We start from the raw sequence: 204946 nt of genomic DNA on the forward strand, positions 1-204946 counted from the left end.
AAATAGTACCTACATATACCCTAAAGAGCGGACGTTCTCATGATTAAATGTTGTTATTTTTAAACACCTTTTTAGAACATAAATACCTCATTTTATCTTCATCATTAGGGAATAAACACAATACAATACGTAAACTTTGCATTCACATCTTAAAGAACTGATAGGTTAAAAAAATTAAACCAGTTTTTGATAGAATGGGTCCCAAAATGGCTTAATGTACTGCTTAGTAAAATTCTACCCCCTGGGACCAACTCCCAAACTTCTTGGGGGAAGATTCAGGGTCAACACTATGAATATCAAATATAATAATTGACTGTAACAAAGTAGTGACCTCAGGAATTTCTTATGTGTGACAAATGTTTATTTTACAGTTGCTACTTCTGTAGCTATTGATCCTTCCTCACAACTTCATATTATTTTAGGTTCCAGAAATTCTGTGCCTCTGGTGCTTCAATCTATTGTCCTAAGCTTGTTTTTAAAAATTAGCATATGTAATTTTCACATTATTCTGGCTCAAAGATAGCTCCACCCTTTTCCTGTAGCTTAAAATAAATTTTTCCTTTTTTTTTTTTTTTTTCCCTTTTTTAGTGAAAGGAGGAGAGATGGGTTTGGTACTTTGAAGACTTGCTTCAGAGTTGCTAGATATTTCCTGATGCATAAAGTTGTTAAAGGAATGGTATCATATTGAGGACAGCAGTTAACTCTTCCAGCTGAGACCAGAAAGGATAATATAATTTGCTGATAGTTACCAGGCATTTGCTGTTTTATGGACATAAATAAAATATTTAATCTACTTTACAAAGTTATATTAACTAAAGTATACACCAGGGTATATGAAATAATTTGCAACAAAAATTTCACTAGTTAAAATTTCTTAATATTTCCCTTAGCAAATACTGTACATTTGTTAGAGTACCTGATACTTGTTTAGTAATACAGGACAAGGTGTTATAAAACAAAACACACAGCTGGGAAGCATTTTATTTTTTTCTACTTCATATAACATTATTCAAGACCACAAGATTTTAAAGGTCTCTTTCCAGCAACTTTTATGACTTAGGAGTACCACTTAAAAATATTTCTGATGCTATAAATATTACTATTTCTCTACATATTGACAATTTTAATAATGCCATATCCATTATACCTCCTGCTCCTTTGGTCAGAAAGATAAACATAAACTGAAATCAGATATTTAGGCATTCAAAAATAGTTTTTCAAAGCATACCAAGAAAACCAAATCTACAGCAGCAACTGTTAAAAAATTAGTTTTAGTTGTTATTAGGACTCTTAACAAGGACATACTGAAGCATGTATGAGATTTTTAAAATTATACACAATTTAAAAAACAAATCTGAATTTATAAATAAAAGATTAATGGCCAAATTAAAGAAAGGTTAAGCATCAGATTGAAAATATCTCAATTTTTAGGCTATTCAGAAGTATATTTTGTGAATAAAAAGAATAATTTCATAAATATATACGTATAAATATAAATATATATCTACAGGATCTGCAATGCAGGAGAAAACCCTTTAAAGAAAAAATTGCGCTTTTAGATTATTAGGATGCTGCCATATTTACCCTTTGAATGAAATATAATTACCATTCCAGGTGTTTTTGGCACAAGTTTTTAGGTGAATATTGACACAATCTTAAAAACACAATGCTTTTAAATTTTATTCACTGGAATATGAAGAATCAAACAGAATTCGGAATTCTGACCAAAAAAAATCCAGATAACTGCAAATAATTAAATACAAAAAAATGTTGTTTTAAAAAGACTTTCAACCTGCCTTTACATGTGGAACATGTAAAATTTTACCAGCAACAGGATTTCTTTAATCCCCTCAGCAAGAGTTCCCAGCCTACACACACAAATGTAACGTCTTTTTCTACTCATATATGACTTAGATCACACCCCAGTATATAAGGACAAAAAATAAATGTATAGTAAAAAGATTGGATAAATCAGGAGAGGCTTTTTGGTCTTGAATTCTTCACCCACTAACAATGAAGCAGCACTGTAGGCAGCCCAAAACACACCAAACAGCTTTAAAAAAAACAAACAAAAAAGACAAAAGGCAGCATATTAGCAAGTCAATTAACATTCTGGGTATCAGACAGTAAAATAACATTCACAATAGTTTCTTAAAACAACCCTGACAACCAACTGTGGTAAACAATAAAACTTAATGTTTAAGATTATTATTAAGAATGTTTATCCTTGCTTTGTTCCTTGACGTATGGAAATGAAGTCTTTTGTTATCACACTTGTCTAATCCTAGGAATGACTCGGAGTGCCTATTAAAAAGAGAATCCGGGGATTCACTCTAGCTTGCTAAATCAAAATCTCGTCAGGAAAGGGTTTTGTTAATTAGTCTTTTTAACAGTGTCCCTGGTGATTTAAGATAAGGCAACTTTTGGCCAACTGAAAGAAATTTGGCCAACTGAAAGAAATGTGCTGAAAGAAAATTAATTTCATTACAAAGTAAATTTTTTCCTGTTTTTTCTTCTAAGAAGTAGGAAAACAGACTAAGCCAAAATTTTACACAATGTTTATGAAATAGAACAGCATTTTCCCAGAAATAGGTAAAAGTATGGGGTTAAATAAAAAGGAGGAAAAAATAACAGTTTGGTCAAGAGTTTAATTAAATACAATGTACTGTGCTTTTCAGATTATACGTGTACCAAATTTTAAGTTATTTCCACTGGAAACTTATAGAACACTTACTGATGTAGTTGCTAACGGCATTTTATAGAATAAAATTAAAGGAAGAACTTCAAGGGTAGAAATCAGAGAAACTATGATAGAAAAGGACTTGGCACAGGGCAGGATATCTCAACCTTGTACTACTGACATTTTGGAGCTGGATAATTGTTATGGGAAGCTGTCCTGTGCATGACAGGATTTTTAGCAGAATCCCTGCCCTCGACCCATGACATACTAGTAAGATTCCACTCCCAACATCGTTTGTGACACCCCATATGTCTCCAGACATTGCCAAATGTCCTTGGGAGGCAAAATCGTCCTTGAGAACCACTGGTAGAGAGGTCAAAAATAAATACCGACAGCCTGAAAATGTATTTGAGATGGTCCGGTTTTCTACTGTTCTTTTTAAACTAAAACAAAAAGCTACAAAATATTTTAGATTTTCAGAAAAGTATAGGGAAATATATCAAATAAGATTATGATCAAATTGCATTTGTATGTCATACATTTTTTTGTTATAAGTAAATAGTTAAAGATTGGTAAGAATTACAGAGATTTAATGTTAAAAAAATAATGCTTGTAGATTGAACTGTATTCTAATGAGATTTAAATGATAAGAGTTTTGCAACATATTTCTCCATAAATCTTGGACTTGGAAACAAACATACAATGGCTCACTACAAACAGAAGATTAAACAATTAGGAAAAAAAACTGGGGAAAGAAAAATCTGAAGTTTAAAACAATTGTATCCTAAAATTTTAATGACAAAAGACTTTCCGGTTCATAATAATACATTCATAAATTGCATACAGAATGCTAAACACCAACTTTCAATTGAACTTGATTACTAAAAGTGACCAGAAGACACACAGTTTTAGCAATTTTGGGAGTAGTCTTAGAAGTATTCAAACAGGCTTTAACCCAAGTTAAAACAACACACAAGCAAGAAAGATCCTGAATGATTCAGTAAAGTGGTACGTTCACTAAAGCTAGATAATTACATGTCAGCAATGGGGCTAGCTTCTGTACTGTAAGACTTTTAAATTAAGTGCTGATAATGCCAATTAAAAAAAAAAGATTTCAGGATTAGAAGGCAGAGAGAAGAATGATCTGGTACTTGGTCTCTAAAGTGATCAAGTAGTTCTAATATACAAAGATGTTCTCAAAATATTCTTTTATAATATTTGTAATAACAACTACTAATTGAGTGTCTTCTCTGTGCCAAGCATAAATACTTTACCATTTTGATAATGAGCCCTAAAAAACAGTTGTCAAGATTCCCAATTTGCAGAGGAGGATAAGAAAAGGTATAGCCCCAAGCGGGTAGCAAATAAGTGGAAGAACCAGAATTCGAATTTAGAACTAATTGGTTCCAAAATCTCTACTCTTCTCAATACCTAATACTTATATCTCATTATTACCCTGTAGTTAGCCAATTCTAAAAGGAATCTTTTCTCCCATATATTAGAATTAGTAAGGGACTTTAAATAAAACCAAATGTCATAAAAATTAATTGGCTGTACTTAAAAACAAATACTTTAATGTGAAGGCTACATAATGGCAGTTCTGAAAGTGGTAGTCTTAAGAAGTTCTGTATTTTTGGGGCACCTGGGTGGCTCAGTCAGTTAAGCGTCTGACTTCGGCTCAGGTCACGATCTCACAGTTCATTGAATTCAAGCCCCACAACAGGCTCTGTGCTGACAGCACGGAGACTGGAGCCCACTTCAAGCGGCTCTCTGCCCCACCTCCACCCCTGCTCACATTCTCTCAAAAATAAACATTAAAAAAAAGAAAAAAGTTCTGTATTCTCTCATAAAGAAAAAAATTACATTCATTGTGTAATATAAATACATGTGCTAAGCATTTATTTCCCAAAGTTGTTCAAAATTTAGGTTATCTTACTACTTAATACTTAATATTATCAGTAAATGTTTAATATGCATTTATGTTAATGTAAATTTAACACAGCATAAAGAAGTGCTGATCTCTGCAACAGAGAAAAGCCAATTTATTACAACCATGTCTTTCATATTTGATAAGGGAGTTATTATTCAAATAGGAGTACCAGTTATTAAATAAATGTCTGGTAAAATCTTAAATATAAGTCACCCACAAAATCTAACTCCTATGAAGTTGTATTATAAACACAGAGAAGAGCCATTTGCAGCTATGGGGATGGAACTAGAGGGTATTATGCGAAGTAAAATTAGAGAAACACAAATATAGTATGACCTCACTCATATGAGGAATTTAAGATACAAAACAGATGAGCATAAGGGAAGGGAAGCAAAAATAATATAAAAACAGGGAGGGACACAAAACATAAAAGACTCAAATACAGAGAACAGAGGGTTGCTGGAGGGATTGCGGGAGAGAGGATGGTCTAAATTGGTAAGGGGCATTAAGGAATCTACTCCTGAAATCATTGCTGCACCATATGCTAACTAACTTGGATGTAAATTAAACAATAAATAAATTAAAAATAAATAAAAATAAATAAAGGTTATGGAAAAGACCAAAAACAAACAAACAAACAAACAAACAAACACAGAGAAGAAAAATTCAACATTAAAAAATTTATCTGAGGGGTGCCTGGGTGGCTTGGTCGGTTAAGCGCCTGACTTCAGCTCAGGTTATGGTCTCACGGTCCGTGAGTTCGAGCCCCGCGTCAGGCTCTGTGCTGACAGCTCAGAGCCTGGAGCCTGTTTCAGATTCTGTGTCTCCCTCTCTCTCTGCCCCTCCCCTGTTCATGCTCTGTCTCTCTCTGTCTCAAAAATAAATAAACGTTAAAAAAATGTTTTTTTTTTAAATAAAAAATTTATCTGAGTGTAATATCCTGTATCCTGATTTGCTCTTTGTTCTTTACTCCTCCCTAGACATACATTATAATTTCTGGTGATTAAAATGAGAAAATAAAAGAAACACAATTGGTAAAATCAATGACTAAGATCACTGTTCCAAACACTTACAAATGTTTGATAGGTACAGACTACAATATTCTGAGGCAGAGAACTAGTATACTTTTGTTATTGGAATATAGTTAATTTTTATGATATACACTACTTACTTTTATAAGTGTAGATACCACTTCAAATGATCCAACCACCAGAAGTATAGGGGCTATAACAATGAGAGGAAGTAGTGAATATCCTATAACTCCAAGAACTTGGCCATATGCAACCTGTGAATTTTCAAAATTTTAAATAAATATCATAGAAATCAAGGTAAATTATTTTAATTACTATTGAACATCACATATTTATTGTTGTACTTTCATAAATGTGAGACTTAAGAAGAAATCAACAAGTATCAGGGCATCTGGGTGGTTCAGTTGGTTGAGCACCTGACTCTTGATTTCCTCTCAGGTCATAATCCCAGAGTCATGGGATCACGCCCTACACTGGGCTCTGCGCTGAATGTGGAGGCTGCTTAGGAATCTCTCTCTCTCTCTCTCTCTCTCTTCTCTCTTCTCTCTTCTCTCTTCTCTCTTCTCTCTTCTCTCTCTCTCTCCCTGCCCCCAACCCTTTCCTCCCCAGCTCGTGCTCTCTCTCTAAAAAAATAAATCTTAAAAAAAAAATCATGAAGTATTATATGCCTTATATTTCAAATTATCATATAACCTGCTATGTTCCTACAGTCTTATCAATCTACTACTGTTTCAATTATCATCAATTTTCTGATACCCAAATCTACATTTCCAGCCTTCTCTCTTTTGAGACTTATATATCCAATTACCTTCACTACAACTACAGTATACTTTGTCACTACTTTCCTTAAAGTTGTAGAAGGATTACTTTTATTTAAAATTTTTTTATTCATTTATTTTAAGAGAGAGAGACAGCACAAGCAGGGAAAGGCATAGAGAGAGGGAGACAGAGAATCCCAAGCAGGTTCTGCTGTCTGTACAGCAGCCCAATGTGGGGCTGGGACCCACAAACCATGAGATCATGACCTAAGCCAAAATCAAGAGTTGGAGGTTTAACTCACCCAGGCACCCCAGAAGGATTACTTAAAGGGATCACAACCATCTTAATTCAAGCAAAATATTCAAGGTCTAGAAAGCAACATGTGGTAAGTGCAGACTAAAAGGGAAGGGAGGGCAGGAAGAAGAGACTGAAGGAAAAAATATTTTTTAGTGGCTACTGTGTGTCAAGCTCTGTGATAGATCAAGACAGATCAAATGCAGCAACAATCCTTTAAGTAGGTATTACTGCCTCCATTATGAAGAAACTGATTTTTAGAGAGACAAAGTGCTTTGTTCAGGAAAGCAAAGTTGGTAGGAGAAAAGAGTGCAAATTAAGATCCAGGTCTCTTAACTCCTACATCAACAGTTCCAAATTACCAAAGCATTTAGTGATATCTTTTTTCATATAAATATTACATGGCATTGTGTTAAAACATAACAAATAATATGTAAACAAATATAATTTTAAATCTCCATTAGAATTATTTTATATTTCCATATGCAGAGTAAAAAAGTTTCACAGATAAATGTTATTCTACATTTATTTAAGGGTTTTAGGTTAAGATAATGGATTGAGCACATATATCTAGTATCATTCCCTCTTGAAACTATACTAAAAGGGGAAAAACTTTTTTTTAAAAGAGGCATAAAAAATGGAAACTAAACCACAAAATAATCATGCATTTTGAGAACACTGCACACGCCTGGGAGAAACTAAGTAGCAGAAAAATACATAGAGGCCATATAGGTTGCTCACTATGGAAAGGAGAACTGATCCCTAAGTGACACATTAAAAATGTATAAATATGAAGGCACACCTCAGCATTCACCACAAGAAGTGATAACTAAAGGCTCAGTGAGCTCTGGATGAAACCCCTGAGCCTTCTCAGAATACAGATAATGCAGATCAGGTTCATTCTCATTACTCACATACCTTACACTATTGTCAGTAATGTAAGCCCCAATGTATATATGAAATCATGAATAAAACAGAAAAAAAAATAACACTATCAAAAGAACCAGCAACAAAAGTCTGATCCTAAACTCTGTAAGTTTAGATCAGACACATGAAATAAAGAGAGTAAGTGTAATGACAAAAAAGCCATTTACAAGAATCAAAGTATTCTTTTGTATAAGATAACTGTATAGTTTTGGAGAAAATAAAGTTTGATGAAAGTTATTTCCTCATCTTTATAGTAATTGTCAGTTGTGACACTTTATGAATGATGGTATTTTCATATCATTCTTTGTGGCCTGCATGGTGTATAGATAACTATATATTCTATATCACAAAATACAATGTTTTATTTCATTGATAATAGAATTTTCTTTAAAAAAGAGGCTTAAACAGAAGAACAGAAGATGGGACAACAGCAACATAATTTTGGAAGCTGGAAAGCAGATAAACAAGAGCTAAGTAACACGGCAGATCTTTCTACCAAAAGTGACAAAAGAGGTCAAGATCTCTACATTTAGCAATCAATTCTCATTTAGGCCATTGAATCACTTCTCTGCCTGGCATCCCCTCTGCTTTACTCTCTCCACAGAATAAACTACTAGGAAAAAAAAAAAAAGAATAAACTGTTAGAATTCCTACGTTTAAAGTAATTCACAAAGTCTTATTTAATGGGGTAGCAATTCTAAAGGTGTGGCTAATGGGCTCCTGAGGGTCCCAGCAACTCTTCCAGAAGAATGGAAGGTCAAAACAATTTCATTTTTCTTTTCTATTCTTTTCTTCCCTTCCCTTCTTTTCTTTCCTTCTTCCCTTCCCTTCTTTCCTCCCTTCCCTGTTAATGTTTATTTATTTATTTTGAGAGAGAGAGAGCGTGAGCAGGAGAGGGGCAAAGAGAGGGAGAAAGAGAATTCTAAGCAGGCTCTGCACTGTTAGTGCAGAGCCTGATGCGGGGCTTGATCCCATGAACTATGAGATCATGACTTGAGCCAAAACCGAGTCAGATGCCTAACTGACTGAGCCACACAGGCGCCCCGATAAAATTCTATCCTTAAGCAAAAATTAGAATTTTGGAAAAGTTGTGTCTACCACTGTAAGGTTGACAGTTTTCTAGCACACATTTCTGATGAGATAGGAGGTGATATTAAAGAATGTGATTTTCTGTTAGTGTACAGTAAGATGTGTCAACATTTAGAAGATCAGCAAAACTCAGTGAACCAGTATTCTCCAAATGATCATGCATGGGTAAAAAGATTCACCCAAAGTGACTTTTAATGAGACAGAATATGAAAAGTTCATTAAAAGGGTTTGAGATTCCTTATTGCAACAAACCTTTAAGAAACTACTACTTGTTGAACGTAGGTGTAGATCAGAGAAGAATAGCCACAATCATCTGAAAAAGCTACTAAAATACTCTTCCTTTTCTGGGCGCCAGCGTCTGACTCTGGATCTTGACTCAGGTCACGATCGCACGGTTTGTGAGTTTGAGCCCCACATCAGGCTCTGCACTGACAGGGTAGATCCTGCTTGGGATTCCATGTCTCCCTCTTTCTCTGCATCTCCCCCACTCACCATCTTTCCCTCTCTCTCAAAAATAAACATTTATTAAAAATAAATACATAAAATAAAAGTCTTCTGTTTCCAATTAAATATCTGTTTAAGGCCTTATTTTTTTCATATGCTTTAACCAAAACAATGTTATCAGAACAGACTGAATGCAGAAAGCAGATAGGAGAATCCAGCCTCCACTAAGCCAGATATTAAAGCTACTTACACAAATGTAAAATAATGCCACTCATCACTTTTTTGTTTTGAAAAAGATTTTTTTTCTACAAAACATATTATTTATGTTAAAATGTATTTGGCTTTACTTTTAAATGAACAAAAATATGTATTTAAAATTTTTATTTTAATTTCTAACATGGTAAGTATTGATAAATATAACCCACATAAAGACATCTCTTTGGGACCTGAGACCAAAAAGTTTGAGAACTGCTGTACTAGAGAATAAATTATATACTTCCCTGAAAAGCTGTAAACTACTTATGAGTGGTATGGGATCTTTTCTTTCATCTTCCTTTCTTGTAACATTTATTGAGCATGCACAATACTAACATGCTGATCATCTTAAAGGAAGTAGCATAACTTAAAAGCAATTCCACGACAAGAAATAGTTATGATGAATATATAGCTACTGATGATATCTACATACCAAAAATAAAGTTTATGATAAGAAACAAAGGCTATTTTCAAAATTAACCACTTACTTCTCCACCAAGAACTCTGGCCAGTAAGAAAATTGTTAGGGAACCAAATATCCAAATAGTTATAATCCATGAGACCACCTTAAGGGAAAAAAAATTCATGCAATTAATAACTTTGTACCAAAAAATTGATTAATTTCCCAGGAAGTCAATTCTCTTCTAATATAAGACAGCTTGGTGTTTCCAATTTCAGGTTATAGAGTTTGAATTCCCAGTTATCTTTCCAAAACCTAGTAAGAATGCAATGTGTTAATACAATTTTACATCCAAACTGAAAATTTAGCAATGTTCAATTGCCTAAGGAAATCTCAGTATTTCAAGATCTATTATAAAATATTAATGCAGAAAAAGAACAAAGTGTTTACTTTGTAAACCTCTGGTTTACAGCATCTTGCAAGGAAGATTCACCACCGAAAGAAGTTATAGATCTTCTTGGGAGGTCTTTAAAATTTACATTAATTACATACGTATCTAAGTGATGGAATGTGGAAGACTTTCAGACAATTTTAACTCCTGAGACAATATAATAATGATACATGCCTCCACTTCTAAGTTTCATCTGCTTCGAGGTTCTAGAGATAATGAAGCCCCAAAAGCAAAATAAGCACAATTATTGCCCAGATCCTGATTTCTAAATATCATTCCCTGATAAAAGAACGAGGATTCCTTTGATAAGCAATTGATTCTAGGGATGGAGCACGGAAGATAAAAGATGAGCCCAGAACACTCTGTAGAATTAGAAGGAAAGGAAATGTTCAAAAAAAGGATGGGAATATGTCGAAAGGACACAGAAGCTAACCTAAAGAAGCTCTCATTGGCTAAAGCAGGGATAACCTCAGCAATAAAATAAGTGACAATAGCACTGGATGATAATCCAGAAAATAAAATAAATATTCATGGTTCCATACTGACATAAATCAATCAATCAATGATTAAGCAATGGTAAAGAAGGGATAGCTGCTCCATACAGAATACCAATTAACACATGTGGAAGGAATGAGGAAAACAGAAAACTACCATTCTGTAAACAATAGTAGTAATTGCTGCATGCAAGATCCATCTGTAGATACTAAAATTAGTGGGCTAACGTTTGATGAGAAACACGATGTCTGCATAGTCATCAAGTATGTCTACAAGATACTTATTAATTAAAAAAAGTAGGGACACCTGGGTGGCTCAGTCAATTGAGCATCTGACTTCAGCTGAGATTATAATCTCACAGTTCATGAGTTCAGGCCCCATGTTGGGCTCTGTGCTGACAGCTTGGAGCCTGGAGCATGCTTCGGATTCTATGTCTCCCTCTGTCTCTGCCCCTCCCCCGCTCAAGCTCTGGGCTCTCTCTCTCAAAAATGAATAAAACATTTAAAAAATTATTTTTTTAAAAAAGGGAAAACAGCAACTTTACAGTGGAGGATTTAGGCACACACCACCTCATCACCTAACCAAGCGACCAATGTTAACAGCACCAGTAATAAGATATATCAAGGGTGCCTGAGTGGCTCAGTTGTTTCAGCATCTGACTTTTGATCTCAGCTCAAGTCATGACCTCATGGTTCATGGGATTGAACCCCACATCAGGCTCTGCACTGAAAGCATGAAGTCTGCTTGAGATTCTCTCTTCCCCTCTCTCTCTCTGCTCCTCCCCTGTTCACATGCTCTCTCTCTCCAAATACATAAATAAACTTGAAAAAAAAAAGATACTCATATCACATACTCCTTGATAGTATACTGAGGTGGGCACAAAGTAGTATTCTTGCTAAAAATTTATGACCCCAATCCAGTCATGAGAAAACATCAAGCAAAACCAAAATGACCAACATTATATGGAGGTAGTAATCTGTTTTAAGCTTTAAAACCCTTTGTTCAGGGGCGCCTGGGTGGCTCAGTTGGTTAAGCAGCCAACTCCGGCTCAGGTCATGATCTCGCGGTCCGTGAGTTCGAGCCCCACGTGGGGCTCTGTGCTGACAGCTCAGAGCCTGGAGCCTGCTTCCGATTCTGTGTCTCCCTCTCTCTCTGACCCTCCCCCGTTCATGCTCTGTCTCTCTCTGTCTCAAAAATAAAATAAACGTTTAAAAAAAAAAACAACCCTTTGTTCAAAGATTATACAAAATAGATAAAATTAGAGATGCTCTAGATGAATGATTAGTGGTAGGTAGTAGACCAGCGTCCCCACTCAACTTCTTCAATTCACCTTACACTTCCAACAGAATACATGATATAAACTACTGATCTAAGTTAAATATTAGTAAGGATCTTGCTATTGGGAGATTATTCTGGATTATCCAGATGAGAACTAAATGTAATCACAACTGTCCTTAATAAAAGGAAGCAGAGGGAGTTTTGACTACTGTAGAGAAGAAGTTAATGTGACCATGATAACAGAGATTGTAGTAATGCTGTCAGAAATCAAGGAACACTGACAGCCTCTGGAGTGGGAAGAAGCAATCAAAAGAATGTGCCCTGGAGTCTAGACAGGACCAGCCCTGCTGACATTTTAATCTTAGCTCCTTAGAACTTATTTTGGATTTCTGACTTCCAGAACTATAAAAGCATAAATTTTCACTGTTTTAAACCACAAAACTTGTGGAAATTTGTTATAGAAGCAATGAGAAGTGAATTCATTTCCGAATCATTTTGTGATGAAGTTATTTTTTATTCCTCTAACGCCTTAAACTAGGAATTAAGGAGTGATGTGTGTATGTTGTATTTTGATAATAAAGATAAAGCCCCCAAGAGTAGAACAAAGTATTATATAAAAACAAATACTGTTGGAATCCTTATCATTATTTATTAATTTTTCAAGTAAACTCTAGGCAATGTGGGGCTCAAACTTATGACCCCAAGATCAAGAGTCACATGTTCCACCAACAAAGCCAGCAAGGTACCCCTAAAATATTTATTTTAAAAAAATGAATAAAAGGTAAGAACACATTGAGTATTGTGCTTTAAACCCTTCATCCCGCGGGGAAAATCATAAAAGGCAAGGGCAGCTCTTTGGTCACTTCTAGTCACTATTCACTTCTGCTCAGCTGAGAGTAGTCCCATCTATTAACCCCAGTTGCCAAATACTAATACTTTCTATGTGAATGATGATGTAAAAGTATGGAAAGCATTAATCTAAGGTACTCCCTGCTTATTTAATTACGAAGAGTTCTAGAGATGAACAATACAGAAATAATGGGTATAAGTAAAGCATTTCTCGAACATAACGTAGCATTACCCTTAATATTTGGCCATTTTTACTTTCAAACCTCTTAAAATATTTCATTTTGTATAAAGTAAGATATACTTACCCTAAACTGTCCATATAATGATATCATGGAAAAGAAAAGAACAACAGCCAGAGGGCCCCAAAAGTCAGGATTGTCTCTCACCACTTGTCTATTAAAACCAAGTGATGGCATTGGCATCAGAACACACCGGATCTTGTAGTAAATATCCTTTAGATCAATATCCAATTCCTCCCTATAATATAAAATAAAAGTTCTTAAAAGACACACACTTCTAAATACTCAGCTGCAACATAATTTAAGTTTAAATATGACAGTGTTGTCTCCATAGGTCAACAAAGCATTGCATCTGAAGTACTGTATTTCACAGATTCCACAGATATTACATTTTCTTTTTTTTATTTTATTTTTTATTTTTTAAATTTTACATCCAAATTAGTTAGCATATAGTGCAACAATGATTTCAGGAGTAGATTCCTTACTGCCCCTTACCCATTTAGCCCATCCCCCCCCCCCCACCACCCCTCCAGGAACCCTCAGTTTGTTCTCCATATTTATGAGTCTCTTCTGTTTTGTCCCCCTCCCTATTTTTATATTATTTTTGTTTCCCTTCCCTTATGTTCATCTGTTTTGTCTCTTTTTTTTTTTAAATTTTTTTTTAACATTTTATTTATTTTTGAGACAGGGAGAGACAGAGCATGAACAGGGGAGGGTCAGAGAGAGGGAGACACAGAATCTGAAACAGGCTCCAGGCTCTGAGCTGTCAGCACAGAGCCCGACGCGGGGCTCAAACTCACGGACTGTGAGATCATGACCTGAGCCGATGTCGGCCGCTTAACCGACTGAGCCACCCAGGCGCCCCTGTTTTGTCTCTTAAAGTCCTCATATGAGTGAAGTCATATGATTTTTGTCTTTCTCTGACTGACTAATTTCACTTAGCATAACACCCTCCAGTTCCATCCATGTAGTTGCAAATGGCAAGATTTCATTCTTTTTGATGGCTGAGTAATACTCCATTGTAAATATATATACCACATCTTCTTTATCCATTCATCCATTGATGGACATTTGGGCTCTTTCCATACTTTGGCTATTGTTGCTGGTGCTGCTATAAACATGGAGATGCATGTGTCCCTTCGAGACAACACAACTGTATCCCTTGGATAAATGCTCAGTAGTGCAATTGCTGGGTCACAGGGTAGTTCTATTTTTAGTTTTTTGAGGAACCTCCATACTGTTTTCCAGAGTGGCTGCACCAGCTTGCATCCCAAGATAGTACATTTTCAACATTTCAACATCTCTAAAATTGGGATGCTTATCACAATTGCTGGTGTCTTCCCTTAGCCTGGAGGGAAGCGAAGAGCTTCCAAGATCCTCCTTTCCATTTGCCAGTCTACTGGAGGAACTACTACTTTGGGACAACTTTAAAATCTTCTGCTTGAGCCCTTCTTGACTATATTGATAATTCAGATTGCAATCCTATATGATATGGTGTGGGGTTTCCATTCTCAGGGAAAATTTTTCTTCCAACACCCCACCCATTGCCAACTTGAGATAAGCAAACATCCTTGCTGCCTCTTTATGTGTGGTGGGTTTTTTCTCATCTATTCTTACACTAAGAAGACAGCCCTTGGATATCTTAGCTTTATACTGTCTTACATAATTTTTCCTTCTTATTGATAAACATAAAATAATTGCATCTTAAAATCTACTGTCTTAAATTTGATGAAATGTGGTATATTAAGAAACAGAATGTTTCAGCACTTAATCTACCAGTAATTACAGAGATTAACTTGATAATGCCTCAATTTTACAGAGCTACAGGTTCCTTCTCTAGTTGTTAAATTCTTCACTTTTTTTGCAAATGATAATCACTTAAAACATTTCAAGTAGCATGAAGAAAGTGAAAGACTCTCTGTAGTCCTTCTAGTGGTAGCTCTAGAATTTCTATATGGGAAAGATTTTAGAGTGATAACCTTTTTGGAAGTTTTAATTTGCCTTAAACTGAATTTCCACAGCAAGCACCCTGATTTTTTACTTAAACTGCATGTTTACTTGAGATAGTTATAGGCCCAAGTAAGCCCTAACATTTGGAGTATACATGTGTGTGTTTGTGTGTGTGTGAGAGAGAGACAGAACTATAATTCATTCAATTTTAGCCATTCATTAGGTTAAAAATATCCTCCCATTATTTCAATATTTCCAATTATTAGTAAAATTGAAAAACAGCTAGAACCTTACATCAAAAAGGTTAAGATTTTCCATATTTGTCTTTAAATAACATGAAAGAATACAATAATCCCACAGACTAGTTCTAAAAGTCAAAAAATACATATTACTATTTCTACATACAAGAGTGGCTTGTTATCTTCAGGATCATCATCTTCCACTTCCAAAAGCCAGCCATATCCTCTTTGTCTCAGAAATGTAGTAGCTGTAGATTCTTTAATAAAATCTCCACCAAGGTTTAATTTGACATCTGGGGATGCTATCGAACCACTAAGATCTTAGGAGAAGAGAGGACAAAATTATAAATCAAGGTAAAAATGTGTGAATCTTAACCAACATGAGCATCATATTCAAGTAAAATACTTACCATTTTTTAAAAAATGTTTTAAATTTGTTTTATTTTTGAGAGAGAGAGAAAGGCAGAGAGATTGGGAGAGAGAATCCCAAACAGGCTCCACGCTGTCAGTGCAGAGCCCAATGCAGGGCTTAAACTCCTAAACTGTGAGATCATGAGCTGAGTTGAAACCAAGAGTTGGATGCCTAACCCACTGAGCCACCCAGTCACCCCTAAAATAACTATCATATGAAGATCTCTAACTACGAACATCTGCTATTACATACGATCCTCATATTTTATAGCTGATAAAAATCTAAAAACCATCTTTTATTTTACAACAAGAAAATGAAACATGAGAGAAGTGAAAACATAAAAGATTTTAAATAATTAGCTAGACTGGTAAAAAAAATCTAGGACTGTAACAACTTTATATGGAAGATATATACAAAATATATGATATCATTTCCGATTCCCTTCATTATTACATATACTATACTCTTCAGAACAAAGTGATTATATAAATTCTTTCTAAAGGCATTACACATATACAGAAAACCTTACAGAAAATTTGCTAAAGAAAACTACAGATTTTTCTCTACATTTTTATGTATTATTCATACATCCTCTCATTTAAATCACCAAATAGCTATGTTAAGTGCTTGGTTCTGGATAAATCTGACTAGTAAGAGATCCCCACTATTTCAGCTAATTTTTTTCTTTATATATTCACATTATTCATCTTTTAGTTTGGGCAACAATAAATGTGTTTTGGGTTTTTTTGGGTTTTGTTTTGTTTTTAGGTCAGCTCTAAAAAGGAGTGAAGAGGGGTGCCTGGGTGGCTTAGTTGGTTGTAAGTCCAACTCTTGATTTCAGCTCAGGCCATGATTTCACAGTTCACAAGTTTGAACCTTACATCAGGCTTTGCAATGACAGCATGGAGTCTGCTTGAGATTCTCTCTCTTCCCTACCTGTACGTGCCTGCTCTAAGTAAATAAATACAAATTTTAAAAATCATTTTTAAAAAAATAAAAGGAGTGAAGAGATTCAGTTATAGACCTTACAAAATAAATTCCATTCATAGTTTCAACTGTGCCTTAGAGATTACAGATAATCACACTTGTACAAATGCCCCATTTTCTGGTTGGGAAAAAATGAGAATAGTAAAGGACTTGAGGTCATACAGGAATTAAGAAAAAAAAAATCTGTAGGCACAGACAATATGCACTATTAAACAACCATCAATGCTGTTAACCAGAAGCCACATGACTGGAGTGATACTTTAGAAAATAATCTTGGGGCGCCTGGGTGGCTCAGTCGGTTGAGCATCTGACTTCAGCTCAGGTCTTGATTTCAAGGTTCGTGAGTTCAAGCCCCGTGTCAGGCTCTGCGCTGACAGTTCAGAACTGGAGCCTGCTTCAGATTCTGCGTATCCCTCTCTCGCTGTCCCTCCCCCAACTTGCGCTGTCTCTCTCTTTCAGAAATGAATAAACATTAAAAAAAAAAAAAAATTAAAAAAAAAAAGAATCTTGGCAAGAAAAAGCACAACATTCTTAACACAGACTCTCCTTCTCTAAAGATCATATACAATATAAAGAAGAGCTTAATGTGCACATTACTCTAAATTCTAATTAGCTTAATGTGCACATTACTCTAAATTCTAGGTTAGTTTTGGAGAAGTGCTATTAAAATTTTGGCTTAAACTTCAATCAATCAGTGTCTCAATTATGAGTCACATCTTGTTCTGGCTGCGACAACTCTTGCAATTAACTGTAATAAAGTTTGCATTCTAAGGCTAAGTCCTAGTTTAGCTACTAATTAATACAGCAAATCATTAATGTCTTTTGTCTCCAGTTTGCTGTTCAAAATTCTTTCCTGGGGTGTCTGGATGGCTCAGTCAGTTGAGTGTCCTACTCTTGATTTCAGCTGAGGTCATGATTCCGGGTCCTGGGATTGAGCCACGCATCAGGGCCCAGCTGAGCATGCAACCTGTTTAAGATCTTAAGATTCTCAGGGCGCATGGGTGGCTCAGTCAGTTGAGCGTCCGACTTCAGCTCAGGTCATGATCTCACAGTCCGTGAGTTCGAGCCCCACGTCAGGCTCTGTGCTGACAGCTCAGAGCCTGGAGCCTGCTTCGGATTCTGTGTCTGCCTCTCTCCTGCTCATGCTCTGTCTCTCTCTGTCTCAAAAATAAATTAAAAAAACATTTAAAAAATTAAAAAAAGATCTTAAGATTCTCTCTCTCCCTCTGCCCCTCTCTCCTGCTTGCTCGCCCTTTCTCTAAAATAAATAAATAAATAAATAAATTCTTTCCAGGTTTAACAGTATATGATTCTAAAGTTTTCATAAGGGAGTTTACTCAGCTGGAAATAAAATGCAAGGCCTTTTGTATTCACTGTCCTTCCCTACTTAGTTTACAAATAGTCCCTTTAAATGTTATCATAGAATCTTGTGATTAAAATATTCTCTGAAATTAATTTCTGCTTGTTTTAATCTAAGTAAAAAAAAAAAAAAAACAACTCAAAAGAGGTATAAGTTAACTATAATTCCATTTCACTAGGTACAAAGAATGCTTTTCTTGATTTAACAAGAGGAAGATTTCGATCAGGAAGTCATTAGTATGGCAGCGTCATTAAAGGTTTTAGAGTTATAAGGCAGGAAAGGACCTTGACAACTGTTTCCTGGCCTCCAGAAAGGACTGCACTTAAAATTCTTAATCTAAACAAACAAAAGATATATAAATTATGGTGCAAAGAAATACTTTGATAAAGAGTCATATGGTTAGCAGTTTGTCATAGCATGGATGCCTGAACCTCAAAAAGACACCTTTAGCTTAAGATTTTGTAGTATTTTTCATTCCATTTTCATAAAGCAAGAAAAGATGACGAACATATGCAAGAATGCCAGCAATAGCAGTTTCACACGTCCCTTAGTGCCCCCAAAATATAATTAGGTGTAGGTACAAAAAGCAACAAGAAATGTCCAAAAAACTGGTAGTTAGCCTAACATGTTAGCAAGTTAACAAGAATGTCAGAAAATAACAAGATTCCAAACAACTCCAGGAGCACCGGTATTTTAAGTTAAACCAGAGTGAGAACCAGCTAGCTTGGTTGTCAACCCTAGGATAGTTATTATAAAATATTAATTTTAAATTATTTCTTACTATATATTTTATAATATTCTTGTCATTTGCTAAATAAAAACATGTAAAGATAATAAGTGGATTTAAAAGAAAATCTTTGAATAAAATCTACTGCAAAAGAAAATCTTAAAAATGTTTTCACTTCTATTTGCCTGAGAGTGAGGAAGATCAGTAAATTTCAAGTTTAACAGAAAGCCACCTGGAAAAACTACAGGACAAGATTTACTAGTAATTCTCCCTTCCTTTAAAGGCCAAGTGTAGGGGCACCTGGGTGGCTCAGCCGGTAAAGCATTCAACTTTGACTGAAGTCATGATCTCACAGTTCGTGAGTTTGAGCCCCACATAGGGCCCTCTGCTGTCAGCACAGAGCCCGCTTAGGATCCTCTATCCCCTCTCTCTGCCCTTCCCCTGCTTGTGCTTTCTCTCTCAAAATAAACAAACTTAGAAAAAAAATAATAAACTCAAGAGTATCACTAGGTGAGGGATCTTTTCTCCGAATCTTCTCAGTCTAACAACTTCACTTGGAAAGATGAGTAAGAACTCAGTGCTGTAAGATAGTATACTCAGGATGAGATTTACTGTTCTGCTGCTAGATGAGTTCTAGATTTCTGAGAAAGAAGAATATCCTGCAATGAACAATATACATTTTGTTGATACTTTTTAACTTCTTATATGTGTGAAGAAGCTTTTTCTTATTTAACAAGCAACAAGAATGAGGATAAAAACCACCGCATTTCATTGGAAAATGAAATCCATGTGTGCTTAAATCTAAAACAGAATTGTGTATTTGTGCAGCACAACAAAACAATCACATTTTTTGTGTGCCTGGGTGGATCAGTGGGTTAAGCGTCAGACTTTGGCTTAGGTCATGGTCTCGTGGTTTCTGAGTTTAAGCCCCATATCCAGCTCTGCTTCAGATTCTGTGTCCCTCTCTCTCTCTCTCTCTCTCCCCCTTCCCCACTCACACTCTGTCTCTCTCCCAAAAATAAACAAACATTAAAATAAATAAAAATAAATTAAAAAAACAAGCACATTTCACACTGAAAGGATAAAGTCCATTCTTCCATCTTAGTTATAAAAACATTTTGGGTGCTTTGGTGGCTCAGTCAGTTAGCATCTGGCTCTTAGTTTCCACTCAGGTCATGATCTCACACTTCATGGGTTCCAGCCCCACAATGGGCTCTGAGCTGATGGTGCAGAGCCTTCTTGGGATTCTCCCTCTCTCCCCCCATCTCTGCCTGTCCCCTGCTCGTGCTCTCTCTCTCAATAAATATAAATTTAAAAACTTTTAAAATTTACTTAAGAAAACATTTTAATGCTTGCATAGATCAAAGAAAGAGATCAAGAAACCAATGCAAGTACATAATGATTGCTAGATTCACATTACAGTTTGATGTCATTCCATAAGAAAAAATTTTAAAGCCTCTTATAAAACTGTATCTTAGGTTATATTCTTATTCATAGTATTTTGATTTATGGTTTTAATAGCCTTACTATTCGATATTGTAAATTTTTTATATCGTACATATTAATCAAAATCAATTAAATCAGGGCTACTGACTGCCTCAGTTGGAAAAGCATGTAATTCTTGATCTCAGGGTCATGAGTTTGAACCCCACAATGGGTGCAGGGATTACTCAAAAAAATAAACTTAAAAAAAATCAATTAAATCTCCTGAACCTACCTTTGGAAAAATTAAATCTCATTTTGGCATAAACATCATTTAACAGAAATTTCTTTTGTTTGCCTTTTGAGTCTTTTAACTGAACCTTTTATTCTGAAATAATTGTAGATTCACAGGAAGTTGCAAAAATAGTACAGAAAGGTTACATGTACCCTTCATCAAGCTTCCTCTAATGGTACCATGTCATAGAACTATCAAAACCAGGACACTGACATTGGTATAGTCTGCAGACCTTATTCAGGTTTTACCAGTTTTATATGCACATATTCGTGTATTGTATATAGTTCTGTGCAATTTTATCACCTTTATAGATGTATATAATACCTTATGAATTTAAAATATATGAAAATAAATAGTTTAATTATTTTAAATGGTAAACTTTGCTTGACCACCTTTTTTCTCCCCATGAATGGCTGGCTAAAAAGTCATTTTCAGAGCACCTGGGTGGCTCATTCATTTAAGCATTTGACTTCAGCTTAAGTTATGATCTCACGGTTTGTGGGTTCAAGCCCCGTGTTGGGCTCTGTGTTAACAGCTCAGAGTCTGGAGCCTGCTTCGGATTCTGTGTCTCCCTCTCTCCGACTCTGCCCCTCCCCGACTCATTCTCTAGGTCTCAAAAATAAATAAATGTTTAAAAATGTTTTCAATAAAATAAATTTAAAAAATTTTTAAAAAGTCAGTTTCAACTTTCTTTCTTAATATTTTAATGTTTACCTTATTTCTGACAGAGAGAGAGAAAGAGAGACAGAACATGAGCAGTGGAGAGGCAGAGAGGAGACACAGAATCCAAAGCAGGCTCCAGGCTCTGAGCTGTCAGCACAGAGTCCAACACGGGGCTCGAAGTCACAAACCGTGAGATCATGACCTGAGCCAAAGTCGGCCGCTTAACCAACTGAGCCACCCAGGTGACCCTCAACTTTCAAACAGGGAAGAGAAGCTATTCTTGCACACCCATTATATGCCATGTATTACACTTCATTAGCCTATTGTATATTTGTGATAATATTTACATGGATACGATTTTTTTTTTTAAGTAGAAAGTTTTTAGAAAAAAGAAACTAACAATTCCTTTGTCTACGCTACTAACTTGTATCAAATGTAATATCCTTTCTGGGGAGGGGGATCTTCACACAAAGAGTAGGCTAAATGTTTGGACACCTTGACAAAAAATTATCATTTACTCATGGGCTCCTGGGTGGCAAGTTGGTTAAGTGTCCGACTCTTGGTTTCAACTTGGGTCATGATCTCTCAGTATGTGAGCTTAAGCCCCACGTCGAGGTCTATGCTGACAGCAAGGAGCCTGCTTGGGATTCTCTCTCCCCACCTCTCTTTGCCCCTCCCCTGCTCACGCTGCCTCTGTCTCTCTCAAATAAATATAGGGGCGCCTGGGTGGCTCAGTCGGTTAAGCCTCCGACTTCAGCTCAGGTCACGATCTCATGGTCCGTGAGTTCCAGCCCCGCGTCGGGCTCTGGGCTGATGGCTCAGAGCCTGGAGCCTGCTTCCGATTCTGTGTCTCCCTCTCTCTCTGACCCTCCCCCGTTCATGCTCTGTCTCTCTCTGTCTCAAAAATAAATAAACGTTAAAAAAAAAAAAATTTAAAAAAAAAATAAATAAATATATAAATAAACTAAAAGAATTATCATTTAGTCAAAAGAACACTGATAATAATTACTGGATTATTATGTCTACAACTTAGTGATTACAATAATGTACTATAAGTTGTAGATACTATGATTCCTATATAGGAGTGTCTTAGCCTGTTCAGGCTGCCATAACAAAAAGACCATAGTCTGGGTGCCTTATAAACAATAGAAATGGATTTCTCACAATTCTAGAGGCTGGAAGTCTAAGATCAGGGTGCCAACAAAATCAAGTAAGGGTTCTCTTCTGCCTTACAGACTTTTCCTTGTACCCACATACAGGAGTAGGGAGTAATAGGAAGCTCTGTGGAATCTTTTATTAAGAGCACTATTCCCATTTATCAGGGTTCCACCCTCATAACCTAAGTACCTTCCCCAAATCCCCACCTAATACTATTACATTGGGCATTAGGATTTCAATATAATGAATTTTAGGGAGACCCAAACATTCAGACCATAACTGGGGGCAAGAAGACTTAAGAAGGCTGAGCTCAAAAAGCAAAAATTGAACCCAGTCTTCTTATATCAACTTATATAATCAACTATCAGCTTAATGTTTCTTTTTAACTATGTCAAAAGCACCTAAAATTCAATATTCCAAAACTACATTCTTGATATCTAAGGTCTTCCTCTAGTTTCTTCTTTCAGTGAATGATACCATTATCCATCCAGCTGGATAAACTGGAAGTTCAATTATCCTCGACAATTTCCTTCATTCACATGCTCCCTGCTCCATCCAATCCACCATTAAATTGTTACTTTCACCTCTAAATATTTTTGAACCCGCCCACTGTGCTCCATTTCTACTCCCAGCACAAGCTATAGAAAACTGTGACTCCTGCCTGCATGACTATAATGGTCTACTAACTGCTTTCTCCCTAGTCACTCGTGTCTTTGTCTTCTTCCAATCCATTCTCTGAATTGTAGCCAGAAGATTTTTTTTAAAAATAATTTTTAATGTTTATTTATTTTTGCGAGAGAGACAGAGAGCAAGTGGGGGAGGGGCAGAGAGAGAGGGAGACACAGAATCCAAAGCAGGCTCCAGGCTCTGAGCTGTCAGGATGGAGCCAGATGCAGGGCTCAAACTCACAAACTGCAAGATCATGACCTAAGCTGAAGTCGGACGCTTAACTGACTGAGCCACCCAGGCGCCCTGCCAGAAGATTCTTTGTAAAATGCAATTCCTTCACTCTCCTGGTTAAAATCCTTCTGTGGCCTTCCATGGCTTTTTTTAGCTCACGTCCAAAAATCTCTATGCACCCTGCCTACTTCCCCAGAACAATTTTCTGCCCTTCCCCATCTGTGCTCTGGCCACACTAAGCCTCTCAGTTCCTTGAATGAACCAGGATCCCCTTTATCTCAGAAACTTTGTACCAAGCTGTTTTCTCCAACATCACATAATTAAATGCCACCCATTCTTCAGTTCTCATATACTTGCTTCAGGAAATTTTCCTTCATCTCCCAGACTAGATTCCTTTCATAGTCCTCTGGACTTTTCCCTCACAGCGTTTATAATAATATATTTGTGTGATTATTTGATTAATGTCTGTAAGTTCCATGATGGCAAGAACTAAGTGTTTTTGTTGTAGTTTTGTTTTGAACATATCTCCCCAATACTTATAACAATGCCTGACCTATATGGTAGGCAACTAACAAATATGTAGTTCAACAAATGTTGAGTTAATTAATGAATGGAAGGGAAAATAGCTCCATCGAGTTTAAATCAATAAATGACATTAAAACCTTTTAATAAAGCAAACATAAAAATTGGACTTGTATTTTGGAAACATAATCCTGGTCGCACAATGGAAGACTGATTTAAGAGGGGAGAGATTTGCACAGGGGAGTATGGTCAGGAGGCTACAGTATAGATGAGAAATGGTAAGAGCTCAAACTAAGGCAGTGTCAGTAGAGAAGGAAGAATAGATTCATTATACAGTTATTCTGGAGCTAGTCTGAAATAGTTGATGACCAACTCAATATTGAAAAAGTGAAAGAGAGACTAGAGACAAGTTTCTGCCCTTTGGCAAGAGGAACTATATCACAAACATTAAGTCACTTTCACTTTAGTACCTTCCCTGTTTTCAATATTAGTCAATTAATCTATCAATAAATATTTATGAATTACTTAGCTTATTTCTTTAATGCCCTGACAGTGATATAAAAAAGTGAGATACTTTGAGGAGTTTTTGTTTGTTTTTTTTTTTACTTTGAGGAGTTTACAATCTAATTGATAGTACTATATATCCAAACAATGGAACATTATTCATCCAGAAAAGGGAACAGTTACTAATACAAGCTGCAACATGGATGAAACTTAAAAACATTACTTTGAGTACTGAGTAAAAGACACCAGACAAAAAAAGTCACATATTATCCCACTTACATGAATGTCCAGAATAGGCAAACCTATAGGGACAGAAAGTAAATTAGTGGTTGCCAGAGGCTGGGAGACAATGGAGAATAACTAAAAATAGGTATAGGTTTGCTTTTTTGAAGTGATGAAATGTTCTAGGGTTAGACAGTGGTGGTGGATGCACAACTTTATAAATAAACTAAAAACCACTGAATTGTATGCTTTCAAAGGGTGAAGTTTATGGTATATAAATTATATCTCAATTTAAAAATCTAATTTAGATAGCACGTAACATAAAACCCTATTAGTACTGTAAAACACGCTCTTCTGTAGGTATATGACAATGCAAACTGCCAAGTGATCACAGGTGCCAAAGGAGTAAATAGGCCTAAGTTACCAGAGAGGTGGTCAGGAAGGCTATGTAGAGGTAGAACCTGAATTTGGCTATGAGGGATAATGGGATCAGCAGTGAAGGAATGAGAAGAGAAATCATTCCAACGAAAAGAAATGGCAGGGAGAAAGGCATAGAAGCTGCAGGCTTCTGTTAGGCAGAGTTTATCTCCAAAAGCTGCATAAGATACAGTGGGGACAAATTGTTAAGAGTATAAAATATCAAGTAAAAATCAAACTTGTCTTTAGAAGTTATGCATATTCTGCAGAATCTGGATCCTGTGACATGCTCTTCACAAAAGGCTTTTGGTGTTCACTCAGTTTGGAAAATCCTGTATACTACAACCCCCACTTGAGTTTAATTTTTTTTTTTTAATTTATTTTTCGAGAGAGAGAGAGAGAGCAAGCAGGGAGGGACAGAGAGAGGAGAGAGAAAATCCAAAGCAGGCGCCACACTGTCAGTGCAGAGGCCATCACATGGTCGATCTCACAAACCGTGAGATCATGATCTAAGCCAAAATCACGAGTTGAATGCTTAACTGACTGAGCTACTCAGGTGCCCCAAAGGCTCTGGGAGTTCTACATTAAGGAAACTCGTTTACCTTAGGTTAACACATCACTTGTCATGTGTCAAATTTATGTTGTCATGGAACCTCCCCCACTGGGCAACACTGCTGAAGATGGAAGGAAGCAAGCAAAATGCCAAAGAGTAGGGATTCTGGATGCTGAGGAAACAGGAAATAACAGAGATAGTATGGCTGTGACTTAAAAATTTAATTTAAAATCCTGTAATTTAGGAGGGGACCTGTGATGGTAGAGATGTAAAAAACAGAGAAGAAAGAGAAAATGCTAGAGAGAAAAAGTGAAGAGAAAGAAAAGTTCCACAAAAGGCAAGAAGATATGGGCATAAAAGCACTAGTAGAGGGTTATCCTTTTAGAAAAGAGGAAAGAAACCTTTTCTTTAAGATTTGCAGGGAAGATGAATGTTTCCATATAGATACAAAGATACTTAGAGGTACAAAAATATGAAGATGAGAAAATGTCTATCCAGTGGCTTACATCATCTTTCTTGCTTAGTTGTCTGTGTTCATGACTTTCCAACTACTTGTTTAATTCTGTTGAATTAGTACTGGCTTCAGTTTTAGAAGCACAACACCTTTATCTTAATCAAAAAGTATCACATGGTCATTCATTCATCACTAACTGAATTCCTGCTATGTGCTGGGCTCAGTGCTAGGCAGTGGGTATGAGTAAAGCACGGCTTCTAACCCTGAGAATCTCATGGTCTAAATCAGCATTGTTTTAGGTCTGTGAAGATTAATAACTATAAGACATGGACGGCCTCCAGCATGTATTGTACTGGCACAGTTCTTAAGTGAAAGCTCTTTCCCCTTTCAACTGGAAGAACGCCTACTTATCCTCCAAAATATACCTGATCTGTCCCCGAATACTTCCTTGATCCTTTCCTGCAGTTAACCACTTCCTCCTTTGAACAATACTTTCTATAGCATTTATTATGTACAATGAAATTTATCTCTTATTAGACCATTTCTTGGTGCCAGGGACTTCCTCATATGCAGACCCTTACACATGGAGGCACTTATTCCATCCTATATATATAAAACATTATCTATCCTTCAAAGTTAGGCAAATTATCATCTCCATTAAACTATCCGTGATCTTACAGCTAGAAAAAATTTCCTCCTCTTCTAATCATTCATAACATTCTTTTTAAAAAAAAAAAATTTAAACATTTATTTATTTTTGAGACATAATCATTCATAACCTTCTAAATCAGTGCTTCTCAAGCTTTAATGTGCATATAAATCACAGCAGGATCTTTTTAAAATGCAAATTATGATTAAGTCAGACTCTGTATTACTAAGTGCTCAGGACATAAACCAGGCAAAGAATTACTTATTTATCTGATACGAAATAAAGTCAAAGGATCCCTAAAAACTTCTATGCTACACTTTACATATACATAATGGTATCATTACACTGTTGCATTTATACACATGCATTTCAGTACTGCTTTTGGATATAGTTTTATACCATAGACTTGAATGATTCAGCCTGGGTTTCACTACTCATTTATTGGCTGATTCACACATAGCTCATGCGTTTTTAACTTGTACTTATGGAACTTGCTTTTATACACATTATTTTAAATAACTCACATTATGTATGCTATTCATTAAAAATTTTTCATTAAAAAATTTTTTTTCAAATAAGTAATCTCTGCACCCAACATGGGGCTCAAACTCACAACCCCGAGGTCTAGAGTAGCATGCTCTATGATTCAGCCAGCCAGCGTCCCTGCTTTTCATTTTATAGAAGACAATATGGAAGTTTATAGAAACTCTGTAACTCGCCCGATATCACATCACTACTATAAGGCTCAGGACTTTAACTGAAGTCTGCTGGCTCTAAATCCAGCAGTTTTTTAGTTACACTATACAAAATGTGCTAAGTTTTATAGTCCCAAGTATCAATGTCATAGGAGATAAAAGAAAGGAAGAATCATTTATCCCTTCAACAATTATTTTATGATGTTTATAGTCTGGATTCTGTGGCAGGTGCTGGGACACAGAAACAACCAGGGAAGTCTGTTTCTGAGGGACAGTTAAGCAAGGTTTCCCCAAGGAATGAGCATGCCAGTTCAGTGTTAATTCTCAACTTCAGGTAAGGAGCAGAAAGGCATTCAAAGCCTGGGGACTAGGATATGTATAGGTGTGGAGACAAACACTGAGTGAGGCACATTTTAGAACAAAGGATATGTGTGCGTAAATAGTATAGATAGGTATCATTAAGAAAGACCTGGACAGAATCTAGAAGGAAGGTACACTGAAAACACTCATGGTTAGAGAAAAGGCAGGAAAAGGGAGAAGAAAGAAATTACATGATATGCTTAAGAACCAGGGAAAAGACCTGGAGTTACAGAGTCAAATTTTCATGTTAGAGAACAATAAAAACTAAGTGTGGGGCCAGTTAATAATGAAAAATAAGCAGCAGCAGCATTGCTAACATGTACCAAGCTCTTAACTCCACCAGATACGGTACTAAGTGCTGTGCATTTGCAAAATATTTGAGCACTGTGTATTAATTCCCATTTTGTATATGAGAAAGTTGAAACTAAGAGAGGCTAAATGACTTGGGCAATATCATATAGACAGTAACTGGCAAAACCAGGATGCAAACCCAGGACTCTTAACACTATTCTTCAGATACACTATTCAATTTATAAAAATATTTAAGAAAGCAGCATCACAATTTCACTAGCTCTTAATTCAGATCCTTCATGTAGAGGTTACTGAACTTCTCTAAGCCTCATTTTCATGACAAAATACAAGAATAATGAAGCTCAGCAGAATTCTTATAAGGATCAAACAAGTTATTTGCTTAAAATACTCTATAAATTTAAACTGTACAATGTTATATACGCCTGAGGGTATTATTAGACATATATCTATCCTTGTCTATACATCCTCGGTATATAGGAAGCGTAGGTATCCTTAAAAGGCTAAATGGAGAAGTTCGAATAAACCTTATATCCGTTAGGTTTACTTATTCCAGGCTTCTTGGTTTCGTGTACAGAGTCAGAGGGTTTGCTTGTTATATCATTGTTAGAATTCTTAGGTGTATTTAAGAGAGGTTATTCCAGGGGTGCCTGGGTGGCTCAGTCAGTTGAGCGTCCGGCTTCCGCTCCGGTCATGATCTCTCGGTCTGTGGGTTCAAGCCCCGCATCTGGCTCTGTGCTGACAGCTCAGAGCCTGGAGCCTGTTTCGGATTCTATGTCTCCCTCTTCCTCTGACCCTCCCCTGTTCATGCTCTCTCTCAATCTCAAAAATAAATAAATGTTAAAAAAAATTTTTTTTTAAAAAAAGGGAAGTTATTCCTGGGGGCAGGGGGAGGATAGGAAACATATATACATAAATACACGAGTTTGAACAAGAATTCAAAATTTTTGAACAATTCAAAAGGCCATTTTTTTAAGGTCTGGAAAATTAAATTTGATATTCCTCCCGAAGCACTATGCTACCAAGTATAGATTAAACAAATCGAAATCTTTTGTGTTGCTGTATTTCACCAAATATTCATATTAGCTTTATTTATATATTTATTTAAAAAAATTTTTTTAATGTTTATTTATTTTTGAGAGAGACAGAGACAGTATGCGAGTGGGTTAGGGGCAGAGAGAGAGGGCGACACAGAAGCTGCAGCAGGCTCCAGGCTCTGAGCTGTCAGCACAGAGCCCGATGTGGGTCTCGAACTCACAAGCTGTGAGATCATGACCTGAGCTGAAGTCAGACGCTCAACCGACTGAGCCACCCAGGTGTCCCTATTCATATTAGCTTTAAAATAAATGTATCAGCTATGTTCTCCACGATAAATAAAAATTTTATTTTCCATTTTAAGTTACGACCAAAACTACAATATTATTTTTTAAACAACGCCACTGAGAAATCAAAACAAGGAAAACAAAACAAAGGAAAATAAGCTATACTAACTGATGCACTCTGAAATCAGATTTCTGAGCAAACGTTAGGCTCTCTAGATTGAAATTTCTACAGCTTTATGCATACTTTTTTTTTCATATAGGGCAGTAAGTCTAGTCGTTGGCAAATAATTGGTGTATACAGTCTAATAAAATTCGAAACCGACTAGCAGAGAAACAGGTCAGAAAGAGTCTGGTAAGGAACAGAGAAAAGGAGGAAAAACTTTCCTACGATGTAGGAAAAGAAAAATCTCTCCGGCACAACGGCTTCCTCACAACAGCACAAGGAAATACGTAGATGCCCTTGGGGACACCTAACTGTATTACAAGAACTTTCAAACAAACTTGGGCCCGCTTCTCTGAATATTGAGGTCAAACACTACACAACAGGAGGAAAACTGGGACGTAGGCAGGATATCGGAGTCCATACAAAACACGAACTCCTCTAAGAAGTTTGTATTCGCAGTGCCGAATCTAACATCGGCATCAAGTTCTCTCTCGGTAAATAAGAGAGGAACACAGCTCTCCTACCTCGTTTTCATTCTTTGACACCCACCCTCGCCAACTGGACCACTCCTTTTTTGATTAACAGCAAGTCATTGCAGAAATAAAATCTTACGGTTCCGTGGGCCCCGCTGAGGTGTGGGGAGAGCCAGAAGCCAAGTGAGTAATTTGGAACGCCTTCCCAAAGCCCTCCGTCCACTCAGGCCCCCTCGGAAGGCCGGGCAGGCGCAGAGGGCTCGAGTCCCCAGGCGGCTCCCTGCCGGTCCCCACCCGGCCGCAACCGCCTCGGCACCACAAAGAGCCCACCGCGTCGCACCCCGCGTCCACCTGGGGCTCAGGCTCACCTTCCGCGTCTGCCGAAGAGACAAAGGTGAAGTCCCCGTTCGAGGGGGAATACGCCGGGGGTGGGCCCGGCGGCTGCATCTCGCGGCCCCTCCGAGCCAGCGGCGGTGGAGGAGGCTGCGGCTGGGCCCAGGCCCCAAGGCGGCCGCGACACCGGCCCGCACGCGCGCCCTACGGTGAGGCCCGCGAGCCGGGAGGTGCAAGCTGGGAGCGAGGCCGGAGACGAGCTGCCCCCGAGTCTGCCCCACCAAAGTCTCTTAGGTGGCGGCCGCCCAAACACCACGACGCCGGCGCTCTGACAGGACCATAACAGTGACAGCGCCCCTTGGATTGGCTCTTTGTAATGTGCTCTCCCATTGGCTCCTGGAGGAAGGTTCCGATTGGGTCTGCCCATTGTTGATTCCGGAAGTTGACCCAAGGACAGGAAGTTCACTTCTAATTGGTGGGACCTCTAGGTTTCCACAGCTCTTCTTGGCTGCTATTTTTTACTTGACGTGTCTTCTCTTGTGGCTTTTCTTTGTTTCTTTCGTCCGTTTTTGTTAACTGGACAAATTCTAAAAATATTTTAGAGCTAGGAACATTTCTGGAGGTCTAGGATCCCCAGATTGCGTTGTCTTCAGTCATTAAGTAATTGTAATAACATTTTGACTGAATTATATATCATCCCTGAGAGTCATGTGTGAAAGGAAGGGGGCTGCACTGGATAATAAAAAAGAAGATAAGTTGTAAATTGCTACCTAGAAACTAGGGCTGTCATCTAGACACACTTGTGTATTTATGAGAGAGACAACTGAGGCCAGAAAAGAGAAGTACCCTAATGGAGGGTACTCAAATCTCCTGACTTCTAGTTCAGGGCTCTATTCGCTACAAGGCCCTGTCTGTTGATACACTTACCAAAGTTTACAAACTCATCTAGGTTTTTTGTTTGGTTTGTTTTATTTTAGAGAGAGTGGGAGGGTAGGAGGGAGAGGGGCGAGGGGTTAGAGAGAGAGAGAATCCCAAGCAGATTCTATGCACAGAGGGTGATGTGGGGCTCGATTTCAGGAATTGTGAGATCATGACCTGAGTGAAAATCAAGAGTCCTACACTCAAGGGACTGAGCCACCCAGGTGCCCCACCCACTGAGGTTCTTAAATCTTTAAATATATATACTTAAATTTAATGTCCAAGCTACATAACCATGGCTTCCAATTTGGAAGGAGAGGGTTTGAGGATATATCATGAGACAGACTTGCAGAGATGCATGATGCATAAGCAGTAGAGCAATGGGAAGGCATGGCCATTAATGTGTAAAAAGGAATATTGATATTTTTTGCATAGGAGGTAACAAGTTGGTACTTAAAGGATGAGCAAAAACTTGCTGGCAAAGAGGATGGGTTGTGGGGCGGGGGGAGTGTGCTGTCAGCTTGGGTCAGAACATTCCAGAAACCATTTAATGGACTTGGGAAACTGGAAGTCATTTAGTTTACTTGGAGCTTATATTTCATAGGAGAGAATGGGTACAGATGAGATTGCATGAATAGGTAAAGAAGAAATCATGAATAATCTTACCTGCTATTCAAAGGATTAGCTTTTCTTCATGGAAGTATTGGAGGAACCATTAAAGGAGTTAGAGCAAAGGAATAACATATCAGATATCCTTGTTAGAATTATTACTTAAAATATCCACAGTAGTAGGTATTTTGACTTGAAGAGCAGAGACTTGTTTTTTTTTTTTTAGTTTATTCATTTCTGCAAGTGAGAGAGAGTGGGGGAGGGGCAGAGAGAGAGGGAGAGAGAGAATCCCAGGCAGGCTCTGCACCGTCAGCTCAGAGCCCAATGCAGGGCTCGAACCTACAAACCATGAGATCATGACCTGAACCAAAACCAAGAGTCAGACACTTAACTAAGCCACCTAGGCACACCTGGAGATCAGAGACTTGTATGAGACTTTTGCAGAAATAAAAGTAAATTGTGGATGAGGGTTGCAACATTGGGGATGGAAAAGAGGAAGCCCATATGAGACATATTAAGTTTAGGAACTCACAGGACTTAGTGATCAAAGAGAAGAGATTTGGAGTGAAGAAGAGGAAAGAGCCTAGCGTGACTTCATGTTTCTTGCTTAGGTGGTTGGAAGTGTTATTTATTAAGTGAGTAAATAAAAGAGGACCTAGTTTGGGGAGAAGGGAAAGTTTTGAACAACCTGCACTAGAACATGCAGGTTGAGCTGTCTAGTTATTCTTTGGTAATAATGACCCCGTGCACAGTGTAGCCTTGTAATTTTCAATGTATGGTTGGTAATTGCATCTATGAGTACAGAAGAGATTTCCCAGTAAGAGTGTAGTGAGTGAGAGAAGAGTGCCAAGAGTGATACTCTCCGGAATACCAATATTTAAAGGCAATCTAGGAGGGGGTTGGGCTACAAAGGAGGTGAGATGAGTTGCAGTTTAAAATAGGATGGTCAGGATAGGCAAAATTGGGAAAGTCACATTTGAGCAAAGATTTGAAGGATGTGATCATTTGTACTGGGTCCACTCAGTTAAGTTGGAACTGATTCCTATAATCCATTTTCCCATATGCCTTTAGGCTAGAGTTTCTCAAAAGAAGAGTTTGCACAAGATTTGTAAGGTACAAATGAAGCAGTAGCCATTGCACTCAGTAGGTTGAGCCTCCAACTTTCGGTCAGGTCATGATCTCGTGGTTTACAGGTTCAAGCCCCGGGTCGGGCTCTGTGCTGACAGCTCAGAGTCTGGAGCCTGCTTCAGATTCTGTGTCTCCCTCTCTCTCTATTCCTCCCCTGCTCATTCTCTGTCTCTCAAAAATAAATAAATGTTAAAAAAATTAAAAAATAAATAAATAAAAATGTCTACAAGGAAGGAAAAAAAACCACTCCACAATTGCAACAGAAGAGCAGTTCCTCATTCTGATGATGGACATATGTGGTAGGCAGAATAATGACCCCCAAAGATGTCCAATCCTAATACCCAGAACCTCTGACTATGTTATGTTACATGGCAAAGGATAATTAAGACTGCAGATGGAATCTTTGCTACTAGTGTTAACAAAGGTCTTTAATGTGATATGAAAAGCACAAATCATAAAAGAAATGGTGACTTGAACTTCACAAAATTTAAAAACTGCTGACGACATTAAGTCAATGAATGAAAAGACAAACCACAGACTGGGAGGAAATATTCACTATCCATATATCTGACAAATGATTTGTCTTTAGAATACTTAGATAATTTTTATAAATCATTGTCATTAAAACATGGAAGAAAAATTCACAGATATATTTCATGAAAGAAGATATTCATTTGGCCAATAAGCACATTAAGGGCGCCCAACATCATTAGTCACAATGGAAATGGAAATTATCACCACAATGAGATACCACTGCAGACTCATTAGAAAAGCTACATTTAACAGGACTGATAATACTAAGCATTGGAGAGGTTGTGGACCAACTGGAACTCTAACACATAAGGACAACTGTTTGGCAGTTTTTAAAAAATTTTTTTAATGTTCATTTATTTTTGAGACAAACAGAGAGAGAATGGAGACACTCTCCACTGAGGGGCAGAGAGAAAGGGAGACACAGAATCCCAAGCAGGCTCCAGGCTCTGAGCTGTCAGCACACAGCCCAACATGGGGCATGAACTCACAAACCGTGAGATCATGACCCTAGCTAAAATCGGGGACTTAACCGACTGAGCCACCCAGGTTCCCCTGCTTCTCCTTTATAAGGACATTTGTGATCACATTTAGAACTCATCCAGATAATCCAGGACTAGGTCCCCATCTCAAGATCCATATCTACAAAAATACAACATTTACGATCTCCAGGGGTTAAGACCTGATACATTTGGGTAGCCCACTATGTTCACATTTCTACGTTTCCCCTTTTTATCCTGTATTATATAATTTGTTATTAAAAAGCAATATGAGTTTATTACAGAAAATTAGAATATACAGATAAGCAAGCAAAGAAGAAAAATTTTAATTACCATAATCCTACCTCTCCCCAGACTATTTATATAGTTCTTTCTCCATGAACATACATTTACATTAAAATTTAGGGGGTGCCTGGGTGGCTCAGTTGGTTAAGCATCTGACTTTGGCTCAGGTCATGATCTCGCGGTTCTTGAGTTCAAGTTCTGCACCCAAGTCTCTGCTGTCAGCATAGAGCCTGCTTCAGATCCTCTGTTCCCCTTTCTCTGCCCCTAGCCTGCACTCTCTCCCTCTCTCTCTCTCTCAAAAATAAATAAACACACACAAAAAATTTAAAACCCAGCCAGTAGCACAGCCCTTGATCTCACATCAGAGAAACCCAGCTCACAAGCTGGAAAAGACTGCTGTTACTCCCATAGAAAACCCGATATGCAGAAAATGATTTAGGGGACAACTTAGATATCCCCCTCTGTCAGGTGAACGTCAGAGTGCTCTTTTTGAACTAGGCAGTTAAGGAACATAAAAAGTTCATGGTAGTTTGTGCAAAGATAGAGGAAAGATTACACAAGAGTGTCATTTTCAAGAGAACTTCCGGGAGATTTCTCCATTTCCAGAGCTGAATGTCAACTGGCTTCCTGGAGTCTGTGATCACAAGGTTTGAACGTGTGTGTGTCAGTGGAACCTATGGCTCTTCACATTCAGGAGAATGTCCCATGCATCCATTTGCTCTGTGCTAATGTTGCCCAGGACCCTGATGACCGAGAATATACATGTGCTAGAAGTCTGCTGGGATCCATGGCACGGGTGGCCGTGACTGCAATAGCAATATGCTTTAGCCAACCCGACTGGCTCATTTAATTTCTCTCTCACTCATTTAATCATAAAAATTAGAAATTAAATGTTCAAAAACACTTTGCTTCATTTTAGCTATAGAATAAATAAACCAACAGAAGTAAGACTGCTGTGTTGTGAATAATGAGTATAGTGTCTCATGAGTAATTCCTTTCCTGATGCGAATTTCTAGCTATTGTGCCTTTAAGGTTCACGGTCAGCTTCTTTCCCTTGCTACTTCTACTTCCTCTCATCTTCCCTTTCTGAACTGGTAGTTTTGGTATCCAAACCATTCTTACTACACTTTGGAAAAAAAAAAAGGGAACTTATGTTGGCCCTTCTCTTACAATCCCCTACCACAGGGGCAGGGAGACATCCAACCCACACAACACTTTACGTGAAACAGGAAGCTAATAAGAAGAAACGTTATTTTGAAAGCCTCTTTTGATCCACCAAGAAGAGGGCAACTGGATTGCTCAGCCAGGTAACATGGGGAGAGAGAAGGGGGCTTTAGGTGGGTTTCAGAATCAAATACTAAACTGTGGGTTTACATTCAATTAAAGCTTGGGTGTGGGGATATAAAAGGCTTACCACTGAAGAATGTGCTTTTGCATGGCTGGCTGGATTTGACTGCTGGGAAACTTTTAGGGGTGTTAGCCTGGTCTGCTGGGGTGTCATGAGATTACTTGGAATTGATGCTAAATGCACATTAAGTCAGAGAGGTGTGTTTTTCTATGAGACAAAGTGAAGGAAAGGACTTTGAAAAATACTTGTTGGACTTATAGAAAGGAAACCTACTCTTTTTCCTAAAAGTGTTGTTAGAGTCATAGGTCAGAACTGAAAAGGCCTGGGGGTGGGGGAGCTACGTAGTCCCTTCAGCCTCTGAATTCCTGACAAGAAAGCTGATATCTGGAGAGAGAAGTGAAGGAAACTGCTGTTCACAGGACATCTATTATTGACAGTACTGACAGGGTCTCTACATACTTTCTCTCAGTTAATCCTTACAACCCTAGTTTAGAGAGGTGGAAACTGGCAGAGAGTTTAAATGACTGCTTCAGGGTGCCTGGTTGGCTCAGTTGGTTAAGTAACCTACTCTTGATTTTGGCTCAGGTCATGATCTCACTGTTCATGGGATTGAGCCCTGCATCAGGCTGCTTGGAATTCTCTCTCTCTCTTTAAATTAATAAACTTAAAAAAAAAAAAAAAGATAGAACCACGTCTCCTGTCACTCTCTTAAGAGTTGGGCAAACTTCTCCGCTGTTTTATAGTCTGCTCAGGCCACCATCACAGAATACCACAGAAACAGAAAGCATTTTTCTCACAGTTCTTGAGGCTACAGTTCAAGATCAAAGTGTCAGAAGTTTTGGTTTCCCCTGAAACCTTTGTTTTCAAAAAAAAAATTTCTTTAATATTTATTTTTGAGAGAGAGACAGAGCATGAGTGGGAGAGGGGCAGAGAGAGAAAGGGAGACACAGAATCCAAAGCAGGCCCCAGGCTCTGAGCTGTCAGCTCGGAGCTCCTCGCAGGGCTCGAACCCACAGACCGCAAGATCATAACCTGAGCCAAAGTCAGATGCTTAACCAACTGAGCCACCCAGGTGTCACCTGAAACCTTGGTTTTCAGACGGCTGCCTTTTCACTGTGTCCTCACATGGTCTCCACTGGGCAAGAATCCCTGGGGTCTCTCTTTGCGTGTACAAATCTTACCTTCTTATAGGACCCCAGTCAGATTAGATTAGGGCCCACTCTCATTTAACTTAATTACCTCTTTACAGGCCTTATTTCCAAATAGTCATAGAGTGAGTACTGGGGGTTAGGGCTTCAACATATGGATTTTGGGGAACATAATTCAGCTATAACACTAATACTAAGAATAATATTTTCTAGTATCTAAACTGAATATGAATTTTTGGCAACTTCAGAATCAGCTGAGATGCCTGCCTGATGATCCACATAGCAATTTTAATTCATTATTTTAGCAGACAAAGTGACTGATGGCCAACTCAGGGACTAGCTTATTGTGTTTACATGTGAATATAAGGATCTTCTTGGCTCCTTCCTCTATCTTCTTCCTCTTGTCTGTTCTCAGTGAACTCTGACTCAGTCAGTGGAGGTCTGATACCTCCAAGACCCATACCTTTTTTGTGGGGGTAGAAAGGGAGGGAAGAAACTATAGTAGCTCCTGTTTACTGAGTCTTTTCTGTGTACTAAGGCCTCCCAGTTTAACGGTGGTAGAGCTGGAATTTGCACTCAGTCCTGACACCAAAATAGGCCCTTGCTCACACTCACGTGCTATCCTCATCCTTGCTTCCAGGCTGTAACCCCCCATGGCTCCTTCTCTATGCTGCCCCTCTGCCTAGAAATACCCTTCTGCCTTTACTGCCTGGTGAACTTTGGTTTCCTTCCAAACAACTCAAAAGTAATCTCTTCCAGGCAGAATTAAATATCCCTCCACAGGGGTTGCTCTAGAACAATGACCTTCAAAACTGCATTGACTGCCACTCGCAATAAGAAATACATCTTCTAAGGGCGCCTGGGTGGCTCAGTCGGTTGAGCGTCCTTCTTCAGCTCAGGTCATGATCTCGTGGTCTGTGAGTTTGAGCCCCATGTCGGGATCTGTGCTGACAGCTCAGAGCCTGGAGCCTGGTTTGGATTCTGTGTCTCCCTCTCTCTCTGCCCCTCCCCTGCTCATGCTCTGTCTCTCTCTCTGTCAAAAATAAACATTAAAAAAAAATTTTTTTTTTAAAGAAATACATATTCTATCACTACCCAGTGCCAGGGTACATAAATAATTGAAATAAAACGTTCATGTGTTCTGATAGTTTTAATTCTATTTCATTAAAAATATATATCCTAAGGCACCTGCCTGGCTCAATCAGAGGAGCATGCGACTCTTAATCTTGGGGTTGTGTATTCGAATCCCTCATTGGGTGTAGACATTACTTAAAATAAAAACAGAAATAAACTTAAAAAAATTAAAAAACTAAAAATATATATACTAATTGTAACCCACTTAAGTTACTATCATGACCTGCTAATGAGTTGGCCGATTTGAAAAACTGCTCACGAAGATACTCTTTCTCGTTTTGACAACTTTTCTTGTTTCTCTCATCTCTGAAAGCCTCAGATCCTCCAGCTCTACATATAAATGTGCTGGGGTCCAGTTCTTTTCTGATACTGGTTCCTGAGAGGTTTCTGATTATCAGTTTCTACTCCTTCTGGGTTTCTACTCCAGGAAGTAGGACTTTCTGTATCTTCCTGTCTTTCTCTCCAGCCTGGGGGGCACCTGTTTGCCCCAATTCTCTGACAGATCTAAAAAGAAGTGTTGATTTTCAGTTTAGGCAGTTACTTTTTACTTGGTATGCAGATGGAGTAATGACTTCTTTATACGCCAGACCATAAAACAGAAGTCAAAAAGGCTTCCTTTAAAAAGAGAAAGCAATAAGGGTGCCTGGGTGTCTTAGTTAAGCGTCCAACTCTTGCTTTCGGTTCAGGTCATGATCTCATGGTTTGTGAGGTTGAGCCCTGCATCAGGCTCCGTGCTGAGCATGGGGCCTTCTTGGGACTCTCTCTCTCTGCCTCTCCCTTGCTCACACACTCTCTCTCTCTCTCAAAATAAATAAAACATTAAAAAAATAGAAATCAATAATTTTTTTAACATCTATTTATTTTTGAGAGACACAGAGAAACAGTGTGAGCAGGGTAGGGGCAGAGAGAGAAAGAGACACAGAATCCGAAACAGGCTCCAGGCTCAGAGCTGTCAGCACAGAGCCCAATGCGGGTCTCAAACTCATGAACCTTGAGATCATTACCTGAGCTGAAGTCAGACACTTAACCGACTGAGCCACTCAGGCGCCCCAAGAGAAATCAGTAAAACTTTAAATTTATATGGAAATGCAAACAGTTCTTAAAAAAAAAAATTGAAGAGTTTACACTACCTGATTTCAAGACTTATTATAAGGATGCAATAATCAAGACAGTGTGATAATGGCATAAGAACAGACATATAAATCAATGGAACAGAAGCAGAATCCAGAAGCAGATTCACAAATTCAATGGGTAAAGGATATTTTTTTCAACCAATCATGCTGGAAAAATTGGACATCTCTATGGGGAAAAAAACAAACTTCAACTCATCATCTTCATAAACAAAAACTATCCCCAAATGGATCAATGACCTAAATGTAAAAGCTAAAATTATAAAACCTCTACAAGAAAACTTAGGTGAAAATCTTTGTGGCTTGGGATAACAATGATTTTGTAGATAGGACACAAATAGCATGAACCAAAGAAGAAAAAATTAATAAGGTGGAATTCAGGGGCTCCTGGGTCACTCAGTCTGTTAAGCATCCGACTCTTGATTTCAGCTCAGGTCATGATCTCATGGTTGTGCAATTGAGCCCCTTGTCCAGCTCCACACTGGGCTGGGTGTGGAGGCTGCTTGGTATTCTCTTTCTCCCTCTCCCTCTGCCCCTTTGCTGCGTGCGAGCTCAGGAGTGCGTGCACATGCTCACTCTAGCTCTCTCTCTCTCTCTCTTTCTCTCTCTCTCTCAGTCCCACTCTCTCTCAAAAAACAAACAAACCCCCCAAAAAAAACAAAAAAAAAAAAAACAAGGTAGAATTTATAAAAAGGAAAATGTTTTGTTTTCCAAAAGATATAAGGCCGTTGTATTAATAAAACCTTTGTATTAACCATGTTTTTAATATTTTATATTTTATGATGCTTGGCTTGCTTGGGGGTTTTGCTAGCTGGGAGAGCCTGTGCCTACCAGGGCTAACTAATTCCTAGGAATAGCGAAACACTTGTCTGTGTGTGTGCCTTTCTTATGCAAAACAACCAATCCAAAGACATCCCCAACCACCAACTTTACTAACAGGCACCAAGCCATTATTCCCTTGCCTTAAATCACTCCAGAGACACCATTATATCCCAGAGTTTGCCAAAATTATTCAAACTGTCCAATCCTAAACTTGTTCAAACTTGCCTGCCCTGCCTTACCCATTTCTTCCTGTGAAAACTATAATGCAGGCTGTGGGCTAAGCTTTCTCCTTTTCTCCTGATCAATTCCGGTGCTGCTCGGGCAGCCCTGTGTGATGTGGCGTCCCCTCCTTCTACTGGGAGTTGTAAGTAATAAAACTTATTTTATTGGTATTGATCTCTCCATTTGGTCACTCCATTATCTCTATAAATTAATTCCTGGATACAATCAAAGCAACCACAGATTAGGAGAAAACACTCACAGTACATATAACCAACAAACAATTTATATCCAGAATCTATGAAGAACTCTTGAAAGTCAGTAATTAGAAGACAACTTAATTTGTAAAATGGGCAAAAGATCTGTACACTTCACAAAAGATTTATGAAAGAATGATAAAGTACATGAAAAGATGTTCAACATCATTAAATGAAAATTAAAAATACATAATGAGATACCACTAAAATAAAAAAGATAGATAATGCCAAGTGTTGGTGAGAATTTGGAACAGTTGGAGCTGTTAATTTTACATGGTGGTAGGCATGTAAAATGGTAATAACCACTTTGAAAAATGGTTTGGCACCTTCTACAAAATTAACATACACTTGGGGCACGTGGGTAGCTCAGTTAAACACCGGACTTTGGCTCAGGTCATGATCTTAGGGTTTGTGAATTTGAGCCGCATATCAGGCTCTCTGCTATCATACCAGAGCCTGCTTCAGATCCTCTGTCTCCCTCTCCCTGCCCCTCTCACCACTCTCTCACGCACTCTTTCTCTCTCTCAAAAAATAAACATTAAAAAAATTAACATACACTTTACCATATGACTCAGAAATTCTACTTCTACGTATTTATCCAAGAGAAATGAAAATATATGTCCATAAAGATAGTAATATATGAATGTTCATAGCAGTTTCACTCATTATAGCCACAAACTGGAAACAAATCAAATGCCAATCAATCAAATTGATAAATAAACTGATCTGTTTATACAATGGAATACTGCTCAATCAAAAAAGGACTTAACTACCAATAAATGCAAACAAGGCAAATCTCAAAAACATGATGGTAAGTGAAAACATGATGGTAAGTGGTTCTCTTGACACAAGAGAACATACTACATTTTTCCATTTATATGACTCTCTAGAACAGGTGAAACTAATTTATAGTTAAAAAAATTGATCAGTGGTTGCTTTGGTGAGGAATAGGAGGGATGGATTATACAAGGAAACTTTCTGCAGTGATAGAAATAGTCTAAATATAGACTGGGGTATTATTGACTTGGGTGTGTACATTTGTCAAAGCTCCTTGCATTTTATTGTCTGTAGTTTTTGTATCATATATAATTATATTTTAATATAATAACATATACATACAAATGTGTTATATAATATATAATTATTATAATCATTAACATTTATTATACATAATAAACATATATACATCAAATACATAGTATAATACCTGCATACAAATATACCATATATATGTATGTCTTGTATATAATTATACCTTAATGAGGTTGATATCTTTGTTTGTGTGTTGTTGTTGTTGTTTTGTTTTGTTTTGTGAGAGAGTGTGTGAAAGCAGGGCAGAGAGGCACAGGGAGAGAGAGAGAGAATTAAGCCTGGGATCATGACCTGAGCCCAAATCAAGAGTTGGACACTCAGCCAACTGAGTCACCCAGGAGCCCCAACAAGGTTGATTTTTTTTTATTAAAAAAATTTTTTTTAATGTTTATTTATTTTTGAGAGCGAGACAGAGTGCGAGCAGGGGAGGGGCAGAGAGAGGGAGAGACGCAGAACCCTAAGCAGTCTCCGGGCTCTGAGCTGTCAGAGCCCAATGTGGGGCTCAAATTTGTCAACCAAGAGATCATGACCTGGGACAAAGTCAGATGCCAAACCAACTGAGCCACCCAGGCTCCCCAATGAGGTTGATTTTTTAAATGAAGCAGTTTAAGGGGCACCTGGCTAGCTCAGTAAGAAGAGTATGTGACGCTTGATTCAGGGTTGTGAGTTCAAGCCCCACATTGGGTGTAGAGATAACTAAAACAAACAAACATAACTAAATAAAATGAATTAGCTTAAAACTTAACTGATATAGAAAGGTCTGAAAACATATAGTAAATTAAAAAAAACAAACAAACGAATGTCAAACAGTATATACAGTGTGTCCCTATTTGGTGTGGAAAAAAAATAAGTACAAAAGTGACAATGGTTGCTGCCTGATAGTTTTTGGTTCTGTTTTGTTAGTTTTACAGAATTAGGAGCAGTTGTACAAAAAGAAGGGAACACTATCAGAATCATCTTTGACCTGTGCATTTGGAAATATCATCTATTGAGATATAGAAAAGTGAAAATCTTTTTTTCAGAACAAGTAAGTATACTAGAAATTAAATCTGCTTGGTTGTATAGCGTGCCACCAAATAGGGATGATATTGAATGGAAAATCAATCTGTGTCTTCTCCCCAACAGTTATTTGTGGAATTCCCCATAAATATTCTGTGGTTTTGAGAATTCAGTTACAAACATGGCAACCCATGATAACCGGCACAACCCCATATAGAACAGGATTTACGCACAAAGAGTAACCAGGTGTATGTTTTAAAATGTTGGTCCCCTGCCATTCCCTATTCAGCTGCATCCTCCCAGCCAGACAGCAAAGAGCTACACCTGTCAAGATCATTGTGAAGAAACATGGTATGGATCCAAGTGGCAACCAAAATGTAATGCTTTCCACTTTGATGACTGGAGTGAGACCTGTGCTATCCAATGTGGTAACCACTAGCCACATGTATCTACTTAAATATGGATTTAAATAAATAAAAATTAAGTAAAATTTAAAATTCAGTTGCACAGTTGGGCGAGCCACATTTCAAGTGTTCAAGAGCCACCGTGGCTAGTGGTTACTCTACTGGACAGTGCAAACTGAGGACATGCCCATCATCTCAGAATATTGTACTGTATTAGCACTGGCCTAGATAGAATCTGATAAGAATGAATACTGAATGAATGAATAAATGAATGAATGAATGAATGAATAAGCAGCAGTGTTTTCACCTAATTACTTGATAAGAGAGGAGTATGGTAGTCCAGACAGGGGGAGGTACACCACGGTTAACAATAAGAATACCTTACAGTTACACAGCAGTGCACTTTTCAAATTTTAAAACATTTTTATGTATGTGACTTATGTGATTTTATTAAATCTTTCTCATCAGTCTTCCAAACAGAGAAAGTATCAATGTCTTAATTTTATAGCTGAAGAAATGTTAGTCTCAAACAGGCTAGCATTGGGTGCCTGGGTGGCTCAGTCAGTTAAGCGTCCGACTTCAGGTTATGATCTCATCATGATCTCACGGTTTGTGGAATCGAACCCTATGTTGGGCTCTTTGTTGACAGCTCAGAGCCTGGAGCCTGCTTCAGAGTCTGTCTCCCTCTCTCTCTGCCCCTCCCCCACTTGTACTCTGTGTGTGTGTGTCTCTCTCTCTCTCTCCCTCTCTCAAAAATAAATATTAAATAGAAATTAAAAAAGGCTAGCCTTGTGACCTTTCATAGTCTCTAGGCCTCTCTGAGGTGACATTTCTTTGGCTATCCAATGAAGAGCCTGGCTAGACTCAGACTCAAGGGTCATCTCTGTAGGGATGCTGCAGAAGCCAAGAGGACAGATGAGACCCTGGAGGGGAGAGGTAAGACTCGCTGACAGGTCATGTGCACTGTCATCTGGTACCATTCCAACTGAGGTTAGTGGTAGAAACTGAGACGGACAGAAAGGGAAGCTGCGTGAAATCCTGGGGATCAGAATGAGTGCCAGATGGTGCCTTTCAGGCCAGAGAGGCCTTGGGGTCTTCAGGAGGAGCACATCATTTATATGAGATGAGCTTAAGATCTGAAAAGCAGGAGCAGCCTAATACAGGAAGAAAACTAGTGCAGACAGTGCCCAAGAGTGAAAAACCAGGGAGACATGTCTCCAAGCTGTGAAGGGCTGCTTAGGTGCAGTGTGGTCTGCATCTGAGAGTTAGATCTCAGAGAGCTGGAAACAGAAGTGATACAGCTTCTCCGGGAACTTGGAGAGGTGCCAGAGCTCACCCCTGGTACAGACGACTGTTTTGCACACATACTCTACAGAAAAGACCAAATTCTATGGGAGGTAAAATGTGCTACTCCTTTGAGTGGTGACAGCAGAATCGTTGGCTAAAAACAGTAAGTAACGTATTGAGCTATTCTTTTGTATGAGATATTATACAGGAATTCTCATAACTTCATAAGTTCAATAGTGTTCCCAGCTCCAGTGTGACAGGTAAGCAACCAGGGCTGGAGTGGATCTGGTTCTTACTGTTTAGTGAGACCTGACTGTTGAATTTTCATGATTTTTCTTAGCCAGCTGACATGTTATTAGCTTGAAATCAGCCATGGCAAAAATATTTCTACCATGGAAATTGGTGACATGCTACAAATTAGGGCCTTTACCCCCAGAGAAAAAGGGTGTTTACATATATACATATATATGTGTATATATATATATATATATATATATATATATATGAAATAGACTTTTTTTTTTAAATTTTTTTTTCAACGTTTTTTATTTATTTTTGGGACAGAGAGAGACAGAGCATGAACGGGGGAGGGGCAGAGAGAGAGGGAGACACAGAATCGGAAACAGGCTCCAGGCTCCGAGCCATCAGCCCGGAGCCTGACGCGGGGCTTGAACTCACGGACCGCGAGATCGTGACCTGGCTGAAGTCGGACGCTTAACCGACTGCGCCACCCAGGCGCCCCAGAAATATACTCTTTAATGTTTATTTATTTTTGAGAGAGAGAGAGAGACAGAGTGTCAGCGGGGGAGGGGCAGAGAGAGAGGGAGACACAGAATCCAAAGCAGGCTCCAGGCTCCGAACTGTCAGCACAGAGCCCCCGACACGGGGCTGAACCCACAAACCGCGAAGTCATGACCTGAGCCAAAGTCAGATGCTTAACCGACTGAGCCCCCCAGGCGTCCCAAGTGTGTTCAATATTTAGCAGCACAGCACTGAAATAGGCTCAGAGAGATTTAGCAACTTGCTGAGGTTACACAGATGGTAGCAACTAGCAGATCCTAAGCCAGTTTCATTATTCTAAAGCCCACAGTCTTACCACTATGACCTCCCTAGAGACCCTTTTATATTGGGGCACAAGACTGCTCCCCTTACTTCATGACCAAAGAAACACCATGTTGCTCAATAAAAACTCTGGGATTGAGGGTGGAGGGTTTTGCAGAGCTTTTCTTGAGGGCCTGGAATTCAAACATTTGACATTTCCATAGTTCAAGGTGGGTCCAGAGGGGGAAAACTGCATGACCCTACTGCTCTGTCAACAGGATGCTGAGATGTACATTTTACATAAATAAATCGATGTGTGTGTCTTCCCCCATCTCCTCAGTGAATTTCATAAAGGAGAATAGTCAAGTGCTCATTCAAAGGATGGGAATGACTGTTATAAAGCAAATTGTGGATGAGCTATTTGTGTGGAATGTTCTGAATTACGAAGAAGTAAGTGTCATTTGCTGTGAGAAGGTTGAGCAGGATGCTGCAAGAGGGATCATTCACATGATTCTGAAGAAGGGTTCGGAATCCTGTAACCTTTTTCTCAAATCCCTTGAAAAGTGGAACTATCCCCTGTTTCAGGACTTGAATGGACAAAGTAAGTATCAGTTTTCTTGTATCTGTTCTACAAACAGAATAAACCATGAAGAAGATTCATAATCCCCATGAGAGAGCCTCTGCCCTCCTCCCTCTTTACATCACTGGGTAGGGGGTTTTGGTTCTGCGAAGGAAAAAGTCAGACACTCTCAGAAAAAACTCCCATTATATCCCTTGTTGGTGAAGCCAAATAAGTAATGCCAGGGTCAGGGATTAATGATTTAGTAAAGACTCATTTCAAAATCAAACTGGATAATGAAGGCACTTAAGTTAATGCAGTCATGGTTCTTCACATTCCTTAGGCCAATGCAGAATCGTTTTTAATAATATTATCATTAAATAATAACTTGTATTTTGTTTTATGATAGATTTTAATCAAGGTTAAGGCTTGATCTGGGGAAAGTTACCCCTAACCACCCCTCATGGCCCACACCACCCCACACCACCCCACTATTCTCACACACTTTCGAACTTAACCCAAACACAGACTCCTCCTATTTCCAATTGACTGCTGCAAAGACCATGTGGTGGAAAGAAGGAAACAGAAGACAAAAGGGGAAGAGTAAATATTTGGAACCCTTTGTGCCAGCTCAGAACTGGAGAAGGAAAGTAAAGTCACCAATGGAGTATTCCCAACATAAATCCCTCTTCATCCTCCTGAAAACTTAAGTTCTGGGGAAACATAGAATTGGGTCCTCTAACCTTACCTCTTCTCTAACAGGTCTTTCTAAGCAGATGTCAGAAGAAGTCTTAGATGATTTGGCTCAGAGTCTAAAGTATTTATACAATACTCCATCTTTTCTGAACTTCTATCCTCTGGGTGAAGACTTTGACATAATTTTTAATTTGAAAAGCACCTTCACAGAACCTGTTCTATGGAGAAAGGACCATCACCATCACCGATTGGAGCAGCTGACCCTGGATGGGCTGCTAGACACTCTTCAGAGTCCCTGCATCATTGAGGGGGAATCAGGCAAAGGGAAGTCCACTCTGCTGCAGCAAATCGCGATGCTCTGGGCTTCCGGAACGTGTGGGGCTCTCACCAAGTTCAAATTAGTCTTCTTTGTCCGTCTGAGCAGGGCCCAGGGTGGGCTCCTTGAAACTCTGTGTGATCAACTCCTGGATATACCTGACACCATCAGGAAGCAGACTTTCATGGCCATGCTGCTGAAGCTACGGCAGAGAGTTCTGTTTCTCCTTGATGGCTACAATGAATTCAAGGCCCAGAACTGCCCAGAGATCGAAGCCCTCATAAAGGAGAACCACCGCTTCAAGAATACGGTCATTGTCACCACCACCACTGAGTGCCTGAGACACATCAGGCAGTTTGGTGCCCTGATTGCCGAGGTAGGGGACATGACAGAGGACAGTGCCCAGACTCTCATCCGAGAAGTGCTGATGAAGGAGCATGCTGAAGGCTTGTTGCTCCAAATTAGGAAATCCAGATGCTTGAGGAACCTGATGAAGACCCCTCTCTTCGTGGTCATCACTTGTGTAATCCAGATGGGGGAAAGTGAGTTCCACTCCTATACACAAACGACACTGTTCCGCACATTCTATGACCTGCTGATACAGAAGAACAAGTACAAACTTAAGGGGCTGGCTGCAGGTGACTTCGCTCAGAGCCTGAACCACTGTGGAGACCTAGCTCTGGAGGGCGTGTTCTCCCACAGGTTTGATTTCCAACCGGAGGACATGTCCAGTGTGAACGAGGATGTCCTACTGACAACTGGACTCCTCTGTAAATACACAGCTCAACAGTTCAAGCCAAAGTATAAATTCTTTCATAACTCCTTCCAGGAGTACATAGCAGGACGCAGACTCAGCAGTTTGCTGAAGTCTCAAGAGCCAGAGGAAGTGACAAAGGGGAAAGGTTATTTGCAGAAAATGGTTTTCATTTCAGACATTACATCCAAGTATAGCAACCTGCTCCTGTACACATGTGGATCATCTCCTGAAGCCACCAGGAGTGTTCTGGAACACCTTGCAGCAGTGTATCAACATGGCAGCCTCCTTGGGCTCTCCGTCACCCAGAAGCCTCTCTGGAGGCAGGAGTCTATACAAAATGTGAAAAACACCACCGTGCAAGAAACTCTGAAAGCCATAAACATCAGTTCCTTTACAGAGTGTGGCATTAATCTATTCCATGAGAGTATATCCAAATCAGACCTGAGTAAAGAATTTGAAGCTTTCTTTTGTGGCAAAAGCTTATATATCAATTCAGAGAACATCCCCGATTACTTATTTGACTTCTTTGAACACTTGCCTAATTGTGCAAGTGCTCTGGACTTCATTAAACTGGACTTCTACGGAGAAGCTATGGCTTTGAGGGACACGACCACAGAAGACACAAGCAGGACTCAGGAAGGGTCCTCAGAAACCTACATTCCCAGCAGGGCTGTGTCTTTGTTCTTTAACTGGAAGCAGGAATTCAAGACTCTGGAGGTTACACTCCGGGACTTCAGCAAGTTGAATAAACAAGATATCAAATATCTGGGAAAGATATTCAGTTCTGCTACAAACCTCAGATTGTGCATTAAGAGATGTGCTGGTGTGGCTGGAAGCTTTAGTTTGGTCCTCCGCACCTGTAAGAACATTTATTCTCTCATCCTGGAAGCCAGTCCGCTCACCATAGAAGATGAGCAGCATATCACATCCGTGACAAACCTAAAAACCTTGAGTATTCAGGACCTACAGACTCCACGGCTGCCAGGTATTACAAACATCAGCAGTTTAAGCTATAATCAAGCCTGTTTGGGTGCCATGGAAATATTAGATATCATACAGTTTTGCTTTAAATTTTCTAATAGTTTCTTTTTTATTTTTAAAAAAATTTAATGTTTATTTTTGAGAGAGAGAAAGAGACAGAGCATGAACAAAGGAGGGGCACAGAGAGAGAGAAAGAGAGAGACAGAATCCAAAGCAGGCTCCAGGCTCTGAGTTGTCAGCACAGAGCCTGACCTGGGGCTTGAACTCATGAACCACGAGATGGTGACCTGAGCCAAAGTCAGATGTTTAGCCGACTGAGCCACCCACGGGTCCCTGAATTTTCTATAAGTTTCAACCAGATGTCAGGACTTGGAAGAGAGGTAGGAGGACTGAGCAAGAGAGGTCCATAAGGGGGAAGACTGTCATACGGGGAGGCCCTAGGGAGAATTCCCAGAGCTGAAGCTATACGGTATGACTGAATGGCAATATAGTTTATATGGTAGTGTGTGTGTGTGTGCGTGTGCACGCACGTGCGTGCGTGCATGTGAGGTAGGTTAAGCTCATCTTCACTGACCTGTCCCCCTTCTCCATCTCCATCCATTACCCACTGCTTCCCTGCCAAATGGCACCCCTCCCCACTTCAATTCTGGGAGGAAATCCAGCCTGTAAACTCATCACTTGCAGGAGCTGGTAGCTAATTGTGTTGCTGGATTCTCATCCAGGAGATTGCAGAACATACCCACCCCACCCACCCCAATGCCAACTATATTTCATTTTGAAAAAAGATTGTGGGGACAGATTTTGTCTAACATGAAGAAATTTCAGATCTCAGACACATACAAGTTGAGCCAATCTTTCTGAATAAAGGCAAATTTTCCCCAAATGCAAAATACTATTAAAGGTGAATGTCTGCCTTACCTGTACAGACCAGCTTTACCTGTGTAGACCAGCCTGCTGACTTGAACAGGGGCTACTTTGTGGTGTGAACCTACAGGCTGGCAGGGGCCTTGCTCTACTTGACTGTAATCCAAGATTACTTTTCATTTGCAATAGATTTCTCATCAAGCTCTGCCTCATCTGTCACCCTGTAAAGGAAATTTCATATCACTTTAAAAAGCTAGAATCTGGGGCCCCTGGGTGACTCAGTCGGTTAAGCGTCCGACTTCAGCTCAGGTCACGATCTCACGGTCTGTGAGTTCGAGCCCCGAGTCGGGCTCTGGGCTGATGGCTCAGAGCCTGGAGCCTGCTTCCGGTTCTGTGTCTCCCTCTCTCTCTGCCCCTCCCCCGTTCATGCTCTGTCTCTCTCTGTCTCAAAAATAAATAAACGTTAAAAAAAATTTTTTTTAAATCTAGAATCTGGGGCGCCTGGGTAGCTCAGTTGATTAAGTGTCTGACTCTTGATTTCCACTACTGGTTCATGGAATTGAGCCCTTGGTGGGGCTCTGAGCTAACAGTATGGAGTCTGCTTGGGATTCTCTCTCTCCTTCTCTCTCTGCCCCTCCCCCACCTCGATAAGTAAATATTTTGAAAAATCTAGAATCTCTTGCACAGATAATCTTTGCAACCTTCTACTTAATGCAGGAATCCCTTCCATAAGGTTCGGCATAGTCACCAAGACTTCATTTAGATTACCTTCTGTGTCAGGAAGCTCACTACCTCCTCTTGATGGCTATTCCTTTCTGCTGATCTTGCAAACTGTCACCTCTGTGCTGAATTTAGCCTACATATTATGTAGAGTTTTCTTTTGAATGTTTGCCAATATTTTGTTCTTAATTTTTAAAATTTATTTTTTAAGTAATATATTCACATGATTCAAATTATAAAACAATCTACAGTGAAACCTCCTTCCCTTTCACATCCCCCAGCCATGACCCTTCTGCCGGAGTTGTCAGTATTTTGACATTGGGAGATTGCAGTGTGAAAACACAGGTTACTCATTTCTCTTGACAATTGTAGGTCCAGCAACTGTGGGCCTGCATCTTCACTTGGTAACAATTGGTAGAGCTTCATGAACTTCTCCTGTGCCCTTTGGACAAGATACATAATATCCACGTGGGCAGTGCCCACCTGTTCTACTTCTTGGAATGACATTGTCTCCCTGGACCTTGTTGACATTTGAGTTTGTAATCAGTGCTCACTCTTTCTTATAGCTAAAAATTCAGTTCCCTGACATTTCTACCCAAGGTTGATTTCTATTTTTGCCCTCCACATCTCTTCAGAATATTCCTAGTTCATCTGTTTCTTTGCTGAATAGTATTACATTATATGGACATGCCACAGTTTATCTCATCACCTCTGAAAGACACGTAGGTTATTTCCAGTTTGGGCGATTATAAACAGAGATACTATAAATGTTTGTATGCAGGTTTTTATGTGAAACACAAGTTTTCAAATCACTCAGGTAAATACCTAGGAGTGGGATTGCTAAGCCATATGACAAGTGTTTGTTTAACTTTTTTTTTAAGTTTATTTATTTTCAGAGAGAAAGAGAGCAAGCACAAGTTGGGGAGGGGCAGAGAGAGTAGGGAGAGAGAATCCCAAGCAGGCTCCACACTGTCAGCACAGAGCCTGATGTGGATCTTGAACTCACAACCAAGAAATCTTGACCTGAGCCGAAATCAAGAGTCAGATTCTTAACCCACTGAGCCACCCAGACACTCCCAACTTTTATTTAAATATTAATTTATTTTTGAGAGAACGCAAGCAGGGGAGAGGCGGGTGGGGATAGAAGATCTGAAGCGGGCTCTGTGCTGACAGCAGCGAGCCTGATGTGAGGCTCAAACTCATGGTCACTACCTGAGCCGGAGTCAGACACTCAACTGACTGAACCACCCACGTGCCCCTCGTGCTTGTTTGACTTTTTAAGAAATTTCCACGCTATTTTCCAGTTTGTACCATTTGACATTTCCAATAGCAATATATGAGGGGTTTAGCTGCTCTGCATTCTCACTAGCACTTGCCATCCTGTGTGTGTGTGTGTGTGTGTGTGTGTGTGTGTGTGTGTGTGTGTGTTATTTTTGTCATTCTACAACTGCCTTAAAATAAGAAAAAAAAATTGACAACACCAAGTGCTGACGAGGATGTAGAGCAACTGGAACTCTGGGTGTAGTGTTCTTTCATCATACTTATCTGATAAAATAGAAAACTCTTTGTAGGTTTGTTTGCCAACTATATACCTCTTTGGCCAAGTATCCTAAGTTTTCATCCATCTGTTGATTAGGTAATTTATCTTCTTAATGTTGAGTTTTGAGTGTTCTTTATATGCTCAAATGTGTATGAAGAATACCAGTCCTTTGTCAGATAAGTGATTTGAAAACATTTTCTCCCAATCTGTAGCTAGTCTTTTCATTTTTTTTTAATTTTTAATATTTATTTATTTTTGAGAGAGACAGAGACAGAGCATGAGTTGGGGAGGGGCAGAGAGAGAGGGAGACACTGGATCTGAAGCAGGCTCCAGGCTCTTGAGCTGTCAGCACAGAGACCGACGCAGGGCTCGAACCCATGGACCATGGGATCATGACCTGAGCTGAAGCCAGACGCTTAACCGACTGAGCCACCCAGGTGCCCCTAGTCTTTTCATTCTCTTAATAGCCTCTTTCATAGAACAAAAATTTTAGATTTAGTTGCAGTCATTTTTTTCCTGTACAAATCAAGCTTTTGGTGTCATGTCTAAAAACTTTTTGCCTAACCCCAGGTCATGAAGATTTTCTCCTATCTTTTTTTCTTAAAGTTTACATTGACATTTATGATCCATTTGGGTTAATGTTTATATAAAATATGATGCTTAGATCAAGGTTCATTTTTCTTGCATATGGATATCCAGTTGTTCTATTCACTGAAATTACTATTCTTTCATGTTTGAATTGCCTTTGTACTTTTGTCCAAAACCATTTGGCTGTGATTATGTTGGCTGTGTTTCTGGACTCTATTCGCCTATTGATCCATCAATTGCCAGTACCCTTGTCTATTTCTTGATAATTTCATCTTGTCTTAGTAACTGTAGCTTTATAGGAAGTCATAAAATTGAATAGTGTTGTTTCTACAACTTTATTCTTTTTCAGAATTGTTTTTTATATTTTGGTTCCTTTGGCTTTCACATTGTTTATATAATCAAAAACTTCCTGGATATTGGTTGGAATTATATTAAATCTATAGGCCATTTTAGGGAGAATTGATAACTTTATTTTGTTGAATCTTTCAATCCATGAGCATGGTTTCTCTTTCCATTTATTTAGATTTTCTTTTATTTCTTTTATCATAATTTATAGTTTTCATCATGTTTATCCTGCATATGTTTTATCAGATTTACACTTAACTTTTTGATTCTTTTGGAGTTACTGTAAATGGAATTTTAAAAAATTGGTTGCCAAATATTTATTGCTACTATATAGAAATGCAATAGATTTTTGTGTATCAATCTTATAATCTACACATTTGCTACACTCACTTCATGTCACTTCCAAAAAGCATATTTCTTCCTTTCCAATTTGTTTTTATTTTATTCTCTTGCCTTATTGCACTGATTATGACTTGCAGTGCAATGTTGAATAGGAGGGGTGAGAGTGAACATCCTCCCTTGTTCCTGATGTTAGCAACAAAGCATTCAGACTTTCACCAGTAAGTATGATATCAACTGTAGTTTTTTTGTAGATGTCTTTTATCAGGTTGAAGAAATTTCCTTCTATTCCTAGGTTGCTGAGAATTATTATGGATGTATGTCAGATAATGACAAATGTTTTTTTCTGCATCAACATACTTGATCATGTAGTTTTTCTTCTTTAGATTGTTAATACATTGAATTACATACATTGATATCCAAATATCGAAACAGCTCTGCATTCTCTGTATAAAGCCCACTTGGTGGTTGTATAATATTCTTTTTATATATGGTTGAGTTCTTTAGTAATATTTTATTGAGGATTTTGCTTCTATGTTCATGAATGATACTTGTCTTAAGTTTTCTTTTGTTTTATTCTCTTGGTCTGGGATTTATATCACTTGATAGCATCATGAAAACCTTACAAGTCTTATTATTAAATTTCCAAGTATTTGGAAATTTCCTTGTTATCTTTCTGTTATTATTTTCTAGTCTAACTCCATTATATTTGGAGAACATGTTTTAGCTAAAGAAGATGCCCACCTCTGACCAAAAAAACAAAAGCAAAACACTCTTGTGTCAATTTCATGAGCATTTCTTGCCCATGGAGAAGCTAAAATTTTTTGATTGGTAACAAAAATCTAGTAAATGACAAATGAACATAGTCAATTCTTTTTTCTTTTTCCAGGTGGTCTGACTGACAGCTTGGGTAATTTGAAGAATCTTATGAAGCTCATACTGTACAACATTAAGATGAATGAGGAAGATGCTATAAAATTAGGTCAGATTTTTATTTTCTTTGTTATTTTTATTAATGTAAGTTTGATAATAAGAACAGTTAACTTAAGACTCCTAGACACTGGTTGTGTCTGTATAAGGCAAGGATGCCTTTATCTACTTGTGTTACATTGATTTTCTAGACGTTTTTCTCCATGGCCATTCCAATCCTTCAGCACCATTTTATGTAAATTGCACACACCTAGACTGTAATGCTTTGGGGGACAGAAGCCATGATATGTTTTTATCTTCCTGGCTGATTGACTATGTTTATATTTGAAGCATAGAAACAGTATAAAAAAGTTTATACTGTGGTTTCATAATTAAATAAAGCTTTCTAAATGGAATGGAACACAAGAAGGAATGTGGACCAAGAAAACCTAAACAGTACGAGCAGAATGTGTGGTTTGTCACAGGGAGCCAGCCTCTCCAGGACAGGGAGGATTCCCGTTGAAGCTGTTTTCCTCCAGTGTCCCTGCTTTCTGCCCCCTCCCCCATGGCTCTTTTTTTCCCCACTGTTTGAGCTCTCAGTTAAATGTTCCTCAGCCTTATTCTTTTTTATTCTGCTTCCTGCCTAAAGACAACCTTATCCTATAATTGAAAAATGGCTGCCCTTTTTTTCATTACATGGCCTATATAAGAATAATCAGATTAATCCAGTGTTCAATAAACATCTCTTGCATGCCTATAAATTACTCAGAGTATTAGAGCTGGAAGGAGCCTCAGAGCATCTAGTTCAACTCTCTCATTTTACTGCCACTGAAACCTAGAACAGTTTATTGACTTGTGCAAGGTCTCACTAATTGGTACAAAGGGTTCAAAAATACCTATCTCAGATGATCTGGTCCCCAGGAACCAGTCTGGGGTAGGGGGCGCCTGCGTGGCTCAGTTAGTTAAATATCTGACTCTTGATCTCAGCTCAGGTCTTGATTTCAGGGTTCCGAGTTCAAGCCCCACGTTGGGTTCTGTTCTGGGTATGAAGCCTACTTTAAAAACAAAAAAAGGAACCAGTCTGAGCTTAAATAGACAAATCTAAATTTATTGTTTATTAAAGGGTTACTATACATAGGTTACACACTACACTAGGTACTTTTACATACTTCCTCTCATTGGATCCTCACAACAGTCCCAGGACATAGGTATAATTATCCCTAAATCCACAGCCAAAATGTTGAATAACCTGTCCAAGGTTACACAATTAAAGTATGGGATCCAGGAATCAAACTGACTGCAAAGCTCATGTTCACAACCCCTAAACTATATAGTTGACTATAAACAGTTACACTAGAAGCACACCAAGGAACTGAAGTCCCCATGCTACCCCTCTGAATTCAGACTCCACCCCTCCTAAAATTTGGGGGGAGATTAAGAGAAAGTGCTCATTCAGAATATTTCATCCTCATCCTACCAAAAATATGGTAAAAGGCACACATTGATATGCATTAAAATACTGCCCATTTACTATAGTTTTTCTCATGTTACTGAGAGAATGACCTCCTCATAGGTGACCTTGGTATGGTCCAAGAGATTGGAGAGTAATGATTGAAAGAAGAACAACTCTCTTCAGCTTTTATAACTCAAGGTCTCTAGAGATAGAGTGTGGCAAGATCTGTGTGCAGTTGTTCTTTGCCTTCTTTTCAGTCCATTAGTCTATGTTTAAATCAAATTAACTTGGTGTCCTAATGTATTTCCTTTCCTACTTTTTGCAGCTGAAGGTCTGAAAAACCTGAAGAAGTTGTGTTTAGTTCATATAACCCACTTGTCTGACATTGGGAAGGGAATGGATTACATAGTAAAGTCTCTGTCAGCTGAACCCTGTGACCTTGAAGAAATCCAATTAGTCTCCTGCTGCCTGTCTGCCAATGCTATGAAAACCCTAGGTAACTGTTGCCTGCATTAAGTGAATGAGAACAGTGTAAGAGAACATGTGATACTTTCATACTAATGCATGTTAAGCCTCTCAAAAGGAAATTTAATTTTTAGAGAAACTGGAAAAGATAATAAAGACTTCCAGGTAATATCTAGCCTGTTTTTAATGATCTTCTCCATGACTGGAATGAAAATGGAGAATTAGGAGAACATTTCAGAATAATGGAAGATATTATAATTTTAAGATATGGTGAACAAAAAGAAAAGAAGAAATAAATGCTTGAAACTTGGCACATGCTCTGTATATAATAACTGCCTAATAAATATTTAGATGATGGATAAATAAATGATTGAGAAGCAGAGAGAGAAGGATTTTCTTAAATGTTCTCAGGCCATCCAATTCTTACCCACTGCCCTTTTAAAATGCAGCTAACGTACATTAATATAAGAGTTGAGTCTTGGGGTGCCTGGGTGGCTCCGTCAGTTAGCGTCCGACTCTTGATTTTGGCTCAGGTCATGATCTCATGGTTTGTGAGATCAAGCCCCATGTTGAGCTCCACACTGACAGTACAGAGCCTGCTTGGGATTCTCTTTCTGCCTCTCCTCCACTTGTGCTCTATCTCAAAACAAATAAACTAAAACAAATTTTTTTAACTTAAAAAAATAAACTTTAAAAAAACTGCTCGGAATCTGTAAAATGAAATCATTTGTATGCTACTATAAACCAAAAGCTAGAGAAACCCATGATTAGAAGAGGCTAGATAAACACTAGGAAAACAAGGATAAGTAGATCCTTACTTCTCTACCTGATCCTGGAAACAGACAGACTTAGAACTATAAATAGCAGCTGTACTCTTTTTGAGAGGAGTTCCATGGGTTTTTTATGTTAAAGCACCAAACCCCAGAAGTTATTTTACTCTACAATTGGGTAAAAGTGATAATAGCTGGGGCAACTGGCTGGCTCAGTCAGTACAGCATGTGATTCTTCATCTTGGGGTCATGAGTTCAAGCCCCAGGTTGGGTGTAGAGCTTACATAAAAAAATAATTTTAAAAACAGCTAATAATAATAATAATAATAGCTAATAGTTTAATAAGAGTATATATCATGAAAAACCTCTTTTAATTAGAGATATTTCTTATTAGTCTTGATAGGAGAAACTTCAATTAAACAACCATGATAAATACCTAATGTAAAGAAAAGAACTAAGCAGTTTTTAGCTAGAGTGATGGTATTCTATGATTAATGTTTGCATGTAAAATAATTTTCTGTATTTTTTACCTCAACATAATTATATCTTTTGCAGATAGCATGGAATTGAGTCTTGCTTTTTGGGGAAAAAAAAAAAATCCAGTCTTATTTCTGCCTTTTAATTAGTGCTTAGTCCATTTACATTTAATGTAATTATTGATGTGGATAGATTTTCATCTGCCATTTTGCTATTTGTTTTCTATTTTTCTCACCTGTCTTTTTTTTTTTTTTACTTCCTAAGTTTTTATTATTAACATCACAACTATGACATTACCAAAATCATTTAAATTAAGATGAACAAAGAACTGCTCATTTCATCTGTTTTTGTTGTTGTTGTTGTTGTTGTTGTTGTTCCTTTGTTTCTCCTGCATAAGGACATTTTAGAATTTGAAGCAATCTTACATTTTATCTAGTTCAACTTCCTTGTTCTTTGTTTTTAAGTTTTTGTGTGTTTTTTTTTAAGTTTATTTTTGAGAGGGAGAGAAAGAGTATGTACAGGGAAGGGGCAGAGAGAGAGGGAGAGGGAAAATCCTGAGGAGGCTCCACCCCACCAGCACAGAGCCTGATGCAGGGCTCAAACTCAGGAACTGTGAGTCAGACACTCAACTGACTGAGCCACCCAGGCGCCCCTCAACTTCCTCATTCTAACGATGAAGCTTCAGTGGAAGCTTGGAGAAATGGAGTGACCTTCCTATAGTTATGTAACAAGTATATTTTATGCTGCATTAGGCTTTACATGAAGTTTATTAGTCAGAGCTTAGGACTGGAAATATCTATCTGTCCATTTAGTCATAGCCATGAAAGTTCAGGGTTAAATCTAGCCAGATACCTTTGGGAATAATTAAATAATTTAACTAATCAGGTCAAATAATGATGTGTATGCTATCAACAAAGAAGACAAGGACTTAGGATCCTCCTATGGATATTTTTTAAATGCACATATAGTTCTGTAAAAGCCTTTTAATTTTGGATTGAAATTTTTTCCCAGCTCAGAATCTTCACAATTTGGCCAAACTGAGCATTCTTGATTTATCTGAAAATCACCTGGAAAAGGATGGAAATGAAGCTCTACAAGAACTGAGTAAGAAAAACAATTTAGCCAAAATCACATAGTTGAGTATATGTACTAGATAGTCAGAAACACGTATCTGGGCCCTGATGTTTTTTGGTCCATGTGTGCCTTACTATACGTCCCTCAAAGGACACAGACCAATGACTTTGAGCTACCAGTTTTCACACGCTCATCACACCTGAGGCTCCTAACTGCTTGCTTCATTCTAGGGGGCCAGTGTCTGAGACTAATTGATATTCAAAACGAATTTGTTTAAGGAGTTAATGATAAGATTTTTATTTTATTTTCTTAATGTTTATTTATTTTGGAGAAAGAGACAGAGTGGAAGCAGGGGAGGAGCAGAAAGAGAGGGAGTCACAGATTCTGAAGCAGGCTCCAGGCTCTGAGCTGTCAGCACAGAGCCTGATGTGGGGCTCAAACTCACAAACCTGAGTTTGAAAGATCCTGACCTGAGCCAAAGTCAAACACCTAACTGACTGAGTCACCCAGGCACCCCAATGATAAGATTTTTAAAGTGTGATAGTGATATTGTAATTACATTTTTTTTCTTTTTTTTTTTTAAGAACTATATGGGGCACCTGAGTGGCTCAGTCGGTTAAGCGTCCACTTCAGCTCAGGTCATGATCTCAAGGTTCATGAGTCTGAGCCCTGCATTGGGCTCTGCAGAGCCTGGAGCCTGCTTCAGATTCTGTCTCCCTTTCTCTCTGCCCCTCCCCCGCTCACACTCTGTCTGTCTCTCAACAATAAACATTAAAAAAATAAAAAATAAATTAATTAAATTAAATTAAAAAAAGAACTGTATTTACTGTCTGAGATTTGCTTTAAAATAATTCAGGAGAAAAAGAATTAGGTGAGGATGAAGGAAGCTTGTCCATAAACTGATGTTCGTTGAAGTTTGGCTTATTAGTACATATAGTTTCATTATACTATTCTGCATAATATTTGTATACTCTTGAGTACTTTCCACAAAAATATTAACCAAAATTCAAGTAGATTCTCATCGCATCATCGCACAATGAGTAGGCTGCAGAGATAAAGACTATTCCTTCTCCCACATCCCTTCATTCTTCATCAAGAAGAATCCATTGAGATGGATTAAATTCCTGCATTGCTCTCTGGTTCTTGAAGTTGACAGGCTGTACATCCTGGAACAGCTGACTGTGCTCATGTTGCCCTGGTGGAGTGATGTACGAGTTAGTCTGACCAGGCTGTTGGAGCAACTGGAGGGGGCCCTGCGGCTCATCAAGCTTGGGCTGAAAAACTGGAGACTCACAGATGCAGAGATTAGAATTCTAGGTAGGTACATACATACAGAGCCAAGAGAAAAGAAGTGAGCTCTAACAAAGCTCTTAAGTTGGTTTTAAAAATTAATTAATTGTATTTATTTATTTACCTTCTCTTTTTGTTAAGATTTTATTTTTTAATGTTTATGTATTTATTTTGAGAGAGAGTGTGTGTGTGCGTAAGTCGGGGCAGGGGCAGAGAGAGAGGGAAGAGAGAGAGAATCCTAGGCTCCATGCTGTGAGTGCAGAGCCAGACGCAAGGCTTGATCCCATGAACCATGGGCTCAGAATCTGAGCTGAAATCAAGTGTCAGATGCGTAACTGACTGAGCCACCCAGGTGCTCCAAGATTTTATTTTTAAGTAATGTCTACACCCAGTGTGGGGCTTGAACTCACAACCCTTAGATCAAGAGTCACATTCTCTACCAACAGAGCCATCCAGGGGCCCCACCTCCTCTTTTTGTACAAGTATATTTAAAGAGCATTCAAGGAGTATTAATTAATCAAGAAATTAAGGAGTAAAATGATTTAAACATTTTTAAACATTTATTATGAGAGAGAGAGAGAGACAGAGAGAAGCAGAGAGTCAGGGAGACAGAGAGAATCCAAGCAGGCTCTGTGCTGTCAGAGAACCATGAGATCATGACCTGAGCTGACATCAAGAGTCAGGTGCTTAACCGACTGAGCCACCCAGGAGCCCCAAGGAGTAAAATGGTTTAAAACACTGGCCTGCCTTCAGGTTTTTAAGCATTAAAAAGTATTAAAGGAAAAACATTCCCATTACCTGAGAAGGTATATTATGTTTAGGAATTGCTCTTCCTACCCTTAACTGTCTGAAATTCAGCAATACTCCTCCAGTTTGGGGAAATATTTTTAAGTTACCTGTTGGGTATTTAAAACATGTAAAGGTAAAGGCACCTGCATGGCTCAGTGGTTGGGCGTCTGACTCTGGATTTCTGCTCAGGTCGCCATCTATCGTTTCGTGGGATCAAACCCGTGCTTGAGATTCTCTCTCTGCCTCTCGCTCTGACCCTCTCCCATGCACCCATGTGCTCGTGCTGTCTCTCTCTCAAAGTAAATAAGCTTAAAAAAAATATAAAGGTAAATGCAACTTTATCTAAATGGGATCATTGAATATCTTTAAGCAATTGTGATATAATCCAGGAACAAATAGAGATACAGAAATGACTGAAGATTCCATTAACCTCAGGCAGTTGATGAAAGGTCTTCATTCTACCTGTGTGTTATTAATTTCTATGTAACAGATTACCCCCCAAAACAGTGTCCTAAAATAACTATAAATGTTATCTCACAATTTCTGTGGGTGAGGAAAGTGGTAACCGCGTGGTTCTGGCTTAGGCTCTGTCACGAGGTTGCAGTCCAGATGTTGGATGGGGCTGCCAGAGGATCTGCTTTCTGGGTGGCTCCCCACTGGGTTGGCAGGTTGCCCAGAGGCCTCAGTTTCTCATCCCTGGACCTCTCCATAGGCTGCATGAGTGTTTTCACAGTGTGGCGGCTCACTTCCCTCAGAGCAAGAGATGTAAGAGAAAACCATTTAGAAGCTGCAATGTCTTTTATGAGCTAGCCTTGGAAGGTCATTTCTGCTGTATGCTGTTGGTTACTTGGGTCAGCCCTATCCACTGTGGGATGGGACAACACAGGGGAGAATATACTAGGACATGAGGATCACTGGCCCCATCTTAACTGCTGACTACAATACCATCTAAGGCAACATTGGTGAAAGCAACCTTGACTTTATTTCTGTCACAGATTGTCTAGAATATATTTGTAGTGTACAAAGTTATGAAACTTATGCTTTTAGCCATTTTAAGTGTGCAGTTCTGTGATATTAAGGACATTCACATTTTTGAGCCACCACCATCACATCCATTTCCAGAACTTTTTCATCTTCCTTGACTAAACCTCTGTACCCATTACAAAACTAACTCCCCACCTACTCCTGTATTTAAAACCTTTTCTCCTAGAGATGCATATGTCTCTAAGTGCTTAGGCTGCTCCAGGGTTTTAGCCTTCCCTAGTGGTGCTTCAAATGCTGGATTTTTTTCTTCCCTTAATTCCTAACTCTAACTTTACTCACTCCCTTAACCCATCAAATCATGTAATTCTGGGTGTCATTCTTACAGATCCCTTCTCTATTCTAGGTGATTTTGGAGGCAGGTGGCTTCTGTGACAGGCTAATTAGTTAGCTAATAAATTATCCCTGTCAGGTAACTTCATACCTTAAACAAGTTGGAAAGGATATGTGTTTTTTTCTTCCAAATTTTTATGGAAATTCAAATGAGCTCATACATAGTGTAGCATTGGGGTCAGGAGTAGAATTTAGGGATTTGTCGCTTACATATAACACCCAGTGCTCATCACAAGTGTCCTTAATGCCCATCACCCACTTAGCTCATCCCTCCACCCATTTCCCCTCCAGCAGCCCTCAGTTTGTTCTCTATATGAAGAGTTTCTTATGGTTTGTCTCCCTCTCTATTTTTCCTTCCTTTCCTCTATGTTCATATTTTGTTTCTTAAATTCCACATGAGTAGAATCATATAGTATTTGCCTTTCTCTGACTAACTTATTTTGCTTAGCATAATATACTTTAGTGCCATACACATCATGGCAAATGGCAAGATTTCATTCTTTCTGAATGCCAAGTAATATTCCGTGATAGGTATAGATAGAGATAGAGAGAGAGATAGAGAGATAGATATTTGGCTATTGTTGACAGCACTGCTATAAACATTGGGTGCATATACCCCTTTGAATCAGTATTTTTGTACCCTTTGGATAAATACCTAGTAGTGCAATTGCTGGGTCATAGGGTAGTTCTATTTTTAACTTTTTGAAGAATCTCCTTACTGTTCTCCAGAGTGGCTGCACCAGTTTGCATTCCCACCAATAGTGTAAGAGGGTTCCCCTTTCTCCACAAGGGATGTGTCTTTTTCAGGCCACTGGAAAGTGTGTAGAATTAGAATCATTTGTTTGGGAGGCATTTTTAGGTAGAGGCCTTTTAGCATCTTTCACATATTTAAGTAGTTAGCTGCCTGATTTGCCCACTTCTCAGGCTGGCCAGTGAGACCAGAGAAAGAGACGGTACATTTAATTAAGTAAGAACTGAGCTAGGCAGTAATTTGCCACTTGACTTTAGTTGCCCAGGGCCTTATAGCCTCCACATGTAAATGAGAAAAATAAGAGTAACAAAAGGCAGCTGGCTCTGGGAAATAGAGCTGTAACAATGTACCCTCAAATGCAAGTAAAAAAAAAAAAAAGTATAAAATGAACAAGTCAATAGCAGTAACTACTTTATTCTCAAAATGTTTTAAAGAAGAACTTGTGGAATTATCATTACATCCCTAATAACAGATAACATTATCCCTGTTTTATAAAAAGGCAGAGACATAAGGTAGTCATACTAAAGCAGGGAAAGAAAGGGTTGCAGACAGAAGAGCAAGAGTTGAAGATGTGAGGAGACAGTGTGGCTGCTGGTCCCTACCCTAGTCCCCTCCAGACATGTCTTTCACCTCCCACAAGTAGGAAAAGCAGTCTGCTTGTGCTTGAGCCATAAGCTGGAGTGAAAACCAAGTATTCTCTGCCTTTGGTCTCTCCCAGGTGATGAGGCTGCTATCTAGAGGCTCCATCTTTGTGGAGTGGTGAGTGCCCTGCTTTTGGGGTCAGATCTGCCCACCCTTTCCATTGATAGATGGATGGCCTGTAGCAACTAAAAGTCTCTGAGCCTCGGTCTGCTCATCTGTCAAGCGAGAGTCACTGTAATACCAACCATATTAGCAGTTACTGTGCCAGTCAGTTATAAAACTAATGTATATAAAGTAAGAAGTTCAACATTGACCCATTGTCTATGTTCAATAAACGGTACCGTGATCATTTTCCTCGGTGGGCTTCAAGATACTAGGCTTATCTTCCTTTTTTTAAAAAAGCTTCCTCGGCCTGCAAAACAAATAAAATTTATCAAAATAAACCCTGCTTGCTTCATGTATAAGACCATTCACAATGGAACCTCAACTTATCTTCCTCTTCACCTTCATCTTCTGCCATGCCTCCCTACTTACATGAGGTTCCATCCTCATGGACTTCTGTTGTTCCCCAAGAGTGCCTTTGTATACGCACTTTCTCCAGAACACCCTTTCCCTTCTCTAACAGTCCCTGTGAGACGTAACTGAAATATCTCCTCCTTGTTCACATACTCTTCCTATGCTCTCTCTTCTGCCATATGTAACTTGGATGTCTGCTTTAAGCCTCTTGTCCAGAGTCTTTTAAACTGTTTTTGATTATGACCCACAGTTAAAAAATACATTTTATCTTATGATCTAACATACACATACATACACATTAAAAAAGTTTCACAGAAAGTGATTATCTTATGCCATGTGTGACACAAGCTGTTATTTTCTATTCTTTCTGTTCTGTTTCACTTAAAATAGATGCTGATTGCAACCCATTAAATTTATTTCACACTCCTCTAAAGGAGGGGACACCCTGAAGCTTACAAAAAACACTGCCCTAATACATATCCTGCCCAGGAAGTCAGCCTAGATCCAGGGCTTCTGTTTCCATGTCACTTTGGCTGTCTCTACTCCCATGTGTCTCTGGATCTGTGTCACCTAGCCTTCTGCAGAGGTTCCTTTCCCTCTTTTCCAAGAGACTTGGACAAGGAGAACAGTCACTTGTCAATTTCTATAAGAAGGGCCCAGGATAATTACAGATATAGCAAATATACTGAGCGCTTGTGGGTAATTGTGATAGTTCTTAGCAGCAGATTATGTTAAATGTAATACTGGTGCTTCCATACTCTCAGAGATATTTAACCAATTCTGTCAATTCAGGTTCCAAGTGCCACTCAGTCGCCTTGCCCTCTCCCATCTCCATCTCTCATAGTCCCCTATGAAGCTGCCATAGTCCCCAGTATTATCAGTCAATTTAGGCATTAACATTTAATGATGGGTATGTGTGACAGATGCAATAGTGAAATGAAGAAAGTGCAATGAGAGAGAGAGTCTCTAACTGAAGAAAGACGATCTAATGAGATGGAGGGAGAAAATGAGATGTGGATGTGAGGTATGAAATAGATACAGTAGTTGGAATGTACTTTCCTGGAAAAATTCTAAGCCTGGGTTGTCCCTATATTTCAACTTTTTCTGTACACATACTCAGGATATTGGGGAATATCACACAATTTGGCAGATAGGTATGCTACAATTTCATCAAAAACATTTAGAAGTGAATGGCAAGAAAACACCACCAAAACTTGTGGCATGCAGCAAAAGCAGGGCTTGAATAAAATTCTCATAACCTTAACTCTTTATATGAGAGAAGACCAAAATTAGTAAGTTTCTAATTTAAGAAGCCAGAAAAACATCAGAGTAAACCCAAGATCATAAATATAAGTCAATGAAACAGAAAATAAAAATACACTAAGCAAGATTAATAAAGCTTGAAGTTGGTTCTTTAATAAGAGTAACAAAATAAATAAAAGTCAAGCAAGACTGGGACACCCGCTGGCTCAGTCAGTAGAGCAGGAGACTCTTTTTTTTTGTTTTCAATGTTTATTTATTTTTGAGAGAGAGAGAGAGAGAGAGAGAGAGAGAGAGAGGCAGAGAGAGAGGGAGACACAGGATCTGAAGCAGGCTCCAGGCTCTGAGCTGTCAGCACAGAGCCCGATGTGGGGCTCGAACCCACGAACCATGAGATCATGACCTGAGCCGAAGTCAGACACTTAACCAACTGAGCCACCCAGGTGCCCCAGAGCAGGAGACTCTTGACCTCGGGGTTGTGAGGTCAAGCCCCATATAGAGCTTACTTAAAAAAAAAGTCAAGCAAGACTGATAAAGAGAAGATTGAGTGACATAAATAATTTCATTAGTCAAAATAGAGACAGGCACATGTAGTAGTAGCTTTATTCATTATCACCAAAAACTGGAAGCAACTGAGATGTCCTTCAATGGTGAATAGATAAACAAACTGTGGTCCAGCCATACAATAGTATATTATTCAGTGGTAAGAAGATATGAGCCAGAAGCCATGAAAAGCCACAGAAGAAACTTAAATACATAGGGCTAAGTAAGAGGAATGAGTCTGAAGAGGCTACATAACATATGAAACCAACTGCATGACATTTTGGACAAGCACAGCAAAAAGTTCAGTGACTGTGGGTGTTCACCCAAAGAAAATGAAAAGACTGATTTGTAAAGATATATACACCTCTGTGTTTATTGTAGCATTATTTATAATAGCCAAGATATGGAAGACACCTAAAAGTCCACTGAAAGGTGAATAGGTAAAGATGTGGTATGTATAGACAGTGGAATATTACCCAGACATAAAAAAGAATGAAATCTTATCATTCACAACAATATGGATGGACCTAGAGGGTATTATGCTAACTGAAATAAGTCAGAGAAAGGCAAATACCCTATGATCTAAAATCTAACAAATAAAACAAATAAACAAACAACAACGACAATAGAAACAGCCATAGATACAGAGAACTGGTGGTTACCAGAGGGAGAAGGGTGGCAGGATGGGTGAAATAGGTGAAGGGGACTTAGAAGTACAAACTTCCAGTTATACAATGCAAATTCTGAATTCAGAATGTTGATAATTTATTTAAAAGAAATATGGAGAAGAAAAGCTTCAAAATTAGAGCATGCTGCCTGTCAAGAATTTGCATTGTATAACTCAAAGTCGTGGGGATGAAAAGTATAACCTAGGGAGCACAGGGAATATAGTCAATAATAACTGACCAATGGGAACCACTTTTATCATGATGAGCATTGCATAATGTATGTAATTGTCAAACCACTGTGTTGTACACCTGAAACTAACATAATATTATATGTCAGCTATACTTCAAGTTTAAAACAAAGTTCAGGGGTTGCTAGGAGCTCAGATGAAAGGGAAGAAGAACCAGAAAATCACTTAGGGGGCCCCTGGCTGGCTTAGTCGGAAGAACATGTGACTCTTGATCTCAGGGCCATGAGTTCGAGCCCCACGCTGGGTATAGAGATTACTAAAAAAAAAAAAAAAAAAATCAACTTAAAAACAATCACTTAGTAGGTCTGAGAAACCTGATGATGGAATGAGGAATGCAAAACACTCTAACTGTATTACAAAGTGTGAATCAACCTCACTAGGGGATAAAGGACAAAGATGCTGCCATAAATAACTTAGGAAATGAGTGGTCTGTAAAACTAAAGGCAAAATAAACTGCACATAAGCACTGTACTCTAACTTATAAAGTTATATTCAGTTGGAGTATAGATTATTTTGATACTGCTATATACATTTACACTGGAATAATTAAGTAAATGGATGGCAGATGGTGGGAGCCAGGGTTTTCATTGCTGTGGTAGGAATCTACAGCAAGAGAAGAAGGCTAGTATAATCCATGTGGGTATGGATTAGAATTGGAGACATCAGTATGGACTCATTTCATGTTTACATTAATATATATGGTTACATCTAGAAAAAATATATATAGCATACTGTGAAATAATAGAAAATAAATATTGGTCTCTGCCCCCAGTTCCTGGTACAATGCCTGAAACCTCTGTAACTTCCTAAGTGATAACACTCTGGGTGGGCTCCTGGATGGCTCCAGGATGGGTCACCAGAAAGACCAAGCCATGATTAGAAGCTTGCAATTTTCATGTCCACCCGTCATCCTCCAAAGAATAGAGAGGGGCTAGAAACTGAGTTAACAATTTATCATGCCTGTAGATAGGGACTTTCTCAGTGATAGTTAACAAAGGGAGAAGAGTAGCTTTACAGATGATAAACTGAACATAAAGTCCCAACAGTACAGGATTAAGGGAGCTTCCAGGTTGGCAAACAAAGCCACACTGGGAGGGTGATGCACCTCAGACTCCATGGGGACAGAAGTTCTTGTGCTCGGGATCCTCCCAGACCTTGCTCTATGTATCTCTTCATCTGGCTGTTCATCTGTATCCTTTGCATATTCTTTAATAAACTGGTAAATATAAGTGTTTCCTGGAGTTCTAGTGTTTCCTGTAGTCGCTCTAGCAAATTAATCAAACATGAGGAGGAGCATATGGGAACCTCCAATTTGTAGCTTAAGCAGACAGAAGCTGTGGATAACCTGGGGACCTACTACTTGTGATTGGCATCTGAAGTGGGATGGAAGCAGTCTTGTGGGACTGAGCCCTTAACCTGTGGGACCTGACACTCCTTCCAGGTAGACAGTGCTAGAATTGAGTTAACTTGTAGGACACCCACCTGGTGTTGCACAGAATTTCCAGGTGGGGGGAAAAGCCTCCACACATTTGACGACCAGAAATGTCTGAAGTGTTCTGTATGCACAGTAAAGGAGACACACAGGAAGGAAACTGGAGGTAGAATGAATTGAGTTTTTGTTACACATATACATACACATATTCTTTGCTCTGTCAGCTGAGAGGGCCTAGAAGCAATGATACCTCAGAAGCCATAAGCACTCCTTGTACCTAGATCTTGAAATCTAATACCATTCTCTAATAAAAGGAACCAGGGCACTTTGACAAAATGGCTGATTCTAGGACTAGGGCAGGAAATGTATAAGCCTAGAGCATCCTGTAGTGTGAGAAAAGTATGGAAGTGCTCAAAACATAGAAACAAAAAACAAACAACAAAAACCACCCACAGTAACAGGAGGAAGTCAAAGTGACACAGAAACCAACTAAAAGTGCTCATAGTAGTTAAAGCTGGAACTGAAACAATAAAATAAAGTAGAATTGGATGATATCCCAAAGCATAAAATATCCATGAGTGCATAGTGACATAAATAAATTACTGAATAAATAAATAAATGGGGGAGGAGATAAATCTCTCATGCAGAACTGCAAGTAATTATGTAGATAACTTTGCCCACAAGAAAGTGGAGTATAACTCCCACTGCTTAAGTGCAGACTGCACATAGGGACTTCCTCAGTGATAGTATACAATGGGGAGAAGAAGAGTAGCTTTACAGAGGATAAACTGACCACCACCTTACCCAGATGATCAAGGTGAATCTTAGCAGTGACAAATCATGCTGACAGCATGCACCCTGGACATGCTATAATAAAAATGGTACTCTATGCTTCTGTGATCTTCCTCCCCAAATGCATAACCCCAATCTAATCATGAGAAAAACATCAGACAACTCCTACAAAATACCAAAAGTCCTCAAAACTGTCAAGGTAATAAAAAATGAGAGTCTGAGAAATTGTCACAAGACAAGAAGTTCTATGAAGAACCTAAGGAGACATAATGATTAAAGGTAATGAGAAATCCTGGATGGGATCTTGGAACAGAAAAAAAGACACTGGTAAAAACTAAAGAAATCTCAATACACTATCGACATAAGTATCAATACTGGCTTATTGATTATAACAGATATGCTAAGATAATACAAAATTTAAAAAATAGGAGAAGCTGAGTGTGGAGTGTATGGGAATTCTGTGTACGGTTTGCAATTTTTCTATAAATCTAAAACTGTTCTAAAAAATTAAAGTTTGTTTAAAAAATCAAAGGCATTGGGGCACCTAGGTGGCTCAGTTGGTTGAGCGTCTGACTTCACCTCAGGTCATGATCTCGTAGTTTGTGAGTTTGTGAGACACGCTGCTGTCACCCTGTCAGTGCAGAGCTCACTTCAGATCCTCTGTCCTCCTGTCTCTGCCCCTCCCCTGCTTGTGTTATACACACACACACACACACACACACACACACACACACAAAGGCAAAAAAGGAGTCATAATTATAGATAAATCAGGGATTTAAAAGATATGGAAACCCATCAACTATGACACAAACAAATCTGAAAGCTTAGACAAGGAAGACATGTTTTAGAAAAATATAATTTACCAAACTGTTTCAAGAATCAGGAGAAAATCTAAATAATCCATAGATATAATATAAATGGAAGATATAATTAAACTTTTTTCCATAAAGAGAAAAACTAACCTGAGAGGCATTTTTTGGCTAGTTTCACTATTAGAGAATCCTCAAAGTAGTAACTGTTACAGGAAAGATCAACTGGCGGAAGCTAAAATCAGTGGGCAAAACTTCGAGGAGAAAAAGGTTATTAGTATCTCACCTATGATATTTATCAATTAAAAAGGGAAAAATTACAAATTTACAATAGAAAGCCTGGCACACCCCACTTTAAACAAGAGATAGATTGAAAGACATCCCATGGTCCTGGAGTAGAAGACATTATACTGCCAAGATGGCAATACTCCCCAAATTGATATACAGATTCAGTGTGATCCCTATCAAAATCTCGGCTAGCTTCTTTCCCAGAAAGTGACAAATTAATCTTAAAATTCATATGAATACTCAAGGAACCCAGAATAGCCAAAACAATCTTGAAAAGTAGAACAAAACTCAAATACATACTATTCCCAATTTTAAAACTTACTACAAAGCTACAGTAATTAAGACTGTGTAGTATTGGAATAAGGATAGATATATCCACTGAATAACCACAGGCAAGAGAATGATTTTGGACCCCTACCTCATACCATACAAAAAAATTAACTCAAAATGCATCAAAGATCTAAAGGTAAGAGCTGAAACTATAAAAAATTCTGAAGAAAATCTAGGAGTAAATTGTCATGACTTCAGGTTAGGCAAAGTCTTTAGATAGGACATCCAAACACAAGTAAGAAAAAAATAAATAAACTGGACTTCATCAAGATCACAAACTATTGTGCTTTAAAGCGCATCATCTAGAAAGTGAAACAAGAACCCACAGAATGGCAGAAAAACTTTGCAAATCATTATTTTCTATATTATTGTGTAAAATATATAAAGATCTCTTACAACTCATTGATAAAAAGACAACTCAATTTTTAAAATGTTTGTTTGTTTGTTTGTTTATTTATTTATTTAGAGAGACAGAGCACAAGCAGGGGAGGGGCAAAGAGGGAGAGAGAGAATCCCAAGCAGGCTCTGTGCCATCAGGGCAGAGTCTGATGTGGGGCTTGAATGCACAAACCATGAGATCATGACCTGAGCCAAAATCAAGAGTCAGATGCTTAACTGACTGAGCCACCCAGGCACCCCAAGTAACTCAATTTTTAAAACAGGCAAAAGATCTGAATAGACGTTTCTCCAAAGAAGATATATAACCCGTCAATGAGCCAGAAAGGATGCTCAAAATCATCAGCCATCATGGAAATGCAAATCAAAGCCATGATGAAATCCTTCTTCCCATCCACTTAGGAAAACATTCTGGCTTTAAATTACTCTGTTAAGTTCCTGTGAGTTGGTAAGATCTGTTCTCCTGCTAGTAGAGAAGGAGAAAAACTACTCTTTAGGGAAGGAGCCTTATACAGAGACACAAGTGGCAACCAGTATTTTGGCTGAGTGCATGCTATGCTGGAAAGCACATGAAAAAAGGGGAGGAGCCTGAATGGATATGAATATGAAGTTCAAGACAGCAGGGAGAAAGCTGCTTATAAGGAATAAAGAAGGGCTCCTTAGGGGAAGGAAGAAGAGAGGAGAAAGTGAGGCCCTACGTATGAGTTAGGCTGGGCATAGGCTTAAGTTGGTATAACAAGAGACCCACCTACACCATGGCTTACAGAACACAGAATTTTATTTCCCTCTTCTGTTAATAGTCCCAAAGCGAGAAGTCTAGGCAGGTGGGTGTTGTTTTGTGCAATCTTTCAGACCCAGAAACCTACTTTTTTTGACTCCTCTACTCCTTAGAGTTTGACTTTGATTTCATGGCTAGGATATCCACCTTCTCTTTGTAGGAGTGCCCTATTCTGTAAGGAATGGAAGAAGTTCCTGAAGAGCCTAGGGTGCATTAAAAAAAAAAAAAAGGCAATCCCAAAGATCCAAATCTTGAGATACTGAAAGGGTCTCACTTAATCTTACGATTAGGAACATTCCATACTCAAAGAAACAACAGTTAGTATTTGCTTCTCAAGAAGAGGAAATGTCTTAAGATTGAAGTCTGACTCTAGTTTTGAAACCAGTGACAAATATTTAAGAGCATCTCTCATACCTCAATTTTTTTTTTTTTTAATTTGAGAGAAAGAGAGAGAACACAAGTGTGGGAGAGGGGCAGAGGGAGGGAAAGAGAGAATCTTAAAAGCAGGCTCCATGCTCAGGGTGGAGCCCAATGCAGGGCTTAATCCCATGACCCTGGGATCATGACTTGAGCTGAAGTCAAGAGTCGGATGCTTAACTGACTGAACCACCCAGGTGACCCTCACACTTTAATTTTAAAGCAATTTTCCATTTCCTGGAAGAATCAGGAAAGGTAAAAAAAAATATACAATTCATTTATATTGGTTTGCTATATTGCTACTAATTACTATCTATCAGATTCCCTTACACTTTAGGACAAATATAACTTGTAAACATAATGGAACAGATTCATAATCACTGCCCTATCTATAGAGAATTCTAATTTCTTTCTGAAGCAAAGGACTGGTTCAAACAGCCATTTCTCTTAAAAAAGTATTTCACTTCTAACATACTTCTATTTTTTCACCCAGGTGCATTCTTTGAAAAGAAACCTCTGAAAAACTTCCAGCAGCTGGATTTGGCAGGAAATTGTGTGAGCAGTGATGGATGGCTTGCCTTCATGAACGTATTTCAGAATCTTAAGCAATTAGTTTTTTTTGACTTCAGTACTACAAGATTTTTACCTGATGCAGCATTAGTCAGAAAACTTGGCCATGTGTTATCTAAGTTAACTTTTTTGCAAGAAGGTAGGCTTGTTGGGTGGCAGTTTGATGATGATGATATTAGTGTTATTAAAGGTGCTTTTAAACTAGTAACTTAAATAAAAGTCACCTTAAGCCCATGAATGCTCTGGGGACCCCATTACTTTCAGCCGGGTGACCTAAAAATCTTTGCTCATCCAGTGCAAGAGTCTGAATGTATATGACAACCCATTATATAGCCTAAAAATTATTCTTCTTGGGGGGCCTACGTGGCTTAGTCGGTTAAGTGTCTGACTCTTGATTTTGGCTCAGGTCATGATTTCATGGTTCGTGAAATCAAGCCCTGCATTGGCCTCAGTGCTGAATGTGCAGCCTGTTTGGGATTCTCTCCCTCTCTCTCTGCCCCTCCCTGCTACCACTGTCTCTCTCTCTCAAAATAAACATTAAAACAAAAATTATCCTTCTCAACAGTGTCTGCCTAACTTGCTCTTTCCAAACTTTGTCTTCCTCTCCTGGTATCAGGATGATGTGTGACATCATGACCTCTGTAGCTGGCCTCGTCCATGGAAATTTGCTTCCTTAGTTTCATTATTCAAAAAAAAAAAAAAAAAGAAAGAAAGAAAAAAGAAAAAAAAAGCAAGAGGATAAAAGGAGAATGCCAAGAAAATGAGGCAAAGAAGAGGAGCAAGTGGGGGGCAGTTGGACAACATGAGCTATCTTTCTGTGTCTCATCACAAGTAGGATTACCATGTAGTTGAAATGATATCGTTTATCCTTGTATTCCCGTTGGTCTTGGGAATAGGTCACAAAAATTGATATACTGTATGCATATTTACTTAGTACAGTGCCTGGCACATACTGGATATTCAACAAGTATTTGCTGAACTAAATTAAATTACCAATAAATTGCTATTGAATAAAAAACAAGCCAAAATTTTTTAAGATCAGAGAGAAAACTCTATGTACGTTCTTTATTCAAACAGTGTGATTCAAACAATTTGGGATGTAAAAAGCATTTTCTCATATAAGCAGATTAGACTCCCAAAGAGATCAGCATTCTTTAGTCAAGCAAAAAACTGGCAGTTCACAAGCAGCTTAATCAGAGGCTTGATATTCAGGACCTCCCCATTTGCTTATACATGTACGTAATTCCAACTGTTATCTTTAGAGATTAAGGAAGAAAGAAAAATGTACCCCATTCTTTTGTACCCAAGGAAGCTAAAGGTACCCTGTCCTAAACTTTTCGCCAATACCGCCCAAAATAATCCTTCCCCACAAAGAAAGAAGTCCAAGAAAAATCTGTTTAATCTTAACAGATTTAAGTCCAGTGTGAAATAAACAAAAACCTAAATGGTGTTTAACCTGCAGTTCACCTTCTATACTCATGGCACCTCAAATTAATGGCTTGGGTGTTGGTGTAGGTAACACTTGGCCTGTATGCTGAGGTAGTCACTGGAAGGAAATTTAGAGCTGACAGTTTACAGATTAACTAATCCATTCCCATCCCAACTTTATAGATGATAAAGCAGAAAGAAGTTAAATGACTTGCCCACAGTAACAAAATACTTACATAATGGCAGCGTCAGGATCAGAATCCAAATCTCCTGACTTCTAGTCCAGTGTTTTTCCATTACAGTATGGCGTTTTCTGAGACGGGGCTAATTACACTCCATAGAACTTGCTCTTAATCACAAACAATGAGCCAAATATTCAATTCAAACTTCCTTGTTTAGCTTCAAGTGACTCTGTGGCAAGATTTACAAGCAAGGCTATTGCCCATAGTCCTAGGTTGGCCAAGTTTCTTGTTTTCATATCCAGAATCTGGCCAGAGCTTGGCAAATAAGACTTCTTTATATAATCATGAATGGACCAATGTTACCTATAGCAGTTGGCAACAGTGAATTTCAGGAAGTAGAGCCAATTCCTCCAGAACCCACAGCAAACTTCTTAAACAGTGCAGGTGGGTATCAAAGCACCTTTGGTGGGACAACTACACAGGTGTTGCCTCTGAATGGGTGATGAGGAAACAGGCATTTAACTTCATGCAGAATTGTGTTCTGTACACTTTCAAAATCCCATGAGAATGGAGAAGACATGCGGGGGGGGGGTGGGGGGTGGGCAGCACATACCTCTTAATCATCACTCAGTACATGGCAGTTCTTCAGATTTCATGCGTGACCCACTTAGATGAGGTCAATGGAGGAAAAATCACCCTGTAATAGTAGACCGATAATAGGTATACTAATAGTTGGAGAACATAAGACAAAGGACAAGGAACAGATTGCCTTATTACATTTACAAAATTTCATTTTTCCCAGCAGTCAAGGTAGTGTGGGCTCTATTTCTTCAGCAGGTCAAATGCCTGAACAGGGTTGCGGATGTTAAAGACAATGACAAACTCCTCACCAAGCAAAAGTTGGGACATGGCCACTTATTACAGGATGACTATAACTCTGCTTGACAAAGATGGCTTCTTGGATGTTATTCCACTGTGAAATCAGATTTGGAAGTGCTGCTCATATTTAAAAGAGGATAAGCTGATTGAAGCAACTTGCAAATTCTACAAAAACAAAAATCTTCTCTACATAGCTGGCTATGGCTGGAAAAATCATAAATCTCCAGGAGTACTAGATTCCAGAAAAGTTGAATCCACTCTCAAAATACCTTTTTAAAACTCTAATTACAAAACTCATGATTAAATTTAAAAAATTACCTCAGGTAATTTGTGACTGCTGCTTGTGATACTTTTTATAAGTAATACTGACCATGTTGGCAAGTCCTTAACATCCGCATTTGGAAAATAATCAAAAAACAAGATAATCCACATGATTCTCACACTTCATCACAGTTAACAATTTATGATTTTGACAAAGCAAAACAAAATAAGTTGGAAATTGCCTGTTACAGATATAACAATACTGTACTCTATAATGTAGGATCTATTATGTTTTGGTAAAATTATATAATGTTAACTCAAATTGTTTATGCAACTTTGAAAAGATATCAAATCCCACATTATGCATGGAATTCTATATATTTTGGTAACATATCTGATATATTTTGTTAATAAAGTGAGAGAGTAAAGTCAACCAATGGAAAGGTGACAAAAAAGATAAATTCCATCATTATGTCAGTACTTTGGGGGTTTGTTTTTGTTTCATTATGTCAATTTGATTATATGTTATATAGAAAAGTGGATTCCTTCACTGCACATTACCAAAGGATTTGGTATTCATTTAACCAAAATAAAACACTTTGAGAACCACAGACTATTTATAAGTGTACTGAAATATTTTAATGAAAAAACTAAAAAATTTTTGATAATTAAAAATTTCAAATTATGCTAGACAGAATATGCTTTAAAATTTTTGATAAAAACTTTTTCTTTCTTTTGCAAGACATAAATCAAGAGGATCTCAAAAAAATGTAGCAATTAAGTTTGGAAAACTATAAAAGAGACTTTTACTTTCAGAATGGATGTTTTTTTCCATTCTTAAAATGTATGTCATTATTCAAGAAGCATGTTTATAAATTTCATTGAAGAAAATATTACACTTTTAATAATGTGACAGATTTGCTCCATCAAGTGGTTCTCTTATAATGTCTATCACACTGCAATCAACTACAAAACCAAATAACAAAATTTAAATTCAGAGAAACACGCTTTCTAAAGGAAGCCTAAATTTCAAACCCTGTAACATTTAGAAGGTTCTCACAGCCCCAAATACATTTACAAAAAGGTACTTTCATCAGTTTCATGTAATGTGAACAACCTACTATTCTCTATCATTTAGAGTAAACGATTGAACAGTCGGTGCACAGCTGGATTAGTAAATAAAATGGAATCAAGGAGTCAATGTTCCTCATAAAAATAAGTTAGATTGCAGTACATCATGGTCTTGGTTGTCCAGTTCTATTGTTAGCTCCATATCTACTTGGCATATTTGTAAAACCAGTCCTGAATCCTTGGGTTACTCCAATTCCTGGAACTCCAAGTCCTTGATTAAGCAAGCTACTACTGTAAGGTGTGTGTCCATGATTAAGACCCAAACCAGGTCTTGTTTGGGTGGTGAGCAGAAAGACTGGGCTCACGTTTTTTCCAGGGGTGTTAAATGAAAATTCTGGAGGTGGACTACTAGGTTTAGCTGGAGTCGACGTAACAGGGTTTGAATCATCAGTACCCTTTAAAGGAGGCATTGGAATTATGTGATGATCTGAAAAGTTTAGGACATTGGCTGCAACAGGCCCAGACAGTAAGGCAGGTCTAATCCAATCATCCTTGAAAATTTGAACGGTCAAAGTAGACACCAGAGTGTACAGCCTGTTGGTCACATGAGCAAGAACCATTTGTTCATTCGCATCCCGTCGAATTCTTACATGCACTGATCCGGCCTAAAAGGGGAAAAATCATAAGAAAGAGATACTTAAAATTATACCATTGAAAATTCCCCTAGAAATAAATATTTTATTTATGATTTGGCTGTAACTGTACTTGGTGTTTTCTTTTAAACAAGAGAAAGTATCATGTCTTGATATTCCTTGAAGACTACTCAGCAGTGACTGTCAATGTGAAGAGTTGATAAAATTATGTGACTAAATAAAATGTGTCTTTTTAAAATATATGAAAAAAAAATATATGTAGGAGGAAGACAGGCATGTTATAGCCTAATGCAGAATATAACATACAGAAAATGCAATGGAAGAGCAGAAAAGAGAGCTGCTAATTCAAATTAAGGAAGATTTGTAAAGAAGATGGCATTTGATCCAGGGTTGATGGTGAAATGTAATTTCCAAAAGTGGATACAGATATTCTAAGCTGAGAGAACAGCAATTAAAATGCATGGCATGTTCGGACAGAATAAGCAATGTTACTAATATATAAAGAAGTACAAATATTTCAGAGGGCAGAAAAATAATGAAAGAGAGAAAAGAAAAGAAAGAAGGATGGAAAAAAGAAAGAAAAACAGGTAGTAAGGTTAAAAGAAAGGCTAGCAGAGAACTCTAAAAATCATGATATGGAGTTTAATAGTAGCAATCAATCAGAAATAAAGTTCAGAAAAAGTGTAGGTATGAATGATTGGTAATTAGGTAAAAAATGACTGCAACACTCTAGGTTAGAAATGAAGAGGACAGGACAGGACAAATATAATGGAATCAGAAAGGGACAAATGGATTCATGAGTTTCCCTGGGTTCGATGTGGGGGGACTTGATACCCAATTGGATGTAGTGGATGAGGGAGATGGACTGACTCATCAAAGATGATCTCAAGGTTTCTAGCCTGGGTTACTATGAGGATAGAGAACCCCAGGCTTTACAATGATGGCTAGAAGTCTGTTTACTGAAAAGATATTTATCATACGTTATGTTTTTAAATGATTCTATTTTGTTTAAAACATACACAGAGAGAAAAATAGCCAAGAGTGACAACACTTATCTCTAGATAGTAGAATTATTAAAGGTTTTTTGTTCGCTTCTCTTTGACTTAGTTACAATTTTTCTAAGAATCAGGTACCATTTGCATAATGAAACTTAAGTAAAAATAAATAGTAAGTAAAATGAAACAAAATGTCCAGCAGACTCAGTGCTGATTTCTAGATAAACTCAGATTTTCAAGATAAAAAACTGTAACGAAGAATAAGTTTCACATAAATTAGTCAAATACAAGTAGTTGTTTTATTTACAATGTGTCTGAATCTATGACTTTAACAGTAGTGACTGCAATCATAAGATGGAGAAAATATCTATAATGCTTGAATTTGACTTCTAGTTTATTATGAAAGGCAAGGCATGTTTAGAAATGCAGTCACCTTTGATTTCTTCCTTTTCTTGGCCACTACCATCTCACAGTTATCACTAGACAAAACTATAAAAGACACCGGAACCTCTTCCAGTCTGCTACGGAAATTAAAGCAATTAAAATAAATGAAAACCATTTCTGAGCAGGAGCTTGAACAGAGTCTGCTGTGACTATGGTGTTTTCATTAATTTATGGCTTTTGTGACAACTACTCTTGGAGCTCAAAAGCTTGTTTTATTTTTCCTTAGTCTTATGGGGGTAGTGGTTAGATGGCCATGTTCTGAACAGCTGGGTGACTTAATTCTTTGTGTGGATAAGCCACCCAGCTAAATAAACACTTACCTTCTATGTTATTAAGATCGGTAAAATTAAAAGAATGATTAAAAACAAACTGTGTTCCTGAAGGAATTACATTCCTAAAGGAATGTAAATTGGTATAGCCATTTTTGGAAAGTATATTGGCTGCATCAAAAGCCATGAAAATGTGGATATCCTTTTTTTAAAAAAAAATTTTATTTTTAACTAATCTCTACACCCAATGTGGGGCTCGAACTCACAACCCCAAGTTCAAGAGTCACATGCAATACTGATAGACACCCCAGTGTGAATATCCTTTGACTCACAAAAACCACTTCTAAAAATTAATCTTAAGGAATAATCACAAGTATGTGCAAAGATGATTCCACAAAAATGTTCATCCTAGCTCTGTTTATAAGGGAAAAATGGAATGCCATTAAGGGAGTGATTAAGTAAATGATGGCATATTCAAATAATGTAAAACTGCAGCCATTAAAAATTATGTTGGGATTCTTCAAAGACAGCAGTAATGGTGGCACTTTTTGGAAATTCCCCCAAATATGCCCAGCAGAAAAACCAAAATTAAGACCTCAATCCCAAAAACCTATGGACAACATCTATTAAGAAACTAGATAACATGGTTTTCCCAAGAAATCCTAATCACAAGGTGTGAGACCTGCAAGGTATCAGCACCTGTGAAGGAGGAAGCAACAAGATGTCTGATGGACCTAAAAACCTCAAAGCAGCTAACCTGTTCTCAATGGAAATCTAGGGCAGCAAATTTGAGAAAGGCAGCTGGGAAACTGGGAGGGGATTTGCACATTTCAATAGTGGGTGAGTACACTGAGTTGGCTGTAAGATCTGAAGAGCTGGAGCAGCCTAAGCCCTGTGAGCTCTCCAAAGTAAGCAAGCAAGCTCCCTGCCAGTAGAAAGCCCCACATTAAGAAGAAACAACTGGGAACAGAATCCAAATTGAGCAACACAGCAGAAACAAGAGATAACAAAGAGCAGATACAAATGGCAGGAAAAGACCCAGGAGAAAGAAAAAACTTTCACTTCACACACTCAATCAGAAGAGGGAGCTTTAGAACCATAAATTCAAACACACTACCCTAACCACTCCTTATTTTAAAACTCAGGAAAACAATTTTGCATAAAAAGGAGAAACAGCAAAGGACTGATTCCAAATCCCACACAAAGCTATTGTAAGAAAAAAACAGATTACAAAGGATTGCCCAAAAGACTCACCTATAAAACACATGAGAACTATGACCTACTTTTTCAAAAAAAGCTGAAAGACATGAAACACATAAAACAGTATCAATCAGCATTCAAAAACCTCAAAAATGAGGGGCCCTGGGTGGCTCAGTTGGTTAAACGTCCAACTTCAGCTCAGGTCATGATCTCACAGCTCCTGAGTTCAAGCCCCATGTTGAGCTCTGTGCTGACAGCTCAGAGCCTGAAGCCTGCTTCGGGTTCTGTGTCTTCTCTCTCTGCCCCTCCCCTGCTCGCACTATCTCTCTCTCTCTCTCTCTCTCAAAACTAAACATTAAAAAAAAAAAAAAAAAAACCTCAAAAATGAGACAACAACAAGAAAAACAATCACTTGAGAAATGAAGACCAGACTAGGGGCGCCTGGGTGGGTCAGTCCATTGAGCATCCTGCTCTTGATTTTGGCAAAGGTCATGATCTCATGGTTTGTGAGTTCGAGCCCCACATGGGGCTCTGCACTGACTGTGTGGAGCCTGCTTGGGATTCTCTCTCCCTCTCTCTCTCTCTGCCCCTTGCTCACTTGCTCTCTCTCAAAATAAATAAACTTAAAAAAAAAAAAGGAAAAAGAAATGAAGACTAGACTAGAACGAATACAAAAGGAAATAAATATACAGGTCTACTGTGAGAAAATAAAAGGCGATGAGAAGGCTAGTTTTAAAAATCAAAGGAACTGAAAGAAAATAAATATAAAAGACCCAATGTGCTTACAATAGATCCCAAAGAAGATACTAAAAGCAAGAGAACAAAATAAATATTAATAATTACAATTAAAGAAAACTTTCCTGAAAGATAAAACAAGTTTTCTGCAGTAACATTACTGCAAGGCTATAATGCAAACCTGGAGTAACTGACCCAAAATGACCAACACCAAGACATAGTCTAGTGAACTTACTGGACTTAAAAAAAAAAAAAAAAAAAGTCTTGCAGTATCTAGGCAAAGATCAAGTCACACTCAAGAGAAAAAAAATTAGGGCCCCTGGATGGCTCAGTTGGTTAAGCGTCCGACTTCGGCTTGGGTCATGATCTTGCAGTCTGTGAGTTCAAGCTCCACGTTAGGCTCTGTACTGACAGCTCAGAGCCTGGAGCCTGCTTCAGATTCTGTGTCTCCTTCTCTCTCTGACCCTTCCCCGCTTGCACTCTCTCTCTCTCCCTCTCAGAAACAAATAAGCATTCAAACATTTTAAAAAAGAGAGAAAAAAATATTTGACCAAAAAAGTAATTATTTGGTGACAAAGAAAACTGTAAACGATATATTAAGTGAAAAGAGCAAAATATAAACTGCATGGTTTCATTTTTTTTTAATGTTAATTTATTTTTGAGAGAGAGAGAGAGCATGAGCAGGGGAGGGGCAGAGAGAGAGACACAGAATCCAAAGCAGGCTCCAGGCTCCAAGCTGTCAGCATAGAGCCCAACGCAGGGCTGGAACCCACAAACTGGCGGATCATGACCTGAGCTGAAGTTGGCGCTCAACCGATTGAGCCACCCAGAGGCCCCACATAGTTTTGTTTTCTAAGAAGAGAAAATAGGTAAGCATAAATAAGAAAACATCTTGGCAGGCATCTCTATATGATGGGATTATGGTGATTAAATTTTTTTCCAGAGTACTTTTCTGTATTTTCCTCATCATCCCTGACACAGGAATGGAACCATGCCGTAACTGTCTCTCTGGTAATAGGTCCAAACTGGATTCGCAAAAATTAATAAAAGGAAAACCTTATTAAAATGGGAGATGGGAGGCCCAAAGGGAGGGTCTCTCAACCCCTACTACCCCGAGTCAATTGTAGACTCAACAGGAAGAGAGGTAAAGTCCATTCTACTTTAGCTACTTCTTTATAACATCAACAGGAGGAAAGAGGTTTTCTTCCTCCTTCTCTGACAAAAGCCCAGCCAATGAGAGACTAATACAACTCAGGCAGTGAAAGCCACTACACTTGAACTCCTGGTTTACTTCACTGGATTTTTCATTTGTAACAGTCCTTTCAACTTCCCCCTTTCCTCTATAGCAGACTGTTCCTCTGTTTTGTTCTTCAGACTTGCCTATTGTTTTGTTGTAGCTTGCTTATCCCGAATTGCAATTCTCTGCTATTCCGAAATAAACTCATTTTTGCTAGTAAAATAACTGGTCTTATTTTTAAGGTTAATATCAAAAACATGGGGGGGAGCCTGGGTGGCTCAGTTGGTTAAGCGTCTTGACTTTGGCTCAGGTCATGATCTCATGGTTTGTGAGTGCATGTCCCACATGGGGGTCTGTGCTGACACCTCAGAGCCTGGAGCCTGCTTTGGATTTCTGTGTCTCCCTCTCTGTGCCCCCACCTCCCCACGCATGCACGCTCTCCCTGTCTCTCAAAAATAAACATAAAAAAAAAAAAAAAAAAAACCTTTAAAAAAAAGACCATTAACAGTAGTTTGAAAGGAAAAATAAAAGAAAAATATCCCTCAACTAATCTCAATTAGGCTACTGAATCCATCTACATTTTAGACTCTATTAAACAGAAATGATAATCAAAGGCTCTATAAAAATTTAAAGAAGTTGGGGCTCTTGGGTGGCTTGGTTGGTTAAGCATCTGACTTCGGCTCAGGTCATGATCTCGCAGTTTGGGAGTTCAGGCCCCACATCGGGCTCTGTGCTGACAGCTTGGATTCTGGAGCCTGCTTCAGATTCTGTGTCTCCCTCTCTCTCTGCTCCTCCCCCTCTCATGCTCTGTCTGTCTCTCTCTCTCAAAAAATAAACATTAAAACATTTTTTTTTAATTTGAAGAAGTACTTTCTTTAGTTTTAAAAATTATAAACTATGTTTCACTTATTTATTTAATTTTTTTATTGTTTAATTTACATCCAAGTTAGTTAATATAAACTATGTTTTAAATTACAACTATATTAACATGGAAAACATACCAGTGAGCCAAAACCTAGGGTCCAAAAATGCTCATTTCGAACTTCTAAAACTCCATCCAAGGTAGATACCTAATCAAAAACAAAGAAACTGAGCTGTTTATATTTGACATATCCAACACAGTTCAGTCACAATATGGACTTGACCTAAGCCTAGAAATGACCTGGCCAAATCCTGCCCGAAGACACTCATTAGCCAAGAGAAGTCCTAGACCACTCAAGGTATCATTTTACTTGTTCAGTAGTGAGCCAAGGCCTTGTGTTCCGTTTCTCGTCTGGCCCAATCCTTTTAGTATCAGGTGTTTACCACCTACCCTCACCACCACCTTGTTCGACAGCGGATGGTTCTTTTCATTTTCTGAGTATGTCACATATTTATATCCAGCACTGGTGGTATTAGATTTTTTCCCCCTTTTGGGGACTCTTCTCTATCATTTCTTTCTTTTAGCAAATTTCTGCACAACACAGGATGTTATGTGAATGTGGACCAAGAGGAAATTCCAAGACCAGATATATAGTGTATGTCCCATTGGTATAACACAGGCTGAGACAAACAGCCAGCTATACTGATAAATAGTGGCCTTTGTGATACCAACAATCAATAGTTTGAAATATTCTCAAAATCCAAATAATTACATTATCTTATTCCTTCAATTAGTAAGCAGGTGGGTATTTATACAATACAAAATCTAAACTCACAAATCAATGTTAAGTGATGAAGCAATCAACATGTAAAAGTAGTTTTTGACTTCTATCAAAATCCTAGATTTGAATATAGACGCATAAAAACCATAGCATTAACACAGCTAGTAGTGTGGTCTCTAGACCATTACCTTCCCTTCCACATTTACTTCAAGTTTCCAGACTGAGCAATTCCTCAAATTTTTATACTTTTGTCACTATTTTATATCTACTACTGTATTATTTAGTATAAAGAACACAAACTCCCCTAAAATAAAATAGAGATAGGGCTGAGTAAAGTATCATTTATACCCATTCTTTCCGTTCTCTAATTATAATTTAAAAGGATTTTGTTTTCTATTCTACCTTACCTCTCTGATAAGTTTGTCCAACTGACCAATAACATGGGGTGGCGTTGTCTGGAGAAAAAATAAAATAAAGTATGAATAACTTAGGAGATAAAAGAATTTTTGCACAGTGGTCCTGAAAATAAAAAGTTGGATTTTATACCAGCCTTTGCTTTGTTTGACAGCCTATCATGATTTAGGGAAGAGAGGTTTCAGTTGGCTCCACTAGTGGGACAACATCAACCATCAGCCCATGCTTATTTTTTATCTCTACACCCAAACAACTCTTGAAGAATCAGCCAACCAAGTAAAAATCTTTTGTATGGCACAGCATGACACAACTATTATCCTATTGTTACTACAATTTCTGGAGATAAAACTACTGCCCCTAAGTTTTAGAAAGGGCATGAGGGTAAGACACAAGGAAAGCAGTGCTTACATATACATCCATCCCTGGAAAACTACCTTTGCATTCAGGGCCTTGTCTACAGGTGTTTCTATTGTTTAAATAAGGAGTAATTTGTCATTTTCGATTTTAAGTTTGAAATTTAGAAGTCTCACTGATTCAATGACAGGAAATAAGAAAACAATCACAACCAAACTATATAGTAGCCAAAGCATATTTATTGGGGGAAAATAAATAGGTAAAAAATATTTCTAAGTAACACTGTTTTTACTTGAAACATTAAGGGCAAAATATTTTTAGCTTCTGATTTTGTCTTATATTATAAATACAGGAAGATCTGTGCATATTTTATGGGCCAAGAGAATTTCCTCTGCTTCTTACTGTATAGATTTCAGGTATCACTATTTGAGTTCATTTCTAACAGGACCTTCTAATAGCTAAAAATTTTATAATCTGGTAGAAGAGAACATATAATTTTATTCTCTGGTATAAAAACCTGGCTAATATTAAGCATGTGCATTGAAAAAGGACCCTTACCTGCAGTAATACTTTGCCACTGTACACGCTCATGGGATACATAGTGCCAAATGTCATCAGAGCAATGGCTATGGCAGAAGCAGTGTCCACAGCAAAATAATTACTAAAAGGAAAAAACAATTCTAAATCTCAAATATATGCGTCTGGGCTTCTTACAATTCAATCTTCCAAAACATTGTCTAATGCAACAGGACCCTGATCACAAGTGGCCACCACTGGCAAAGAGAGTGTCTCAAAATAAATAAATAAATAAGTTTTCAGAATCCTTTCTTGCCAAGTTTGGTGGAAAATAATAATTATGTTAAGCAGCGTGAAGAGATGGTGAAGAAAAAAAATGTGACCATTTCCTCATTATGTATTTTCAATCTACTTGTCAACGAGAAAGGTTTCATATATATTCATTTGTTGTGACAAACAAAAACCTTCAACTTACAATTTCTGATACAGAGAAGGCTAATGTATCTCATCCAACAATTTTCCTATAAATAATAATTTTCCAATTATTACCAAGAATTTTTGAAATTCCTCAGGAATTACACAAGGTGAGATTCTATGGGAATTTGTTAGAGGAACACTGTCACTGAAGTGCAACACTCATCAGTAGTTCAGACTGTTCTGTTAATAAGACAGACCAAAATGTCAATGCCAATGCCAATGATTACAAGCTGATCATGTTTTGTTTTTGTTTTATTTGTGTTGTTTTTTACTTTTTCCCACATGCTGGCAATAGAAACATGAGGTAAGACCTAGCCCCTACCTTTGAAATAGCAGGATATAACCATGTAAAGAAAATAAAGCAATCTGGGACTAAAGGAGAAGTCCTATAGGGTATCAGGGATGCACAAAGGAGTGAGTGACAAGCCTCCTGAGGTAGGGATAATCCAGAAAGGATTATAAAATAGAAAAAAGAGACATATGAGCTGACCCTTCAAAGACGAGTGAAATGATGGGAGGAAGGTATCACAGACAGTGAAAGCAGCATGTGCAAGGGTGTGAAAGTCCTGACACAGCATCAGAAGTAGGAACAGGCAAATATAGACAGACGGATGGCCAGTGAGGTCAGTAGGGGCCTTACCATGCTAACAGCTTTTATTTATTTTTTATTTTGTTTAATCTCTTTTTTAGTTTTACTTTTTATTTTTTAAATTTACATCCAAATTAGTTAGCATATGGCACAAAAACAGACACATAGACCAACGGAATAGGATAGGAACCCCAGAATCACACCCACAAAAGTATGGCCAACTAATCTTTGACAAAGCAGGAAAGAATATCCAGTGGAAAAAAGACAGTCTTTTTAACAAATGGTGCTGGGAGAGCTGGACAGCAACATGCAGAAGAATGAAACTAGACCACTTTCTTACACCATTCACAAAAAAAAAACCTCAAAATGGATAAAGGGCCTGAATGTGAAACAGGAAACCATCAAAACCCTAGAGGAGAAAGCAGGAAAAAACCTCTCTGACCTCAGCCACAGCAATTTCTTACTTGACACATTCCCAAAGGCAGGGGGATTAAAAGCAAAAATAAACTATTGGGACCTCATCAAGATAAAAACCTTCTGCACTGCAAAGGAAACAATCAACAAAACTAAAAGGCAACCAACAGAATGAGAAAAGATAATTTGCAAATGACATATCGGACAAAGGGCTAGTATCCAAAATCTATAAAGAATTCACCAAACTCCACGCCCAAAAAACAACTAATCCAGTGAAGAAATGGGCAGAAAACATGAATAGACACTTCTCTAAAGAAGACATCCGGATGGCCAACAGGCACATGAAAAGATGCTCAACGTCACTCCTCATCAGGGAAATGTAAATCAAAACCACACTCAGATACCACCTAATGCCAGTCAGAGTGGTTAAAATGAACAAATCAGAAGACTATAGATGCTGGCGAGGATGTGGAGAAACAGGAACCCTCTTGACTGGTGGTGGAAATGCAAACTGGTGCAGCCACTCTGGAAAACAGTGTGGAGGTTCCTCAAAAAATTAAAAATAGACCTACCCTATGACCCAGCAATAGCACTGTTACGAATATACCCAAGGGATACACGAGTGCTGATGCACAGGGGCACTTGTACCTCAATGGTTACAGGAGCACTTTCAACAAAAGCCAAATTATGAAAAGAGCCTAAATGTCTATCAACTGATGAATGGATAAAGAAATTGTGGTTTATATACACAATGGAGTACTACATGGCAATGAGAAAGAACGAAATATGGCCTTCTGTAGCAATGCGGATGGAACTGCAGTGTTACGCTAAGTGAAATAAGTCATACAGAGAAAGACAGATACCATATGTTTTCACTCTTATGTGGATCCTGAGAAACTTAACAGAAGACCATGGGGGAGGGGAAGGGAAAAAAAAAGGTTAGAGACGGAGGGAGCCAAAACATAAGAGACTCTTAAAGAGGGTTGATGGGGAGTGGGAGGGGGGGAGGGTGGGTGATGGGTATTGAGGAGGGCACCTGTTGGGATGAGCACTGGGTGTTGTATGGAAACCAATTTGACAATAAATTTCATATTAATTTTTTTTTTTTACGTTTATTTTTGAGACAGAGAGAGACAGAGGATGAACGGGGGAGGGGCAGACAGAGAGGGAGACACAGAACCAGAAGCAGGCTCCAGACTCTGAGCCATCAGCCCAGAGCCCGACACGGGGCTCGAACTCATGGTCTGTGAGATTGTGACCTGAGCTGAAGTCGGACACTTAACCGACTGAGCCACCCAGGCGCTCCAACAATAAATTTCATATTAAAAAAAATTAGTTACCATATAATGCAACAATGATTTCAGGAGTAGATTCCTTAGTGCCCCTTACCCATTTAGCTCATCCCCCCTCCCACAACCACTCCAGTAACCTTCAGTTTGTTCTCCATATTTATGAGTCTCTTCTGTTTTGTCCCCGTTTTTATATGATTTTTATTTCCCTTCCCTTATATTCATCTGATTTGTCTCTTAAAGTCCTCTTATGAGTGAAGTCATGATTTTTGTCTTTCTCTAATTTCACTTAGCATAATACCCTCCAGTTCCATCCAGGTAGTTGCAAATGGCAAGATTTCATTCTTTTTGATTGCCGAGGAATACTCCATTGTATATATACACCACATCCTCTTTATCCATTCATCCATCGATGGACATTTGGGTTCTTTCCATACTTTGGCTATTGTTGATAGTGCTGCTGTAAACACTGGGGTGCATGCGTCCCTTCGAAACAGCACACCTGTATCCCTTGGATAAATGCCTAGTAGTGCAATTGGTGGGTCATAGTGTAGTTCTATTTTTAGTTTTTTGAGGAACCTCCATACTGTTTTCCAGAGTGGCTGCACCAGCTTGCATTCCCAAGCTTTTATTTTTTTAACAGGCAAAGAGGAAGATTTTGAAACAGGAAAATATTATGGCCAGAGGTGCCATTTTGAATGATGACATTAGTAGCAAAATGGAAAATAACTAGAGATGTATGACAATGACAGAAGACCAGAAGACTATTGTAATTAGACCAAGGAAATAATAAGGCCTCAATTTGGCAAGCAGCAATGAAAACGGGAAAGAGAGGACAAATAAATATTAAAAAAGAAGGTCCAATCAGACTGGCTGATAAGAGTATTATTTACAATAGCCAAGACATGGAAACAAGCAAAGTATCCACTAACAGATGAAGGGATAAAAAATGTAAGATACACACACCTATAAACACACACAGACACACACACTGGCTTGAGAATTATTCAGCCAAAAAAGGGAGGGAATCATGCCATTTACAACAACATGGTAGAGAGAGACAAATACTGTTATGATCTCCCTTACAGGTGCAATCTAAAGATCCAAACTCCTGCGAAACACAGAAGAGTTTGGTGGCTGTCAAACGCAGGGGGTTGGGGGTGGGGGAGAAATGGGTGAAGGTGGCCAAAAGGTATTGAGTTGCAGTTATGAGACACAGAAGTTCTAGGGATGTACTGTACAGCATGATGACTACAACTTTAAAATACAAAAAACAAATTCAAGACCAGGTGACCAATTAGAACCGGCTTTGGGACAGGTGAGAGGGGAGAAGTATGATATTTAAGAGTGCACTGGAGTTAAACATTAAAAAAAAAAAGGTGGGGGGAGCGCCTGGGTGGCTCAGTCCGTTGGGCGTCGGACTTCGGCTCAGGTCATGATCTCACGGTCCGTGAGTTCGAGCCCTGCATTGGGCTCTGTGCTGACAGCTCAGAGCCTGGAACCTGCTTCAGATTCTGTGTCTCCTTCTCTCTCTGCCCCTTTCCCACTCAAGCTTTTGTATCTGTCTCTCTCAAAAATAAATAAACATTAAAAAAAATTTTAAAAAAAGAGTGCACTGGAGTTCATCAAAAAATTAAATGCTGAATTCTCCTATAATCCAGCAATTCTACTTCTGGGTATATGCCCACAAGAATGGAAAGCAGGGACTCAAACAGGTATTTGTATACCCATGTTCATAGAGCACTATTCACAATAGCCAAAAGGTGGGAACAATCCAAATATCTATCAGTGGATAATTCAACAAACAAAATGTGTTCTGTATGTACAATGGAATATTATTCAATCTTAAAAAAGGAGAAAATTCTGATACATATTACAACATGGATGAATCTTGAAAACCTTACGCTAAGTGAAATAAGCCAGATGCAAAAAGACAAATACTGTATGATTTCATTCACATGAAGTACTTTGTCAAATTCGTAGAGACAGGAAATAGAATAGTAGTTAGCAGGGGCTTTGGGAAGAGAGGAAGGGGAGCTACTCTTTAATGGGTACTGAGTTACAGGTGGAGAAGATGTAAAAGTTCTGAAGATGGACAATGGTGACAGTTACACAATGATGTGAGGTACTTCATGCAACTGAACTGTATGATTAAAAATGGTTCAAGTTTTAATATACATTGAAAAAAAACAATGCAACAGAATATTCACTGAGGTCGAAAATATAAGAAAAAACCGCTTTGGGGATGGGGAAAATAGGTTCAGTTGATGTAGACATGAATAGATGTAAGATATGCCTTTTGGAATTCAATAGACATCTGGACTAGAAATAATGGTTTGGGAAACTCACAGAGGAGGTAAATAAAAACGAGTAATTGAATGTAATCTTCCAGAAGAGTATGCAAAATAGGAAAAAGAATAATTAAGGACCAATTCTAGTAAACCCTAATATTTAAAGGGTAGGTAGTTGAAGAATCACATGTCATAAGATGCTAGGGAAGGTTAAGGCAGCTATAAAGTATACTTCCTAAAAGTTTTGCCTTTTATTTTTTCCTTTTTCTTTTTTTTTTTTTTTTTAAGGCTTGACTTAAAAAAATTTTTTTTCATACCTACTTCCCCTTCCTTCTCTCAGAAATAGTAGCCATGGCTTATCTGTCACCTTCTGTCCTCTTCTGTCACGGTCATCTTCTCTGTTTCACTCACCAAGTCAGCAGTAGGGACTTTAAGTAGTTTTCCAGTCTGAATTATAGACTGTGGTGAAAAATACTTATTGAATCCTACCCCTTAATTTTTCAGATGAAGATACTTAAGGACAAGACTTGACCAAAGCTACACAGGCCATAAGCAAACATGCTGTAAGCATAATCCTTACCTACCCCACAGATGCCTTTAAAAGTCAGGCCCCCAAAGTGGAACCACTTGACAGCAATAAAAACTACTTACTTAATTTCAATTAGCATATATGTAATACAAAGAGCAAATGCTCCAGCAAGATCAATCAAAACAAATGGATTCATTCGGGGAAGGAAGATGCTGCTAAGTCCTGGAATAATTCCACACAGGCTAAGAAGAAACAAACAAAGAGTATTCGTTAGCAGACCTCAATGTAATACTGATGGAAATCTTGTGAAAGACAACTTGTATTTTAGTACCATATGTCTTATAGAAAGCAAAGAGGATGTGGGAACAAAGTTCTCTCACTCGCAAAGGTATCTTATGTCATCAATTAATAAGTAAAAGGCGAATAAGTTTGATCTGTGAGATTCATGTAGCAACCTCAGCAATGAATAATGTAAGTTCCCATGACAGATGCATTTCTTGTACATCCCTTTGAAATTATGTGTATCATGAAACCCCACATAACATCTTACCTTCGACTAAGATCTGCAACATGCTCTTGAAGCCAACTCGTACTAGCAGCTTTAAGAAGAAAACACGTAAATTACCTATACAGAAAAATAAACCACTACCAGAAATACTTGATTTCCTTAATTTAAAAGATAAGTTTTGTAATGACCGTATAACATTTTACAAAAGGACATGCTACTTAAATCTAGACTTTTTCCCTCTTTTATACCTTCAAGATAATAAAGCAAAAGCAGTTTCAACTATTTATATCACTGACCTGGAGGAATTACATGTCAGTGTACTATTAATTTTAAAGGCTCTTTAAATGTAAAGCAGAACTTCCTAACCAGTGTGCTGAGAATGGGTTATAGGTATACCAATTCTAAATTCCCCCAGCTCTCAGAAAGGCCAGGTAGGGGATCTGGCTACATGCAGAAACCTGCCAGTTACTGTTCCTGAACAAGTAGCCCCCAGGCTCAAACATCCTTTTACATTTATCTCAGGATTACAGAAATACTCACTTTTTCATGTGTAACATGAGGTAAAAAAGACTGGCGAGGTTATACAAAAGCCATATTGTAGAGCAGTTAAGAGCAGACTCTATGGCCAGAATATCTGACTTAAAACCCAGCTCTTAGCTAGATATTTGACTTTGGGCAAGTGATTTAATCTCTCAGTGCCTCAGTGTAATATAAAAATAATAAAATTATTTACCTCATGTGGTTATAGGGAGAATTAAATGGGCTGATCTACATAGAGAGTTTAGCATTGTGTCTGGTAGACAGAAAGTGCTCAGTATTATCTTTCACTCAAATTTCAACTAATGTCACAAATATTAATGTTTCTGGGAACTTTAATATCCAGCTAATGAAAATATAACCTAGATAGCCTTTCCAGAAATAAGTCTGGCACAATATATATCAATGACTTGAAAGATATTATATTTCTAACCCATTTATAATTTCTCTGGGAATTCATCCTGAAGAAGACTCACAGATGCATAAAAGAAATGTGATATCAGAAAGCAGATTGTAGCATTATTTATAAAAGGAAAACTTGGATCTTTCTCATCTTTATGGAGGGATAATTTCTAAATCTTTGTACCTTCTTAAAATCTCTAGAGTGAACATTATACTATTTTAATAACTTATGCTTTTCTTTTCAAAATAATTCTGGACATCACAAATACCGTATTTTCTAGTTCATGCAGTAATTCTAAAACTTTAATTCATACAAATACAACTGACACTTCATAATATTCACGAAGGTGTTTAAATTTGAATGGGAAATTCAGAAAACTTTCTTCTCTTGATTGTCTTAGTGTTCAAGTCAGTGGACCCAAAAAGATCCTCTCCTATCTTTGCTTCAAAGTGTGGGTCTGTGCACACAGCCCACTTTTATTTTTACCTCACTTCTCCAATAATCAGTGTTTAACCCTTTGTGGGTTAGTGGGAATCCAGAACATGGAAATTACCAAAAAATGACAATAATTTTAACTACTGAAGAGAAATAACACTCTAAATTTTTAAAGACTTGAAAATAAAAGAATATTTCAAAATATATATGCTACTTTATAATATATGCCCATCCACCATTGACACAGAGAAGTTCCTGGGAACTTACTTAACAGAATACAATTATTTGCAAAGAGCACATCAACCATCTGAAGTATACTGATATTTCCAAAATGTGTACAATAGACTTTTTCTAAGTAGGTGACACATCTAAAATCCCAATCATGTTATTTGGCAAATGTAATTTTTCATTACATATAATTTAATATATGTCAGTTCTGCTCATTTTAAAGTAATACATTCTTTTAAAGCTTGAACTAATTAGATTTTGTTTTGTAATTCTCTACTCAGAAAAGACCTGAGAACCTCTAGGATAGTTCTCTCTTCTCTTCAGGATAAGCTTTCTAGGTGATGTGAGTTAATAAAACAAACACAGGACTTGTTTTTATGAGAGATGAATTGGATTTTTTATTAATGGTAAATAAAAATCATACCTTCAGAGACATAAGCAAAAGGCTTATTCCGAATAGAAAGCATTGTGAACAAGTTGAAGGAAAGAGCCACAAAAGTACCAACTAATAATCTTCCCCTAAAAAGAACAATAACATTTACCATTATTTTTTCTTGGTAATAGCCACACGTAATTTCAGCATGCAGACAGACTAGGAGATGGGAAGGGAGAGTCGTCTGCTGCAGTGGTTTGGGATTTGTGGAGCCAGGCTCTGAACTTGCTTTCGAGGTCCATCTTACACAGGACAAAAACGGACTCTCAGCATGAACAGTATCTTCCTACAGGTAACTGCTGTTATAAATTTATATAAATGCAATGGTATATGGTTTACAAGATACTAGGCAGGTCAGAGTATCCTGAATTAAACTGGTCAAAACAGAAAAAGTCCATGTATTTGGCAACTTTGTAGTAGACAATTACACTTTTATATATATATTTTTTTAACTTCTTTAATGTTTATTTTTTTATTTTCAGAGAGAGAGTGCGCAGGGGAGGGGCAGAGGGAGAGAGGGTGAGGGAGAATCCCAAGCAGGTTCAATGCTTTCTGCAGAACCTGACGCAGAGCTCAGTCTCAAGAACTGTGAGATCATGACCCGAGCTGAAATCAAGAGTCAGACATCTAACTGACTGAGCCAGCCCGGCTCAATTTTATCTTTTCTAAAGGTGCTACTAAAAGATTTTGGGCATCAAATTTTAAATCATAGAAGACCAACGTGGCTAGTTTATGTGTTGATTTAGGCCTGGAAATAACGAGGGACCTAAAGCCAGAGTACAGAGGCCTTCCTGTGCAATTTAAAAACATAAGGACTTGGGAACAGTTAAGGCTGAGAAGGAGTCTTGGAATTGGGGGATTTTGTTTGTGAAATATCAGTGAAATGTATATTGCCACACTCTGACCTATGACTGGCCAAAGTAACCATTATTCTTAATGTACCTCTCAATAACTGGGGATCAAACATAATAGTAAATTATGTTATGTCAAAAGCAAAATCTCACGTGTGTATCTCGGGCTGCTCCAGAAAGCGTTCTGCACTAAAAGAAAGAAAAAATGTATTAAATTAGTTCTAAAAATTATGAAATTAAAAAGCTTTATTAAATATAGAATTAATCTAATAAGTGAACAAAATCTTTTTTTTTTAAGTTAGTTTATTTGTGTAAGTAATCTCTACACTTAACATGGGGCTCAAACTCATGACCCCAAGATCAAGAGTCACATGCTCTTCCAACTGAGCCAGCCAGGCGCCCTGAACAAAATCTTTTAATATGATAACCAACTGTTGATTATTAGCAGTGATCAGGCAAGACTTACAAATTATCCTCAATATGTAGTATCAATCTTCCCCACCAAACTTTTTTCAATGGGTTTATACCAAACATTAAAACATGTCTGACTGAACCCCTTTCCTTCATACCTGCCCAGGATTTAGTAGCATCAAATTAGGTAATACAAGGAGGGTGAAAAGAAGGCAGAAAAGTCTGAAAAATGAAGAGGACATCCTATCAAAACTCCAGCACTGCTCATCTTAATTTGTATACCCTTTAGACCAAATGTGTCTCACTGGATTCTTTCATGTTGCCAAAGGTGGAATTTACAATGAAGTGACATAGTAAACAAATGTACCTTTCTTTTAATATAAAGAGAGCTCCCAATTGTGCCAAGACTGTGGAGGCAAATACAGCCAAGACTTCTAATCTTTCAAATCTGAAACAAGAAAATTAATTAGATCAGCACAATTCATACACCAGTATCTCCAGAACACATTTTCATTCATTTATTCACATATTCAATTTTTTGTGTGTGTCTACTATAAGCCAAACACTGTTAATTTTTTTTAATGTTTTTAAATTTATTTTTCAGACAGAGAGAGACAGAGCATGAGCAGGGGAGGGGCAAAGAGAGAGGGAGACACAGAATCCGAAGCAGGCTCCAGGCTCTGAGCTGTCAGCACAGAGCCCAATGTGGGGCTCGAACTCACAGACTGCAAGATCATGATCTGAGCCGAAGTCGGACACTCAACTGACTGAGCCACCCAGGCGCCCTAAGCCAAACACTGTTAGAACAGACTACAGATTTTCTAGAATGAAGATAAACAATGACTATCATAGATTTAAAAAAAGTGCCTATATGTACAACACCTATTCCTAGGACCCACTTACGGCTGTTATTTTTCTAGAAATAATTATTATCACAATAACAGGTAACACTTGATTGACCCATCTTATGTTAGACCACTGGTCAAAGTGCTTAACATACAATTTCTTCTAAACTACCCAACACCTTATGAAGGTTACTCTATCCACTTTAAAAAAAAAGAAAAAGAGATAAGGAACTTGAAATACAAAAAGAAAAAGTAACTTATTAGAGTCATACAGCTAGCAAGTGGAGGAGTGAGGTTTCCAAACTCAGGTACTCTAGCTCCACAGTTCATGATTTTAACCACTTATTATATGGTCTCTCACTGAAGCAAATAATTGCAGTTAATTATGTGTATGCCTTATAATCCCTAAAATGTAAGCTCAAGCTCAAGGCCTGTAATCATATTCATCTTAGTTTTTCCCACAACAGTTTAATGGCATTCAATATTTGTGATAAGTATAAATGCTTATTTCTCAAGGAATTAGATATCTTCAGTAAAGACAATAAAATAATTGAGGATCCTGATCACATTGCTGTTTTTAAAGGGGAAAAATGCTGGAATCAACAACATATTATTAAAAATATAACAGAAATGTATTTATTGACATGGAAAGATATAAATGAAAAGAGTGGGTTATAAAAGAGTATAAAAAACAGTATGTAAATGCAGTATGTAAATGTTATTTGTGGAAACTAATAAACTGACATTAAAGTGCATATATGGAAACGCAAAAGGTGAAAGAAAGCAAAGACAATCCGAAGAAGAACAAAGCTGGAAGATTTACACCACTAGATGTCAAGATGTATTTCAAAACTATTCAAAACTACTGTAGTTAATATAGCAAAGTACTAATGCAAGAATAGACAAATATTGACATTGAACAGACAAGAAAATCCAGAAATAGAATCACACATTCATAGTCACCTAGTTTATGAAAAAGGTAGCACATAAAGGCAGGAGAAAAAGGATTTTCCTCCAATAAATGTTTCATCAGTTGAACAGCTATATAAAACCAAATATGCCCTGACCTCTACCTCAACCCATACACAAAAATGAATTCCAGTTTGACTGTAGGTGTTAAATGTGAAAGGTCAAACAACAAGATTTCTAGCTAATAGTAGAGTATCTTTATGACCTCGGAGCTGGCTAAGATTTCTTGACAAGTACACAAAAAGTACAACCCATGAAAAACTGATAAATTGAACTTATTGAAATAAAAAAAAACTTTTCATTCATGGGAAAAGTTATTTATATATGAAGAACTCTACAGATCAATATGAAAAAAAAGATAACCCAATTTAAAAATGGGTAAAACATTTTAATATGCACCTGACAAAAAAGGTAATCTGAATGACTAAGAAATATATGAAAAAGTCAATAATATGAAAAAGTGTTCACTTAGTCATCAGGATAATAATTTAAAACCAAATGACACAACTACATACCCTAGAATAGCTTAAAAAATAAAAAGACAATACCAACTGTTGGTATAGGCATGAAGCAACCAGAACTCTCAAATATTGCCAGTGAAAGAGTAAACTGGTAAAACCACTCTAGAAAACTGGTATTACCTTATCTTCCAACAATGAACATATACAATTCCTATGACTGAGTAACTTCACTCAAAGATACATATCCAACAGCTGAAAATCACCTAAATGCCTTTCAATAGTTGAACATAAAAAGAAATTGTGGTATATTCATATAATGGGATATGAGAGCAATGGACCAGAATGAACCACTATTATAGGAGAGTATATACTGTAATCCCATTAATGTACCTCCAGACAGGCAACAATAATGTGCAAAGAACAGCGGTCAGAACACTGATTACTTCTGTTGGGTTGGACTCTGACTCAAAAAAGGGGGGGGGGGCTTTTTGGGGGGATTTGTAAAGTTTTATATCATGATCTAGGTAGTAGTTATACAGGTATATTCATTTATTAAAATTCACCAAACTGTACAAGGATATAAGAACAAGATTTGGCCCCTGCTACCATGAAATTTGCATTTTATTAGTATTTTTAATTTATTTGGGGGGGGGGTGCAGAGACAGCGAGCGTACAAGAGCAGAGGGGCAGAGAGAGGGAGACAGAGGATCTGAAGCAGGCTCAGGGCTGACAGCAGAGAGCCCGATACGGGGCTCAAACTCACAAACTGTGAGATCATGACCTGAGCCGAAATCAGACACTTAACTGACTGAGCCATCCAGGTGCCCCAAAATTTACATTTTAAGGAGGGAGACAGAATAACAATTTATAACTTCTGGTAAACGCTATATAGAGAATAATAGTAGTCTGACATGGAAAGAGGCTAACCAGGTGATCTATTTTAGAATCTATTTCAGATTGGGCCCAGTTACTTAATGACATTGGCATTTAGTGATATTAGGATTCGAGTAACAAGATGGAGCACATCCTGCAAAGATGAAGTGAAGAGAATTTCAAGGAGAGACAATAGCTTGTACAAAAGACCTAAGCAGGAATATATGCACTGTACACAAATTACAGAAAGAAAGACTGTGTGGTATATAGGGCATGAAAGTAGAAACTTGAAGAGAAGTAGGCAGAGACTAGCTCATCTAAGAATTTTGTAAACTAGAGAAAAGAGGATTTTATTGTAAGTATGACAGCAAATAACTGGGTGGTAATAAAGAAAGTGACAGTATGATTTAAGTTTAAAAGGGAAAACACTATGGGGTGTCTGCATGGCTCAGTTGGTTAAGCATCCAACTCTTGATCTTAGCTCAGGTCTTAATCTCAGGGTTGTGAGTTCAAGCCCTGAGTTGGGCTCCATGCTGGATGTGAAGCTTACTTAAACATAAATAAATAAAATAAACATAACTAAGCTAAACTAAAATAAAAAATAAAATGGAAAGCACTCTGGTTGCTATATGGATAATGGTCTACAGGGGGGTAAGAGGAGAGGCATGGGGACCAATTAGGAGACTGGACATTGATAAAGAAATGAAGGTAGCTTAGTTATGATGGTAGTTGTTGAGATAGAAATGGGGGTCAGGGCAGATTCTGGATGTGTCTGTAGGTTACCCCGTAAAAACCTGCTGATGGATAAATGTGGGGAATGGGAGAAGACTAAAAATTTTGCTTGAGCAAATGAGTGGTGGTATTAACTAAGATGGGAAAAACTGCAGAGGAACAGATTTTTAGGGAAGAAAACAAGAATTCTAGCCAAAGTTTAAGGCACCAAATAGATATCCATGTGATGCTGTTAAGAAGGTAGTCTGAAACAAGACAGATCTTAGGGCTAGAGAACTGGAGTTTGGAATTATTAAATATAGATAGTAGGGACGCCTGGGTGGCTCAGTTGGTTGAGCGTCCGACTTCGGCTCAGGTCATGATCTCGCCGTCTGTGAGTTCAAGCCCTGCGTCAGGCTCTGTGAGGAAAGCTCAGAGCCTGGAGCCTGCTTCGGATTCTGTGTCTCCCTCTCTCTCTGCCCCTCCCCCACTCATGCTCTGTCTCTCTGTCTCTCTCTGTCAAAAATAAAAACATTAAAAAATATATATATAGATGATAGTTCAAGCTATGTGACTGACAATTATACTTGGATGTTAATTTTATTGTTTAATTGCTCCCTCCTTTCTTGTTCAGTCTAAGTAAGTGGGAGCTATCATGTCCTTGCTTAACCTGGTCTCCTGGCCACAGTAACTGATCTAGAGACTAATATCTGTTCCAAGCTGGACCAAACAATAGTTCTTTCCCATGAGTTTCTTTACTAGCACTGGGGAAGCATCTTTCCTTATCTAGGATGTAGTTAAGAAATTTCAAGTTAAGGTCTTGCTAGGAGTTATTCTAGTATGGTGGGGAAACATGGTATGAGAAACTAAACCTGACATGTAGAGAAAAGTGGGCCTGAGAGGTAAGAGAAAGACAAGGATCCTGAGTGTGGTAGTCCCTATGCCAGTTACCTCAGTCTTCCCACATTCTGGTTACATAAATTACAAAAGTTCCCATTTTCCCCCGATACTAGTTTGAATTGGATTTTTGTCACTTACAACCAAAAGCCTTAACTCAGAGTCACAGATTTCCATATAGAGATATCTATATGTACCTTAAAACCAAATATCATAGCAACAGTCCAACGCTATCAAATTTTAGTGACACTTATGAATATCTTCATCTTGCATGAAAATTTCATGTTTACTTTGCCCCATTGCTGAAGTAAACAAAACTTGATTTTGTTCAAAAGAATATTCCCAATGAATGGTATGGTAGAGAAGATGGATAAGTTTGGTCCAAGTTTCTTTGCCAAGTTAAATTCTTCTTTCAATGGGAGAAGATATTTGCAAATAATATACCCAATAAGAGATTAGTATCCAAAATATATAAAGAACTTATACAACATCAAAAAAATGTTTTTCCTATTAAAAATGGGCAGAAGACATGAACAGACATTTCTTCAAAGAAGATACACAGATGGCCAACAGATACATGAAAAGATGCTCAACATCACTCATCATCAGGGAAATGCAAATCAAATCCACAATCACCTCACACCTGTCAGAATGGCTTAAATCAAAAACACAAGAAACAACCAGTATTGTTGAGGATGTGGAGAAAAAGGAACCCTTGTGCACTGTTGGTGGGAATGCAAACTGGTGCAGCCACTGTGAAAAACAGTACGGAGGTTCCTCAAAAAATTAAAAATAAAATTACTATATGATATTTACCCAAAGACTACAAAAACACGAATTTAAAAAGGTATATGTACCCCTATGATTATTGCAGCATTACTTAAGAGTCAAAATATCAGGGCGCCTGGGTGGCTCAGTTGGTTAAGCGGCCGACTTCGGCTCAGGTCATGATCTCGCGGTCCGTGAGTTTGAGCCCCGCGTCGGGCTCTGTGCTGACAGCTCAGAGCCTGAAGCCTGTTTCAGATTCTGTGTCTCCCTCTCTCTGACCCTCCCCTATTCATGCTTTGTCTCTCTCTGTCTCAAAAATAAATAAACGTAAAAAAAAAAAAAATTTTTTTTTAAATAAAAATAAAAAAAAGAGTCAAAATATGGAAGCACCCCAAGGATCTATTAATAGATGAATGCATAAAGAACAGGTATTGTATGTGTGTGTATACACACACAATGGATTATTACTCAGCCGTAAAAAAGAATAAAATCTTGCCATTTGCAACAACATAGATGGATTTAGAGGGTATAATGCTAAATGAAATAAGTAGCATATGTAGAATTTAAGAAACTAAACAAAGAAAAAGAGACAAAACAAAACATAGACTCTTAAATACAAAGAACAAACATGGTTACCAGAGGGCAAGGGGGGGTGGGCACGGGTGTAATAGGTGAAGGGAATTAAAAGTATACTTATTGTTTTTTTTAATGTTTATTTTTTATTTTGAGACAGAGAGAGCATGCACAGGGGAGGGCCAGAAAGTTAAATTCTTCTTTCAACGGGAGAAGATATTTGCAAATAATAGAGAGAGAGAGAGAGAGAGAGAGAGAGAGAGACAGAGAGAGAGAGAGACAGAAAGAGAGAGACAGAGAGAGAATCCCAAGCAGGCTCTGCACTGTCAGCACAGAACCCGACACAGGGCTTGATCTCATGAACTGTGAGATCATGACCTGAGCCAAAATCAAGACTGAGACAGTGAGTCAACTGAGCCCCCAGGCACTCCAGAGTATACTACTGTGATGAGCAGTTGGTAACATACAGAATTATGAATCACTATACTGTACACCTCAAGCTAATATAATGCTGTATGCTAATTATATTAGAATTTTAAAAACTTAAAAAGAAAAAGAAAAATGACAAGTGTTGGTGAGGATGCTGGTGGGAATATAAAATGGTGCTGCTTCTGTGGAAAATTATATGGTGGTTCCTCAAAAAATTAAACATGGAATCACAGAATATGATCCAGGAATCAGTATATACCCAAAAGAGCTGAAAGCAGGGATTCAAACAGATACTTGTACACCAATTGTTATAAAAGCACTACTCACAATGGCCCAAAGGTAGATACAGCCCAAATATCCATCAACAGAATAAACAAAATGTGATATATACATACAATAGAATATTATTCAACTTAAGGAAATCATGAAATTCTGATCTATGCTATAACACAGATGAAATTTGAAAACATTAAGTGAAATAAGCCATATTCAAAAGGACAAATATTGTTTGATTCCATTTATGTGAGGTGCCTAGAAGAGGCAAATTCATAAACACAGAAAGTAGAATGGTGGTTGCCAGGGGCTGAGATAGGGGAATAGGGAGTCACTGTTAAGTGGATACGAGTTTTTGTTTGGGAAGAGGAAATATTTTTGGAAATAATGGCATTGCTCATACAACACCGTGAAGGTATTGCCACTGAATTGTACACCTGAAAATGATCAAAATGGTAACTTTTATGCTATGCACATTTTATCACAATAACCCCGCCACCCAAACTTTTTAAAAAATTTTTATTTAAATCCAAGTTAGTGAACATATAGTGTAATAATGGTTTCAGGAGTAGAATTTAGTGATTCATCACTTACATAAAACACCCAGTGCTCATCCCAAGTGTCCTCCTTAACACCCATCACCCATTTAGCCCATTCCCCCACCCAACACTCCTCCAGCAACTTGCTTGTTCTTTGTATTTAAGAGTCTCTTATGGTTTACCTCCCTTTCTGTTTTTTTTAAGTTTACTTATTTTTTTTGAAAGAGAGAGCAAGCAGAGTAGGGGCAGAGAGAGAAGTCCAAGCAGGCTCCACACTGTCAGTGCAGAGCCTGACATGGGGCTCAAACTCACAAACCATGAGACCATGACCTGAGCTGAAGTCAAGAGTCAGATGCTTAACCAACTGAGCCACCCAGGCGTCCCTCCCTTTCTATTTTTGTCTTAGTTTTCCTTCCCTTCCTTTATGTTCATCTACTGTGTTTCTTAAACTCCACATATGAGTGAAATCATAGATTTGTCTTTCTCTGACTTATTTCACCTAGCATAATACACTCTAGTTCCATTCATGTTGCTGCAAATGGCAAGATTTCATTCTTTTTGATTGCTGAGTAATATTCCATTATATGTATATATACATATACAGATATACATATTATATACATATACATACATATGTATATATATATACACATATATGTATTCTTTATTCTTCTTTATTCATTCATCAGTCAACAGACATTTGGGCTCTTTCCGTAATTTGGCTATTGTTGATGGTGCTGCTATAAACACTGGGATGCATGTGCCTCTTTGAATCAGTATTTTTGGAGCCTTTGGATAAATAGCTAGTAGTGCAAATGCTGGGTTGTAAGGTAGTTCTATTTTTTTTTTTTGAGGAACCTCAAAAATCGTTTTCCAGAGTGGTTGCGCCAGTTTGCATCCCCACCAACACGCAAAAGGTACCCCTTTTTCTGTGTCCTTGCCAACATCTGTTGTTTCCCAAGTTGTTAATTTTAGTTATTTCACAGGTAATGAGGTGGTATCTCATGGTTTTGATTTGTATTTCCCTGATGATGAGTGATGTTGAGCATCTTTTCATGTGTCTGTTTCCCCTCTGGATGTCTTTTTTTTTTTTTTTTTTTTTAATGTTTATTTATTTTTGAGAGAGAGACATAGCTCAAGTAGGGGAGGAACAGAGAGAGAGGGAAACACAGAATCTGAAGCAGGCTCCAGGCTCTGAGAGGTCAGCACAGGTGCCCCTGGATGTCTTCTTTGAAAAAGTGTCTATTCATATCTTCTGCCTATTTCTTCACTGGATTATTTGTTTTTTGAGTGTTGAATTTGTTAACTTTTTTATAGATTTTGGATATGTCCAATATGTCATTTGCAAATATATTCTCCCATTCCGTTGGTTGTCTTTTAGTGTTGTTGATTGTTTCCTTCGCTGTGCAGAAGCTTTCTATCTTTTTTTTTTTTTTTTTTTTTTTTTTCAACGTTTTTTATTTATTTTTGGGACAGAGAGAGACACAGCATGAGCGGGGGAGGGGCAGAGAGAGAGGGAGACACAGAATCGGAAACAGGCTCCAGGCTCCGAGCCAGCAGCCCAGAGCCTGACGCGGGGCTCGAACTCACGGACTCACGGACCGCAAGATCGTGACCTGGCTGAAGTCGGACGCTTAACCGACTGCGCCACCCAGGCGCCCCCAGAAGCTTTCTATCTTGATGAGGTCCCAATAGTTCACTTTTGCTGTTGTTTTCCCTGGTCTCTGGAAACATGTCTAGTAAGAAGTTGCTGCAGCCGAGGTCAGAGGTTTTTGCCTGTTTTCTCCTCTAGGAGTTTGATGGTTTCCCGTCTTACATTTAGGTCTTTCATCCATTTTGAGTTTATTTTTATGTATGGTATAAGAAACTGGTCCAGGTTCATTCTTCTGCATGTTGCTGTCCTGCATTCCTAACACCATTTGCTGAAGAGACTGTCTTAGTCTCTTTAACAAATGGTGCTGGGAGAACTGGACAGCAACATGCAGAAGGTTGAAACTAGACCACTTTCTCACACCATTCACAAAAATAAACTCAAAATGGATAAAGGACCTGAATGTGAGACAGGAAACCATCAAAACACTAGAGGAGAAAACAGGAAAAGACCTCTCTGATCTCAGCCGTAGCAATTTCTTACTTGATACATCCCCAAAGACAGGGGAATTAAAAGCAAAAATGAACTATTGGGACCTCATCAAGATAAAAACCTTCTGCACAGCGAAGGAAACAATCAACAAAACTAAAAGGCAACCAACGGAATGGGAAAAGATATTTGCAAATGACATATTGGACAAAGGGCTAGTATCCAAAATCTATAAAGAGCTCACCAAACTCTACACCCGAAAAACAAATAATCCAGTGAAGAAATGGGCAGAAAACATGAATAGTAGACACTTCTCTAAAGAAGACATCTGGATGGCCAACAGGCACATGAAAAGATGCTCAACGTCGCTCCTCATCAGGGAAATACAAATCAAAACCACACTCAGGTATCACCTCACGCCAGTCAGAGTGGCCAAAATGAACAAATCAGGAGACTATGGATGCTGGGGAGGATGTGGAGAAACAGGAACCCTCTTGCACTGTTGGTGGGAATGCAAATTGGTGCAGCCACTCTGGAAAACAGTGTGGAGGTTCCTCAAAAAGTTAAAAATAGACATACCCTATGACCCAGGAGTAGCACTGCTAGGAATTTACCCAAGGGATACAGGAGTACTGATGCACAGGGGCACTTGTACCCCATGTTTATAGCAGCACTCTCAACAATAGCCAAATTATGGAAAGAGCCTAAATGTCCATCAACAGAAGAATGGATAAAGAAATTGTGGTTTATATACACAATGGAGTACTATGTGGCAATGAGAAAGAATGAAATATGGCCCTTTGTAGCAACATGGACGGAACTGGAGAGGTTGATGCTAAGTGAAATAAGCCATACAGAGAAAGACAGATACCATATGGTTTCACTCTTAGGTGGATCCTGAGAAACTTAACAGGAACCCATGGGGGAGGGGAAGGAAAAAAAAAAAGAGAGAGAGAGGTTAGAGTGGGAGAGAGCCAAAGCATAAGAGGCTCTTAAAAAATGAGAACAAACTGAGGGCTGATGGGGGGTGGGAGGGAGGGGAGGGTGGGTGATGGGTATTGAAGAGGGCATCTTTTGGGATGAGCACTGGGTGTTGTATGGAAACTAATTTGACAATAAATTTCATATATTTAAAAAAAAATGAAGAGACTGTCTTTTTCCCATTGGATATTCTTTCCTGCTTTGTCAAACATTAGTTGGCCATACGTCTGTGGGTCCATTTCTGGGTTCTCTATTCTATTCCATTGATCTGAGTGTCTGTTCTTGTGCCAGTACCATACTGTCTTGATGATTACAGCTTTGTAGTATAGCTTGAAGTCTGGGATTGTGATGCCTCCTGCTTTGGTTTTCTTTTTCAAGATTGCTTTGGCTATTTGGAGTCTTTTCTGGTTCCATACAAATTTTAGGATTATTTGTTCTAGCTCTGTGAAGAATGCTGGTGTTACTTTGACAGGGATTGCATTGAATATGTAGATTGCTTTGGGTAGTATCGACATTTTAACAATATTTGTTCTTCCTATCCAGTAGCATGGAATCTTTTTACATTTTTTTGTGTCTTCTTCAATTTCTTTCATAAGCTTTCTAGTTTTCAGCATACAGATCTTTTATTAGGTTAGGTTTATTCCTAAGTATTTTATGGTTTTTTGGTGCAATTGTAAATGGGATTGATTCTTTGATTTCTCTTTCTGCTGCTTCATTATTGGTGTATAGAAATGCAACCGATTTTTGTATACTGATTTTATATCCTGTGACTTTGTTGAATTTATGTACCAGTTCTAGTAGTTTTTTGTGAAGTCTTTTGGGTTTTCCAGGTAGAGTATCATGTCGTCTGTGAAGAGTGAAAGTCAGACTTCTTCCCCGCTGATTTGGATGCCTTTTGTTTCTTTCTGTTGTCTGACTGCTGAAGCTAGGACTTCCAGTACTATGCTGAACAACATGTTCCTGATCTTACGGGGAAAGCTCTCAGTTTCTCCCCATTGAGGATGATATTAATTGTGGGTCTTTTGTATACGGCCTTTATGATGTTGAGGTATGTTCTTTCCATCCCTACTTTCTTGAGGGTTTTCATCAAGAAAGGACACTGTACTTTGTCAAATGCTTTTCTGCATCTATTGAAAGGATCATGTGGTTCTTATCCTTTCTTTTATTAATGTGATGTATCATGTTGATTGATGTGTGGATACTGAACCACAATTGACGTGTGGATATTGAATCCCTGCAGCCCAGGAATAAATCCCTACTTCCTCACTGGAGCAGCGCCAGGCAGTGAGCTCTGAAACTTCAGAGTCTGCTCCACTGCTTATCGAATGCTGGGGACACTGAAACCCTCTCTTTTCTCCCTGCCCATGGCCTTGGGGAACAGACTTCTTGCGCAGTCCCCTGAGAGTGTCTTTTCTCTTTCTCTCTTTCTCTTTCTCTCACTCTCTCTCTTTTCCTCCAGCTACTTTTGAGGGAAGGGGAGTGCTTTTCTTGTGTGATCCTGATGTGCTGCACTCTCTCCCTCTCTTTGTCCTCTCTCCCCAAATTGACTCCATACTTTCTGCAGCCTTCTTCTTCTCCAATTCACCTCTCCACACTGCGTACCTGCCAACTTCTGTAGCTCAAATTATGCAGACTGTTGTGTTAATCCTCAGATCAATTTCCTAGGTGTTCAAGATGGCTTGATGCTGAACTAGCTGGGTTTCAGGGATGAGACAAGCGCAGGGTCCCCATACCACTCCACCATCTTAATTCTATCCCCCCTAAACTGAATTTCACATTGTTTCCTAAAATCTGAAAGAAACTCATTTTTTCTAATATATTAACAAAAACTTCTAATTCAAAAGATTATCTTCCAGCTTTCAACTTTGAGTAATTTCTGAAACTACCGAAACAGAATCTCAAATTCTATTAGCCCATAGCTATCACAAATCCCATTTTAAGATAAAAATATATCTCTATCACTGCATTAATGTTAAAGTATATCACATTTTTCTAACATATACATAGGAAAATCCTTTGTACTCCCTTTAACTAAAATTTAAGAGATTACCAAAATACTCAAGAACTTAATGTGAACATTTCATGTTAGCATTTGTTTTATAAAATAGAAAAAAAATGTGAACATTTTATTTTAATACTATTTAAATGTAAATATTCATGTTTCTTATCTAAAATCCTCTTGGAAGATACTTTTTTAAATCTATTTCACTATTTGGGATCCCATTCCACTAAGCAGGCAGCATTTATTCTCTAAAAATATTCTAACTAGCTCTTTACTTCCTGATACACCTACCATTTTAATAGCAATAAGTTACCAGAAAATAAAAGGACGTGAACTTACCCAAATGAATAGACAGGGCTAGGTTTCCTCATCATTACCCAGTAACTTATCAAACATGTTATTAAACTAAGTAAAAAGGAAAATAAATTTTGCTTTAGAACTAGAGCGAGAACACACAGAAATAAATTAAGTTTCCAGAATTCCTAAGTTTGGTGAAAGTTATCAGTGTTTGAAGACTAAATAAATTATTCAAATAATCCCAAATCTAATCACAAAATCCTAATACCTCAGCTTTAACATGTAAAGAAACTGAAAAAAATTAGGATACATCAAGTCAATAAATAGAACCTAAATCCATTCTTTCTCTACTCAGTAAGTTATCCATGCTAAATGGCTTCCGTAACTGAGCATGCAAAAATGAGACAGTAATAATAAGGTAATAATAAAATATAAATAATATATTTTATTTTAGCCACAGACAATAAATCTTGACTCTGATTAACTTTAATCTTTGTTAAAAGTTAAACTAAATATTAATAACACCTTAACAACATTCTGAATGTTCTGGATGTTCATTTTCCAAGTACAGTGGAGATTACTACAGTGTGAAATTCAGGTGGTAACTATCTGTTTTAGACCAGTCAAGTAGATTTAGTTAGATGACTGATGAAAAGACATTGTAATACTCCTAAGGCATCGCTCTTGAAAACATCAAGTATTTTACAACCCTTACACAGTAATATGAAAGGTCTTACAAAGCAGGGAGCCAAAAAGGTGTCTCCCTAGCTCACAATTACTCACTTTAGTTATTAATGCCCATCTACATGGTTACAGAAGAAACTGGTATGTTCTTACTTGACCCTGCTCCCTGGCCACAGCTGACTCAACTACAGGTAGGCACCTCAAGCACCTGGTCTAATGCCTTAATATTATCTTTTCTGTTCCTCTATGAGATAATTTCTTCCAATATATCTCCTAATTGTTATTGTTTGTATATATATTGTTGAGAATTTTACTTGTTACACACATTGCTTTAAGCAGAGAAAGCTTCATAAATTCAGTGCAAAAATTCCTTATTAGTTTCAAAACACTGAAGAGATCTTCTAAAACTTACCTAAAAAGGTCAAATATGGTCAAGTAAGTATAGGCAGTTAAAGCTGCAAAACAACAACAAAACAAATGATTAAAATGTTGCTGTTAGGAAATATAGCTCATCATCAGGATTGTTCACACCAGAAGTATCCATTACAAAAAAAAAAAAAATGGAATCACTAATTAACCTCATATGTTGGCAATTACTTAGACTAATATATATGTAGCTAAAGTTGATAAGTACAGAGGCGCCTGAATGGCTAGAGGATGTGATTCTTGATATCGGGGTCATGAGTTCAAGTCTCATGCTGGGCATGGGACTACTTAATTTAAAAAAGAAAAAAAGTTTAAAAAACAAAAAACAAAGAAGGTAAATTTAATAGTTTACTTTCAGAACTGATTTCTCCATCAGGAAAAATGAAGCAGCATATACCCAAAAGTGCTGTAATCGTTTTTGGTTTTTTGCCGTTTTCTGTCATCTGAATACTATTTTAAATATATTCTTTAAATAGCAGTATGAAAATAAGGATACATAAAAATATACGAGGTCAAGGGGCGCCTGGGTGGCTCAGTCGGTTGAGTGTCCGACTTCGGCTCGGGTCATGATCTCGTGGTTCGTGAGTTCGACCCCCGCGTTGGGGTCTGTGCTGATAGCTCAGAGCCTGGAGCCTGCTTCTGATTCTGTGTCTTCCTCTCTCTCTGCCCCTCCCCCACTCATGCTCTGTCCCTCTCTGTCTCAGAAATAAACATAAAAAAAAATTTTTTTTTAAATATACGAGGTCAAGAAAAATATTACAGATTTCCCTTTACAAGGAAAATCCAATAAACATAAATGTCAAAATCTTACGGAGACACCGCATAAACTGAAGGGATAGTCTATCACTTTAAACAGGAATCTAAGTTTTTCAAATAGATTTAAAACTTACAGGGGTACCTGGGTGGCTTAGTCAGTTAAGCGTCTGACTTTGGCTCAAGTCATGATCTCAGGGTTCATGAGTTCGAGCCCCGCTTTGGGCTCTGTGCTGACAGCTCGGAGCCTGGAGCCTGTCTCCCTCTCTCTCTGCCCCTCCCTCACCCACATTCTGTTTCTCTCAAAAATAAATAAACAACAAAAAAAATTTTTTTAAAGGATTTAAAACTTAAAAAAAAATAGGTGATTTAAAATGAGAACCCCCAGGGGCACCTGGCTGGTTCACTCACTTAAATGTCCGATTCGGCTTAGGCCATGATCTCGCCATTCCCAAGTTTGAGCTGTGTTGAGCTCTGTGCTGATAGCTCAGAGACTGGAGTCTATTTCAGATTCTGTGTCTCCCTCTCTCTCTCTGCCCCTCCCCACTCACGCTCTGTCTCTCTCTCTCAAAAATATACAAACATTAAAAAAAATGATAATACCTAATAATTAAACCATACTGTACCGTTTACAAGATACTTTTCAAATAGATTCTCACAATTAAATCTTTTGATTTATATTTCAGAATAATATACCCCATGTAAAGAAAGACATACCTTTTTTTAAGATCAGAACAATAAATGTGAAACTAATAATTAATTGCACAAAAATAAGAATGGTGACATACCTATACTGTTCGTAGAACTGCACCACATAAGCAGGAAGCCAGTACATGTTAAATTTATTACACCAAAGAGCAGTATCTTCCAGGACTGTGAAAAAGAAAATCACTCTTATTTGCATAGTGCTAATAAACTTCACTGGGTTTATTCAAGTTGCTGCAATTCATACTCCACAAAGGAATAAACCCAACTTCCTTCAAAAAGTCAGTGTCACATTTTCTATACCTACCAAAATTATCATCAACCAATTTATTATTATAATATATGTAAATCTAAAACAATAGAAGGGGAATTCTTCAAGAGAAAAAAAATCCTGCCATAAAAACTCTCAAACAGTTGAGAAAAATAGGCATTTACTTTAACACCATTTTGTCTCTATAAATATGTACACAGAGATAATGATAGCAAATGGGGCAAAATATAAAGCAAATGGCGAACCTGAGTAAAGGGCTTAAGGGAGTTCCTCACACTAATCTTGTGACTTTTCTGTAGACTTGAAATTATATCAAAATAGAGTTACTCCTTCCCTCCCCTGAAAAAGGGCCGCACTTACTTATTCACCAAATAAGTCATATGAAATAGGACTGCAAAAGAGGGAAAGACTACCATGGTTTAGAAGTTCACAGACCTGAGATACACCCTGAAAGTAGCTAGGATTTCATCAGAAGGAGAAAGGGAATTCTAAAAACAAGAGATCAAGTGGGTTTTTTTTTTAATTCTTGTTCCACTCTACTCCGTACAAAGAAGGGAGACCTATAATTGTGTGAATGTAGAAGTGAAAGAAATTAGCGAAAAGGGAATTATATGTAGGCATTAAGATTAAACAGATATAATTGCAAAAGTCACGTGTGAGATAGGATGGCTTTAGAACACAGATGGAAAATGCAGGTTTAGAATGAAGAACAACTCTTTTCAGAAAGGTGAGAAGGATAAGAAGGTGACTGAAGGGACAGAAACTGTGAGGCAGAAAGAAGTGACAGCGAAATTGCACAGAGCTAATACCTTATAAATCTCCAGAAAAGAACAACGTGTTTTTCGAAAATTAAGGGATATGGTAAAGTAGAACTTAAATCAAGAGGAGAGTTTGCAGAATAGCTATTATAGTGAGAATACTACTGAATTGTCAAAAAAGAGAAAAGAATTACCAGCATGAATTTATGGTAGACAGCATTCTGCAGGTTCCCCTACCCCTAGGAGCAAAACCAGAGAAGCAGGTGAGGTAGGGATGTCAGAGACTGAGAGCTGATAGGATAGGTTAATGGGACAAGGGACTCTAAAAGTGAGGACATTAATGAAATGACTGGACATGAGCTCTAGTCAGGACAGGGATTGAAGAATAGTCAGAAAAAGAGGATAAAAGCATGTAATTTGAAAATGACCTTCTCTGAAGCTCTACTGATGAATCAAGCTATTCATCAACAAATATTTGAGTACCTATTTTGTAACAGACACTTTTCTAGGCACTGGAGATACAGCAATGAACAAAACATGGACCTTATAATCTAGCTGGGATGACAGACAACAAACAAATATATAACATCAGGTGGTGGTAAGTGCTACAAAGGAAAAATAAAGTGTGTAAGAACTCAGTAATGGGTATCATGGAAAGGTTGCTCTACTAGACAGTAGACAGGGTAGTCAGAAAAGACCCCTTTGGTGAGGTAACATGTGACCTGAGATTTTACAGAGGCAAAGGTGCTAAGCATGCGATATCTGGGAAAGAAAATGGGTACCACGGCGCAAATGCCCTAAGATAGAAGAGTACCTGGCCTAGGATGGCTAGGCAAGAGAGGTGAGAGGGAATCTGGGGCTCCATTGAGTAGTATCTTGTATGCTAGCAAAAGACCTGGGGTTTATTTCAAATGAGATGGAAAGTGACTTAGCTTTCATAAAAGATCATCTAGCTTCTCTATTTTGAATGTACTGCATAAGGGCAAAGAGAGAAGTGGGAAGACCATTTGGAACATGACTGCAATAATCCATGTGAGAAATGGTGGCTTTGAAGTTGGTAAGAGAGTGTTAAAAGAGTCAGATTCTAAGTACTATATTAAAGATGGAGCTAGCAAGATTTACTTATAAAATGGATGAGGAACGAGAGAAAGAGAGGTAAGAACAACTCCAGGGTTTCTGGCCTGTGCACTGCAAGAAAAGAGTGGCCATTTAGTGAGGAAGGGACAGAAAATCAAAGTTCAGGTTTGACCATATTAAATTTGAGATGCCTGTTAGATATCCAAGTAGAAATGCTGAAAGGGCCATTATACATAGGAATCTAGAAGTAGGGGAGAAGTTAGAGATTGGGATATATATATGGGGTCATCAGCATATGAAGTCAGTGTCACCTAGATGTAACAAACATAAGCAACAGAGGCTAAAGCTCTAAGAGGTGGGATGCTCTAAAACTTAAAGATCAGAAAGATGACAGGAAAGTGATGAACAACAGCCAAGTAAGTAGAAGGAAAACCAAGAGTGATGTTTCAGTCCAAATGAAAAAAGTGCTTTAAGGAAGTGACCAATTTTTGTCAAATGCTATTGAAGGTTAAGTAACATGGGAAATGAGAATGAACATTGATTTTGGCAACACAGAGGTTATTACTTTGTTAAAGCTGTTACAGTGGATTGGTGGGAAGTAGAGCCAGGGAGAAGAGAAAGTGAACAGAGTAAAGACAATTCTTTTAAGTAGTTGTTCTATAAAAGGAAGCAGAGAAATGAGGGAGTAGCTGACAGTGGAAGACATGGCATGTAATAATGATGCAAGAAGGAACAATGATGCAAGAGACAGAAGGAACAATCGTAGGAAAGTTGTCTTTGAGTAAGCAACAAGTAGAGGCACTGGCCTTACAAAGAACAGAGTTCGTTTATAGAGACAGGCGCAAAGATAGTGTTGGTGGATGACAGGATGTGGAAGCGTTTTCTGATTACTTCTTTTCCTTTAGTGAAACAGGAAGCAAGACCAATAGGTCAGAGTGAGGATGAATAAGGTTTTGGAAGTTTGAGGACAGAAGTGAAAGAAAATGGGTTGAAATAACCATCTAGAAAAATGGAAAAGTGAATGAACTAAAAAATATAGAATGGGCAGCTCTAATGGCATACTTGACCATGAATTTAAAATCAGACCAGTCACCACGTTTCTCTCAGGCTACATTCAATTGGGTGCAGCCACAGAGTAGGAGGAAAGTAAACTTAATGATGTTAAGGATTTGCAGAAAGTATCAGAGGATGAGAGATAGATGGAAGGAGGGCACAAAGGAGTTTAAGACATATGCATGAAATTGGTGATGATGAACCAAAGAATCTAAACTGGATAAGTAAGCAAATGAGGATAAGAGAAGTAAAAAATAGTGAAAGGATGGCAGTCAATGGATTAGAGATCCTAGTAAGACTGAAGAATTACTGGAATTGGGGTAATACAAGGAGTGAACTGGAAAGACAGATGGTAACTATGAGTGAAATGCTTGAAAATGAGACAACAGGCAGTTTTAGCTATTATAAATGATAATGTCTGTAGTATGATCATAGAAGTGGATAGTTGGAAGGGATGTATGACAAGATTATTTGTGGTAAGGAAGTAAGGAACTGAGAGGTAAGGATCTTCCTTATAAGAAATTACCAAGAACTAAGATAGGAGTAGTAGTAAAAAGAGACGAGCTAGGGTACATCTTGTAAGATTTAAGTTATGATAGAGTTATCTGCACAATGTAGGTATTCCTAGATCAGTTTTGTTCCTACTACCAATTCTGTGGTGTACTGTATATGGTTCAGGAGTTTCCTGTTTACTTCTGTAATGTGGTTGCTTTCCATAGAACATTATAAAGTTCTACTTACCTGTTTTCAAAAGATCATCCTAAACGGACTAGACACACAAGTAGCAGATGAATTTCCTACCTTTGGCTCTTTAACAACCACAGCAGTATACTATTTGCAAATATTAGAATTATTGAGTTCTGTCTATATTCCAAGGTTTTAGCAAACAGAAGATACAGTGATAAAAAACAAAGAACAGAGTCTCTAGTCGAGTATCACAATATATGGCCAATATCACTGGTTTACTTATGTTCCAGTGAAGCTAGGTGTATTTGAAATTCTTCACATATTTATTGCTTATTTTGTACTTTTATTAAAAAGTGGACAAAATAAGATACAGTCACTGTCTTCAGGGAGCTTATAGTATAATTTACACAATAACGAGAACAATGAAAACAAAACTAGGTCTATATTGGTGACCAATATGGGGCTTGAATTCACAACCCTGAGATCAAACCAATTATCTTTTTACTTACAGTATCAAAGCATAAATTATTTTTCCTTCCATACACTAAAAATAAGTAAACATGGCTTCAAACTACACCTATTATTAAATTTGTAAAAAAAAAAAAAAAGAAAAAAAAAAGGTAAAAAATAAAGTTGAGATGCTGAAAAAAATAAATAAAAGGCAATCACAAAATAATTTATCTTTAACACTCATTAGAATTAGAATAAGAACCTAAACTGAAGCCTAGCTTCCTCCCAAGCAAACAACTGTGTATGAAAATACTATACTTTTACATTAAAAATGTGCTTATTCAGGGGTGCCTGGCTCACTCAGTTGGTAGAGCACGCAACTCTTGATCTTGGGGTTGTGCGTTAGAGCCCCACACTGGGCACAGAGATTACTTTAAAAAAAAATTGCTTATCCAACATAAAAAAATGAAAACAGTGTGGTGGGGCGCCTGGCTGACTCAGTCAGTAGAGCATGTGACTCTTGATCTCAGGGTTGTTGAGTTCAAATCCCACATTGGGTGTAGAGTTTACTTAAAAATAAAACCAGTGTGGTGGGATCAAGAGTAATTTCTTTGTACCTTAAAAATGATCTTTTTCAATGTCATTATGTTGTCTGTGCAATGATTAAAAATAGAGTTAATAAATAACTTACCCTTCGGTCAGCTGCTACAAGTCTAAATTCCTGTAGTAACTTGCCAAAAAAAGATCTCTGTGGTTTTCTAAAGAGATGAATTGTCCCCTTTAAAATAAACAAAAATAAACAAATCAGCATTTAAGCATGTAATCTTTTTCATATCCTGTGATGCGATATAATAGTAACAACATTTACTGAACACTCAGTATGTGGCAATTATTCTAAACACTTTATAAGTATCTATTTAACTCTCACAATAATCTATGAGCTGGAAACAATTTTTAGTAAATTGTCCAAGGGGACATTGCTAACAACTGACTGAGCAGAAATTCAAACCCAGGCATTTTAGCACCAGACTATACCCTTTTATTTTTAAGTGGATTAGGTAATTTTGAACCAGAAAAGCAAACCATTTGCCAAACAGCTCTGCTGGAAATAAAATATTACATTTACCTAATCAAGAGGTTCTGTCTTAGGCAAAGTATCTAGCATTCTGGCTAGCCTCTGTAGTCCTTGTTAGTTCACAGTATGGGTCCAGTAGAGAAAAGGCATGGCGGTGGGGTTAGCAAGAGAAGAAATGTTAACTGGAGACTAGAATTTGTCACTCAAGTATAGGAAACCTTAGCATAAAGGAGAGTTTAAGCACATATGGGAAACTGTTTTATGATTAAAGCAGTATCCAACATCAGCAGGAGAAAATATAAGCTACTCAATACATGGTTTCTTGGAAAAATTAAGTTGGGTCCTTACTATATTTCTTACTTTGATTTTTTATTCTGTTAAAACACAAAACTATCGAGTACTTGAAGAAATTTATGGATGTATAATTTCATCACTATCTTGGGAATATAATACCCTATGAAAAATAAAAACAAAGAAAACTCTGGGAGGAAAGACAAACTGTGGAAAAAATAATTTTTAATTATTATTCCAAAAGCAAAGTACTGTTTCTAGGGATAAAAAAAAAAAGTCTTTCACAATTTTCAGTGGGTCATGTACAATAATTTGATTGCTAAGTGCCATGTACTTAAATATTTATTTGGATTTTAATTTTAGCAAAATGCTTTCCTAGATGGTAAGGCCATGATCACCATTAACAACCGTACTACATTTCTACCTCATTACCACTGGCTGCTTTGACTTAAACACTTAAACTCCACAGAAAGCAGTGGAACTGAATGTTAACAGATTTAAAGTGAGGAAAACTCAGATTCAACTCGAGCACAGGTATGATTTTCCCACAGTTAGCATCTGGGAACATCTCAGTAGTTATATAAAAAAAATATATATCCCATCCTTCAAAACTCAGACATGTCATTAGTTACATTAGGATGAGACTCAGAAAAGGCAAAAAATAAGGTTGAGCCACTAGAAATCTGGCATAAAAAAACCAGAATGTTGATAATCGTTGAGGCCAAGTGATGGCTACACAGGGGCCCATTATACTCTACTTTCCTATGTTTGAAAATTTCCATAATAAAAAATTTTTTAAGTGAAACAGACTTTAAAATATAAAAATAAAGCATTAGAACAAAGTGTTACTGATTTTGCTATCCGAATAAAGACAGTGTGTGTGTAACTCTAAGGCTTTGCTAAGCTACTTCAGGTGAAAAGGAACAATATGCTACTTTCATTTGAAATGCTAATGAATGTCAATGTTAATGAATATACCCTATTCTTAATGAGTTATATGTCAGTTATTTTGTCCCAAAAATAAATTCTGCTTAATACTGTTATCTTCTACCTTCATCCCACTTTAAATTACTTAAGTTACTTTAACTTAAGTTTTAGGTTGAGACAATAAGGTTTTTAAAAGGCAGAGGGCCGTTTCTGATGCCATTCTGATATTAGCTAAAAGAGGTAAGAACCCACGAAAATCCTAAATTCATGTCACTTTTTCCAAAATTACATTGGCTGTCCACTGCTATCAAGATAAACTCCTAATTTTACAATCTGAAATTCAATGCTTTCAATGACCTAGCCTCAGTTTCTTTCCAGCTTTACCTCTTGCTTCAGGTAGGAAATCAACTCAAACTAAACTGGTGTACCCCTGTCTCATGATGGTTAACACTCTAGAATGAAAAGGCCAGACTTGTCTAACCCAAGCTCTAACAGCCCTGTAATACCTGGCAAGTTACTTGACCTCTGTTTCCTCGTTCAAATGAGAGTAATGAAAAGTAGATTCAGAGTGATGAAGTAAGGCACAAAGCACCGTTTCATGGGTGACTTTCTATATGAAGCCTTCCTAGATTATTCCAAAAGATACTGTTTTTTATGCCACTTGCTTTGTAATGAACCAGAGGATAGCTTTCATCTTGTCATCTTGCACTGAAGTTAATTTTTTGGTAACTTCACTAATGACAAGGGCTATTATTTCCTTTACATTTTCTAAGCTAGCACTGTGCTTTGCATATAATACCTTAAATGCTACTATTTTCCTGTATTACTAATGTTTCAAGCATAAAAATTTAGTGCCATAGATATTTATTTGGTGTTTTATAAAACAGGTTTATATTGAAAAACCTCTTCTGGGCCAGGCACTGTTACAAGGCTCTGGGAATACCAGAGTGAATACAGAGGTCCTGCTCTCAAAGAGCTTACAGTCTAGGAAGTGAGAAAGACACCTGAATACACAATTTTAACCGTCTGTTAAGGGCCAGATGTTATTGGTAATTAGCACCAAGTTATTATGGGACCATGGAGGAGGTGCCTAACAGAATCTGGAGACAGGGCAGAAAGGCTCATGAGAGACTAAAGGACATGTAAGGATTACACTGATAATAATGAGTAGTGAGAGATCAATGATTTCCGCAGAAGAGCATGCATGAGTTAGGTGCAAAGGCCTAATCCTTAGAGCATGATCTGCAAGCTGTTCACTGTGACCGGAAAATGAAAATAAGTATATGCAAAAAGAGGCTATAAAGAAGCTTGACAACACGTTGGTATGCCGTGGCAAACAGGACTTTATCTTGAGGATTATGCGGCGTGGTGAATGGAAGGATTTTAATCAAGTGAGCAAGGGAGTAGCATGGTCAAATTTTATAAACTTAATTCTGGCTACACAGTGGTGAGTATTTTGAAGAAAGGAGCTCGAAGGCTATTTGGTTAGATCCCCAAAAGTAAACTTTTACCCACTTTCTGTGTGTAAAAGAGGGATTACAGAAAATTTACAGAAAAAAAATAAGTATAAATGAAACATTTTATCGACCATACCCACTCAAGGAAAAAGACTTAGAGTAACAATGGCTTAGGCACACTGAAACGTGGTCCTTTTCTCCTCCGTATCTATCAGTAAGAAATCCATGAATTTTTTAGATAAAATGGTGCATACCTCTTTTGACGCTAAAGTTACAATCAATATATCTTTTGATAAAATTCGGAGAGCCATACACTTGATTTCTAAAGGCATAACGGGACTAATTTCTCTTACAAAACCCCTTTAGATTAAACATCACATCCCCCAAACCATAAGGTATACTGGAATCTACAAACGCCGGGGAAAAGTGCACCAAAGACGTTTTACCAACACCTGGACTTTCTCCAGTCACTGGCCTTTTGAAAGCTGCATCAGGCACTCCATAAAGCCAAGTTGCACAGTGGGGAGTCAGTCTCAATACCCTATTCATATTAAGGCCAACAGTGTTGTCACTATAAGCCTCACTAAATAGGGTCGCTGTTGTTGGGGACTTGTTTTCGCATCTTTTGCTGGGGTAGTCGCTGACGCCTGTGGAGACTTATTTCTATAGCAAGTAAATCTCGGCAGGGGAAAGTCAAACTTGCTAAGAATTGGAAACTCGGCCTCGAGCAGGGCTGGGATCCCGAGCGTCTAAGGAACGGGGTGAGGGAGCGAAGAGGGATCAGAACTCTAGGAGGAATGCTTCGGACGTCAGCCGCTTCTCCCCGGACGCCGGAGGACAACTTCGAGGACCCCCTCCTCTGGGCAGCTGAGGCATGTCAAGGCCGCTTCAGGTTGAGAACAGATAAGAGGAATCACCTACGACAGAAGCCCTCACACCCCCAGCCAACTCACCATGATAAGGAGCAGCACAGCTCCCGCCGGAAGACGCCCTGGGAGCTAGTTTTTCCCTAGAGCGGAAGGGGTGGGGTATCAGAGGCCGATTGGCTGAGAGAGACGCGGGGGCGGAAGTGCGTGCACGGACCTCTTGTTCCCGCCCCCTCCTGGGTTGCCCCTGAGTTCTATAGAGGTGAAGGTAGAGGCTAGAGCGACCCTCCCGAGGCTTAGGTGGAGTAGAGAGCTAAAGTCAAGGAGCCTTTGGCATTTATTTCTAATGCTGGCAAATTTTCACTTAGTGCTGAACATTTTTATGTTACGTGATTTAATTTTTTTGCAATACCTTGTGAAATAAATAGTATTCCCATTTGAGGAAGCCGGAAGAGTAAGAAGCTTGCCCAGAGGCGTACATCTGGGTCTCTGTAGTAGTTGAATTTGAACTCAGACTAATTACAGAATATCGTGTTCTATTTCCTAAAACACTAAATTGACATACAATTAATTTTATTACGGAAGTAATATTATAGAATACAGGAAATAAAATAGTTTGATAACGATTGAGTCTCCAGCGCATAAGTATCAGGAAATAGTCTTATGAAAATTAAATACTAGTAAGAAGGCACAAAACAAGTAGGGAGAAAACAATGTTTAATATATTGATAGTGTCATGTAAAAATAGAGTTATGAGGTGAGGTGGGGTAGAGCCTGAGTGGTACAATTGGTTGGGTATCTGACTCTTGATCTCATCTCAGGTCTTGATCTCCAGGTCATGGGTTCAGCCCTGGTTGAGCCGGCTTGAAACAAGGAAATTATTAATAGAGTCATGCTACAAAGTGTGATTGAGTAGCTCATTTATAGTAGTCAGAGAAAGGAAATAAAATTTGACTTCTGAAAGACAAAAGTCTTTCTGCGAAGATTATTCAAGGCAGGATAAAGAAGCCGTGTGCCTGAGTCAAAAACAAGCAGGAGTGTTTCAAGAACCGAAAGAAGACAGTATGTCTGGAGCTTTGTGCTTGAGGGGAAGAAATGAAGAGATCTAAATGGTAAATGGGTCAGATGAAGCAGGAATTTCTAACTTAGGGGTAAGAGGATTGTTGTTTTTTGCTTAAACAGGAAGCTGGTGGAGGATTTTAACAAGGGAGTGACCTTTACACTGTGATATGGAGACTGGACTGGAGGTGGATGGTAAGAGCAAACATTTACTAAGCACTTATGTGGTAGGCACCATTCTAAGCGTTTAACATGTCTTAGCTCATTTAATCCTCATAACAGCCATTTGATACAGATACTATTTTAATCCTTGCTTGGAAAATTGTGTGCCAAGGTCACACACTTACTAACAAAGCTGGAATTCTGTAGGACACAACTTAGTTCTAAGCCTTACCTGTTGCTCTGTGCTAACTACTCCTGGACAAGATTAGAAGCAGGAAGACAGATTAGGACGTTATTGCTTCATTTACACAGAGCAAATCATTGATTTTTGACGTTTCTTTACAGTCTTTTTAAAAACAAAATTGGAATCAAACAGTACATATTGTACTGTTTTGTGTAAGGATGTATTCTGACTTTTCTTTCTCTTGTATCTTAATTTTCCCAGAATTTTGTATTACTGGCCTTAAAAAATTCAATCATAGGCATGTGCCTTAACGTACATAATTCCTCAGTGATGAGTATAACAGGGTATAAATGTAGCATAAAGAAATCTCTCAAGCTATTTTAAAAAAGAAGATATACTACAGGGAATTGGGTATAAAATCATAGGAAAGAACTATACAGGAGATCAACAATGAAACAGAAGACTTGAGCAATACTATATACCTATTAGACCTAATATATCTCTAGAATACACCATCCAGTAACAGCAGAATACACATTCTTCTCAGGTGCATCTGAAGCATTTTCCAGGATAGTACATATGTTAGGTCATAAAACATTTTTCAAAAAATTTAAAAGGATTAAAATAGAAAATATGTTCTCCAGAAATACTGGAATGAAATTAAAAATCCAAAACTACAGGAAATTTGGGATTTTCACATCTTCTGGAAATTTAAAAAACATAGTCTTTAAGTCAGTAGGTCAAAGAAAAAAATCTCAAGAGAACTTTGAAAACACACTGACCTGAATGAAAATGAAAATTCAACATACAAAATGTACTGGATATAGCAAAAGCTGTAGGTGGAAATTTATAGCTATAAATGTCTATATTTTAAAAAGAGGTAAGATCTCAAATCAATAAACTAACTTTCCATCATAGTAAGTGCAAACAAAAGCAAACAAAAGGAAGTAACTAATACAGCTTGGAGAGGAAATACATAAATAGAGAATAGAAAAATAAAAAACTAAACAAAACCAAAAATTGGTTCTTTGAAAAGATCAATGAAATTGGCATAGCTTTACCTAGACTGACCAAGAAAAGGAGAAGACTCAAATTAATAAAAATCAGGAAAGAAAGAAGACATTTTACTATTGGTTTTGCAGAAATAAAGAGGATAATAAGGGAATATTATAAACAATTGAATGCCAACAAATTAGATAACCTAGATGAAACAGACTAATTTCTATAAAGACACAAATGTCTGAAACAGACTCAAGAAAAAATAGAAAATTCAATTAGACATTTAACAAAATATTGAATTTATAATTAAAGAAAAAAAACTTTACACAAAGAAAAGCTCAGGCAAAGATGGTTTTACTGGTGAATTCTACCAAATATTTAAAGAATTAGCACCAACCATTCACAAACTCTTCCCCCAAAATAAGAGGGAACACTCTCCAGTTCCTTACAAAGCCAGAGTTACCCTTGATACCAAAACTAGACAAAGACAAGAAAACTACAGACCAACATTCTGTGTGAATATGATGCAAAAAACCTCAACAAAATAGCAAAATGAATCCACCAACATATAAAATGAATCATATACCAGGAATGAGTGGGAATTATCACAGGAATGAAAAGTTGGTTCAACATATGAAAATCAGTGTGATATGCCATAATAATAAAGGACAGATAATCACATGATCATCTCAATAGATGCAGAAAAAGCATTTGACAAATCCAACACCCCTACTTGGAAAAACACTCAACAAAGTAGGAAACACAGAAACGGGTTATTTGAGTAATTAGTCCTTTTAGTTTGGAGGTATACTATTTTGTAATTAGACCTAGATCTTTGTATAAAATGTCATCAGGCTTTTTATTTTGAAAATATTTTTGCTGTTAACCTTATTCTTCTTCCAGCTCTTTTGCTATTATCTGTATTATAAAGTCTCGTTGCATGTGTTTTGTTCACATATTATTTGTTTAATGTATAAGGGACTGTTCCAAAGGAAACAGATGTGGAGTATAAACCTGCTAAACCTTCAATTCAATCCTAGCCAGTTCTAAGACCTAACAATTGGAAGTTCCATTAGACTGGCAATCAATTGTTGAAAAAGTGACTTGTCAAATTGTGCCTTGGTTATCCTGGGCCTCCGTGAGGACATTCCCTGTCTTATCCATGTATCATTTTGGTTAGTCTATATTCTGGGGTCAATGATGGTTTGAATGTAATATCATTTCCTCTCCTTGGCTGCTTATAAAATATTTTTGCTTTTTTTTATTTTTTGCAATCTGATGTATCCAGATATGATCTCTGTTGTATTTATTCTTCTTGGGGTTCACTGAACTTTTGGTATCTGTAAGTTGATGTCTTTCATCAAATCGAGGGCAACTTTAGGTATGACTGCTTCAAATGTTTCTTTTGCCCCATTCTCTTCCTCTCCTCTACTTTTCGGTCCTCAAACCAGAGGTAAATAAGACTGATATTTTCCCCTACTCCTGAAACCAGTATTACACTATATGTTAAATAACTAGAATTTAAATAAAAATATGTAAAACAAAAATGACACATGAATTAAAAATAAAGTAAAACAAAAAATATTGATATTGTCCCACAAGTATCAAACCTTTGCTATTTCTTTTTTTCTTCCTCTGTGCTTGAATTTGTAATTATATTGGCTTGTCTTCTGGGGGTCTTCCTTCTGCTGTGTCCAGTTTACTCTGAAGCCCATCCAGTGAAATTTATTTCAGATACTATAGATTTCATTTCAGATTTTTACTTTTCATTACCAGACTTTCCATTTGGTTTTTAACTTCTATTTCTCCACTGAAAATCCTAATCTGTTCATCCATCTTTTTTCCCTATTCTTTAAAAAGTATTAAAACTGTTTTAAAATAACTGTGTTAATTCCAACCTGTGGGTCATCTCTCCATTTGCTTCTACATATTTTATGTTGATTATGGATTTAATTTTTCTTTGTATGATTAATTTTTTACTGTGTACTGGACTTTGTGGATATGTTGTGAGGACTCTGGATTCTATTTTCTTCTAAAATGTGTTTTCTTCTGGCTAGCTGTTAAATTACCAATGGATAATCTTGATGCTGTGAAAGCTTTATTTTAAACTTTGTTACAGTGAGTTTATCCTTTTGCCCATAGTCCTAACAAAAGTATGGCCCTTAGGTCTAGGATGCTGTGCTTTCTCCTTATTATGGTCCTTTTTGGATTTCAATGGGAAACCCAAAATACTTACTAAATGTCTCTTAGTGAAAATTTTGAACTTTGTATTCCCCTGGCAGCTACTTCTTCTCTACAGTTTGTTAGACTTCAAATATTGCTTTCTGCTAGGTTTGACTATTATACTGCACAGGTACAATTTTGGAGTTCACTAAGGATTTGAAAGAAATTTGTAGGCATATTCTAGGGCTTATAGTTCTGAAATTCTTTTCAAGATTTCTCTCCTAATTTCCAGCTGTTCTACAAGCCCCAAATGTCCCCTCAGCCCAGAAAGACTATTACATTCTACTTGAAGTCTATTTCTAAGCACAGTGCACAAACTGGAAATTGCCCTTGGGGCAAAAGCTAGTTAATGTGGATCTCTTCTAGTACATGATTTTGTGCAATTTCTGCCTATTTCTGCTTGCTCTCTAGAGTCTTCTAATTATTGCTTTTTATATTTAGTTTATAATTATTGGCAAGAGTTAGTCCAATACAAGCTACTGCTACACTGCAACCTCTGAAACCTCACATTTCAAATAAACAAGTTAAAGGCAAAATAAAATTTATTTATTTCCACTCCATTAGGATAAAAACCCTCTTTATGCAGCTGAACCTAATTCATTTTTTTTTTCCTGAAGTACAAAAGACCAAATTAAAATTTGAAGCATTTCAAGGAAAATCCTTTGACTTAAGAGTCAAAAGCCAACCTGTAAAAGGCTCATTCTACCAAAAGAATTCATTTTTGGGGCACCTGGGTGGCTCAGTCAGTTAAGCGTCTGACTTCAGCTCAGGTCATGATCTCATGGTCCGTGAGTTCGAGCCCCGCGTCAGGCTCTGTGCTGACAGCTCAGAGCCTGGAGCCTGTTTCAGATTCTGTGTCTCCCTCTCTCTGACCCTCCCCCGTTCATGCTCTGTCTCTGTCTCAAAAATAAACGTTAAAAAAATTTTTTTTTAAAGAATTCATTTTTGTACAAAATATAAAGAATTCTAGCCTATAAACAAAGACTGCTGCGTATTTACTTACATTGGAATGCTAGTAGCTGCTTTTCCTCCACTTCTTCCCAAGCACAAAGCACAGTCAGAAATCTAATAACCTCAGTGGGTAGACTGACTTAGAATATGCTTTTACCTGGGTTGCCTGGCTGGCTTAGTCAGTTGGGCATCCAACTTTGGCTCAGCTCAGATCATGATCTTGCAGTTTGTGGGTTTGAGCCCTGCATTGGGCTCTGTGCTGACAGCCCAGAGCCTAGATCCTGTTTCAGATTCTGGGTCTCCCTTGCTCTCTGCCCCTCCCCCACTTGCACTCCGTCTCTCAAAAATAAATAAAAACATTAAAAAAAAATAAAAAATAATAAGCTTTTACCCTTAAGTTATCTGGAAAGACAGTACTGCTTTTTCCCCTGGCTCAAAGTCCTGTACATCAGTAAGTTTTAATGTAGTTTATAAAACTCTGCCATGTTAACCTGAGCACACCAAAGCTGAATGTTTTAAGCATTACTTTTCATGACGTTAATATGACACAGAGCTCAATGCAGAACCCAAAAGGTCACAATCTAATATTAATTCAGAAAGTCTCGACAACTTCTATCTTTATCGAAAATGACCAGACCGATCCCTTACACCTCCTATTAGATCATTATCTTATTTTCATGATCCTTCTATGAAAAAAAAAAACAAAACGCTTAAAATAAAACTTGGTCATAGTAAGTCATAGAAAGTAGGTCTCTAGCTCTAAGCTCAACTTCAGACTTTAGTCAAGGAAGTAAAATAATTTCTATACTGTATGGTTATTCATACAATAATATAATTCTCAGTGTTTATGACAATATTAATTTGTCTACCTCTTAATATTTGAAATCTTTGTTACATAAAAACTATTCCAATAAAAATAGTGAGCTACATTAAATTACTGCAGGTAGAATCATGATAATTTTAAAGATTATATTTTAAAAGCTGGGCTTGAAGCACACAGATCTTTAATATGACTGAACAGTTATTCACATATGAATAATGCTAATCCTTTTTTTAAATGAAAATACAAAGTGAAATTTTATGAGCTTTATTGAAAATGTCTTAACTTTGGATATTCCCAATTCTTGTCATCATGTATGTATATTGCATCATCTTTTATTATCAAGATTTTATAATTGATGCTTTAATGTTTGAGACCTTAAAAAGATAGAACATATGACTGAAAATAGGCATGGTTCTGGCTTAAAAAAAATTTTTTTTTCTATTTATCCCAAGCCTCACTTCTGTTACCTAGGGAGTTCTAAGGTCATGATTAGAAGAGACATTTAAAATACAGCTACAAATAGCATATTATCTTAAGAAATGAAACATCTTCTATATTTACATAAATCCTTGACAGGAACAAGAGGAAATTTAAGAAGAATGTATGTTTTCATTATAAAATTCTTATCTAGCCAGGGCAAGTTTTTAATGTATTCTCTCAAAACCAAAGGTATTTCTCCTAAATGAAAAAGTCTTTGTTACTACTGTAAAATTATTCTTTCCACCCATGACATCTTACATAAAAGCACCAAAGAAAATTTCTGTAAACAAACTTTTAACCAGTAAACTAAGGGCAAATATCCATTTGCCTTTATTACAGTATTTAAAAAGCCATGATATGAGTCACTACTTCCTACAATGACAGTTTTGTAATAAAATCCAGGCATACTTATACAAACAAGAAACGGAATTACTGTACATTTTTGGGGGAACAAAAGGCAGATTAACAGACTAACTTTTTAGTTAACAAAGTGAGCACAAGAAACCTATAAAATGTACGCAATGTATAAAAATTCAGTAATTTTTAAAGTTTCATTGACGGGATTAATCATCATTAGGAATAAAAGATGGTAGATCCACTGGCTTATAATCATCCTGTAAACAGTACGAAAGCAATGAGCAATAAATTAGAAATGTCTTAGCTCTCAGTACTTCCCTTCTCTCACACAGGAACCACTTTTACGGCAGTTAAAATTGGCCTTCTTAAATATTAGAATAAATCTAGCAGAAAATAAACTCCATTAGGAATAAATTAACAGTCTACAATAGATTTCTGACAAATATATTAGAAAAAAATACTGCAGGTCACACGAGGATTGATCTACACGTTGTATGACAGAGTGACTCAAACCTTCTAACCTCCTTTTCTATTTTACTAGATTTGCTGTGTTGCTATCAACAAATGGCTTTCTAAATTGGCAGCAAGGTAACAGAAAGGTGAAAATGCAATTGTATCCTGACTGTAGATTTATGGAAAGAAAAAAAAACAAAAACCTTCAAAACACTTTTTCCTTTTACTGTTACATAGGAAGAAGTTTCATTTGGCACACTGGATTTGTAAAGAGGAAAGAAAAAAAAAGTAACTTAGAGTGTTTGGTATTCTAATCTGTAGTAAAGACGACAGTAGGAAAGGAAAATAGAAAAATTACTATTTTAAGAAAAGACATCAGAAGACAAACAACCAAAGGCGCTTGTGTCTTCTACCATTCACTGTCTCTGGAATACTTTCACCTGCAACACAATATACAAATTATTATTTACATTATGATTATATTGGTAAAGAAGACCAGAATCAGTTTTTGTTGTGCTCTAACTTACAGTGCCCATTGGGATAACTAGCAACATAGGCAAGAAGGCCTTCAACAAAATACTCCATTTGCATTGTATATTTTATTTAAATTTGTTGTATGGTTCATCTGCTGGGGTGCACAAGTAATTGTAAGACTCTGAAAAGTCCTGTAAACTTAGGCTGAATTTCTGTAGCTGATAACTATTCGACGAAGATGGTGTGTTACTCTCTTCGAAAGCAAAAACGTTCTGCAGGCTTATGAAGGTCTTTCCTTAAACAGTGGTATCGCCAAAGTCCTTGTTCCAACGTATGTATGCTTCTAAGGTTTGAGGGCTCACGCTGCGTTTTATCTTTTTCAAGGATTCAGTGAAGTCAGATAATCGAATATTTCTCATCTAGATTTTAAAAAAACACATGACGATACAAATGATGAATACGTACACAGTATTTAACCCAAAGATGGACTGAAGTAATGATGCTATTGCTCATTAATGTTATAAATCTATATAAATATATTCTTAGAAAATCACGCCAATCATCTTATTTTACCTATTATAGGGTAGGCAAGTTTGCTATGTAAGAAATCTTACAAAAATGCTATACTAACATATGTGTTTAGCTTCTTAGGCATTAACATTTTAAATCATAGTATCTTCCCATTATAAAAACAGAAAACACTTATTATACAAAATGTGACAAAATATAGACAGGCAGAAAAAAGAATCACAATCCCACCCTTCAGAATTCTCAAGTTTCACTCACTAGCTAAATTCATGCTATGTTTATCAAAAAGGGAAAGAGGGTTTACAAGAAGCACATGAGACTTTAAGGAAATACTGCTTTTTACATTCCTTGTCTCATTTTCTGACCTTTTTAATGGGCTATGAGAATGTAGAACAAAACAATGCTGAGTTAACAATGTATCTGTATCTACTGAGAGATTTTTAAAACCCAAAAGGAGCTTGGCACGAAACGACCCATTTTTAAAAATTGTCAGTAATATATACATGTGTATTTTGCCCAAAAAGAAGTTAAAGGAGAATCTGAGACAAAATGTCAACTGGATATTTATATATATTCTTTTTATTACTCTTATAAAACCCAACCTAAATACTTCACGCACGCTCTGATATCTTGATGTGCACAGATTGATAAAAATCACCCACATTTGTAACTTGTAGCCTAATCTTAGTCAAAAAGTAAAAGGATATATTGTTACCACATAATCACTATATGAGCCCTACATGTTTTCTTATTTAGCTATAAAACACACAGTGGCTCTTCCTAAAGGCCAAAGTGTGGAAGGATGATAAATGTACTACCTATGATATTCCTGAATAAAATTTATTATAGAAATTAAGGTTTTAAAGGTTTTGATGAAATTCTAATTGAACTGTAAAGTATGGTGTACATATACATATGAAATTTATATATGATATTTTGAAGTTAGTAAGAGACAAATGTATACAACAGGAAAAAGCAAACGGTAGCTAATTTGAGAAAGAGAAAAATAAATAGCAAAGATGTCTTAACAAAATAATGAAATAATAAAGTTAAGCTGGATACAAACTGTGCGCTTTAAAAACAAAGTATATTATACCCTGAATTTATAACCCCAAATTTTTAGCATTAACTTTTAAAAACACAGAATTCCAATACAATTGTTTCTATTCTTATAAACTATAAAATCAAATGGAGTTCATCTTACCTAAATGTGTGTATACAAACCAGTACCTGACAATACAGTTAGTTATTAAAGTTGTACGAAATAAAATTCTAGTATACTTAGGGCACCTGGGTGGCTCAGTCGGTTAAGTGTCCGACTCTTGATTTTGGCTCAGGTCATGATCTCCCAGTTTGTGAAATCAAGCCCCGTGTGGGGCTCTACACTGACAGTGCAAAGCCTGGTTGGGATTCTCTCTCTCCCCCTCTCTCTCTGACCCTCCCCACTCATGTTCACTCACATGTGTGCCCTCTCTCTCTCAAAATAAATGAGTAAACTTTAAAAAAATAAATAAAACTTAAAAAATTACAAAATTCTAGTATACAATTTTAGAAACCAAATTACTTGTTTTCCTCTCATCTCATAAATGTGACTGATAAAATAGATTTCCTTAATTTCTATATCAAAATGCCATTAAGTATTTATGTATTTTTAAATCTATGGACACTTACATATGGATACATAGTATCCACACATTACACACAAGTAAGTCTCCATATGGATACTGTGACTACTAGGATACTATGTAAGTGCCAGTCTGCTTTAAGCATTTTATATATATTAACTCATAAGTCTGGAACTAACAGCTAAAAGTCTACCAAATAATTAATACTAAAACCATCAGATTAAAAATAAACTGGATAAAATATACAGAACCAAAACTTATAACAAGGTCACAAAAGGTACTGTAATATTATTTCTTGTAATTCATTCAGTAGTTTCATATTTAATTTTAGTGTTCCTAACATTTAGTTTAAAATAAGGTTCATATGGGGCGCCTGGGTGGCTCAGTCGGTTAGGTGTCCAACTTCGGCTCAGGTGTGATCTCACCATTGGTGGGTTCAAGCCCTGCCTTGGATTCTGGGCTGACAGCTCAGAGCCCGGAGCCTGCTTCAGATTCTGCGTCTCCCTCTCTTTCTGACCCTCCCCCACTCACACTATGTCTCTCTCTCTCTCTCAAAGATGAATAAACATTAAAAAGATTTTTAGGGGCGCCTGGGTGGCTCAGTTGGTTAAGCGGCCGACTTCGGCTCAGGTCATGATCTGGCGGTCTGTGAGTTCGAGCCCCGCGTCGGGCTCTGTGCTGACGGCTCAGAGCCTGGAGCCTGTTTCAGATCCTGTGTCTCCCTCTCTCTGACCCTCCCCTGTTCATGCTCTGTCTCTCTCTGTCTCAAAAACAAACGTTAAAAAAAAAATTTTTTTAAAAATAAAAAGATTTTTAAATAAGGTTCATATATATTTTTAAAATAGTGGATAAAGTTATATTTTTAAGTATGGGATTAAAATTCAAGTAGATATGTGCTCGCTTCGGCAGCACATATACTAAAATTCAAGTAGATATTATGCTGTAATACTGGAATAAATGTACTCCATCAGAACGAATTCATGGTATTTTAAAAATACGTGTATTTTCAGGCTCTTGCCATTGGAATAGTCTAATTCAACACCAGTACTAATAAAAAACAATGTAGTATGGGGGTGCCTGGGTGGGTCAGTTGGTTAAGCGTCAGACTTCAGCTCAGGTGGGTTCAAGCCCCACGATGGGATCTGTGCTGACAGCTCAGGGTCTGTAGCCTGCTTCGGATTCTGTGTCTCCCTCCCTCTCTGACCCTCCCCCACTAGCACTCTGTGTCTCTCTCTCTCTCAGAAATAAATAAACATTAAAAAAAAAAAAAAAAAAAGAAATGCGTTAGCATCTCATAAGAGGGCCTATCACACTAAGAAACTGCAATGAATCACATTACATTGGTATTGTTTTTATAAGGAGGAAAACAAACACTGAAAAACTAATAGAATATGAAGGGATTAACTTGTTACAAAGAGTAAAATCTTCAAGTTTTCTATGATTTTCTTCTGTTTAGTAGTTACATAACATGATTTGATAGAAAATGACTTAATGACTATGTACAATAATTTTTGTCCATTACCAAAGAACATTGTAAGAGACTGTAATTTGATATGCCTCTAGATTTTGAAATGAAACAAAGAACTTTTTCTAGCTTCTAACCAAATCACAGACAAAAATCCAGACAAAAGAGAAGTCTTACAATATAGAGAACCAGAGCAAAGAAAATTATAGAACAGTATACCTCACTGGCAGACATATTCTTTACTTGTTCTGGTTTCAGTTCTGTAAAATATAAGACAGCCACTTTAAAAAAAAGGTCTGTAAGTTTAAATTGCTGAAAAGCAAAACCAAGTAAAATGATCTAAAAGTACATGTTTGATATAAATTATTTGTATTAAAAGGAAGACACAAAATATTAAGCACAATTTATAAATGCTTAGAATAACATTCCTTCTTAGGAGTAACTGGGAGGCATTCAATTTCTTTGCATATTGCCTAGGAGTCATAAATTTTACCAATTTGAGATTGAACTTAAAAGATTCAACTTGTTCTTTACAAAGGCTTTAGGTTATTTTTTTTAAAGCCAACAGCTTTTGTCTGCTTCAGAATTAATAGCTAAAACATTCTGGAAAAAATACAAATGGTTTATATATTAGCTACTGTTTTGAGTCCACTATCTGAACAAGATTTTGTACCTCTGGCAGTAAGAGTTTGACTAGAATGCTTTGCCAGAATCTCAAAATATATTCTCAAGGTTATACTTATTTTGCTCCAAAGCAGCAATTCCGAGTCAGTACACTGTCTCACTGTAGGAGATGTGTTCTAGAAGCTGCATGTTCCATGTTCTATTTTATTACCACAGCCAGCAATCTGAGTGCATAGTTAAGAGCATCACCCATCCACTGCCCATGCCGCCTGTGGAAAAGCAGCTGAGAATATCTAGTCTAAAGTGGTATCAGAATGGTATTTCAGAATCAACAAATAGGAATCAACACAAAGCAATTCCTCAAAAGATAACAAATAATAATACAAGTAAAAACTTCTCTTACACACTTTAATTTCAAGTGATAATCAGATTACTCAAGTTGAAAAAAGCCCAAAACCAGAAAAGAACATTTTCCCTTTGTTTTTCTTTTTCGCTTGCTTAAAAATGTTTTCTTTTCCTTTGGGTTTTCTGCTGGCTACCTACTATCAAGAAGTGAAACATAGGACAGATGGTAATTTATCATGGTGAGCACTCCTTAATGTACAGAGCTGTCTAATCACTATGTTGTACACCTGAAACGAATATAATCTTGTATATTAACTATATTTCAATAAAAAATTTTTTAATTAAAAAAAAAACAACTGAAACCTGTTGTTTATAATAGGGGTCATGGTCTACTGATCCATGGACTGTCTTTGTATGGTCTGTGAGCTGAGAATGGTTTCGCATTTTTGTTTTTTTATAAAAACAAAAAACAAAAAGAATATGCAATGGAGAGCCTATGTGGTCCCACAAGCCTAAAATATTTATCAGGCCCTTCACTGAAAAGTTTGTGGACACTCAGTCTAGAGACTACCACATACCGGGGCACCAAGGTGGCTCAGTGGTTAAGTGTCTTGACTTCGGCTTAGGTCACGATCTCCCAGTTCATGAGTTCAAGTCCCACATTGAGCTCTGGGCTGACAGCTCAGCGCTCAGAGCCTGCTCTGGATTCTGTATCTCCCTCTCTCTCTCTGCCCCTCCCCCGCCTTGTGCTGTCTCCCTCTCTCTCGCTCTGTCTCTCAAGAATAAACATTAAAAAAAATTAAAAAGAACAAACAAGAAAAAGAAACTACTTCATATCAAGTTTTCCAGCAGCTTCAATGCTTTCCTACTACTACTTAAAAAACGCCTCTCAATAGGGCTTCCTAAACTTCGAAAGTGGTCTAATAAATAGGTCAAAATGTCTCAAGCTCTGTACACATACCTCGGATAGGACCCAGTGCTGCATCTTTTGCCAAAGCTGTTAGATCACTTCCTGAATATCCATCGGTCATTCTGAGAATGGGAAGGAAGAAAGAGCAAATGATTCTCATCTTTGCAGATTTAAAATCCTCCATGTAGAAAGAGTGTAAAATCTAGTTTGCCTCTGTCATCAAGCAGACAGCTACACACTTTGATTTTAAGGGCACAGAAAGGCCCACTTGCTGAAAACAAAGAAAACCATCTATGGCAGGCAAGGCTCCTTAGAATGAATGTCTCAAATTTTCATCATAAGAATCATTTCTTTACATTAAGGCATATTATATGTCCAAGAAGCTCCATTAGATATAAATACATCCCCTGGAAAGGTAACAGCCATAAGCCATTGCTGGCCAACTGATACATAACCATTAATTATTGCTCTGTAAGTAAGTTAATGAAATGAATGTTTCTTTACCTTGACAAAGAACACTGCCAGTCAAGGTAGATTCCTTTTCTTTTTTTTAACTAAGAATATATATTTTTTAATTTTTCTAGTAAGCTCTGCACCTAACATGGGGCCTGAACTCACAACCCTGAGATAAAAAGTTGCATGCTCTACTGACTGAGCCAGCCAGGTGTCCAAGGTACATTTCTTTAAATATAGGACAGACAAGGTAAAGGACGAGTCTGGGGTAGAAGACATTGGCAAAAAGAGGCACACCTGAATGGGATGCCACAGTGGAGAGTCCTGGGCAGCCAAGAGATTATCAAAGGGAACTAAGAACTAGGGAGGGCAAAGGGGAAGAAAAAAATAAAACACGAAAAGAAAGCATTTACTTATCATGTACTATGTTAAATAACTATAGAGATCAAACATTATTAGCTGAATTCTTTACTGGAACAACAAAGAAGAACTTCACTATTTCCAAGTATTGAATTTATTCTTTCTTCATAGGTTATCTGGGACTCAGAGTATTTACTAAAATTACCAGCTATTCACATACTTCTTGAATATTTAAATTACTTTGTGAGATTTTTCAAAGACTAAAATTCAACAAGTGCACCTCCCATATTCAGTTTCTACTTAAGTACACCACTTAGAAGATGTAAAAGTTAAAAAAATTATGTGTAATATAAAGAACAAATTTATATGAGAATATTTGTGCTGGTGTGGGCAGAGATAAGTGTCTTAAAAATTTTTAAACTATTTTAATACCACTTATAAGTTTTAATAAATTTATAAAAAGCATGTACTACTATCAGATATTTAGGTCATGTCTTGTAGAGGATCTAGAAATTTAAATTCAGATACCATATCTAACAATGAGAGATAAGAAAAAACATAAAGGAAGCAGAGGATGAGACGAGCAGTTTTCTGAAAAATAAATTACTCATTTCACACTTGAGTTTACTTTAAACAAAAAAGAAAAAGACTTCTTTATGAAAGAAAAAACTTTAAGATAGACCAAATCAAATTACTCACCTAGCAAGTTGTGCTAGTTCTTTTTGGGTCAATGGGCTTCCTTGTTTACATAATAGATTTTTAAGTAAAAGTAGTCGTGTCTAAAAAGAAATATTAAAGAATTATCAGTCTCAAGAATTAGCTTAATGAAATATCCAAAAACTAGATTCAAATCCTGACCCTCATTTACGAGCTGAATGATCACACACAAATCACTCTAGTTCTTAGAGCCTCGCTCATGTCTGTTAATTGGAGTTGAAACGACCATTTTTTGAGAGCTCTTAAGAGACTTAAAGATAATCCAAATAAAGCACTAAGGAATTAGCTGCTGCTACTATCAAGGATGTTAAGGGTCTGAGCTAGACAACCACAATTTTTTAAAAAAACACTTTTCTCGAGGTATGAATTCATATAACACTAATCTCACCATTTTAAGTGTAACATTCAGTGACTTTTAATAAATATATAGTTTTGCAACCATACCGTACTCCACTTTTAGAACATTTCTAACACCCAAAAAAGTTCAATCATGCCTATTTACACTTAGTTCCCACTCCCACCCACAGCCTCTGCAAACCACGGTTTCCTTTGTTTCTAGAAATTTGCCTTTTTTGGATATTTTATATAACTGGAATCATATGATAGGTTATCTTTTACATCTGGTATCTTTCACTTAGTATGTTTTTGAGGTTTTTCCATATTACAGCATGTGTTAAGTATCTCAATCCTTTCATTGCTAAACAGTATTCCATTAAATGCATATACCATATTTGTTTATCCATTGTCTAATTGATGAACATTTTAGACTCCTTACAGTTCTTGGCTATTATTTATAATGCTGCTATAAAAATTCTTATATGTGTCTTTGTGTAGACATGTTTTCATGGAATTACAGGGTCTTATGGTAAGTTTACATTTATCTTTTTAAGAAATTGCCAAACTGGTTTCCAATCTGGCTGTACCAATAATTGGAAGATCAATATTGTCAAGATGGTAGTCCTTGTTTCCATGTTAAAAAAAAAAAAATTCAGACATAGATACATACCTCCTCGTTTGGCAAAGACACATATACCCGTTTGATGAAACGCCTAAAAAAAAAAGGATTCAAACAACTTCAGAAACATAGATTTGAATTTACAAGTAACTCCACTCAAGCAGCAAATGACAATAAAAAAGTTTTTTTTAATGTTTATTTATTTTTGAGACAGAGACAGAATGCGACTGGGGGAGGGGCAGCGAGGCACAGAATCTGAAGCAGGCTCCAGGCTTTGAGCTGTCACTACAGAGCCCGACGCTAAACTCATGAGCTGTGAGATCATGACCCGAGCCGAAGTCAGACACTCAACCGACTGAGCCACCCCAACAATAAAAAAGTTGGCGCCCCAACAATAAAAAAGTTTTAAGTGTAATACTCAAGGTATCTGAATGCATTTTAGTAGTCATTAAAGTGAAGAGTTATTTTGTTACTTTTTTTTTTTTAAGACTTTATTTTTACATAATCTCTACACCCAACATGGGGCTTGAACTCATAACCCCAAGATAAAGAGGCACACGACTAAGCCAGCCAGGTGCCCCTTGAGTTACTCTTTAAAACTCTCTAGATAATGTTTAAAATTCCTTAATTCACTATTGTCAAGTTCTCATATGTTTTTAATACAAACATATGAGAGCTATTAAAACAAAAAATCTGATATGAGGAGCAGAATAAAGAGATCTCTGCTGTCTTCTTGAAAGGGAAAACAATTAAAATCAATAAGGACCACAGAAACAGATATGCAAACTTCACTATCAACAAACTCAGGTAACATTTACACAACTAGAGTGTATGAAGAAGGGCTGCCTAGGGCAGTGAAAAATATACGAAGGAGGGTACACATAGCATCTGTTGCTGGAGGTTCCAGACACGGCTATCAGAGCACAGAGTTTTCCAAAGGAAACAGCACACTCAGGAGGAATAAAGCCAACCTCCCCATATTTAAAGAAGCATGTGAAGAACGGCTCTGCATATCATGTGAAACCTAGTCAGGCAGGAGCAGGGGAACTGCAAGGCAGGTGAGGCTGAACGAAGAAACTCAAAGACACATCATTTTTGTAAGAAGACATCAATCAGTCTGGCAAGATCACAAACTGTCTTGCATGGACTAATCTTCATCAGGTACGGTTTGATTGTGACTCAGGGAGACTGCCTGATAGTCCAGTCTACTCATACGACAACTCAAGATACTTGCTCGGTAGCTCTTCTCCTAGAGTATCACTCCAAAACTAGGTTTGCCAAGAAAACTCCCCTTTATTCAAATAAAAATAGTAACCAAACAGGCAAAGGCACATGGCTATTCTTTTAAGTGCTAAAAAAAAGAGGGAAAAGGTTACAATAAATATAGAGAACATACACAAGAAGATTTTTCCAAAGAGCAAATTAAATTTGTGACCAAGTAACTTTCTGTGAAATAAAATTATTTAATAAAAAAAAAAAGTTTTTTACGAAACAAGAGCTCAATGAGATGTAAGTGTCTCAAGGCAATGACACACAAAAGCTCAAGGAAATAAGACAATAGAAGATGAAAAATGGGATTGCAGAGATCCGGAAAGCAACGAAAGCGAAGAAGAAAACCACCAAAGACACAGAGGTTACAATGGTAGCACAAAGAAGATCAGACACAAACTGAGTAGGAAATAAGGACAACAAACAAGAAGACAAACAAACAAAAAAAGAAATTAGAGTTAAAAAGGACTAGAAAGGAAATTAAAGATAAGGAAGACAAAAAGAGGCAACATAATGCATAAATTGTGTGAAAGAAAAAAAACAGAATAATGAATCAGGAAAAACTATTAAAGGTAGTATTCAAAATAACTTTCCTAAAACAAAAGAGATTCATAACTCTCAATTTAAACAAACACCAAATCCCAGAAAAAATAACACAGATCGACATCTTTTTCAAATAACTAGACTTCAATAGTTAAAAATTATATCCAATAAAGAGAAAAAAATCAAGTTAATCCATAAATGTGAATAAAAAGCAGCCTGGCTTCAGACTTCTACACTGCAACATTTAATCCTAGAAACAATGGAGCAATGTAATAAATTCGTCAGGCCAAGAAAGGGAGGCCCAAGAATTTTATGCTGAGTCAAACCATCCTTCTAGTGGGAGGGGAATAAATTTGTTCAATCATACAAGAACACAGAACATAATTTCCATGAATCCTGCTTTTATTTGCTTTTCATGAAGCCAACTAAAAGAAAAGTAAGAATCAATTCTGGTGTTTTAAGATAATTTAATCCTAATCAGAAGAAATAAACAATTTGCCTGCAACCAAAGTGAAAACTAGTTTCCGTGGTATCATGTTGGCTCTGCCTTCAAAATCTTTAGTAGGTAACAAGAGGCCAAAGGATGAATACCAGGAAGGAAATAATTTGTCTTCAAATTGAAAGTGAAGGAAATAAGACATATGTGAGGTGAACACAGGAGCAAATACACCTGTAATCGATGTGTGTTTCTACATAAATCCCCCTACCTGAGAACAGCCTCATCAAGCTCTTGTGGCCTGTTAGTTGCACCCATTACAAGCACTCTGTCATCTCCAGCAGATTGTACCTGTAAGACAAAAAAATTTTTCAGTACTTTTAGGTAAAGTAATAACAAAAATATGATAAATATCTGTATTTCTAATTTGAGTCATTTAATTTGAAAATATCTACACTAAGATGCTACCACCTTAAAAATACCATAATCAATACTTACACCATCAAATTCTATTAGAAATTCAGTTTTTAGACGTCTACTAGCATCATGTTCTCCTTCTCTTCTTTCACACAAAAGGCTATCAACTTCATCTAAAGGAAACAAAAGGATAAGACTTTAACATAAAGCCACACAACACCAGTCATCTGAGATTAATCTAGTTTACTACTTAAGTTATTAATATTGTAGGTCCTGCACAATTCATTAGTCTTTAACTTTGCACTTCTTTAAAACGTGTTCCTTCTGAATACTCTTTTTCATTATACCTCTCAAACTTGGAGAAGGGAATTTCATAAATATTCAACTAACTTAGTTAGAAAACATTTTCTTACCTATAAAAATTATAGAAGGCTGAAGTTCTCGAGCCACAGCAAAAAGAGCTCTCACCAATTTCTCTCCTTCTCCCACCTAAAAACAAGGCATTATACACTGTAATACACATAAAATGCAACATTATTCCAGCTGTTTAAATTTCATGATTAAAAGTCTTACATATAGGAATTTCCTTTCTTTGCAACAACCAAAGATTTGGTTTAAGGAATTGTGGGAGGAAGGTTATTGAACCATCGCTTATTTAAAAAAAACAAAAAAAAAAGACTATTATTTAATATAGTCTGATAAGTTTTTTGGGTTTTTTTTTTTTGGGTTTTTTTGGTGCTGAAACCTAGACTGGTCCGGTAAGTACTTTAAAAAATGAAATACATCTCTGCTTTGCTTGACCCTACATTCTTAAGACTTGAGAATGGAATAGCTATTAGGGCTATAACTAGTGAGAAGATGGAATATTAGGAGAGAGGAACAGACACTGTACATATTTCTTAAGTCCTTGGTTGTAGGGTATATTCATACAACCAGGTAAGTTACAAAGTACTCTACTAAACTAAACTTACTTAAATTAACTCTCACAATATCACTGTCAATAAGTATAAAAGTATTTCTAGATAGCCAAGGAGGTCTATGAACACCCCTTGCGACATTCCAGGGGATGAAATGCTATAATAAAACAATTCTATGCATTAAAATCAACTCATGAAAGGGTCATGAGGTTTGGGGTAATCCACTGTAAAAACTCTTCTGTCCTCTAGGTGGCATCTATTTTTTTAATTGAAAATTTCATTAAAAAAAAGAATGGCCTCAGATTTAGAATCACAAAGCAAATATTCTGAAGGACCCCCGTGAGAGATCACCTGCTGACAACATCAACACTTTATAAATGAGGCCTAAAAGTTTTCTTTTCTTAACACCAGCTCAGTACCCAACAGTTAAGTTGGAATCCCTATCTCCTAACTTCCAAGACAGTGTTTTCCATTATACTATGTGTATCATGTTGGGTACATCTACTTTAATAACAATTTCACTTATAAAATTTCACATAGAAAGTAAAATATAACTAAGAAAAGAGATATCATTTTACAGTTACTTTTAATTATGTTATAAAAATGAGAACTCAGTCAATACCTGATCTTGGATTTCTAGTCTTCAAAACTATAGGACAATAAATTTCTGTTGTGTTTATGGTACTTTGTTACACAGCCCCAGCAAATTAAAACAGTATTTGAGAGCACAATCCTAACTTCAAAAGAGCCTAACTTTGTCTTTTGAAGAGTGATTAATGTCCATCAGAGCTAAATAATAGATATAAAACTCAAAAATATTTCTTGTGTAATGTTATTACCATTTATACTTAGTAACATCTAGACACCAACATAAAATATGACAATACTGGAAAAAGAACACTCACATATTTTGAAGTTAAACTTGCAGCACTTATGTTGAAGAAGGTTGCATTGGATTCTGCAGCTACTGCTTTAGCCTTAAAAATCACAAGGGCAAAACATTATATTAGTTCAATATCTTCCTTTACAAAGAACCACACTTGAGGGGCGCCTGGGTGGCTCAGTTAGTTAAGCATCCAACTTCAGCTCAGGTCATGATCTCATGGCTTGTGGGTTTCAGCCCCACGTCAGACTCTACGCTGACAGCTTGAAGCCTCTTTGGATTCTATCTCTCCGTCTCTCTCTGCCCCTCCCCTACTCGTGTTGTCTGTCTGTCTCTCTCTCAAATGAACATTAAAAAATTTTTTTTAAATAAAAGAACATTTGATCAACTTAAACACTAAAAAAGATTTTCCAAAAATATAAAATATTACATGATTCCTGATATGTGGCAATCAGTGTGTTTCTTCTCAGCAATGAAGAAAAAGTCTAGGAAGAGCTATGCTTCTTTCCATTCTCCCTATTTTTTCTAAGGGAGATGGATAAGGAGTGGTTAAAAAAAAAGGGTGTTAATTCCCTTCTTATAGAAAGATAACTGGTTGGGGAAAGAGAAACAGCTCAACTCTTTTCCTCTTTACTTTTCCCCTCTAAAAGAGCTATACAGGAGAAAGAGGTATACAGATCCCAGTAAAACCTCGGGCAAAAGGATACTGGAAAAAAAAAATGTATGTAAATTATACTTCAATAAAAAAAGAAAGAAAAAGTGTGTTATCCTGATTATTTATTTATTTTGAGAGAGAGAGAGGGGGTAGGGGCAGAGAGAGAGAGGAGAGAGGGGGAATCCCAAACAGACTCCACACAGCCAGCTGGGAGCCTGACATGGGGCTCAAACTCACAAACCGTTGAGACCACGACCTGAGCCAAAATCAACAGTCAGACACTTAACAGACTGAGCCACCTGGGCACCCCCTCTGCTGAATATTTAAATAAAGCTGTTAAGATAGGAAGAAAAAAAAAATCAAGGGCTAGGAAGATACAGAATATAGTAAGGTAAGCTTTTCTGAGGTAAAAATGTTATTATTTAACTTGGGAAAATAATGAAAACTACACTTAAATTTAACCACTCCAAAACATACTACTGAAGAGAACATAATGTGTTTTTCCATCTATTTCTTCATTGAAAACATGTTTAAAAAAAATTTTTTTTTTAACATTTATTTATTTTTGAGACAGAGAGAGACAGAGCATGAACGGGGGAGGGGCAAAGAGAGAGTGAGACACAGAATCGGAAGCAGGTTCCAGGCTCTGAGCCATCAGCCCAGAGCCTGATGCGGGGCTCTAACTCACGGACCACGAGATCATGACCTGAGCCGAAGTCGGCCGCGTAACTGACCGAGCCACCCAGGCGCCCCTGAAAACATGTTTAAAAACTTAGGAGAAGGGGTGCCTGGGTGGCTCAGTCGGTTAAGCGGCCGACTTCGGCTCAGGTCATGATCTCGCGGTCCGTGAGTTCGAGCCCCGCGTCAGGCTCTGTGCTGACCGCTCAGAGCCTGGAGCCTGTTTCTGATTCTGTGTCTCCCTCTCTCTCTGACCCTCCCCCATTCATGCTCTGTCTCTCTCTGTCTCAAAAATAAATAAACGTTAAAAAAAAAAAAACAACTTAAAGAAAAAAAAAACTTAGGAGAAGTATATTATAACAAAAAGAAAATCATAAAAATAACTCAGAGGTTGTGCTCGCTTCGGCAGCACATATACTAAAAAATAACTCAGAGGCGATATAAACTTTTTTTCATAACATTATCTCTAATTATCTAAACAGAACATTCAAATTCTAAAAGAATTCTTACCAGCATTGTTTTTCCATTTCCAGGTGGACCAAAGAGTAACAATCCTCTGGCAGGAGCTCTAAGCCCTGTGAACAACTAAAATCATATACTTTAGTTCACAACTATGATTCTGGAGACACTTTTTTTCCCAAACATTTTAAGTCTGTCATCTGAAAAGCATCATTTTGGGGACGCTTGGGGGTGCAGCTGGTTGAGCATCTGACTTCGGCTCAGGTCATGATCACATGGTTCGTGGGTGCGAGCCCTGCATAGGGATCTGTGAACAGCTCAGAGCCTGGAGCCTGCTTCAGATTCTGTCTCTTTCTCTCTGCCCCTCCCCCACTTGCTCGCGCGCTCTCTCTCTCTCTCTCTCTCTCTCCCTCTCAAAAATAATTGTTAAAAATTAAAAAAAAAAGCATTTTTCTGTAGCATCCTCCTAAACAGAACTCCTCAGAGCTCTAAAGAGAACACATATAATCAATAAATTGGTGTAATTATTAAAAACAGAAGAAAACAAAGTTTTTAAGAATCTCATTGAAAATTAAAGCAAATTGGTTAAACAAGACATAATGAACACAGATATGCTTCTCTACTTCCTTTGGAAATGTCACCAAAATAATAGTAGATGAAAAAAGAAGATCTAAATCTTCAAAATAAAGAGAACACGAAAGGAAAAAACAGAAGACACAAAAATTTTTGTAGAGAGAGAACAAAGTGTGGTAAATTATTTTGCAGAGGTGATGGAGCTAAAACCTAAGTGCCTGCTTGTAAAGGGATACCTAGATACCAGCAGTGAGTGGATGTGAACAAAAACCCTGGAAAACGTCAGGACGTGGAAGTATGATGTATCAGAGAAAGCAGGAGGAAGGCGGACAGCCACAGAGGAACTGCTTGAAAGTTTGTATGAGGAACAACTAAACTGAGGTGCCCACCCCCCCTACCAAGATCACCAAGATCCAAGTACTCCTCTTTCACAAACAAAGGAGGCAAAAATTTTGTCCTTTAGAGATATTAAACCTGAGTCTCCAGACTCAAAGACACCAGGCATGGCAGAGAGTCAAGTGTGAAGCACGAGACTGATATCACTTTGCTTAATAGTGAAAGAGTATGTATTTTTAAGTTGAACCATATGAAATGGCTAATACTTAAAAAAAATATTTTTTATTGTTTATATATTTTAGAGAGAGAGAGCACGAGTCATGGAGGGGCAGAGAGAGAAGGGGACAAAGGATCTGGCAGATATTCAACTTTCAAAAAAGTATTTATTTTGGGGGCACCTGGGTGGCTCAGTCGGTTGAGCGTTTGACTTCAGTTCAGGTCATGATCTTGTGGTTCATGAGTTTGAGCCCCACTTCGGGCTCTGTGCTGACAGCTCAGAGCCTGGAGCCTGCTTCAGATTCTGTGTCTCCCTCTCTCTCTGCCCCTCCCCTGCTCATGCTCTGTCTCTCTCAAAAATAAGTATTAAAAAAAATGATTACAATACTATAATACTATAATCCATGAAGTTGCAAATGGCAAGCTTTCATTCTTTTTGATTGCCGAGTAATACTCCATTGTATGTACACACACACACACACACACACACACACACACAACATCTTTATCCATCAATGGACATTTGGGTTCTTTCCATATTTTGGCTATTGTTGATAGTGCTGCTGTAAACATGGGGGTGCGTGTGCCTCTTCGAAACAGCACACCTGTATCACCTGGATAAATACCTAGTCGTGCAATTGCTGGGTTGCAAAGTAGTTCTATTTTTAATTTTTTGAGGAACCTCCATACTGTTTTCCAGAGCGGCTGCACCAGTTTGCATTCCCACCAGCAGTGCAAAAGAGATCCTCTTTCTCCGCATCCTCGCCATAATCTGTTGTTGCCTGAGTTGTTAATGTTAACCATTCTGACAGGTTTGAGGTGGTATCTCATTGTGGTGTTGATTTGTATTTCCCTGATGACAAGTGATGTTAAGCATTTTTTCATGTGTTGGTTGGCCATCTGGTTGTCTTCTTTGGAGAAGTGTCTATTCACATCTTTTGCCCATTTCTTCGCTAGATTGGTTTTTGGGTGTTGAGTTTAAGAAGCTCTTTATAGATTTTGGATACTAACCCTTTATCTGATATGTAATTTGCAAATATCTTCTCCCATTCTGTCAGTTGCCTTTTGGTTTTGCTGATTGTTTCTTTTGCTGTGCAGAAGCTCTTTATTTTGATGAGGTCCCAATAGTTCATTTTTGCTTTTGTTTCCCTTGCCTCAGGAGACGTGTTTAGTAAGAAGTTGCTGCAGCTAAGATCTAAGAGGTTTTGCCTGCTTTCTCCTCGAGGATATTGATGGCTTCCTGTCTTCCATTTAGGTCTTTCATCTATTTTGAGTTTATTTTTGTGTATGGTGTAAGAAAGTGATCCAGGTTCATTTTTCTGCATGTCGCTGTCCAGTTTTCCCAACACCATTTGCTGAAGAGACTGTCTTGATTCCATTGGATATTCTTTCCTGCTTTGTCAAAGATTAGTTGGCCATATGTCTGTGAGTCCATTTCTGGGTTTTCTATTCTGTTCCACTGATCTGAGTGTCTGTTTTCATGTCAATACCATACTGCCTTGATGATTACAGCTTTTTTCCTTTAATTTTCTTTTTAACATTTACTTAATTTTGAGAGACAGAGAGAGAGTATGAGCAGGGGAGGGGCAGAGAGAGAGGGAGACACAGAATTCGAAGCAGGCTACAGGCTCTGAGCTGTCAGCACAGAGCCCGACGCGGGGCCCGAACTCACAAATCGCGAGATCATGACCTGAGGCGTAGTCGGACGCTCAACCTACTGAGCCACCCAGGCGCCCCGATGATTACAGCTTTGTAATTCTACTTGACGTCCAGGATTGTGATGCCTCCAGCTTTAGTTTTCTTTTTCAAGATTGCTTTGGCTATTTGGGTCTTTTCTGGTTCCACACAAATTTTAGGATTGTTTGTTCTACCTCTGTGAAGAATGTTGGTGTTATTTTGATAGGTATTGCATTGAATATGTAGATTGCTTTGGGAAGTATTGACATTTTAACAATATTTGTTCTTCTTATCCAGGAGCATGGAATATTTTTCCATTTTTTTTGTCTTCTTCAATTTCTTTCATTAGCTTTCTAATGTTTTCAGTGTATAGGTTTTTCACCTCTTTGGTTATATTTATTCCTAGGTATTTTACGGTTATGCCCACATTTTAACTGGTCATTTGTTTTCTTACTGTGCAGTTTTAAAAGTTCTTTGTATATATTTGGATACCAGTCCTGTATCATGTAATATGTTTTGCAGAGATTTTCTCCTGGTCTGTGGCTTGTCTTCTCATTCTCTTAACATCTTTCACAGAAAAGTTTTTAATGTTAATTAAGTTCAACTTACCAATTTTTCTTTTAAGGATCATGCTTTTGGTGTTATATCTAATATGCTATCCTCAAACCAAAAGATCACCTAGATTTTTTTTCCTATATTATCTTCTAGGAGTTTTACAGTTAGGTTTGCCTTTCACATTTAGGTCTGTAACCAATTTGAATTAATTTTTATGAAAGGTGTAAAAGTACAGTTCTAGAATTATTTTTCACATGGATGCCTATTTGTTCCAGCACCATTTGTGGAAAACACCATAGTTTCTCCATCAAATTGCTTTTGTGCCTTTGTCAACTGATGATATTTGTGTCTCTTGTGTTTCTGGGCTCTCTAGTCTGTTCTACTGATCTATTTGTCTATTCTTTTGCCAAAGACACACTATCTTGATTACTGTGGCATTTTTTTTTGTTTTTAACATTTTCTGGTTTTACTTTGATATAACAGACATGACGCTAAGCTAAACGTGTACAGTATGATTTGATACATACATATATTGAACAATATTTACCAAAATAAGGTTAGTTAACACACCCTTCACTTCACACAATTATCATTTTTTTGTTGTTGTTACAACGAGAACAAACAAACAGATACATAATCATAAATACAGAGAACAAACAGGTGGTTGCCAGAGGGGAAGGAGTTGAGGGGTGAGCAAAACTGGTGAAGGGAATTAAGAGGTACAAGCTTCCCGTTTTAAAATAAGTAAGTCACAGGGATGAAAACACAGCATGGGGACTATAGACAGTTCTACTGTAGTAACATCGTATGGTGACAGGTGATAACTATATTTATCATAATGAGCACGGCTTAATGTACAGAGTTGTCAATGTTGTACACCTGAAACTGAAATAACATGGTATCTCAACTCTACTTTGACAGAAAATAGTTCTTCAAACTTCATAATTTTATCTTAACTTCCCTTGTCTGCAGTATGATTTGTCTCTTAATTTTAAATTCCTCTTCCCTTGATATAAAAATTATTTTCTGTTACCTACTTTTCCCTCAGAATGTTAAAAATAGATTGGTTATTAGGAACCATTATAGTCATTCTCCTCTAATAACCGGTCAACATCAATTGCTAATGTTTTTTTCAAAAAAAAAAAAAATTTTTTTTAACGTTTATTTATTTTTGAGACAGAGAGACAGAGCATCAACGGGGGAGGGTCAGAGAGAGAGAGACACAGAATCTGAAACAGGCTCCAGGCTCTGAGCTGTCAGCAGAGAGCCCCGACGCGGGGCTCGAACTCACGGACCACGAGATCATGACCTGAGCCGAAGTCGGCCGCTTAACCGACTGAGCCACCCAGGCACCCCTGTTTTTTTCTTTTTAAAAACATCAAATGGGGGCGCCTGGGTGGCTCAGTCGGTTGAGCGTCCGACTTCGGCTCAGGTCACGATCTTGCAGTTTGTGGGTTCGAGCCCCGCGTCGGGCTCTGTGCTGACACCTCAGAGCCTGGAGCCTGCTTCAGATTCTGTGTCTCCCTCTCTCTGACCCTCCTCTGTTCATGCTCTGTCTCTTCCTGTCTCAAAAATAAATAAAACATTTAAAAAAAAAAAAAAAACATCAAATGAATTATATGAATTAATCAGTCTAGCACAGCTCACACATTTCTTTACTGCTAGTATGGATTCAGCAATGAATGATGCTACAGGAAAATGATAATATAAAGTGCTTACCTCAGGCCTTAGAGAAGGAAGAATAACAATTTCTTGCAAGGCTTGTTTTGCCAACTCTTGTCCAGCTATATCATCAAATTTAACAGCTGTTCCACTAAGAAAGAGAATTACAGTTAGCTCCACAACAAAATATGCTTCAGTTACTACCATATGAAATAAAGTTATTTTTTTGAAATACAGTTATTTTTATGTTAACTGTGAAATTATAATTAAATCGGTAAAACAATGGTTTTCTGCATTTACTGTAACTGAAAACATAAAAATTAAATAAGTATATTAGACAAGATACTTTATTTTTTTAAGTTTATTTGAGAGACAGACACATACACACACACGGAGAGAGAGAATCTCAAGCAGACTCTGTGCTGTCAGCATGGAGCCCAATGTGGGGCTTGAACTCACAAACTGTGAGATCATAACCCGGGATGAAATCAAGAGTCGGTCGCTTAACAGACCAAGGCTTCCAGGTGCTCCTAGACAAGATATTTGTTATCTATTTTACTTATATTAAATAAATTCAAAACTAAAACCATTAAATGAAACACTTTAGATGGCAAAACTTACTTGTCCACAATTTCGTTCATTATAAGGTTAGCAAGGTTGCTGTCCACATTCCTAAAATTCTTCAAGTCTTTCTTTTTGCGAACAGCAGTTGTAGGGGTAGAAGGTTTGTTTGTTCTGTTTGTTTTTGGTGTACTCTTAAAGGACACAAAATTATAATGTAAAAATACAAACAACAGTTTTCACAAGTAAATTAACCTCAAAGTTCACAGAATTAAAATCTTAACAATAGGAAAAAGGATATAAAAAACCCAAAACTGTGTATTTACTCCAATGCAAAATGGTATTAACTACAGAACTACATTTGGCATGAAGTGGGCTTACAAGAGGATTTAATACAGAAAGATTTAGATACCATAAAATAAAAAGACCCTATGATAATTTTGATTATTGTTAGAATTCTAACAAAACTCTGTGGTTAATGTTATAAAACATGTACATATATTTAAACAACTGAGTAACAAATTTAAAATGAACTCTATAGCATTACATAAAACAGACTGGATAAGCAGTTTACTACACAATACCGAATTAGGTCCAAAGGGAGTTAAAGTAAGATTTACTTTTTAATAGCAAGTTGTCCTTACAGATTTTTTTCTTGTAGATTAAAAAAAAAATTACATTCCGCTTGTATAAACTTATCAATGCTTTAAGATATTATAAAGTATTTGTTATTATCTTAAGCAAGCAATTAAAGTTACTATCTCCAAATACCTTATGAGTTCCAGCTGCAGGACCAGGTCCCTGTCTCACTCCAGAAACCATGGATAAACCACTACAACTAGGTGCTCTGTGGTGGCCTGAAAGACCTGTGGATCCAGTTTTCATAACTGTTTTTGAACGAGGCAGTGAATTACTAGTGTGTGTCAAGGGATCTTTTCTTTTCGGAACAGCTCCACTTTCTATCAAAGAAAAAGTACAATCATCATGGATAGAAAACTGCGGCTAAACATTATAAAATAAAGATGGGTACAAATTTGCAAAAGTAAGCTAAATACTATTTTTTTTTACATTAGCAATATTTCAAAATAAGATTTCAATTAGACTATCTACTAGGATGGTCATGGGGTTATCACTTGGTGGACAAGATTATGGGTATTTAGGTTTTTCCTTTTCCTGATGTATAATAGTCTTATAAGGAATATTTATTTGTAATAAAAAGAACCACATTTATTTGTGGGGACAGGAGGAGGACATAAGAAGATTACCCAAAGTTGCTGAATATTTAAAAAACAAAATGCAATAAAGGCATTAAAATTATGTTGTAGAAGAAGTGGGGGGGGGGGGGTGGGGAACACTGCATTACCTTGTTCCAAACTTTCAAGACTATAAAATAGTATGAAAGTCCACAGTCTGTGCCCACCAAAGGAAATAATCAATTAATTTAATATCAATCAATTTTTAATTTAAAGGGTACAAAGACGTGGTTTTTATATGCTGAGTATTCTATGTGCTGTATATATGTAAATAAACACATATAAAACATTTTCAATTAAGCTTAAAAGGTTACCTGACCTATCTATATTGCACTTCTACATACGTTACAGGCTTTCAAATGTTCAAATCTTACTACTTCTAATATTTTTATATACTCCCTAACAAACATCAGTTTATTAGTAACAATGTTTACAGTAAAGACAAATGTTAAATCAGTCAGCAAATTAGAACAGCCTAAAGACAAAAACCTTATTTTTGTGTTTTTCATCAAATCCAAGTGTTTTAAGGAAACTCAAAGGAAGAGAACTTTAGAGTAGAGAAAGGTGATCAAGAGGTTCTTCCAGTAAATAAATGTAAAGTTCTGAACCATATGTTCAAAGAACTAGTGGACAGTGACCCTAAAGGACAAAGCAGGAAAGCAATCTAGAAAAGGGGAAAATAATAAGGAAAGCAAAGGTGTGAAAAAAGAGCAAAATCTGCTCTTATTGTCACAAACTGAACAAAGCAATGTTTACTTTCATAAAATTTAAGTCCTGGACATGAAACTAATACTGAAAAAGTCACCAATAAAACTAGCCAAGATGTCACAGAACTTAGGAAATGAGTATCTGTCCCCCACCCCAAAATAAAAAAGCATGTGAGATAAGATAAAGATTCATTTCAGAGGGAAAAAAGGAGAGGGAGGGGTGCGTGAGTGGCTCATTCAGTTAAGCGTCTGACTCTTGATTTTGGCTCAGGTCATGATCTCTCAGTTTGTGAGTTTGAGCCTTGTGTCAGGCTCTGCGCTAAAAGTGCAGAGCCTGCTTGAGATCCTCTCTCTCCGTGTCTCTCTGCCCCTCCCCTACTCAAGCTCTTTCTCTCTCTCTCTCAAAATAAATACACGTTAAAAAAAAAAGAGTGGAGAAGAATTTCTTCAGACAGTAAGCATACAGTCCTAAGATTGTAAGTGAATAGAAATTTCCACAAGGAACTAAGAGAACAGACAGCACACTTTTCATAAAAAATAGCAAAAGTTTAGTAGGCGACAGAGTAGGTAGGTTCAAAACACGGTAGCAAAAAAAAAGTGTTAACCTATTATCATTAAAAAAAATTTTTTTTTAAGTTTATTTTTGTGAAAGAGAGAGAGAGAGACAGTACGAGCAGGGGAGGAGCAGAGAAAGAGGGAGACACAGAATCCAAAGCAGGCTCCAGACTCTGAGCTGTCACCCAGACCCCAACACAGGGGTCAAACTCACTAGCCGTGAGATCATGACCTGAGCCGAAGTCGGACACTTAACCAACTGAGCCACCCAGGCATCCCAGGATTACTATCTTTCTTTACAAGCCTTTCAGTATTTCTTTTCTAATCAACCTTTTGAGGTATAATCTATGAGTAATAAATTGCATCCATTTAAAGTGTATAATTTGATTGAGTTAATAAAGATATACTTTAAAGATGACAGGATGCCTGGGTGGCTCAGTAGGTTAAGCATCCAACTCTTGATTTTTGCTCAGGTCATGAGCTCATGGGTAGTGGGACTGACCCCTGCCTCAGGCTCTGTGCTGGCTGTGGAGGCTGTTTGGGATTCTCTCTCTACCTCTATCTCTGCTCCTCCCCCTCACACTTTCCCTCTCAAAATAAATGTTAAAAAAAAAAAAAAAAAGATGAAATAGCCACTAAAATCAAGATACAAAATGTTTCCATCCTACCCAAAAGTTTCTTTGTACTCATTTGCACTGCATCCCTTATTGCCCCTGGCCCTACACAAACACTCATATGCTTTCTGACAATGTTGGGGTCACCTGATTTAGTAGTTTCTATTGATCTAGGATCAAGGTCATTGAATCTCTCATATGACATCTCCAATATGCTGTTGAGGTTATCTAGTAATTTTTTTTTATTTTAGCAAGTATACTTTTCAACTTTAGAATTTCCATTATCTTTATTGTATAGTATGTTATGTGCTAAGTAAGATCACAGGTTTGCTAACTGATGCCGTATTTTTTTTTTATTTAAAAAAAATTTTTTTTAACGTTTATTTATTTTTGAGACAGAGAGAGATAGAGCATGAACGGGGGAGGGTCAGAGAGAGAGGGAGACACAGAATCTGAAACCGGCTCCAGGCTCTGAGCTGTCAGCACAGAGCCCGATGCAGGGCTCGAACCCACAAACTGCAAGATGGTGACCTGAGCTGAAGTCGGACACTTAGCCGACTGAGCCACCCAGGCGCCCCCTGATGCCGTATTTTAACTCTTTGAACACATTTAATAATAGCTGCTCTTAAGTCTTTGCTACATCAACAACTGGGCCCATTCAAGAGTCAATTTCTATTGACTGATTCTTTTCTTACAAAAAAAATTTTTTTTAATGTTTATTTATTTTGGAGAGAGAGAAAGAGAGAGAGAGTGTGAGCAGAGGAGAGGCAGAGAGAGGGAGGCCCAGAATCTGAAGCAGGCTCCAGGCTCTGAGCTGTCAGCACAGAGCCCAACGTGGGGCTTAAACTCACAAACTGTGAGATCATGACCTGAGTTGAAGCCGGACACTTAACCGACTGAGCCACCCAGGCACCCGTGACTGATTCTTTTTTTTTTTTTTAATTTTTTAATGTTTATTTGTTTTGAGGGAGAGACAGAGCACAAGCAGGGGAGGGTCAGAGAGAGAGGGAGACACAGAATCCAAAGCAGGCTCCAGGCTCTGCGCTGTCAGAACAGCGCAGCCCGATGTGGGGCTCGAACTCAAGAACCGCAAGATCATGACCTGAGCCGAAGTCAGCCGCTCAACTGACTGAGCCACCCAGGCGCCCCTGATTCTTTTCTTAAGTAACGGTCACACTTTCTTATTTCTTTGCATGTCTAGAAATTCTGAGTTGAAAACTGGACACTACAGATAACACACTGAAGTAATATGTAGACTTTAGCATAACTATTTCCTAAGAGAGATGAAATAACTCATCCATGTGAAACATCACAGAATATTCCAGGAGTGTGTGACACTCGTAAAACAGGCCTGACTGAGCAAGTTCATTGACTAGGACTCGATGGGTATCAAATACCAGTGCTGCATTAATTAGCTGTGCAGTTGGTAAATACCCCCATCAAGAAAACAGGATAAAACAGATCACTATGGGAGGGGGGATGGGCTAAATGGGAAAGGGGCACTAAGGAATCTACTGCTGAAATCATTGTTGCACTATATGCTAACGAATTTGGATATAAATCTTAAAAAATAAAAATAAATAAATAAATATAAAAACTGATCGCTAGGGATTTGAAATAAGATGGTTTGATTTTTTAACATAGGTATCAGGAAGAGAAAGTTGCTTTTTTGTTTTGTTTTGGGTTTCTTGCATGGCAGAAAAATACAATGGGATCTCACATGTGAAATGAAGTAGAAGAGAAGCAAGAAAACAAGGCAAAGGCATACCAGCTCTTCAGGGCTAGAAAATTTTGCTGTTTACATTGGTGGATTATTAGGATCTCAAATTTATGTCTTAGAAACTTAATTATTTATATGTGGTAAATTCTTACATTTCTTGGTTTTTAAAAAAAGTTCCTTATGAAAATGTCAGCTCTTCATAGCTGGGCTGAGAGAAACAGGCAAAATATTTATTTCTAAATTAGAAATGGTGTTTTAAATCATGTACAGGAAGGGGGGCACCTGGGTGGCTCAGTTGATTAAGCGTCTGACTCCGGTCGGTCATGATCTTGCGGTTCCTGAGTTTAAGCCCTGCATTGGGCTCTGTGCTGACAGCTCAGAACCTGGAGCCTGCTTCAGCTTCTGTGTCTCCCTCTCTCTCTGCCCCTCCCCTGCTTGCACTATGCCTCTCTCTCTCAAAAATAAATAAACCTTAAATATTATTTTTTTAAATCATGTACAGGGAGGAAAAGGAATACAACCAGTCACAAGGGGCTCTGTACTAGAAGACCAAACCAAAATGAGAACTCCATAAGAGAGAAGTAAAGCCAGAAGGGAACGATTTGATAACCTATTGTCTCCAGTCCACTTACCTTAATTCTTCTTAATTGAAGTCTTGAAGGTTTGTATTATGTATGAATAAAGAAGACAGTTGTCTTATAGTCTAAACTAAGGTTTTTCTGCTACAAATTGAACAAAGCAATGTTTACTTTCATAAAATTTAAGCCCTGTACATGAAACTAATGCTGAAAAAGTCACCAATAAAACTAGCCAAGATGTCAGAGAACTTAGGAAATGAAGATCTGCTGTAAGCTTCTGTAGGAGCTGATACCCCAAAGTTCGTGGAAAACAAATTTAACCCATAGTTAATAATAGTATTCTAATGTTTCCCCTTACTATGTGAACTCAGCTTCAAATTTTTCCTAAGGTACTATGATAAAACGTTCATGCATAGTAATTAAAATTGTAGAATTAAATATGTGCAATTAATATTGATATTTAACAAAGAGAAATTAAAATTTCTGACTTAAAAAACACCACTTCATGAAAACTTGGTACAGGTATGCATGAAAAAAACCACAAATGCTGAAAATGCAACAGAAACAAAAGAATATTTTAATAGCTTAGGAAAATGAACCTTCATATTTTATACTCTCAAAAATGGGTGGTTGCAAAATAAGCAAATAAAGCGTGTTGAGAACGGTTATATCCTATTTGCTACATATTTATATACCATGAATGACAGGGATACTGTATTTTCAACACAGCCCTGTGAAAACAAAAGCCAACGAAATAAACCATTATAAAATCAAATCAACATTATCAAGTTATATAGGACTCTACTCTGCATGCAAGCTTTATTATCTTCCATGTTAGTTAACCTAAACCCACCTGACTGGAGATGTCCATTGCGGCATGTCAAGTTAGTACTGTCATTATAGACATCCGTTTGGGACTTGGAAAATTGCAAAACTGGTTGCAGCTTCTCTATGCAACAGAGGCAGGTAAAAAAAAGAACAAAATAAATAAAAAGCAAAAACACATAATGAAAAAATAAGATGTACATGTGAAAATAAAAAGTAATTCAAGGTGTTAGAAGATGAAGGATTTTGGCATTTATATAAAATTATCTTAAAAATATCATTAGTAAAAACTCAGACATTAAAATAGCAACAGAAGTTCACAACTGGCTATTTTCAAAATATGCTTTATATAGGTGTTGTAACCTGAAGCAGGTTTCATATTACCACTATCACCAGCAAATATTTTCTGAGTATCTAATATACCCACATCATTATGTAGGGGAATAGCCTGGAGACAAAAAAATGAATATTGTTTTTATCATCCAGATACTTCTTTAACATGGCTGGCAACTTACAACACAATTTTTTTTTTTTATTTTTCATTTTTTTTACAACACAAATATATTAAAAAAAAAAAAAAGATTGTATAGGAGCACCTGGGGTCGCTCAGCTGATTAAGCATACAACTCTTGATTTCAGCTCAGGTCATGATCTCATGGTTCATGGGTTCAAGCTTGGGATCCTCTCTCTTCCTCTCTCTCTGTCTCTCCCCTTCTCGCTTGCACTCTCTCTCTCTCTCTCTCAAAAATAAATACATTTTTAAAAAGAAAAAAAAAGACTGTTTCAATCCTACCCTCAATTTCAAGTAACGACAAATCCTCTCAAGACCCAGGTCGCTATGTCTAGCACCTCAGGCCCAGGAGGGTACCATTTTGTGCTATCTTGCCCCTCTCTATCACTGATGCACTACCATTTCCCCATTCAAGTCATCCATACTACTAGTTGACCCTGTTTACCCTGCTTCACCACTTACCAGCATGAACTTGCTTTAGCCTCAGTTTTCTGAGGGTCTCAAAGATTAAACAAAATAATATACAGGAAGAACCTGCTATGTGCCCCTATTCATCACAGGGGCCCAATTCTTACCATAATTATTTTGTTGCAGTACTCCCAACTGTCATACTGATTCTTTTCTTCTGTACTAGGAGCTCAATGAATATACGAAAAAATGTAGCACATACATACTAACTCTCCTAAACTTTCATTTCTAAGGTCAGACAAGCAGGCGCCATGCTTGGTTTATGGTACAACCACACATGCCTTTGGGACAGGTTAAATAGCAGCTACCCTTTCTGCACAAAGCACAAAGTACTGAACTGTTTTTGTATCCTAGAACTGGCTGATACAATATACCTTGGAGCTTTTTGCTGTTGTTGTTAGTTAACAGATAGGTCATCTGATTTTTCTCAATGATAATACTTTTCAAATCAATGAGAAAGAAACCATTTATGTTGGTAATAGACATAACTTAGAAAAAAACTGTAAATATCTTCTTTATCAATTAACACTCCCTTCACTGAAATGTAACAAGAAGATCACGTATACATTCATTACATACTAAACATAAAGTAACTAACTCCTTGGTTTTGATAACTAATAACTAGGAATAAAAAGCCAGAGAAGTTGTTTTGGTGTGTAGGGTTTAGATTTATAGGTGTGGAAACACACATATACACAATACTACTATACTGCTAATATGAGCTTGCTCCAATTCATTTTTGTTAAAGAAAGTAAACTTAGTTTAATGCTTCTGTTTAGAATCACTAAGGTTGTATAGATTCATTAATGATTTAAAATAAAAGCATCACCTTGCTTCTTGGCTCCCACACAACCATCCGAGTCATCTACTTTATTAAAAGGAAAATATTACCACGTAACTTTTCTGTTTAAAACCCTTTAGCAGCTTCCCACTGCCCACAGACCAGAGCTCAAACCTCTTGCTATATAACATTAAGGCCCTCCATGATCTGCCTGCATCTCTCATACTGGAGTAATCCTATGTTCACTTCTTCTCCAGCACCCTTCCCTACTTGCCATGCTATTTCTTACCCAGAACCTCTGTTCATACTGTTACTTCTTCCTGAAATGTCTTTTCTTCCAAACATTCTTTACAGCTTTGTCTTTTTTGGGGCACTTAGGTGGCCCAGTTAGTTAAGTGTCTGACTCTTGGTTTTGGCTCAGGTCATGATCTCACAGTTCGTGAGTTTGAGCCCCGCATCAGGCTCTCAGGCTCTGTGCTGACAGTGCAGAGCCTGCTTCGGATTCTCTCTCCCTCCCTCTCCCTCTCTCCCTCTCTCCCTCTCTCCCTCTCTCCCTCTCCGTCTCCCTCTCCCCCTCCCCTGCTCGTACTCTTTCTCTCAAAATAAATAAACTTAAAAAAGAAATAAAAGTAATTTAAAAAAGAAAGCTTTATCTTTTTTAATCTCCCCTTTAGGTTTCACTTCTTCCAGGAATATTTCTCAGACACCTATTTTCCACCTCTATAAAATATTTGTACACCTCGTCCTGCAGTAATGATGATTCATCTATTTATGTATCTGCCTCAGCCAATATATCATGAGAGCCTTAAAGAGAGGAATGTTATATCCAGTATGTCAGTATATCTATCTGGTCAACCTTCATACATAATTATAATCCTACCACTTGTTACAATTTCTCCTCATATTATGCTGGTCCAAGCCTCCATCATTTTTCTCCTAGCTTACTACAATTCAATAGTGATCCAACTTGTTCTCCCTGGCTCTACCCTTGGAGCCTATTAGCAAGGTGATCTTTTCAAAATTTAAGTCAGAGAGGTGACTGGGTGGCTCAGTCAGTTAAGCATCTGACTTCAGCTCAGGTCATGATCTCACTGTTTGTGGGTTCAAGCCCTGTACTGGGCTCTGTGCTGACAGCTCAGGGCCTGGAGCCTGCTCAGATTCTGGGTCTCCCTCTCTCTCTGCCCCTCCCCTGCTCACACTCTGTCTCTCTTTCTCTCTCAAAAATAAACATTTAAAAAAAATATAAGTCAGATTATGTCATTCCTTTCCTAAAAATCCTGTAACTGCTCCTCTTTTCAGAGATGGCAAAAGTTCAAATCTTTATGGTGGCCTATAAGGCCCTGCTTGTTAGGATGAACCTCCCTGCCCCATCAGTTCTCTTACCCCCTCTCTACCATACTCTCCTGGCTGGGGCACACTGCCCTCTTTGCTTCTTATCAGACACACCAGGTATGTTTTCTTAAGGTTTTACATCAGCTCTTCTCTCTGGACCATTCTTCTCCCAGAGACCTGCATGGCTAACTCCTGTCATCTTTTCAAAGAGGTGTAATTAACCATCCTATTTAAAACTAAAAGCTCAAACCACCTCCCATCCACTCCTAATCCCCATTACTATGTTTTATTTTTTTTTTTTTTCCACATAGTTATCATCTTCCAACATACTGTATAACTTAATTCTTTTTTATGTTTATTCCCTACTGTCAGTCTTCCCCCTGCTGGAATAAAAACTCTATGAAGGATGGATCCTTGTCTATACCCTAACATTTATATGTAGAACATGGTAATCACCCAAAAACTATTTGCTGAGGGGCACGTAGGTGGCTCAGTTGGTTAAGCGTCTGACTTCAGCTCAGGTCATGATCTCGGGATTTGTAAATCGAGCCCCATGTGTGGCTCCACGCTGACAGTGCAGAGCCTGCTTGGGATTCTCTCTCTCTCTCTCTCTCTCTCTCTCTCTCTGTCCTCCCCCGCTTGTGCACTCTCTCCCTCAAAATAAATAAAGTTAAAACAAACAAACAAACAAACATTCGAGGGGTACCTGGGTGGCTCAGTTGGTTAAGTGTCCGACTTTGGCTCAGGTCATGACCTCATGACTCGTGAGTTCAAGCCCCACATTGGGCTCTGTGCTGACAGCTCAGAGCCTGGAGCCTAGTTTGGATTCTATGTCTCCCTCTCTCTCTGCCCCTCCCCTGCTCACACTCTCTCTCTCTCTCTCTCACCAAAATAAATAAACATTAAAAAATTTTGCTGAATTACTAAATAAATTCAGTTAATATCATTGGCACTGTACCTGGTACAGAGTAAAGATTTAATAAGTGGATGCTGAATGAAGCTATTTATTTTTTTACAAAAGGGTAACCTCCAGGTATGCCAAAATTATTTATTTATGGTTAAGCTTTGCTCGAAGGCTTACTAACTTGAATCTAATATATATGAACTCTTCCCATTTATCAGAGAGTCTGCATCCTCTCTAACCAATCTGTAGGCAGAACTCTTAGTATGATTCTCCATCCTAACTAGGTAACTACTGGGCATTCCACCTCTGAAAAGTTCCATTTCTCAACCAATACGTAGTATATAAATATGCTCTACTATGCACGTGTGCACAACTCTTTTTTTACTGTCTTTGGTAGATACAGTCCTAGACTTTGAGATCTCAGAAGACAGGAATATGTTGAGGCCTCTATTCCACCTCTTCTTTTTTAAAGGAACCTCTTGCATGAACGGGCAAAGAGCACTTTTGAGGATGACAACAGACAATGACATCCAAAATATTAATTCTTTTAATGCCTAGCTTGTTATAGATTCTCTTTTCATCCTAGCACAAATAAGAAATTACAAAGCCACATTAAAAGACAAGTCTATAATAGATGAGATGCTTCCAATAATTCATCATATCACATCTTCAAAAGATAAATCAACCAACTCCTAATTACTCAATTAGAAACATGCTACTAAATGTGCCATAATTAAACTTAATCTGCATTATAGATATGATAATTTGTACATATAGTGAAAGGCATTATAGCCAAAACATAGAAAATACCAAGTAGAACAATTAATTATTTTACTACAATAACCTTTGATATTATATTTAATTTTACTTGATACACTAGTGATCTTCACATAGGAAGTAAGAAGACAAACTCTGTCAGCCATAGACACCAGGCGAACATTGCCTTGTTAATTACCTGAAAACATTAAAGGCTTCTTTTTCATCTCTGTGGGGCAAAAAATTTACCAACACAATGGGTCATATAAGAATGAATGAACGAATGAAATATTTACATATGCATGTGTAAATACATTTTTCCACAAAAGCAAGGTGGTGATTACAGATAGATAAGGAGGTGAATAAAAACCAGCATTTTTGAGTACTTACTATGGTCTCTGTGACTGTCACAAATATAGTGAGATAAGTATTATCTATTAGCATATTATAAATGAGATGAAAAAGGCTCAAACATGCTAAATAACTTACCATAAATCACAGAGTAATAAATATATAAGGTCTATCTGTTTACCAAATATATACTTCTATCAAAACAAGTTATGGTACAGAATCACCCAAGAAGGATGGATTTTAGTTCCACTTTGTTTTAGGGGTAGATTTACCTTAAAAAAATAAGTTTAAAATCTATACCTTCAAAGAGAAGATGAAAAGTTTCTCTTTATAGACCTATTCAAACTGATAAATGCAGGAAGAATGACAGAATTATATCACTAAGCATCAGTCATCAATTGCTACTACTATCACAAAATGCCAGAAGTACTGACAAATAAGCATACAACCACCTATCAGATGAACTTGGATATTAAAAGAGACATATCGTATGAATCTTCTGGAGATCCTGATTCAAAAAATTACCAGAAAAATACTAAGTTATTCAATTATGAGATACTAACTAAACATTATATTATGCATTATATTACATTATATTATATATTATATATAAATTCTTTTTGGACACTAATCATTTATTTGGCTATGATTTTTTTGTTAATATTAAAAGAAATATTGGTTATTTTTTAGATGTGATAATGGCATTTGATAATTTTATTTTTAAGGCATTTTTAGAAATACAATAGGAAATATTTATAAATGAATTAAAAAAATGTCAAGAATTTGTTTCAACATAATATGAAGGGGGGAAAGTGGGTATATATGCTACCCACTTTCCCCCCTTCATATTATGTTGAAACAAATTCTGTACATATACATATATACATATATATGTATATGTATATATACACGTACACACACACTGGAGTTGGCAAACTTTTTCTGTAAGAAGCCAGATAGTAAATATTAAAATATTTTAAAAAGCTATATATCAAAAGGCTTTGAGAGATTTATGATCTCTGTATCAACTACTCCACTGTCACTGTAGCATAAAAGCATCCAGACAGTATCTACAGGAATGAGTAGCTGTGTGCCATCTTATAAAAATAGGTAGTGAACTGGGTTTAGCCCATGGGCTGTAATTTGCCAGCCCTTGAATATAGATACATCAAGACTGACTAGGAGTTGATAACTATTAGAGCTGAATGATGGATAATTAATTCATTATACTCTTCTATTTTGTATATGTTAGAAATTTTCTGTAAGTTATAAAAAAAAGCCTAGAACACATTTTTAAGATTGATCTATTTCCATCTAATTTTAAAGTTTCACTGAACACACATTTCAAATACATCTCATTCCAGTTATACAATTCATTAAGTGATACCTAGAAGTTGTAAACGGTCCTTGGCCATAACCAAATTAGTCATCATTTTTGCTTGAAGGCGTCTAGCTCTTTCACACTGTTCACCTGAAAGAACAAAGAGGAAAAAAAGTGAAAACATCTACATTTCCCTACTAATATTACTTCAAGATAAAATATTATCGGGGCACCTGAGTGGCTCAGTCGGTTAAGTGTCTGACTCTTGGTTTCAGCTCAGATCATGATCTCACAGTTCATGGGTTTGAGCCCCACATCGGGCTCCACACCACGGAGCCTGCTTGGGACTCTCTCACACTCTCATTCTCACTCTCACTCTCTCTCTCTCTCTGCCTCTCCCCTGCTCTTGCTCACTCACTCTCTCTCTCTCTAAATATGTAAATAAACTTAAAAAAAAAAAGAAGATAACATATTATCCCAACTAACCTCATGGGGAGTCATAGTCTTTATAATGAAAAGAGTATCTTTAAAAAATCAGTTACATTCCTTTTGATGGTTTCAGATCTACTGTTGTATTTCATGGATTTCATGTGTTATTTCATGGATTTTGAAGCATATCTTTTCCCCTACATTTAAAAATCTTTCAAACTGAGATGGGTTTTACAACCAGTACCAACTTACTAAAGCTATCAGCCAGGCTGCAGTCATACCACAGTCTGTCATTGCCTGTGCGTGAACAAATTTGGTCATTGATGTTAATATTGCTGTTACAGCTTTGTCTAAATAGGATGAAGACAGTACATTCAATAAGGTAAAAGTCAAATTCAAAGTGATGATAAGAAGAGAATGTGTCATATTTTAACTGACACTGTTTTTTCTCTTAGTGGTATAATCAAAGGCATTTTCGATTCAGTGAAGTACCATTTTTCTTATAATTTATTTTCTTCTAGCTCTTCTTCTACACAACTGACAAGGAAGAGCAAATACATTCTGTACATAATTCATAAAGTCATGCTCATAAACTCATGAAAAGTCTCAAAGGCCTAACCTCCCATATATACTTGTTCTATTCTGCTCTCTTTTCTATAGGACACCAGTAGCTAGAGAAGTAGTCAAAAAGGGCAAAGAAAAAAAACCTGGCAGACATTAGACATGTTGCAATTACTGGGGATGAGATGATGTAAGTAGTAGATATCAGCCAACCAGATAACAAATATCCCTGGGTGGACTGATCCATAAGGCTAAGATTCTCATCCTATATAATTTTTCCTTCTGAATTTATTTTATCTATGATAACTAAAATATTTTACTTATTTAATAGTGATACCCACATACTGCACAATAGTCACAGCATAGTATTTTAGAATTCAGGCTCTGGTGTCTCCCTCTCTCTGCCCCTCCCCCGTTCATGCTCTGTCTGTCTCTCTCTGTCCCAAAAATAAATAAAAAACGTTGAAAAAAAAAAAATTAAAAAAAAAAAGAATTCAGGCTCTGAAGTCAGATTGCCTGGGTTCAAATCTTGACTCTACCTACCACTTGCTAGCTATGAGACCTTAGGCAAGTTACTAAACTTCTTGGTACTTAAGGTTATTTATGTAAAAAGTAACAGTAATAGCAGCAGCCTCAGAGTGTGGGGTTGTGGTGAAAATTAAGAGATAACACACATGAAGCACACACACTGATGCCTGGGCACACAGCACAGTGTAAAATAAATGCTGCCTATATAAAGATAATATTAGACTCTAATTTTTAATTTTAGGTGATAGGAAAGTAAAGATGAAAAATAATTGCTTTGGTTTTAAAATGTCAAGTGTACATCAAAGTAAGACATTTACAGCTCATATTCTAACATGCAGTCAAGCATTACCCTTAAACACAAAAGGGAGTCTGATTAAACCATTCCTTTCTGCCTTGACAATGAGGGAAGGACCAGTTTCAAAACAGAGCTAAAAATGAGGCTAAAACATCTCCAACAGTGGGTCCAAGGAGGACACAAGTAATATCCTGGTTTTTGTCAGAATGCTATAGGTAATCAAGTTTGAACACAGGTAATAAAGCATTAACTGTAAGTTTATACACATTAATAATAACACTTAAAAATCTGTCAAATACTTTCAGTAAGTAGCTGGATCTGAAATCAGGGCAATCACATGAATATTATTTGGGATGGCTACCAAACAAATGTAAATAAAATCTTACCTTGTCCTGTAACTATGACAGCTATTCCTTTTTCTAGTTCTTCAATACCTTTCTTATACCATTCCACAGCTTGCTCCTTTTGTCCTGCTTTAAAACAGAAATAATTATTTGTATATATACTAGGCATTACATACTAGAATATACTAAACATTTCCCAAATCATGCTGTTATTAGATGATATATGAAAAAGAGGACTGTGATCAAATAAATCTGAGGAATATTACTATACAACCTCTTGGTACCTTTAGCATCCTAATGTGTATACATTTCCCAAAGGGGAGGTATAGACATCAATATTTCTCAAAATTTTAGGGTTGAGTCCTTTGTTTATCATCTCATGGTATTGATGCTTGTAACCACTGAATACTGTACTATGGAAAGAAATTTTAATTAGGGAGAATTTATTTTAAATAATGGTATTGAAAATACATACAGTTAGAAAACATAAACCTGATTTCAATAATGGGGGAAAAAAGCACTATTTAATCAACCCAATTGTATTCAAATCGGATGTAATTTGTTCATTGTTGGGTGCCTCCTTTTTGGAGTTAGCTTTTATTTTAAAAATGATTGCAGGGGCGCCTGGGTGGCGCAGTCGGTTAAGCGTCCGACTTCAGCCAGGTCACGATCTCGCGGTCCGTGAGTTCGAGCCCCGCGTCGGGCTCTGGGCTGATGGCTCGGAGCCTGGAGCCTGTTTCCGATTCTGTGTCTCCCTCTCTCTCTGCCCCTCCCCCGTTCATGCTCTGTGTCTCTCTGTCTCAAAAATAAATAAAACGTTAAATTAAAAAAAAAATAAATAAATAAAAATAAAAATGATTGCATTATGAGAACTGATACATGAGATTACAAGTGTGGCATTTAGTAAATGTCTATTTTCTTTCAAACAAATGACTGGTTTACAACATTAATTCTTGATCCAAGTTAAGCCTAAAAAAGACCTAAAAATTCAGCATAATCAGTATGTATCAATTTGTATGTAGAATATTTCTATAAAGTGTATGTATGTAAAGTGGTAACAACCACATGCAAATCTCATTGTTTTTGAAAATTAATTTCTTAGTCTTTAGAATCTGAAAAGTGGCACAGAGATACAGTAAAGGTGGAAATCATCTATCAGAACTAAGTTTTTCTTTTTTTCCCAACTTACGTCCCCATTTAATCAAACAACAGTTCCCATGTCATTCCTTAATATTATCTGAAATTTCAAAGCCAGTAAAATATCATGACTCCCTTGATTAACAAAAATGAAGTAGTCTTACCAGAAGCACCACACACAACTAAGTAATGCTGTCCCCTTATGAATGTGTACCACCTACTCCTTCCATCATCCCCCAAATAAATCACTAACTAGATTCAGCCCCTGGGATGGGGTAATTTCTTACTAATTGTAGTGCCACTAGTATTTCACACAGCTTCTAGGCCAGAATAATGACACATGAAGAAATTATTAAGCATTTGTTATAAGGGTGGGTGGCTCAGTCGGTTAAGCATCCAACTCTTGGTTTAGGCTAAGGTCATGATCTCATCGTTCTTAAGTTCGAGCCCCACATGGGTCTCCATGCTGACAGCATGGAACTGCTTGGAAATTTTCTCTTTCTCCCTCTCTCTGTGCCCCTCCCCACTCACTCTCAAAATAAACTTAAAAAAAATAATTTCTTACCTACCAATTCAATTCAAATTTCTTACCATCCAATTCAAATTATTTGGATGCTGACCTTCCTATTTTTTTTAATAAAAAAACCTATTTACATGTACTTTTGGTTTTTTAATTTGAAAAAGAGGGAGGGAAATTATAGAAAACAGTAAAATAGCATTTGCATTCTGAGTGGTGGGAAATGATAACAATGTCACATTTGCTTAAACATTTTTTTTCATAAATTACAATAATAGATACAAAAGAAGTTCCTTTTTTGTGCCTCTTCCCATTTCCAAGCTCCTTTCCTTTCTAGAAACCACTATAATATATTCAGTGAGTATCTTTCTAGTACATGTTTTTCTATTGTACCTATTTTATTTGTACCATTTAAAAATTTTACATCGCTTTTGAGTTCTATGTTGCCATATAGAGATCTACTTCATTCATTTTGACTTCTATATAGTATTCTTTAAAAAAATTTTTTTTTAATGTTTATTTATTCTTGAGAGAGAGAGACAGAGACAGAGCCTAAGCAGGGGGAGGGTCAGAGTGAGAGAGGGACACAGAATCCGAAGCAGGCTCCAGGCTCTGAGCTGTCAGCACAGAGCCCGAAGTGGGGCTCAAACTCACAAGCTGTGAGATCATGACCTGAGCTGAAGTCAGATGCTCAACCGACAGCCACCCAGGTGCCTCTCAATATAGTATCCTTTATCATCCTATAATTTATTCGACTATTTTTCTATTAAAATATATTTAGGTTATTTCCAGTGTCTCAGTATTTCAAATAATGCTGCAATAAACATGCTTGTACCTGTCCTTGTACGTATATGTGCCAATTTCTCTAGGGTATGTTTAAGGGGTAGAATTAATGAGTCATAGTTCAGTTCATTTCCATCCACCAGAAATCAACAAACTACTTTTTGAGAGTGCTTGCACCAATTTCCACTCCTAATAGCAGTGTATGACACTTACCACTGGCAACATCCAAATAAATGTTTTAAGGAGGCTGAGTAAATTACTATCTGCAAATGAAATGACTGATTACAGATAAACTCACGTGCTCAATACTCAATTACCTAACATTTTTTGATAAGAGGTAGTTGATTTGCTGTATTAATTGAATCTCTAAGTCAGTATGATAGTAGAAAATGCATAAATAATTATTACAAGACTTATAAGTACAAGACTACTGGAGAAAGGATAGATATATAGGTCAGTAGAACAGAAGAAAAAGTCCAGAAATAGACCCACACGCATAACATGGATTGACTTTGACAAAGATGACAAGGTAAGTCAATGAAGAAAGAACAGCCTATTCAAAAAATGATGCTAGAATAACAGCCCTCCATATAAAGAAACCTTCATACAACATAGAAAAAATTAACTTAAAATGGATCACAGACCTAAATGTAAAACCTAAAACTACTTAATTGATAGAAGAAAACAGACAAAATTCTTTGTGATTGTGGCTTAGGCAGAGATTTAGAAGATAAAAATCACAAACCTTAAGAGAAAAAAACTTGATAAACTAGATTGCATTAAAATTAAAAGCTGGGGCACCAGGGTGGCTCAGTCAGTTAAGCGTCCAACTCTTTATCTCAGCTCAGGCCTTGATCTCACGGTTGTGAGTTCAAGTCCTATGCTGGACTCTGTGTGGAGCACGAAGCCTACTTAAAAAAAAAAAAAAAAAAATTAAAAGCTCCTGCTCCTTAAAAGACAGAGTTAGACAATGAAAACACAAGCCCCAGACTGAATGGGAGAAAATATTTGCAAACCACTATGTCTAAAAAAAGACATGTAACCAGAATACATAAAGAACTCTTACAATACAATGATAAAAAAAAATTATCCTCATTAAAATATAGTGGGCAAAAGATCAAATAATGTATACTTTATCAAAGACAGACATAACTCGCAAAGAAGTGCGAGAAAAGATGTTCAACATTATTAGCTTTTAGGTAACTACAAATTAAAATCACAAGATCCCACTAAGTACCTAATTTAGAATGGAAAACAATTCCAATACGTCAACTATACCCCCCCCAAAATTTTTTAAAGCACTTAAAATTATAAGACAAAATAAAAATGGACCTCAATATACTTGGAAGGGTGAATACAAAGTACAGCCATTTTGGGAGAAAGTCTGATAGCTTATGATATTAACGTACACATGTTTACCACACGACCCAGCAATCCCTTCTTCTTTGTATTTACCCAAAGAAATGAAATGAAAACATTAAAGACCAGTACATGAATGTTTATAACAGCTTTATTCATAAGAGCTAAAAACTGGAAACAATCTAGATGTCCATCATTTAGTGAATGGATTAACAAAATGTGGTACATCCATATGTAGAATATTATCCAGCAGTAAAAAGGAACAAACTACTGGTAAATGTAGGAATGTGGATGAATCTCAAAAACATGCTAAACGAAAGAAGCTAGACACAAAAGGCTACAGACTGTATGAATCCATTTAAATGACACTCAGTGAAGACAAAACTATAGGGACAGATCAGATCTGTGACTACCAGGGGCTAATCGAAAGGCAAGGGGACTGATTACAAAGGGGCACAAAGTAGCTTTTGGAATGATAAAACATTCAGTATATGTTGTTGTTATGGTTACCCAACTCTTTGTAAATACTCACTTAACTACACACTCTTAAAAGGGTTCAATTTTACTGTATGTAAATTATACCTCAATAAATCTGACTCTTAAAAAGTGCAATACTCTTAACATTTATGTAGAAGTATATTCATTGTGGCTTAGAATATTACACCTGAACTACAATCTTCATTACAAGATTAAAATACAAAAATTAGAAAAATATTTTTAAAACATCTGTTTAAAGGGATCAATGAGTTTTCAAAACAGTGAAAAGTACCAAAATTTGTAAAGGTACCATTTCATATTCATTAGCATGAATTACTAAAATTACAAAAATTACTAAAATATAGAAAGGAAAAAAGCCAACAGAGGTGGGTCTACTTTCTACTTGAAGCAACTGCCAATTCTGAAAGCAAAAGTGGCCAAGAAACTAAGCAGAGCTTTCAGCAGACTCATAGAACTAAATTGACAAAATGCAAATTCCAGGACATGTCCAGAAAAAATAGTGGCAAAGCTTCCAAGATTTTGGTTGGGACCCTGCATTACTGAAGAGTTAAGAACTAGACCAGCCTGCACAATGGCTAGAAACCATACTTAAATCACTTCACTACCTTTACCCTGAAAGTAAGGGAAACTACAGCCCTTACCGTCCACTGATCACCCTTTTGACTAAACTGTGGCAGAAAAACCAAAGCTTCCAATGGTCTCTAGCACAGAAAAGGCCCTCAATACAGTTCTTAGTTTCCTTTATACATTGTTCTTAACTCTATAAACCCAAGTAATACTCAAACTCAACCAACCAAACTGTACCAAGTCAAGAGAAGAGTGGGGTGGCAGAAACTTGCATTCACTGTTGTAGTTGAAATTATTAGCTAATAATTTTAACTACAAGCAAACTACATAATCTATGGCAGTGACCCAAAGGTCAAATATTGTCAACTACCTGTTTTAGTACATAAAACTTTACTGGATCACACCTACTACATGAGAATTTTGAGTAGCTGTGACAACTTAAAATATTTACTAAATATTTACTAAATTCAACAACAAAAAATCAAACGCAACATAAAAACTGACAAAGGACATAAAAAGACATTTTCAAAGTAGATATAGAAATAACCAATAAGCAAATGAAAAAATGTTCAACATCATAAATTAGGGAATGCAAATCAAAACCATGATGAGGCATTGTTTCACATCCATTAGGAAGACTATTATTTAAAAAACCCTAGAACTAACCAATGTGGAGAAATTAGAAACCCTTGCCCACTGGTAGTAGCAACATACAAATGGTACAACTGATGTGGAAAAGTCCCTCAAAAAATTAAACACAGAATTACCATATGATCCAGCAATTCTACTCCTACGCAGATACTCAAAAATACCGAAAGCAGGGAAGCAAACAGATACCTGTATATTCATGTCCATAGTAGCATTATTCACAATAGATGGAAACAACCCAAATGTCCATCAAAAGACAAATAGTGAAACAAAATGTGGTGTGTGTGTGTGTGTGTGTGTGTGTGTGTGTGTGTGTGTATAATGGAATATTAGGCAGCCTTTAAAAGGAATGAAATCTGGGATGCCTGGGTGACTCAGTCGGTTAAGAGTCCAACTCTTGATTTCAGCTCATGTCATGATGTAATGGTTCGTGGCAGAACACCCGAAGTGTTCTGCACTGGCAATGGGGAGCCTGCTTGGGATTCTCTCTCTCTCTCTCTCTCTCTCTCTCTCTCTCTCTCATGCTCTCGCTTTCACTCTCTCTGCCCCTGCCCTGCTTGCTCTCGCTCTCTAAAATAAATAAATTAATTTAAAAAAAGGAATGAAATCTGATACATACTACAACATGGCTGATGAACCCTGAAAACATTATGTTAAGTGAGGCAAGTCAGACACACAAAAAATACCGTATGATTCCATTTACATAAGGTACCTGGAATAGGCAAATTCATACAAACAGAAAGTAGAACAGAAATTACCAGGGACGGAAGAAAGGGGAGAATGGAGAAGGGAATATAGGTGGAGAGTTATTATTTAATAGGTACAGAGTTTCTGTCTGGATTGATAAAAAGTTCTAGAAATTGGGGCGCCTGGGTGGCTCAGTCGGTTAAGCGGCCGACTTCGGCTCAGGTCATGATCTCGCGGTCTGAGTTCGAGCCCCGCATCGGGCTCTGAGCTGTCAGCACTGTTTCAATTCTGTGTTTCAATTCTGTGTCTCCCTCTCTCTGACCCTCCCCCGTTCATGCTCTGTCTCTCTCTGTGTCAAAAATAAATAAACGTTAAAAAAAAAAAAAATTAAAAAAAAAAGTTCTAGAAATGGATAATAGTGATGGTTGCACAACACTGGGAATGTATTTAATGCCACTGAATTGTATACTTAAAATGATTAAAACAGCAAATTCTATGTTATCTATGCTTTACCACAATAAAAAAATTACTGGGGCACCTGGGTGCCTCAGTTGGTTAAATGTCTGACTCCTGATTTCAGCTCAGGTCATGATCTCATGGTTCATTAGATTGAGCCCAGCATTAGCACAGAGCCTGCTTAGGATTCTCTCTCTCACCCTCTCTCTCTGACTCTCCCCCCACCCCACCCCCTGCACGTGCACATTCTCTCAAAATGAATAAACTTAAAAAAAATTACTAAATGGCCCATTATAAGCAATTTGCTATCCCTTGGTATACAGCAATGAAAATGAACAAAACTACTGCCATGTGCAACATCACAGAATAATTGACAAGCATTTATTGATTTCACTGTAAAGCTCAAGATGGGGAAAAACTGACCTATAGTGTTAGAGTTAGGATTTGTAGATACCTTCACAAAAGATGGGGAAAAGGAGCACGTGGAAGATGGAAGAAAGCATGACAAAGGCAGGCTTTTTGAAGTAATATTCTATTTTTTTTAATGTTTTTATTTATTTTTGAGAGAGAGAGACAGGGCAAGTGGAAGAGGGGCAGAGAGAGAGAGAGAGAGAGAGAGAGAGAGAGAGAAAGGAGACACAGAATCCGAAGCAGGCTCCAGGCTCTGAGCTGAGCTGTCAGCACAGAGCCCCACATGGGGCTAGAACCCATGAATCACGAGATCATGACCTGCACTGAAGTCAGACACTCAACTGACTGAGCTGCCCAGGTGCACCAGTAATATTCTATTTCTTAACCTGGTGGGGTTTCAGACTGCTATGTTCACTTTGAAAATTCATTAAGCAATAAAGTAATTGTGCACTTTATATATAAGTTAATCAAAGTTTACTTAAAAACTAAAGAACAGGAGAAGATCAGATATATTGATATGCAAAGAGAGTCCCAATACATTAAAAAGGTACAGATCAGTTTATTATAACATTTGTTTCCTCTAATGAATACTTACATTTATATAAGTAAAATCAGATAACTTATTAGCAATCATCTTCCCAAGGCTAAGATTACAGAGGATTTTCACTCCCTATATTTGTTCATTATTTTAATTTTTGAGTATGTGCTACTGTACAAGCAACAGAAATACTAACAACATCCGTCTTTAAATTGACGTAAGTCTAGGGGTACCTGGGTGGCTCAATCAGTTAAGGGGCTGACTCTTGATTTCTGCTCAGGTCACAATCTCATGATCTGTGAGATTGAGCCCCATGCTGGGCTCTGCATAATGGCATGGAGCATCCTTGGGATTCTCTCTCTGACTCTTCCCCACTTGTGCTCGCTCTCTCAAAATAAACAATTTTAATTTAAAAAATATAAATAAATAGAGGTAAATATAGTGGACTAAGTTATGAATTATCTACTTCATCTTTTTCATTCATATAGTAGTAGTACCCACACTGCCAGAGGGAGGGTCAAAACAAGAGTAGTTTGAGGTAGAGAGAGAGGATATGTGTTTGTAGTAAGTAAGAAGATGGGGACATAAGTCCTCGCTCATCATTTAAAAAAATTTTTTTACATGTTTATTTTTGAGAGAAAGAGAGACAGCATGAATGGGGAAGGGGTAGAGAGAGAGGGAGACACAGGATCCAAAGCAGGCTCCATACTCTAAGCTGTCAGCATAGAGCCCGACGCAGGGCTCGAACTCACGAGCCGTGAGATCATGACCTGAGCCGAAGTCGGACGCTCAACTGACTGAGCCACTCAGGCACCCCATTGGTCATCATTTAATAGCAGTATGACTTTGGGAAAGTCAGTCAATCTCTCTGAGCTTTAGTCTCCTGACCTAAAAGCAAGATGACATTTTTTTACCTAACCGAGTTATGTCAAAAATCAAATGAAATAGGATATGTGACAGACAATACTTTAAATAATAAAGAAGCATGTAAACATTACTTTTACTATTTTTATTACACTTAGTACATTTGTTGGTTGACTAAATCCTTCTACTTCTGAACTGCATGCACAGTTGTACGTTCTTGAGTTTTCCTCATTTAAGTTATATAAAGCCACTGCTTTTTACTTGTTTAGTCCTTAGTATACGCCTACAAAAAATTCCAGGGAACAAATATATTCATTTTCCTACACAATTTTCTGCTAGCAACTTGCAAGTGTCACAATTGACAGAGTAACAAGTATCTTTAAAAATCCTACAATAGAGTTTATTGTGTGCTAAATACTAAGAAACCACAGGGACCATGAAGCATCAGCAAATAGCCCCCAGATTAATTCTCTCATAGGTCACTATCACTGGAAAGGACACTTAATTTTAAAAAATTTTTTTAATGTTTATTCATTTTTTGAAAGAGAGAGAGCACGTGCATACACACGAGTAGGGGAGGAGTGGCGAGAGAGGGGACACAGAATTCGAATCGGGCTCCATGCTCTAAGCTGTCAGCACAGAGCCCAATGTGGGGCTCAAACTCATGAACCACAAGATCATGACCTGAGTTGAAGTTGGACGCTCAACCAACTGAGCCACCCAGGCGCCCCTGAAAAGGACACTTTCTACTGTGTTTTAATTCAGCAAAAAAGTCACACTTGCATTCACTTTCTAACTTCAAGGTTTATTTCTAAAGTAAAAACTTATTTTCCAGGGCGCCTGGGTAGCTCAGTCGGTTGAGGGTCCAACTTCGGCTCAGGTCATGATCTCATTGTTTGTGGGTTTGAGCCCCTGATCGGGCTCTGTGCTGACAACTCAGAACCTGGAGCCTCCTTCAGATTTTGTGTCCCCCTCTCTTTCTGTCCCTCCCTGACTCATGTTCTGTCTTTCTCTCTCTCAAAAATAAAATAAACATTAAAAAATATTTTTTAACTTATTTTCCCATTTAATTCCCATGTTTTGAATTAAAAAGTTTTGAATCCCATGTAAAGAAATCATTTTGGTTTTGGACATTTTCTTTAAACCTTAAGAATGCCAATTAGTTTATCTTTTTAAAAGTCTTTTGTATTTACTATGGGTAGTGGGTAAATTTAATTTTTTTCAGTGCATTTTCTCTATTTTCCAAATTCTCCACAAAAAGCTTGCATTACATTCATATATGAATACAGAAAGATTGGGGCGCCGGGGTGGCTCAGTCTGTTAAGTGTCGGACTCTTGACTTCAGCTCAGGTCATGTTCTCATGGTTCATGAGTTGGAGCCCTGAATCGGGCTCTACACTAACAGTGTGGAGCCTGCTTGCGTGCTTGGGATTGTCTCTCTCTCCCTCTCTCTCTACCCCTTCTCTGCTCACGTGCATGTGCCCATGCTCTCGCTCTCTCTCAAAATAAACTTTACCAAAATTTTAAAGAAAGTACAAAAACATTAATTTTATCTCTTTTATAATAAGAAGCTAAGACACTAAGTGAGCTTAGGCGGAGACTTCCAACTTTTTTTCTGAACTAAGGGTCACAATTAGCAAAAAGATTTTTATATCACTCTTTAGATAATTCTCTTTCTTTCCCAAATGTAATTTACACTGCACTTGTGTCCTAAAAATGGTAACAGGAACTAGGTATGAAGGTTTAAAACAATGTTCTAACATAACCTCTAGGAGTTATAATTTAAGAGGATTGTTGAAATTAAAAACAGTAGTCTCATTTTCTGAGGACCTACTAGGTGCAAGCACTAAGTATTTTCCAAACATGGTCTCAGTATAGTAAGGAACTTGCCCAAGATCTTAAATAGTCAGAATTCAAATGCCATTTTGGATATTAGGCGCTGCAATTAAGGGTAAAATTAGACCCTCAAAGCTAAGGAAGAGGAAAGCAGTCCCTAACACCCAGGAGCTGGCCTAGTACTATTAGTATCAGCTAGGGTCTGGTGTAACTAAGAGTTGATCTGGCACTACACCTAGGTCTGGTGTTCTTTTGAACATAAACAATTTCATACAACATTAGCATCAGATAAGGCTACTCTATGATGGTGATGGATCAAGACAAACACAAGACACAGACAAAACATGAACACTGTCCAAGCCATGAAATACCAAACACCCCCCTTTTCAGCCTAATGAGTGCTTCTCAACCAGTAACAGCTTTAGCCTTATTCTATTCTTCCCTCTTCCTAAATCACATTTAATCACACTTAATCATAGAATATCTTCACCTCCTCATATCATCCAATCCAGAGTAAAACTCTACTTCCTTAAAATCCTCCTCAAAATCACCCAATACAAGCCCAAATCCTAGAGTAAGTTATTTCCAACACCCTTTCCCTAGGATGCCATGGTTTCCACAGCGCACGTTCTCCCTGCTTCAATGATAAATTGCACCTGTTCAATTACAGGTGTGTGTTCCTAGTGATGGTTGACTGAAAGACATTGACAAAACCCACTTAAAAACAACAGTTACTTCTCTTCCTCTCTATTGTAGCATAAAGTATCTGTAGAAGAACTGAAAAGATACACGAATAAGTTTAGAATGTCTATGCTCTACCTAGTTAGCTGTAAAACAAGTCTCCAAGATAATCATAGATTTTGCTATTTTTCTTTCTTCATTGACCAGAAAGAACAACTGCTGACATGTGAGTCTGCTCAAAGTTTTATTCTATAGGATATCTAGCATGAGCAGTTAATCCACAAAGAGAAAAAATAGGCTACATTAGCACATTAATAATTTCACGGGTATTATATAGGTCAAGGAGAATTGTAAGTCAAAAAAAGAGGAAACCATTAGAAAAATAGAGAATCCATACTTTGCTAGAAGTCAAAAGGCCAACTACTGGATTGGATGGAGCACGGGGAATATGATAGTAGAAAAAAGAGGTAGGAAAGGTTAGGGAAGATCCTTTGTCAATAATTTAATAATTTTAATAATTTAATAATTTAATATCCATTTACTGACTATTCCTCAACTATCATCTAGATGACTCATCTGGATAGATTCTTAGGAATCCAGTTACCAGGTGAGTTTTATAGGGTTTAACTACATTCTACATTAGGAAAAATATAAACTGCAATAAAAAAGATCTAAAAACACAGCAAGGGATACAGTTCCTAACAGTGGCTGCCTTTTTGTCTTTTTAGTGCAAATGCCACTAACTATTCTTGAAGAGAAATGTGAAATGTTTATTGTGTATTTAATAAAAGATGATGTTATTCTTTTGGAAAAGGGTGATATTATGTGAATGTCCATCCATCAGAATAATTATTTCCTTGTTCTAATCATAGAAACTTCAGAGCATAATCATCAGGCCCAAGAAAATTGTCTGAAATCAGTCTTTTCAACATGGTGACTAGCAGGTTTTAAGGGTAAAAGAAAGCATACCAAATCTGACATTTATTTTCTCTATTCTCTATCTTTACCTTCTGAAAATATAGATAGGCAAGTATTTTGTGCGTGTTTTAAACAGCGTAAGGATGAATTATAGGGAATTACACAATTACACGACAATGTTTCAAAATTCTGTTTTAAATATAAACTGGGAATAAATATAAAAAGATTCTATTAGACAATTTCTGTCCTTGATGCCAGGTTCTTCAGCCCTACAATATCCTGAGAAACCAACTCTCTCTCTTTCATACAACATACTGGGCCCTTACTGTCAAGTTCTACACACTCCAGGTAATCAAACCACACCTACAAAACCTGCACCACTACTTGCAGGAGTCATGCCAAACATGTTAGGTCATGTTCCGGTTAATCCAAAGACCCACTATGACAACCTCCTCCTTTCCCCCAAGTATTCCAAAGGGTCTAGTGCAAGCATTACACAATAGAAAACCTGCCTAGTATAAAGCAGAAAGTACAATATTCTTAACTTCACCTAAACTCTGTTCCTGGTTCTGCTAATGTGAGTTCACTCTTTAAATTTGTTTCTCCATACACATGATGAATATAAAAGGTTATCAGTTTTCCAAAGATGTTCAACAATTAAAAATATATCCACAAATTATTTAACTCCTTGACAAAAATGAGAGATATATAAAATGCATGAAAACACACACATCTTTTATTAATCACATAGCAAATGCCGTCTTATCTCACTGGAGAGGAAGTGAGTTTTTCTTAAGTAGCATCAAGAATGCAGAGCTATGCAAATGAATTAGTATCCAATAAATTCTTGCTTTAATGAATAGAACTCAACTATCCTTACATTAGGTAAACAGAATTTGCTGTGTTATTCTTCTCTGTTTAAAATAGTGTGGCTTCGGGGCGCCTGGGTGGCTCAGTCGGTTAAGCGTCCGACTTCAGCTCAGGTCACGATCTCGCGGTCCGTGAGTTCGAGCCCCGCGTCAGGCTCTGGGCTGATGGCTCGGAGCCTGGAGCCTGCTTCCGATTCTGTGTCTCCCTCTCTGTCTGCCCCTCCCCCGTTCATGCTCTGTCTCTCTTTGTCTCAAAAATAAATAAATGTTAAAAAAAATTTTTTTAATAAAAAAAAATAGAGTGGCTTCATACAAACTTAGGCATTTATGAAAATTCAGTATCAAAGCTGAGTATGCCAAAAGAATAAAATACAAAATAAGCAGTCACTATATAAACCACATGTATACACTACTTTATTAAAATAAGATTTAATTTGGCCTTTATTACTTCAAGGCATCAAATGTTTCAATTAATTAACACCACTACAGTCTGAAATAGCGCACTTCACCTGCAGAAACAAAGTGGCTTTCAGCACATTTAGAAGCTAAGTCAAGTTGCTAAGGGAATAGCAGTGCATCACATTACTAGCCCCTTGATGGTTTACCAGAGTTAGGAAACTTTTGATGACTGATTTAAAGACAATTCATTTCTTGCTTTTTCTTTCTTTCTTTCTTTTTTTTTTTTTAAGTAGGCCTCATGCCCAGCACAGAGCCCAGTGTGGGGCTTGAACTCACGACCCCAAGACCAAGACCTGAGCCAAGATCAAGAGTCTGACACTTAACCAACGGAGCCACCCAGCAGCCTCAAAGGGTTCTATTTGTTTATATATACAGTATTTTGACACAGTGGGAAAGAGGGAGAATGAAATTCTCGTATTCTTCTATACTGTCAAAGACAGCTGAGAGATAAATAGGCTTCAAATGTGAACTCTTGCAACTACTGGATTAAGGCTCAAGTACAAAAAGTTTCAATATTCTAAAGAAAAAATAGGAGATAGAAGAGAACCATGACAATATAAACTTAGCTTTAACTCATTTTTAAAGGAAAATGAATAATTTGTTTCAGTTTGAATTAGTTTTGGCATATAAGGCATCAGTTGCAGAACTCAAACTGAAGAGTTACCAAAGCCCATTCCGACATCTTTTAGAAACTAAAATAAAGCAAAAAAACTTTGAATAGAAACATTATTGGTAGAATGAGGCTGATGTGGTCCATGGATTGCTGAAATATTTATACTTAAAAAATATTTTGGGAGGATTTAACTATAATAGATGCAGGCATACATGTGATACTCTAAGATAAATTATAAGTATGAAACACAAAGTCTAAATTCTACTTCTGTCACTTATCCCTCACATGAAACTGATTTCTCTTTAAATCTAATAGCCTCAGATCTTTTTTTTTTTTTTTCATATCTAGGTTTTCCTTGCCCTCTCCTCTTATTCTACCTCCCTCCTAACTCCCATCACTCAGTGTTAAATAAAATATCCTTATATTTTCTGGCATTCTTTTCCTAAATACTACAATGAATCTACCTTTAAAGATCTTCCCTCTATTCTAAACCATCTTTTGACCTAGACTGGTAAACTTCTGAAGACCCTACTGTAACCAGATAGTGCAATAAAACAGTGCTTCTCTAGGAAGAGACGATGGTACTCTTCACCCTCACCAAGGATCCTTGGATGTTCCTAAGTGGTGGTACAGCATAAAGCAGTTAACAAAAAACTTCCTTCCACAAACACATGGTATTTTTGTTCTTAAACAGAACTCCTTCCTATAACTCTTTTTTTTAAATAAAGATTTTTTTTAAAGCAATCTCTACACCCAATGGGGGGCTCAAACTCAGAACCCTGAGATCAAGAGCTGTGTGTTCCACCGACTGAGCCAGCGAGGTGTCCCTTCCTAGAACTCTCTTAACCTCCACTGTCCTAACAATCAAAAACCATGAATGCCTGTCCCTTTCCTTAAATCCAAAGGAAATAGGTTTCAACAAAACTGAAATTCTAGAACAGTTTCTGCAGTTGACAGTGGTGAAATATTGCAAATGAACAGCAGATTGGTTTTTTTTTTTTTCCTTTCTAACTGACAATGTAAGTGAACACCTAATTGAGGTGGGATAGAAAAATGTTCTTTGGTAGTTACAGGAAAAAGAAGATCTCAGCGTACCAGAGGGAGAGATGAAAGGAGGGATTTTCAAAATGTTTTAAGACATCTTCTAACTTCAGCTCTCATCTTCCATAAAAAAATTTTTTTCATTAGCAATCAGCATAGGTTTGAAATGCTTTAATCCTTTGGGACTCAGTTTGTTCATCTGTAAAATGCTGATACTAACAGTACTTTTAACTCACAGGGTAGTTGTGAGGATTAAATAGGTAATACACATAAACCTAATAGTACAGAGCTTGGTGCACAGAACCACTTAAAAACGTTTAAAAAAATCTAAAGGATATAGATTTTGCTTTCATTCAAAGTGGGAAAGAGGGAGATGGAAAAAAAAAGATATACATCTTTGCTTCAAGTTTTATTATAAAACGAGCTATGTAAGTTTTTCCTGTTCATTTAACATTTCAATTTAGAAACTTAGAGGCAACCTTGTTATGCTGATTTACATAAAATCAAACAAGGCACAAATTTCACGTTAAACTAGAACTTGATAGAAAAGCACTTGGGAGTCATTCTATTGATAAAATGCCTGTCCTGTAACTTCAAACAAAATGCCAATTTAGCTATAATCCGATGCAGCTGTTCCTTTCAAAATTAAGTCACCATTTGTTCTTTTTTTTTTTTTTGACACTACAGTACTTTGCTTTCATTAAAAGCTTCTAACAAGGCACAGCTTCTCCGATACCAAAACCTTTTGGAAACCTGGCTCAGAGGAAGCCACACACTGTTTACAGTGCTAGAAAGGATCCGTGTGGTCACTCTAGGACAACTGTCACTGTCACTAGCACGTCCGGCTGTCTCAGGGACTTGGGTCATGTCGAAGTGAAGGGGAAGGCTGGTGTCTGAAACAAAGTCGACAGCTAGGGTGGCTGAATGGGGGGAGGTTTAACTGAGAACAGGACGAGGGTCTGACCGCGGTGAAGCCGTCTGGTGGGGTGGATCAATTCCGAGGGTGCACTGCCCACTCCCAGAGCAAAGGGACGCAGGTGTTGCCATCCCTCGGCAACCCCACCGCTTTCTTTCTGGCGCCGCCTCCCCCCCTCCCCTCAGCCCCCTAGTTACCTTTCTCGTCCTCATCGATGCGCAGGGCAACGGAGATGTACTCGAAGGCCTGTTTGTGGAAGGCTCGGACGCGCTCGGCCTCCCCGCCCGGCACTGGTGCCGGGGGCGAGGCCGAGGCCGGCGCCGGCGCGGCCCGGGAGCTCCTCTTGGCAGCCATGAGGGCGCGGGAGAAGCGCTGGCAGAGCCACACGAAGAGGAGCCCCAGGTGGAAGGCGACGAACCGCAGCAGCGCGAAGCCTATGAACAGCGGGTAGGAGAAGTAGTACAGGTTTCGCTTATGCGGCGACTCGGGCGGGGGGGCCGGCCTGGGGGCGGGACGGGCGGGGGCCAGGCAGGGGGGCGGAGGCCTGGGAGGCACCGGGCTGCTGCCGCCGCCGGAGCCTTTCTTCTTCCCTCGTCCACCCGGAGAATTCATTCACAGCTCCCACTGCCGCCGCCGCCATAACCCGCCTCCCGCAGACCGACGGCGACCAAGCGACGGCGGCGGCCACTGGGACGGCGAGGGCCACAGACGCCCGCGCGCCCGCCGGTCCCAGGAGCTCGGCACCTCCACGCGCTGCTCGCAGGCTCCGCCCCTTTCTCCGCGCTCGGCCAAGAGCACAACCCCTTTCCTCCTCCAGCGGTCGGTAGCTACTGCCCCTCCCTCTCGGTGTCCTCTCAGCCTCCTGGTAGCTCCGAGCGGTGACCGCGCACGCGCACGCACACCCATGTCTTTCTCCGGCGCGCGCGCGCACGCCGCCGTCTTTGTTGACCCGAGCTCCTACTGCGCGTGTGCAGTTCCCGCCCTTTGGGCCCTTCCCAGCGGGACTACTGTTCCCAAGGTACAGTTCGGCTACGTTGTCCTCAGGGACTGGTCGCTCTACTGGCAACGCTGTCCCCGGCAACTGCTTAGCGGGGAACCTTGGTCATCAACTCCTCAGCGCAGCGGGTACAGCTGCGGCTTGGGGTCGTTCTGCTAGTTCGCAGGGCTCCTATCTCGCACTGTCATCGTTTTCTTATATTTCTTTCAGCATTTTCTGCCAGTCTTCCGCAAGGGATGGTTCACCTGTGTTCCATCTCAAAAGTAATGGGTACCATGAAAACACTCTCAGTGTCCATCTATAGGAAAATGATTAAATGAATTTTGGAATACCTATATGTAATTCCGTGGACCATTTAAAAAGAATGAGGTGGACCTATATGTACTGATAAAGGAAGGTGTCCAGGATATATTGTTAAGTGAAAATAGGAAATTACCGATCGGTGTGGTATGATCCTATTTTGTATTAAAAAGAAAAAAAAAAAGTAAGGGTACCAATCTGGGAATTATTATCTGAGAAAGAAGCAATTGTAGAGACGTATAAACTCAAGGTCACCGAAAACAAAAATGTTAGCTCACTGGAATGAAGTGAACGATTCTAGAGGTTTAATTAGTATGTGTTTAGATGTCTATTTTGAAGAATTAATTCGTTTGAATAGGGACATTCCTAGGTTTTGCACAGTAATCACCCCACAGCTTACTAAAGAGTCCAGACTGGGCCCTTTTTTTTTTTTTTTTTTTTTTTTTAAATCTACTGGATGTCCCTTCCTTTGGGGAACTACCTACCCACTTCTGCTGCCTGTATTCCAATGAGCTGCAAGCAATGAACCCAACCTCCCAGATCACAGAAGTGGAAACATGAGGTTAATATACTCTCCTACAAACTGGAATCTTGGATGGACACACTGGGATAAAAGATAGTAGGAACTGAGTTGCTCTAAAGAGCTAGTCTATCAGTTCATCTCATTGAGATCCCCAGAGCTGCCAGTCTCCTGGACTGGTCACTTGATAGTGTAACCTATCCAATAAACTATTCAGCCTGTATCTCTATTTCTCTGTTTCTCTCTCTCCCTTTCTCCATCTATCTCTCTTTTGTTTCCTCTCTTTTTCTTTTTACTTGGGTTAGCCATAGTTGTTTCTTGTTGCCTAAAATTAAGGAATCCTAACTGATAAAGTCCCCATTGTTGACAGAGTGAGGTTTATAAATGCTTCATGCCAGCTTCCAAGAATCTCCATATTCTGGCCAAAATTTTGTCTAATTTTTTCCCACCACTACCTCCCTACAAACATAGGTTATTGCAAAAATGACTTACCCCCTGTTTCGCTACAACTGCTCCCCACCCCTTTGCCTGCCTCTGTGCTTCTGCCAATTCCTCATTCTGAAATGTCCTTTCCTTCATATTTGATTAATTTCCATTCCTGACTTTTCTCTTTTGAACACCATAGTACTTTTGTTGTAATGTGAAATCCCTTATATTTATACATGTATCATGCAAAGAAAATATGTGTAACTTATATGTACAAAGAAAAATAATGAAACAAACAGCATCCAGTTTAAGAAAAACTAATGTGACCTGTTCCTTGAAGCACTTTGTGAGCCCCTCCCTAATCTCAATCTCCCCCTTTCGAGGAAGCTGCTGTCCAAAATTTTGTACTCATTGTTCCTTTGCCTTTCATTTTAGTTTTGCAATGTCTGTATGTATTTCTATAGAATATATTGTATAGTTTTGCCTGGTTTTGACCTTATACAAATGCAACCATACCACATGTATTCTTAATTAGCAGTTTTCTGCTCAATAGTTAAGTGTTTGTGATAACTCCTTGTTGATTTGTATAGGTATAGTACATTTATTTTCACTGCTATGTGGTTTTCCACTATATGAATTTACAACAATTTATTTTACCATTCAACTGTTGATGGTGCCAGTTTTGTTTTTGTTTTTCCTTAAACAACTTTTTAACTTGCCAAGACATGGCATACAGTAGAGTGGATCTGGAGTCAGATTGGTTGCATTTTAATCCCTGCTCCACCACTTTCTATGATCTTGGACTAGTGAGTGACTCAGCTTTCACATCTATTACATAATAACAGATTAGTGCCTGGAATGAAGTTGCTGCTTGATAAGTTGTTGAATGAAGAAAGGTTCTCTCACATCTACACGTATACTATAATCCACTAAAATGAATTACTAGCAAGTTTCCAAACATTCATTGCTCTTTCCTAGGACCACAGTTATCCTTGTGTCATTTTTCTTTCCCTTAGAATTGCTTCTCCTCCTACTTCCACTGTCAAAATCTCTCATGGCTTAACCATAATGTTATCTTCTTTTCTTAAATATTTATTTATTTTGAGGGGGGAGGGGCAGAGAGAGAGGGAGAGACTGAGTCCCAAGCAGGTTCCATGCTATCAGCACAGAGCCCCACCTGGGACTTGATCCCACAAACCATGAGATCATGACCTGAGCTGAAACCAAGAGTCAAAAGCTTAACCGACTGCGCCACCCAGGCACCCCTGTAATGTTATCTTTTCAATAAATCCTTCCCTTATCACCTGCAGCAGAAATGATTCTATTTTTTAATTCTTATGACAATTTGGTTGTGTTACTCTATGACTCTTCTAATATATTGCCTTGTGTGACAGTTATTTAAATGCTTTATCACCTCCTGGTATAGATGATAAACTTATTTCAAGGCAGTGGCCAAACCTTACCCATTTTGGCTTACTTTCTGCACCTAACCTGATGCCTTGCTTATAGTACTCACTTAATAAATACCAACAATTTGAGGGGCGCCTGCGTGGCTCAGTCAGACTTCAGCTCAGGTCATGATCTCACGGTTCATGGGTTTGAGCCCCACATCAGGCTCTGCACTGACAGCTCGGAGCCTGAAGCCTGCTTCCAATTCTGTGTCTTCTGCTCTCTCTCTGTCTCTCCCCTGCTTGTGCACACTCCAATAAACATTTTTTTTAAATTAAAAAAAATCAATAATTCAAAAAACAATTCAAACAGGTAGTTGTTGTAAATATCTGTTGCTGTGTAATAAGCCACTCCAAAAATTTACTGGCTTAAGATTACAGCCATTTATTTACTCATGATTTTGTGGATGAGCAATTTGGGCTGAGTTTAGCAGGCAATTCTTCTTTTGGCCTTGCCTTGCCTGAGGTCATTCATGTAGATGTTAGTCATCTGATGGCTTGATTGAGCCTGGGTGGCCTAACTATCCTCACTCATGTGCCCAAATGGCAATGGTAACTGTTGGCTCGGGTATGTGTCTCCAGCAGTATATTCCAGACTTCTTTACATAGCATCTGACTTCAAGAGAGCACGTGTGGAGGGGCGCCTGGGTGACTCAGTCGGTTAAGCGTCCTAAGCTCAGGTCGTGATCCCACGGCTTGTGGGTTAGTGCCCAGCAGCATTAGGCTCTGTGTTGACAGCTCAGGGCCTAGAACCTGCTTTGGATTCTGTGTCTCCCTCACTCCCTCCCCCTTCCCCACGCACCCAATCATGCTCTGTCTTTTAAAAATAAATAAATATTAAAAAATATATATTAGGGGCACCTGGGCGGCTCAGTTGGTTTAGAGTTCGACTTTGGCTCAGGTCATGATCTCATGGTTTGTGGGTTTGAGCCCCACATCAGGCTCTGTGCTGACAGCTCAGAGCCTGGAGCCGCTTCAGATTCTGTGTCTCCCTCTCTCTCTCTGCTCCTCCCCTGCGTGTGCTCTCTTTCTCTCTTGAAAATAAATAAATGTTTAAGAAATTAAAAAAAATTTTTTTAAAGAGAGTATGAGTAGAAGTGCAAGTTCTCTTAAAGCCTAAACCCCACAGCTGCACATTGTCATTTCTGCTGCATTCTGTCATCAAAGCAAATTGCAAGTCCAACTCCAAAGCCAGAAATGGGAGAATAAATTCTACACTTGATGGAGGAGTGACAAATTCACATTGCTAAGGGGGAATTTCTGTATGGAATTATTGTGGCCATCTTTGCAAATAATCTACCCTAGTGATTATGTGTAAAATTTCCTTTTATCTCAAGTTAAAATTTCAGCTTAAACTGTAGATGGATTACTCATCTAAGAAAGCATTTCCCAACCATTTTGCTGAATCACAAAAACCTTCTTAGTTTTAATCATGAGGTAAACTAACACAATTTTAGGGTAACAGGAACAATATGATGATGACTATTACTACTGCTAATATTTATTGACTCCATATTCTGGGCTAAGCAGGTTAACTTATACTGTCTCATTCAACCATCACTATTTGAGTTAAGCATTGCTGTCTACATCTTTAAAAATAAGGAACCTGAAGCTCTAAAAGTCTGTTACTTGCCCAAACATCACATATTAAAGATACATACTACTTCAGGAAGTTAAGAAAAATGTTTTTACATAGTCTGTTTATATATTATTAATTATGAAATAAATATATCTTTGGCCCCTAGAGCAGGAGTGATCTTTTTTTTTTCCTTGGCGTACAGGTGTTAAGTCTCTGGCCTCTGGCCTCCCACTTGCTAGGTCTCTGCTATTCACTTGTGCTTAATATAGACTGTGTCAATATACCTTTTCCAATTTTTTGTATGGTGAAAATATGGGATTGAGAGTCAGAAAGACAGGTTTGGTGTTCTGGTTCTGGCAGTCATTAGCTGTGTAATGTGGAACATATTCTTTAAGTAGTTCCTCTGTAAAATGAGTGGAATAAGAATTAAATTACAAAATGAAAGAATTCACTTAAAGCCTTCAGCATGATATCTACGATATAAGAGGTATCAATAAATTTTCTGTCTTTTACACCTACAGTGCTGTTCCAGAAATCAGACTTTCCTGGGATCTCAATTTTTAGTAAACTCAATACACATCTTCTGCCTCTTGGAATTATACCCCAGTCAAATCCATTTTCTGAATTGACATCTTCCTAAATTTGTTTCAAGAAGAACAGTGCCTGGTTGTTATCCTGGCCTTATAGTCTGCCTGGACTGAAGATCCTAACCTTTTCATTTAACCTACAGTGGGACAGCCTCCCAGTTTGCAGATGGTAAGGACTTGCAGGACACTTAATCTTAAATGGAATCTGGGCCAGTTTCACCAGGACAAAAAGGAGGAGCTGAGTACTGTGCTAACTAATCCAGGACATTTGGTCATTTTATCACTTTAACCCATTAACTTATTTACAAAGTGATTATCACCAGATAGTTGTTTTTTTTTTTTTTTTTTTTTTTTTGGTTTTTTTTTTTTTGGCTGTTTTAGCTCTACTTCTCTTCTAAGGAACTCCTCAAACCTTCAGCTTGAGAGACACTGGATTATCAGAAGTAGGGTCCAATGACAGATATTAAGGACCACTTTTCAGAAAAGTTAAGAGAGAAACAAAAGACATGGTTGAAGGTGAGAAAGGGAGGAGTACAGTAACAGTTGGGGGATTATTATCCAATAGCTGTGTTAAGCAAAAACCTAATTGTGGGCAATTAATCATTTCTCTGTATTGAGTCCACATTGTGATGCATTTTATTCATTTACTTGTTCAACAAATAGATATTAAGCACTGACAGCATGCCAGGCAATGAGTAAGGTACCAAGATTATAGGAGGGGGTAAAATCAGATTTATTGTCTGATACACTAAATAAAAAACTCAAGTAGCAACTAGCAACAGTGATGAGACATATACAGGAGTTCCAGGTGTGGTTGCGGTATTCAAAAATGTATGTATGGTATGAACAATGAAATTTATGAGAAATCAGAGTAGCATCCCCTTATGAAACAGGGCTGCTGTTAATCAGCCCCAGCTGATTTTTACTTTTCGAGAATATGTGCTGTACTGGGGCACCTGGGTGTCTCAGTCGGTTAAGTGTCCAACTTCAGCTCAGGTCATGATCTCCTGGTTCATGAGTTCGAGCTTTGAGTAGGGCTCTGTGTTGACAGCTTGGAACCTGGAGCCTGCTTCAGATTCTGTGCCTTCTCTCTCTCTGCCCCTCCTTTACTCATACTCTGTCTCTCTTTCTCTCTCAAAAATAAATACACATTTAAAAAAACTAAAAAAAAGAATATTGGCGTACTGTTGCCAGATTTTTAAAACATCTCAAGAGAAATGAGAATTCTCAATTTTTATGTGAAATCTATAGCTGAGGAGATATGGGCTCAAAATTTAAAAACAAACAAACCAAAACAAAACTGAGACACCAGTTTGAGATTCTCTGTTTCACAGAGGATTTGTTCTTAGTGAAAGCGTGAATGAGCTCATGGTTTTGAAATAGTAGTAGGTGTAAGAGTACAAATTGTTACCTAACCTGCTCAACGTGAGTTTTCAAGCTGTGATGCTGTGGAACCATAAGCAGAGGTAGCTAATACAGAATTTGAAATGAATGCCCTGAAATGGCCATCCAGATTATGAGACAGTACATTCAATCATCACTTGGAGTACTTGGTTATAGTAATACACTCTTAAATTTCTGTATTTATGGTGGGCAGGGCATGTTTAGCGCACATGAAAAGCAGGGTAATGGGAACTGTTAGCACCAGGTGAGTGTTGGGGCATGCCAACGGAATTGTCTGTTTTCAAACCAACAGCAGTGGGTTTAGGAAGCCTTCTTTATCCTTGAGATCTTCCTCTCCACTTTGTCAGGTTAACTCATTTCCTATATTCTGGTAATGATACCTAAGTTTCTCCATTTACTCTCCTCATTACTGTTTCAGTCTGTATTATGTCTTCCTACTCCTCCCAGCTTTGCTTAAACACCGATTCTTTGTTAATACTGCTCCAAAGACATATATCTCAACCTCATGTGAACTTCTTCAGAATTCATTTTCTATATCATTTATCTTAACCTTTAGGCGGTTATTATCTTATATTGTCATTTAAATGTATCATGTATATGTATATATATCTAATACAAATTAACTAGAATACAAATTTATGAGGGCAGGCACTGCAATTTATATTTATCTTAAATTCCCTGAGCGTTTGAGATCCTCAATATCACCTCCTGATTTGTTAGAAGGACTCATAGAACTCAGAATATAGTCATACTTACAGCTATGATTTACTTTTGAGAAGTTTTTTAATGTTTATTTATTTTTGAGAGAGAGAGAGCAAGAGAGAGAGACAGGGTGTGAGCTGGGAAGGAGCAGAGAGAGAGGGAGACACAGAATCCAAAGCAGACCCCAGGCCCTGAGCTGTCAGCACAGAGCCCAATGTGGGGCTCAAACCCATGAACTGCGAGATCATGACCTGAGCCGAAGTCAGACCCTTAACCAACTGAGCCACCCAAGCGCCCCTACAGCTATGATTTATTAAAGCATAAGGATGCACAGCAAAATCAGCAAAGGGAAAAAGGCAGGTGGGGCAAAGTCTGGAGAAAACTAGGTGCCAGCTTCCAAGAGTCTTCTCTCAGTAGAGTCACACAAGACACACTTAATTCCTCCAGCAATGAGTTCTGACAACAATATTGTCCACCATGACAGTCATCGGAAACTCAGCGCTTGGGTTTTACTAGGCACCCACTGACCACGGTGTACCAAAATTCCAGACTCCTAGAAGGAAAGCTAGTGCTTAAAAGAAATTATAGTGTTTGCACAAACAATTTAAGTCACTCTAATCATTTAGGGAAGTTTTGTATTTGTGTGGGGAACTGTTTATCATTCAAATTCTCAGATACCAGGCTTTCTGCTTTGCACAAATATATACATGCAAAAAACAGATTCTTAACTATACATTTTCCTACAACATACATTGTTTTTCACATAAAAATATGTAACAAATGTTTTTTTATGCCAGTATCTGTAGATCTGTCTCAATCTTTTCAATGGTTACACAGTAGCCCATTGTATTGAGATATCTTAATTTAACCTACCCCCAATCTTTTCCTGCTAAAAACTATGGTACAATAAATATCTTTCTATTTGTGCATTTTTGTATTCATATGGGATAAAGTCCTTCACAGAGAAATGCTGTGTTATAGTGAAAATTCTGTTTTAGTTTATCCCTTTTATGGTAAGCTCATGTTGAAATTGAACTCTTTACATAATATGCAGTAGTGAATGTTTTTTGACTGACTAGCCAGCATCCAATCCTTTCTTTCCCCTTCCTACCCATTCTAAGATTTTCTCTTATAGAACCAACCCTCTTCCATTGTACCATGTTCATACAATTCTGGTGGGATCAACTACTACCAGGAATGGGCATTAATTCAGGTTAGCACATCACATCCACATTATCAACATAACTGGTTCAAGACGGATAGATTAAAGGAAAGTTCAGGTTTTTGGTACATGAGTAAACCTAAGAGAAGTGATGCTTTCTGTCTTTGAATATGAAAAAGAAAGCAAGCTGTCCTGAGTACTTGTAGCAATGATATCTTGACCATGAGAAATCAGCCTGAGAATGAAGGTGATATATAGAAGAGATAAAGGTGAGAAACTTGTAGATAAACAGTATAAAATCTAAGCCTGGAGGCACCTGGCTGGTTCAGTTGTAGGAGCGTGCGACTCTTGATCTCAGAGTCATTAGGAGAGCCCCATCTTGGGAGTGGAGATTTCTTAAACAAAATACTTAAAAGCTATGACGAGGGTGCCTGGATGGCTCAGCTGGTTAAGCAGTCTGATTTAGGCTCAGGTCATAATCTCGTGGGGTTTGTGAGTTCGAGCCCTATGTGGGCCTCTGTGCTGACAGCTTGAAGCTTGGAGCCTGCTTCAGATTCTGTGTCTCCCTCTCTCTCTCCCCCTCCCTGGCTTGCACTCTGTCTCTCTCTCAAAAATAAAAAAATAAACATAAAAAAATTTACAAGCCATGAATAGAGTGTGTTAGCTACCCACCTTATTACCACTGGAATTTTCAGTTGTTACTCAAAAAGTCTTGCTTGTTGTTTAACAAACTGGAGTTGGGATTTGTTACTGGAATCCCAAAGTATACTAATACATTTGTCCTCTATTTATGCATAGCTAGGAGCACCACTTTTGGAATTAGGTAGATCTGGGTTAAAATTTCAACTAGCCGTGTAAGTTATGTAACTTTATATGACATTTTCTGAATCAATTTTATTATTTTATGGAGATAATTGTATTTACTTTATAAGGGATTAGAATATTATGTGGTAGAATATGTAAATCATTTCACAGGGTGCCTGAATCCAGTTGGATGTTTTTTTTTTTCACCCTAGTTGGACTTCTAATTCAATTTTTTTCTGCATTCTCTTATACATGAATACATCAGTAATGCATTCTGATAATGATACTATAGAGAAACACTTTACACAATAATCTGGTATTATTGTGTAGTAACTTATGTGGCATAACTACCAATTTCTATTTTACTGACCAAGTTTGTCTTTAAGAAAAGAAAAGGTTTGGGGCATCTGGTTAGCTTGGTCAGAGCATGCAACTCTTGATCTTGGAATGGTGAGTTCTAGCCTCATGTTGGGTGTAGAACGTAAAAAAAAAAAAGAAAAAGAAAAAAAAGAAAGAAGAGAAAGAAAGAAAAGGGAAAGAGAAATGATTTCAACATGTATTAATATGGAATGGCTCTGGGTGTCTTAAAATTAAAACATATCATACTTATATATTGTACTTATTACTTAATAACTCATGACCTATTTATAAACATACATTTAAGTTATTTGGATTGTAAAAGGAAAACATAAAACATAAAATCAACACTTTTTTTTTAAAAGATTTTGTTTTTAAGTAATTTCTACACCCAATGTGGGGCTTGAACTCGCAACGCTGAGATTAAGAGTCACATGCCTTTCCATTTGAGTTAGCCTGGTGCCCCTAAAAATCAACACTTTAAAAAAATTGAAAATCTCTTAGGAAATTTTGGGGAAAAATCTAAATATAACCAACCTCTTATGTGAAATGGAAATAATTGACAATTTAGGGACTGGGAATTATAGGAAGTTTAGCTTTTTTATTTTTAGTACTCTCATTGCTAAGATCATGGCTGTATCATAAAAATCTGAATACACTCTATTCATGTCTTTAAACAGCCCATTTGACATGTTCCTTGGTATATCAACATTTCTGAGATGAGGATGGTGGTAAGGGTGCTTGGGCATGGGGTTTGGTAATGGAGACAAGGGACTTACGGGTAGAGTAGTTGTCTTCTAATATTAGCCACCAAAAGACACTTCCTTGGAAAGCTATTAAGCAAATCTGGAATATACATTTCTAGGTCTTCTTCAGAGGTGGTTGGTGTCCCTGTGCACAGACTATTCTCAGGAGGGTCTATTTATATTCAATAAATTCTATGTATTCCTCTGCAAAGACATTTGTGTTTGTGTGTGTGTATGAGTGTGTGCTGAATCATGCTCTTTATTTGAGCACTTTCTCACAAATCAAAAGAAAAAAGACTAGAAACAACAAAAAAGGTAGAACATATTCTTATAAAGAAGTAGTAAATGTAGATAAAATAGAATGTTTCACTTATGTACCTTCACACAATGCAGTTTCTTCTGTTTTATCTCATTTTATCCTCAACATGAAGAATTGTTATCCTAATCTACATGTGAAAAGACATGAAGCTCAGAAGAGTTCAAGTATTTGCTTATTTCCATGTGACAAACAAGTGAAGGAACCAGGTTCTGATATTCATCTAATCCCAAATCAAGCGTTCTCTACTACACATATTGCATTATTCCAAATAGGTATCATCTAATAGGTTAATATTTTATAAATGGGATTTTCATCAAGTCTATAAAAAGGTTCAAGCACAGTAATTTGTCTTTATTATTCTAGATTCTAGAATTCTAGTTCTAGAATCTCTAAACTACTGTCTCCCTAAAACCGCAAGAAAGAAATTCTAGAGTAGTGCTTTGGCGCAAGTGCTTGCTTTCCTTATAAATTCACTTCTTTGGAAAAAAAAATTTATTGAATATAAGAAACAAATACAAAGATGAATGTAATAAGATTTTTCCTTTTGAAGAACTAAAGAATCTAATTGTGTTTGACTGCAAACAATATATAAGGCAGAATGAGGTAAGCGCTGTAACGGAAGGACATAACAGAAGCAGATGAGAGTGCTGAACCGAGTTTGGTACTCCAAGTCCAAATAAGAGTTCAATGTTTTTCTCATTCTTTGCATTTATCCCTCTCTAGAGAGTACACATTATTGCAAATTTCTGTCATAATTATGGTTCTCAGGGCCCATCCTCTTTAGAATCTTTAATTTCATATAAGCACTCAGCATTCTGCAGTCTCTTCAAGTAACTTTACACTTCCTATCTCTTTTGTGCTAGTTCATTTAAATCATCTGTAGTTGTCATGTTTTTCTCCCACCTCTCTGTGGCTATGTCTTTTTCTCTGAATTTTTCAAAAAGTTGTAAATGTAAAAATTTTAGTGAAGCTTTTTGTAAACCATACTTAGAAGTCTCTTCTAGATTGAGAGAAACCTGGCTGATAGTTAATTGTGTGTGTGTGTGTGTGTGTGTGTGTGTGTGCGCGCGCGTGTGCGTGTGCATGTATTTACCAAAAGGAGCAGCACGTATGTATATATGTGTGTGTATATATATATAGAGAGAGCACACAAACACACGCATATATACAAAGATATATATAGTCTTTAGTAGTTTCAGCATATATATTCATACTCAGCTTTGACTATGAATCAACTCCATATATGCTGTGAACCTTATGAAGTACTAAGTTATATAGGACAAGGTCCCTGCCTTAAAGGAGCTCAGTCTAGCTTCCCATTTTACTAAAACTGTTGGTATTTAGAAAATATAAATTCGCAGTTCTCAGTTACTTTCTGGAATTTGGAAATATTTATTATGCACCTATTGTGTTTTGGGAAATGTATGGACATATGCTGATATAGTAATGCACATTAACTATTAAGTTTCCCAACTATTCTCTAGACTTATTTGCTGTTATTTCCCATGCCTGAAAAGTATTTAATCTTAATATATGTAGTTGTCAATTTCTACTTCCTACACTTATGCATCCACATCTTTGCATCAGTCCTACATGAAAAATCCTCAAAGTGCCACATGGTAACTACCACCAAATACAATACTAATCAAGTATACTTTACAAAATTAAACTTTAAAAATGTACCCACAAGTCTAGTTACTAAACAAATTTATTTCAGATCTTTATCAATTCAGTTTTTGCAGAGTAGCAAAATAAAGTTGTATTCTACCTTTTTCAAAATGTAATATTATAATCATAAATATTTCTGTATTTCTAGAGTAATGACTTTTAATAGTCTACATTCCTTTATATTGATATGACATAGTCTCCAAATATTCCATATGAAGTTTCCACATTTTCATATTACAAGTGCAGCTACAAATGGGATTGTTGAATCAAAGGTAGGAACTTCAGTGTATCACTTTTATTTACATTAAAATAAATGGAATTTATTGAAATTAAAACAATCTTGTTTGCTATTTACAAATTGTATGTAGGAGGCATATTATCCTTTGTGTTTTTTACAAATACAACAGTATCAATAGTATCACACTTTGGAAAGCAGGTTGCTTTTTGCTAATTTTGATACAAGTGTAAAATAGCTTTAACATCGCATATTCACAGATTTAAGGACTTGACCAGAGCTTACCATGAAACCCCTAAACACTGCTTCTGCCCCCATCTGTTTAGAGTAAAACACTGACATTCTTTCGTAGACTGCTTAGCTTAGGTCTGATTTTTTTAATAAAAACCACCCAGCGGGTGGGTGATTTTGCTTCCGCGCGGAAGGGCTCCGGCAGAAGCTTTCAGGCAGCACCGCGGCATGGCGGGGCTGAACTCCTGCCAGTTGCGGTGGTCACTGGGTCTGCAGCTGGGCTGGCTCTTGCCTTGAGTGGGCAAGTTGAAGGACGAGTCTCTCGCGACCTCTTGGACCACATTTTGACCAGGACACTGCGGACCGCACAGTGCAACGTAAACTCAGGACAGGACCAAGGTACCACCCCGCCCCAGGTCGGCTGGGGAGTTCTGCGCAGGCGCGGCAGTCGTGCGACATCCGTCACTTACGGCTGAAGCGGTTTGTGCTGGGAGTTGGTGGCGCGGTGCAGGGCTCATAAGAACGAGCGGCTTGGGCGCGGGTAATCAGCTCCCTTTCCCCCTTTTCCCACTTCTTCTAGGTTCTTGGGACTACCGCGGAGCTTCCGGACCTGATGCGGGCGCCCTGTCTTGGACTGTCCCACCTTGCTCCTCTACTGCTCCGGGTGCTCCCGCGCCCAGGTGGGGGTGAGGGGCGGGGTCGGGGGCTGGGCTGGGCTGGACTCCATCCTGGCATCTTCGTGTTGAAATCTCCCGGGTAACTCGCCGTTCTTCTTGTTTTCCAAGACTGGTTTCCGGGGATTGTGACTTGCAGGGTCCGCCATGGAGCCAGAGCAGATGCTGGAGGGACAGACGCAGGTACCAGGAGGCCCTGGCTTCAGGGTGGCGGTGTGCAGCGAGAAGGGGCGGCTCGTGTCTCAGTGACCTGTGTTTTGTTTTCTAGGTTGCAGAAAACCCTCACTCTGAGTACGGTCTTACAGACAATGTCGAGGTAATTCGCCCAGTTCTTTTGCCGTTTCTGAGCGTCTCTTATGTGCTGGAGAAAACTTAGGATCCATTTTTACCAGGTTGCTTTGCACAAGGGAAAACTTTTATCTCAGCATGAACCAAACAGTATCAAGTTATGGGTAGCTTGTTTTATTAGTGGTACTAATGCCTCGTGGTATACAGAAGTCCAAATTACTTTTGAGTCAAGAGTTTGAACTTCTGAAAGTGATATAAAGAAACGAACATGCGTCACCAATGGAGACTGTTAGAGTCGTTTTTGCTTGGTGGCTATTGATGAATCTGTTGGGATATTCTTTGGAAAAATTGCGCATTAAAATTACACCCATTGTCTTTGTAGCAGAATAGTGTGCTGGTGGAATGAATAAGTGTTGCGTTCTTTTTGCGTTCAGTATTAGATGCCTTTGGAAGTTGTAACACACATAATAGACATTGTTTTTGTCTTACACATTGAAGTCTGAATTCAAAGAGTACACACAAAAAACATACACAAGTGGATATACTTTCCCAGAGCTTTTGCATATAAGTGCTAGGAGGTTGTTTAAAAGTGGAAGTTAGGGGTGCCTGGGTGGCTCAGTGGGTTAAGCATCCGACTTTAGCTCAGGTCATGATCCCACCGCTCTGGGTTCGAGTCCCATGTGGGGGCTCTGTGCTGACAGCTCTGAGTCTGGAGCCTGCTTCAAATTGTGTGTCTCCCTCTCTCTCTGCCTCTCCCTCGCTCATGCACTGTCTCACTCAAGAATAAATAAACAACAACAAAAATTAAAAGAAGAAGTTATTTTGTAAATGAATGAGTAAATGCTAGAGCAAATGAATTAGCCAAGGCTGGGTGGGATTGGTTAGGAAAATAGAGGCTTCCAGGAGATGTGTATGTTTTCTTGGAGGAGAAAAAAAAATAGGGAAAGACCTTGCCAGTGATTAAGTTTGGATAAATGAGTACAGGAGTATTTCCAAGCAAAGTAATAATAGTAGCAGCTACTATTTACACAAAAGAAAACTTTGTGTAAAGTAATTACACCAGTTTGTGTTCTATTCCTTTAAGAAACTTCTTTTAAGGCATCAGCGCAATCTTTCTGTGATGGTGCTTGTGTACGAAGGCAGAGCCATGATACGGTACAGCAGTGTTTCCCAAAGTGTTTCTCTCAAGTCCTCAGACCAATTTCCATGGAAAAGTGAGGAAAAAATGAGTGGAGGGAGTACTTGATAATGATACATTGTTTGGTGATTGGTCTTCCTGCTTTTATAATTTAAAAATGCCCATTCTCTTGGGGCGCCTGGGTGGCTCAGGTCACCATCACGCAATTCCTGAGTGTGAGCCCCACGTTGGGCTCTGTGCTGACAGCTCAGAGCCTGGAGCCTGCTTCGGATTCTGTGTCTCCCCGCCCCTCCCTTCTCTCTCTCTCTCAAAAATAAGTAAACATTAAAAAATGTTTTGAAAAAATGCCCATTCTCTTATGAATTAATGGTGGTAGTAAAATAATATATTTATTTATTTGTAAGTTTTTACTTTGGAAAATAGAGTTCATTTCCCTATGTTGGTCTGTTCGTTAATTGTGTAATTTTGAATTTGTTGTTTGTGATATCTGAAAGTTTGGAAACCACTCAGCTGCTGCTACTTTCTGTCTTACTCCATTTTGTTTCCTAATTTCTTTTTGGGGGCTTGCTTTATGGTTTATAGCATGCAAGTCTCGCTTAACAATTTACCTTCAAGTGGTATTATTTCTTTTAGTGTGCAGTGTAAGAACCTTAACGACAGTGTTCTCCCATTGTCTTTCAACTGGCCTTTGTGCCACTGTTATATACCTTCTACATATTTTATAAATACCATAACTCATTATTTTTATTTTTATTTTTTTTTAATTTATTAAAATTTTTTTTATTAGTTTTCTTTATTTTTGAGAGGCAGAGAGAGACAGAGTGCGTGTCGGGGAGGGACAGAGAGAGAGGGAGACACAGAATCCAAAGACAGGCTCCGGGCTCCGAGCTGTCAGCACAGAGCCCGATGCAGGGCCGAACTCACTAACCATGAGATCAAGACCTGAGCCAAAGTCGGTCACTCAACTGACTGAGCCACCCAGGCGCCCCCATTATTTTTATTTTTTTTATTTTTAAAGTTTATTTATTTGTTTTTGAAAGAAAGAGAGAGTGCAAGCGGGGGGTGGGGAGAGAGAGAGAATGAGAGAAAAACCCAAGCAGGCTCACTGTGCAGAGCTGGATCCAGGGCTCAAACTCTTGAACCATGAGATCATGACTGGAGTCAAAATCAAGTGTTGCTGCTCCCTTAACTGACTGTGCCACCCAGGTGCCCCTCATTATTTTTATTTTCTTTAAAAAGTTGTCTTTAAAGAGATTCAAACAATAAGAAAAAGGAATATTTCACATTTACTCACTTATTTACCATTTACCATATTTACCATCTTGACTCTTCATTCTTTTGTGTAGATGGAGATTTCCATCCGGCATCATTTTCCTTCTGCCTTAAGGACTTCTGTTAACATTTCTTATAGTGTAGGTCTACTGGTAAGGAAGTCTTCCAGCTTCTGAGTGTCTTAAAAAAAGTATTATTTTGTCTTTATGTTTATTTTTTGAATTTATTTTTTTGTCTTGAGATATTTTTGCTGGGTATAGATTTGTTCTATTGTCTTTGGCTAACATTATTTCTGGCAGGAAATCTGCAATCATTTCTGTCTTTTCTTCTCCATACTTAATGTCTCTTCTCTTGGTGTTTTTAATTTTATTACAGGTTTTAAATAATTTGATTATGATATGTCTTCGTGTGTTTTTTTTTTAAATTATTTTTATGCATCTTGTGCTTAGGATTCATTGAGTTTCTTGGATCTGTGGGTTTAGAGTTTTCATGAAATTTGGAAAAATTTCGGCCATTATTTCTTCAAATATTTTTAAATACTGTTAGCTTAATTTATTTACGTTTTCCTTTCCCTTCTTGGAGATGTGGAATATATTATAATAGCTGGTTGATGGCATTGCCTATTCTATCATCTGTATCATTTCTGGGTCTCTTTCTGTGGACTGAATTGTTTTCCTCATTATGTGTAGTAGTTTCCTGCTTCTTTGCTTGCCTGGTGATTTCTTACTGGAGGCTGAGCATTATGCATTTTATCTTGTTGGGTACTGGTTATTTTTGTATTCCTTCAAATATTCTTGAGCTTTGGTCTAGGACACAGTTAAGTTACTGAGAAACAATTTGATCCCTTTGAGGTTTGCTTTAAGCTTTTCCAGGTGAGACCAGACCGACCTTTAATTGAGGCCTAATATCCTTCTCTTGCATCTCCCCCAAGGCTCCGTATATTGTGTGGTTTTCCAGTTTTGTGTCACAGGAACATGAACTATTCCTGGTCTTGTGTGAGCTCCGGGGATTCTGTCTCCTGCTTATTCTAGGTGTTTTTTTCCCTTAGCCTTGGGTAGTTGCCCTACATCCATGCCCTGATAAGTACTCACCTGAAGACTGTAAAGCAGTCTCTTTAGTGTCTTTCTGCACATTTCTCTCCTTTCCATGTACTCTTCAGTACACTGTCCTGTAAATTCTAGTTGTCTTGATCTCCCTGAAGTTTCTTTTTTTTTTTTTTTAATTTTTTTTTTTTTTTAACGTTTATTTTTTTTTGAGACAGAGAGAGACAGAGCATGAACAGGGGAAGGTCAGAGAGAGGGAGACACAGAATCGGAAACAGGCTCCAGGCTCTGAGCTGTCAGCACAGAGCCCGACGCGGGGCTTGAACTCGTAGACCCTGAGATCATGACCTGGGCCGAAGTCGACTGCTTAACCGACTGAGCCACCCAGGTGCCCCAATCTCCCTGAAGTTTCAAGTCTGTCTTCTCAGCTTGGGGAGATTGCTGGGCTCTGCTTTGGTTCTTTCTGCCTTGCATCCTATATGTTTTCTAGCAGGAAGCAGTAGCCTACGACAATCATAGGGGTCACCTTTTCCCCCCCCCCCTGTTTTTGTGATCATTGTTCTACACCATTAACATCTTATACCTTTTTTTGGAGGGGGGTGGATTTGTGTGTGTGTGTGTATATATATATAGATTAATTCAGGATTTTGGCTTAACTAAAATTAAGCATTAGCAGTTCGCACATAGTGCATATTCATTAAATATTTGAATGAAAAATGAGAGGATTTGGTCAAGGGGTTTTATTATAAGATATATAGGAGTTAATCAGGTATTGCTTAATTGAAGCAATTAATTGCTTCCTTATTGAAGGTATTGGAATGTCATGTAACTGACTAGTTTTTGTCGTATATGGGCATTATCTGTTGAAATTTACTGAGGAACAGTAAGTTTCTTAATCCATGAGCAAGTAAATAGATATTTTATACATTAATTAAGTACAGAACATTATCATCTTACTAAGTCTCAAAATAAGATGGAAAAATCATCAGCCTGATTAGAGTTGTTGCCTGACATAGTTGTGGGAAGTGTCTTTGGAAATCATGGTACATATATATTGTAGGTATATGATTAAAGTTTTTTTGTTTTTTACCACTTTTTACAAAATAAAATTGTCTAAAAAAGCTAAGTCTAGAAAATGTTTCTTTGTTGTCATTGACTCATTTATATCCAGTTTGAGTATGATTGAAGCAAAATTTCATTTTTTTTAAAAATTTTTTTTACATTTATTTATTTTTGAGACACAGAGTGAGACAAAGTGAGAGTGGGGGAGGGGCAGAGAGGGAGGGAGACACAGGATCGCAAGCAGGCTCCAGGCTCTGAGCTGTCAGCACAGAGCCCAGCGCGGGGCTTGAACCCACAGACTGTGAGATGACCTGAGCCGAAGTTGGATGCTCAACCGACTGAGCCACCCAGGTGCCCCAAAAGTTCATTTTTTAAAAAAGATTTTAAGTAATTTATACCCCCAACGTGGGGCTTGAACCCACAACCCTGAGATTAAGAGTTGCATGCTCCAGTAACTAAGTCCTCCATGTGCCCCAAAAGTTTATTTAAATGAAAGTGTTCTTAATAGTGGTTTGTCTTGTAGATAGCCACTTATTTCTAAATTTCTAAAATGGTCGATTTGTAAAAGAATGCAAAGTTTTTCAGTAAAGATGTCAGATGAATCTATGTGAAAGACCGAAATTTGGGGGTTTCTAGGAGTAATAGTATAAGTCGTTTCTTAAACATCATTTAAATATCATATTAATGATCTTTTCCATATGATCCTCATTTTTTGACTATCATTTACTTAATATTTTTTCTTAATTCTGTTCACTTTTAAAAATCATGAATGCATTTCTTTAAAAAAGAAACCAATGGAAAAACATTCTCATTTGATAGAGGATAACCATAAACAAGAAAATAGTGAATGTGAAATGGTGGGGATAAGTTTTAGCTATATTCTATTGCCATTGGAAAGCTCTGAGCCTGAAGCCTGCTCTCTCTGTTAAGAGTTTAGCAAGTGTTGCTAAAGTGTTACACACCTATTACTACGGAAGTGAGACTTATCCTTGATAACTGCCTGTGATGAAAGGATTGAAACAGGACTAGCTTTCTCACTGTGATTCAGTGCTACTTATTGTCATGTCCATATTTTTTGAAGCATACTGTAGGAAAGCATTCTTATGAAAGAAAGAAAAAGCACTTGTATTTATTCCTAAACAGGCAGAAGGAGAGAGAGAAAGAGTAGAATCTAGAGATAAGACATTAAAAGAATAGATACTATGGTGCCTTCAGAGAAGAAAGGCTTAAATGAAATTTAGAGATGGGTCTGATTTTATTTTGGCAGAGAGATTTGCCCTACCATACCAACTCTGGTCATTGATTTGCCTTTTCTACTCGTCATATTTCCATTATTTTTTGTTTAGCACTCAATCTAGTTATTTGTAATATACATGCGTGTTTTTTGAATCCACTAGAGGATAGTAGACAATGAGAAGATTAATGCAGAAAAGTCATCAAAACAGAAAGTGGATCTTCAGTCTTTGCCAACTCGTGCCTACCTGGATCAGACAGTTGTGCCTATATTATTACAGGGACTGGCTGTGCTTGCAAAAGAAAGGTAAGATAGTGTCTGCAAATGGAGTTCCTGGAGAAAGCAAAATAAAGGCTTCCCTAAGTGAAATCTCATTAGTTATCATTAGTTATGTTTAATTATTTCTCGCAATATAAAGAGTTAATAAAATAAAATATAAGTCAGCCCTAATATCATCAATTAAGACACTTTCATTTATCTCTACTGATCTTAGATCATATGCATATTTGTAAAGATTTGCAATTGTGTACATGTAATTTTATCTCCTTTTTACTTAATATTATAAACTAAAACTTTTTCCATATCTCTGCATAGGCTTTGTGATTATAATTTAAATTATAACAATATTGCAGTTAGCCATTTTCTTATTGTTGAGCTCTTAGGTCCAATTTCCTTTGTTATTATAGGTTAGCAGGCAACCTGTGTTATATGTTTTCATGCCTCTTTTGCTTTTGTTTCATTACTTTCTTATGATAAATTTCCAAGAGTTGATTTGCAAGTTTGAAGAACATGACTCTTTTTATAGTGTTTGACACATAATACCATTTTTCCATCCAAAAACTCATCCTTAAGTTTCTTCCATTATCATAGTCTTAATAGCGTGACTGTTAACTTTTCTTGTCAAGGTATTTTGATTTATATTTCTTTATTAGCAACATTACAGTTTTTTCTGTACATGTTTTTTCCTAGTAATTCTACCTAAATTCTTTTTGTATAAGCAAATCCAATAGGGAAAATGTTTTTATAAATTAGTTATACGTATAAAAGAGGATTTATTTATGACTGCAAGTTATGTCTCGGCTCTAATTCTGTCAATTAAAATATGGGCATCTTTTATATTTTCTTGTTCTTTACAGAAAGCCAATATATTAGAAATTATAAATATTAGTTTAAATGCTAGAAGGAAAAATTTGAAGAAGTTTTTAAGTAACATGCTATTATTAAAAACCATTTTTAAGGAAGGAATTCTGGCAAAATTATTCATGAAATTAACCATAAATATTATGTGAAAAATGTTGTTTATGTCTAGGCAGTTCAAAAGGCTATTTAAAATGGTAAAGGAATGTTTTGAGATCACTGTAAATGAATTCTAAATACGCCTTTTCATAGTAGGATTTTAAATATCTGATTCCCCCAATTTTTCATCTTTCATCTTCTTTTTTCAGCAAGCATAATCTATGGAAAAGTGATAAATAGGAAATGACATCTTCTGTTAACATTTTTTCCTAGTTTTATTGAGAAATAATTGGCGTATATCGCTGTATAAGCCTAAGGTATATACCACGGTGGTTTGATTTACATATATTTTTGATATGATTACCACAGTGCATTTAGTTAACATCCTTCATCTCACATAGATGCAATAAAAAGGAAAAAAAAAAATGAAAAGAAATTCTCCTTGTGATGAGAACTCTAAGATTCTACTCTCAACAACTTTGCTGTCTCTCACACAGCAGTGTTAGCCGAGGTCATCGTGTCAGATATCACACCCCTGGTGCTTGCTTATTCATCTTGTAACTGGAAGTGTGTGCCTTTTGACCACCTTTCTCCAGTTCCCCATTCTCCCACCTCTTAATTCTAAAAAAATATGTTTTAACTTCTCAGATGTGCTGTAGGGTAGCAGTATTAGAATTATTATTGATTTAAATATTTGAAGTAAAATACAGGTGACTTAAAATATAATAGAACTTACTTGTCCAAATGAATGTTGATTCCTTTGATTCGTTTTTTGGGAGTTCATCCACTCATCTCACTGATGCTACAGCCATTTTCCTATATTGTTTTTGTACTCTTATTGAAGGATGATACTTGTGGAGAAAATTGTGCATGTCATAGGTGTACACTTCGATGAATTTTCAGAATCCAAACATACCCACAAAACATGCAGTCAGATCAAGAAACTGAGTACTGTCAGCACCCCAGAGTTCTCCCTGGTGACCCCTTTAAGTCTTTATTTCAATATCCTGGGTAATCGTCATCCCACTGTCAAACATTACATTTTTGAAACTTTGTGTTTTAGAATTGAGTTTATAACCAGATTTAAGTCATACAAAAATCTCAGCCTCTTTAAACCATATTGTTGACTAACTTGCTTGTCTGTTTCACTTACCATATTTACTACAAATGGCCTTTGAGTGTAAAATGAAAATTAAATTTAAAAAGATGTGTTTTTGTTAATGGAATAATACATTTAAATTAATACACCTAGAATATAAATTTCTAAATTTTGGATTTCTTTTCCCTTCCAGACCACCAAATCCCATTGAATTTCTAGCATCATATCTTTTAAAAAACAAGGCACAGTTTGAAGATCGAAACTGACTTATTGGGAAGAACAGAAAAAATTTTGTTTCTACTGTAGATTTACATGATTAAGAGGCAGCTTTAATTGCCAAGATTTCCCCCCTTTTTGGAAGTATAAGAACCTTCAGGACAACAGAACTTATTTCCGGAATTGCAGAAGAAAACATTTCCCTTATTTTGATTTAATCACAATACTTATTTAATGAGTGTATTCTGTGCAATTTTTTTCTCAGATTGTCTTTAACTTTGTTTTTAAAATTACCTTTAAAATAAACTGTTAAAACGTCATTATTTGAAAGTAGTTTTTGTTCTCTATGACAAATATTTTATATGGTTCAGTTATTTTCATGAATTGCTTCTTTCTTGGGTCTTAGAATGCTGCAAAATTTTACAACAGCATGAAAATACAACAGAGTCAAGTTTAACATAACAATCTCAGCCAGTTTTTCTCTTTGTTGTCCCTGGACCTCCTGGAGGGTGGGATCTGGGCATCTTCAGTTTTTAACATCACAGGTGATTCTAATGCACAATGAAGTTGGAATACTGATAGAGGCATTGTGGAGGGTGTACAATATCCTTCACTGCTATAAACCTTAATGGTAATACAATAACAGCTGTCGTTTGTTGCAATTCTGTGTGTCAGGCATAAGTACTATTTTACTTAAATTATCTTTAACATTAGCAACTCTACAAAGTAGATATTGTTATTCCCATTTTGCAGATGAAACCTTTGGAGAGGTTAAGTGACTTGCTCAAGACCACACTGCTGGTAAGTGCTTGAATGGCATTCAAACCCAGTTCTGTCAATGTGTTGTTGATAGCTAAGTGAGAAGTACTTGTGCAAGTTAACATCATTGCTGCTTTTTGAATAGAAAACACCAGCCAGTCCTTTCTGGGGGTCTGCTCACTTTGTCCTATATGAAGAAATTAAATAACTCATTAGCTCAGAAAAAAAAAAAAAATTGTCTGAAGAAAGCCAGGCAGGAAAAATATTCATTAGAAGTGGTTCTCAGTGGGGAGTGACTTTGCTCTCTCACCCCAGAGGACATTTGCTAATGTCTAGAAACAATTTGGTTATCACAACTGAAGTAATATGGAGTTTTACTGGCATCTGGTGGATAAAGGCCAGAAATGCTGCTAAATATCTTATAATACATAGGACAACCTGTGTGCCCCACCTGTCCCCAAGAATTATCCAGCTCAAAATATCAACCAGTGCTAAGGTTGGGAAGCTCTGGTTTAGGGGCACATGGCTGGATCAGTTGGTAGAGTATGCAGCTCTTAATCTCAGGGTCATGAGTAAGAAAGAGCTTGCTTTGGAAGTGTATTAAAACTAATCATGTGAGGGTCAAGTTAGGAATTTAATGCTAATGAGGTATGTCTTAAAGTTCACTTCTTAAAATTTTTTTTATTTTTTAAAATGTTTATTTTTGAGAGAGAGATAGAATGTGAGTGGGGGAGGGGCAGAGAGAGGGAAACACAGAATTCAAAGCAGGCTCCAGGCTCTGAGCACAGAGCCCAATGTGGGGCTCAAATTCACAGACTGCAAAATCATGACCTGAGTCAAAGTTAGATGCTTAACCGACTGAGCCACCCTGGCACTCCTGTCTTATAGTTCACTTTCATGCAGCAAAAGCTTATTTCAATAAGAGTGACACTTGTGGGGAGGTGACATGGTTTTGATTTAAAATTGCATATCTATATATTTGAATAGGAAAAACCTGTAAAGATTGGGATCTCTTATAGTTTCCACAAATATTAATTCCATCTGATTCATTTTGGTTATTTGGCTAGCTCCTACATTAATCTGCCTGAGTCTTTTTAGTGACATTTTTAACATTTGATTAAGTAGTAACTGGGTAATTTTTATTAAAGCATCAATAATTTTATCATCTTGACAACAGTTCTTCACCTGTGACTCACATCAGAGCCACTTAGGGAACTTTTCATGTTTGTTTCATATATAAATAGTCCTGGAGAGCCTGATTCAATTGTGATCAAGCCTGGGCTTCTGACTTTGACAAAAGCTCTTTAAGCCATTCTGATATACACCTCTGGTTAATGACCACTTTGAAGTAATGCAGTACTCTGCCTAGTGCTACATTATTTCTGGTGTTCTACTGAATTCTCTTTGAGATGGGGTTTAAATTACTCAATCTTGAAATTGATCCTTTTAAAAGTTACAGCTGAGAATAGGCATATTTTGTGCTGGTAGTACACACGCTTCTTACTGAATGCTTATCATGTACCAGGCACCCATGCTAAATACATGAATTGTTATATAATCTTCAAACCCTGTGAGGTAGATTTAATTTTAATAACTCACTTTTAGATGAGAAAAGTGAGATTTTTTTAACTTGCTCAAGGGGAAATAAGTTTGGGGCAGGGATTCAAACCCAGATTAATGCTATATTACCTTCCCTTAATGCTATGTTACTCTCTGCTTTAATGTTCTCAGGGGTGCTTACAATTTTTCTTTGGGGGAAAATCAGTTTGCCCTTGTGTGTGTACAGTAGGAGGCCTTTTATCTAGTTGGTAGACGGAAAAGCGAGTCATGGTAGGGAAGCCTCAATGACACTGAACAATTTTTTTTAAACTTAAAAAAATATAAATCTTTTTAACCTGATAATATTTTTTTTCAATCTTTTCTTGGGTATGGGTTCTCTGCTTAGAATTCTGTTTCGTTTTTCTTCCTCAAACCACTTCTGTAATGTATGGTCTGAAAATTCCAGTTTTCGTTTTTTTCTGAAAGTAGAGGATTATTTTAGACATTTAAGAAGTAATTTCTAGAATCCTATAATTTTTTAATGATTTTTTTTTCTCCAGGCTTCAGTCATCTGCCTCTAATTTGGCAGTTTTTACTTAGTCTTTCCAGAGTATTCCACCTAATTTTTGTAGCTCTTTTGCATTATGTGTTTGCATTTCATTAGTTTATGTAATATTGATTAAATTGTGTAGTGGTTGTACCTAGTACAACTGGTATAAGTCAACTGGAGAACACGATGGACTCTTGTAAGTTATGTACATAAACCTGGGAGGAGATTGTAATAATGTGAGACTTTCCTAAAGAGTGTAGTCTATAACCTTCAAGAGTTCAACTTATATTTGACTATGGGAATGGAGAGCATCACTTACTCCAGTAAGTTAGTGAAGTAGAAACCAGTTAAGAAAGTTTCTACTACACTTTGATGAGGTATTTTATGTGTAGCTGGCAATTACATTATAGAAGCCATTCCTACCCTTTGAACACTTATTTGGGTAGGTTATTGTTTAGTAAACAACTATAGAAATAGAGTAAGAAGTGCTACGTGTTACAGAGAATTTGTGAATTATGTTGGTAGATAGCTTAGTGGGAAGATGAGGAGAGCAAATTAGGCATAGATTCATAGAGGAAACGGAGACCTTGAATTGAAAAAAAAAGAAAAATGGCTTGGGTAGAATGATATTGTCTACTTAATTCTGACAATCCTATAGAAAGAATATTGAACCTTTGCTTAAATCTCATTTAGGAGAAGGTATAGTGAGATTTTAGGATTGATAACTTCCTGCTTCCTGATAGAATGGTTGTAGGGATAGCATAAAATCTTGTAGCCAGATATTTTTCTGGACTGGATTCCAAAAAGGCATTAACAAATCGGATGCCTGATACCTGTCATCAACCTGTAGAAATGAAGGACGAAGATGAAAGCTGTAAATGGCTATCACTGAGAATCTATTTGTTTAAAAATCTCTAAATTTAAATTAGGAAAGTAATATAATAGTGGAAAATAGGTCACCAGAGATAAAAGGGCCAGGCAGTAATGAACATGAATTTTCTTTCAAAAAAACCCTCTTGTCAGACTTAAAAAAAACAAAACAAAACAAACCCTAAATCTTTTGACTCAGTTGTTTCATTTCTGGGAATTCTAAGTAATATTAACAATACATTTGACAAAAGTTTTGAAAAATTTTTTCCAAAAAATTAGAAGTGAACAAATTTTCATCTCAACAGGAATCACTAAATCTGTAGTTAGCTTAGTGTCAGGTACATAGTTAAGTGTTTAATAGATATTACTTATAAAATTTGACTTCTAATGGAAGGGCAAAGTTGACTGACAGTTTAGAGTACTAGTTAAAATTTTTTTTTAACTGAAGTATAGTTGACACACAATGTTACATTAGTTTCAGGTTTACAACATAGTGATTCGGCAACTCTAAGTTTTGCTGTGCTCACAGTATAGCTACTTTCTTTCACCACACAACACTATTACAGTATCATTGGCTATATATATTCCCTGTGTTGTTCCTTTCCACCCTGTGACTTATTCCATCACTGGAAGCCTGCACCTCCCACTCTACCAGTTTTTTGCTCATTCCCCCAACCCTGTCCCCTCTGGCAACCATCAGTTTGTTCTCTGTATTTATGTGTCTGTTTCTGGTTTTTTGTTTATTCATTCGTTTTGTTTTTTAGATTCTGCCTATAAGTGAAATCATAATGGTATTTGTCTTTCTTAGAGTGTCATTTTTAAAAATTTATTTTTATTTATTTTTGAGAGTGAGAACAAGCATGAGTGGGGAAGGGGCGGAGAGGGAGGGAGACAGAATCCCAAGCAGGCTTCCACTGTCAGCACAGAGCCCCATGTGGGGCTTGAACCCATGAACCATGACATCATGACCTGAGCTGAAATCAAGAGTAAGACGCTCAACCAACTGAGCCACCCAGGTGCCCCTTAAGAGTACCAGTTTTAATTGAAATCAAAAGAGCATCTTTATGTTAAAGTCTTCTCTCAACGTTGATTTGTCCAAAACTCTGTAGTTTTATTCTAGAATATTTTTCAGATATGGGGGTTTTAGTAAGTAGTAGGCTGCTCCTCAAGCTGCCAACCATGGATAAATAAATTATAAAAATGGTCAATTTAATATTGTCATGTAGATTCCAAACATGAAGTCTAAAGATGTAAGTAGTGTGTGTGTGTGTGTGTGTGTGTGTAGGTATATATGTAGATGGCACAAGTTTAATCTTTTGTCCATCCTTATGCTTTGGCCACCTAAACAAGTACCTTTACAATTTATTGTGTTTCCTTCTGGAGGTAATCTGTATATATGCAAGTGTACGAGAATACTTCCAAGTATTCATTTTTACATTAATCATAGCATACTTTAAACATTGTTTTCCAGTTTGCTTTAAAAAATTTTTTTTAAAGCTTTCCATACCAGTATATAGCACCACCTATTCTTTTTAACGGGTGCATATGTGTGGATATATCCTAGTTTAACAAGACTCATATTGATGGGTATTGTGGTTGTGTTAGTTGTTTGCTAGTACAGACTGATGCAGTGAATATATGACATGCTGTTTCAGAAAATATGTTGGGCTATGAATGTTGGGTTCTGGGACTAGTGGTGCCTTATTTATTAAAGTCTTTGCTTCATAAGGACTGTATTAGTGAGGAATTCTTCCTTGCCCTTTGCTGTGACTGATGTTTATGGAGTGTCAAATCCAAACCCCTGGTGGATATAATGGAAATTGTATATAATACAGGATATAACACAGGAATTGCACAGTATTGCCACACAGGCTTCTCCTAGGATATGAAATGAATATTTTGCATTATATGGATCTCCATTAATTTAAGGGGAGGTAAGTGAATAGTTTCAACATATTTCTTTCAGGAGTCTGTTCTTGAATAAAAGATGGACAGGAGGAATAATGATGGGATATTTTGAGAGCATTCTAGAGATAATAGTAGATCTTTTAACCTTTCACTTCTGTTGGCATTGTGGTCTTTGCTGAGTTTGACCAGGAAGAAAACTCCTTCGGGGGAAAGAAGCCTTCAACAGAGCATTTCCATAGGGAGGAAGCTTAAATTTAAATTAAATTACTAGTTTGGAACGAGACCTAGAGTTGTTG

General features: G+C 37.5%; 5 protein-coding genes and 1 long non-coding RNA gene across 15 annotated transcripts; 2 read left to right on the forward strand and 4 right to left on the reverse strand.

The window, feature by feature from the left end:
- Positions 1–1655: 1655 nt before the first annotated feature.
- YIPF4 (Yip1 domain family member 4) lies at positions 1656–30564 on the reverse strand. The gene is made up of 6 exons (XM_042933290.1): positions 30246–30564; positions 15477–15630; positions 13188–13359; positions 9898–9975; positions 5782–5895; positions 1656–2053 (listed from the first exon to the last, which is right to left on the reverse strand). Exons 1-6 carry the CDS (start codon positions 30322–30324, stop codon positions 1916–1918), a joined length of 735 nt encoding a protein of 244 aa, XP_042789224.1. The 5' UTR covers positions 30325–30564; the 3' UTR covers positions 1656–1915.
- Positions 30565–31341: 777 nt separating this feature from the next.
- Positions 31342–72237, forward strand: NLRC4 (NLR family CARD domain containing 4). 5 transcript variants are annotated; one of them, XM_042933293.1, is made up of 11 exons: positions 31342–31369; positions 35367–35488; positions 40911–41050; positions 42235–42358; positions 45403–45663; positions 46384–48375; positions 53657–53749; positions 55455–55625; positions 57853–57945; positions 59065–59232; positions 71732–72237. In XM_042933293.1, coding segments are annotated over exons 4-11 (3069 nt in total). In that variant the 5' UTR covers positions 31342–31369; positions 35367–35488; positions 40911–41050; positions 42235–42357; the 3' UTR covers positions 72022–72237. The 5 variants fall into 5 exon arrangements, with proteins under 5 accessions (XP_042789227.1, XP_042789226.1, XP_042789228.1 ...); XM_042933292.1 differs by lacking the exon at positions 31342–31369 and having other exon boundaries at positions 35348–35488; XM_042933294.1 differs by lacking the exons at positions 31342–31369; positions 40911–41050 and having other exon boundaries at positions 35348–35488.
- On the reverse strand, positions 48127–75203 carry LOC122216443. 2 transcript variants are annotated; one of them, XR_006200908.1, is made up of 5 exons: positions 73473–75203; positions 63103–63173; positions 60533–60739; positions 49309–49456; positions 48127–48247 (listed from the first exon to the last, which is right to left on the reverse strand). It is a non-coding gene; the product is annotated as an uncharacterized LOC122216443 (long non-coding RNA). The 2 variants fall into 2 exon arrangements; XR_006200907.1 differs by having other exon boundaries at positions 49290–49456.
- Positions 75204–75242: 39 nt separating this feature from the next.
- On the reverse strand, positions 75243–117824 carry SLC30A6 (solute carrier family 30 member 6). Of its 2 annotated transcripts, XM_042933296.1 has the most exons (14): positions 117750–117824; positions 113738–113824; positions 108834–108918; positions 107279–107321; positions 106225–106290; positions 93852–93932; positions 93227–93262; positions 92214–92308; positions 90229–90277; positions 89801–89920; positions 84132–84234; positions 83213–83260; positions 82164–82232; positions 75243–76294 (listed from the first exon to the last, which is right to left on the reverse strand). In XM_042933296.1, exons 1-14 carry the CDS (start codon positions 117750–117752, stop codon positions 75794–75796), a joined length of 1386 nt encoding a protein of 461 aa, XP_042789230.1. In that variant the 5' UTR covers positions 117753–117824; the 3' UTR covers positions 75243–75793. The 2 variants fall into 2 exon arrangements, with proteins under 2 accessions (XP_042789230.1, XP_042789231.1); XM_042933297.1 differs by lacking the exon at positions 106225–106290.
- An 8109-nt stretch (positions 117825–125933) lies between these two features.
- Positions 125934–177126, reverse strand: SPAST (spastin). 2 transcript variants are annotated; one of them, XM_042933299.1, is made up of 17 exons: positions 176475–177126; positions 160522–160605; positions 158389–158472; positions 151927–152022; positions 146418–146605; positions 145707–145840; positions 145143–145236; positions 140118–140192; positions 138297–138368; positions 136888–136963; positions 136556–136647; positions 136329–136408; positions 133861–133903; positions 132837–132916; positions 131376–131446; positions 129665–129705; positions 125934–126246 (listed from the first exon to the last, which is right to left on the reverse strand). In XM_042933299.1, the coding sequence occupies exons 1-17, from the start codon at positions 176887–176889 to the stop codon at positions 126124–126126; spliced, it is 1848 nt and encodes a 615-aa protein (XP_042789233.1). In that variant the 5' UTR covers positions 176890–177126; the 3' UTR covers positions 125934–126123. The 2 variants fall into 2 exon arrangements, with proteins under 2 accessions (XP_042789233.1, XP_042789232.1); XM_042933298.1 differs by having other exon boundaries at positions 160522–160608.
- Positions 177127–189975: 12849 nt separating this feature from the next.
- Positions 189976–199344, forward strand: DPY30 (dpy-30 histone methyltransferase complex regulatory subunit). Of its 3 annotated transcripts, XM_042933302.1 has the most exons (6): positions 189976–190161; positions 190343–190442; positions 190548–190619; positions 190705–190752; positions 196637–196779; positions 199002–199344. In XM_042933302.1, exons 3-6 carry the CDS (start codon positions 190584–190586, stop codon positions 199072–199074), a joined length of 300 nt encoding a protein of 99 aa, XP_042789236.1. In that variant the 5' UTR covers positions 189976–190161; positions 190343–190442; positions 190548–190583; the 3' UTR covers positions 199075–199344. The 3 variants fall into 3 exon arrangements, with proteins under 3 accessions (XP_042789236.1, XP_042789235.1, XP_042789234.1); XM_042933301.1 differs by lacking the exons at positions 189976–190161; positions 190343–190442 and adding an exon at positions 190222–190303; XM_042933300.1 differs by lacking the exon at positions 189976–190161 and having other exon boundaries at positions 190256–190442.
- The last annotated feature ends 5602 nt before the right edge of the window (positions 199345–204946 follow it).

Source organism: Panthera leo, chromosome A3 (genome assembly GCF_018350215.1).
Source record: "Panthera leo isolate Ple1 chromosome A3, P.leo_Ple1_pat1.1, whole genome shotgun sequence".
Taxonomy (NCBI): Eukaryota; Metazoa; Chordata; class Mammalia; order Carnivora; family Felidae; genus Panthera; species Panthera leo.

Excerpts from the sequence above, each read along its gene's own strand:
- NLRC4 (XM_042933291.1), top strand. The coding sequence starts at position 45,342 with ATGCTGAGATGTACATTTTACATAAATAAATCGATGTGTGTGTCTTCC. Across the intron at positions 48,376-53,656 it reads ACAGACTCCACGGCTGCCAG|GTGGTCTGACTGACAGCTTG; the intron begins GTATTACAAACA and ends TTCTTTTTCCAG. Across the intron at positions 59,233-71,731 it reads TGCAGAGATTAGAATTCTAG|GTGCATTCTTTGAAAAGAAA; the intron begins GTAGGTACATAC and ends TTTTTCACCCAG.
- SPAST (XM_042933298.1), bottom strand. The coding sequence starts at position 176,889 with ATGAATTCTCCGGGTGGACGAGGGAAGAAGAAAGGCTCCGGCGGCGGC. Across the intron at positions 138,369-140,117 it reads GAAATGGAAAAACAATGCTG|GCTAAAGCAGTAGCTGCAGA; the intron begins GTAAGAATTCTT and ends GTGATTTTTAAG. Across the intron at positions 126,247-129,664 it reads AGAATATGTCTGCCAGTGAG|ATGAGAAATATTCGATTATC; the intron begins GTATACTGTTCT and ends TTTAAAATCTAG.
- SLC30A6 (XM_042933296.1), bottom strand. Across the intron at positions 108,919-113,737 it reads TTGTAGCAGCTGACCGAAGG|TCCTGGAAGATACTGCTCTT; the intron begins GTAAGTTATTTA and ends TCTTTTTCACAG. Across the intron at positions 89,921-90,228 it reads GTTGCAGATCTTAGTCGAAG|CCTGTGTGGAATTATTCCAG; the intron begins GTAAGATGTTAT and ends GTTTCTTCTTAG.
- DPY30 (XM_042933302.1), top strand. The coding sequence starts at position 190,584 with ATGGAGCCAGAGCAGATGCTGGAGGGACAGACGCAG. Across the intron at positions 190,620-190,704 it reads TGCTGGAGGGACAGACGCAG|GTTGCAGAAAACCCTCACTC; the intron begins GTACCAGGAGGC and ends TTTGTTTTCTAG. Across the intron at positions 190,753-196,636 it reads GTCTTACAGACAATGTCGAG|AGGATAGTAGACAATGAGAA; the intron begins GTAATTCGCCCA and ends TGAATCCACTAG.
- YIPF4 (XM_042933290.1), bottom strand. The coding sequence starts at position 30,324 with ATGCAGCCGCCGGGCCCACCCCCGGCGTATTCCCCCTCGAACGGGGAC. Across the intron at positions 13,360-15,476 it reads GAAGATAACAAGCCACTCTT|GGAGGAATTGGATATTGATC; the intron begins GTATGTAGAAAT and ends TTTATATTATAG. Across the intron at positions 2,054-5,781 it reads TGGTATCTACACTTATAAAA|CTGTTTGGTGTGTTTTGGGC; the intron begins GTAAGTAGTGTA and ends TTTTTTTTAAAG.